Here is a 288,358-nt window from a genome sequence, read left to right as displayed (position 1 = left end):
ATCGATTCCCACGACAATAGAGTGTAAATAGCATGTTTGTTCGTATTTGTAGGATGTTTTTGTGCACTGAGGCATAGATCTGTGTAGATAGAAGGATGTTAGTGATAGATGTGACTTGCCCATGGTGCAGATTCATGTTTAAGTATTCATTGATTTACGTAAATGTTGTGATGGTGGTTGCAGCGCTGGAAGTTGTTTGGACGATGATGTCCCCTCGACATCAAATATATGTCATAACAAAACGACGTCAACAAGATACCTATTATGAATTATGATTGTCATATCCATCATAAATGCCTTGGACATTTGTTCATTATAAAATCCGTATATATTGAACTCTGATAGTTAAAATTGAATGCAGCTAAATTTTTAGTTATTTTTGGTTAGTGTTTGTTCACACCTTGCATTCTTATCATTTTTTTTATTATCCTCTTCATTTAAATTAATTTTGTACCCTTATCTATGACCCGACACCCCTGTTTGATGCTGTTAGGCCGGAGCTAATGGAGAGCATACTATTTGCAAGGTAAGCTATGTGCCATGTTTATTCACTTCTGGTGGATGTATTGTTCACTATGATGCACTTAGTTCAATCTCGGCATTAGCCTGACGGGAACTAAGTCATTATAGGGCACAATATCATCATTTTCTTTTTGTGAGACATGTTGGAAGGAGTTTCCCGATTTTTTTTTTGAGAGAAGTATAGCACAAGGTATTGTTTCATTATTCTCATCTAAAGTTTCTCTGATACATATAGGTACTTGGAGATGTTCTGTCTCAAGAAAGAGCTGACTGGATCACACGTCCCAAGCTCAGTCCCACTGGTATCCTCTGATCGCGCCATGGCGAATTCAGTATTTACACCGGCGCGCAGCTTCGTGCCGGGACGAACGCTCTGGCCTGTTAAAGTCATTGTTCGGTGGTCATCGGTGCGGATATTACGAGCATGCTGTCTCCTTGTGTGTGTCTCACCAGTCCTGCCGTCACCGGGTATCACTTCTTCGCCGGAAAGCTTTAGCCTTGCTACTCGGTTTTGCGTTCCTTGGGCGTCGAAGCATTATCTCTTCCATACCAAGCCACAGCACATGTCGTCTCACGTCGGTAGTTTCCTCTTACGCCCGTAGAGCATTTAGACTGAAGATAACCTCGTCTGTGACGGTTGCGATGAAGGCCCAGACTCGCAGGCTTTGTTGTCCCAACGTCAGCGTCCCGAAACTGTTCGCAGCACGTATGGGCGGGTTGGTTAATGCCATCCCCGTATCTACCGTGCCCCAAGCTACCCGTCGACGATAAAGCTATCGTCGCTCCGCTTCACGATTAAACTGAGGGGATGTTAGTGACGGCACCGACAAGGCTCTATCTTTGACTGCCTTGTATTCCTGATCAGGAGCCGTCCCCAAACGGCATTTCTTCCGCAGGTGGCAGCGTTCCCCGCAGTTCCAGCAGGTGAACTAGCGGCGGTCTCGTCGTCGCGGCGGTGGCGTGCGTCGTCTGTTCCCTTTACTGCCACCGCGCTCAGAGTTATGGTCAGGGCTCCCCTGAGATTGTGCTCTCCGCTAAGCATCAGCCTCTGACGGATCTCGATGTCGCGGAGCCCGTTGATGCATGTTTATGCTGCCTCGCGCTCGATGTGATCCTGAAGTAGCCTCTCTAGAGCCGTTGGGTTAGCTGCTCGGCCTCGGCGGCGAATTGCTGCAGCGTTCATTTACGCACACAAAATACCGACACTGTCACAATATTTTCATCCGAGAACTGACTTTTTATAGAACACTGTTGATAGCAACTGCGAGCTCCCTGCATTAGCTTTGTTGTACTGTACTTCAATTTCATGTAGTATACTCTCATCATATGGAAATACACATCCAAAATATTTGGAGTGATTCACCTATTCCAGCTTTGTATTCGTGACCTGACATTCAGTCCTCTTTGGTTTCTATCCAACTGACATCATTTCGCTGTTGGGATTATATTTTTTTCATATCATACACCGTACATCTATTTTCAATCTCAAACATATTAGATTTGTGTCGTGTAGGACTTCTCATTTTACGTGCCCATTAATCTACTGACACGAGGCTGGAATATTAGAGCAAATTCAAATACCACCAGACGTAACTAGTATCAAACCAACATACATTGGCTTAGAAGGCCAGCGCTTTTCTGTCTGAGATTATCACCCGGCTAATGTATACCTTCTTGCTACCTTGGCCAATGTTAATCATTTTTAACTAGTAACTACTCAGGTAGTCATACTTTGTTTTAACGTCTCTCAACACACCTTAACCTCTACCCCTAAGTAGGGACATTCCGATATACTAGAAAAATAAATATTTCATTCAATATGGATAAATAATCAAATTGTCGATATGCCGCCATTATCAAAACAAAATATCGATATTTCCCGATATCAGATGATATTTTTTCCAAAATACAAGGATTAGAAATTATAATGAATTATGTAAAACTTGGGATCACATTTACAAGAGGAACGAGGTAATTAAGAAAATTTTGTAAAATTATGATCAGAATTTTGTTACATTTCCACAGAACTTGGCATATTTAGAACGTCGTTTACACACTTTGCTATTGTTGTCAATTGCATCCACTCTGCCTACTACTCGGTGGAGCCATTTTCGCAACTGAAAGCAAACACTAACGCAGACTGCTTTATGCGATGAATTTCTTGGATTTACCCATAAGCGAAGAAGTCTACAACATGCTACAGGCTAAAATCAACTAAACTTACGCAAAACACACGCAGGGCACAGATAACCGAATGGATAGCGAACAATATAGGGACAAAAGTCCTTATTATCGGTCACTACGCTTTTTCTATGTTAAAACACACTTTGTGTCTTACTTTTAAGGCAATAGGCTACTCATTAAGATTACTCTTAATTATAATTTTGTACGCATTGTTCGATTAATACCACTATTCCTTATTTTTTCCTAACGACCATTACGATATCGATTACTATGTTTTAAAGTATTTATACCACGAAAATATCGACACAAAATATCAATTCTGAAATATAGGTTAACGATAGACAAGTACCGATATATACTCATATCTAAATATCGCAACAACCCTACCCCTACACTCACCTATACTTCTCTCGGAACGAAATTGAACTATTTATGTTCATTTCAAGTTTAAAATAATTATAAAACCTATTGCCACAGCTATCTTGTGTAAGTATTATAATTCGACAGCATCTAGGCTGCCTGCACGTCAGTTTCAACCGAGCTCGATAGCTGCAGTCGCTTAAGTGCGGCCAGTATCCAGTAATCGGGAGATAGTGGGTTCGAGCCCCACTGTCGGCAGCCCTGAAGATAGTTTTCCGTGGTTTCCCATTTTCACACCAGGCAAATGCCGGGGCTGTACCTTAATTAAGGCCACGGCCGCTCCCTTCCAATTCCTAGGCCTTTCCTATCCCATCGTTGCCGTAAGACATATCTGTGTCGGTGCGACGTAAAGAAAATAGCAAAAAAAAAAATAGCGTCAATTTCAACTACCATTGTACTCTACCACAAGGCAGAGGAAACTGGATCTTTCCTGAGTGTCTATGGCGGAGTATTAATTATTTTAGTCGGATAAATACCAAATGTGCCACCAGAGGTCTCTTTTTACATGGTGACATCATGTGACGTCCGCCTCTGTGGTGTAGTGGTTAGTGTGATTAGCTGCCACCCCTGGAGGCCAGAGTTCGATTCCCGGCTCTGTCACAAAATTTGAAAAGTGGTACGAGGGCTGGAACAGGGTCCACTCAGCCTCGGGAAGTCAAATGAGTAGAGGTGGGTTCGATTCCCACCTCAGCCATCCTGGAAGTGGTTTTCCGTGGATTGCCACTTCTCCTCTAGGCAAATTCCGGGATGGTACCTCCCTTTAGGCCACGGCCACTTCCTTTCCTCTTCCTTGTCTATCCCTTCCAATCTTGCCATCCCCACGCAAGACCCGTGTTCAGCATAGCAGATGAGGCCGCTTGGGCGAGGTACTGGTCATCCAGTTGTATCCCCGACCCAGAGTCTGAAGCTCCAGGACACTGCCCTTGAGGTGGTAGAGGTGGGATCCTTCGCTGAGTCCAAGGGAAAAAACGACCCCAGATAAAGAAGAAGAAGATATCCTGTGATGTGGAGAGTTGACTGGACTTCTTTCCGCTCTTCAAAAATACGACTACCACTGCCGAGTTTGAACTGCGGGAACTATGGGTGCTAATAACTCATCGTTGTCTACTTATGTAACCGTACTGTGTGAGGTTTGAAAATAGACCTAGTTCACGTGATAGACAAGAGTTGGGTTACGTTTTCTTCTAATTTACTGTAGACACCTTTCTACTTATACATAAATGGAACATATTCATTTACATACAAAGAACGCTATAAAATATATACAAATCTACATTCATATTGTTATTTTTTATTCTATACAAATTTCTATACACCGACACAGGTAAGTCTTACGGTGACGAGATGATAGGAAAGTTTTGATTCTGGAAGGAAGTAATCGTGGCCTTAATTAAAGTACAATCCCAGCTATTTATATACAAACGTTGTCCTTAGAGAGAATGGTATATCGAAGTGGCTTGAATGAATCTGTTGTAAGGAAATGACTGGATGATAAGCAAAAGTAATATTTTTTACGAAAGTGGTGGCAGTAAGAAGAATAGTTCACCCAGTGTTAACTTTGTTGATAGTAGACCATTAAAGGGATACCACAATCTAGACAGATAACAACAGGGGGCTGTGGTTTATTTTAAGATAATGTGTTTTTAGTGCCAATAGAATAGAGCATGGAAAGGAACGAAGGAATATCAGTTTTTGATTAGTAATGGTAACCGTCTCTGTGGTGTAGTGGTTAGTGTGATTAGCTGCCACCCCCGGAGGTCCGGGTTCGATTCTCGGCTCTGTCACGAAATTTGAAAAGTGGTACGAGGGCTGGAACGGGGTCCACTCAGCCTCGGGAGTCAACTGAGTAGAGGTGGGTTCGATTCCTACCTCAGCCATCCTGGAAGTGGTTTTCCGTGGTTTCCCCACTTCTCCTCCAGGCGAATGCTGGGATGGTACCTAACTTAAGGCCACGGCCGCTTCCTTACCTCTACCTTCCCTATCCCTTCCAATCTTTCCATCCCTCCTCAAGGCCCCTGTTCAGCATAGCAGGTGAGGTCGCCTGAGCGAGGTACTGGTCATTCTCCCCAGCTGTATCCCCGACCAAGAGTCTTAAGCTCCAGGACACTGCCCTTGAGGCGGTAGAGGTAGGATCCCTCGCTGAGTCCGAGGGAAAAACCGAACCTGGAGGGTAAACAGATGATGATGATGATGATGATGATGATGATGATGATGATGATGATGATGATGATTAGTAATTGTTTTGATGACGATGATGATATTGGTGATGTTGATAGTGATGGTGGTGGCGATTACCGTTTCACAAATAGATAACCACCTTGAAAGTAATCAGAGGGGCAAAGAGCAGCTTAACGCTTTCAAAACTGAATATATCAGAAGCTGAAGCAGAAGCGTTTCGAACGGTGTGAAAATGAACGATTATTTAGACTTCCTAAACTTAATGCAATCGGAATCTTATAACTGCGTATGGTCTCCCAAGAGGCCTAGTGGAGATACTTCGAACTGACACCTATAGGCGACTTGGGCGTATGTGATGATGCAGCCTTACGTATGATGCATTTTAATGTTGAAGACGGTACCCACGTCAAGTTGTCGAGCTAAATTAATTAACCATTTAAGGTTAATATCCCCGGTCTGGACGAGAATCGAGTCCGGGACCCCTTGGATCAACCAGCTTGCTAACAATTTAGCCATGGAGCCGGACATAAGATTTTTGAACAAGAGAAGTAAAACTGATCAGGTGAATGTGAGGAGGCTTGCTCAAAAAGTGGAAACAATTCTGGCAATACTACGGATCAAGCGGTCTCTACGTCACATTCCCAAGTTAACAGCTACTTTCATAGCCTCCAAAGTCACCTGATCTAAACCCATTGGATTTCATTTTGAAGGGTTACGCGAAGTCTTTGGTGTACGCAAACCAACATTTCATGGCAGAACTGTAAGGTCCTTTCAAACCATACGTAAAAAAAACGGGCATGTTCGAGCTTGTTCGCAATTCCATGCGACGACGAGAACAAGATTGCAGCGTGGCAGGAGGGGGCATTTTGAACATCTGTTATAAGGTAAAGACCGAAGCACATCAATGCATGAACCCTATGTTTTATCCCACGACAGAGAGTGATATACCGGAAAGTACCCCTTTCCGGTCCCATGTTTATATGCACGATTTTCCTTCTCTAAATGCGTGAGGAATCGCACCTTGAATTTCTGCCGTATATTTTTTAATTCCCTATAATTATGTAAGTTTTGGCCAAATAATCGTCATGGAACGCTAACTTCATAACTAAAGACAAAGACACCTCCGTACAGGCCATAAAGGCCCTTGGAGGAGTGCAAGGTAAAGGCTTCCACCATTGTTAACGCGGCACGTGATGGGGTAGAGTGGTTAGGTCTACGCCCGGCAGCCTTTGCCCCGAGGAATTAACTTGGTACTCATTTTTGGTGTAGGCTGAGTGAACCGCAGGGCCATATGCAGCTCCGGAAGTGGAAATCTCGTGTCTTAAAGTTTACGACTTCCTGGCGGGGATTCGAACCCACGTATTTCCGGGCGAACCGAGCACGCCTTTATCGCCTCGGCCAGGCAGCCTCTAACTTCATACCTACAAAAAACAAATCTAGAGATTGATGAAATTATACAGTTGCTTAAGATCAAATGTGCGGTCATTATTCCTTCAAGTAAAACTTTTAAAATAAATATGTAATAGAATTCGGGGTCATCCGAAACTGTATGAAACGAAATAGTGTATGTAACAAAATATGGGATGGATGTGATGTAAAGTACAGATTATGGGTCAGACGATGTAACTTAGCAACCGTGCATGCTATGGCTGACGGTAATCTGAAATTAATAACCTTTGATGGATGGCCTTGACCGAGGTACAAGATCATTTGGTTTTCCCCATTTGGAGAATTGACATTTTGGGAAAGTGTTGTTCTTTGACTTAAGTTCATAGATAATAAAGTCACCGAACGAATCTTTCATGTATATTAAGTATGCATAGAAGGTATAACTGATGAACACAATAGTTTCACAAACTCCGCGAGGTGGGCGCTCTTCATGTTATGGCCGCTAACGTGGTAACAGCCTTTGTTAAGGTTCCCAGCAGCTGAGGCTTCTTTCCTTCTTCGTTACTTCCTCCTTCGTGCCATTTATCATCGCCAAGTCCAACAAACAGAATGTAATTATTCTCCGGGCTAAAAACTGCCCGCTCGGATAAATAATGCGTCCATTATGTAATTAAACCGCTCTCCCACGCACGCCATTTGCACGGAATTTATACAAATGACTGGGACTGCTGCATCTGCAAAGAGCACAAATATGCACTGAAATATGAACCAGCCACACAAGAGACTGAATAAAATACAGTCACAGACATTTTAAGGGTATTTCCACGCAAAGTTCGCAACTCAAATATAGTCTGTAAACCAGAGTCTAAGTTGTCTACATAAATTATACTTCAACATATGCATGGAATAATGTGACAATTTATCATAATTAAATAACACCCTTGATGATAGATTTAGTAAATACTGTTACTGCTTTGCCCCAATAAATAACATAGCCTACACTACATGTAAGATTTTTATGCATGTAATACGAGGCACGGGATAATTAGTCTGAATCAATCATTCTATATAGAATTTCGGTCTCTCTTCTTCTCACTCTCCTTTTCTCTCTTTTTATGAAAAATTACCTCGTCAAGAGTGATTTAAATCTTCATTCTAGAACTTGGCTTCAATGTTTCAAACCTGCGGTTTTCGATGGAACATTTCACTGATTTATTACTCAAAAGGAAATAAGGCTTATTTATTTATTTATTTATTTATTTATTTATTTATTTATTTATTTATTTATTTATTTATTTATTTATCTTCTTTCAAGCGGCTAAGTTAGGGCCCATGGCCCTCTCTTACACCTAACCACACTTAAAATACCTTTCTGCAGATATATTAAGTTATAATTTAGTAGAATATTGCATTATGCTAAAACACACGCTATCACTCTCACTCACATTTATAAACCAATTAAACTATTGATGATGTGCATTTACCAATATGAAATAATATTGCTCTAACATACACATACACACAAAAAATAAACGCACATATTACACAACTATCAACTAGGTCTACATATACAAGAGAAACCCAGTTTATCGCCATTCACACACTCAGCTGTAAAGTACACACGTCATTTGCTAGCTTTCAACAGGTGATCTCGGCAAGATCTCTTGAATTTACTTAACCCTGCGTTACTCGCACACAATCTCACGATTCGGGCCTAGGTTGTTTTTCTTATGACATCGCTATAAGTTGTCAACACGTGCGATCAGCCGGTAGAGCTTCTGTTTCCAACCCCACCACACCTCTACTTTTTCGTTCAGTCTGCGGCGTGACCTTTAGCTGAAACAGTGCTGCTTTCTCCCAGCCTGGTTTGTCATTCCATGCGAGGGTATTCGTGTAACAAAATACCGGGCTCTTGATTCCTTGCGTGAGTAAATGTGTTTTTTGCTTTTTCAACTTTTTAGTCAAAATCCTTTAAAAAAATCCTAATGAGGAGGGTAGGGTTTTTCGTCTAATAAATGAAGTGTCAAGTGAGCCTGATATACACAGTTCAAAAAAATTAGGGAAAAATGTTTTTGAACGTATGCCATGCTCCACAAAATACCTCACACCTTTAGTCTTTACCGTTGTAGTATACAAAAAACATCTATGGATTCGCGTTCATTTTCAGAACACAAATGGAAATGTCCAAATAGGGGCGAAAACAAAGTGATAACAGTCCTCCAGGGTAGATTTTTATCACAGTTGGAGAGCTTCAGTATGGTGTATGTCGTCCACGAGCATTAATCACAGCTTGACACTTACGTGGCATGCTCCGTATAAGTTGATGGAAGTCACGTTGCGGTAACAGGTCCCATTCTTCAATGAGAGGCTATCGACGTCTTGGAGAGTCTGTGGTGGAACAGGACGCCCACGAACACTTCTGTCAAGCCTATCCCACAAATTCGTGATGGGATTAAGGTCAGGACTCACTGCTGAACTTTCCATCTCGTGATTGTCCAGTTCACGCAAGGCAGCTCTATTGATGCGCGCTACATGAGCCCTGGTATTGGCGTGCATGGGTACGAATTCAGGGACAACACTGAATGCAGCAAACAACATATGCTGTAGTAGTGTCTGCTCGATGTACCCCGCAGCGGTAAGATTACTACGGACGACGACAAGATCCGTTGGGCCATCAATACTGATGCCATCCCACACCATCACAGAACCTTGTCCGAATCGGTCGCCTTCCTGGACAACATTTGGCATGTACTGCTCACCACGGCGTCTCCATACACATTGACGTCCATCACGTTACGTCAGGGGAAATCTGGACAAAATTTAGTAACGCTGAACACGTTGTAATGCATGTAGTAGATGAAGTGGTGCGAATAAATTCACGCCCACGACGTGGAAAGGGCGTCTTTCAAAGCTGACCAATGAAAACGAATGTTCGTCCATTTCTAGGATCGTAGTATGTAAGTGCAAATTGTTTGTAGAGGACCCGCTGCAATCACTGTGGGCGATTAAGATGCCAGTTACCATAGCACCTGGACTACATTTACGAAATAAAAAGCATACGCATCAACCCGGGATAGACCCCTCGACCTCCTGCACGCTAACCCAAAACTCCATCCACTGCTCCAACTGTACAGCACGACTAATTTTTGCTGACAAAGGTAGTTACCCTACATGTGGTTGCAGTGTTGCCAGATTGCCACTCTTCAACGACCTTTTTCTCCCGGATATACTCGCAGGACGAACTTTTGTGAGAGACATTTTTTTATTGCTGGCATGTGAGGAGTCGGGCTGCGACGCCCGAGTGCGCGAATTTCGCTTCACCCTGTATACACCAGAATACCAATCGTCATGTTAAAACACAGCGACAGAACATAGTCACCCACTTACCAGGTGTAAATAGGGTGGCTCGCAATGCGAAAACTCCAGTTGAAGCATGGGTGTCCGCCTCTGTGGTGTAGTGGTTAGCGTGATTAGCTGCCACCCCCGGAGGTCCGGGTTCCATTCCCGGCTCTGCCACGAAATTTGAAAAGTGGTACGAGGGCTGGAACGGGGTCCACTCAGCCTCGGGAGGTCAACTGAGTAGAGGTGGGTTCGATTCCCACCTCAGCCATCCTGGAAGTGGTTTTCCGTGGTTTCCCACTTCTCCTCCAGGCGAATGCCGGGATGGTACCTAACATAAGCCCACGGCCGCTTCCTTCCCTCTTCCTTGCCTGTCCCTTCCAATCTTCCCATCCCTCTACAAGGCCCCTGTTCAGCATAGCAGGTGAGACCGCCTGGGAGAGGTACTGGTCATTCTCCCCAGTTGTATCCCCGACCAAGAGTCTGAAGCTCCAGGACACTGCCCTTGAGGCGGTAGAGGTGGGATCGCTCGCTGTCTTCGAGGGAAAAGCCGTCCCTGGAGGGTAAACAGATGATGATGATGATGATGATGATGATGATGAAGCATGGGTGCTGTTTTCCCTGACGACATGCTTTAATCTATTGTAAACAACACTAATGCTTGGACTGAAGCACACAAAGCCAATTACAGTCGTGAAGAGATGGTTTTTTGACAAGCTTGGCAGAAATTATAAAGCCCTTCTTGGCCTATTGTACTTGCGTGGAGTCCTGCGTTCGTCACATCGAAATTTAAACGGCCTCTATGCAATGGATGGTACTGGCATAGAATTTTTAGAACGGTCAAAAATAGGTTTAAATTTCTACTTCAAGTACTAAGATTTGATGATCGAAACACAAGACAAGAGTGAAAGGTTTATGGCAAACTGGCACTCATCATAAATATTTTTAAGCAGTTCAATGACCTCTGAAAGCTCCATTACATTGTAGAAAAAAATACTAAAGTCGACGAAATGCTAGGGGCCTTAAGGGGAAGATGTTCCTTCAAACAATATATTAAATCTAAGCCAGCGAATTACGGTATTAAGATTTTCGCTCGAACAGTTGCTCGAGTTTGTTATACATTAAATATAGAAATATATGCAAGCACCCAGCTACCAGGTCCGTATCAAGTGGACAACAAGCCTCACCAAGTCGTACTCCGAATGACTGAACCAATCTCTGGAACTGATTGTATAATTCTTATATAAATTAAAGTTTGCCAAAAATGTCAACATTTGTTCATTATAACCCGATTTTAGGAATGAAAAGAAAACACGGTTTCTGAGTCCATGCGCGGGCAATGGTGCAACATCTTTAACGCGGGTAACGCAGGGTTAGTGATTCACTGTCCTTGACATTTACTGGTAAGGAATTTCGAAGTCTGGAACCGGTTACAGTAAAAGAATTGTTATACGCAGACGAATGGTGAAGAGGAATTACAAGGGTAGATCCAGCGCGAATATTACAGTTAATGAAATGAGAAGAGAAAGTGAAATTTAAAGGAAATGTACTGAGGCGAGTTGCTATGCAGGAGTTTATGTACTAATACAGGTAGGTGATATTTACGTCTTTCATCAGGTTTTAACGGGTGAAGTTCTTGATACTAAGGAGTTACATGTACATCATGGCTCAAATAAAAAATAAATCTGAGGCAACCGTTGAATGCTTGTTCCTTAGTTGCGTCAGCAAGGATTACGCCGCAGTAGTCGAGGATAGGAAGAATTAAAGTCTGTACTAGTTTTTATAGCATGTTTGGTGGTAAGACGTGTTTGATTCTTTTCAATGGATGAAGCGAAGCAAAAACTTTCTGACATATATTTTTGGTATGTTCCGTCCAATTTAGATTTTCATTCATTTTCATGCCAAGTTTTCTCACTGTTGTACTGTAAAGAATGATTTTACCACTTATTAGCAGAGGTGGAGTATGAGCACTGTTGATCACACGTAGTAACTTTCGAGAATGAATGTTGTATTTGTTGATATTGAACATGTCCCCGCCAATGTAGCCATTTTTGCTTCTTTCATTGTTATTTGTTCGTCATTTGAAAGATACATTGATGCTGATCTCAGCCCCACCATATTCTCTGACACACGTTTCATCTTCACCCAATGGTATATCCCCAATATTTACCCATTGGGTTCGAATAGGAGTCGTGCAGTCGGTAATGCCTCTTCTTGTAACTTGTCCTCTGCACCTTACAGATCGATACTGGGTTGTAGTTGACAGCCAAGCTGATCCAATGCATGTTCTATTAGTGACTGATAGAGGGTACTTGATAGGCACAGTAATGCATCAACATGATACAGCCAGTCAACTGACACATTTATTCTTGAAGAGATATTGTAGGAAGCTGTCTCATGACGGGAAATACGTGAGGAAACGGGACACCGCCGGCATATCACTGTACTGCCAGGTCTAATGCATTACTAGCAAAGGTCACATGAAGTCATAATGAATGGCTCCCCATGTTGCAATAGTAGGAATAATAGTCTTCACATGATTAGCATGGTGTATGGTGATACCGAACTCACATACACCGGTCATCTGCGGCAGTGGCAGGCCGAAATTCATAGCTGGACATGACTTGACGCTGCTCGTTATAAGTCCATGCTTTCTCGTTAGGGTACTACTCTGAAAGCAGCCATCTCTGTTCTGGTGTAAAGGCACCGTGAGCCCGTGGTCCGGCTGAAGGCTGCCGTCGAGACAGAGTGATATCTTGTAGAGTAACTGCTACGGACGACAGGTACACGTGTCATGGGGTTACGTAATACTTGGCCCGGAATACGGCAATCTTCCCTTAGTGTGGTCTGTCTGAACCTTCGCGACGTGTGTACTCATAGGTTCCAACTTCTGATAATTACGGCATCTGAATGTTAAACATAAGAGAAAATTGCATGATAAACTTACGACCGTCTGGCTTCATGCACCCGCACAGCGAGGTCCCTACCAAACCCCTTCTAGTGATGGGATGCTGTCTAACTCATCTAACGCAACTAAAGCATAAAATGTGTTAGTTGTACAGTAGTGTATGTTTCTTTGGGTGGGGGGGGGGTTGTGGGGGGAAACAATGAATTAACCTACCAATTCTAATAACAATGAAGTTATTTAATTATGATAAATTGTCATACTATTCCAAGCATGTTGAAGTTTTTGTTCATATTAACTCCCCTCTCCCAGTTAGTAAATATTTGCAGAGTGAGATGTGTTTTTCTAGTAGATTCTCCTCAGTTCCTTGTGTTTAATGGCCTTCCTTCATAGTGATGTGTCTGATTATCGGTATAACCATGACAACACCATCGCTTTAATTATGGCGGCACCACTGATAAACACAGGTATCGTTACAGATCATTATACTGTAGTTTTAATCATTTAGGTATCCGTAGATGGTATAAGCTTATAAAAAGTTACGTCCAGCTTATACCGTTCCTTCAGAGCATTTAATGCTTTTTTAGTGAGTGTGCTTCGTGTCCGCCTCCGTGGTGTAGTGGTTAATGTGATTAGCTGCCACTCCCGAAGGCCCGGGTTCGATTCCCACCTCTGCCACGAAATTTGAAAAGTGGAACGAGGGCTGGAACGGGGTCCACTCAGCCTCAGAAGGTCAACTGAGTAGAGGTGGGTTCTATTCCCACCTCAGCCATCCTGGAAGTGGTTTTCCGTAGTTCCCACTTTTCCTCCAGGCAAATGCTGGGATGGTATCTAACTTAAAACCACGGCCGCTTCGTTCCCACTTCCTTGTCTATCCCTTCCAATCTTCCCATCCCCCCACAAGGCCTCTTTTCAGCATAGCAGGTGAGGCCGCCTGAGCGAGGTACTGGTCATCCTCCCCAGTTGTATAATCCGGCCCAGAGTCTGAAGCTCCAGGACACTACCCTTGAGGCGGTAGAGGTGTGATCCCTCGCTGAGTCCGAAGGAAAAACCGACCCTGGAGGGTAAACTGATTAAGAAGAAGAAGAGTGTGCATCGTCGTCTGGCTGGCTGTACGTAGGGTAAGTTTATACAAATAAAATGAAGTACACAGTCTGCTGCAAATTTGTTTAAGATATCATTTCTGCTGGGGATCCTCTTCATTTTCGTAAGATTGTTTTAATTGCACTTCAAATTTTTTTCCATGAAAGTGTTTGTTCATATTAACATCCCTCTCCCAGTTAGTAAATATTTGTAGAGTGTGATGTGTATTTTCTGGCATATCCTTCGAAGTTCCTTGTGTTTTCTTTCATTCTCTCTTTTCCATTAGTGCAATTAAATTTATTTCATTAATCTCCGCTCCCTAGTATCATGGCCTCTTGAAGTGTTGACTGACTCAAGAGCACAACGTGTTCAAACTTTAAGCTAGGAAACACTCAGAATATAATATGATAGTCGTGACGTTACAGTGTATCTATTGAACATATTGTTGTTATTGTCTTTGTAATCCTTGTTCTGTAAAAGACTAATTTGATGTATCTTTTCATTCCAACCAGTGCTGTACTAGCCTACATGTCATGGTGACATCTGTTGTCCACTGCTAGATGGTCTTATGCTAAAGAGAAGCAAGTAACATTAACATTATTCATGGAAATCTTCGGCACATTTCTGCAACTTATTTACTGTATGAAAGCATTGCACGGCTATAGTTGTAGAAGAAGAATTTACTTACCAAGCGAGTTGGGCATGTGGTTTGGGTCACGTCGCTGTGAGCTTGCATTCGAGAGAGGGCGGGGTCGAATCCCACCATTGGTAGCCCTTAAGATGGATTTCCGTAGTTCACTTAAGACCTTAATTACCGCCAAGTCTTTCTGCATCTTTTCGTCGCCGAAAACCTTCGATGTGTGTGACCTTAAACCATTAACGAAAACGAAACTTACAATTTACGGATAGCACGATTTTAAAGCGATTTTCTAATATTACAAAACAAGAATGACCGAGCTCGATAGCTGCAGTCGCTTAAGTGCGGCCGGTATCCAGTAATCGGGAGATAGTGGGTTCGTGGGTTCGAATCCCATTGTCGGTAGCCCTGAAGATGGTTTTCCATGGTTTCCCATTTTCACACCAGGCAAATTCTGGGGCTGTACCTTAACTAAACCACGGCCGCTTCCTTACCATTCCTAGGCCTTTCTTATCTCGTCGTCGCCATAAGACCTATCTGTGTCTGTGTGACGTAAAGCAAAAAAAAACAAGAATGTTAATGTAGGTATCTATAATACTTTAACACTCAAATCTTATTATGTAATCCGGTAGCAGTAATTATACATCACTTGCAAGAAGATACCGTGCATTAATATGTCCATATTTATCGTCATTGTAACTATGCTAACACATGGAATAATAGAAATGATTAATGATCAAAGAAAATTGGAATATTTCTTAGCATTCATTAATTGTATTTTGCAATATCATTGAACCCTTTGAAATAACATTTATTCTGTCACTGAATCTTAGGTTAATATGTATCAGAGTGGTCATCACCTCCCGTTTGTAATTTACCTTCTTCCGTTGAAGAAGAAATAACACATGGTTGTTTACGGTGTTTTAAGCTTCCGTTTGCTGCCATTGGCTTCTTTAAAGAAATATCACTTGTTCAGCTTAGTATAAGACCATCCAATTAGTCCATACAATGCTGTGCATAAGTAATGAATGTAATGGTGGGAGGAAAACGTTCCACTTAATGGCAGCAATATCGGGAGGGTTCAATTAAGATTTACAACACAGAAGTAAGATAAAGGATCCTCGCACCGTAATTCTCCAAGTGTATCGAGTGAGTGCGTACGTGCAGACAGCAGGTTTGGATCTGCGACAACATTAAATCCACCTTGATTTAGACTCCCTCCTGATGAAGAAATAGCTTACTGTCGCTAGATTCAGGACTGAGTAAGATACGCTACGGAAATAATGCCTTGGGCTTTAAAGTCTACTCCGTCAGAGTCCGCAGTGTTATATCGATAATGCAATTTAATGAATTTTAGAACATATAATGAGTGTTGTCTTAAGGTGTCAAACTTCAAGGTCATTGCCCCTCGCTTGAACAAGTTTCGTCATTATGTCATCATAGCTGCTACCGAAATCATTTCTATTGTCAAAGCAACAATGTAGCCTAATCCGAATCAGTCTCCGGTGAGATAGCATGTTTATATTGCATTGTGTATTTTCGTATGGAGAAGAGTAGGCTTGAATTTACGGTTTTTATATATCTGCCTCAAGCTCATTGTTGGCTTTAACTACGCATATATGAAAGTGACCGAGGGTGAACGACGCCAGTAGCGTCACTTCTTATTCAGCCCGTTCCTGCGATGAAATATGTAATGGCATCACTCGTAAGGTCGGTTGGTGTGTGAGTTTTAGTGAGCTTGGTAGACTAATGGGCAATACCACCTTCTGGCTAAGTGAAGAAAGCACTCCTTATTTCCCAGGTACACCTCTTCAATGACGCCTAGGAATCTATAGAGCTGTTGAGGATCCAAACAGCCTTTGGGCTGATGACCTTTCTTATATTATTATTATTATTATTATTATTATTATTATTATTATTATTATTATTATTATTATTATTGTCCGCCACTGTGGTGTAGTGGTTAGTGTGATTAGCTGCCACCCCTGGAGGCCCGGGCTCGATTCTCTGCTCTGCCACGAAATTTGAAAATTGTTACGAGGGCTGGAACGGGTTCCACTCAGCCTCGGGTGGTCACTTAAGTAGAGGGGGTTTCGACTCCCTCCTCAGCCATCCTTGAAGTGGTTTACCATGGTTTCCCACTTCTCCTCCAGGCAAATGCCAGGATGGTACCTAACGTAAGGACACGGCCGCTTCCTTCTCTCTTCTTTGTCTATACCTTCCAACCTTCCCCTACAAAGCCCTGTTTATCATAGCAGGTAAGGCTAACTGGGCGAGGTACTGGTCCTCCTTCCCAAAGGAATCCCCGGACCCAACGTCTCGCGCTCCAGGACACTGCCCTCGAGGCGGTAGAGGTAGGATCCCTTGCTGAGTCCGAGCGAAAAACCAACCCTGGAGGGTAAACAGATTAAGAAAGAAATATTATTACCAATATTATAATTGTGGCGTTGAAATCCGCTGCTTCAGCCATCCCAATGTATTTCTACGGAAGGGGAGAAAGCAAGAATTCGTAAATCTGACTCGCCACTGTACTCTAATTAAATAATATATAGACTAGTCAACTCATTGGATATCCCTGAACTTACATATTAAGTTTCAAGAAATTATGTCAAATCATTTCCCCGTTTATATTAGCTTTTTGGCATAACTTTCAACGGTGACTTCTTACTAACGTTTTATGACGGAATAGTCGAGGGAAAGACAGGAAATATGAGACTAAGAAAGATCATAGAGTAGGTAGTGAAAATCATGGGACAACAAAGCTACAAAACAACTTGCGGGAAATAATATTAAGAAAAGGTATCAAAAATAACCCCAACCTTCGACAGATATCTTCGAGTCAGATTTCCGAATTATTTTTTGGATACAGTCTTAGTGAAAATTCTAAGTTTCCAAGGAGGGAATTAGATATTTTTCCACCGGGCGAGTTGGCCGTGCACATAAAGGCGCGCGGCTGTGAGCTTGCATCCGGGAGATAGTAGGTTCGAATCCCACTATCGGCAGCCCTGAAGATGGTTTTCCGTGGTTTCCCATTTTCACACCAGGCAAATGCTGGAGCTGTACCTTAATTAAGGCCACGGCCGCTTCTTTCCAACTCCTAGGCCTTTCCTATCCCATCGTCGCCATAAGACCTATCTGTGTCGGTGCGACGTAAAGCCTCTAGCAAAAAAAAGAAAAAAGATATTTTTCCACCAATAGAGCACAGTCTGAGTACCAATGACTACTAAGTTAACGATGGGAAGATAATATGTAGACCTGTACGCGAAGGCTCAAAAACGAATACACCATTTAACTGAACGAATGAATGAGGAATAAAAATCTAACAGCACACTTTCAGATCATGGTAATGTACATGTGACTTCAACGTTCTTGCCGAAATAGTTAATGGTGATACAATTACGTGTGGTTATTTTCGCTTGTACATAAAAAATTTTGCAAGAATTTTACCTAGGTTTAACCGTGGAGAAACCGTCTCTCTCTGATTATTTTTTCAATTACACGGTAATTACAGCTCAAGAGCCGATATGTTTCCTCTTTGGGGAAATCTTATAACTCGTGCTTTCAGAGTACGGAACAGCCATCGTTCAATTACCTATGAATTGTTAGAGTTATTGATTAATTGGTGTGCTCAGAGAAATACGCACTAACGGAATAAGTCACTCAGTTATATTATTGGGTTCTTACTACTAATTTTAGTGAAAAATGTCCTGTGAAACAGACGCAACAACCCCGAAGGGCCATGACCTAACGAGCGACCGCTGATCAGCCCGAAGACTGCAGATTATCAGATATCGTTTAGCCGGTGAAAACATTTCTCTCGGCCGTTATTCTTGGCTTTCTAGTCCGGGGCCACTACCTCAAGGTCAGGTAGCTCCTCAGCTGTGATCACATCCATCATATCCAGGTAAAAATATCACAACAGGCCGGAAATCTAATCCGAAACCTCAGGATAAGAAGCAGGAAATGTCGTTTTCAAGAAAAACATTTTCTCACTTCAAAAATAATAATGGATATCAGAAGTATTTTTTTAGGATCTTTTGTCGAGCATGACCCAGTGGAACTTATACAAATAACTAGTGCAGAAAGAAAGAAAGAAAGAAAGAACGAAAGAAAGAAAGAAAGAAAGAAAGAAAGAAAGAAAGAAAGAACGAAAGAAAGAAAGAAATAAACAAAGGTATTAGGAATTTTAAATCTCAGATAAATGTTGCATGCGATATGAATACTTCGGATCACAAAAATAGAAATACTGGAACGCGTTGATGATAATGGTATGGAAAAGAAATGACCAGCAGAAGGATATATGGATAGCAGACATCTTAATACACTCAGAACTTCGATCAGTTCATTTTTGAGGTGATGGTACAGGTGGTTGTCGTTGTTTAAAAGACGAAGTACAACTCTTAAAAGTATTCAGAGGAAGAAATAGAGCCTTTAACTTTCTGAAGAATGAAATAATTGGTGAAAGGAAGGAAAGGGCCATGGAGGAAATCAGTATGATAGAATAACTGGGTGGCGTAGACCTTAAACAGTCTGGTTCGGAAGAGAATGGAAGTTGACTAAAAACGCCTGAATAGAAAATTTCAAAGTGAGAATTCTAACGCACTTACTGGATACAATTTCAGACTCAGAAAGGGGCCCCATGATCGCCAATCCTCGCTTCCAAGTTGAGTGCCCGTGGAGGGGTTTATACCTTATACCTTATTAGGCAATGCAAAGGGTATATTCTAAACCACTGTAGGTTTAGTTTTGTGGGAAGTGATTGGGAAAAAGCAAGCAAAGTAGGCGAATGCATGAACAGCAAGGGTAGTGCATTATGGGAAACATTTAGCTAGCACTGCTGTCAGCATCAATGAGTACTGTAGTCCTAACAACGACTTCATTGCCTTGCTGCCCTATGCAAGGTACGCTACATAGTATCGTGTCATTATTAGAATAGAGTCCTTCAGCAAACATCTCTGAACTTCTCGGTCTAAAGAGTTCATCACCAACAATGACGATTTCATCAGTACGATTATTAAAATTTCACTTCATACAGTGAATTCAAAATCAGACAGCTTAGTGTGTCTGTTACTTTGCTTATCCAACGGATTATATTAAAGCAGTCGTCCGGAGAGTGTGAGTTTGAGGTTCGACTCCCGAGTTTAGTTCCATTTCGCCTTAGATTAAAATATAAACATCTATATAAATAAAATTGCAATGTGCGTGTGTCTGTGAACTGACTATTTTGGCGAAATTTCCGTACAGTTGTCCGTTTGAGCTGTAATAATGAACATCTGCAAATTTTTTATAGCTTTGGTGCCTGTTTGTCTATTTGTTTGCCTGTTTGCCTATAACTGGAAAACTGCTGGATATATTTATACCAAATTTCATATTCAGAATCCACCTTCCTTTTGGTGGGTTGTAGGGCCAATATTGTTTCTAAATCCCTGAACTGACTGGGAGTTTATAGGAAACCGAAACCGTGATTTTGCACTTCCAAAAAAATACACAACCAAACTTAATGGCAATCTACCTGCCTTAATGAAAATAAATTTCTAAACTTTTTTTCTCATGTGCATTACTTCGATACGAGGTATAATAAGGGAGATATTAATAACGGACCGTTTTTCGGAACAAATCCCACCGGACGTAACTCAAGAGCTGGTGCGTGTAAAGCATACTTCTTATAACTTGAAAACTACTGAAGATATTTCAACCAAACTTGATATTTAGCATTCACCTGTCCAAAGGTAGGTTTCTAGGTCTACACCTTTTCAAATTCCCGGAACGAACTGGGGTTTTAAAGGGAACGGAACAGTGATTTTACTCTTCACAATATACACAAGACGAACCTGACTGGAAATCGACCAAACTTGATGGAAATCCATTCCTAAAACTGTTTTCTCATGTGCACTTTTTCGACAGGAGGATTAATAAGTAAGATATCAAGAACGGTCAGTTTTTCAGGCTATCCAGAGGACATAGTCTAAAAGATGTTGTACATGGAGCAGATTCCTTATCTATCTGTATTTTTAAAAAATCGTATCGACTGTGTGTCAGTGTATTGACTATTTTCGAAAACTTTTCGTACAGCTATCAGTTATGGGGTAATAATGAACATCTGCATATTTTTACCTATAGTTTCCTGAAAGTCCTTAATTTAACCCCCACGACCAAAATCAAGATTGCGGTAAAATCTGTCAAACGAGCTACAAAATTGAAATTAGTAAAAATTATACGTTTTAGCCTGTAACCGACGGAAAAGTTCCACGTTCTTTAAAATTTTCACTTTTTATCCCCGAAGAATATCAAAATATGGAGGCTATTTTATTAATGGTGCAGCTTTAGTTTCGAGGTATATCACGGCTAAACGGTAAGTCGTATCACAAAGCGGATAGCACAATCTCAGTTCAATTTGGAGTGATACAGAACTTTGATCTTATCACTTTCTGTCGTCTCTCTTCCCCTTATACGTTAGATTGGGCTGTATTTCTCGACTGATCGTAAATTTTGTGCTTTTTACACGTGTATTACATAGTTTGACACATTTATAGGAAAGATGTCCGGCTCCATGGCTAAATGGTTAGCGTGCTGGCCTTTGGCCGCAGGGGTCCCGTGTTCAATTCCCGGCAGGGTCGGGAAATTTAACCTTAAAAGGTTAATTTCGCTGGCGCGGGGATGTGTGTATGTGTCGTCTTCATCATCATTTCATCCTCATCATGACGCGCAGGTCGCCTACGGATGTCAAAACGCAAGACCTGCATCTGGCGAGCCAAACTTGTCCTCCAACACTCCCGGCACTAAAAGCCATACGCCATTTTCATATGAAAGATAGAGTCATCGAATTAGACACGCACATTGACACGGTGAATGGCTATATGCGAACCAAATTTCATGATTTTAGCTTCAACATAAGTATGTGAAAAATAATGTAAAATATTAAAAATGTACCCAAATTTCACTCCGTTCAAATATCGTAACTCAATCGAACCCATAAATATAGGAGATACGAGAAAATATTCTAAGACCAGACATGTAGATCGATAAAAGGCGCGTCTGATGGTGCAAACCGTTTGTAGATATGATGTACCGTTTAGGAGCAGTAAATCTCGAAATGGAGGTCTGTACTTACAAACGTGCACGTGTTTATCTGCCATCTTCTATATAAATAAAATCGTAACCACCATGCGCCTGTACATTGACTATTTTGGCGAAATTTCTGTACAGTTATCCGTTTCAGGTATGATATTGGCGATCTGCATATTATTTTTAGCTTTGATGTCTGTTTGTCTGTTTGTTTGCCTGTTTGTTTGCCTGTTTGTCTATAATTTGAAAACTATTGGTTATATTTCTACAAAGCTTCATATTTAGAATCCACCTGTCCTTGGGTAGGTTCTACGGCCAATATTGTTTCTAAATCACCAAAATGACTGGGGGTTTATTTGAAACCGAAACCGAGATTTTTCACTTCCACAAATATACATAACCAAAATTAATGAAAATCTACAATCCTTAATGGAAATCAATTTCTAAACCATTATTTCTCATATGAATCACTCCGATACGAGGATTATTAGGGGAGATAACATTAACGGACCGCTTTTCTGTACAGTCCCACCGCACTTATTTCAAAAGCGGGTGCGTGTAAAGCGTATTTCTTATAACTCGAAACCTACTGGTGATATGTCGACCAAACTTCAAATTTAGCATCTACTTGTCCAAAGTTAATTTTAAGGTCCATACCATGTCAAATTCCCGGAATGGACTGGGGATTTATAGGGAACCGAAACAGTGATTTTAATCTCCCATGGTATATACAAGACCAGTCTGACTAGAAATTGACCAACCTTGACGGAAATCCATTTCTAAAACTTTTTTCTCGTGTGCATTTTTTCATAGGAGGATTAATATGGGAGATATCATTAACGGACTGTGTTTCAGTACAAGTACCACCGGCCTTAACTCAAGAGCGCGTATACGTGTATAGCGTACTTCTTATAACATGAAAACTACTGGAAATATGTCCGCCAGACTTCATATTTAGCATCCTCCTGTCCAAGGGTAGGTTTTTAGGTCAATACCATTTCAAATTCACGGAGTGGTTTGGGGGTTTATAGGGAAACCAAATAGTGATTTTACTCCCCCACAATGGATACAACACGAACCTGACTGGAAATCTACCAACCTTGATAGAAATACATTTCTTTTTTTTTTTTCTCATGTGCATTTAATCAATAGGAGGATTAATAAGTGAGATATCATGAACGGTTGGTTTTGCAGGCTAAGTCCAGCAGCCCTAGCCCGAGAGGTGTTGTACGTGGAGCAGATTCCTTATCTATATAAATAAAATCGTTACGACCGTGTGTCTGTACATTACTATTTTGGGAAATTTTCGTACAGTTATCCGTTTCAAATGTAATAATGTCCATCTGCATATGTGTTAGCTTTAGTTTCCTGAAAGTCCTTATTTTTAACCTCCACCTCCCCAAAGCAATACTGAGCCACAATCTGCCAGACGAGGTAGAAAATTAAAATTTGGCTAAAATTATATGTCTTAGCCTCTAACGGACGGGAAGCTTCTAAGACCATAAAATATTTCATTTTTTACCCCCGAAAAATATCGGTGCAGACCTTCGTTTCGAGGTATTTCGCGGCTAAACGGCAAGTCGTATCACAAAACGGATGGCACAATCTTAGTTCTTTTGGAGTGATCTACAACTTTGGTCCTATGACGTTTCGTCATCTCTCTATTCATTATATTGAACCCTTTAGGTCCATATTGAGGGATACCTACCTTCCTTACCTATCAGCAAAGTTCATGAGATCTGTCTCTTGGGTCGTTTCGGGTTCTTCGTCACTTGCTGAGGTAAAGGTAGGGTTCATTAATTCTAATCTATCTACTGGAATGAAAGGTCTGTTTAAAAGATTCCTATTTATTCAGGAAAATTCTGAAGCATGTCAATGGTATCATAGAAGTCAATTGTGTCCACTGGACACCACAATAATTTTTACATAAACGTCAGAACACTGATGTGAGACTTTAACGTAACTGCCTGATGGGCATTCTTACTAGAAACCATTATCTCAATTATTAATCATTTAAGAAAGGAAAGTCTGGAAATCCTTAATTTCGGCTTCCATGTGAGACCACATGCACCATTATAGTGATTCGTTATGGTCCAGCCCTCGTAACACGAACTCTGGACTCTGGGAATAATTAAGGCCGTCCAATCGGTGTGTGCCACACAGTGGTTCTACGGCATGGACCCTTAATTGAATCGATGTGACCTGCGTCTATGTCATGGACTGACATCTACTCTTCTAAGTTACTTTAAAGTCATTGTGGATGATGACCGCAAGGAAATGATGCTACAATGGCATATGGCCCTAACCTAAGTCACTGAGGTTGATGACCCCCTGACCATCCAAGTTTCTATGCTGAAGGCTAAACACAATTAAGTTACATCGGTTTATGACCAAAGTTCCACTTTACTATCCCCAGCACATTCACTGCTCAATCAATCAAAGTTCAATAATTACAACAATAGCAATGCTCACAAACTTTGTGGCAGTAAAATCCATTTCCTTCGGATATGTCCCCTTAATCGTTACTTTACATGTTAACATTCCCCAGAAAACAAACTAAAATTTCCAGAATGCATCTCCAAGTTATTCGCTTGATTAAAGTTATTTCAAATGCGGTTTCACTGAATTTAATAATTAAATAAATTTAAATGATTTAACGAAATATTAACGAACAACAAATTTTATCTCCGCGGACTCTGGTTTCTTCACAAATTTCTACGCAGCTGTGATGTGAGTTCAATATTGCGATGTTTATCTGGCTGGAAAAGAATGTTACATAATTCATGTCCAGCTATATTTATCCTGTCTCGTGATATCATGCTTAAAAATCTAATCTAGTCCTAACCGTTATTAACACTTGGATATCCTAATAATCTACGTACAAACCAAACAACTCGCCATATAATTACGATGTCATATCTCGTCATTACCATTATGAATTTTGCACACCCCTCACAGACAAACCGATCATCACGACCATCGCTCTATACTTTGGACAACCCTGAATTAGGTTACTCTGTTCCTTATACTCAAAGTTCGTGATTTCAAATGTTCATTACGTCCCCAATTACAGTATTTCACAATACTTAGATCATTACCGGCTATGAATTTCAACTAAATCCAGCATTTTAACGTTTCCCCTGGCCGAGAATTACAATCTCAATTCCACACGGGTCCCGTTATATCCCCGCTGTCAGCTGAGGCCTCTCATCCCCCCAAGCTCGCTTGGCAGTTACAGGAAACACCTGGTTTATTCACAGTTGACTGACTTCTCAAAATGCTCCCTTTAAACTCTGCCGACATAATTAAACAAATACGATATTCTAACCAACAAAATGCACAGATTATGCTTCAAGATGCCCACACTAATTATACGCGTCGCCAATTATTACCGCTATGGATTTCTATGAATTTCTTTCCATTCTCAACATTATAAAATATTCCTCGGGCTATCATGTCCCGGCTTCAAATGACAGGACTCTAACCTGATTCGCACATCTCAACTCATATAAAACATTCCTCGGGCTTCCGTGTCCCGGCTTCAATGACAGGTCCAACCTGATTCACAAACTAACCTCTGTTTCCCAGCTCCACAATTATCATCGACAAAGAATTGGAATAAAATCCTCACTAGAAATCCCGACGTCTAATATCGCACAATGCATTAATCATGAATAACTTCGCATAAATGATATCGTATTTAATAACTTGATTTTTACGAGAAATGACTGAAACATTCTACTAGATCTTTTTCTTGTCAGTCAGACACAGTTTAAAATGGGCATTAAATAAAAACGTTTCTCTCCGTGACCAAATACATCACCCTAGGTTCTCACCCGACAGCGCGCTTCCGCTCAATTGAAAATGAGTGACCATGGATTATTATTATTAACGTCAAATTGCAGACAGAAGAATTTTACGTCGAATGAACATCTTAATTTGACATCACAAAATATAGGCAGTACACTCACACGGATGACGATCTACATTGGACGTGATATCACTTCGGAACCCTATTCAATAACTTTTTACAACATTATACGGCACTCGCAAGACTTCAAACTTTTATCCAAGTGGAAAATAAAACAAATGACTCTTTTAGTCGTACTCTCACATTTACAAAACTTAGTAGGGGTGACCACTGCGTCGTATATCCCCATTCAAATACAAGAAATCACGAGACAAGATATAAGAGGTAGTAAGATGGAAAGTCACCTACCTCATGTCGTCACGCCAGTATTCGTCATAGGGCTCACCTGTGACCCTGGCATTTTATTTAGCCATTTTTACATTCATGGCTTCACAATTTATTATTATTTCTTCAGGTTTCCTGGAATAAAGCATAAAAAAAAAGAAAATACCCTTCACTTGTTTGCTTGAACGCACACGATGGACTATAATTATTTCCGCACACGAATTACTTAATCACATTAGAATTTATTCAGTACTTTGACCGTCCTATCTGGTACAATTATTTCACTCAAGAAAACTATCTCCTCATGGAGTCAAGACTTAGCCGCAATGGCTAAAATCTGCAGTTGAACTCAGTCTACTTTCGTTGGTTTGATTTCGCAGAGCAGCTCAACAATTTTTCGTCCGCTTTGTATCACAAATGCCGGAGAAGGAGGCTTCGTCATGGCGTCCCTTCATATTTATAGCAGTTACCCCCTCTCTTCGGATCTCTCCCTTTGCCGCCAAGAAAATTTCTATAAATTTTCTGACTTACCTAAACTGCAATTTCAAGAGTTTTGAAAGTGACTACATGCTTGCTACATTTCTGGCGGTAGTGTTCACGGACATTTAAAATTTTTACGGGTTCGATTTGTGAGATGATTGACCTCCTTTGATAGGCACTATATTTTTTTGACTTGGCGTGGTCACGCCATGTACACGCGCTTTGAAATAGTTCATAAAAATGACTTGAGATTCTTCCGCCGTCGACACGTGTGGTTGACGTCACGTACCCCAGAGCGTGGGACCGACGGTAATCACCCCCTCGTCACGTGTCAAATCCATGCTATCAAGAATCCAACTTTTAGTTTAATTGTTACATTATGCATAATGTTCTTAGGGCACAAAGGTCATGGGTTCAATATGTTAGATTTGTCTCTATTTTTCAATTGTACCTATATTTTTCTCTTTGTACACGTGTAATTCGTAGTTCGAATGACTTATACGATAGATAGAACGATATAATTCTACACGAACTTTGACCCACCCAGTATCCACGAGTGCCGTGCAAAACTCGCTCTATGCTCGGTTCACTTTTGCCGAGAATGGCTATGACCGAACTTCGCTTCTCACAGGCGAGGCGATCTATGTTCGTTCGACCTTGCCCCTTCATACTCGCTCCTTCTCAGTCAGAGGTAGAAGTGCTCGCCTCCCCTCGTTCTTGTTTAGCCGTACTCTGCTGTTGGTCTCGCGTACCTATATCTACCCAAACATTCGCTTTTGCCTCAATGGTGGACTTACGGCTGGGCATGTAACTGTCAGTTGGTTAAACTCGTATTTTTAGACTGTTATTTTACAATATTCTGAGCTTGGGCTGCCTTGTATATAAGGAAAACTGAAAATAATATAGTAAATATCACACCTGTCGGAGAAATGGTTAATGAACATTATGTGCTGCCACGTGTACTTCTCCTGGCTAGCATGCATTACTGCTTTTATACGGAAACTATATATACATTATTAATGCATAATCCGTATATTTCACTACTAACCATATCAAAGACGTTTTATATCAACTGTTCAAGTTGACTCTTTATTTAAGGTTTTCTATGGCTAGTTCACAAACTCGAGTTCTGAAGTGGGAATTAATTGCAAACTAATTACTTATTGTTCTAATTGTTATGAATTAATAACACGCCATTGACTTAGTCTGGATCGAGCTGACTCCTATGACTCGTTAAAAGCATTCCAGCTTTACTAAAGTTTCTTTCGCTACTTGCACTGGTTGCTGGGATGCACAATGTACGTCTGTCAGTTACTGACAGAGTAGACAGACTGATTTCGTGCTCCTTCGACCATCGCAGTCATCGTCATCATCTTCACCAGCATTCATATTGCAGTACATCCCTACTACGTCACCTTGTTTCTTCGGAGGCTCTTGGCGGCTGATCGATGCATGCACAGTGCGGCGTGAAGGATCTACAGAGACAAAAACGTAAAATTAGAAATAATGTAATTTAACAAGATGTTCGATAGACGTTGCAATACCACCACTTCAGTAACTACACACAGCAAATTATATTACGAACCTGATATATCAGATGTTATACTGATAAGTCTGACTTCGTCCATTCGCCCTTCTTTTTATCTTCTTCTAACATTTTCAGGTGGCGAAACGGAGGTCATAGCAATGTGGCTATTGTGTGTACAGTTGAGACCTGTACCTTTTCACTTATTAGCTTCCGAGTTCTGATTTTTATTTTAAGGATTTCCTGAAAGTAAAATCAAGGTTCAACGTAATATTAATGTTATGACTACATGCATATTAGTTAAGTGACATAAAGTGAAGAAGTCAATCATTAACAAATACCTCGCAGTCTGATTCACTGACTGAGCACTGTTGCCGCAGTTTACGGAACCACAAGAGTGCTAACAAGTAAGTAAATTTTTCGTGCTGTGCCATGTTCCAGATCATCTGTTGCTTCTTTGAATTATTTAAGGAAAGCTACCATCTCCTCTGCAGCCTCATAACTGAAGCCATCTGACTTTTGAAAGACATTATGTTTTCGCAACAATGCAACAATTTGATCATACTGCTTAACAACAGTCTATAGCATCGTATAGAGACTATTCCACCTCGTCATAACTTCTTGCTGTACCGTTGTTTGAAGCTGGGCAGCAAGACACCATTTTATCAGATACTTTACTACTGCCTTTGTGGCGTTTATTGTGTTTGCAGATACTGGAGCATCTTCCACAAGAAATATCGCCTCGTCGAATACGTGCACAAGTGCTATATTTTTGCAGTGAGCAGCACCAGGCAGACATCTATGACCTCCGAAAGCTTTCTTTATGTTTGAACCTTGATCTGTTACAAAAAAACGTGTCTTTATAATCATACTGGGGAATGTTTAACTCGGACATTCCTTCGCCAACTTCATCAGTTATATTTGCACTTCTTTCCTTTGTATTTTGACATTTTGTAGTAAAAATCACATTACGGATCATCTTCCACTCTCTGCCTGTACACTGCGTAGTCAGCGCCAGACAATGGGTCGTGTTGTACTGGTCAGTCCACATATCAACAGTAGACGAGCAACATTTCTCGTGCATGGCAGAAAATCAGCGGCATTATTTCGCTTTCGTATTTCATCTTCCTTTGCTTGGACGTTTCTACTGACGGTGGGAAGATGCGGTAACACATCAACAATATCTACTTGTCCAAAATTAGCACCGACATTAAACAGTTCTTGTTCCAATTCTTTAAAGCCTTCTCCGGCAAAAGAGTTAAACGATCGGAAATCTTTGGCACAAACACACGCGCTGGTTGTGGTTTGCTTTGTAATGCAGGGCTATGCTTGGCGAGAAGAGCCAGCATTAAATTTGCAAGCGTGTCTTTTTAATGAGTTGTAGCGGATGTATACGTAAACAGTGCATTGAACGCTGCATAGGCAACATACTCGTACACTGTCTGCTGACTATCTGTAGTGACAACAAGCAGGAAATTCTTCAAAACATCAGAACTGAACCCACCTCTCTTCATTAGTTTATACTGATTGCTTTGACTTTTAGCCAAAACACTGCCCGTCGATTCACGTGGCATGGTGAACTTCAGCTCAAAACTAACGGTTAACTCAACCATTCCATCGCCCTTTTATACCTCCGAATTCCCGGGCTTTGCTCTTTGTACACCAATTCTTCCTTATATCCGAATGAACCACATTGTTTGCAACGTCAGTAAAGCAAGCAAGGTCATCCTGCCTATAGTAAGCAAGCTTCGCTTCGAACATGTCCTGTCGAACGAATTGTAGCAAACTCGGACATTTTAGCTTACACGCTCCACTCATGCGTGATAGTGGTTGCATATGCAGAAAGCACATTGTGGTCCATCTTGGTTAGCCATCTCAATTCCGAACAATGCACGCCATTAATATCTGTACGTGAGCCAAATTCTATGTTTGTAGCTGTCATGTTAGTACCCCAAAGTAATGCACTGTGAGAAAACCTTACCCAAATTTCACATTATTCAACGATTCTAAGTCAATTTTACCAATAAATAGATTAGACAGGAGAACATATCTTAAGACCAGCCATTTAAACCTCTAAATGGAGCGTGTTATGGTACAATCCGTTTGTCGATATGATGTATCGTTCAGCAGCAGTTAATCTGTAAACGAAGTTTTACAATATTGTAAACATGCATATACTTCGTATGTCGATCTGTATATATTCCTTGAAGTCGATTTGCATCTATGTAGATAGCGTGTGTTTGCCATTATAATCAATATTTTACATCGATAGAGACTCTGAGCAGGAGGGCGTCTGCTTTTGTAATCATTACTCTCCATATCGACTTTGACTTGCGGTAGGAATGGGAACCTTCTCCAATTACTTTTTAACTAGCATCAGTAAGGAGGGGCTACCATTGTAATTAATAATCCCCTTCTCGATTCGACTGGCAGAAGTCAAGGGAGCATGTACTTTCGTGCAAAAACCCTCTAACCGATTGTGTTTGTGAGTAAGCAAGTGTGCCCGCCATTACAAACAAATTTACCCATCTAAAATGTGACTGGCATTAGGCATAGTGGCCTTGCTATTATAATGGAAACTGACCAACTCGGTGTGACTGTCATTAAGAAAAGGGTCTGCCATTAAAATGATACCAGAATAACTGAATTTTGTATGGCAGTAGGGAAGGTGTCTGCTATTATAATAAGAACTCCTCAACTGCGATCTGTCTGGAAGTAGGAAAGGGCGCTTGCGATTGTTAAGAAAACTCCCCAAATCGATTGTGACCGCGCAGTAGGTAATTTGGCCTCCCATTATAATGAAAACTTACCTACTCGATTGTCAATGACAGTAGATAAGTGAGCCTGCCGTTATCGTCACAACTCCGCAACTCGCACTTTACATTGGAAACAGTGTAAAGGAACCTCCTCCTGCTGTTTCTGGATAACGCTAAGAGACATGCAATTCATAGAGATCTCATTCACTGCATGTACAGAACGAACGAACGAACGAACGAACGAAAACAAGTTATTTCATTCCCCCTCCTCATGCGAGGAGAGGCGGGCCATCAGCTCAACTAACGATCTCTTGGACCATAGAAAGGAGAGAATCAATGGAGAATAGAGAATGTAGGAGGTATGTGTCGTACATACAATATAAAGGAGAGTGTTAGTGAACTGGCGTAAGGAGACCGTGACAACAATTCGGGACCCAGGGGAGACCCACAAGGCACCCCGCACAACACCAGAGGAAAATGAGAGGAGCACTTTATTTGCAGCAACGTATCTCGGGCGCGTATTCCGAAAAAGACAATGTTACATAGAGTTACATAGAGTTACAGATTTATATTACATATATTGAGTTGGAGAAATGAGCGGGTGCGGTAGGAAGTTGGAGGAAGGAGGAGGGTAGTGTTGTGATAGAAGGTAGTACAGGGTTGTGGTCATGTTGGTGACGGAAGTAGCGAGTAAACGAAGAGGGTCCAATATCTGGAGGGGTGGTAGAAAAAGAATGGGTTGTGGAGCGGGTACGTTAAGAGGGGGCGGCGGTGGGGTGGGTGGCGGGACCGGTCCTGTGCGAGAAGAAAGGGGGGGGGGAGAAGAAGAACGGACAGGGCGGGGTGGGGAGCGAGAATGTTCCACTCTATAAGTTCTTCCTCGGAGACGGACTCCAGTGGTGATCAGCTGGTCAACGTCGGCGGTAGACGAAAGTTGAATACGGACCATGAACTTTGGGCCTTGATCGTTGAAGATCCGGAACGCTCGACGGGCCGGGACACCAGCCTGTTGAAGGTCGGTCAGTATATCCTGTTCTGGGATGTCGGGGTTGACGCTACGGATGATGAAACTCAGCGATGATTGGAGGTGTCGTGGCGCTTCGTCGGGAGTGTGTCCTTGGCGAGCGGGCTGAGCCGCAGAGGTGGCAGTCGAGGGGTTGGCAGGGGGTTGCAATGGACTCGGGAGAGAGACAGGCAGGGAGAGGGTGAAAGTTGACATGATAGGAGAAGAGTGGCTAGTCGTAGTAAGGACGGGCGAAGTGGTTAAGGGAGTGGAGGCAGAAGTGGTGAAGGTGGCAGTGGTGCTGGTAAACGTAATGGAGGTGGGGGTGGTGGGGACGTCGTGTGGCGAGATGAACGGGGTTGAACAGTGATAGGGGGGTCAGGAAGGTAGCGCAGGTCATGTAAGATAATCTCGGGAGTAGGAACCACCTCGTGCCGTCGACCAGAGATTATGGCGCCATGGGCTATGAAGTTCTCCACCTGAGCTTGTTCCCGAAAGAAGGCCAGGACGTCCGGTGAAGTTTGACCAGAAGATCTGTCCTGAAGCCGGGCAACTTCCCAAATCGAGTGGCCGTGTCCATCAACTTCATTGCAAATGAACCAGTCCGAGAAGGATGTGTCCACGCCTTTGATTATTAGTGTCGTGCAAAACACGCTCTATGCTCGGTTCATATTTGGCGAGTATGGCTATGTCCGAACCTCGCTTCTCACAGGCGAGGCGAGCTATGTTCTTTCGAACTTGCCCCTTCATACTCGCTCCTTCACGCGCTGTCTCAGGCACAGGTGGAAGTGCTCGCTCCCCCTCGTTCTTGTTTAGCCGTATTCTGCTGTTTGTCTCGCGCACCTTTATCTATCGAAACATTCGCTTTTCCCTCAATGGTGGACATGGGCATGTAACTGTCAATAGTTAAACTCGTATTTTTAGACTGTGATACTATAATTATACTGAACTCGGACGGCTTCGTATATATAGGTAAGCAATACTGGAGAATATTGTATTAAATATCGCTCCTGTCGCGGAAATGGTTAATGAATTTCACGTGCTGCCACGTGTATTCCTTCTGCTAGCATACTTTCCTGCTTTTATACGAAAAATAAATACAAATTATTAATGCATAAGGTATATATTTCTCTACTAACCATACCAAAGACACTTTATATCAACTGTTCACGTTAATACATTAAGTTAAATATAAACTTCAAAAGTAATTTAAAAAGTCCTCTTTGTTCAAGGTTTCCTATGGCTAGTGCACAAACTCTAGCTCCTAACTGGGAATTAATTGCAAACTGATTACTTATTCTTCTGATTGTTATGAATTAATAACAAGTCATTGACTTGGTCTGGGTCTAATTGACTCCTACGACTCGTTATAAGCATTCCAGCTTTACTAAAGTTTCTTTCGCTACTTGCACTGGTTGCTGGGATGCACAATGTCCGTCTGGCAATTATTGACAGAGTGGACAGACTGGTTTCGTGTTCCTTCCACCATCGCAGTAGGTCGTGATCGTCTTCACCAGCATTCATATTGCAGTACATCCCTACTTCGTCGCCAGCAGCTGAGCTGTCGCTTATCCATTCAATGAATTTGTTCTTTTTTCTTCGGAGGCTCTTGTATGCTGGTCGATGCACGCACAGTGCGAGGTGAAGGATCTATAGAGAGAAATATAAAATTAGAAATAACGAAACTTAACGAGATGTTTGATGGACGTTATAATACAATCACTTAAGTAATTAAACACAGCAAATTATATTACGAACCTGATATATCAGATGTTATACAGATACGCCTTACTTCGTCCATTACGTCCTTCCTTTCATCTTCTTCTAACATTTTCAGGTGGCGAAACGCAGGCCATAGAAATGTGGCTATTTTGTGTACAGTTGAGACCTGTACCTTATCACTTAATAGCTTGTGAGCTCTGATTTTTATTTTACGGATTTCCTGAAAGCAAAATCAAGGTTCAACATAATATTAATGTAATGGCTATGTGCAAATTACTTAAGTGACAGAAAATGAAGAAGTAAATCATTAACAAATACCTCACTCTCTGATTCACTGACTGAGCAGTGCTGCCGCAGTTTATGGAACCACAAGAGTACTAAATGAATTGTTGGTGCTGTGTCATGTTCCAGATCATCGGTTGCTTCTTTGAATGGTTTAAGGAAAGCTACCATATCTTCTGCAACCTCATAACTGAAGCCATCTAACTTTTGGAAGGCATTATGATTTCGCAACAGCGCAACAATTTGATCATACTGTTTAAAAACTGACTGCAACATTGTATAGAGACTATTCCACCTCGTCATTACTTCTTGCTGTACCGTCGATTGAAGCTGGGCAGCATGACCGCTTTTTTTCAGGTACCTCACTACTGCCTTTGCGGCGTTTATTGTGTTTGCAGATACTGGGGCATCTTCCACAAGAAATCTCGTTTCATCGAATACGTGCGCAAGTGCTGTATTTATGCAGTGAGCAGCACAAGGCACACGTCTATGTTCTTCGAAAGCTTTCTTTATGTTTGAACCCTGATCTGTTAAAAAAAACATGTCTTCAGAATCACACTGAGGAATGTTTAACTCCGACATTCTTGCATGAACTTCCTCAATTATACTTGCACTTGTTTTCTTTGTATTTGGAAATTTTGTAGTAAAAAACACATTAGTGATCATCTTCCACTCTTTGTCTATATGCTGCGTAGTCAGCGTCAGATAATGGGTCTGTTTGTATTGGTCAGTCCACATATCAACAGTAGCCGAGCAACATTTGTCGTGCATAGCAGAAATAATCAGCGGCATTATTTCGCTTCGTATTTCATCTGCCTTTGTTTGGACGTTTCTACTAATGGTGGAAGGATGCGGTAACACATCAACAATACCTACTTTTCCAAAATTAGCACCGATATTAATCAGTTCTTGCCCTAATTCTTTAAAGCCTTCTCTGGCAACAATGTTAAACGGTCGTAAATCTTTGGCACACATGAAAACACACGCGCTAGTTATTGTTTGCTTTGTAGTGCCGGGCAATACTTGGCGAGAAAAGCCAGCATTAAATTTGCAAACGTGTTTTTTTAAATGAGTTTTACCAGATTTATATGTTAACAGTGCATTGCACATTTCACTGGAAACATACCCTGTCTGCTGACTATCTGCAGTGACCACAAGCAGGAACTTCTTCCAAACATCAGAACTGAACCCATCTCTCTTGATTAGTTTATATTCACTGCTTTGAATTTTAGCCATGACGCTGTCCGTCGATTCACGTGACATGGTGAACTTCAGCTCAAAACTAACGGTTAACTCAACCATTCCTTCGCCCTTTTATACCTCCGAATTCCCGGGCTTTGCTCTATGTAAACAAGGGATTCCCTATATCTGAAAATACCACATTGCTTGCAACGTCAGTAAAGCAAGCAAGGCCATCCTTCCTAGTCAGCAAGCTTCGCTTCGAACATGCCCTGTCGAACGAATTGGAGCAGACTCGGGCATTTTAGCTTACACGCTCCACTCATGCGTTGATATTGGTTGCATATGCCGTAAGGCACACGATGTTCTCTCTTGGTTACCCGTCTCAAGTTCGAACAATGCACGACACTATTGATTATACAGGTGTACATGGGGGAGGGGGAAGGCGACAGCCAACTAGGCGTCTGCCAATTTGATTGTCCTTGGGCCGGCTGAGTCAGCGATGAGCAGAGGGCCACCCAGCCGCAAAAATGTAGAGGCGTGACGTAGTAGTCGAGAGTGTGTACAGAAATGTACTTCGATATCCATATACAATGTAGAATGCCGAAGCGAAGCAAGGTTAAATTTGCTACTTGATATATATGTAATTTGAACATGTAACACAATATTGTGAGGAAACGACAATATTAACGCCAATGTGGTATACATCAAACGAAACGTCTCCGTCTCAGGATTGCTAGAAACATATTATTTATTTCAGTAAGACCTTTATTTGCGTAAAATAATCATTTATTCGATTACACGATGCTTAGTTCGTTGCAGTTAACTGTATTCTCCGGGAGATGGCTCTATGAGAGTTGTCTCCCCTGATCTTTCTATGCCAATCCGTTAGAGGGCTCTGTGACAGTTTCCATGGCAAGACAATTAATAAAACTTTTGGTTTGCCTGTTCCAGTAACAGAAAATTCGTTTTCATGTATTAAATGGAAGTGCTCAGAAGCAGACGATTTGCAAAAATCAGTCGTTATAATTATTGATGAAGCTTCAATGATTCCTGCATTAGCAATACGCCTAAATTTCATTGATCGCCAACTAAAATACATTATGAAGTGTGAAAAAGAAATGGATGGTACGATGCTCATATTTGGGGAAGGTTTACGCCAAGTTCTTAGTGTTGTTTCCAAGGGTGGAAAAGCTCAGATAATTGAGGCATGCATCCTGAATGCTCATATAAGGCAAAAATTAAAGTATTGCACTTGAAAACAAGTATGCGTGCAAAGCCTTCTGAAAAGGATTTCGCACCATGGGTACCGCAATGAGGAAATAATGAAATTAAATATGAAAAAGGACGTGATGAAATAAGAGTTCCCATTGAGCTCATACGTAACGATCCATTGGTAAGTCGCGTTCTTGGAAATTGTATACACTTTAATTCTTGAGTTTACTATAACAGAGAAATTGTAAGTCCCTTCAATGATGACTGTAACGGCATAAGTTTAGATGTTCTTCACCTAATCCTCGGATGTTTTAAGGAATAAAACACTGTCGATACTCTGTTGTCAGATGATGATGCTGAAACAGATTTCGTAAGTATCATACCCATAGAATACCTATACTCCATTATGCCATCTGTAAGCCCTCCACATGTAAATTATTAAAATTGAAAGTTGGTGCAATGTTAATGTTTTTAAGAAATATGCACACGGTCTTTGATTTAATAAACGGAGTGCGTGTGATAGACAAAATTATAAAATAAGGCGTCATTTCAGGTGCTTCCAATGAGGTAATTTACCTATCTAGGACTGATTTGATGTCTACTGATAGAAACCTGCCTTTCAAACTTAAAAAAGGAGGCAGCTCCCGTTACGTCATGCTTTCGCAGTTACAATTAACAAAGCACAGGTTCAGAGTTTTGACAAAATAGGTATTTACTTATGTTGGTGCGTTTTGCGTTTTCAACCATAGTCAATTATATGTGACATTTAGTAGAGTAAAAGCCGCAAGGGATGACAAAAATTTAAATTTTAACTATACTCAGGTTCAGATCGATGAAATTGAAGGGTATTAAAAACATAGTTTACAATGAAATACTAAAATCAGTCAATGAATAGGACACTCAAATTGAGTCATGTACAATGAACTGTATTAAAGTGATTAAAGCATGACTGTTACAAGCATGCAGAAGGAGATTATTATAGGACAATTGCAAAGGTTCAAAGTTCCATATATATATATATATAACAACGGAATTATAAGTTTAAAGGAAAATACATGGTCTTCCATAGTTCAGTACATTTTGCGGTACTATTTTCACGCTTCCTTTATCACCAGCTATGGCTGCGACTGGCTACTAGTATTTTAGATTCTGGAAATATGTACGTGACGATAAAGCAGGGACGCTATCCCAATGAGCGTATATTTGGGTAAAGAATTGATTAGTAACTAATATCATGTTGTGCTTTGGTCTAAAATATAATCTATGACTCACTGTAAATAGATTTTTTGCACAATTCCGTTATTTGAATTTCATGTAAGCATGCATACCATTGCCTGCGAGACTTTAATTAATGCATAATTAATTTGAAAATAGCTAGTAACTTGCAGCCCGGGTACACTGTTGCGTAATTTAAAGTAATTGCTCATTCTGTTTGCTTTCACTCTAGGCAACGGACAGCATGTTAATTGCACTGCTAATGTTATATTACTGATGAACTGTTAGCAAAGATGTGGGCCTTGAAAGCTTTACTGTTTAGATTTCTGTACTCCGAATTAAATGTTGCCTGATTTATAGCACTGTAGTTTAGGATTTCTCACAACTGGCTGGAAATTAAGGCAGAAAACTTACAAATACATTGTAATGTTAGAAAAGTGATGACGTGGTCTCACGAAAACTCTTGGGTCTTGGATGACCGCTGCTTGTGCGGCTACTAGATTGTAATATTTGTAGAATGTACCAAACAAGCAAGAGAATGGGGGAAGATGGAATGGTTAAAGTGGATTAGAAATTCGCCCAATAATACATGATGGACGAGCTCTGTTTGTTAAGCTGGGTCTCCACTGATTATTGTTTAACAAATATACTGTATGTTAAAAATGACGTGTTGCAATTGGCATGTATATGAACATTTGGTTCATAGTTTACTTAACATGTTAACTCGATATGTTGAAGTTAACATATTTGACATGTTGGCGTTAACCGGTGGGATTAGAAAACATTTTAAATCAATTCATTGTACGTGTGGTATTGGCATAGCTTCGGCAAATTTCGTAAATGTGAACTACATTAAAATCTTGCTCAGATATTCTCAGAAAGATTTTACTGTAAATCCAAACCTGTCTTCTACTTTAAGCTCATTCATAATGTCATCCACATTGTCCCTTCTATTCAGATACTATCGTATTCACATTCTTCTTTCCTTCCTTCTCAAGAAGGCCCGATGACCCATTTGTTAGGCCTCTTGAAACAACAATCATCATCATAATCATGGTTCTAAAAATCCAGTAAGAAGCAACAATGGCAATAAGAACGGGCCAAATCTTCATCTGAGTCAATTGTCCTTGCTTGCAAATGCAAGACACGACCTGAATGTATTAACACAAACTGATATTATGAACTTGCTGTGTATAAATAAAGGAAGTCAAATTTAACATGACACAATTATAAATGAAACAGTATTTAACATTTAACAATTAACATGTTGGTGGTATCGACAGTTAACAGTTAACAGTTATAACATTCAACATGTTATTGGTAAATGTTAGTCAGTGGAGACCAGCCTTTACAGAAACATAATTACGTTCGTAACCAGTATTCTTCTTAACGTTTGAAACGGAGATTATCGTTTGACGCTTTACGCCGTTATTTATTACCAATTTGCAGAGTATACGTTCAGCAGCATGGTGTAAGATGCCTTGTAATGAGGATTGCACATCCGGACTGCATTACAAAACTAGAAATCAGTTCAGGTGTTTAAGATGACCTAGGATGGTAGCATGGTAAGTGAAATTGAATGCATGAGCAGTAAAGCTAATGCAGAGAACGCGCAGTTACAATCAACGGTATTCTGCAAGAAAGACGTCCGTTTCCAGGCGCAACTATCTTTACACCGGCCTGTATACAGACCAACTTACCTATACAAGAGTAAAATCTAGGCGAAATATGGATAACTTATTCACAAGTTAGAAATAACAGACACGAATGTAGTAAGAATTCTTGTTGGTAGAACAGATGGGAAGAATTGTAGGATTGTAATCGGAAAGACGAGATAAAGGCCAAGTTAGGAATGAACTCGATGGATGAATCTGTACACATAAACCGGCTTTGGTGTTGAGGTCATGTGAGATGAATGAAGGAGGATAGTCATTCTATGAGAAAATAATGGGCTCCGTTGTAGAGTGTAAAGCAAGTAGAGGCAGACCAAGGCGATGGTGGTTCGACACAGGGGGTATAGAACTAAACGAGGCCACTGAACTAGTTTAAAATAGAGGATTATCGAGACGTTTAGTTACTTCACAGAGGCTTACGGACTCAATGTTGAAAGACATAACATCCTATAATGACGTTGAATGTATGTCAAGAGTAGATAACTGAAGGAATAAACAGGTCTTTCTGAAAACCATTTGAGTATTTTTTTAAAGGTGGACACTTTGATGACTGCATATTTCATGCTTGGTAGCTTCCGGCGTTTATTAGATTACACTTTACACGAAATCACTTGGCGTACAATACAGCCTGCTCCCTTTAGTACACATTTTTTAAACAGCAAATTCTTTCTCTATTACACTCTTATATTGGCACGAGCACCCACACAAATATCGTACGTTGTCGAATATTCAGTCGACCGGATCATGAACACATCACTTGTTCAGCTGTAATGTGCAGTGATTTTGAACAAATAAGTATCTCGAGTTATGCATGCACATAGTGTCCCATCCCTTGAATATCCACCTAACATCATATAGGCCTACTTATTCACCTTCAATATACTGAATGCTGAGACGATCTGATAAGCGACCAGAAAACACAAAAAGAGATCTCTATGATCACCAGGCATATGCTGCTGGTGGTTACTTTCAAGTGTAAGTACAACTAGCTAAACATCTGTTTTTAATTCCAATGAGAGGTGAAAAAAGTAGAGGTTCTCCACTTCGCAAAATATATAAATCAACGAAAGAAAGTGAAGAGCCGCAGAGGACGATTGAACGAAGGCTTCCTACCTCTTACCAACCTAATACAGTAGGCGTCGTAAGAGAACAAGTATTTATGAAAAGAGGTCTGTTGGAAAGATGACTGTGAGAGGTCAGGCAGAAATAGGAGAATATATACTCGACTCAGCTAGAAACTAGGTGTTTGCCAACCAACGCTCCCAAACTGCGGATGTCCCATGAGCACTCGATATGCTACCGGCTAATTGGCCATGATCATGCATTTGGTTTTGTTGACATTCAGCCTCATCCCGAACACTTTCATCAGGATGTGCATTTATGACACGTCACCCAGATGGTAGATTCCCTATGACCTGTTTACCTAGTCTTTCCTGATGTAATTAAAGACAATGCATTAAATGTCATCCTTGGTAAATGATAACAACCCCTACTTCCTGTACCTACAAACGAATATTTGCCCCTATTTATCCTCTTGAATCCTCACACACAGTCGCAGCGGGATCCACTAACCTTTGTAGTATTTTCTGGCTGACAGTCTCATTTAATCCATGAATTCCTTTCTGAATTAGGATTCGTACTGAATAACACGGTTTATTTAGCGCTTCAATGTAAAATAAAGAGAGTTCATTTCTATAAATCAGATGATGTGTGATAAATGCCCAACGACCATGGAGTCTGCTCCGTAAGGCCACCAGTATAAACATTGAGGGATCTATAGTTTTACAGTTATAAATTATAGCATCAATTTTAGAAATATGTGGAATAAATAGGGGTAATGATTCATAGGATAGAGCCGTGGGCGTCTTACGCGTAAATACGTCTGTGTGTTCTGGCCAAATCAAATACTGCGATTAATTTTGAACTTCCTCATATACTGGCTTAACACTAATTACAAAGCTTGTGAAGACGAAACAGAATGAGAAATATGACACATATGGCAAAATTTCCACAGTCATTTTTCGCACAAATGTAGGCTAATATCGAGACGGGTTAATATGAGAATGGTTGGTCACTCGACTACTGAATATATGTAAAGTGAACCAATTATACGCACACATCAGCAACTCTTTCGTTTTCCAGGGATATACATTGAAATCCATACACAGAATGATAGGCATGTTGGAGTCGAGCCGATTGTCGTAGTCGATAAAATCAACTGCCACAGCAGAGATACCTGTGTGAAAGAAATTTTGACATTCCTGAAATACATCCACTCAATCCGTCGTTACAACAGATGAAATACAAAACGGCGCTGCAATTGTTGCTATTTTGTTTTCCCTCGCTTATTATTTATTTATTTATTTATTTATTTATTTATTTATTTATTTATTTATTTATTTATTTATTTATTTATTTATTTATTCTGTGCTCCTAAGGAGACCATCAAATGACATAGTCAAGGACCTGCACGATGAGCTGCTGAGCAGTTTTCAGTATACAGTTATTCAACTGACAGCGTTTGTCAATGCGTCGCTTCTCGAATCGCAATGTCTGCAATCCAATTCTTGGTTAGTCACATGTGTTGGTAGCAATATTCTAAGCGTGTGCACGGGACTCTGAAAATTACAATTTAAAATCGCATTCGTCAGCCAGTGTCGTCGAAGAACTCACTCGCTCTCGTGGTTATTATTATCAAGTTATTATGCTTAAACGTACAAACTCCTACCTGTTGCGAACCATAACCTCCGTGACTACGCGATTCCCTTACCAAGTACAATCCTTCGAACGAAATCATCCGAATCAGTGCGACGTATACGAGTTGATGCTCAGAATATTCTGGAGGCATAGGACATTTATTTTGTAGTGCATTACCTTTTGTTTCGTTAAACTCTTCATCCGCGCGAACCACAAACAGGAGTGGCAAAATTCATTTCTCAGAAACATCTCAATGAAATGTGAGTTCCTTGAGCTCCATATCTCAGATAATAGTAAATTTTGCTTCTGTTGTTTGGTAACAGTCACTCCATGAAGTCTTCTGAAAGTTCTATATTAGTACTGTGATCATTGTTTTCTATATCCATCAGTGCCGTTAAATGGTTAGCGTAGTGGCCTTTGGCCACAGGGGCCCCGGGTTCGATTCCCGGCAGGGTCGGGTATTTTAACCGTAATTGGTTAATTTCGCTGGAACGGGAGCTGGGTGTATTTGTCGTCTTCATCATCTTTTCATCCATGAATGTTTTAATTATTAGGTCAGTATAAGGTGTTAATGGGCCATGCACTACTTAAGGAACCGACAAAAACAATCAAAGTTAAAATGTGATCAGTGTTTGACAACATTTGTTTAGCATTAAGGAACTAGGACAATGAACTTCAGAAAGTTTATGTCATCAGTTTTTGTGTATACATTATACATGTTTATTGTAAAAGGTTAATAGAGTAATTAAAAAAAAAGTTTTTGTCAAAAAAAATTCCTCATCACGACGCGCAGGTCGTCTACGGGAGTTAAATCACAAGACCTACATCTGGCAAGCCGAACATGTCCTCGGACACTCCCAGCACTAAAAGTCATACGCCATTTCATTTAATTTCACTTCATCAGTACCGTAGACATAGAAACGCCCTCGTAGACTACAAGCGTGGTACCGCGCTCGCTACGACTGAGATTTTAAACGTGTGGTGTGCATTTTATAACGCAGTGAATTACTTTTAGGCACATGGATCGTAACCGGTCTAGAAAGCCAAGAATGATGGTCGAGAGGATTCGTCGTACTGACCACACGACACCTCGTAATCTGCAGGCCTTTGAGCTGAGCAGCGGTCGCTTGGTAGGCTAAGGCCCATCAAGGAGTGTAGTGCCATGGGGTTTGGTTAGGAACATGGATTGTAATATCAGGTTTCTCTTGTACTCCACAATGCTTTTCAATGTCGACATTAGGCACAACAGACGCGAAGACACTGCACTAGCTCGCGTCTTGTGCGACTTGTCCGTTCTGGGGTTCGATTTAGAATGTACCCAGTAATTTCTCTTATGTTAAGTACTGCTTTGAGGCATGCCAATAGATTCGTCTTAACATAGTCTATCATCTACCGGGCGAGTTGGCGGTGCGGTTAGGGGCGTGTAGGTGTGAGCTTGCGTCCGGAAGATCTTGGGTTCGAGCCCCACTGTCGGTAGCCGTGAAGATGGTTTTCCGTCCTTTCGCATTTTCACACCAGACAAATGCTGGGGCTCTACCTCAATTAAGGCCACAGTCGCTTCTTTAGCACTCCTATTCCATTACTAACCCATCGTCGCCATAAAACGTATCTGTGTCGGTGCGACGTAAAGCAAATTGTAAAAAATATATATATCGTCGTGATGCCCTTAGAATACTTCCTCTTGGCCTTTTGAGCAAGAATCTGTCCTATTGCTACCAAATTTGAGTTAGCACGCGTAAGATTCGCTCGTTTCAAATGCCACTGTAGAGTAGTTTATTATGCCCTAGAAAAGTCTTCATTTACTTTGAAATTATACCTCGATCATCGAAATACATCCACTCAGCCCGACGTTACAGCCGATAAAGTACAAAACGGCACTACAATTATTGCTATTTTGTTTTCCCTCATTCATTTATTTATTTGTTTATTTATCGCGTGGCTTTTAGTGCCGGGAGTGTCCGAGGACATTTTCGGTTTGCCTGGTGAAGCCCTTGTAAGGCAGAACCTGCAACGAGGGTGATTGGCATCTGCCGTCCATGGAAACTGCTCGCATTTGTAGTGGTGGATAGCGTTATGTGGTGTGTGATTTGTAGGATTGTTGGGGATAGTACAAATACCCAGTCCCCGAGACAGGGGAAATAACCATTTAATGTTAAATCTCTTAATATACCCGACCCGGTCGGGGATCGAACCCGGGACATACTCAACCGAAGGCGACTACACTAACCATTCAGGCAAGCAGCCGGAATCCCCTCTTTGCACTCTGATGACGTCGTCAACGGATGTTATTGCTTCCTTACCTGGTGCTTAATTGTGTTTCCTAAATGATGGTGTAAGACAGTTTACTGTAGGTTTCATAGTTTTCATCGTTTCTGGGATATAAGCGTTGTCCTCTGCATGGGGAAAAGTGCCAGGTCTCTTTATTTACTTTCTTTCTTACTTTTCTTACCCATTCCTCGAAGAAAAGAATAGACGTATCCATGTCAAAATTATCTATAGTCTACCGTATCCGCCTGAGAATGGGGGTGATGGAATAACGTCTACTGTATCCCCTGCTTATCCTAAGAGGCGACTAAAAGGGATCCCAGGAGCTCTCAACGAGGTCTCATGAGTTGGCGACCACAGGGCTCTTAGGCGAGTCTTGGCATTGCTCCTATTTATTTGTGCCAGGCTCATCGATTTCATCTTATCCGACCTCCCTTGGTAATCTCTTGTTCGTTTCCGGCCCCGACGGTATTAGGTATCTAAGCATAGGGAGTATTTCATTTTCATGTCCTTCGTGGCCCTTGTCTTTCTTTGGTCGATACCTTCATTCTTCGAAGTGTCAATTTTATCCCTCCGATTAATGTTAATACAGGATGGTTGCCTAGTTGTACTTCTTCTTAAAACAATAAATACCACCACCTCTACCGCTCTATATACCGTACTGACATAACCTATCGTGAAGAGTTAATTCAGGGTTAACCCTTGACACTGATAAGCCAAAGTTAATTTATATTCTTCCCAGAACTAAACCAGTCAGGCTTGGCAAGCTGATCCATTCAAAATGAACGGTTGATGGTAATTGCCTCCAGTGGTCATTTTTCCTATTTCATCCATGAATCCTCACGTATGATTCTTTTATATTGGTTTATAACACAGTTATTTGGTAAGAACAATATGTATCGTAGCCCGTTTTCCCTCCAGGGTTGGTTTCTCCCTCGGACTCGGCGAGGGATCCCACCTCTACCGCCTCAAGGGCAGTGTCCTGGAGCTTGAGACTTTCGGTCGGGGGATACAACTGGGGAGGTAGACCAGTACCTCGCCCAGGCGGCCTCACCTGCTATGCTGAACAGGGGCCTTGTGAGGGGATGGGAATACTGGAAGGGATAGACAAGGAAGAGGGAAGGAAGCGGCCGTGGCCTTGAGTCAGGTACCATCCCGGCATTTGCCTGGAGAAGAAGCGGGAAACCACGGAAAACCACTTCCAGGATGGCTGAGGAGGGAATCGAATTCCCCTCTACTCAGTTGACCTCCCGAGGCTGAGTGAACCCCGTTCCAGCCCTCGTACCACTTTTCAAATTTCGTGGCAGAGCCGGGAATCGAACCCGGACCTCCGAGGGTGGCAGCTAATCACACTAACCACTACACCACAGAGGCGGACACAGCAATATGTACAGTCTAATATTACATAGGTTGCTAAATAAAAATGTCACATACAGACGAATGTATACAGGGCTAATTAACAATATTCCTATTCCTTTCCTCACATTCAACACTTTATACTTCCGCCATTTCCATAATACACGCAGGTTCCTCATGTATGGTGCAAGTAGGGGCAAAAGATCTTCACAGGTCGACGCCCCGAGCAAATAACATTTAAAGAAAGGAATATTACTACGTAAAGGAATTATCAGGAATTATCGAAACAAAACAAAATTCACCAGTGGAATACTTAGACTAAAAAAATAGCATTACCGTTATTTCATACACTCAAAAGGGATAATGTATTGAAATGTATGTTTAAAACTCCCCATTATCTTCTGATCAGTGAATCGGACCACCTAAAATAAATAGAGACGCATTTGCGAATAGCAAGTAACTACGGTGTCAATTATCTAGAGCACAATGCATCCAATCTGTCACTACTCAATAAGCGGGCCGCAAGCCAGGTCAAATGAGCAGGCTTTAAGAGGACGGGGTTCAATGCAAAACATTGTGCACTGAGTAATACTGAAATAAAATACATCATTACAATGAGCTTTCTTGGTAACTACAGATTATTTGAACTCCCGTACTGTTGAAAATCATTTTTTGGTTTACCAGGTGCCCCGTAGTTTATGCGATCCGCAATGTTTGATTCCAGAAACACTATGGATACCATAAGGGACGGACAAAATCCCACATTTATGGAACACTGAAGGAAATATTTTATCATCTTCCTTACTTCATTAATTTAAATTGTAAGAATGTGCACCAGTTGTAAAGTATCACTTCTAAGACCGAAAGACAAAAAAGGAGATTATTCCAAAAATCAAACCAAACCCCACGACGCCTACCAAGCCACGGTTTCTCAGCCTGAAGGCCTACAGATCACGAGATGTCGTGCGGTCAGTACGACGAATCATCTTGGCGGTTCTTCTTGGCTTTCTAGACCGGGGCCGGTATCTCACCGTCACATAGCTCCTCAATTGTAATCACGTAGATTGAGTAGACCACGAACAAGCCTTAAGATCAAGGTAAAAATTCATGACAAGACCGTGAATTGAACCCGGGGCCTCCGAGTAATAATCAGGCACGTTACCCTTAACACCGAGAGGCCGGCGCGAGATTATTCTACATGTGTAACTGTTCGTCAAACATCTCAGCAGTTGCTCATGTACAGAGGGACAAGAGAAGTTTCCACCACCAAATTGTGCTTCAAAAATAAGTTTGTTGGCTTACCTGGAGAGCGAAGGTGTATACTGTTTGTAGAATAAATGGAGGATTATTCAGGGTATGTAGAGGTTCCCAGTGAGACTGGATGATCGTACTAGAGAGTAGTCGGAGATGGTGGATAAAAAGCGAAAAAATGTGCATTTCCACGCTATTGACCATAGGTAGGTGTAAGTGTGGATAGGTCTGGTTCCAAACAGCAGACCTAGGTCGTTCCTATGAACATGCAGGATGTTGGCAGAATTCTCATGAATAGCTTTCATTTTATTTAAAACGTATACAATTTATAATTATATATGTGGGTGCATATCACTCGCACTACACATGGACAGGTTGCAAATAAATGAATGTGTGGGAAGAAGAAAAAAATCGCATCGGCAATGTTTTAACGCTTTTTAAGAAAACCCATTGGCGGTACATAGCCTACTCTTGTCGAATAACACCAGGGGCTGCTAAAAGGGAATTTCCCCATCCGACGATTCATCATCAACAACGCCATGTACCCTCACTCCACATGAACACTGCAGATACCGGGCGAGTTGGCCGTGCGTGTAGAGGCGCGCGGCTTTGAGCTTGCATCCGGGAGATAGTAGGTTCGAATCCCACTATCGGCAGCCCTGAAGATGGTTTTCCGTGGTTTCCCATTTTCACACCAGGCAAATGCTGGGGTTGTACCTTAATTAAGGCCACGGCCGCTTCCTTCCAACTCCTAGGCCTTTCCTATCCCATCGTAGCCATAAGACCTATCTGTGTCGGTGCGACGTAAAGCCCCTAGCAAAAAAAAAAACACTGCAGAGAGGTTTGGAATGGATTTCAAGCACTCTGCATGCAATCTAGTGATAAGGAGTTGTATTTTTCATTTTTTATTTTTTATTACAATTACCTTTACGTAGCATCGACACAAGAAGGGATTATGGTGACTACAGGACGGAAAGGCCTATGAATGGTAAGAAAGCGGCCTTGGCCTTAATTAAGGTACAGCCCCAGCAGTTGCCTAGTGTGAAAACAGAAACCAAGGTAAACCATTTTCAGGGCTGCCGATAATGGGGTTCGAACCCACTATCTCTCGAACGCAAGCTCAAAGCTGCGCGCCCGTAACCGCACGGCCAACTCTCTCTTAATCAGCAATTGTATGCCAGTGCCTCTCTTACCTTTCCGGTCCTGGATTCCTTTCCTGACAGCAGTCCCTTGTGGAGAGAGGTATTCCACCGTACCGTGTGTGTTATGTTTGGTACTGTGGTGCGCTGTGTGTTTATAAAGATATCTGTATTCATAAGAATGCTAACACCTATGCCTAGTTGCTGAGACAGAGGAATTAGACATGGCTGAAATTACCGGCCCAGCCGAGAGATTAACCCAGGGCCCTCTAAACCGAAGACCGTGACGCTTGACTTTCTTCTAAGGAGTTGAACTATTCCTCCTTAAATGTGTTTAGCGAAACTTCTTCGAGAATATCCTATAATAAATTCAGTTATTTGTAATCAGTGATTACACTCATCATTTTATATAATTTCGAAAATTTTCCGACGTGGAACCCACAATGTAACATAAGAATTCACTTTCACTAAGTATCATCATATATTTTTGTCCATTCCCCGTTTTCCAACAGTAATGCAATAAAGGGCTTGTGAACTTGTTAGTATTGAACTAAGTAATTAATTTCAATACAATGAACTTAAACGAACACGATACGTAGCTAATTAAGGAGTCTCTCTAACACAATCAAATAACAAAGAAGCTTTATGAAAGCCGACCGGACGGCGTATGAAATTCAGATAGCTACATGTTCACTTCAAGTTTTAATTTTCTGCTGGACACAGTTCGCTTTTAAATGGTAGAAGTCAAATAACGAACTTCCTAAATGTAATACACACGATCCGACTCGCTAATTGCATTATCATGTTATGCATACCGGTAATGTAAGCTACAATATTTGGCTTGGATTTCAGAATACCTCTTGAGTGTTTCAAAGAGCTTGAATTGAACTCAATTCTGACACCGCAGCACTAAAATAGTGTGATACATATCAGTACCATCAATTCCATCCCGCGAATGAATATAAACAGCTCATGATGTTGTTACTCGTGTTCTTTCTTCTATATATTCAACGTTCACACCTTTCATGAGAATGGTACACACGTAGTTGTATGGTTTACAAGTCACATTACATCGCTCTATCCGAGTCTGTCTAATCTATATAGGATCATTTATCTTGCAACCTGTCTCAATCACCCGCTCTCCCCCAAGGTTATAACATTCCATAAATCAATTCTAGTTTTCTGTTTCGTGCTGAAAGAGTGTATCCGTTCGGAATTCTTTCCTTTCAGTTTCTCTAATAGGGTTAATTTAAGGAGTACGAATCACTAGTCTACAGTACCCGAGTGCAGTGAAGGGCTTCGACACATGCCGCAATGCACTTAGCAATACAACGAGTATTAATAACATCTTGTCAATAACGACTAAAACCCAAACCTGACACTGGTACATATAATAATATATCATAATATCTTCTTCTAAGAATTCTGAATCAGAAAAATAACACTGAAAATAATTCACAATATTCAATATATTTTCTCATTTTTTATCCAGAGTTAATCAAAAGTCCGCCTCTGTGGTGTAGTGGTTAGCGTGATTAGCTGCCACCCCCGGAGGTCCGGGTTCGATTCCCGGCTCTGCCACGAAATTTGAAAAGTGGTACGAGGGCTGGAACGGGGTCCACTCAACCTCGGGAGGTCAACTGAGTAGAGGTGGGTTCGATTTCCACCTCAGCCATCCTGGAAGTGGTTTTCCGTGGTTTCCCACTTCTCCTCCAGGCGAATGCCGGGATGGTACCTAACTTAAGGCCACGGCCGCTTCCTTCCCTCTTCCTTGCCTATCCCTTCCAATCTTCCCATCCCTCCACAAGACCCCTGTTCAGCATAGCAGGTGAGGCCGCCTGGGCGAGGTACTGGTCATACTCCCCAGTTGTATCCCCCGACCAAGAGTCTGAAGCTCCAGGACACTGCCCCTGAGGCGGTAGAGGTAGGATCCCTCGCTAAGTCCGAGGGAAAAACCGAACCTGGAGGGTAAACAGATGATGATGATGATGATGATGATGAGTTAATCTAAAAATCCTACGTTACTAATAACGGGCGCCAGAAAATGTTCTCCGTAGTGCCTGCGTGCTGCTGGTTAAGGATTGATATTTTACTTTAAAGATTATTTTAACTTAATAAAGGATCGTGGTCAAACTTACTAACTAGCTTGTGATATTTTAGGATAAGTAAATAGTTATAGACAACCGTATGTTAAGTATTATGGAATTTGATGACGCGGAAATGATTGATTTGCGAGATGGGGACGTCCATCAGAATTTAAGCGAATCCAACCATCGAGCACATCCAACGTCTTTTACTTCCGGAACCCACGGCCTCAGGAATATTCGAAGTTAGGAATTTGCATGTTGAAATGAGCTAGTCAGGATTTTTTTTTGCAGCCCAGCCTGGACGCAGGAACGGCGCACATGCAATTTAATAAAATCTTGAAAATCACCATGTGTAAAGTAATTTACGTAAAATTCGTATACAGTGTAGAATATCATAGAGAAGAGATGGCGTGGGAGGACATCAGTAGACGAATAAATTTGAGTGGTGTCTTTAAAAGTAGGAAAGATCACAATATGAAGATAAAGTTGGAATTCATTTTTTTTTTTTTTTTTGCTAGGGGCTTTACGTCGCACCGACACAGATAGGTCTTATGGCGACGATGGGATGGGAAAGGCCTAGGAGTTGGAAGGAAGTGGCCGTGGCCTTAATTAAGGTACAGCCCCAGCATTTGCCTGGTGTGAAAATGGGAAACCACGGAAAACCATCTTCAGGGCTGCCGATAGTGGGATTCGAACCTACTATCTCCCGGATGCAAGCTCACAGCCGCGCGCCTCTACGCGCACGGCCAACTCGCCCGGTAAGTTGGAATTCAAGAGGACAAATTGGGGAAAATATTCGTTTATAGGAAGGGGAGTTAGGGATTGGAATAACTTACCAAGGGGGATGTTCAATAATTTTCCAATTTCTTTGCGATCATTTAAGAAAAGGCTAGGAAAACAACAGATAGGGAATCTGTCACCTGGGCGACTGCCCTAAATGCAGATTAGTAGTTATTGATTGATTGATTGATTGATTGATTGATTGATTGATTGATTGATTGATTGATTGATTGATTGATTGATTGATTGATTGATTGATTGATTGATTGATTGATTGATTGATTGATTGATTGATAAGGTATCATTAGCAGTTTAGTTGGCAGCACGGTGTCACATCTGTCGCCCTCGTTCGCCAAGGTCAACAGGGTAGCAGTACAGGAAAAGTCACACGTGTTAGCTGTGGGCTGTCGAAATCGTCAGTGTGTATGCAGTGAGCAAACGTTCAGAGAGAATATTATTGAAGTAGTGCAACAGAATACAGGCGGTAATGTTTACTACTGAAGAAAGAGATTTTTGATGGAATACGATTTTCACGAACGCGATCGGTTTACAGAAAAGGTTAAACTAAATTTTCAGGCACGGCTTCCCAATTTAAAGTGTCCAAATCGAGATACCTTTCGGGATTTGATAAGTAAATTTCGTATGATCAGCTCAGTCTACGATGTACCGGGAACAGGCAGGCCTACGCTTTTTACAGACGAAAAACTTGATGAAATTTCCGATATAATGCTGCGAAGTCCAAGTAAATCAGTCCAGTACGCAAGAAACTTTAGTGAAAGTCTTCGACAATACGTATAGACGTGTTTAAGCCTGTCTTCGAACACAAGGACAATACTTCCAGTATATGTTATGAATTCCTGTGGTGAAGTTTACTGTTTATTGTTTGTTTGTTTTGATACAAGCGGCAGAAGGCATGCTGCAAACATAACTGCTGATCCAGCCTCGCACAGTGGCACGTAGGCGCCATGGAGCACATTTCCTGGCGCCCTGTACCATAGCAACGATGTGAAAAAAATATTTTCACATATACTTTTAAGTTAATGTCCTGGCAAACTTAATTAGCACGATAAAAAACGTAAGCTAACAAGCATTCAGAAGTAAACACACGGCACAAACCGTATAGAAGGAAATTCAAGACAATAATGAAAATGAAAATCTACAACCTGTTTTCCAGTCTTTGACCGGGTCAGGGATGTAATGAATGAAACATATATACAGGCTGTTGTTACAATGGGGTCGCCACTCCCAAGGTGATTTATTAATGACTGATAAATGCTATGAAATGATAAGGAGAGTGTTGTTGGACTGAAAGATGACAGGGAAAACCGGAGTACCCGGAGAAAAACTTGTCCCGCCTCCGTTTTGTCCAGCACAAATCTCACATGGAGTGACCGGGATTTGAACCACGGTATCCAGCGGTGAGAGGCCGACGCGCTGCCGTCAAGACAATAATATTATATGATAATAGAAATACATGAGGAACTCACCATGCTGTGACTTCCATGTCTATTACATAAAGATTAGACAACATTTTGCAAAATAAATTGTATAGAAAACACCTCGTGGAAGGTGAAACTGGATACTAGGTAAAAAGGTGTTGAGACATCTTGAATCAGTAGAAATCTGGAAATACTACAAAAAACAGAAACGGTACGAACTGAAAGACATACAAACAAGAAATATTAACGGAAGTCAAGAAGGACAGAGAATAAATAGAAAATAGGGAAAATAAATTTATTGGACATACAAATAGACAAAATATCTTCATCGGAAATGTTTTCGAAAGTAAAGTGCTAGGAAAGGAAGGGAAATGTTGATCTGGGATGAGATACTTGAAGGGAATTAGAAGGAGAATGATATGTAAAAGATATACGGAGATGAAACGAGCAACAGAAGTCTTTTTTTGCTAGTTGTTTTACGTCGCACCGACACAGATAGGTCTCACGGCGACGATGGGACAGGAAAGGGCTAGGAGTGGGAAGGAAGCGGCCATGGCCTTAATTAAGGTACAGCCCCAGCATTTGCCTGGTGTGAAATTGGGAAACCACGGAAAACTATTTTCAGGGCTGCCGACAGTGGGGTTTGAACCTACTATCTCCCGAATACTGGATACTGGCCGCACTTAAGCGACTGCAGCTATCGAGCAAACAACAGAAGCTAGAGGTGAGTGTCTGTACTCATAAACTTCAAAACATGAATTAGTGAAGTTATTCGTCAATTCAATAAAGCACACTCAAGCAAAATCGTAGTTTGAAGTTTCTTGCAGAAGTGAAATTTAAATGCTTTCACTTTCTGATTGGGCCGCCAAAGCCTTCGGGAGGTAAATGTTACTCATCACTGTTATAGGCTAAACGAACCCAATAAACCATGTGTCACTCCGGATGTGGTTGTTGTTTCTAAATTTTTCAACTTAAAGACAGAAAACCCTACTCGAACCCTTCCAGGTTAACTTAGCGCTTCGTCAACCACTCAGCTGCGCAGCTCTGTTTACATACATTTCTATAATTTGCAATGGTTATTGCACTTAAGACGAATCAGCGATATTACGTTAACAAGAAATATTAACGTAAATCAAGAAGGACAGAGAATACATAGAAAATAGGAAAAATAAATTTATTGGACATACAATTAGACAAAATATCTTCATCACAAATATTTTCGAAAGTCAAGTGTTAATTTTTCAGTGTTGTGTGTTATCACGGCATACAAAAGAGCCCCTATACCAAAAGTAAAACATGAATTATATAAATTCACAATCAGTGAATGGTCAAAGCTGTGGAACTCAAGTAATAAGGGTGAAGTTACAAGAACAATCCTTTTTCCCACGGTACAGGACCGTTTGGACTGCAGTTTATTGAAATCAAACTTCACCAGCACTCAGTCCTTTTCGTGTCACGGAAAATTTAAATTCTATTTACATAAATTCAAAATTAATAGTAATAACAGGTGTGTTTGTGGAGATGAAGAAACTGCAACTCATCTTATTTTTGATTGTCCATTCTTCAGTAAAGCTAGATATATTTTGGAACAACACTTAAATTGTTGTATAGTAATGATGGTCAAACCTATTTTTAGGATATTTCACAAGATCTGTTGTTTGAAAGAATTTTTTTATGCAGTTTATTTTAGAAAAAAGTTAGGATAGTTTTACTTTTCTCCCAGTTTAATTAATTGTGTGTGTAATCACTCACTTCAAAAATTTTGTATTATATGTTTGTAGTATTTAACGTAACTAGTTATAACCTACGGCCCTAATATGCTAGACAATGTAGGGCTTTTTTCATGGATAATAAATAAATAAATTAATAAATAAACAAATAAATATATATATAAATAAATAAATAAATATCACGGCATACTTAAAGTATTAGAACGTTCCGATTAATTTCCAGGCTACACTCCTTATTCTCCTAAATGTTTCAATTATTTAATTTTAATTATATTTTCCGGGAAACAGATTTGTATTTATTTCTTTGACCGTTAATCTAAGCAGCAGCAGGCATGAGTGAATATAAAATAGGTGAAATATTTTAATACTTCAGTTTCCTCCCAACAGTTACCTCCAAATTACTGCAGTCTGTAGCTCTCGATAGAGGATGGAAGATATAAATACGGCACAAATTATCTCTGAAATTTACCTACTTACCTAAAATGCATGTATTATCTGAAAATACTGCGGAATTGAGTATATTTGTATATATTGATAGCATATATAAACCAACGTTCAAATATGTTTGTCAATAAATAATACTGTAACCGTTGCATTTTTCCTGGTCTTAACGATGGACTGTGCTAACCCCCTGTTATCTACGATAATGTCTTAGTACTTGAAAGGAGTTATATCGAGAATCATATGAAAATGAGTATTTCGAATATTAAAGAAATCTCAATTTGGAAGAAACGAAAGTAGACTGAATGCCTGGTAGAAAATAGAAAATGTAACTGGTAGGCCATTTCTGGTACTTTGAGTTTTCCTCCGAGATGGTAGTGTAATAATTGAAAATGAATCAAGATGCAGCAAAGCTAATGCAGTGAGCTTACAGTTGTGATCGCTGGTATTTTTAAAGAAAGAGCATGCCGAGTACGCGAACAAATGTAGTTGTTTCAGACGAAAGCTCTTAATTAACTATATGCGGCATGAAAGGAGGGTTAAAAACCTGGAATTGAACCTGAAACTTGATCTGAGTAAGATATCACACGTCTGCTTCTCGAAGCTGCTGATTATTTTATTGTAGGTGCCAAGGTAGTTGCAGCCGTCCATTTTAGGATCTGAGAGCTGAGTCGAATTCCAGTCAGCCTACATGAGAACAATTGAAGAGAGTATAGTGTTCCCGGTTTAGAAAACTAAGATTAAATTCCGAGATGGCTTATCACGCTGACCACACGTCACCTCGTTATCCTCAGGCGGTCGGTCAGAACAGTGGTCATTTCGTAGTCCTAAGTCCATTAGGATTGTAGTGCCATAGAGTTTGTTTATGGCAGTTTATATTAATGATAAGCAAAAGTATAAAATATGTTTTCTTTTTCGAACCCTCCAAACTTTTCTTTGTTTTCACACCCCTTGTAATATATTTGCCACCCTTCTTCCTTATTTGTCACGTGGCATAAAAGTGTTGCAGTTAACTTTATTGAAGCTGTGAGCTGCACACTCTCAAGGAGGGGACACAAGCATGCATCGTAATTCATGGCACAAGGGCTGGAATTAAAAGAGGAAAAATACCCTTCTCCTCCCTCGTTATGAGGATAAGTCGGTGTGACAAAAAGTAGGAGTAATTGCTCTTTATTTCAGTATTTATTGTAGAAATAATCTCTCTCGCCTACACATTTTTACAAGAGCTAGGTCGGTGAGTTTTATAACATTACTTAAGTTTAAGCTTCGCATTACCGAATCTAAATCGTATTTGCTGCTTATGACCATCATATATTGTGGAGGTAATGATAGTATATTAATGAAAAGAACAGCAAAACTATGAGATTGTAGTTAAACAGACCTTGGAAGTGCTATATGCTACTCCTTAAAAAAAACATCCACCGAGCTCGATAGCTGCAGTCGCTTAAGTGCGACCAGTATCCAGTATTCGGGAGATAGTAGGTTCGAACCCCACTGTCGGCAGCCCTGAAGATGGTTTTCCGTGGTTTCCTATTTTCACACCAGGCAAATGCTGGGGCTGTACCTTAATTATGGCCACGGCCGCTTCCTTCCCACTCCCAGCCCTTCCCTGTCCCATCGTCGCCGTAAGACCTATCTGTGTCGGTGCGACGTAAAGCAGCTAGCAAAAAAAAAATCCTTCATAGCTGAGCGGGTTAAAGGCCGCACTATGATGTGCCTTGGAAGTCAGCCCATTGGTTCGATCAGGGCTGCAATATATTTCGAAACAATTCCGAGAATGTTTTCTCTTGCCATTTTCATATATACAGTGGGTTATGCAGCGGGTTATTTGTCACAGGTCGCCTATCGCAGGCTTTTTGTGTTGCATTTTCTTCAGCGAAGGTTGGCGCGTTGTGTTTCCCATCATAGAGTTGTTCCGTCGTAGATTTTGAACTAATATAGGTTCCTTGCCCCCGCTCTCGTCCAAGACTCCCTTCTTTCTTGCCATATCTGATCAGTTGTATCACGCTGTATTTATAATTCTGGAATATTTGACGGAAATAGCGTTCTTTCGTTTTGTGCATGACCATCCGGAACAATGAAGTACTATACTGTACTCCCTCGCTGGTTACGTTGTGTACTCGTCGAAACTTGCACAATCTGCGATACATCCACATTTTGAAGGTCTGCAGTCGATTCATTGACGAAAGCCTTACTGCATTCTTCGATAACGTAACGCGGCACCGATAATAAATAAATAAATAAATAAATAAATAAATAAATAAATAAATAATCCCAGCGGAAACTGGGTCGGTGAACCGATCAGTGCTGGGGGCTTCAGGGCTTACAACCCTGATAGTTAACAACTCGTTACCTTCGGATGAACTAACCTAATCACTTGTGTGATGACTGTATCAAACATGAAGTAAAAAATTTAATGAACATAATACCTCAGGTGGTAGACAATCCACAAGTAGGTCATCGGATTCTGGGGGACCTACACCTTCATGTGACCCAGTCGAATCTAAACGAAACTTGAAACGCAATATTACGTATCTAGACACAATCAATATAAACTCCTTGATCAAGACCGGAAAGCTTAAGCATACACTTGATGTACTGAAGGACAAGAACATCAGTATAGCAGCTCTCCAAGAGACTAGATTTCCGGACGAAGAAGCCATAGAGTCTCAAGGATATACAATACATAAAGGGAAACCTGGTAAAAGAGTAATGAAAAATGTACCATTCCTTGGGACTGGGTTTGCAGTACACCATCGACTGGTCAAAAGCATACTTGACTTTTCATCACCAAACGATAGAACATCGGTGCTTTCCTTCAGATGCACGAATAGGGGATACTCTATGATTAATAATAATAATAATAATAATAATAATAATAATAATAATAATAATAATAATAATAATAATAATAATAATCGTATGGCCTCAGCTACCGTGTGCAGACATTTCAATTTGACGCCATCTGGCTGTCTGCTCGTCAATTTCGACGTTCCGTTTTACTCTAGGCCCCCACTAGATGGCAGATCGAGTAAACCGAAACTCTCTTGGGCGTCTATGGCTGAGATTTAATGAATTTTGTCGGGTAAACACCAAATGTGTCACCAGAGATCTTTTACATGCCGACATCGTACGACATGGAGTGTCGAATGGACTTTTTTTCCACCCTTCAAGAATCCGATTACCTCTGCCGGGTTTGAACCCGCTATCTTGGGATCCGGAGGCTGACACTCTACCGCTGATCCACAGAGGCAGCTACTCTATGATTAATTTCTTGAATTTAAACTATTTATTATCTACTATACAAAATATTTTACTAAAAGATCTATTTCCAGTTCGTCGGGCCATTCTACAGGGCCGATTTTATTCACTTTTAGTTTTATACTCTCCAGAATTACCTTTTGTTGAATCACTGTAAGAAAGTGATAAAAATCTACTTTATAATTTTTTAGTATTCTTTTTGTATCAAAGCAGTGAAACCTCCGACTTGATTGCGTAAGCAGTAATACACTCGCGTGGAACTCAAAAACTAAAAACAACACAATGCGTTTGAAACTGAAACGTCGCCTTGGTCCGGTTTGGTAAGCGTGAGGCAAGGGGACAGAATATATGTGCGCATGCGAAATTCCAGGAAGTGAAGTTGCCGAGCCATTGGAAATAGAACCAACGACTTGATGGCGTGGTAGACCGGCAGAAGGTTCCAGCCGGCGCTGAGAGTAATTATAACGTATTGAGCAGAACAACAAGGAATAATGAAGGAAAACCACACTATAATGTAACATTACATTTAAAGCAATGAAATTAAATAATTTATTGTTTCCCTTTCCATTTTATTTGGGCGTTGGAACACAACTTACACACCTTGAGGAAACGGTACTGAAGAGAACCGACCGTCGAAACTACCTGGTCTTCCTTGGAGCGATGAAAAGTCGTACTCGTGTGATTAGAACTTTCTAGTCTTTTGAATGACTAGTCAAGTTCACACACTTGACACAGTTTGAGTAGAGGGTGCCCCATTAGTGAGTCCCTTGGTGGCGGTTAAATTTCCGCACTTAAGTTCCGTTTCTATTAATTTCGACTTGACAGTTAACCGGAAGTCAGACATTGGTGCCGAATCGTTACAAGCCCAAACAGCGGATTCACGACATATAACACGAACAGAAATTATATACTCGAATTTAAGTCCGGAATCAATTATTCCTTGTAGGAGCATGCATAACTCACATAAGATTAACAATAAAACATCACATATTTAGGAAAAGGCTATATGATCAAAACAGATCAATGCTAGAACAGATAAAATGCGAAGAAATAAAATGAAATTCCTAATCATCATTTAGAAGTGCTCTCGTTTCTAATCGATTCAATTTCTATGAAAGGAATCATCCTATACAGGGAATACAGTAATTTCTGAGTCATTATCGGCATTGTCATCGTCTGTTGAGATTTCACTTTCGCTTGACCATAACGAGATAATAACGTCTTCAGCATAATGGTCTGTGTTACTTTTCCTCTCCCAAGCTTTACTTATCATGGAGTGAGACTCACCACCTTGCTACAATCTTCCCCACTTACACGGCCTACGCAGCTACATATCCCTACACTTGGGTCCAAATCAGTTGTATGGCAATGGTATGGTGGAAGGCGAGAAAATTTATGCCCATTCTCTTGGCTATTTCATCCACCACGTAAACCGGGTAATAGGGCTTGTTTCGTTTCACAAGGTGCAAGAGATCCCCTCCCCCCCCCCACTCTCCCTTCATCATGCCATCGCGAACCGAAATATTATGCTCCTTCAACCACTCTATCAATAGAATATTTCTAGCCTTCATCGTCGGTGCTTTGTCAAGAATGACGGAGTGAACTGACAAAGACTGAGAAAAGAACTGAGCACAATACAACACACAGCTGATATTTATTTATTTATTTATTTGTTTATTTATTTATTTATTATTTATTTATTTATTTATTTATTTATTTATTTATTTATTTATTTATTTATTTATTTATTTATTTATTTATTTATTTGACACCAGGCATTTCTGCCCACTTACAGAACACTTCCATTTCTAGTAAACAACAGGTCGACAACACTGGTAACCGGAACTAGAGTCTAACGCGCTCTATCGGAGCGATCGGCTGCTTAATATTGACTGTTTATTAATTCACTTAGCCTCCATCAAAAGGAAGCGCTCAAGTCGAAACTCATAAAAATGAACTATAGAATGAAGATAGCGTTGGCATTTAGATACAGAAGTTAGAGCCGATACCTCGATAGAGCTGAGATACTCCATCGAGTACTGTAGCTTAACGCCACTCCCATCACTTATGATCTTATCAACTGAGAGATAGTCGTGAAGTTCGCCGGGCAAGTGTAAAGAGACTGCTAATTGATTTCAGCGCAGTCTTTATTTTTTGGGTGCGATGATAGCGCGGGAGTGTCGATGAGGGTCTCAAGAATCTTTCCGTAAGCAAAATTCCACGATATCACCCTCAGCAAACAAATACAACAGTATATCCTGTGTGGTCAAGCAGACTGTCTATAACCTTCGGAGAAAAGAAAGCAAAATCTTCCCTCCAGCACCAACTAGTACACTTTTATTTTGAGTCAATTTCCACACAGAATGCCAAAGTAAACTTCCCTGAGCGTGTGGCACAACCCGGAGTGTCTTGCGAAAGTATCCACCCATAAGAAGAACTTGGTCAGCGAAGGGTATGGCAACATTAGACTCACAATCGAAATCTTGGAAGATTCTATACATTATTGAGAGAGCGGCATTTGGAATTTTCAAGCATTCATCCATTTTCATTCTCACACATCGATTGGGGGTAATGAATGTGTGAATCCTCCGGGAATTATGAAAAAGAATCAACGATCCCCGTTAATTCTAAAAGCTGCGAGGCAAGTTGCGGCCCAGACGGACCCCATCCTTACATCGGATACGAAACAATTGTTCGCACATTAACTGAAAATAATGAATTACTGAGTGAAATTTGGTGATTTTTGAAAGGAAAAATGATCCCCATAAATCGATTAATATTAGACAACTTTATCTTACGTTACGAACACGTGAATGACTAATATGATTTTATGACCCTCTTCTGCTACGTTCAACCTGTTAATTAATGTGCACTGAGTTACGATAGGCAGAGAGGGGAAGGTAGAGTATATCCTAGAATACTATTTCACAGACCTGGCACAGACACACTTTGAAAGGAAAACCGCTTCAACAACACAGATGAACTTCTGTGCTTCTTCCCTTTCATTTTTTATCTAGGACTGACCTTGTAGTTCATAAGTTAGTATTTGTGTGCTGGAAATTACTTCAGACTAGTAATGGACTGGCCAAAATTGACCTGGAGTTTCTGTCAACATAACAGGAAAATTTATTGAAAACTAGATGCATTGGCACAACTCCGTGCTCTCTACTGAACATCGTTCAAAGGTTTGCTTTGGTGGCATCTGTATTTAATCAGCTATAAACATGGCCACACTCACTAAAATATTGAGTTAAAGAAATCAGTACCTCAACAAGTTATCTTGATATAAATGATGTACCTTTTAAAGATCAATTTTACACCATTCATATGGTTTACATCCAAGCGATCTGAGCAAGGTATTCACGAAACTTTAAGTTTCGGAGAGTTTGTATGTGCGTTTGCTTCTTTCTTTGCTTGTTTGTTACTTTGTTCCACATGGCAAAAATTCAAAAGATGTACATGCCTGACATTTGGATGACTTGCACCTTCAATAAGGTAATTATTAGTGAGGGTATATATTGCCACGAAATTCTGCCTATGGATAAATTAATGTGCAGATGATCGTCGTATTAAGCAACAAAAAAAGACGATTATCAGTTTTCGATCTGATAAAAACACTGATCCCAAATATCTAAATCTGCTGAATGAAGACATTAATATCATCAAAACGAACAATATAATGTAAAGGCTTTTCCCAATTTTGGATTACTTTCTTCCTTAAGGGGAAGATACACATTTCCATAGCTAATATTTGTAAAATGTAAGCTGTTATATCTCGACACCTACAACTGCTACAAAAACAAACATTTTCATTCTTCACATGTATGCATTCATTACCACCGATGACATAATGTTTAGGTTGTCTTGAAGGATAGTACTGTGAAAGTATTACCTCTTTGCATATTATTTTTTCTGTAAGAAGGAAGTCAGCTCCCAGACGAAACTATCTTTACATCGGTCTATTTTCAGACCAACTTTGCTTTACGGGAGCGAAAGCTGGGTGGACTCAGGATATCTTATTCATAAGTTGGAAGTAACACACATGAAAGTAGCAAGAATGATTGCTGGTACAAACAGGTGGGAACAATGGCAGGAGGGTACTCGGAATGAGGAGATAAAGGCTAACTTAGGAATGAACTCGATGGATGAAGCTGTACGCATAAACAGGCTTCGGTGGTGGGGTCATTGAGGCGAATGGAGGAGGATAGGTTACCTAGGAGAATAATGGACTCTGTTATGGAGGGTAAGAGAAGTAGAGGGAGACCAAGACGACGATGGTTAGACTCGGTTTATAACGATTTAAAGATAAGAGGTACATAACTAAATGAGGCCACAACACTAGTTGCAAATCGAGGATTGTGGCGACGTTTAGTAAATTCACAGGGGCTTGCAGACTGAACGCTGAAAGGCATAACAGTCTATAATGATAATGTATGTAATGTATGTATGTAAGTGGGATTCGCTCTAAGAATGTTAAAATTCATTTTTATTTACAATTTTTAATGAAATGATTTACTGAATTATGACAAAGATATACTGAAGAAACTCCAATAAATTACTTCCGAAAATTTTTCTGTTCTTAATGGATTCCTTAAATATCTCCTTTTTATTCTTTGCGCTACTATTTGGGTTTCCTAACGTTAAATGACACAATAAAAGTAAATACGTAAAGAATGTTGTTCATACATAAAAAATAAACCTCCATGCAGCATTTCATGCAAATAATTTTAAGAGAATTTAACTTTTGAAGAAAATAATGTATATAAGGGAGTTTAAGAAAAATAAGCAACACACAAATAACTTATAGTGGCGTACCAAGTGGCATACATATACATTAAAAACATAAATTTTTTAAGCAGTTTAAAGAAGAAAGTATGTTCTACATTGAAAAATAAAAGTGGACATTTGGAATTTTTCACCCATGGGGATGTACCTCTCCCCTTAGGGTGCTCCTAATTCAGTTGATATTTTGCTCTTCTGATTCTTAGCTGCCAACGGCGCTACATCGACCTGGCACTGTGAAATTATTGGGCTATATACATAGTGCTTACCTGGGTCTGTCAGTAATTGGGATGATATAGCTAATTATCGATGAACTAATGGCACCATCTAATTACCGACGGAGGAGTCAGCACCATACCACCATCAGCTCCCCCTTCTGTCACCAGTCCCAGATGGATATCCATATGCATGATACAACAATGTAACAGACTGTTCCAATTATACGATCTTTGCTTTGCATGACATCTAGAAGGGCTTCTTGAAATTCACAACATTCTGAAATCTAAGTTCAATATGGAACTTAACCTACAAACACGTACCATTAAATATACCATGAATTAATATGCATGGAGAAGTACATTAATAATTGAATTACAGTATAGTTTCTACTTTTAAGTTGCTGCTCGTTATACTAATAGTGTATGCAAAAGTGCAGTAAAGCTAAATATTCATCCTAATCAAGCACAACTACTACAGCATTCTATGTATAGTGAAATAGATTTATCCTCAGAGGAAGTTCTTTTATATTTGTCAAACATCATACATTCAGAAAACATCCGGGAGAGTTAGGATAAGGACACCCAACCCCGCAAAATGAAAAGCGGATGAGGAAATTGAATCATTCAGCCGACTGTAAATTGTACTTAGTGAAATACTGATCTTTTTATTTTGATCAGTGCTTGGTTAGTTGTAAAGTTGATTTTGTGAGCAAGCGGAAAGGTGTCGTTTCGACTTGGCACAATATATTTTGGTCCTGTAGGCTAGATATCACTTCAAGAAAACAATCCCTATCTAGAGCTGAAAATCGTTCTCAACCTTCGACAGCCTACCACATATTATAAACATAAATTTCCAACACAAAATATTACTTTTTTCATACCATGCTTGGAGTATCTTTTCCAATGAAAACAACATATTTTAATGTATCTGCCAGTTGACTTGAAATAATGTCCACCTCAAGGCGCTTGTCCTTTTATACCTTCACCCAAACTGAAAATCCTAAAGACTTCAAGCCACACCTATTCCTAGTTGTTCCCTAAAAATCCAAGAATTTTTTTGGAATCAATAACAACGTAAATATACTGAACACTTGAACTTACCGTTTCATCGTTGGTCGTCGGCCTTGGCTGTTTCAGTAGAGCGATATCTAATTCTTAGATCTCGGGGTCGTAGCGGGTTTTTCTTTCACTTCATTGACCAAACGATGGGGTTCAGAAGAGAGCCTAACTACTTCAAGTGAGGAGCAAAAATGTGCTTACTAAAATATTTATTCAAATTAGATCATGACAAAAATATTTATTTAATTATCCATAATATCACTTAATAATTTTTCAACGTTTGAACGCAGTCACATTACATAACGTGAATGTTATCTTTTATTATTGTTTAACATTTTATTTTAGAGACTGAAGAAGTATTATAATATTCGCGGACAGCAAAAACTAGAACAAGAGAATAAAACCTAAAAATCGGACACCATTGTTCCAAACGATAACTGAGAGTTAATCCACTCGATCCGTATAAATCTGACCTTCAACAAGTAGAATTCCAGATTTACATTTAATTAATGTTATCCACCAGTCTACTATCCTATCTGATATTGGAACATCCCCTTAATCGAACCAAATCGACTATCAGTTGCTTTGGATAGGTTGCTAAATATGACTAGAGAGCATGGTGTTCATTACAAGTTAACAGCAATTGTCATAAGCAAAAATAACATCCTTCACTTTCGTATTCACTACTGCAAACACTAACATCGTTCAAGTCGATTCGCAAAAATGACTAACCTCAGATTTGTCTATATACAGACGACGCCCTAATCTTGTCATTGAGCCTACGTCACAATGTCTACTCATCCTTAAATTATATAATACACGCAGCATCCTAAATCTATTATTGAGCCAACGTTATGGTATCTACACATCATTTACACTCTCAATCGAAATCGAAACTGCAATCATAATCCCGGATATTTAAATCTAATCCTCGTTGAAACTCTGAAGTAAAATTCGCCACAGAATGAACTCGAACCTGGAAATATAACCATGTCCATTTCCTACAATAAATTGTGAAATCGAAATTAAGCAACATGTCCGAATAGTTTAATCTATTCCTCATTAAAATCTCTACACATGCAGTGAAATTCGATAGATAAAAACAAACTCAACTATCGTTTGATTATGCGTAACGTCACTGAAAACAGTAATCACTACCATCACGATATCCAAGGCATAACTCAAGTGTGGGGCTCCAAAAGGCCTTTCATCTCAACGTTCCAAACATGTATCACCGTGAACTATCCAGTGAATTAAATTAATCTACCCAAGCTCAACTATCATTCTAATAAAATCCATTTTTTCACACCCGCAATGTTTCTAGTCAGCAATCATTTCATCTCGTAAAAATATAGAATAGAATTCAGTTTACAATAATCAAATATTACTTTGACCGTGCGTCAAAATGTATTTTGTTCGTGAGGTGGGCTATTGCAAAAATGCACTTTGCTGGTACCAAATAAAATCGTAACTTGGACTTAATTGCCAAGACCTACGGTTTCATATAAAATAGTAATCATGTGAGAACATCATCTTGCACTTAAAATAGGCGTTACAAAGCGCTCACTTGGTTTTGACCACCTTTAAATTTGCCAAATATCTTGGAATGCTTACAGGACACCGTCATCTTACACAACCAGTCTCAGAAATATTTCATTTTAACATACACCCTGTAACAAAAATTCCTCTCCGCCTCTTATTCTCAGCCTCCTGTTCATTACACATCGCTCATTAAATACAGGCTTACTCTGCCTTTAACATCTTCCTAACTATTCTCATAAAATTTCATTTCCATTACAATCCATTTCTTTCTGTTTGAAACTTTTTCAGACACAAGTAATCCCATTACCAACAAGTTTATAAGGATCTCACAATTAACATCTCCAAATTTTCCTGACCTCAAGAGCAAAATAGCATACCATGATATATCACAATACACGGTGTCACAAAATTTAAGTTTCCCAAAAATTAATGCCAACTTTTTCATACTTCACTGCAGATCGGCATAAATGGCAAATCTCGCTTGACAATACTGCTGAACACATAATTTAGCATCTCGAATTCATCCTGACGTGAATATTATTATTATTATTATTATTATTATTATTATTATTATTATTATTATTATTATTATTATTATTATTATTATTATTGGATAATTGGACATTTGACTTCATCACGCTCACAACGACTATTTATCGTTATTATTGTACCTTTTATCGGCCTGAATATTATTTCATTGATTTTCATTACAATACTTAAAACTTCACCTTTTCATTTCTCTAAAGATATTTAAACGCATTTTAATGTTTCGCGCACTGACATGAATAATATACAGTTCGCCTCAACATTTCAATGCACTTAATTTTTACACACGCTGCATAGTAATTTAACGGAACAAGCAGTTACATTCTAACTACAAAACATGATATTTAAATAAGACAGACCTGTGACTGCGTCGTAGACATGGAGTTTATCTTGGCTTCATTTTGGGTCAGCTCGCCCCAAACTTAACCCTTCATAACTGGAGAGCACATTCTTATATTATTATGTAACATATGCGCCACGTTGGGCGAACAAATTTTTCTGCACCGTACGGGTCAGGGTAACCACAGTAATTCCCAACTAGTCAGTTATATATATCTCAGGGTATCCATGCCTCCAGAAAAATGGTTAATTTTTCTATGTCTAGTTTAACGTGTGTTCGAAGAGAAATAACGGTATCATACGCGGTTCAGAATTACATAACTCAACGCCCAGTAGTAGTTTTCGTGAACGTAAACTTCAGTCAACCTTAAACAAATATATATCCGCACAACAAGAACCTTACTTACTAAGTACAACTATTGATTACCAATATAAATGAAAACTCACTTCATTATATAAAAAACTAATCAAGAAACACATTTATTGAACTGTCAAGTTTCGCAAAATAAATGGTTAATATCAAGTATGGCTCGTAAGCTTTCAATTATCAATCTAATAAATAAATATTTTAATTACTGAGTCAAATATTTAAGGTCAGCGCTGCCTAATTCCTAAACTAAGTTTACAACTTAACATACTAGGTCACGTATTCCTGAAATGAATTATCTTCCCTTTAAAAATTACATTTGGTCACTTAAGTATATTACATCACAGTCTTCAGTCCACGGTCAAAGTTCGGTATATCAATAAATTACTCTATCACTCACAGTGTTAATTATATACCTTCATCGAAAAATACAACCATAACGTTGTTCAAGTTACCGCAGAAATGACCTGAATTTGAATAATGTATCTTGAATATAAATATCAGTGACCTAAGTTACATTGAAAATTATCTGAATTCGTTGGTGCAGACGACAGTGAAGAAAGTGAAATGTTGAATGACGCACTAAGTTTCTCGATCCGATTGCCATTTAAATTACGGCTCCTAACTAAGTATTTGCTCTAATAATATTTCATATTAACAAAACATCGATGATATCCTACGTAAATCTTAAATAATTTCCCTACTCTTGCTAAATAATTTCTTATGTATCGTATTCCAGCTCGATATACATACAGCCAATAAGCATTTATCATATATAGGTGTGCTAATGCCTACACAAGGACATTTCAACACTACATTATCATACTACTTGCATACAAGCTTGTTCTTCCATGCAATATCCATTCATTCAGAATATGATATAATCATGTATTCATTTACCCATCACCGGTTGTTATTAATGTCAAACCACACTCACACTTCATTAAAATATACGTATTATTATTGTCCATACCTTGCTATGGTTCCTCCCTGGGGCATACTTATATTCTGTAATCGCATTACATGTGCTCCAACATCGCACATAAAATATATCATATTCGCTTTACTTCCTGTTAATCTGCGCAATATATCAATTAAAATACTATACACTCTTCCATTATCTCACTATTATCCTTCAATTCAACCCATATTTAATTCTTTTAACATTCACAATTACCGCGTTTAACCTCCAATATTAATTAAACACAACGATATGTATCTCGTCAATAGCGCAGAATTCATTCCTTAAAACGCATTTTATCATACAATTCCGTATATAACCCCCAAATTCAGTGTCTTTTCTTTCAATAAAGTCACACAGCAAAGAGTATGGTAACTTATCTTAACCAATTCAACATGCGTCCCTCTGTGACGTAACTGGGTTTGACTAGTACTACATCACTCATGGATCTATCTAACTAACCGGGATTCTTTGAAAACAGCTGTTACACTACCTCGCATTTTTAAATCGTATTCCTTCATCCTTGGATAAAATAATGTAGTAAACAGGTTACCTTTCCGTGATAAAATATCGTCTTAAATATTTCACACTGCACTTTCTCATATTCACAGCACACTTAATTATCTCACGCTTAGGCTATTCAGATCTATTGTATATACTGGTAATACTCTACATAAGAAATTATACTACTTAATACTATTACTTAGCTCGTCATTCAATATCTCGGGCCTTAGTTGCTCCTCGGTGTGGTCGTAGTCCTTGGATCGGGAACTGGTCAGGATCTCCACCACTGGTATCTCAGGTAGAGTGACCTCCTCCACACGGGTCGGGTGGTTTTAACGGCCAGGATGACATCTCCCTCCAGGTTGGTCTATGTCGATTTAGCAAGCCATCATCTGTTCAGCAACACAGTAGACAATATACGTTGATTCTGAAAAATATAAATTCGTCATGGTTCTGCGTAGAATATATTTTTTTATGGTGATTGCTTCTTATTTTAGGTTGTCCTTGTGACTATTTTTACTAAATGTGGCTCAATCTCGAGCTCTCACGTCTCAATCAAGTTCTAGTTTTCAAACGACTTTGCGTCTAAGTATCTGGACGTATTATTCCAAGGTTTCAGGATTTTATTCCTTTTTCATAGTATTTCGACGTTTATCTGTTCGATTCGCTCAATATTTCCTTCTTCTCAACTTAATACTCCACGCTAAATATTGCCAATCTCGCTTATTTCTGAGAGTAATGTTCGGAACGTCTTGTCTTCACCACGTCAATTTTTTAAGTCAGTTTTTATAATAATCTGTTTGATCCTTCTTATTTTTTAAAAAACAATTCTATCGATTCTACACCATTGTACACCGCCTTCATAGTGGTAGGTTTAAGTTAGTCATGGCCTCCTAGCATACATCAATATCGATATCCTATTATATTTCTTTGCCTTGGCTGGCCTCTACCTTCCGTAGGCGCCATTTTTAATACGTCCAGTAAAATGCATCGGGTACACATATTATTACATGTATTATACACTTTAATTGATCTAACACACGTAAGTAATAACTTATTCTAGACTCAGACAATATTTAAAACTGCTCCGTTTCCTGCCGGGGACTCAACTCTTGTCTGTGAGAACCTTCAACTCCCCTTACGCCAGATGTACAGATTGGAAAAATACACCGTCTCATAGTAATTCACGAAAGCTATCTATGAATTCGCTATTTCTATTTGAGAAGTTCAGGAATTCTATACCAATTCAAATAATAATTTTCTTTTGCCATTCACCACTTGGTAGAAATATTTCATCTCGAGCCAACTAAGTATATAAATCTCACAAGTTTATTGCAGAAACAGTTCAAGACCTCTACTCGATGTTAAAGCGACGCAGGCCCATCCTCGCGAATCATAACAAAGTGAGTGCGTGCTGTCCTGAGGTGGGGGTATTTAAAGACTTCCAAGGGACGCTTTCCTGGTCGTGATGTATTGTGGTGTAATCATTCAATTTGAGAACCACTGGACCGATTTCTTCGAGACTCACCCCAAATATTCCATCTAAATTTCTAGTCAGGATGGTGTTGTTTGTGGCTTTAACCCGTTCCTTTAACGGGCGTAATAAAGTAATTTCCTGCAGGTAATTTCGCGCGTATTTTGATGGCGTGACCTTAACACGCGCTTTCTCCACGGCCAACATAGATGCCAATTTATCTCCAGGCCTAACTAAATGCATTTCCACCTTGTAGACTTTAGCTTCATCAAATATTCCTTATATTCTTAATTACTTATTTCTTTGTTAATGATAGTGCCGAAATCTCTCGCAATGAAGGTTATTATCTGGAAGCTCATTTTTAATTACCGGAGTTCAGCCGAAGTGTTCCGAACTCGTTCGAATGAGTGGACCGCTTGCTCCCCACGGTGAGTTGTGATGCCACAGAATGTGAGATGAGCTTGCAATAAAGAATTACGGTTGCACTCGTAGTTGAATCTTGTAGTTGACATTTCCTAGTTGCAATATTTAGCAAGGTAGAATTGTGGGTTCTGTACACCGTAATTTTTAGTTTCTTGTTTTTACATGTACCGAGAGGTACACCTATACTCCGCACATTAAGAAACTCCTCTATCGAACAAAAGTGTAAATTGATAGTACATAAACTTAGAACTTTAATCGGAAGATGTCACTACTTAAATTTTGAGGAATTGTGTCATTGTGAAGTTTCCCAAACTGAATGAATTTCTCCTTGTTTCGTTTGCTCTACATCAAGAAGTTCGGACATTTTTCTACAGACGACACTACTGAAAACTATGATCATGCACTCTGGATCAAGGTGGAAGAACTTTTAACTTAAAGAAGTTTCGTATTTCTAGGTTTTCCACAACTGAACTGTGTTCATTTAATTTTGAGTTGGCAATACTCCCTTTTCTTTCCGCCAGTTTTGAATCTAGCCAATCATGTAATTTTGTAATCAATTTTCAACCAATCCCGCATTTCATGTTCACTTTGTGTTAGCCAATAAAAATTACGTGGGTGTGTCCTGATTAGTCTTGAATAATTTCGAACCTTCCCTGACGGTTTATAAATTGCAGGTTTTCATGTATCCTTGCCAATTGATCGTCGTCTTAATAAGTGTCAGGGCCGCCTCTTTCTTCGGTCAGCAGAACATCTATAAGGTAATGGCCACATAAAATAATTCTTTCTTGCTACCTCCGCAGTTTAATTCGAGGGGAAGGTATGACTCTTTAATTATGTAACCGTACTTTTCTAAAATGTAACTTTTCTTTTGGCTAATGTAAAAACTTCATAAAATCTTTAACTATAAATCGGGGATAGAGAGTGAGTTACACTCTCGAGCTCTGCTTCACCTTGGTTTGAGGTGGCTACGTTTTCGCAACCTTTCGTTTCTGTAATGTATTAAAGTTATATCCACCCGAGGCACCTCAGTAGTGTGGGAATAGCCCCAGTTTCATCGGCCAAGAGCCCTGTAGGATTTTATATTTCATGATTTGGAGTGCAGGGTACGCCTCCGTTCAGCTTGCGTTCGGGCCGGTTATTTAACCTGTTCTTTTCTTGCTAAGGCCCTGTAGATTGGGTTCAAGATACCCCTGTGTAGAAACCAGTTCAATTTGTAAATTGTGACTTGGGAGGCCGGAGATTGTATATCTTGATGTAATGTTGCCTTGTGTAGGCTTGGAAAACTGAGAGCCTCTTAGCTCTTTTTCAAAGTTTTGTAACAGTAAAGTGTGCCTTTGGGAGGCTAGATATTGTGATTTAGGGAACAATTAGTGCTCTTTGAATTAGGGGATTTCCGCCTCGACTAAATTATTTCCCATTTTGAATTGTAAATTTGAGCTGGAAACTCAGGAATTGTAAAACGAGGGGTTGAAGTCCAGAATTTGTAAAATTCTCTAATCTTGGATTTTCTCAGTCTTATCTCAAGATTGCTATTTTGTTGTTATGTTCACTAAGTGAAAAATTTTTAAGTTTGAAGTTACAAAATTAATATAACCTTCAGTTCAAGTTTTAAATTAATTTTGATATTGCAGATAGACCCATTCACCCCGGCACCTTCTTTAACCTCTTTCTGCTCCACGGGTATCCCTGTAACACTTCAAATCACCTTTTATTACGAAAATGTTATTGTTATTTTTAGCTCCATTAAATTAATTATGAGTTGAAAACCTACGTATACAAGTCGGAAAGTACCAATAACATTTTCTAGGAGAGACTTCTGTTTTACTCCTGTTAATCTACCCTTTCATTGTTTGAATCATGAAAATACGTATATGGTTTATGTTATAGATACCTTTTTAGTGAAACGATCCGGGGCGCGTTCCAACAAGCATTTAGGAGTTCAATTTTCTAACTGTATGATACAACCGTAGGAAAATCGCGATCTGCCTGTAGAAGAGACGTAAATTACAGAATGGATAAAAGTGTGTCCCTAGAATGTGGGCCATGCGGTACTGAAGGGAACATTACCTTCTGTAAGACTGAAGTGGAGAGTTTCTATAGGAAGCTAAAAATTCCGGTATGACCGGTCGTTGGTGGTTTTCGTGAATTTCTGACGCAGACAAAAATGCCTGTTCATTATCAGTATTTATACTGCTGAATATTGGGGTGGTCTTTTTATAGTAACCCTAAGCATCTTTTCCAAGGAAGGCTCTGAATATACAGATGTTCATCCAACCGATTAGGCCTTCTCTGCGTGATTTTCTTCCTTTACCATACGTCAGTTGCTGAACCTGGAAGGATGGCATCTAGCAACACACGTATATAGTAAGGAACGAACGCCTAACAACAACACTAGTTTGATGAAAGCCCATTTTAGAAGCTATTGTGCAAAATGTGGCAATTAAAAAACGGTTTTTCACTTTTCAGCAATGTTTAATGCTACATATGCAAATTATATAAAGTCCATTTATCAAAAGAACGAAAACTGTGAAATCCTTGTTTGTTTAGATTTTCTTGTGTTGCGAAATAATGTGATAGAATTTCTGTAAATTTAAAGGTAATTAGAAAAATCCAAGATATTCATAACCAACCTCCATTTTACCAAGATTACAGCCTTCTCGACGAATACTGATGATATTGTCCTCGAGAACAGGTTTGTTAGGAACTTAAAAAGCTGATGCATACATTCTTCATGTATGTAAAAGAGTCCTTGCGACATAGAGCTTAAAACTGCGAGTAAGGCAGTGAGTGGTAAAATATCAGAAACGAAAATTTCCATTGTTTTACGAGGCCATACTAACGATACATATAAGCTGTTCCCAGATAATTTAAATTCAACTCGAACGAAAATAGGCTCTTCAAATGCAAGTCAAAAGAAGTACAGCGTATTCTATGATTACTATTAAACTTTTCACAAACTCAGCCATATTCATTTAAATATACACACGGCACCGTAGTATTATGATTTGTAAAGAAGGAAGCTATACTTTTCAGAATCAACTTAGTTAAACTGCCTTAAAACTTAAAAACACACACTACTAATCAATCAATCAATCAATCAATCAATCAATCAATCAATCAATCAATCAATCAATCAATCAATCAATCAATCAATCAATCAATAAATCAATCAATCAATCAATCAATCAATGATCTACATTCAGGGTGGTTTCCCAGGTGGCAAATTCCGTATAAACTGGATATCCCATATGTACATTTATTTACAATTGTTTATCTAGCTTTTTCTTAAATAATTTCAACGAACTTGGAAATTTATCGAACTTATCCCTTGATAATATATTCCAATCCCTTACTCCTTACTCCTCGTCCTCTTCATCTTATGATCTTTCCTACTTTGAAAAGCTCCACTCAAGATTATTCTACTTAGGTCATTTAACGCCAACTCACCACTGACAGCTCGAAACATAGCACATAGTCGAGCATCTCGTCTCGTTACTTCCAAGTCTTCCCAGCCGAAAGTTTGCAACATTTTAGTATACTACTCCTTTGTCGGAGATCACCCAGAATAAATCGTGCTGCTTTCCTTTGAATCTTTTCCAGTTATCATATCAAGTAGCCCTGGTGATGGTCCCATACACTGGAGCCATACTCTAATTGCGGTCTGACCAGGGATTTATACGCCTCTCCTTTACATCCTTACTACAACCCCTAAATACTATCATAACAATGTGAAGAGATCTGCAACATTTCTTAGCTAATTTGTTAATATGATTACCGCAATGAAGGTAATTTCTTATGATAAGACCTAGGCACTTACATTGTTCGCCATGAGTTACTATTACCCTCAACACAATAATTAAACCTGTTTCCTCTTGGTGGAACTTACAGCTTGACTTTTCATCCCTTTTAGGTTCATACCATTGTCTGCTGTCTATCTCACTACATTGTTTAAGCCTCCCTGCAGTCGCTCACAATCCCACAACTCATTTACTACTACATTCAGCATAATTTGATCCGCAGAAATCAATATCTGTGATTCCAGATCTTTACTCATATCATTTATATATACAAGAAAATATAAAGGTCTAATAGTACTGTCCTGTGGGACCCCGTCTTAATCATTACAGGTTCAGATAACGCTTCACCTACTCTAATTCTCTGAGTTCTCTTTCCTAGAAATGTAGCTACACATTCAGCCACTGTTTTGTCTAGTCCAATTGCTCTCGTTTTTGTCAGTAATATCGCATGGTCTGCCCTATTAAAAGCCTTGGAGAGATCAATAGCGATACAGTCCATTTGACGTCGTGAATCTAAAATGTCTGCTATCTTGCTGGAATCCCACAAGTTGAGCTTCACTGGAATAACCTTTCCTAAACCCGAACTGCCTTCTATCAAACCAGTTAGTAATCTCGCAAATGTGTGTCATATAATAGGAAAGAACGCTTTCTCAGTGCTTACAAACCACGCATATCAAGCTGACTGGCCTTTGGTTTTCACCGTTTCCCTTGTACACAGGGGTTACTATTGCAACTCTCCATTAATTTGGTATTGCTCCTTCATGCAAGCAGTAAACAAATAAGTATTCCAGATTTGGCACTATATCCCAACCAATAGCCTGGAATATATCCCCACATATCTTATCAACCCCAGCTGCCTTTCTAGCTTTCAACGTTTGTATCTTCTTATAATAATGTCTTCAATTTTCAGTATTTGGCCTATATCAGTCGCCTCCTCCATCATAACATTATCCTTATATACAACTACATTTTCATATCGCTGACTGAAAACTTCTCAAGTGTAATATGATTCGTTCTTGAATGAACATCATCAAATTCTAACAAAACACATTTCTATGAAGAAAATTGTTAGACAGACATATTTTCTTTAAATTCTGTATATATCTCGTAATACTTGAAAGTTATCCTAATTAATTGCACCAGTAGTACGTCATCTCTCTTTGCTAGTCCATTAAAGAGTGCAAAGTGGTGCAATGCTATGTCATTGTCGGTACCTTTTCGTTACGATATCCTCCGTTATTGTCAAGGGCTAAATGAATTGTACTTTCAGGTTTGTTTCTTCATTGTTGTTTTGTTATAGTAATTTAATTGTTTTGTAAATTATATAGGGGATAGCTTTTAATGGGCTGGCTATTTTACTGGTGATTTTCTGTTACGTTATTTTCCGGTGCCGTCTGTTTTACAGGTATGTGCAAAAAAATTCAAACTTTCAGCTTTATAACGAATCACGGCAATTTAGTTTTCATTCTTTCTTGAAAGAACATTATCAAATTTTATCAAAACGCATCTTTTTAATAATAAAAATTATTTAGAAATGTAAGAACATATTAACATAATTATGGCGAGTTTGCTTTCACCAGCCTTACGATATGCTATCATTAAATAATCGTCTTCTTGTTTCACTCCAACGTGAACCAAAATCCATTCATGGGAACTGTAGCATACATAACGTTTAAAGCTAAGATAATTCTCACAAGAGAATAGAACAAATTCGGAGAGAGAGAAACAAGAAATACAGTAAGATGTTTCGAAACATTCCGTAGCATAAGTGGAAGGAAACGTGTCTGTTTCCCTATTTTAAAGACAGCAGCAGAAGTGCTGTGAAGTATCTGGCACACATTGTTGGTTAGCCACTCACGTTGCTCTCTCGAAACACTTTTACCTGTCACTGTGCTCAACTAGAATCATATGTTCGTTGCGACACAGGGAGGGAGAGGGGGATCCATTAAGCTAGAGACACACCCGCAGGGAGCGACTTGCGAGCCATTCGCACTTTTTAGGCTGAGTAATAAAAGCCAAGCTGAGTCCTTAAAGGGGATAGAGTCTGACTTCCCCTCCTCCTGATATATTACATTAAGATTACTTCTTGTCTGCTCAAACTACTCCGTCCATCATTCTATCTCAGTCTCCAAACATGCAGTTGTGTGAGCAAACTGGAAGACTTCCAAGAATCTGTATTACGCGAGACGTACTCCAATTTTCTGAAGCTTAACATTATACACCCTTTGAATTAATATCAAAGCGAGGGCTTTTCAATCGGTTAGTTAGTGTTAAATTTTAAATTATAGAAGTTTTCGTACAAGGAATGTAAACATTTACGACTTTAAGATGTATAGTCTATACCATATTTTCTTTATTTAATATTATAGAATTGAAAGGTATAAACATAAACCTGTTATTGTTTAGGTTATATGAAAGGTGTAAGTGCGAATTTACGCCAGTCACTTGAGTCTAACAACAATATTTATAGGCAAATAAGTCATATATTTCAAATATTGGAAGAGGCACATCTGTTAAAAGTCTGTAGGTAGAGAGAGTCAGTTATACCAAATATATTGATAGTTAATCTAAGTTTAAGAAAGAGAGAGAGGGGGATAAATAATTCCAAGCAATTTTCAAAATACTAAACACAGAATGGATTTCACCGGGGAATATAATAAAATTATTTTTAAAGGAAAATAAAAGATCATATGGAAAGCATGAATATAAATAATAAAGAGGAGGTTACAAGTTTGTCCTGGAATATATGACAACGTTAAACGGACAGGACTTAAGAACCTAATCATTTGTAAAATAGGTAAAAAATACGGTTAGACCTAATTATTAATATTCAGTGTATTTGTAGGCAAACTAACTGTAATAAGAATTACATAATATGCATGTGTGAAACAATTTTGATTTTAATAAACGAATTCTCTCCCCTCAGTTTCTGATAAACCAGACAGGAAGAGACGTAGAGGGAGACAGACTTTTATTCTATTCATACGCAAATAATCACAGCGTAATTGAGGACAACTGTACCAACTACTGCTCTTTTTAATTAATGAATCAATTACCACTCTTGATACATCTCCTTTCGTAACTGGAAAATACGGAAAAATTGTCACTTAAATTCTAAGCAAACATGCATTTCCACGAAATAATATTACTGCATTCTCTCAGGTAGGATACTCAATCATTCAAACTAAGTTTCAAGCGTTATTTCCAGCACTAGCAAACTATAAAAAACAGGGTTTCTCTTATTCAACACTTTCTGACCTTGTCCTTTACAGCATGCCAGCCTTCTGTGGCATAATTTCATCATCATCATCACAGGAGTTCTTTCTTGAGCAAGTCGTTTCACGTCTCGATACCTCGAGCAGCAACATCGTTTCGAATTTGTTGGATATAAGATGGTCATACTTAGTCTTCCTCTAATGCTTCTTCCATCGTGATTACCCTGTAGTGGGGTCAGTAAGAACTCTCCATCCTTCCGTATATGTCCTACTAGGCTGCATTCGTCGGAAGATGTTCTTCTACAGGCTTTATTCTTCGTTTACACTCATGTCATATTTTCTATCCAGCTAATTTTGAGCATTAACCTGCAACACAAGGGTTCGAAAGGTTCAAGCCTTCACATTTCACATTTCCTCACCGTCCAAGTCTGACATTCTCACGAATCTGTGCTCCAGATGTATACTTCAAGGAACTTCTTCCGGATGTTAGCAGACTTTTATTTTGGAAGAATGACTTCATGGGATGAAAGATTCGACTAGTGATATCGTCCTTTCTTCTGCCTTAAGAAGTGCATTTACTGGTCGGATAACAAAAGTCGCTCACCCATCAAAGATCATCTTCTAAATTTATCGCTGGTATCTCATTTCTGCCGAGTCTTGCCTTAATTTTACTGACATTAGTTTTAATGCAATTATTCGAGAATATGATATTCATATTGGACAAAACCAACTGCAACTTCTTCATCTCTTCCGTACAATCTGAAATGACAATATTTAGGTCTTAACTATAAATTGTAACTAATTATACAAACCACGTGTTATATTCATGCTGACGATTGATAACATTTCTGTCATTGCTTGAGAGCTTGCTCAGTAGATCAGCTCTCTGCCTTCTAGTAGATTATAAGGATGATGTCACTAATGTTACGTTGCAGTGTCAACTTGTACGGATTTCGGAGACGAGACACCGAAATATTGTCGCGCATGAGCTGATTTAAATGCCGATAAATCTACCAACACGAGGCTGGCTTATTTGATCACTTGCAAATACCATCGGAATAAATCGGACTTGAGCCCAGTAGTATGGGCGTGTTGGCGGGAAACGTCTTATTATTCGACCTACTGGTATGTGTTTGTGCTAGAAAAGTTGGCGTAGCGAAATGCAGTAGACGTTTCAAGATTCCGTATAATAGGACATTACAGATGAAATTCGTTTATTGAAATATCATCCTGTGGGGTATATTCACCACTGCGCAAGGTATGACGGCTGGGAGAGTTGTTGTGCAAGTGGGTGAGGATGGAGTGAGTCAAGTATAGCTGGAGTACAATTTTGAGTGCACAACCAATTTTGAAGAGGTTCTGTGAGTACAAGAGTAATCTAAACTTCATGCGATAAAATGGCAATCATTTGCTGAATAAACATGTTTCTTCAAAGAATAGTGATATTCATTTGAAGTCGTTTATGATTGTGTGAAATAATTTTAGTTCAAATTTAGTGCAACATCGTGGTACAATGGCCGCTTTTCCTCAGTCAAAGCTGAGAAAACTTTCACAAGCGATAAAGGGGATCAAGAAAATCAGCAAAGTTCGGAATGATTGGGACTGAATGGACTGGGAAGTGCAAGGAATGTCAAAAGGCCAAGTTTATGGAAGGTGCTCATCTGGGTCTGGGTCTGACGGTTGTCGGTCCACCAACTGTGGTACATGCCGAATGATTTATAGTACATGTCCATATGGCACGATCAACAAAGAAGATCTCACGGTGAAACACAAGAGTGAAATTTATAAATGGAGGTACACGAAACATCAGAAAGATGTGCGTAGAGAAGCGAACGTGTCCTTTGACATATAGGCTATGGAACAGAATGCTTAGGTCAGCCATCTTGAACAAATCGCCCCACTTTGCCGGAAGTGCATTGTAATTTGTTGTTAATCTATCTATATATAACTTATAATATGAGTTTTGTCTGTACATTGCTCAGAATTTTAAACGGTTGGTATTTCTGTATCAGTCGTGTCCACAGTAACAAGGAAATGCAATTTTTAACTTTCCGTACCTTTTGTCTGTCTGTCTATCTGTTTGTCCGTCTGTCTATCTTTCTATCTGTCTGTATGTATGTACACGTATCACGAGAAACCGACTGAAGACAATTTCATGAAAATCGGTATGCAAAGTCGGGGAATAAGTCGCTTCAATTTAGGCCATAAATAATTTTATTCTCTCTGAGTAAAATGGTAGTTTAAATCTCAAATATTTATGTTATTAGTGTTCGTATCGATAAATACTACATAACTAAAGTTATATAGTATTAATTTTCCGATCATTTATGTTTTATAGATTGTTACCATACCGGCTATGATCACAGAGAAATTTGTGAATTTGGATTTTTGTTACTAAGTCCATATCAGCGCTGAGTCCAGATAAAATAGGTAAACATAATTTAATGAAAATCGGTACGTAAAGTCGGAGAATAAGGAAATACAGTCTACGCTATAAATACTTTTATAAGACGCCATAATACAGCTGAGTCGAAAGAAAACTAAATGTGAATTGATATAATATACAAAGCTCATAAAACTGATCAACAATATCATTACATTGACCATTGTTTGTTGTGATGTGCTTTGTGTCTTCTGTTGCCACTCATTTCCGATAGATAGGATTACTGCTGCGTACCGAGTATTTTTTAATTTGCTTTACGTCGCACCGAAGCAAATAGGTCTTATGGCGACAATGAGATAGGAAAGGGCTAGGAGTGTGAAGTAAGCGGCCTTGGTCTTAATTAAGTTACAGCCCGAGCATTTGCCTGGTGTGAAAATGGGAAACCACGTAATACCTTCTTCAGGGCTGCCGACAGTGGGGTTCGAATTCAGTATCTTCCGGATGCAAGCTCACAGCTGCGCGCCCCTAACCTCACGGCCAACTCGTCCGGTCGTACCGAGTGTAGCAGCCTGTCTGAATATTGGCGGTAAGTGGCTGGAGAGTTAGAAAACTTTCTTCTTTAGCATGACATTCCTCTGTTTCATAAATTTTCTGATACTACTGGTACGTAACACACTGATTCATCATAGCATTCGGGCTGTTCAATCCCTATTCTGAGGCACTGATTGGAATGAGCAGTGTGGTTATTTAACGGAGCAATGGCACGGCTGTCTGCGGCCTGGTCATTCCCGCTCTGGAATGTTTGGACTGTTAGATCGGCACCGTAGTATTATTCGTTAAAAGTGAGGTTATGTGCAGTGTTTCATTTGATCGAGTACTTTATATGATGGCATAGCTTTTAATCGCTACATTCCTACTGACGTTTTTGTAATTACCCATGTTGACTTCAGTTAGGAAAACCACAAAAACAGTCTTTCTGAGAATCCCGTAACGAAGCACGAGTACATCAGCTAGTTTGTAATAATTATGTTTAATGTGAGCTGTAATTTGCCTTGAACCCCAATAACCATATAATATAAGTTTATTCTTAAAAGCTATTGTTTGACTTTACCATGCCAAATGGGCCAATATGCTTTCTTTTATCATCTTATTCATTAGCTCGGCTGTCTGTTGCAGTAAAGTGGAATGTCGAAACGAAATTCACATGCAGGTATTCAAAATGACGTCATAAAAATGCTTGCCCAAGTTGCCTGAGACCATACGACTCTTCTTATCCATATTCTTATTCTTGATAGCTGTAGAGAATTTATTGGAGCTTAAACTAGAGTGGCAATTAGGTGATACTGAAGAATAGATACATGGTATAGCACTGGATGGTTTCCCGAAGATTTAAAATTTATATTATTCTTGTCCATGTTGCCAGGATTGTTATTGTCTTTATATCTGTGTTACTGAATTGGGCTGAAATGTACTACTGACAACAATTATTTATTGAGAACAGTACGAACATCCTTTCACACAAAGAAGTTCACCTCTAGTCCTCTCCAGCTGAAGTAAACTTTTAGGCGCAAGTGATCCTAATTTCACCAATCTAAGATGTATACGCCAGAGAGTTAATTTATACATATGTTGTAGATATGAATTATTTTCATTTTCAAAATCTTTCTCCACTCCAAAACTGCCAAAGACAAAGAATACACAAACAATTTCAATAAAAAAATTTAAAAAATAAGTAAATTATGTCTCAGTCTGGCGAATATAAGTGGTGTCTGAGTATCAAAAGAGAACCCCTGAGCGCTTTCAGCCCCCAGTCGATGAACTCCTTGGTACTGATGTTAAACGTCTTCATCAGTCTATTGTCTTCTTGGGCACTGTCCCTCTCGCACCAGTCATGAGACCCCTCATTTCTATATCGTCCTGTTCGTACTTATTCTTATAATACTGCACTGTAGGCAGGTAGATAGACTTCTTTTCTCGGTCCACTTCGTCTGGTTGGTCGGAGTGTGTTTCAAAACTTACTGTGGGCTCTAATATATATTTCTTCCCTTTAATTGCGATCATATCAGTCCTTCTCGTACTTCCATTTACTCCAGTGCCATGGACTTCCTCATGCACTTGAAATCCTTTCTCACGGAGCTTCTGTGCTATGGATGACCTGATATGATGTCTAGTGTTTCGAAGAGCTTCACCGAAGGCACAGGAAACCAAGACGTGAGGTAATGTTTCAGTCTCACAACATCTTCTGCAGTAGTTACCATCAAGGAGCCTTCCTGGTACAGCTCTTACAGGTGGAACGTTACATGCCATTTTCAGCGCAGCGCTACATTCCGTGCTAGAAAGGCCATCGTGGTTTCTAACCCAGCGGTTTGCAGGAGGGAACTCCTTGTACAGACATACTCCATGACCTTTAATTCTCAACTGGCACCATTTCTCAAATTCAGATTCTCGTAATTTATTTCTTAGTTTCTTGGTGTCATACTCACCGTGCCTGTTCTTGATATCCTCAGTTTTACCATTTACGTTTAACTCAGTTAGGCATCTGTTAATTTCTTCATCTAGGTCTCCAGTGGCTTCAATATATTGGTTCCTCTCCCGTTTTAGAATACTGCAGCTGTTTATATTCTGAATCAAGGCTTCCCACCTTGCCCTAAAAACACCTAACCCTTTGTACCATTTATCTGAGTAAATTATAGAATCCGGAGTTTCAGTAGGAAGGGATAAGATCTCCTTTAGTGTACTCTTAACAAGTTTATCAGCATCTTCCAAAAATCGCCGTGGTATTTTACCTGCAGGAACGCATAGGAACTGGTAAGTCAACGTAGGGCAAATTGAACAATTTAGGACTGAAAATTTCTGATCCAGATGAAGCCAGGAATAGGATGATAACAAGGTGAGTTTCTGCTGAAGGAGTGTCATTGATTTCTTGGAATCAAATAACATAGTATCTGCATAATTTACCCCTAAGTATTTCGTTTCACGAAATACATTATTTTAATCTCCATACCTTCCTCGACTGTAATGAGCCCTTCGTTTATTTCACCTCTACTGATATCAATAACTTTAGATTTTTTAGGGTTTATTGTTAGACCAAGTTCACAAAACCTTTGTAAAGCTAGTTTCGTCAGTTCTACTGCAGAGTCTCGGTTTTTTAACCTATCATCTGCGAAGCTTAATATTATTAAAAGTTGCAGTCCGTTGGTAAGGGAATAACCATGCATGTTACATAGTTCTTTTTCACCAATTTCTCGAAAAATGTGATCGGTTGTGAGATTGTATAAAACTGGTGACAATGGGGATCCTTGCATTACGCCACGGTGTAATTTAATTGGATTCGGTTTCTTGAAATTGGCCTGGATCTGAGTTGTATTATTCTCCTGAAGTTTGCAAATTATATTCCTCAGCTTGCTTGGCGCAGTTGACGTAGCTAACGTTTTCCTATGTAAATGGCCCACGTTCTCGAAAGCCTTGCTTATGTCTAGGAAGACCAGAATAACATCTTGTTTGTTGTGTTTTGCTGAGTTTAACACAGATCTGAGTAAAGCGGTGTTTATGATGGTGCCAGGTGACTTGATGAATCCTCTTTGATGTTCGCTAAATTGGATGTAACTCCTTAATCTTGCGTCAAAGACCTTCTCGTTGACACGACGAACGATTGAACATATAGTCATTGGCCTCCAGTCTGACAGTTCTGTTGGATCTCCATTTTTTTGTAAAAAATGGTGCGCGCCTTTGTGAAGAGTAATGGATCATACCCAGTCTGTAACATAACCGTAGCAATTTTAGCTATGACAGTTCATGCCATGTCATCCTTGATAGCTCTGACTAGAACTCTGTCGGGTCCGGCTGTGGACTTATCCACAGAAAGTCCATAATCATTCGTTTCATAGCCACAATTACCTCGTCCTTGTGCACCGTTACATCGAAGGTTTCGTCTTGTACAGCACGTTCCCTTTCAGTCAGCAGGTCGTAATAATGTTCGCGTTCACAGTTGTTAGGTGTTGCAAAAATAGATGAAAAATGATTCTCAATATCCTCGATATCAGCCGTACAGTGAGTCGTTTGGTCGTTCAGAGCGTTTCTGATGGCTTTTCTTCGCTGGTTGTAATAGAAATCCTGCATTTCTTGATATCGGTACTTATTCCGTCTCTTTTCTTTATCCCTATTTGTTGCCCTCTGCGGATTTGAGTGTTGCTTGTAATTTCTCTATAGCTTTGCGTATCTCTTCATTTTTCTTGCTTCAAAGTATTTTTAGGGGTGTTTAGGACCTGGTAGGAGACCTATGGCTTCGGCTAAGAAAACAGCGAATTCGTCCACAGACAGAAAACTTACAATTCCACTGGTTCAAGCTCTTTTTATATTCATCTATTGGTCCCACCGGTATTCTACTCTCATTTTGAGAGCGGAATTGTTAATGTCTGTTTCATCACTTTATGAAGCGGCAGAGTGGTATATGGCAGGCTGTCTCTGTACTATTGTTTTGCGATGGATATCAGGATGAGATCGACTTATGTGCGTATTGAGTTTTAGGTAGTGTTTACCGCAGTAGGAACAGGGTAATCGTGATTTTCCATTCGAACTTAAATTATTTTGGGAGCTTGAAATATGATCTACAACACTCGAAAAATCTGCTGCTTCCTTACTAGATTTCACGAATCCGTCTCCAAGTCATAAAATGTAATACGATGTTGTTAACAAGCTTTGCGATTTGTTAATTTGTTTTTCCTTATCAGCTTATACTCTTATAATTTATTAACTACCAAGTCTGTACTAATAAACCGAGATTAATATAACACTATACGTAGACAGTGTAATATAACCGCCAGGCGTGCAGACAATGCGCGTTCCCTAACCTTAAGATTTGTTACTATAAAATGATATCAGCACTTCTATGTAAAATCACGGATTAGAAAAAGACCTAAATAACAACGAATGAACGCCAAAAACTGATCAAAAGTACTCTTAGGTAAAACTTCACATACATAAGAGTCTAAACCTATCTCGTTACTCACTCCGTAGCATTCACATAAACAAATATCATAAGCATCAAGTGAAATAGAGTACCACACATTAACTATCTTAGACATCGTAAAGCAGCAGAAAGAACCTTCAAAAAATATAAGCTACAAACCAACCGTGCAATTAAATCCGTAACACAGAATAGCGTTGACTATATATCAATAACATAACCTTTTGGCACATAGTCACACGTAGTAACGCAGTATATGGTTGCCATGCTTGTAAGCAAAATACCAAAAACGTAAATAACACTTAAAATATCGCTCTACAGTCCTCTGCAACGGATATCATTAACAAACACTATTAAAATATCCAATAGTAATCATAAAAATAATCAAGGAATAATGAAATATAAACCATATAAAACATCAAAATAAGAGGATCAAGTTTGTCTCCAGGCTTAGTCAAGTCACCGCCTTCTTTGAGTGTGGCTTGAAAACAGACTGTTATATATTTCAGCCCTCAGTCTGCAATCCTCTTTGAATTAACAATGCTCCTCTACAATAGGTAGTATATTTTCAAATAACGTGCCTTGGCTGCGCGGTAGGCACGTGTAGCTTTTAGCTTTATTCGCTTCGAACCCTAACTTCCACAGCCGTAACGGAGTTCTTTTTTCAATAGATTTCCATTTTTATACCAGATGAAAGTCAATGCTATTCGTAACTTGCGCTGAACAGTCCAGAGTTTCCGTTATAATAACTCCAAGGTTAGTAACTGGTTCACAATAACGTATAACAATATTATTTAAAGTAACGGGAGGAATGAAACTCCGTTTTAAAATTTGAAGATTCTTCGATGTACCGATGATAATGGCTTGAGTTTTATGGGGGTTTAAGGTTATTTTTTATTGCATGGCAATTAATTAGCTCAACGACAGCATTTACATTACATATTGCTTGTTGTATCTTGTTAGTTCTAGTGTGGTAATAAATTTGCAAATCATCAGCATAAATATGATACTTGTTCATAGTAGGGAGAAACTCGTGTGTCATACCGTAAATTCATAGCATATTAAATCAAGTATTTTGACTGCGTTGTTGTTTCAAGCTTAATTCATAACCGTAAAAATTAAGTCAGAGTAGTTGAAAATGGGAAATAATTTATTACTGAACAAGTTGCATGATGATATCAGTTATATCTAAAGTGGACAGGGCTGACCCTTGTGGGACATGAAAAATTTTTGTTCGTCTCATTGACCTATTATTATTTACAACCACACACTGCCGGCGATTTTTGAGGTAAGAATAGAAAAATTCTAACACTTTCTGGCTAAACTTTAAGTACTTCAATTTGGAAAGAAGCAACCTTGGATCGACAGTAACAATTGCGCTACTGAGATCTAAAAGAGTAATTATTGTCACTCGTTTTTTGTCCATTGTATATCTAATATCACCTGTCACTTTCAGCAGAGCTGACATGGTACTATGTATCTCTTTAAATCCCGACTGGTAAGAGTCGAGTAAAGCATATTTATGTAAGTACGTAAGTATTTGATCGTGTACCAGGCGTTCCAGCACTTTAAACAGGGGTGGTAGGATAGAAACTGGTCGGTAATCTAAAGGAATACTTGGTGCATCCGTCTTCGGGATTAAGATGACGAAGGCATCCTTCTAAGCCATACGGAAAATTCCTTGGGTCAACCAGTAGTTAATAATGTGTGTTATGATCGCCAGAATGGCGCCAATGATATGTTTGTAGAAAGACAGAGGTATTTCATCGTGTCCAACAGCATTTGATCTCAGTGAATACACAACTCGTTTTACGTCATTTATATCAACCTCTCTAAACATAAATTTATCTTGAACTTAGTTAGAAAAATATTTATCATTATTCGAATAACCCTTTTTAGCGTACGATAAATCAACTTTGGTTACTTTTCTTTGCGTTTAAGTTTCTTCGATTCCAAACTTCCTTCATTTTATGAGAATGTTTTTCGTCTTCCCCTTGAGTCCATTTTCTTCCAGCTGTTAATTTCTTTCTCTGCTGAAATCCTGCCTTTCGTGTTACATCTCTGAATCGTGTTCTGTTTTCTATTGTAACTATTTTAATTCCAGCGTTTTAATATCCTTTTTAGTTTCAATGAACCGCGTTGGCTTGGATTTGTAACTGTCCAATAAGTTGAAGATTTGTTTAGTTAGTTTATTTTTATTCATTCTATAAATGTGTTCAAAAACTGGAGTCTTCTTTTCCTGATTACAGTTGTAAGTTCTTCAATTTTTAAATACAGCTCTCTGTTTGATCGTAGTCTAAATTCAGCATTGTTATTTTTCTTAAAATTCTTCCTTCAACTTTGTCTATTTTTTCAAGATCCCCAATTCTGGTAAGTTTAAGAGTTTCTGCTTTGTCTTAATTTCAAGTTCCAGGATAGAGATTTCTTATTGTATATATTTTTTGTCATATGAAACATAATTTCCATTTTGTTGACACTTATGTCAATAGCTACCTTTTCATTTGTGTTGTTTGTTATCCATTATCCCAGGTATTTAAAGCAATCTGTCCGAGATATTTTGTTATTGTTAACCCTGATATTTTGAGGGGCATTAATGATGTTTGTCATGAACTTTGTTTTTAAATGATATTTGCAATCCTATTTTGGCCACTTGTTTCTGTAATTCTCTTGTTTCTCTTGAGCATGATCTAATGTGTCTGTAATTAGCGCCATATCATCTGTGAAAGCTACAAAATCTATGACGTTTTTATTTGGATATCTTCCTAGTTGAACACCTTTAGTATTGATGGCTTTCCTCCATCCTCGAACTACCTCCTTTAATGCGCAATTGAAGAGTAGAAGTGACAAACCATCTCCCTGTCGCATACCTGATTTTATTTCAAATGGTTTTGAGAGTTCTCCAAACAATTTTACTTTGAAAGTTGTAATTGTTAATGTTGCTTTATTTCAATTGTTTTATTATCAAGTCCAAGCCCCTTTAAAATATGATAGAGTATTTCTATAAATTGAATCATAGGGCTTTTTAAAATCTACGAAAGTGATTACAAATTTAGAGTTTCTGATCTTCATCATAGCTATTATGTTCTTCAGATTTAAAATTGGTTCTGAACATGACCTTTCCTTTCTATATTATTGTTATTATTATTATTATTATTATTATTATTATTATTATTATTATTATTATTATTATTATTATTATTGTGTTATTATGGTTCATGTTTGTGGGTTACTGTAGTTACGTCCTAGTTCGTGAACCATGGGCAACGGCTGAGTGGCCTAGTAAGTGGTCCTGAGATTCGGGATACCAGTTGCTATGGAATGGGAGTGGGCATCTCGGACATATTCTGAGTCATGGCCCTCCTTGTGCTCAGGCGGCTAGGACTATACAATTCACCGGTGGTCCATAACCCGTTAGAGGACAGATCCTCACTTGGACTATGTGCAAGTAGGGTAGCATCCTGCTTCATGAATTTACCGAGCTCAGAACATTTTAAGCAAGCCTCGGACCTGTGGGAGTAATGGAGTCCCACTCCCATTTGACAGGCGAGGGACTCCTTGGGAACAACTTGGCGAACGAAATTGAATTCGATGGGGAGCTATCAATATTAATGGGGCTTATGGAAGAAAGAAAGTAGAACTGGCTGAGTCAGCAAAGAGGATGCATCTGGTTGTGCTAGGAGTAAGTGATATTCGGGTAAGGGGAGATAATGAGGAAGAGATAGGGGATTATAAAGTGTACTTGACGGGTGTTAGAAAGGGAAGGGCAGAGTATGGGGTAGGGCTCTTCATCAGGAACACCATTGCACGCAACATAGTTTCTGTTAGGCACGTAAATGAGCGAATGATATGGGTAGATTTGTCACTTGGAGGAATTAGGACAAAAATTGTGTCCGTGTATTTACCATGTGAGAGTGCAGATGAGGATGAAGTTGACAAGTTTTATGAAGCATTGAGTGACATCGTGGTGAGGGATAGAATAGTGCTAATGGGCGGTTTCAATGCGAGAGTTGGGAATAGAACTGAAGGATATATAGGGTGATTGGTAAATGTGGGGATGATATGGGAGCTAATGGGAATGGGAAGCGTTTGCTGGACGTCTGTGCTAGTATGGGTTTAGCTGTTACGAGTACATTCTTCAAGCATAAGGGTATTCACCGCTACCCATGGGAGGCTAGGGGCACCAGATCCATAATAGACTATATCTTAACCGACTTCGAATTCAGGAAATCTGTTCGGAATGTACGAGTTTTTCGCGGATTTTATGATGATACAGACCACTATCTGATCAAGTATCTCTAGGCCTAGGGTAGATAAAGTGAAATCTGTCTGCAAATGAATAAGGGTAGAAAATCTCCAGGACGAGGAAATTAGACAGAAGTACATGGATATAATTAGTGAGAAGTTTCGAACGGTAGACAGTAAGCAGGTTCAGGATATAGACAGTGAATGGGTGGCATACAGGGATGCTGTAGTAGAAATAGCAACGGAATGCCTAGGAACAACTGTGTGTAAAGATGGGAAAAGTCGAGCATCTTGGTGGAATGATGAAGTGAGAGCAGCTTGTAAACGTAAAAAGAAGGCTTATCAGAAATGGCTCCAAACAAGGGCCGAGGCAGACAGGGATTTGTACGTAGATGAAAGAAACAGAGCGAAACAAATAGTTGTTGAATCCAAAAAGAAGTCATGGGAAAATTTTGGTAATAACCTGGAAAGGTTAGGTCAAGCAGCAGGGAAACCTTTCTGAACAGTAATAAAGAATCTTAGGAAGGGAGGGAAAAAGGAAATGAACAGTGTTTTGAGTAATTCAGGTGAACTCATAATAGATCCCAGGGAATCACTGGAGAGGTGGAGGGAATATTTTGAACATCTTCTCAATGTAAAAGGAAATCATCCTGGTCGTGTTGCAAACAGCCAAGCTCATGGGGAAGAGGAAAACGATGTTGGTGAAATTATGCTTGAGGAAGTGGAAAGGATGGTAAGAAAACTCCATTGTCATAAAGCAGCAGGAATAGATGAAATTAGACCTGAAATGGTGAAGTATAGTGGGAAGGCAGAGATGAAATGGCTTCATATAGTAGTAAAATTAGCGTGGACAAAAGCAGTAATTGCACCTATCTATAAGCATGGTAACAGGAAGGATTGCAACAACTGTCGAGGTATCTCATTGATTAGTGTACCAGGCGAAGTATTTACTGGCATCTTGGAAGGGAGGGTGCGGTCAGTCGTTGAGAGGAAGTTGGATAAAAACCTGTGTGATTTCAGACCACAGAGAGGCTGTCAGGATCAGATTTTCAGTATGCGCCAGGTAATTAAAAAATGCTACGCGAGGAATAGGCAGTTGTGTTTATGTTTCGTAGATCTAGAGAAAGCATATGACAGGGTACCGAGGGAAAAGATGTTCACTATACTGGGGGACTATGTAATTAAATGTAGATTATTAAAATCAATCAAAGGCATTTATGTTGGCAATTGGGCTTCAGTGAGAATTGATCGTAGAATAAGTTCTTGGTTCAGGGTGTCTACAGGGGTTCGACAAGGCTGTAATCTTTCACCTTTACTGTTCGTAGTTTACATGGATCATTACTGAAAGGTATAAAATGGCAGGGAGGGATTCAGTTAGGTGGAAATGTAGTAAGCAGTTAGGCCTATACTGACGACTTGGTCTTAATGCCAGACTGTGCCGAAAGCCTGCAGTCTAATATCTTGGAACTTGAAAATAGGTGCAATGAGTATGGTATGAAAATTAGCCTCTCGAAGACTAAATTGATGTCAGTAGGTAAGAAATTCAACAGAATCGAATGTCAGATAGGTGATAAAAAGCTGTAACAGGTCGATAATTTCAAGTATTGAGGTTGTGTGTTCTTCCAGGATGGTAATATAGCAAGTGAGATTGAATCAAGGTGTAGTAAAGCTAATGCAGTGAGCTCGCAGTTGCGATCAGCAGTATTCTGTAAGAAGGAAGTCAGCTCCCAGCCGAAACTATCTTTACATCGGTCTGTTTTCAGACCAACTTTGTTTTACGGGAGCGAAAGCTGGGTGGACTCAAGATATCTTATTCATAAGTTAGAAGTAACAGACATGAAAGTAGTAAGAATGATTGCTGGTACAAGCAGGTGGGAACAATGGCGGGAGGGTACTCGGAATGAGGAGATAAAGGCTAATTTAGGAATGAACTCGATGGATGAAGCTGTACGCATAAACCGGCTTCGATGGTGAGGTCATGTGAGGCGAATGGAGGAGGAAAGGTTACCTAGGAGAATAATGGACTCTCTTATGGAGGGTAAGAGAAGAAGGGGGAGACCAAGACGACGATTGTTAGACTCAATTTCTAACGATTTAAAGATAAGAGGTACAGAACTAAATGAGGCCACAACACTAGTTGCAAATCGAGGATTGTGGCGACGTTTAGTAAATTCTCAGAGGCTTGCATAATCAACGCTGAAAGACATAACAGTCTATAATGATAATGTATGTATGTTATTATTATTATTATTATTATTATTATTATTAGTAGTAGTAGTAGTAGTAGTAGTAGTAGTAGTAGTAGTATTGTTATTACATTAAGTAACCCACTACCGTGAACTAACCTTGTGTGATCCCACCTCTGAAACCAATTTCCACGTACAGCTTTATCCATCGAGATAGTAGTTAAAAGTAAATTCTGCCGGGCTGAGTGGCTCAGACGGTTAAGGCGCTGGCCTTCTAACCCCAACTTCGCATGTTCGATCCTGGCTCAGTCCGGTGGTATTTGAAGGTGCTCAAATACGACAGCCCCGTGTCGGTAGATTTACTGGCACGTAAATGATCTCCTACGAGAATAAATTCCGACACCCCGGCGTCTCCGAAGACCGTAAAAGTAGTTAGTGGGACGTTAAACAAATAACATTATTATTATTATTAAAAGTAAATTCGTTTAATATTCCCGAGGTACTGCAGATCGTTTCAGGCACAGCCCCATTGGAGGTGATCTATATGTACTGCAACTTTTTAACCGCATAACATCTTTCCTGTCGGACTGAAGACGTCGTACCGCCTTAGAGCATTGTGTGTGTGTGCGTGTGTGTGTGTGTGTGTGTGTGTGTGTGTGTGTAGTTCTGTGGATTAAGGACCGCCTTGTGTCAGCGATTGAAGTTGTTATTGTGAGTCTGAGAGTAATTGGATCTCTGTTAATATTCGCTGTTGTAATTTTCGCAGTGGGGGGTGCCGGAAATCGAATCTGGGCCTCCGAGGATCGCAGCTAGCTGCGCTAATCATTCCACTAATATGAATTCTATTAATATTGATAATATTAATCATATGGGTCATACGTTTATATATGTAGATGGATATATAGATATAGGTACATATATAGAATACGACTCTTTGGCTGAATGGTCAGCGTTAAGTACTTCGGTTCAGGGGGTCCTGCGTTCGACTCCCGTCTGGGTCGGAGATTTTAATCATCTGTGATTAAATCCTATGGCTCGGGATCTGGATGTATGTGTTTTCCCCGATACTTCCCAAACTACTAATCACCACAGAAACCGTTTTCGAAGATGGAGTCCTGCAACATTAAGCGATTGTCCTATGTCAAAATTTCAGATCTCTGTGTGCCGTAGATTTGACTGGGCTTCGCACACATACACACAAAACATTTCCGAATATTACGGGCTGATGGTTCTTCGTGTCGCGGACCGAAAATGGCTTCCTACTCAATGCACTTACAGTCCGACGAATACTACTTCTCCCGCTCAGTCATGATGGTGGCTTCAATAATATTCGTCATCAGTTTCAGAGCCGTGTTCATTGCAGAGCATCAACAGCGTCATATGCCCTCACACCATATAAGACCAAAAACGGTTTCTTACGCCCAGAGGTAAAATGGATCCTTGAATATTGTGTTCTCTACCTATCTTATGTACGTTGCCTAGCGACAGCGACTCTATGCATTCTATCTTGGTGACAGCAGGTTGGATTGTCATATCCGAATGAGCGTTTTCCGATGGTTTTTCGTTCATAGCTCACCAACGAAAGCGAAAATGAAAATTCCGGCTTCGAGGTGCATTCGGACCCCTTTCCATCTACCTATGTCCAAAATTTCAGATCCCTGCGTACTGTAGATATTGCTGGGCATCGCGCACAGACAGACAGACAGACAGACAGACAGACACTTCTATAATTATAGATAGGAATCTCTTTCCAGAATATTCACGCCGGTATGAAAGCGATGATTCTCTTCGCACGATGGGTCTTGCAGGCGTAACGTAACGAAAATTTACACATAAGTTTACAAACAGTTGGTGAAGCTGGAGGAAGGTTTCTGCTGCATTCTTGTAGGATAATCGCAACGCATCGAACGGTGGAAGGATGGCCGCTTCACTTCTCGAGAGCTAGGAGAAAATCTGCCCACATCAGCACAAGGGGACGGCGAGAGCATCCACGCACAGCAGTAACAGCGGTACAGCGAGAGTGTACGAACTGTGCACTGTTAAGCAACGTTCGGCTTGGTTACTTTTTGGATGAGTACCCGCTTACTCACACACATGCACAAGAGAACACGTTGAGAACGTTTCTCTCACGACCAATAATGCACATACTTACTTACTTACTTAATCTGTTTACCCTACAAGTTTGGTTTCTTCCTCGGACTCAACGAAGGATCCCGCCTCTACCGCCTCAAGGGCAGTGTCCTGGATCTTCAGACTATGGGTCGGGGATGAAACTGGGGAGGATGACCAGTAACTCGCCCAGGCGGCCTCACCTGCTATGCTGAACAGGGGCCTTGCGGCGGATGGGAAGATTGGAAGGGATTGATAAGGAAGAGGGAAGGAAGCGGCCGTGGCCTTAAGTTAGGTACCATCCCGGCATTCGCCTGGAGGAGAAGTGGGAAACCACGGAAAACCACTTCCAGGATGGCTGAGGTGGGAATCGAACCCACCTCTACTCAGTTGACCTCCCGAGGCTGAGTGGACCCCGTTCCAGCCCTCGTACCACTTTTCAAATTTCGTGGCAGAGCCGGGAATCGAACCCGGGCCTCTGGGAGTGGCAGCTAATCACACTAACCACTACACCACAGAAGCGGACAATGCACATACACTTAAGTTAAAAGTCCCATGTTTAAAAGGTTTGACCTGAAAATTCATTAATGATAAAAACCTGCTCTTTGTATGCGCGCTTATGTTACCACTGTCTGGAGCAAAAATGACTATTCTCTCGAATGCAGAAGTTTCTAAATCAACTAGGATCCTATAGCACAGGTGATCAGCTGTAGGAACCACACATTCTTACACTCAAACATCGGAAGAGGAGCACACTAGTACACTAAGCCCACAAACTTGGCGTCTTAAATTTTGGAACCTATACTTCATGAAAATAGGGAATTAATGAGAGTACGGTAACAATCTTAGAGAATGGTGGTATTTATTTTTTATTTCCTGTGATTTTATTTCTACATTCCTATTTTACTTTGGTAAGACGAAAGTGTTGTGTGGTTATTTAGTGACTTTTTCAGTGGAAGGAAACTCTCTTCTGCTTCTATTCAGTGTCCCTACGATACTTGTCTTCTTATTTGCCAATATTCTACCTATATTTCTCGGGGTAAATGAGTTGACAGAGTTAATATGCCTTCCCTGATTGCAGAATGGCTCTGCAATGAGAGTAAGTGTCTAATTGGAGGGTCACGTTCCATCATTTATAAAATAGGAAAAAATATTTATAACGTATTTAGTTTTCACGTCAAGAACTAGCCAGTATTTTTTTGCCAAATACCACTGGCTTTTTGTTCATGTAATGCGTGATGTAATATTGCCCAACAATATACGGGATACTTTCGCTGTGTAGTTTTGTTAGCGAACTCTGATTGTTATGCGTGATTACACACTCATGCTGGCTCATTCTAGAGCAACAAGGAGTGTGATATTAAATAACATTTCACGCGCCCTTCGTTACTAGTCAACTAAATAAAGTCCCACTTGAAAGCTTTTCTATAATACTTTATAAAGCAAAACCATTGCAACAGCACCATAATGTCCGCATCGGTACAATTAAGTGAATATAGAATCGTGGAAGAAAAACCAAAAGAGTTACGGCCGCTCCAAAATATCTGCCAATATATACTCGTTTGCCTGCTGTCATTTCTTGATGGATACAGTATTTTTGTATCCATCCTTTGACACAGGCCAGAGCAAAGTGTAGCTTTCACCGAAGTCCTTGTCTCATCCATGGCTGTGACAATATGGAAGCTGCTGGGGTATGGGTGGTGCTGAGTATTGACATTCAGAGCACGACTAGTGCATCTGAGTGTTATAAAAGGTGTTGCTCATAGGGTCAGTCGTGCTGAAATAACACTTTCTGACCCAGTGAGGAAAGCAATGGCAAACTACCTCACTCCTCGTCTTGCCTAGTATGCCTCATTTTGGTGATGCCATTGGTTTTTGCGGTTTCCTTCTAACCGCATAACCTTTGGCGGTGCTATTTGAGGATCCAACCAGACAGACATATACTCGTATGATTAAAAGTCACGAAAGACATTAGATATTGGAATCATGTCACGAGTATAACAGAAAAATGGAAATGGTTGGACCACCGCATTAAATTTACTGTTAACAATCTGCTACTTGAATGCACGCTGAGTCAACACTGTCTAGAGAAGAAGTGTCTTTTCTCCAAAAAACCTAAATTTGACGAACACACCACAACAACTAAAGAGGCAGAATTCGTAACTGAATAGAATTTATAATCATCCATGAAATTTCTGTAACATGCAACCAACATTACCGTTACGTCATGCACAGCTACGAGAAATATCTTCCAGATGTGGACGGCGATTTGTGGAGATCTTTTATAATATATATTAGGTCTTCTCTGTTCAGAGGCTGGTTGGATCCTATAAAAGTTCCATCAAATGTTACGTGGTTGTGAGGAAACTATAAAAACCGATGACGGAGCAACAATGCGGGTCACCAGGTGTGTTGGGGGGGGGGGGAGTGAAATAGTTTCCCCTTGATTTTCCCACTTGGCCAGAAAGTGCTATTGCAGCACGAACAGATAGTTTCCCCTTGCTTTTCCCACTTGGCCAGAAAGTGCTATTGCAGCACGAACAGCCCCATGGGTAGCACATTTAGCAAAAATCGGATGCACTAGTCATACTCTAGATGTCGTTGTTACTCATACCTCAGCAATTTCTGGAGCGTCAGAGCCATAAATGGCTTGGGGGGAAGCTACATTTCGTTCTTGCCTGTGCCAAGGTAAAAATGCAAAAGTACTCCATCTATCAAGAATTTTCAACAGACTAACATACTGCAATATTGTAAGTCGATTCGTATGATGTTAATGTTCATTATACTGGTGTGGTACAGCCGACACAAATCAGAAATCCTAACTATGATTCATCATTATTGCTAGGTAGAACTAGCAACTGCTTGAGAGCGAAAAGATGAATGACGGTGAATATCCTGATTTCTGACAATTTTCATTAAGTAAATGTTTCAGAGGAGTGTTTCAAGATGGAATCTTCCCTACTGTGCCGTTAGTCACCTTCGAAATAAAATTAGTAGGGCGTTACTTATTAATGCTTGCTGTATTGAACCCATAATTCTACAAGTTGAAGGGTTCAGTATAAAGAGCTCCCTTTTATTTTTTTGCTTTATGTCATGGAAATTCCGTCATCTTTCTTTGGTTAAAAAGGCAATATCATTAATTATGATTTGACTTCATTTCAGTTCAACAACCTGATATCTAGAAGACACTCATAAAGTAAATCCCTAGTTAAAAAATCTCTGAACCGACTGAATTCAGTATACGGTAAAATTTGTGTGTAGTTGTGGACTTGCAATAGGGAGATAGTTGGTTCTAAATCCATTTTGAGTAATTCTGAAAATGTGTTTCAGAAAGTTTTCATTTACACACCAGATGTATTACGTTTATTATTAATAATCGATTGGGTGTAACATAACTTAAACCATGCAAATATAGGGAAAGATGCGACGTTGTTTTATTTTGAAATAAGGTAGTATATGGTCCAGATTCAAACACATTTATGGATACACACCTACTTACTATTTCCTATATTGTTGCATGGTAAGGTAAGGGTTATTCTGCCCGAAGGCAGGTCGGAACCTCCGCAGAGGTGTTCCTGAGCCGGAGTTTACGTGCGGTAGGGTGGCCAGTTCCTTTCCGCTCCTCCATTCCCTTACCCCCCCCCCCACCAACAGCGCGTGGCAACCCATCCAACTCCTGACCACGCCCAATGTTGCTTAACTTCGGAGATCTCACGGGATCCGGTGTTTCAACACGGCTACGGCCGTTGGCTTGTTGCAAGGAAACAAATAAAATTAACTTACTCCAGCTCTGATCTGATGGGCTTTAACCCTTGATCTTGGGATGCAGATGTCAACACTACACCGTTCATCTATGAATTTGCTGTGTGACTCTTATGAAACTCATTTAAAATATTGCGACCATTCTGTAGAGTCCGACGTAGTAGTTATGGGTCAACATAAGAGAAGATCTTGAACCTACTAATGGTCAATGCATACTAAAATAATTATGCCAACTAGTGGGTATGATTAGCACAGTGGTTTGGCTAGTGGCTTTCTATTTATACTGGTGAGGTTTGAATCCCAGGCGATCTTGAGTTGGAATTTGCACCTAAAAAATCACGAAGCGGCATACCCAAAATGTTCCTGGAAAACTCCAGCGACACCAGGAATACCTGGAACAAGCTAAAGAAAATTGATTTGTTTGTTAGTACTTACATTTTGTCGAGATCAATGTTTCTATTTTTTTTTTTTCTATTTGCTTTACGTCGCACCGACACAGATATGTCTTATGGCTACGATGGGACGGGAAAGGCCTAGGAAGTGGAAGGAAGCGGCCGTGGCCTTAATTAAGGTACAGCCCCAGCATTTTCCTGGTGTGAAAATAGGAAACCACGGAAAACCATTTTCAGGGCTGCCGACAGTGGGGTTCGAACCCACTGTCTCCCGAATACTGGATACTGGCCGTACTTAAGCGACTGCAGCTATGGAGCTCGGTCTAGCTTAATGGAGGATAAGCACAATTATCAGAAACATTTGAAAGTACGCTCTTAAATATAACGTACAACCGTTTAGTTGGTTCTCCCTGATTAAATAATTTAAATCCTCTGGAATAACGGCATTTATATTGTTATCAGGATCATTGGTATTTGTATGGTTTCAATTTACCGCTCAGCAGGAAAGTAGTGAGGAACAGTGGTCCGTGCGATATATCAATGTTCGAAAGTTAACTTTCCTAACCCAGTAGTCGGTTAGGGAGGATAACATGAAGTTTGCTCACCACTCCATTCGATCGGTACCTGCGGTTAATGCTTGGAGGTCCAGGGGGGTGAAGAGAGAGGAGCAGAGGGGCGTGCAATAAAAGCTGTGGCAGCAGATTTGTGATTTGTGCAGCTCCGACTGTGTGGGTCTAGGTTGCAGATAAATCACTGCGTCCGAGCAAGAGCAAACCCGAAGTAGAAACTGGTCCACTCGGAGACAAGTGGCTCACACGCTGATGTAAGACATGTCAGGTACAATTCGAGAGCGCCTAACAGTTCCTTACTTCAAGGGAATAGATTTAGAACCTGTATTTCAACCAGAACGCGATCAATGAACAAACAAATTAATCTAGTATCCAGGGTACGATTTAATTCACATCTTCGTTTTTCAGTTAGATTCTCCTTGTTCTGCTTTGTTATTGTAACTGCTTCTTTTTTAATCTTTGCACGATGAACTTCACGTCAAGCTGACACAGGTCTTGTGGCTGCTATGGGATTTATTGTAACTGTTGTTTCGCTAGATATGTATCTAGCTCAGACATTGGAACGTTGACTTTTTTGATAGTGGCTCAGTCCGATGGAATTCAAAGGAACCCGTATACGCCAGCCTCGATTCTTTAGATTTATTTTGCTATTATTATTATTATTATTATTATTATTATTATTATTATTATTATTCCGATGATGTAATTGAGATCAAATACACGATCTATCTAGTATCGAAATTTCCAAGCTATGTTATTTCCTGTTTCTCTTTTTTACTCCGGTGAAGTCCGGCCGCGCGGTGTAGGGGGCAACGCGTCCGCCTGTCACCCGGCGGCCCCGGGTTCGATTCCCTGCCAGGCCAGGGTTTTTAATTGTAATGATTAATATCCCTGGCCTCGGGACTGGGTGTTTGTGTTGTCCTTAAAGTTCCATTCCTAACATTCAACACTCCACACTTCCGCCATTCCACTGTACACGCAGATTCATATCATATGGTGCCAGTAGGGGCAAAAGGTCCACAAAGGTCGACGCCCCGAACATATAGCATTTTAAAAAAGCTCCGGTGAAAATGGCATGATGAATCTAGTTGACGGTTCACAAGATCAACATGCCACTATCGTGGTCATTTCTGAACTTAGATATCCTTCCCCATGAGATTTCCAGGAACCTTAAACTCTACGAGACTTCTCAGGCTATGTCCGTACAGGATACACGAAACTTGAATCGTGCACTTCTCCACTCACGAATAGTGAAGTACTCTGCCGTCACTCGAGAGCTACTGACACGAAATGAAAGACTTGCATGTTGATCGACATCAAACGTGCCTCTCTTTCATGTGTAGGAACTTTGGAGAGGTTCGTCAAGTTTAGAGTTTTTTGGGACTTTTTTTTTTTTTTTTTGCTTTACGTCTCACCGAAACAGATACGTCTTATGGCGACGATGGGACAGGAAAGACCTAGGAATGGGAAGGAAACGGCCGTGGCCTTAATTAAAATGGGAAACCACGGGAAACTATCTTCAGGCCTGCCGACAATGGGGTTCGAACCTACTATCTCCCGGATGCTAGTTCACAGCTGCGCATTCCTAATCGCACGGCCGCGAATGTTTTTGATGGATTACTTCAGGACCTTCCGATTATCAGTTATTTGTACTTGCTGGCTGTAGGCGAGGCTCAGGTAAATCCGTAGTAACTGAAATATAACTTTACTGTTGCATTCCTCAGCGTGAGGGAAAGGCCCGGTCAGCTTATTACGTCCTCTAAATGTCTGTTCTCTGATGGTAAAGTTTCTAAAGTTTGCAATGGATCCCCTTGGTGACCCTGTTACAAAACGTCGTGTAAGAACATCGCACATCAAAAATCAACTACCAGTTTTAAATGAAAGGTTCCGAAATGGGGGCTGGAAATATCACGGAACACCATGACTTCCTTTCTCTATTCGTTTACCGTTCCGGGTTGTTTTTTCCCCTGGACTCAGCGATGGATCCCACCTCTACCGCCTCAAGGGCAGTGTCCTGGGAGTTGGCACGTTGGGTGTGGGATAAAACTGGGGAGGAGGACTAGTACCTCGCCCAGGCGGCGTCACGTGCTATGCTGTACAGGGACCTTGTTGGGGGATTGGAAGATTGGAAGGGATGGACAAGGAAGAGGGGAGGAAACAGCCTTGGCCGTAAGTTAGGTACCATCCCGGCATTTGCCTGGAGGAAAAGTGGGATACCACGGGAAACCACTTCCAGGATGGCTGAGGTGGGAATCAAACCTCCCCCTAATCAATTGGCCTCCGAGTCTCAATGGGCCCCGTTCCAGCCCCCGTACCACTTTTCGAATTTCGTGGCAGAGCCGCGAATCGAACGCGGGCCTCCGGGGGTGGCGGCTAATCACACCAACCACTGCACCACAGAGGCACACCGTGACTTGCCAGTTAAAATAGACATCCCTATAAGCTTTTGACTGGAGATGGTGCGGTGGAGAAGAGGGTTAGCCGTCGGCTGAGGTCTGCTGTTCACTCTCCGTTGTTTCGTCAGTGGTGAGAGCGGAAAGGATAAAGAGCTGACCAATACAGCTATTCGCACTGGTTTTCTGTCATGTGCGCAACCATTGTCCAACTATTACATACTGGAAAGAGAACAATAATTTCTACTAATAAATTTATTAAGTAGAAGGTAACGTATATGCGTTAACATATGACTATAGTTTATTAATGAAATGTTCCCAATTAAATTTAGACAAGTAACTTCTTTCGAATTAATTAAAAGTTTCCATCAGCGTTGATTTTACTGATAAAATCCAAAATATGTATCTTATTTGAGCACAAATCCAGTAATTAAGAGCATGGTAGCTTTGAAATGAGTCAATTCACCAAAATGAGAAAGCAGTCATTAATACGTTATTTCAAATTCAGAAAACATGCATAGAATTGCAATCCTTTCAAGTGATCTTAAAATATCTAGTGACTTATAAAATCAAAATTACGCGTCAATAAAATATGTAAATAATCTTCTGATAAAATGATCAACACTAAGAAACACTTAAATTAGTTTCAGAATATTACCTCACCACAATGCATTAGATTGCTTCACGGGACCTAATACCATCTTCATATTTGACGTCTTGATATTTAGTGTCATATGATTAATTAGAAATAACAAAATACCGACATGTTCCAAGGAATGTTTCTAGGACAACACTTCAACAAATGCCTAATCAATAAAACACATGAACATACAGCTGTAACAAAGCAGCTGAGTTTCATTTTCCTCAATTATTCTCACCCCATAGATTTAATATTATGATTTTATGACGTTGTCAAAATTAGTGAGCTACGCTGTTAATGTAATTAAACTTATAACTACACATAATTACTATGGACATAAACAAGTATTGTACCCTATAGGGCAAAAACAACACTGCATAGTCGATCTTACCTTCTTACCTGTTATTTGATGAATGCGCCAGCCCAATTGCAGTCGGCAGGAAAAGGTCGTTTACAGGGTTCTTGTGAACGAGAGTAGGGAGATTTAAAAAAATGTTCTATACGTATGCTTACGAAATGAGGAACACAAACGCATTTACTAACATTTTGAGCCAAAGTTGTGTATTCTTAAACAATACGATAAGTGATCCAAAGAAACAAATGTGTCCTTACACGGAACAGCATCGCTGTACCTACAAATAGAGTATATGATGCCAGGGTGAGAAATTGTCCTGCAGAAATAAAGCCACAAAAAGGTCCCCATACATAATTTTGGGAAATGCACACAACAAAATAGTAAGTTTGAACCTACAACTACAGGCATATCTATTCAGTCTCGCATGAAATAATATTTTATGGATGTGAACCAAGGTCCATTAAACAAACGTTATATTTACAAAATGTACTGATTAAGCTAGTTTCCTTAGTGCCCAGTCCCTACCTAAGACATCTCCATTAACAAAAAAAAGAAAGAAAGAAAGAAAGAAAGAAAGAAAGAAAGAAAGAAAGAAATAAAGAAAGAAAGAAAAGGAAAGAAAGAATGAATGAATGAATGAATGAATGAATGAATGAAACTGCTGTGGTAGCCTGTCTCGCCTGCAAGAGAAATCCTCGCACCAGCGGTCCATTTAAAAATGGCGTCGAGGCTCCCTGCCGTGCAGGCTGGGGGGAAATGACCTCCAAGACTCGACCGTGAAACCCCTCACAACAAAAAGAAGATTAAAAAAACATAGCCTAGTTTCCAAGCATGCAAAGACCTGCGCCCGTGCTCCTACCCTCTTCTACACATGACGAAAATAGCCATATAAATGAGTGAGGAATCATCTACATTTTTCTAACTGTCCAACACCCGTGGCAGACCGCCCTGGGTCTCAATTATAACATATGAAGTATAACATTCCGTTATTCACATCAACCTCGCCGTCAACCCATGCGACGAGTTCCAGCTACCCTCAAGTCTAGGGTTCAATCCCTTACTTGGCAGAGTATGAGGGGTCGCAAATATTCGTGACATAGCCTACGGTGTAGTTTCATTACGCTCACAGTTAAATCAAACACAATACAAACACGAAGTAAACAATTAAATCCAGGCCGCATGCGTGCTCTACATTATGCAGACAGATTCCCTTCCCAACATAATGGTACTCTATCATTAATAACCCATAATTACAAGCAGATATCGTCTGATGCCGGGCACTAAGAAACATTGATCTAAGCTCGTAATTAAGCTTCCCTACGACTATGTGTACAGCAACACTATCATTTAAGCTACCTTAATCCTTGCTTTCTATAAAAATAAAATAAAAATGTATATGCCTTACCCTAAAATATATAAAGAAAATACCTCAATAAATGGCCTAATGGTCCGTAATCATATTACCTACTATATTTACAAATTAATCACCGTATTTCTGCATAACAACCCCACGACCCTACACATATATATTAATTATAGTTCACTTATCTATCATCTTGGAGACCTCTTCCTCACCGTCCGGGTTGACTGCAAATGCTTAAGCAGTCATGGCGGCAGCATTGTCCCAGATCGATCCCTTAGGTCCAGTCTTCCAGTGTACCATGTTCATGATGTCTTCTTCCGCCTGGGTGGCCCGTTGGTCGTCTTCTTGGGGTCGTGGACGGCAGTTCGTAACACCAGTCTCCTGCACACCTCACCGCTCTTCACTAAAATGAAATACTCAGTTTATTCACAGCACACCACCTCCCGATCTATTTATTCCCTTTGACATGGGAATCAGTCCTGGATATCTGGAATCTCGAAACTGACTTTACTATTCCTGCTCCACTAATCTAGTCTTCTACATCTGACCGGAATAATACCAACTATCCTAGCTTATTGTTATTGGCGTTCCTTCGCCCGTCGCCAGTCCTCTCTCATCGCCTCATAATGAAAGTCTACACAGGTAGCACTCTTTGCGTCAAATACTAAAACACTCGCGGTCTCACTGCACACGTCTACATATTGTCATTTACTTAAATTGCTACCGGGAACTTTACAAATCTCGAAGCTACTGAATCAAATTATCGCCACAACACTTATTAGTCACAATCTTTGTCTTAGACAAAGGTTTCTGGCGTGAATATCCGCAGAGACGCGACGCGCACGGACAGCGATCTTATCATGGACTGATCACCTCCTTCCACCTTTCTCTGCTCTTATAGACTCCAGGAACCCACGCGACGCGCTGGGAAGTCCCGGGAAACAACTTGAGATTGGCATGTGGCCTCGAAATATTTTCTCACGGTAGTCGGCCTCCCACGTAGCTATTTATTCGATTATATATTAATAGACTTTGATGTACCTATGGCTTCGTAAAATTCTGGCACTGATTTCCATCCTTTTACTTTCCTGTAAAACCTTCAAATATAGGACTTACGACTCAATTTCCGTAATGTGGTGAGCCTGTCTGTTCCCGCTGAAAATCTCTGTTAAGATGGAAGGTCTCTCCCCCAGACAAAATCCCATCTCTCTTTCTTTCTTCCTCACATATTCTTTCTTCGTCACACATGACCACGCCTTGCCTCAGGAATCCCCTTCAGTTCCCGCGCTTGGTATAGCATCACGCCTTTGCAGTTAGCGTCCTGCTGCGCATTATTTTATCAGCGTTAAATATCCATTATTATAATTAACAGAATGGTACAGTATGTTACCTAACACAAGGTGACTAAAGCCGAAATATTTTGACAGAGGTATGTGTTAGAGCTCGGGGTCATCCAAAATTGTGTGTTAGGAAAGAGTGTCTCGTTATAAAACATGTGTGACGCGATGTTACCTAGCAACAGAACCTTGAGAGCTGGTCAGGTCATGGAAGTGCATAAAGAGAGCTGCACAGTCCGTGGATAATGAATATTATTAGAATAAAATACTGTTACATATTGCACACCGTCTAGGCCTTCCAGAGGCTAACAAACGATGTACCGTACTTCTTATCCTGTGGTTTTCTAAATAATGTGATGTCGAGTTCAGAAATTGATAGATAAAATTCCCAAGTAATTTTTAGTAGATGATTATTTCGTGGTAAATGGATTATATCGGAGAAATTTCAGGTAAGTTGCGATGTGATTTTACTGAAGTTTTCCGTTTAAGATCATTTGGTGAAAAGAATAGTAATGTACTGGCATTATGATAAAAATTACGGTGAGATATATTGTAACCATCTAAAGCCCTAATTATTTCTATAAACATTCAGTTTTCGGGAAAATATGTCTGTATAGTGATGTGGAAATAATCAATTTTGGAAAGCCCGGTTTGGTTATTTATTTTCGTTCAGTAAATTTCGCATTTTTTAAGTGAATTAGATGAAGCGTTTAAGAGAACAAATACAATATTCACACTTACTGGTAACTACCACTGTTATTCACAGAAATTCACAAAATTCTTAAAGACACAAAACAAATTTCCCAGTAACCAAAAAGTTACCGTGTAATGAATGGAAGTTGTTTCGATGAGTGGTCCACGGGTTACTGCTGCTAAATACAACAGTTACATACCCCCTACAGGTGGGGGACGCACATGTAGAATACACCCGCGGTATCTCCTGCCTGTCGTAAGAGGCGACTGAAAGGGACAACCAAGGGATGATCAAATTAGAACCATGAGACTACTTGTAATTAGTACCATCACGCAGGGAACACCATGGGTCGCATTTACTTGAGCGTAGTACCACTATGTTAGGTACGCAATAGCCTAGGTTTATAATTAGTAACGACCGTGTGTGAGTCAGGATGAGGGTTTTACAGTACCTGTGATTCGTACCCCTATATGAGCAACACCATGGGATGAGCGGCACCATGATTCGGCCTTGCCTATATTTAGTTCCCACTATGTGTGGAATACCACGGGATAGTTCGGCTCCCTGTGGTTAGTCCACTTACGTGAGGAGCGTCACAGGTTTTCGTTGTCTTTATAGGTTTGCGTTGTCTGTAAATAGCGCCGCAATAGCGAAACACCATAGGTCTGTGTTACATGTGCGCATTACACTACCTGTGAATAGTACCATAATGTGTGGAATACGGCGAGTCTACGCTACTTTTGATCAGTACCGCCAAATGACAAATAGCATGGTTCTACTTTCCTAGTGATAAGTACCATTATGAGGGGCCGATGACCTGGATTTTGGGCCCGTTTCGACTACAAGTATAATCGATTCAGCATCGTGCTATAGAAGCAGTCCGTTGGTCAGTAATACTATTGTTTTGTGCCATCTTATGTGCATGTGAGGCACTGTGGGTCGGTTCCACTGATCGTTTTAAATTCATATCCGTCCATCCATTCATTCTTTGTCCTCACGCTTTCAATTCTGGTCAGTGGAAGATTTTGGACCTTTAATTTGTCATCACATTTCGTCTCATTTCGTACAATTAGGGGCCGATGACCTCGATGTTAGACCCCTTTAAAAACAAGCATCATCATCATCACCATCAACAACAACAGTTATACGGCTTGTTTTATAGTTCCCGTATTGTATGCAGAAGAAAGCAGAAACCGAGCAACAGAGAGAGAATTTGCTATTTTTGAAGCAATATTTAGTATTATCGAAATCAAAAGGAGTTGTTAAAAGTCGAAAAAATGTTTTCGCAATAGTAAAGGGTTAAGTTATTGGAATATGCTTGTTTTACCAACCAGACCGGCGCTGCCACCGAAGACGCAATAATGGAGAAATCCGATCCGGAGACCTGCGATAATAACAATAAAATCTAAGGTAAGACCTCGGCAGCAGGCACAATTCCCATCCTCGCCGCTGCAATGGGGCTTCATTCATTACATTTCTGACCCGGTAAAATGACTGGAAATGGGCTGTGGATTTTCAAGTCTCTTTAAATTACAACTTTTATTCTGAACTAAAACTTGCTGTCAAATTTTTTAAGGTTAATATGTGGTATTTCCGAACATTGTGAGAGTGCTGATAATGCTGATGATGTTGTACCTATGTAAATATTCGATAGAAGAAACATTAGTGTAATACATACATAAATACATACATATCTGTATTACCCACTCTAGTATGCACCATCGGCTTACAGGTAATAAAGACAGAACCAAAACAAATTGCCACTACATCTCTCTTAAAACTACTTAACTAAATTAATTACATCTACATCTACACAGTAACACCCCACAAGTACGCGGTTAGCCAACACACATGCAGTATGTCACCGCACTACGAACTACCCTAATCACCTACTCCTACCCGCCACCTAAAATTTTTAGTAGACTGGTCGCTGTGTCAACCCCAGTATGGAACACAAGACCACGAACCCTTTGACGCAGCCACCAGCCTCGCCACATGAGAACCGATACCATATCTCACCTAAACTTGCTGACGTTGTGTTCCTTCCCTATCTTGCGTGACAAGCCGCCTGTGTCTGAAACAAGACCCAGCACGCAGCATGCCAAGCTCTTCCTCTGTGTACGACACACCTGCTCTGATCCATTGTCAGTGCATTTCCTTCCCTCTCCTTTTTCTTCACATGCAGACATGGTTAAGCCTAACTTCCCTGGGGTGGGTCAGGTCCCTACCCCTCCCTCTTCCCTTGATAAATCACTCTCCTTCACATACTTTCACAATTTTCATTTTACCAAGCCTTTCTACTGTACTACATTACCCACTTCGACTCACATAATTTTCTATTCCATACACATTCACACACATCACCTCCTCAACAAGAAACCCGCTGTACCACACCGCATTTACACACTAACAAATAGATTGCCATTCCAAGTCAATACATTCACTCAGTCTTCTCACAGTTATTCCCATCTTGTTTATCTTATGGCTCCCACCTACACAAACCAGTAATCTACAGCATCACACTACACACATCAAACCGATTTCCTACCCAACCAGTTTGTTCACTCATACTTTCCCATTCCTTTCCATCTTATTAAGCTTAAGACTTAAACATTAACTCCATATTAACACAACTAAAGCAATTTAACTGTGTTCTTTTGACAGTTACCTACTGTCAAAGTTTCCAAACTGCCAACATTTTCTCCTTAACTACAGCCCCACTTAATATATCTTAATTACTGTTACTTACACCTTCTTTATCCTCCCTCCTCTTACATATGCCCTTGGACAATCCATTTTTTCGCACCTCACTTACACACAAACAAACAGTTTTCCAATCAAAGTCCATTTGTTTACTCAGTCTAGCTTCTAAGCAACTTTCCAGCCATCAACGACAATCTTCAAACTATATACCAACTTAAAATTACACTACCCCCAGAGCCTACTCAACCTCCCCTTCACTCCTGCCTAATTTACTCAGCCTTTTCTTTGTTACAACCTCTTGTCATAAACACAGCCTCTTATTCCTCATGCTTTAAATATACTACACCCTCCCACTCGTTGATCAGCTTCCCAACAGCTTTCCCCTGGTGGATCACCATTCCACAGGACAAGGTGCTCTCCCGCCTTACCCTAACTCTACAGCCCTCCCCTTCTGATATCATGATCGCCATGATACCCTTTCCGCAACTGCTCACGGCGGATATCCATTCCTCTGAGTAGAATGCCTTCGCCATTCCCCTCGGCATGAACAACTTCATCTGAACAACACCTGTTATTCCCTCACTTTTTAGAAATCTCGCTCTAGCCACATTTAAGAAGTTCGCTATATTCGTCCCTTTCTCCCACTCTCTGCATACCCAAGATGTCATCTTATAGCTTTTCCCTATTCTATCGACCTCCTTCTTAGTACTTTAATCTTTATCTCCTCCAAGGTTCGACACTCATTGAAAATATGCAGGTCCTCCATCGCTCTCTGGATAAAACACATCTATACTTATTCTCACTTTCTACCCATCCCCTGTTTCTCGGAACTCCCAATACCCACCAACACAAACTTCTCTTATCCCTTGTACGCTCGAACTCAGTTTTCGGGTTTATTACTTCCACCAATTTATTTCATACTGATAAAAAGACTCTCTCTCTACGTTCCCTTATCAAACGCTGTGTTTCTATATCAAGTAGTCTTCACTCTATCCTCTCCCATATCCATTTATTCCTACCTCGCTCCCCCCCAACAATCTGCATGTACCCCCAGTCCAATCCGTTGTAACAATTCTTTGCACTTTTTCACTCAATAACCTTAATTCGTCATAACTTTCTGAAAATTAAACGTTTCTTGTAATAACAACCCACCCTTCCCTTCCTCTAATCTAATCCAATACTTAAACACCCACTTAGCTACTTCAACCTCCATCGATTCTTTACAGACTAATCTGACACCGGCATTGGCTGTACAGTTTCGCCACTACCCGGTTTAGTTCACCCCTACCTTCCTCCATCCCCTATACTTCCACTCCAAACAGCATTTTGCCCATTACCAGTGATTTAAACACCGTTTTCTGAATTTTATATTTAACATCTGGAAATTTCTTTTCTAGTACCACTATTACCGCAAGCGCTCCTCTTCCCTTTAATTTAGCCCTTCTACACTGTTCTTTCCAGGAACCATTCGTACACCTAGATACTCAATTATTCCCTCTGGTCTAATTTCTTCCTAATCTAGCCTCCAGACTTCCTTATTCTTTCTCCCACCCCTTTTCCTACAAACCATTATCTGACTCTTTCTTACAATTACTCTGACGCCCTAGTATACTCAACTACCTTGTCCAACCCTTTTTGCAATCCACTTGCAATCAATGCCAAAATCAATAGGTCATCCACGAATAACAACCCCGGCACCTCCATTTTCCCTATCCAAGGATATTGCCAATTTTCTCCTCCATGGCCCTCTAAAACATTATTTATAAATAATAAAAAATATCGGGGATAGCTTACACCCTTGTCTCACCCCGCTCTTCGATTCAAAACACTCATTCCTTCCCACCCTGCAATTTAATCACCACAACCACTTCCTCATATATTGATTCCTTTGCCCTCCTCATTTTCTTTGACATTCCAACCTCCCCTAACCTCATAAATAGCGCTTCCCTACTAACCGTGTCTAAGGCTTTATCTAAATCAATCGCTGTTATATAAATTTACGCCCTGCTATCCTCACATACTTTGTCATCAAGATGTCCAGAATCCAAACATTATCAGTTGTATTCCTTCCTTTCCTAAATCCAGTTTGAAATCAGATATCTTCCTATACTGTTCCGCCCAATGTTTTATCCTGTTCGCCAAAACCCCTGTGTACACCTTCGACAACGCGTCTAGGAGTGTAATTCCTCTATAGTTGTTGGGATCCCTACTAGCCCATTTATTTTTATAAATTGGGCAAAATACACGCTTCCTCCATTCCCTCGTAAATTTCACCGTTTCTTGCAAACTATTAAAAAGATTACAATCCCCCTCAGCATCGGTCCATTTGCCACAACCTCCTTCTGAACATTATTGGAAATACTCTTCACACCTCCTGCTGCCTTGAGTCTTGCATTTTTTAATACTCTCATTACCTCTTGCATTGATATCTCATCATCCAATATTTGAATTCCTACTTCCAATCTAATTCTTACATATAACTTGTCTATTTCTCTACCCGATTACCCCTCTCCTTCTAAAATCTTTTTAAAATGCCTAACCCACTCATTTTCTACTATTTTATACCCCTTGCCCCCGGATTCTTACTTCTAATCTTATTTAAATACTCCTATACCCTCACAAACTTCTTTCCTCTACAATATATATTTATTTGTTCAGATTCCGTCTCCTTCCATCCTCTTTTCTTGTCATTCAATACCTCCTTGTATTCCCTTCTCAATTTACAATATCCGTTCCTTTTTTCTTGCTCCGCCGGGCTGAGTGGCTCAGACGGTTGAGGCCCTGGCCTTCTGACCCCAACTTGGCAGGTTCGATCGTGGCTCAGTCCGGTGGTATTTGAAGGTGCTCAAACACGTCAGCCTCGTGTCGGTAGATTTACTGGCACGTAAGAACTCCTGCGGGGATAAATTCCGGCACCTCGGCATCTCCGAAGACCGAAAAAGTAATTAGTGGGACGTAAAACAAATAGCATTATTTATTATTTTCCTGCTCCCCCTTCTTCCTAAACTCCACTAGGGCTCTCATTACAACCTCTCGTTTTCTCCTGCAGTCTTCGTCAAACCATCCATTCATTTTATTATTTATTCCCTCTACCCTTCTCCTCACTTTCTTCTCCACCCTCCATACAGGGAGTTCTATTAATTCTAGCACCTATCCGTGTCATTTCCTTCTGCCGCCCTTTCAATTCCAATCCTTAATATTTCTCCCTCCTCTTTAAAACCCCGTCTCAATTTCTCTTTCGCATTTTCATCACAAACATACTTCCATCCTCCATTACTATAGCTCTCCCTACTTTTCTCCATTTTGCCCTTCTCCTCTTCAAATACAGTTCTCAGTTTTATTTTAATAGGCATGTGTTCCGTTAACCCACATTTTAGCACCTCAAAACCTATGATTCTCCTTAACGCTATCTCTGAGCTTATTCCTGTATCCATTACACTTCCTCCATTTGCAGTAATATACGTCAAATCTTCCATACTATCCCCCTTCATCCACCCATTTAAAATAAATAAATGTTCTATAGCACATAACTCTAATAACCTTTCTCCATAACTATTTACACAATTATCCTTACTCTTTCTTTGCAGCACCCCGTCTGATTTTACTTCCTTCCCATAGATCTTTTAAACTTAACGATCTCCCCTTATTTAACGCCTGATTTCTCTCCGAGCTTCTTTCTACATTTCTCTTATACCACCCTGACTCCTTTTTCGTCCAAACACCTCTTCACAACCAAAATTCACTTCACTTCGGTCTCTTGTCATATTTGTCGATTCACTCCTTCCTGCGTTGTTCCGACTCACCAAGGTCTCTGCTATCCCCTCCACCTGACCACTGACACCATAGTCCCGTGTTCTCTCTTCCTTCTCCCCACTGATGACATCCTGCTCTCGAATTCTGCAACTCATTTCCTCCTCACATTTTTCCCTTCTCAGCAGTTCTTCCTGTGTTCACGATCGGGACCAATTTCTGCCTGAAGTCACCAAACACCTCCCCACTATCTTAGCTCGCAATCCCTGCTCTCTAGCCCGCCACATTTGCCGTTTTAACATCTCCAACCGCAGCCTGTCTTCTTTCTCTGTCTCAGCCTTCATATAAATGTTCGATCCCTTCAAATTTCCGGCATTTCTCAGGATTATATCGGCCATCAGGATTGAAATTACTCTAATCTTCACTAGCCTATGACCGTTGTTCCCTCCGACTCTATATACACTGACTGACAGTGAAAATGCAACACCAAGGAGGAGTGGTTCGAAAGGGATGAAAGTTGGGGGAAAAACAGAGACGGCACGGAAGAATAATTGATGTTTATTTCAAACCGATATGCAGGTTACACAACGCGCACGGCATCGACTCAGTAGGATGTAGGACCACCGTGAGCGGCGATGCACGCAGAAACACGTCTAGGTACAGAGTCAATAAGAGTGCGGATGGTGTCCTGAGGGATGGTTCTCCATTCTCTGTCAACCATTTGCCACAGTTGGTCGTCCGTACGAGGCTGGGGCAGAGTTTGCAAACGGCGTCCAATGAGATCCCACACGTGTTCGATTGGTGAGAGATCCGGAGAGTACGCTGGCCACGGAAGCATCTGTACACCTCGTAGAGCCTGTTGGGAGATGCGAGCAGTGTGTGGGCGGGCATTATCCTGCTGAAACAGAGCATTGGGCAGCCCCAGAAGGTACGGGAGTGCCACCGGCCGCAGCATATGCTGCACGTAGGGGTGGGCATTTAACGTGCCTTGAATACGCACTAGAGGTGACGTGGAATCATACGCAATAGCGCCCCAAACCATGATGCCGCGTTGTCTAGCGGTAGGGCGCTCCACAGTTACTGCCGGATTTGACCTTTCTCCACGCCGACGCCACACTCGTCTGCGGTGACTATCACTGACAGAACAGAAGCGTGACTCATCGGAGAACACGACGTTCCGCCATTCTCTCATCCAAGTCGCTCTAGCCCGGCACCATGCCAGGCGTGCACGTCTATGCTGTGGAGTCAATGGTAGCCTTCTGAGCGGACGCCGGGAGTGCAGGCCTCCTTCAACCAATCGACGGGAAATTGTTCTGGTCGATATTGGAACAGCCAGGGTGTCTTGCACATGCTGAAGAATGGCGGTTGACGTGGCGTGCGGGGCTGTAACCGCTTGGCGGCGGATGCGCCGATCCTCGCGTGCTGACGTCACTCGGGCTGCGCCTGGACCCCTCGCACGTGCCACATGTCCCTGCGCCAACCATCTTCGCCACAGGCGCTGCACCGTGGACACATCCCTATGGGTATCGGCTGCGATTTGACGAAGCGACCAACCTGCCCTTCTCAGCCCGATCACCATACCCCTCGTAAAGTCGTCTGTCTGCTGGAAATGCCTCCGTTGACGGCGGCCTGGCATTCTTAGCTATACACGTGTCCTGTGGCACACGACAACACGTTCTACAATGACTGTCGGCTGAGAAATCACGGTACGAAGTGGGCCATTCGCCAACGCCGTGTCCCATTTATCGTTCGCTACGTGCACAGCACAGCGGCGCATTTCACATCATGAGCATACCTCAGTGACGTCAGTCTACCCTGCAATTGGCATAAAGTTCTGACCACTCCTTCTTGGTGTTGCATTTGCTCTGTCAGTCAGTGTATATCATCTATATGTACTTACGGCCGGCCCCGTGGTGTAGGGGTAGCGTGCCTGCTTCTTACCCGGACTCCCCGGGTTCGATTCCCGGCCAAGTCAGGGATTTTTACCTGGACCTGAGGGCTGGTTCGAGGTCCACTCAGCCTACGTGATTAGAATTGAGGAGCTATCTAACGGTGAGATAGCGGCCCCGGTCTCGAAAGCCAAAAATAACGGCCGAGAGGATTCGTCGTGCTGACCACACGACAGCTCGTAATCTGCAGGCCTTCGGGCTGAGCAGCGGTCGCTTGGTAGGCCAAGGTCCTTCAAGGGCTGTAGTACCATGGGGTTTGGTTTGGTTATATCTACTTAAGAGAAGTTCATCTTAATTTTATTCGAAACTATGTCCACCATTTTCTATACTAACTCCACTTTTGATTCTAATCCTTCCTCTGGTACACCGTACACAAACACATTTTTTCTTGCTGATTCGTTCCACTTCAGCTTACTTCTCTCTTCATTGCTGTCAATTCTTCTTCCAGTAACAACACCTTCTTTTTCAAACTCCCTATCTCATCTTCTATCTCCACTAACTTGTCATTCACCTCTCCTATTTCTTCTTTTACAAAAATTTTCAAGTCCTTCATCTCCTTCATTTGGGTTTCCCGGTGTTCCTGAACCATTTGCTTTTTTTCTTCTCCTTTGCTCGCATCGTTCACCACTCTCTTTATCCCTTCAAGCTCCTCCCAACCGAATGGTCGCTGATTTGGACCCGGGTTCTTTTCTATACCTCCTACCACCAGCAACGTCGCAATAACCGTCACACGCAGCAGAATTTCCAACAGTCCTTTAGAACCACTAATTTCCTTCCCTCTCGTTTGCCCGCCTTTGTTCCAACACCACCTTTAGAACCACTAATTTCCTTCCCTCTCGTTTGCCCACCTTTGTTCCAACACCACCTTGAACCATGCCGTCTTCCGATTCTTATCCTGTATTGCTGTAGCGTTACTTCCATCTTGTACTCCACAGCTGACTCACACGACCGCACTTCCCGTTGTCTCGCTCGTGACTCCGAACATTACTGTAATACATAGTCCACTATTTCTTTCTCATGACGGGCTGAGTGGCTCAGCTGCTTGAGGTGCTGGCAGGTTCGATCCTCGCTCATTTCGGTGGTGTTTGAACGTGCTCAAATATGTCAGCCTCGTGTCGGTAGATTTACTGGCACATAAAAGAACTCATATGGGACAGAATTCCGGCAACTCGACTTCTCCGAAAACCGTCAAAAAGTAGTTAATGGGAAGTAAAAACAATAACATTATCATTTTTATATTTTTCTTGCGTAATTCACCCACCCTTGAGTTCTTTAAAAGAAAAATATGCAAGTAAAAACGGTATTCATTTTTAATTAAAAGCCATAGTGTTTATAAAACTATGAAAAATCTATGAAGTATATGTTAGAACAAGCACAGAATTAGTGCCACTGAAAGTACGGAAGGTGTAACAGAATATTCTTGATAAATTAACGAATAAATTACAGAATACCATGCTTATTGATAAACGAATGCATTTTGAGCTATGTAGCAAAGAAACGCCTTTTTTGCTAGTGGCTTCACGTCGCACCGACACGGTTAGGTCATATGGCGACGAAGGGATAGGAAAGGCCTAGAATTTGGAAGGAAGCGACCGTGGCTTTTATTAAGGTACAGCCCCAGCATTTGCCTGGTGTGAAAATGGGCAAACACAGAAAATCATCTTAATGACTGCCGACAGTGGGATTCGAACCCACTATCACCCGGATGCAAGCTCACAGCCGCGCGCCCCTAACCGCACGGCCAACTCGCCCGGTAAAAGACATTCTACTTTATAAGTTCATTTATGTGTTTTCAAATAGAGACCTTCACATATTTAACATACGGGTATGGTGCTGTAGTGGTGGGTCCATACTTTAGAAACATACGTCTACCATCTTGCTTATATGTTTGCTTTACGTCGTATCGATGCAGATAGGTCTTATGGCAACGATGGGATATGAATGGGCTAGGATGGTGAGGAAACGCCGGAGCCTTAATTAAGGTACAGCTCCAGCATTTGCCTGATGTAAAAATGGGAAACCAAGGAGAAACATTTCCATGGCTGCTGACAGTGGGGGTGGTACCCACTACCTTCCGAATGCAAGCTCATAGCTGCGCGCCCCCAACCACACGGCTAACTCGCTGTCTTAAATGATAAGAAGAGTACATCAACATGCTTATCGACTTCAATTGATTCAGTCGACAAGTCTGTTAATGGGAATATTTCCAACAACATGAAATGTAGTATTATATACTGATGTCATATTTGTTTACCAGGCCATGTCATACACCTCATGTGTAAACCAGCCATTATAACGTCACAACATACGACGCTCTGTTTGTCTAAACAGTCTACTTGCTGCTGAGTAGTGCAAATCATGAAGTACTGTATATTAAAATTAAAATCTCTCTATTAATTTCGCCGTAGCGGTCGACTTTCGTATAAACATAATGACTATGAATCGTTTTTATAGTCCGTGAGAGCTATGACAAAAGTACAGTAGATATTGCAAATTTGCCTCTATGAACAAGAATTTTCATGTTATATATTTCAGTTTTTTCTATAAAATTAGTTTTTTTCATATTGCTTTTCGTCGTACCGACGCAAATATATCTTATGGCGACGATGGGATAGGAAAGGCATAGGAGTGGGAAGGATTCGGACGTGGCCTTCATTAAGGTACAGCCCTACGATTTTCCTGGTGTGAAAATGGGAATCCACGGAAAATCATCTTCAGGTCTGCCAACATTTGGGCTCGGATGCAAGCTCACAGCTGTGCACCCCTAACCGCACGGCCAACTCGCCCGGTAAATTAGATTTTAATTCAACGCATTTTAAACACAGACAATTAAAGCAAGCAAGGGTAATACTTAGAAGAATGTCTCCCTTTATGAGTTGAAACATTTAACGTGTATATTTTTCAGTTCAGGAGAGTTCCAGGATACATACTAAGTGAATGACAATCTGTCTAAAAGATCAAACATTCTCTAGGCCTAATTTCTATCTATTGTTTGCAATTTAATTCAAGTTTGACCCAAAAGCAACCAGTTTGCAAACATTAATATTCTCGGTGCACTCTTACATAAAGTTATCGGAAGGAAGAAGCCATAGCCTTACTGGCCATCGAGGCCCTTGGAGGAGTGGAAGGTAAAGAATCCCTCTAATCCTTAAACACGGAACCTAGTTAGCTCTAGCACGGCCAACTTAGTCCCCAAGAATTAATCTGGAACCCACTTCTGACATAGGATGACTAAACCTCAGGAATAAGAATCACACCAGAAGTTTAAGTCTTCCCGACTTGACATTATTTTCACGGTTTCTATCACCACCCGCCAACAAAGACAGGTCTTACGGCGAAGATGGAAGAGGAAAGAGCAAGAACTGGTGAGACCCCAACTAGAGTATTGTTCCAGTGTGTGGAACCCTTACCAGGATTACTTGATTCAGGAACTGGAAAAAATCCAAAGAAAAGCAGCTCGATTTGTTCTGGGCGATTTCCGACAAAAGAGCAGCGTTAAAAAAATGTTGCAAAGTTTGGGCTGGGAAGACTTGGGACAAAGGAGACGAGCTGCTCGACTAAGTGGTATGTTCCCAGCTGTCAGTGGAGAGACGGCGTGGGAGGACATCAGTAGATGAATAAGTTTGGATGGTGTCTTTAAAAGTAGGAAATATCACAATATGAAGATAAAGTGGGAATTCAAGGGGAAAAATTGGGGCAAATATTCGTTTATAGGAAGGGGAGTTAGGGATTGGAATAACTTACCAAGGGAGATGTTCAATTAATTTCCAATTTCTTTGCAATCATTTAAGAAAAGGCTGGGAAAACAACAGATAGGGAATCTGCCACCTGGGCGACTGCCCTAAATGCAGATCAGTATTGATTGATTGATTGATTGATTGATTGATTGATTGATTGATTGATTGATTGATTGATTGATTGATTGATTGATTGATTGATTGATTGATTGATTGATTGATTGATTGATTGATTGATTGATTGAAGTGACCGTGCCCTTTTTTTTAAGTATCTTCCAGGTGTGAAAAGTTGGAAACCAAGGAATGGTTACAGTGGCGTTAAAACCTACTATCTTCCGAATACAAGCTGACAATTACGTAATCCAAATCGTGTAGCCACTTGCTAGATTTAAAATCTGGTGTAATTATGACCAGTGTCTAGTAACTACGGCACTAGTACACTAAAGCAGTGCCCACTAAATTAACCTTATCAGAAAATGTATGCCGGTGCTAAGGCTATCCAGAAAATAACACAGAAATGTCTCACTGAACTCACCATTTCGGAGTCAAGACAGATTGTTCTCTCTCGAGCTCCTGATGTTATCTGCATCGTTGCTGAAATGTAAATTATACTGAAATTTTCGAGAGATACTGTTGATATAAACAGTGTAATTATTTTCTATTTAAACTACTTAAAATAATTTTAAAAATTTAAAAAGGAAATTTATATCCAGAAACTTATATACTGATATGTTTGGTCAATCAGTCACCATTGATCTGCATTTAGCGCTGTCGCCGTGGTGGCAGATTCCCTGTCAGTTGTTTAACTAGTTTTTTCATAAATGATTTCAAAGTACATTAGTTGGAAATTTATCAAACATCCCCCTTGATAAATTAGTCGAATCCCTAAATCTTCTTCCTACAAACGAGTATTTGCTCCAATTTTCCCTCTGGATTCCCAACTTTACCTTCATTTTATGATCTTTCCTGCTATAAAATACTCCACTGAAGCTTCTTCTTCTTCTATTCATGTCATTCCGAGCTCTCTCTCCAATGACAGCCCGAAACATTCCACTAGTCAAAAGCTAGTTGCTTTACGTCGCACCGACACAGATAGGTCTTATGGCGACGATGGGACAGGAAAGGGCTAGGAGTGGGAAGGAAGCGGCCGTGGCCTTAATTAAGATACAGCCCCAGCATTTGCATGGTGTGAAAATGGGGAAACCACGGAAAACCGTCTTCAGGGCTGCCAACAGTGGGTTTCGAACTCACTATTTCCCGAATACTTAAGCGACTGCAGCCATCGAGCTCGGTGGAGTGATAATTACAGCCTACCTTGATTGTATAGGATAAAATTGACGAACGTAAAGGTCACGGTCGAAGGAAACACACTTCGTTGAGGAACTTACGGGAATGGGCATGGGTAGATTCAAGTAGACTAATGAGGACAGCCGAACATCGCGCAGACTTTGCAGTGTGATTGTGGCCAACTTCCAGTAATCGAGAAGGCACTACAAGACAAAGATCTTCAGTCTGTTTGATTTTATGTTTCATCCTGAATGGGTTGCGGTGGGTGTGGGGAAGAGCAAGTATTACGCTCTACGTCCTTATATTTACATATCAAAATACCATTCTGAAAATGTCCTGGTTTGAAGCAAGGCAGTAATATCACCGAAATGCACAATTTGGAAGTCAACAGGAATAAAGAAAGTCATTCAGACACAGGTCGAAAATATTCAGATATTCCTTTGTAAAACACAAACCAAACCTATTTACTACTACAACCACACCTGCTTAAATGAAGGCAGGAAGATCGAAATGGGTAGGTTAAAAGAGCTTGTGACTTCGAATGTGGACTATAAGATGTTAAAGAAACCGTACTGCTCCTATGAACCCACAAATAGTGAACATAACCCCCTTAGACCCATAAATCATCGTGATTAAGGAATATTATAACGCAACGTATATTGTATTGCGATAGAGAAAAAGGGTGAGGATTTTCTTTTGTCCGAGTGTTATTAATATAACTGCTTATCATTCTCTGCATTATAAATAAATTCGCAAGGCAGAAGCACGATGGCGAGAACATCCTTAATTTTCCTTCTGGGTTGCTCTGGTACATGTAACGCGTAATCTATTACTCTGTGAATCGCCGGCAGCTTATCACTGTGGAAGAGAAGTCTTCTATTTATTTGTGTGTGTTCTAATATTCACCCACTGTACAGCAGTTGTTACTGAAGATTTTGATGTCGCGGTGAGTAGCGATATATCATGGCATGGCTCTTGTGCTGATACAAAAGTCCGCTATGATTTTTATCTGTGCTTGGTTTTGTTATTTAGCTGTTGGTTCATAAACGCATTTTATTTTTACCACATTCTACCTCTTTTTCCATAACCGCATTTAATTTTCACCATTCTTTTCGTGGGGCGATAAGACGGCACAGTTGTACACGGCGTTGCATGGGCAAATTGTATTAAATGCACTTAACTGCATTCCCCACCTCCCGAGTCTATGAAAATCATCTGTTTTATATTCTCTCTCCAAATTTGCCTTGAACTTCAATACTGAAGTTTTGTATGTGCTGTACTTTACCCTTATTGCCGTAGAAACCTACATAAGCGCCCTCTAAAATCCCTTTACCGTAAATTTCATAAAAATAATTTACAGCTTAATTCTTTCCTCCTTCCATTTGTCTTGAAGTCAAGTATTGAGTTTCACACATTTTTTGTCGTCGTTTTCCCGTATTTTTGTGAAAACCAAAATTAGACCCCCACTAACTCCTCCTAGTTCCCTTGACTTGAAAAGTTAATTTGCAGCTTATTTCCCCCCCCTTTTATCTTCAAATTGAATACTGAGTTTAACAAATTTTCGTGCTATCGTTTTTCGTATTGTTTTGAGAACCAAAATTTACGCCCACTTAACTCCTCGGCCACTTGAGTTAATAAAATAATCATCTTAGCCTCTTCCCCCTTAGATTTTGAATTTAAATAGTTTCACAAATGTATATGCCGCCATTTCCCGTACTGCTGTGAAAACCTAAGTGAGCTCCCTCTAAAACCCCCGCCCCCTTGGGTCCATAAAAATAATTTTCAGCTTGGTTTCTCCCCATTCATCCTGAAATAAATGCTGAGATTTACCAATACATGTGCCGCAGTTTTTCTATGATTCTGTTGAGTATTGCCTTTCGATATATCAACCTTGTTGTCATAAGAGCGATGGAATGAACTACAGTTAGTGGTAATGATATCACAATTTAATCTGCAAAAGCATTTAAATCTGTCTCAGTTTGCCAAATTTGAACACGGTGAGGTGATTTTGAATTGCAGAAGCGAAGGCACAACCGTAACTAAATCGTGGTCGAATAGGTTACGCTTAATGACAAGACGGAGGCCGTTGAACATTGAATAAGGAGTTTTATGAAAATCACTACACATCGAGCTAAACAACGACAACTCCAAAATTGCTACTCAGTCAGTCACCACTCTGATCTGCATTTAGTTCTGTCATCCGAGGGGCACATTCCTTATCAACTGTTCATTTAAACCTTTCTTAAACTATGCCAAAGAAGCTGGAAATTTATCGAAGATCTCCCATGGTAAAGTATTCCAATAAGTAATTCCTGCTCCTACAAAATAATATTTGCCCCAATATCTTCACTTGAATTCCAGCTGTATATTCATATTTTGATCTTTCATGTTTTTAAAAGCTCATGGTTCATCCAGCATTATATCAACTGTACTTCCAGGGTTAAAAGGAAGGAAACTCCATTTCTGAGTTGATGCCAACGAACAAATCATTACGCCCCTGAATAATGAGCTGGCCAATGTGGTGAAAGAAGTGATACAACTGGACAGTAGATAAGTGGATTCTTTTCTTTGAAAAGGGAAGCACGACGAAATAATCAACCCTCCACACGAAGGTACTCGCTGTCCGAAATCTTGCCAAATCATTTGGGGATTTTGACATGTGGTTTGGAAGTCTTATGCTTGTGATGAAAATATCAACAGTCATAGATGTCTACCGGCGTGATTGCTTACATCACCATAGGACAGGATTTCGGACATCGTCATACTTAGAATACACAGTTCAGTAGGAATACTGAGATCCTTCATCTACAACATATGAACGTCATCTATAATCCACATTCTTGATTTTTAGCCTGACTTCAATCTGCCTACTGATTACCGCATATTATTTCTCAGCTTTGAAGCGTTTATAGGCTATTTTTAATCGCCTGTTGTCCAGCTCCATGGCTAAATGGTTAGCGTGCTTGCCTTCGTTCACAGGGGTCCCGGGTTCGATTCCTGGCTGGGTAGAAGATTTTAACCTTAAATGGTCAATTTTCTTGGCTCGGAGACTGGGTGTTTATGCGTCCCCAACATCGCTGCAACTCACACTCCACACATAACACTCTCCTCCACCAGAATAACACGCATTTACCTACACATGGCAGATGCCGCTCACCCTCATCGGAGGGTCTGCTTTACAAGGGATCACCCGGTTAGATATAGTCACATGAAATTATTATTATTATTATTATTATTATTATTATTATTATTATTATTATTATTATTATTATTATTATTATTATTATTATTATTATTATTATTAACTATTGTAAAATGTGTCCATTGTACATAAGGAAAATTGATGGTTTGATAACGTATATATCTCCCCCACGATGTACTGACAATATTTTGCGGAAATGAATGGTTCTATGAAGGCAAGCGACTGCACCTATCATATATTATGGTAGCTGTAAAATGCGAATTCATAGTAGTAAACATCCGCCTCATTGTTTAATTCCCAAATCTGAGCGATATCGGACATTTCCAACACACTGTATTTACAATTGGCCAGTAGACCATGTATGGTTGAATTGGTGTCACAGAAACACCTCGATTCGGGTGCGATGTATTGTGAAGTTCCTTTGTTCTCCTACCCGTTGTAGGTATGGCAAACCTTGCTTGAATGAAGCTCCGACCTAGATAGGTAGGTTTGTCTTTATGTGAGAATATTACTCTCTCTTACACCATACGTGCTCATGTGCGAGCAGTAAATGATGGTGAGTTTGGCCGGCTTCAGGTAGTAACATCGGTCCAGCGTGTTGCATTGATTCAGCAGCCTTTTGTTAAACAGCTCTCCCACACAATGCAAAACGTATATAAAGAGGAATGCGCTGTTGTTTTCAACTTGATCAATTGTTTCATTGAAACTCCGCAAAGCACAATAGCAGCGCGTGAGTGAAGCGATGGAGAAACAGGAACTACGTCACGTGGCACACTTTCGAAAATCCTTGTCGTGGAGAACACGATAAATTCTCTCCTCCTCCACATCCTGCGTGCTTCTTGCCTTTGTTATTGAAGTTCCTTTGGTTCCTCTAGTTTTCAGCATCCTGCTAGAAACTCCTTCGACCGAGCTCGATAGCTGCAGTCACTTAAGTGCGGCCAGTATCCAGTATTCGGGAGAGAGTAGGTTCGAACCCCACTGTCGGCAGCCCTGAAAATGGTTTTCCGTGGTTTCCCATTTTCACACCAGGCAAATGCTGGGGCTGTACCTTAATTAAGGCCACGGCCGCTTCCTTCCCACTCCTAGCCCTTTCCTGTCCCATCGTCGCCATAAGACCTATCTGTGTAGGTGCGACGTAAAGCAACTCCTTCGTATAAATTGTACATAAATAAATGCTTAATTAAATACAAAGCGAGTTAAGAAAACGACTTAGCTTAAAGCGTTCATTTCTATACAAGAATTAGCTGAAATGTCTAGAAGAATGTCGGAAGATACAAACTGATTTTCGAGAATTGAGGGGCTTCCATAAAAACTGTGATTTGTAACCAAAAATATAATTTGTTCTGTAAACATGAATCATTTTATACTAACCTCTAGATTAAAGTTGTAATGAATTATATTTATAAACATACATTGCTCTTTTGAAATATTGGGAGTTAGTTGAATTCACCCTATCCAGATCCTGTAATCATTAAAAGATAAAATAAAAGGATCATGTAAATAAATTAATAATGAGTCAATAAGAATACCAGTGGCATTATACTCAACAAGCAAAATGAAGTCTAGGTCAAATCTAAACTGAGAAATGAAGCAAAGATACATTGGGCTTCTTGAATGAAAAGTAGGTATATGGCCAAGAGTTCAAGAGCAGAAATTATCACGAGAGAAGCATATTTACCCAAAAGTCGACCCACCATCGCAATTTAAATATACATTTTAAGGAGCGAATGGTTAGGAGATACGTGTTTCATGCACTGTTACTTGAAATGAAAGTGTGAAATTTAACGTAGGCTCTGTGGATAAAACTGAAAGCCATTGAAATGCGGCTTTACCGGTGTATTCAAAAGGAGTAATAACGACGCGATGGATGTTAAGAAGAAGAAGTTCTTCCATGTATAAAATAATACGGTAGTTTGAATATTTCTACATAATGTAAAGTATATACAGGAGTCGACAAGTAATGGCGTAAAGAAAAGAAGAATAACATCAGGTATCTGTCCGAAAAATAATGTTATTTTGTTAAAAAGGAAGCCATTCATTTTCATTGTTGACTCAGTTAAAATGTCTAAATCTTTCTAGTCTGTAGAAACACAAAAAATAACACTTAAATCACTATAACATACATGTAATTTACTATTAGTAAATGAATGGTGTCTTTCTTTCTTCAAGACCGTCCTCAGATTATATCAAATCACTCATAAATAATCGTTTTTATGTAAAATATTGTTTATATTAAGTAAACTTGAGAATTTCTTTCAAAGGGTCATGTGCGAATAAATTGAATAACATCGGAGATATTACAGAAGTCTGAAGGATCTTGGGGTGCAATGGTCGAATTATCAGATCTACAGTTCAAGCTCTTTTTTATTCCACTGCTAAATACTGCTGTTCAACTTGTTTTCCTTCGTGTATACAGTAGGAAGAGAAGTTAGGGACTGGAATAATTTACCAAGGGGGATGTTCAATAAATTTATAAATCTTTTGCAATTATTTAAGAAAAGGCTAGGTAAACAGCAGAGAGGGTATCTTTTACCTGGGCGACTGCCATAAATGCATATCAGTGGTGATTGATTAACAGCTCTCCTTTATCTTCTATATTCTGCACCTTTGGTCTTCCTAAAATATCTGTAAATGTTTCACTTTTAGCATTATGTAGAAGAATATGACATGTTTTTGACAAATAATGATGCTAATGAATTTGAAGAGGAGCTTGTGTCAGTATCGCAGGCAGCTGTGAGGCCCTAGAATACACCATGTTCTTATCAAAGCCACTTTAAAGATGAGCGATTAATGTAAGAACCTGGCCACCACATCCTGCTCGAGATCTGAATCCAGACAGTTCACGTAAGATATGCTTGTTGAGTATTGTGGAGATTCCATTGTGTATCAGCCTTTCCAGTACTTTCACAAAGATGTTGAGGAGAGTATTGGCATGGTAACTTCCTACATCTGACAGATACTTGTACGATATTAGTACTGCTGTAATTTTTTGTTTTCTTGAAGTGGAGGCAGATTGACAGTTGTAGGGCCTAACACATTTCAGAAGAATCTCGTCAGCAGTTTAATAGCAGCCAATCCGATATGTGATAGAATGGACATATACCATCAACTACCGTCACCATTCCATGTTTTATACTTTGTATCTTCTGTCCAGTTTCTTCTATTTAGAATGAATTGGAGAACTCATAGGATTGTGGAGATTTATTTGCTTTCAGGAGAGACATTACTGATTACTTGCCTCTTGTGATGTTTTACTGCTGTAACCTTTCAGGTAGAAATCATATTCTTGCTCATATCCCCTACACTGATGATTTATTATTTTTAATTTCATGGTGCTATTTGCTGTGTTTAATTTTCTGATTAGGCTACAGGTCTTCCTGCTGGAATGAATACAACACAGAGACTCTACAGTTACTTGCATATTTCCCTTCTCTTTTGATTTAGTGATTGTGGAAGGTCAGTAGCTGCAATAGATTCACCTTTGACTTGAAATTCGTAGAGGAGCCTTTCACTATCTTCATCCTATGCAGGGATGTACTGTTGGCGACTGCCTCTTTTAATTCATTTCGTTTTGGATTTAATCACACCAACATATTTGGTGTTGTTACTATTAATGTGATATATTCGTCGTATGTTTGAGACGATTTGTTCTGAGAATTCCTCACAGATGGCACTTTTTAAGTTACACCTTCATTTTGGATGGGGATGAATGATAGGCACGAACATACCTCTCCGAAGAATTATTGGTCGATGTTGACTGTAGAGGAAATCATCGTGTCTTACGATATTGTGAGGATCTTTTGACTGCATTACGAAACAGAAATCGGGAGTGTATTCTTTGTTCCAATGTCCAGAGGAAAATGTGTCCTTCCCTTTGGCAACATGAATGATAATGAGATGTTCTGTTTCCATCCAGTCGAAGATCTAGCCACTTTCATCTTTCTCCTTACATGTCTCCAAAGTCTGTGGTGATTACCTATACCTCCGAAAATATGCCTGATTTTGTAGGAGAGGTATCTATGAAGATGATCGAGAAGTTGCCGGTGGTACGTATAATATTGAACATTGTCGTTGAGTATGATGGTAGTGGTAAATTGTTGTCGTCTGATAATAATGGAGGACTTTATGAGAAGGAAAACATTTCCTCAGGTAGATGACTACCCAATACTTGGGATGATTGAATACAGCTACTTTTTTTTTGCTAGTGGCTTTACGTCACACCGACACAGATAGGTCTTTTGGCGACGATGGGATAGGAAAGTCCTAGGAGTGGAAAGGAAGCGGCCGTGGCCTTAATTAAGGTACAGCCCCAGCATTTGCCTGGTGTAAAAATTAGGAGCCACGGAAAATAATTTCAGGGCTGCCGAGAGTGGGATTCGAACCCAATATCTCCCGGGTGCAATTTCACAGCCGCTCGCCCCTAACCGCACGGCCAACTCGCCCGGTGTTCACTGCAGCTAATTTGAACCCTGGTATTTTGCTTCTGGTCTGTAACTTTAGGTCATTTTCAGTGTGTGTGTATTTCTTATAGCATGACAATATGAATTTGATACCCAGTCAAGGTTTCAAACGAATACTCACATTTAGTCTTACATATAACCTCGATGTTTAATCTGATATATCTTAATAATTGTCCGATATTGCGAGCTTGATGTTCCTGATAAGGACATCTATAGGTGTTTCTTCGTCAAAATCTTTGACCGAGAGGACACTTGAGACAATTCGGTCTCTTCTTACATTGCATACTTAGTACCTGGGGATTACGTGTAGGGTAGGCAAATAATAATATTAACAAGAGAGGAATATATTTTATTTTAAATGTGATTCAATCTGCATGACATGAGTTGTGTGTTTCGACGTTCCGTTTTCGCTAACATTCGCATCACTGTAGTTAACCAGGGTAATTTTTCTGGTAACGAACCAGAAACCTCCAACTATGTGTGTTAATATACCAAAGAATCTCTCAAAATGGCACGCTCAAATTGGAAGAGGCAGAGTACACAGCTGATTGAATCGATAGTTGCTGTGATTATAGCTTTAAGGGGATATACTTCAGGGAAACTATATCCTTTAAACACTAATACAAAGAAAATATAGGGGGCTAAAAATTTGAGGAATAAAGGCATCGACAAAATAAAGGAATTGGCCACGAAAAGCATGAAAATGAAAGACGCACTTGGCCTGCTAAACCTAATGCCGTCGGTATTGAAAGACAACAAGAGTGCACTAAGACAGCTCGGAGAAGAAATACGAATGATTTCACGGCCCATATTTATAGACATGATATAGGATTTGGGGCTTATGCCGTGTCAAGAAAAGAATTTCATCTTTTTCACATCATTATTGTTTCATTCACGAATCGTTTTTACGGAAATCTCTTCTAGTGACTTGAAATATCCCCAACTTGTACGAAGAGGAGCGTCTATAAGAAAGGTAAAACTGTGCACCCCATTACAAGTAACTGAAACCAATGTCAGCCACAGCTATAGGCCTGGTGGTAGCCAATCTACTGTTCTATAATATTAGTCCTGGGAAATCGCCAAATTAAGACGGACCGACGGAGGGGCGAACGGGTGGGCGGACGGACGGACGCAACACTTGTCCCGGAATTATTTTTTAAAAGGGGTATATTTTAATGAATCTTGATATCTAGAACGAGGAATTTCTTCGTTTCATAAGGTCCCAGGTGAACTTCTCGAACGGGCCGGGGATTTTTGGTGCGTATATCTAATCTGTAGTAGGGAATCGATGTTTATGTCTTCCTTAACAGATACTTTTCATTTAATTACACCACAAACATTCCCATCAATACAGGAATGTACATAGTCAGATACATCCCTATACATGAGCTTTGCAGCCTAAATCTTGCTTCATGTGCGTTACCCGCTACCTCGCCAGATTATTGTAAAAATGGTAGACAAAAAGGACTAGTTGTAACTTTTAAATTATAATATATAGGATGTCTGTCTGTTTGTGTTTTTCCTCTCATGTTGTTTTTCAGTTCCTGCATTTATGTGTGGACTTCGTCTTCTACGTCACTATCGATTATTTCTCAAGTACTACAGAACACCCCAGTAGGTATATACCCCCGGTGGTACGTGCATGACAGATTGAGAAAACTGATCTATAGCTTTAACTTTCAGCAAACAATTCTGTCAAACTACGTTTTGTTGATATGGTGATTAGGATTATGATGATTAAAATGCAAAATCGCAACGCAAAGCAAAGTCATCTCCGTAACCTCGCCACTTGGTGGGGTAGAGTGATTAGCTCCACGCCCGGCCACCTTTGCCCTCGGGAATTAACCTGGTACTCATTTTTGATCTAGGCTGAGTGAACCTCAGCGCCATGCGCACCTCCGGATTTGGAAATCTCGATTCTTAAATTTTACGACTTCTGACGAGGAATCGAAGTCAAGTCCTTCCAGGTGAACCGAACACGCCTTTACCGCCTCGGCCAGGCAGTTCCCGTGATCAATAAGCACGTTTATGTAATTATCTCGAAGATATGGTAGGTATTTTTACCCATTATTTACCCAGCAATAGAGGACATCTTTGCCTCTCCGTGCTATACTGTCTGCAAAACATCGTTAAGAAAATATTCCTTTTTGTTTCCTCTATTGCCGGCACTTCAGTTTCCATTATTACTCGGATATAGCTTTTGTTCGCTCTGCAGACCGAGCTAACTGCAGTCAGAATACAAAGATTTGTTTCTCTATGATCCATGACTTGAGGCGTTACGACTGCATTGCCAAGATCTATGGGACCTTTCTTGTTGTAGAGTATGTTATTACCTCATAAAAACTAGAGTGATATAAGAACCGTTCAATCTAAAGTGGATTTCGTGCACAGTGTGCAGTGTTCTTCACGTTTCTCGATATTCTAGTATAATGTGCGTCTTGGGATCAAGAGGTGACTATGGCCATTTTGTCACCTTAAAAAGAAACAACGTGGGTGGACACAATCCACCATAACGAGTTTTCGAAGTGTAACTCTATCTACAATAGAGACAAAAGGATAAGATATGTAGCTAACTTTCAGAGTCCCATTCCATGAAGCATTTGCTTTTGCTAGTGGCTTTAACGTCGCAACAACTCTGACAGGTCTTTTGAGACGATAGGATAGCAAAAGACTAGGAAGGACGCCACCATGGGACAGTTCCAGAGTGCACCTGGTGTAAAAATCGATAAACCTTGGAAAATATACTTCAAAGCATCCGATATTGGACTTCGAAACCACCATCTCCCGAACACACGCCAACAAATAACTCGTTCAGTTATATTCTATTTGATTCGTTTATTTTCACAGTGAAAGTTGGTTACCACTGAATATCACTGTTCCTAATGTAGAAGTGTACAATAAATCGATTAAATTTATGCTCTACTAGTATCAGTGGACGAGTGACCGTTAAGGTAAATTCTTGTATCCAGGTTATCTCGCTCAAATATTGTACAAAAAAGGCTGTGGGAGTTTTGAACATCCAAAATACGCAGACGAACATGTTACTCGTTTCGTCACGTCGAATAATGCTCATGATCGGTTTCCACCTACTAAATTCTACTGTACTGATCTCGGTGGCTGCAGTTGCTTACAAGCGGCAGTATTCAGTATTCGGGAGATAATAGGTTCGAACCCCAATGTCGGCAACCCTGAAGTTGGTTTTCCGTGACTTCCCATTTTCACACCAGGCAACCGCTGGGGCTGTACCTTAATCAAGTCCTCGGGAGCTTCCTCCCCACTTCTAGCCCTTTCCTGTCCCATCGTCACCATAAAACCTATTTGTGTAGGTGTGATGTAAAACAACTTGTAAAAACTCTGCCGTAACTATTGATCTGTCCGCCTCTGTGGTGTAGTGTGATTAGCTGCCACCCTCAGAGGCTCGGGTTCGATTCCCGGTTCTGCCACAAAATTTGAAAAGTGGTACGAGGGCTGGAACGGGGTCCACTCAGCCTCGGGAGGTCAACTGAGTAGAGGGGGTTTCGATTCCCTCCTCAGCCATCCTGGAAGTGGTTTTCCGTGGTTTCCCACTTCTCCTCCAGGCAAATGCCGGGATGGTACCTAACTTAAAGCCACGGCAGCTTCCTTCCCTCTTCCTTGACTATCCCTTCCAATCTTCCCATCCCCCCACAAGGGCCCTGTTCAGCATAGCAGGTAAGGCCGCCTGGTCATCCTCCCAGTTGTATCCCCCGACCCTGAGTATGAAGCTCCAGGACACTGCCCTTGAGGCAGTAGAGGTGGGATCCCTCGCAGAGTCCGATGGGAAAACCGACCCTGGAGAGTAAACAGATTACGAACGAACTATTGATGTTCAAATCTGCTCACATGAAGTGCACGTTTTAGCTACTTTGAGGAAATGCAAGCTGATGAAATGAACGGAAATTGACATGTTTGACATGAAGGTGGCGTCAACTCACTGGAACTGTATTTGACTGTGGAGATCATACGATTATTTTTATTATTATTATTATTGTTATTATTATTATTCCCAGTATCAACCGAGATCCCTTTCTGTTGAAATATAGGGCTGAAAGGCCACTATATCACCTGGTGTGATCTAGAATAAATTACATACATTCATGGTTTCATCAATCTGTCTCAGTCTGAATACAAAAGTGATAGATGTATTAACAGAAAAATTATTTTCATCTGTGAATGTATGTCTTTTAAGGACAATTAGTTTATGTACCTCAGTGAGTATGGCAGATGGATATGTGACAGCGAGTTCGATCGACCGAGATTCATATTCATCACGGAAACCAACGAGGCTTTTTCTTAGGTCCTTTTCACTTTACACAAGTAAATGGGCTACCTTTTGAAGAAGTGTCCAAAGCCGCTATCGTTTTACATATCGATGATAGAGAATATTTAAACGAGGTCGGTATAATAGAAGAAAATAATGTACTAATTAGGAATGTACTGGAACTGGCAGTGGAGCTCTTGGTGAAAAAAAAAAAAATCTTACAATGTTATTAATTTTAACAAAACTCAGTTAAACGATAATGAAATATTGAATTTATTAGGAGTATGTCTAGATCTTAAGCTGAACTGGGATGTTTGTATTGATTTTATAAGAGATCATATTCCCATAAAATATGTTTAAGTGCCTGATTTTCATCCGTTTACATATTCTACAATACGAATTGTGCTCTGTGAAAGCTGTAACCTTAACCTCTCTTTCTCAAGAAATAACATTACATGTCATAACAACATGCTATTCAACTCCGACTGCAGACCAATTGTTGCTAACATGCCTGTCATGAGCGTTGTGGGCACGTATTAATATGTATAGAGAAATCGATATTAAGCTCAAAATTTAAGTTATCAAATATAATACCTTATTACTCAACCGAAGCCTCCGTGGCTCAGGCGGCAGCGCGCCGGCCTCTCACCGCTGGGTTCCATGGTTAAAATTCCGGTCACTCCATGTGAGATTTGTGCTGGACAAAGAGGAGGCAGGACATGTTTTTCTCCGGGCACTCCAGTTTTACCTGCCATCCTTCATTCCAGCATCACTCGCCAATTTCATTTCATTAATCATTCATTAATCATTGCCTCACAGGAGTGCGACAGGCCTCGGCACAATTCCCATCCTCGCCACTGTGGATTTTCATTTTCATTCATCACTCAACCGATGTACCTCATTATGGGCTAAGAAGACTTAATGTAGATATCAGATCTAAGAGAACTACCATTCAATATATTCACATGTAAGAGCTTTAAACGTGTGTAAACACGCATCCTTCCTAATTACTGCAGAAATACTTTCGAAATGAATGGGATTTTATGTATGGAAATTCCAAATCACTCTTAAAATTTGCGTGAATATTTATGAGTTTAATTTGCCTCGTTTACGTATATTTTATGTCACGTGGTTAGCAACTGAATAGTTCTATTATTATTATTATTATTATTATTATTATTATTATTATTATTATTATTATTATTATTATTATTATTATTATTATTATTATTATTATACCAGAGTACACCTTCTCCGGCTATTTAAAATGCGCGCCTTGTCTACGGCCGTCTATGCCAACGGACTTGAACTTGTAAACTCCTAAAGACTTTCTTCTTCTACGGTTAGATGTCCCAACCATCGATTTGTTAGCTAATGAACGCTCATATACCCGGTTCAAGATGTTTCCGACCAACGTATATGATATATGGCCGTCTGTATGGTAGTTTACAGATAGTAAAAAATTACATTATGTCCACTTGCCTCGAATACACGAAGTTACTTTCTTCATGGGTATATTAAACATCAGAGTCAGAATTGTATGTTAATGTGTGTTAACAGAAAGAAGGGATCAGGAATAGTGATTATATAAATGACTAGCAAGATACCCGTGCTTCGCTACGGTTTTAAACTGAAAGTTATTATTCAAAGTTTTACATTTTGGAGAGTCCACTTTCAGCTGACCCTGTAAAATACGCCGTCAGTTCGTATGTCAAACGGTTTTAGGGAAATGATTATTTATTTTCTGATCTAACACTCATTTGAAACCCATAATGAAGAACATTAACGTTTTAAACCCTATCTTATTGAACTTCTAGTATTAAAAAGCGACCAACCAAAAAAATTGATTTAGTACGACGAAAAGTAATGAAGGCATGAATACTTTATTAAGGGGTGAATGTTTTTAAATATTTATTAAAATCTAGAAGACCAGATAAGTTCGTGCCTGTAACCATTTCAGAAGAATGAATATTGTGTTTCTGAGTGTCAACCGCCACCTAAACCCATTAAGGAAGGAATATTTTTAAGTATACGATAGTTTGCACCTAGGACATAAAACAAAACCCTTCTCGTAAAATTATAACTTGTACGTCAAAAGGCTTTGGAGGGATGAATAATTTTGTCTACGGAGCTAACCTCATTTAACATTTCAGGGGTGGAATGTTAAAAAATATTTCCTATTTAACACCTAGGATTTAAAACATATACCGATATTTGGAATTTTGTCTTCATACGTTAAACCGTTCCGGAGGAAGGAATGAATACATTTTGTTTTCGGATCTTAGCTACCAATTAGCTTTCCGAACGGTTAAATTTGTTTCGAACCTTCTGTTATTTAACACCTAGGATATCATTTGAAATTTTAACTTCAAAATTCAGACGGCTTCATATAAATGCACATTTTAATCGTTATTCATCACTCCCCAGTCAAAACCCATTTAGGGGTATATTGTTTTAATTCCACCTCTCATTTGTATACTCATAAAATAAATCAACTCCTTTTACACCCCCTTGCGTTGATTCCACCCTCACACCATCCCTTGCCACAAAATACATGTGTCTTTCTTTTTAAAGGAGATTCCAAATACCAATTTTCTCGTCCATAACTTCATTCGTTTTCGAGATATAAGTATCCTCAAACAAACAATTCAACTCATTTTTCAATTCATTCATCCACCATCCCTTAATTGAATTTTCCGAAAACAGATGAATACTTGCTTACTTTTAAAGGACCGGGCGAGTTGGCCGTGCGCGTAGAGGCGCGCGGCTGTGAGCTTGCATCCGGGAGATAGTAGGTTCGAATCCCACTATCGGCAGCCCTGAAAATGGTTTTCCGTGGTTTCCCATTTTCACACCAGGCAAATGCTGGGGCTGAACCTTAATTAAGGCCACGGCCGCTTCCTTCCAACTCCTAGGCCTTTCATATCCCATTGTCGCCATAAGACCTATCTGTGTCGGCGCGACGTAAAAGCCCCTCGCACTTTTAAAGGAGATTCCAAACACACATTTTTATGACTGTAACATCTTCAGATTTTGAGATTTAAGTATCCTCATAAAAGGTATTCAACCCTTTTTTCACCTTTTTTTGCCCCCCGTAAGAGGATTTCCTGAAAACAAAAATGTACGTGTTCCCTTATTCCAAATACCAATTTTCATGTTTTTATACTGGTAAGTTTTTGAGATATAGATACACCCATTTTATAAATTCAGCCCCCCCCCATTTCACCCCCTTAGCGACAGTATATCCAAATATCCTCCCTTAGTGAGCACCTACATTATAATATAAGAGTATCCTCAAAATTTCATTTCTTTATGTCCAGTAGTTTTGGCTCGGCGATGATGAATCAGTCAGTCAGTCAGTCAGGACATGTTATTTTATATATATAATATCAAATTTTTAAAGAACCCTTCAAGATATTAATGCAAATACGTCATACTGTCTGACTACACATTCATTGGCTGAACGGTGTTGCGGTCTTCATTTCAGAGGGTACCAGGTTCGATTTTCTGGGTTTCATTATCTTAACTGTGTGTCATTAAATCGTCTGGTTCGAGGACTGAGTGGTTGTATTTTTCTCAATACGCACTACAGTTGGTTAGTTTTGGATTAAAGACCCAATATAATTGCCGTGTTCATATTCAGTTTTTACCTGGTTAGAGTTCTCAGTTATTGTTTCTTGACTATCCTTCCCGCCCCCACTTCTCTGCGTGTGACGTAAGTACAGCCTACGGCCGGTCTGCATCTGATCCGCCCCGCAGCAATCACCTGAAGAGTAATCAAACCTGTGATTGAGTCCATTAGTCGTGCTCGGGGATACCAATACTTCACAGCATGCCGCTCACCTGGCTATTTCTAACAGGTAGGAATGTCTTGCTTTCGATCTGAAGACTCTGAAGCCAGGAATGGAACGCAGGAAGTGACTCGCTTCATGTTTTCGCTACTCAGTAGCACCGCAGTATCATGTTATTTTTCTTTCCTATCTAACAATCAAGTCACTCAGTTACTCAAAAAAGGATGAGTGTATGGCATTGTATGTTCCTCGCATTTAATGTATTAAGAGAAATAATTTTAATTACCAAAATATAATTCACCTCCAATGTGGACATAAACTATATGAATACCCTCAACGAATATTATATCTGTAGGTTCAATTGCTTCAGAGAAAAGTGTACTTGTGAGGGAATTTAAAAATGTCATGTGTTCATTCATTCTTGAAAGACTGTATTATTTTATGATTTTGTCAGCGCCAGCGTGGGTGGATTTATAATATGTTTAAAGGTCAAAATTCAAACTTATCACTAACTATAATAACATATACATAGCATTAGCATATTCACGATAGTTTAAGATATGTCATTTTGTTTGATATGTTTGATGATTGTGATAATTATGGCAATGCTTGTTGTTTAAAAGGGCTTACCATATAGATCAACGGCCCTACATTGATATACTTGATCCCTGACATGATGTCTGGTAGTTTTGCAACGTGATAATTCACGGCGCTAGGGCTAGGAGACTGTCTAACAGAAGTAAGTATCGAGTTAACTTCCAGTAGCAATGACAGCTCAGGATTGAATAGCCACTCCACACTTACTCAGTGATTAAATTAAGACCAGAGAAATCTTTCCAAATTCACTCCACATTAATTTTCTGTGTGGAGAAAGCTTTGCTCATACTTCCTTCTTTCAGATCTTGATTAAAGCTCGGAATGGTTGCAACATTTCAGCTGGTGTGGCTGATCTTAGGAAGTACTATATTCACCTTACCCAATAATAATAGCATATCAGATTACTCGCCTGTGCATCATCTCATGGTGAATGTTCAACAGTGGTGAAATATGATGAGATTCACTCGCTGGTGGGTAATTGCTGGCTGTGTGTAAAACTTTTTAAGACTTAAATTAGTTGAAGAAGGATCATTTAATGATCGATTGGAACTGTAATATTTCACAATCCTGCCTTAATATGATCGAGGCATAGGCTTTTTTTTAAAAACAAATTCGTGTGGCTATTTCTAGTCGAGTGCAGCCTTTGTAAGGCAGACCCTCCGATGAGGGTGGGTGGCATCTGCCGTGTGTACGTAACTGCGCGTTATTGTGGTGGAGGATAGTGTAACGTGTGGTGTGTGAGTTGCAGGGATGTTGGGGACAGCACAAACACCTAGACCCCGAGCCACTGGAATTAACTAATGAAGGTTAAAATCCCTGACTCGGCCGGGAATCGAACCCGGGACCCTCTGAACCGAGGGCCAGGACGCTGACCATTAAGCGGGTAACATTGACTGTACCTTTCTTATAAGTCTGTGAAATTTAGATATCTAAACGTGAGCCCACAGAGTGGGATCATAAATAACGTAAATAACCATTTTAATATGAAACAAATTTGAATGGAGCTATCCCCTGTTACATTACTGATCGATTTTACAAATCAGACATCTTAGCGGCTTTCTGTTTCTAATGTTCTACCTGTTCTGCGCAAAAATAGCAAACTGTTTTTGAGAAATTCTCAGACATCTTTAGTTCAACTCATTAATTAATACAAATGTTCTACTAAAGGTAATATGAGATTTGCTGTATGGCTGAACATCATTTCCCTAAACATTACCATACTTTAAGAGAAGAGGCAATTAATGCTAATATCTTCAATCCATTGTTACAGACCTCAAAATCAAACTTTTCCGATTTGTTCCTTTGTTTCTTTCTCTTCTGCGGAGGTACGTGTCATGTAATTTCTAATACTAATTCTACATTTTGTAAGTTGATATTTATTCTTCAGGTATGGAACGAGGAATCATATCGCATTTAGCAAATATTGAGAACTGACAAGTTACAGTATGTCTACTTTTAAGAAGGAATCAGTGAAGAAATGTTGATGCTTTACTTTCTTATCAAACACCTACCTATTTTCTTAACATTATTCAATTTTTACTTACAATCTGTTATTCCTACTTTCATACTACATCATGTTACGAAGTCCCAAGTACTGCGTCGTCATTTGGTACGAAGTCAGTGCAATGCGAGATATCTCCAAGTCATGACGTAACCAGGTGACTAGGTGTTGTGTTATGCAACATTTGTAAGTCAAATAGTCTTCTAGATATGGAACATGATTGCTGTGCGAGATTATCATGACTTCTTGTCATGGCGGATACGGTTCAAATCCCGATCAATTTATATGTGGTTTTAAAAATTTAGCAAATATTGAGAACTGACAAGTTACAGTATGTCTACTTTTAAGAAGGAATCAGTGAAGAAATGTTGATGCTTTACTTTCTTATCAAACACCTACCTATTTTCTTAACATTATTCAATTTTTACTTTTGCCGGGCTGAGTGGCTCAGACGGTTAAGGCACTGGCCTTCTGACCCCAACTTGGCAGGTTCGATCCTGGCTCAGTCCGGTGGTATTTGAAGGTGCTCAAATACGTCAGCCTCGTGTCGGTAGATTTACTGGCACGTAAAAGAACTCCTGCGGGACTAAATTCCGGCACCTCGGCGTCTCCGAAAACCGTGAAAGAGTAGTTAGTGGGACGTAAAACAAATAACATTATTATTATTAAAAAAGAAAATATACGTCCCTATGCCTTGTTAAACTTGAGGTTATTTGCTCATGATTACGATGGGAATATTAACGCGAACGCTTAAGCTTATTTGTTATCAGTATTTAATTTGTCCACCAATGTCCTTCTTTTTTAGCAATCACTATTTTTAAAAATATATGTATGATGAAAAACTGTTAAGTACTTCATAAAATATTAATATAAAGTTAAAATTAAAGTCAAATCGAATTACTTATACTTCTCAATTATTTTTGCACATTCTAAGTGATGGAATGGAATGGCATACAGTATGGCTTTTAGTGCCGGGAGTGTCCGAGTATATTTTCGGCTCGCCAGGTGCAGGCCTATTGATTTGACACCTGTAGGCACGTCCTAATGAGTATTAAAAGGTGGTGAAGACGACACATACACCCAGCCCCCCCCCCCGCACCACGCTAGCGAAATTAACAATGATGGTTAAAATTCCCGACCCTGCCGGGAATCGAACACGGGACCCCTGTGACTAAAGGCCAGCACGCTAACCATTTAGCTATAGAGCCGGACATTCTAAGTAACAGTATGTTTATATTGCTTACATATAAAATCCGTTAGTTGATTTCGTCCTTTAAAAACCACTGCACGGATGTTGGGACTATATTTTTCCTATCCTGTGAGTATACGGAATTAAGACATATTTTATGATGCAAAAAGTGTTCGGATAATACAGTTCAGACAAGTAAAGGGTTAAAACACTGCAGTCAGTCGAGTTTGTTTTCCCGATTCCAAAGTCATGTCCGGTCGAACGTTGACATAGGAAGCGCGTCAGGTTCCTTCAAAATCTAGTCCCAATAAGCGGAAAATATACACAACATTTAAGACACTACATAAATACACATGATTTCTTCACATGCACTACAGTACATGGAGCTGGTAGTCAAGATGCTACAATCTCAATATATGAAGTACGATAACAAGAGCTTTCATACCTCAGCGTCCTTAGTGCAATCAAAGCTGTATCATGATATCATAGCTTCAGTGCTGTTAAGAATTACTATTAATATATCGTCACTCCTACGCCAAAACCGCGAATGAGATATCGCTCTTCCTATCCGTTATTTCCCTTAAGACTGGCCACGCCTCCCAGCCAAATATTGATATACAGTCAATAAGACCAATTTTCGTTGAGTTCATTTTCCTATGCGCGTGTGTAAAGGAAAATGAAACCTTAAATACGTACATCATACTCTTCTTCTTCCTCTTCCTTCTCTGGTCCCACATCTGTAGGGTCGGGGGTACGAACTGTGTCGCACATGTGGATTTGGCCGTGTTTTACGGCCGGATGCCCTTCCTGACGTCAATCCTATATGGAGGGATGTAATTACTATTACGTGTATCTGTGGTGGTTGGTAGTGTAGTGTGTTGTCTAGGAAAGTTGAATAGAAAAGTGTTGGGACAAACACAAACACCCACTCCCTAGGCCAGAAGAATTATTCAGACCGAAGGCCTCAACTCTGACCATTCAGCCAATGAGTCGTACAAGTACATCATATTCTAGGAGGGGGTAAATATGTCATACAAACATACATTCCTGCAGTACGATACAGTAAGGTTCATTTTCCTTAACAAGTCAGCATAGGAAAATGAACTCACCGAAATTGTTCCGATGGACTACATATCAATGTGTGGCCGGTAGCGTGGCTACAAGGAAATGAAGGATAGGAAGAGCATTGTCACGTTCGTGGTTTTGGCATAGGAGCGACGATATGAGACACCATAAAACTCTTTATAAATTTATTTCAGAATGAACTCCTCCTGATACTCATCGCCTTTCATCGTCATATTGCAAGAATAAAGAAATCGCTGTATACGACAATGTGCCGCTTTATCTACCGTAAAAAAGTCGAAACCCAGATATCAACTTACTAGCACTAATTAAATTAAAAGTTTAGTCTGATATTCCTTGAATATATCCAATATATACATCAATGAATCAAATAAATCAATCAATCAATACTGATCTGCATTTAGGGCAGTCGCCCAGGTGGCAGATTCCCTTTCTGTTGTTTTCATAGCCTTTTCCTAAATGATTTCAAAGAAATAGGAAATTTATTGAACGTCTCCCTTGGTAAGTTATTCCAATCAGTAATTCCCCTTCCTATAAATGAATATTTGCCCCAGTTTGTCCTCTTGAATTCCAACTATATCTTCATATTGTGATCTTTCCTACTTTTATAAACGCCACTCACAAACTTATTCGTCTACTAATGTCATTCCACGCCATCTCTCCGCTGACAGCTCGGAACATACCACTTAGTCGAACAGCTCTTCTTCTTTCTCTCAATTCTTCCCAAACCAAACTCTGCAACATTTTTGTAACGCTACTCTTTTGTCGGAAATCACCCAGAACAAATCCAGTTACTTTCCTTTGGATTTTTTCCAGTTCTTGAATCAGGTAACCCTGGTGAGGGTCCCATACACTGGAACCACTGGGGTCTTACCAGAGACTTATATGCCCTCTCCTTTACATCCTTACTACAACCCCTAAACACTCTCATAACCATGTGCAGAGATCTGTACCCTTTATTTACAATCCCATTTATGTGATTACCCCAATGAAGGTCTTTCCTTATATTAACACCTAGATACTTACAATGATCCCCAAAAGGAACTTTCACCCCATCAACGCAGTAATTAAAACTGAGAGCACTTTTCCTATTTGTGAAACTCACAACCTGACTTTTAACTCCGTTTATCAACATACCATTGCCTGCTGTCCATCTCACAACATTTTCGACGTCACGTTGCAGTTGCTCACAATCTTGTAACTTATTTATCACTCTAAAGAGAATAACATCATCCGCAAAAAGCCTTACCTCCGATTCCGCTCCTTTACTCATATCATTTATATATATATAAGAAAACATAAAGGTCCGATAATACTGCCTTGAGGAATTCCCCTCTTAATTATTACAGGGTCAGATAAAGCTTCACCTACTCTAATTCTCTGAGATCTATTTTCTAGAAATATAGCAACCCATGGTGTGGCCAGAGTTAGAAGTTCTCAATTTGCCTTAAAAGTTATATTTAACTATAACTTTCTGACAATGTCACACTCCGCTTAGGTGTCTTACTTATTGACACCACGTGAAATATCGTAAGAGAGTAGCAGCTAGTTAGGACGAAAAGGCTACTTCATATGGATTATAATTCTCATGATGTCCTGTAACATTCCCGGCTATCGTATCCTAATAACGTCTTCCTTATTATCTTCTTCTTCTTCAAAATGGCCCTAGATGATAATTCAACATACGGTACATGGAAGTTGCTGAATAAGTTGAAGACGGAAGTTTCACGGTGTCAGGCCGACCTGAAGAAGTGAAACTTCCTCGACAGCAACGATGAGCTATGTGACCGCGGTGCTTACAGCTATCCAGATCATTACCTGGTCTAATACTTGCTGAAGAACCCCTGTTCAATAGAAGTCTTTGGCTGTATGCATAAATATTACGCTAAACCCGAAAGAATGGTGTAAGTTATGTTATATGTTACTTGTATATTTCGCTATGGTTTATATCACCATTATTGCCCACATTCATCTAGTTGCATACAAAATTACAGCATGTGCCCTGTTATCTCACTGCACATGGAATGTGAAACCTATTCTCCCTCAGCGCAGTCATCATCAGCATTATAATCACCATCTTATGAATTTGTAGGAATAAGATGATTTAACCCGTAGTCAAGAACGTAGTTAAGAGGAATGGAGGACTAAGAGCTTTAACCTCGTCACCTATGGATAAATGAATAGAGCCACAACTGTCGCTAAGCACTGACAAAACATTATTTGATCCGGGCTCGGAAATTAATGAATAATTACTATCTCTCTTCTTTACTCAAATGAAATGATCATCGTTATCATCATCCAAAACTGTTAGCAATCTCAATGCTACTAATTCCTATATAAATAATCAAATATCAGCGATTGAAATCGCCCATTTGCCTTGAACGCCTGCCGCTTAGCAAGGAACAAGATGGACATCTCGAGAACTTTCTTCCCAAGCTCATCCGAAAAGTAGGCCTACTTTAGAAGTTGGTGCACATTACCATCCAAGAATACGGTAGTGATATTATTTTCCCACTGAAAGAAAAGAAACGCTTGGATCAGTAATAAGAGGGGTATGTCATGCAGGCAATGGACAGAAGCAATTAAAATGAACTGTAATGTCATCAAATTTCGATCTCGCCCTGGAAGAAGCCTTAATTCATTCCGTTGCAGAAGATGTGACGAGTTCGAAACCGTACCTCGTACATTAGGGTTCTGTCGTAAGGGAGAGCTGATGAGGATCCATCAGCACAATACAATTCGCCCATTGATTGCTGGAACCCTCCTTAAACAGCAACATTTCGAGATACATGAAGAAGTAGGATGTCTTTCTACAAATGGATCCACAAGACGAGCTAATATTGTTGTCATCGACCGGGCGAAAAGTACGGGTATGGTGACTGATCCCACTGTAAGATTCGATGAATCTGAACAGCAACCTCGATTAGTACGTAAGGAGTAAAAAGCCATATATGGACCATGCCTTGAGAATCTCGGAAAAAGTATAAAATTACAAAATGGAAAGTCATTGGCCTTATGATTGGCGCTAGATGGACAATTCCTAAAGAGACGCTGAACTTATTAAGAAAAAACAAAATCCCGGACAGCATTATCCAGACCATGGCGGACTCTGCGTTGAAAAATTCATTGGCAGTTGTAAGACACCACTTGTACTCCCTAACTTGAAGAACCATGTATTGGAATTTATTTCTCAAATAAAGTCTGAAGGAGACAATCTTTCTGATGGTGGCAATAGTAATCTTGAGTTATAACTCAAGCCCTGCTTAATCTAAACATCATATAAAATAAATATTATTCGTATGAACTGATAAGGAGGCGATGGTTTCATTCCCTCATTGGGGCGGCTATCAAGTGGATTGTCTGTCAAACTTCATATCACAAACAATCCTTTTCATAAATTTACCAAAACCTTCTTATTAATACGTGTTAAGCCTATTAGTATGTTTTCCTGTCGTTGGTCATTTACATTTTTACATTCTCAGTGAAACTTTCTTCGCGTTGTTAGCAGCACCTTCTAATCTAAACCTTTGCTTACTACTTTGCTACAGTTACCATGCAGGAAACTTCACCGGCATGTATTAACATGCAACGGTAAGGATAGTGGTATGAGTGGAGGTATTACATAAAGCGCTCTCGTGAAATATTTCAAAAGATATACAATACTGTTGCATGATAATCACTGGTAAAATACATTATTTAGCATAGATTTCATTTTCTGATTCATGTATATCCTGTGCTGTATGGTTTAGTCTTGTTCTATAGCTGTTACGAACAATAAATACGTTACGGGAATAGTTCATCCATCAATCACACTGTCTATTCATGTCGACGTGTTGGGTACATTTAACATCAATCAGTCATGCAGCGGCGATGTGTGACAAGGAGTCTTGTTTGAGGAATTGTGGGAATACGATGTCTATAAGGCATTTTCAGTTTCCACACTTGGTAGTAGGTTTGGTGAGAGTGTTAGTGATGGTTGGATCGACTATCAGCTGTCATACGTAGACCGGGTGTCACAAAGGAGGTGTTCATTACAAATGAGGGGTGAGGTCGTTTCCCGTTGCTTGTTTCATCGACATTTCTGTCAACCCCATTGAAATGCTTACATCAACCGACCCTATCTGCAACACTTTCTGAACATTTGTCGCGAAGACGGTCTGTATAAGTAGTAACTTTCACTATCATCGCTCATACCTCAGTCACTTTCATGTTGGCATAGCGAAGAATGAGACTGGGACCGAATATTGAATGAAACAAACTTGGTCTAGCCCATGCAGGAGACACAGTGCACTCTGTAGAATATCTCACTGGAAATTTATTTGAGCATGGGGGGGGGGGGGTGAAAAGCGAAACCATCTCCATATAGGTCATTAAGCCCCTTGGAGGAGCGGAAAATAAAGGATTCCGCTGACCATAACCTCGCAACTAAATGGTACTATATATTTCTTAGTATTGTCGCTGGCCACCTTGGCCACTAGGAATTAACGCGATACTCATTTTTGTGCAGGCTTCGTGAGCCCCGGTGCCATGTTTCTTGAAATGGATATCTCGTTTATAAATTCCAGACGGGGAATAAAAAACCCGTCCTTTCGAAGACACTGCACACGCCTTTATTCTAAAGCTTGATCTAGCCCATGCAAAACAGGTTCAACAGCCTCAACAATTATATAAAAATCCTTGCTAAATCTTAATCATATGAGAAAGAGGAATATGCCGAGTACTTCCAAGCTTGAAGGTGACGGAAATGGAATGGAATAGAAACCATGTAAATGAAAGTTTTACTTGACTTTGGAATTGAGAAAGAACAATAGTTGACAAAACTATGTCTTACTATTTCCTAAAGAATATTTTTGTTGAATAAAATATACGTCTTTTTATCCTCAAAACCATCCGTGTGTTTTCGGGTACTTTACCATTGAAGCCCATCAAAATTTGTTTAGCGTTTACTTTTTCAAAATAATGCGATTGTTGATGTACACTTAAACCTTCAGCCTATCAAAGCACATTTTCACTTGATACTGGACGCTCGATATTTCAGTCTGCTAAATAAGATACAGCCAGTCTGTTATATTATTTTTTTCATGCAATAGGGCTTATTTAATTTTAGCTTGCCACTAATGAGGTCATCGCTTTGCAAACGTACCAAACTAAACCAAACCTTACGACACAGCAGTCCCGAAGGACCTTGGCCTACCAAGTGACCGCTGCTCAGCCCGAAGACCTGCAGATTACAAGGTGTCGTGTGATCGGCACAACGAATCCTGTCGGCTTTATAGACCGGGGCAGCTATCTCACCGTCAGATAGCTCCTCAGTTGTAATCACTTAGGCGAGTGGACTTCGAACCAGCTCTCACATTCAGGTAAACATCGCTGACCTGGCCGGTAACTGAAACCGGAGCCTCAGGGTAAGAGGCAGGAACGCTCTTCCTACACACCAGACGCCTGCTTGCAAGAATATATTGCAACAAATAATTTTATTCCTGATCATCTTAATATTCATTTCTTCTTAACATTTCCTTTCTGTGTCATTCTGACAAAAATGTCTACAAATGTGGAAATTTCACTGGAGGAGCCTGCATAAGTAAGAGGACGCAATGCCAGGATAAGTTAGTGATCCTGTGGCCATCATTTCTTGCTCCCAATTTGAGTTCCTCTCGAGGGAGATTGAATTAATTCTGTACAATAATGAAATGCTTCCGTTTGATAATAGGCTGACTCGTTAATTGAAGGACTTTGAGGAGTTTAAGTAATTATCATTCGATGGATTTAGTTAAGCGTTGGACACTGGTTTTATCACCTCTGCTATCTCTCTAACCCTACTGGCCTTGACATGATCATCACAGGCATTCTTTCGCTGGTGAATGTAACGATTATCTTCAAGTGCATCAAAGATGCCTATTACAATTTCAAGATTTCTGTAAGAACATATATATACTTGATAAATTATCACTTAATTGAAAACACTTATAAGGTTTACCATTTCTAAAACTCAACAGATCTTTACTGAGGAGCTAATTACTGTGTTAACTAATCCACCATTGCTATAAACAAAGCAAACCCCATGGCACCTTAACCTTTCAGGAGACCATTTCTCAGTCCAGAGGCCTTCAGATTAGGTGACATGTGGTTAGCGCAACAAATTATCTCGGCTTTCTAGAACAGGATATACCAGGCGAGTTGGCCGTGCGCGTAGAGGCGTAGAGCTTGCATCCGGGAGATAGTAGGTTCGAATCCCACTATCGACAACCCTGAATATGGTTTTCCGTGGTTTCCCATTTTCACACCAGGCAAATGCTGGGGCTGTACCTTAATTAAGGCCACGACCGCTTCCTTCCAACTCCTAGGCCTTTACTATCCCGTCGTCGCCATAAGACCTATCTGTGTCGGTGCGACGTAAAGCCCCTAGCAAAAAAAACAAAACAGGATAGCTATCTCACTGTCAGGGAGCTCCTCAAAATACTTTTGCCTAGGCTGATTGGACTTCAAACCAGCCCTTAGAGCCAGATAATAATCCCTGATCTAGCCTGAAATAAAACCCATTACCTCTGGGTAAGAGGTAGGTTCTGTACTCTAAGACCGCAGGTCTGTCTGTAAAAGCAGTACTTACTACTGTTGAATAAACTGATGGGGAGAACTGGCAGAAAATTCAAACAGAATGTCATTATGAAGACAAATAAAAAAGTAATTCCCCTTCTGGAGTTAAGGCATGGATTTCACTATTTCTATAGGCCCTACCATCTGACAAAGTCTTGTATCTGTAGCTTGTTCTGTATAGCTAAGACATGCATTCAACCATGAAAATATACAAATAGATTTTACATAGGCATTCACCTGTTTTAGCTCTCCTTATAAACTAACAATTTGCATTTTCGTTAGTTTAACGGAGTGGGGTTGGATTATAACAAACCTATGTTTGATTAACCTGAAAATTCGAGGTCAATTTCCCCTTGTGGAATTCGAGAAACGAGCCTTCCAATTCTGCAGACCCACACGGTATCAGTCAGGCTGCGATAAAGATGGGGTAACGATTGAACTCCTGGTGGACAAGAGTGCAAACCATCGATCAACTCTTCCAGGAGCCTTCATGAATCATATGGAGATGGCTTTGTCCCTTTTAGGATTATCAATAGGAACTATAATCCAGAAACAATGTATCTTTCCGAAACTAATGTTAAAATAAAATAATGTGGATTTGATAAATCGTGAAACTTATGAATTAACTTTATGTACCACCCGTTGCGGACAGTTAGGTAGGCCTAAGAATCCCTTCATTCTGCCACCTCTTTGTAATTATTCATTTCTCATTCATTCTTCTTGTAAATCTTTCTCCAAGTTTTCCTACTCATTTTCCTGATAATTGGGGGTTGATGGTTGCCAACTTTTGCAACTTCACGATAACAACTATCATCACAATTTACCATGGCGACTGAACGACGTTATTGTGCCTATAAGTGATTATCGCTGTCAGGTGGTGGTAGTGGTGATTATTGTCTAAAGAGGAAGTAAAATTAGGCAACCATCCTCTAATTAACACTAAACAGAGAGAAAAAAATGGAAGAGACTCGACACTACGTAAAATGATATCGGCCAAAGGAAGAAAAGGGCCACAAAGGGCATGAAAATGAAAGACTCCCCAGCCCTCGCAAACCTAATAGCGTCGGGGTCGGAAAAGAAGAGTTGACCAAGAGAGGTCGGATAGGATAGATGAAAGTGAGGAGCCTGGCACAAGTAAGTGGAAGCAATGCCAGGGTTCAGTTAAGGGCCCCGTGGTCGCCAACCCCCGCTCCAAAGTTCAGAGCCCCTGAGGCCCCTTTTAGTCGCCTCTTACGACAGGCAGAGGATACCGTGGGTGTTATTCTATCGCCCCCATCCACAGGGGGATTATCGGTGTCAGTGGATTTAAATCAGTGAATTTTACCACAATTATATCTCGTACGGTAAAAATGTATGGTGCATGAAGATTTGAACTCGCATTTTCTACAAATTATGTTACGCACAGTGTTTACAGGGAACTGATATGTGGGGACATATTGTACTAATATCTCCGCTCTTATTCATCATACAATATAAAACAAAAGATTTGAAAGTACATTCCACACAACATCTCTTATGTACAATATTTCAATGAAAGTCAATACATGTGAAGGTATTTGGCAATTTCTGCTTTGAATAGTCCTCCAAAGATCGGTGTAGTAATCAAATAACAAACTGTATAGTCTTGAATAAAACTCAGTTATTCCTTTAGAAATTATGTCAAGTAGTTTTTTTTTCGTAATTTCTTAGCAAACACGCATACAAAAGAATGTAAATAGATAGGAAAGAAATTAACTGAATCTATTTTCATTTTTTCCTTACCTAATACGAGACAAGAAACGAAGCATGTGGCAAACGTTTAGAGTATGCTGGCAAACTGTACGAAAATGGTTGTGTACTAGAGTGTAGAAGTTATATTCGTGAGGTATGTAATAAAGAAACAAATCGTTATAATGAAAATGGCGCCTTCCCTCCGGAGAGGCCTAGTGCAGCTCTTTCGAGTTGACGACCTACAGGAGCGTTATTGTGTATTGTCGCAGTCCGTTACCTTCATAGAAAAAGTCGTATTTGTCTCACTTACAGCAATTCGATTAGACGTGCTCCTGCGTGTATATGTGTCATTTCCATACGATCAGACGTGTTTCTGTGTTCTACCACAGCTTTATACTGCACATTTAAATAACTTTCATTTGTCACACGTGTTAATGTATGAAGACGAACATTATTCTGTGTTGTTACAATTCATTACCTAAGCCTGTTTTGATCTCCTTTTCTTGGTCAGAGCATTTCCACTTTAATTATATTCCCATATGGCCCAGTGACATATTATTTTTAAGCCTGCAGTGACAAAATCGGGAGTAAGGAGACGAGATACTCGATTAAGTGGTATGTTTCGACCTGTCAGTGGTGAGTTGGCGTGAACTGACATAAATAGAAGAATAAGCTTGAGTGGAGGTTTTAAAAGTAGGAAACATCATAATATGAAGATAAAGTTGGAATTCAAGAGGAAAGATGGGGACGAAATATTTAAGAAAAAGCTAGGTAAACAATGGATAGGGAATCTGACACTTGGACAACCGTACTAAATGCAGATAAGTGATGATGTTTGATTACGATTGATGAAATGAGTGCTATTTGTTGAGGTGAGGGACTTCAGGAAATTTGGAGAATTTGCAATCGTTAGACAAATTTTATCGATATGTCTTGGAAACATATTGCTCCTTAGAGGACCGTTTTACACGATATCTATATGCAGGCCAATTATCCTTCATATGTTCCAATAGTAATTGATTAATATTAATAATTTACCTTTGAATTTGTACCTACGCAGACACATGTTAAAAACCACTTTATTGCGTTAATATTGCTGTCTTGTTGGTTTTCTTTCCATTACAAGATCCTTTAATACTTTAGAAAAACAACAGAGGCAGTCTTTTTCGAGGTTGTAAAAACGGTAGATTATTAGTGAGTGTCTGCCATTATAAAGAAAACTACCAAACTCGATTGTGACTGGAAGCAGGCAAGGGGGGCTGTCAGCGTATTAAAAATCTGCCAACTCCGATGTGACTGGTATTAGCAAAGGGAGCCTGCTATTACAATGAATACTCCCTAACCCGGTTTTCAAATGAGAAACGACGCATGGCGACTTCCTGTCGTGTTTCTGGAGTAACGCTAAGAACTATGCAGTTTTGAAGTCTTACTGACAACGTGTACATTACAACATAAAATTCTGATTACAGTGTAGTATTCTGTGGCGCAGAACGGGTACATCAGCTAGTACTTATATATACATCTGTGAATTTGTGTACACGTAACGAATAATCTCAGGCTACTGGACCGATTTTGAAATTGTTTTCACCATTTGAAAGATAATAGCATTTAGGTAACATAAGCTATGTATCATCCCGGAATATCAAAGGACTCCCGTGAGAACCGTGATTTAACGACAAAACGGTAGCAATTATAAATTTCAAAATTACTACTTTTCCAAGCTATGTTTCTTCACGTAAAATCTACTGGACTGACACAGCTAAAATTTGGCAATCTTAGGCCGTATTCCTGATACCTTTTTAACACACAGGCTACATGTCTTCTAAATCGAACAATGGGACGTGGTGTGCTTGAAATTCGATTTGCCACAAAAAAGTTTATATGCATTTTCTTCTTATTTATTGTAGTTTCCGTGAAAATAATACATTGCTGTGTTTTGGATCATACTTTATCTTTGGTCTTCTTCTAATGGCTTCTTTCATATAAAAACTACTTGACGGACCGAGCTCGAATTTAGCACGCATGCAACTGAATCCCTCGGTTAACATATAGGCTGCTCACTATTATGGTGTAACGGGGGTCTGTAGGGAAATGAATCGTGAAGCACATTATAGGAAAATGTAAGCGGTGGGGCATTAAAAAAGAATACCCTGCCTAAACGATTAGTCCTATTAAAAATAGAGTCATCGAGTTTACTTAAAATTCGATTTGCCAGAGAAACGTTTTTATGAATATTCTTCGTTAACTCTAATATTCTGTACGGTATCTATATCAATCTATACTACTACATAAAGAAATACTGTGAGTTTGTATGTACCGGGTATTCTCAGAAACTATTCGACCGATTTTGAAATTTCTTTCACCACTTGAAATATAATATCAAACCGGGTAATTAGGCTGTGTATCATCGCAAAATATTAAGGGTTTTCCGCGAGAACTGTGATATAAGGAAAAAATGGCAGCAATAATGAATATCAAAGATTGTATGTTTGCCTGTATTCTCTCACGTAAAAGATCCTTGCCTGAAGGTGCTCAAAGCTGCAAACTAATCTCTGATGCCTTTTTTTAATACACACAGGCTACTTACTATCAAGCTATCCTTTAAGTGGCCTATGTAGTGAAAGAAAATGTGAGGCAAGTCGGAGGAAATCGTGCACTTGGGACCCTTAAAATTTAATATGCTGCCTAAACGGTTAGTCCTAATGAAAAATGTAGCGCACCATGTGTACGTGAAATTCGATTTCCGAGAAATAATTTTATAAGAATTTCCTGCGTACCTCTAACACTTTTCAATTATAAAAAGTTTTAACTGTGTATTGGCGAATGATATATCCTTGGTCTCTGCCTTTTAAAAACTACTTGACAGACCGAGCTCCAGTTTACCGCAAGAAATAAATTTCATAGTAAATCCGCATTGTCGGCCTCAATAAGAAATAAGACAACAGTCGCACACGGAGCCATACACAAGCCGGCCGGACAAGGGAGAGAAACGAACAGGGCGGAGAATTTTTCCAAATAATGTATGGCTTGCAAGAATTGTCCAGCCATATCATTCAATTCAACTGATTTATTCCACTACAAACAAGCCCTGTTTGATCAGATATTCACGTACTAAAAGGCTTCCATCATGAGATTACATCGACGTTTTTCAAGTTTGAACTCTGATTTTTGCACGCTATGGCCATACTTTCAATTCGTTTTGTACAATTAAACCCAATGGGGCATTTACTATCCAACTAATTGGTTTCAAGACTCACACGAACTGTGTTTTTAAAAATCCGTCTTTAAATGTGACAGATTGAGTCATCTTGACTTAAATATTTGTATATATGTTATTGTTTTTATTATTAACATTATCATGTGTTTTTACCATAATAGCATAGGCTGAAGATGTCTCACAACAGAAGAGACGAAACATGTCCCGTTTCTTGAAAGAGATTATTGTATTGTAAAGGTGGAGTCACTCAATCAGTTAGACTTTATTTCTTATTGAGCACCAAATTGGCAAGTATACTTTGTTAAAATGTAGGCTGCCTACTACTGTTGAGTATATAAAGGAGGCCGCAGGAATATAAAATGTTAACAAATCATAGGAAAATGTACGCCTGTGATCCCTAAATGGTTAGTCCTATTAATAATAAATTGAGTCATCGAGTGAAGTTAAAATAAAATTTCAAAAAAAAAAGAAGTTCGCAAGAATTTGGTTCGTAATTCTAACAGCATTACAGAAAGAGATGCCTTTGTATGTTTTTCTCTCGCGCCGTCTCTTAAGCGGGCCATGTAGCAAAAGGAAATGTGAAACAAGTCAGGGGACACATACGTCTGGGGCCCTTAAAAGTGAATAAGCTGCCTGAAGAGTTAGCCGCATTAAACTTTGGTGCATAGCAGGTACACTCAAAATTCGATTAGCCAGAAATGAATTTATATGAATTTTCTTCGCAGCTCTAATACTTTACAAGAAAAATATATGTCTGTGTTTTGACACATGCCTTTGAATGTTAGAGTGTTATTTCCTTACTTTGAACGAATAAAATAAGCCGCTTAATGGCGGAAGTTGTACCTTTTAATTAAAGATCTGTTACACACATATGCATGTTATTCACGGCGCCCACTCACCCTCTTGCCTTTCCTTTACTTTTCGCAGTAACCAGATACAAACCATATGCATGTGACTCCGCTTCAATGGGTTTGTATTTCTCACTACTTCTAAGAAATGTTTTCATTCCTTCCCTGAAGGGGAGGCCGTGTCTCAGACAAGGAGATTTGTATCGGAGAAGGAGAAGTTCAAAGAAGGTGAGTGGGTTGGCGGCCGTGGCCTTTACTAGGAACTGCACCAGCATTCATCTTAGTGCAGGAGAATGAAAAACCACGGAAAACCATTCTCTGGACAGCGGACGATGGGGACCAGCCCCTCTCCGTATCCCGAATACAGAGGTGTAGAGCCACGGTAGAGCCGTGGCCAACGCCCCACCCACCCACCTCTACTCAGTTCGCCGATCGGAGTGCAGAGCTGTCTATCACGGACCAGCCGTGGCCATTTGTGGGCCGACACCCGCCCTGCATCCGACCACGTAATATTTTTTCGCCACTAGATTAAAAATCATTTACAGAGTGAGTTAGCCGTACGGGTAGGGGCGCGCAGCTGTGAGCTTGAATTCGGGAGGTACGGGGCTTGATCCACACTGTCAGCAGCCCTGAAGATGGTTTACCGTGGTTTACCATTTTTACACCAGTCAAATGCTGGCTTCTTTAGCACTCCTAGCCCTTTCCTATCTTATCGACGCCATAAGACCTACCTGTGTAGGTGCGATGTAAAGCAACTTTTTAAAAGAAGAAAGATATGAAATAATGTAACTGAATGATAGGTAAAGGCCTTATTTTATTTCCAGATCAGTAAAAACCTATTTATAGCTGCATGTAAACTTGTGCAGCCAATCATACACTTCCATTCTGCCGTACAATATACAAATAAGAAAATTAAATCCTCCTAACTTCATTTATTTCTAATCTATTAAAGGCTTGGGAATAGACGATGAATAGAACGAAATGTTCAATCATTGCTGTTCTAGCAAACCGAACGATTGTCACCGTATTACTTGTAACTGTTTTTTATTATTATTATTTTGGGGTACTAAAGCACATAATTCAACTCCCCATTCTTCAAACACGAATTGAAAAACTTCATATTCTTAGATCATTAACTTCAATAATTAAATGTTAATTTTTTTTTTATGGCCTTTAAAGATTCGTCTACTAGAGTGCATACCTTAATTTCACTCTATCTAATGACCTATCTCGTAAAAGTCGCTTATTAGTCATAAAGTCACATACTGTCATATTCTTGACTATTTAATATGAGCTGGCATTATTATTATTATTATTACTATTATTATTATTATTATTATTATTATTATTATTATTATTATTATTATTATTATTATTATTATTATTATTATTATTATTATTATTATTATGGTTTGGGTTACTGTAGTCGCGTCTTATTTCGTGGAAAATGGTCAACGGCTGAGTGGCCTAGTAAATGGTCCTGAGAGTCGGGATACAAGTTGCTATGGAATGGGAGTGGGCATCTCGGACATACCATGAGTCATGACCCTCCTTGTGCTCGGCAGCTAGGACTATACAATTCACCGATGGTCCCTAACCCGTTAGAGGAGAGGTCCTCACTTGGACTATATGTAAGTAGGGTAGCATCCTGCTTCATTAATTTACCAAGCTCAAAACATTTCAAGCAAGCCTCGGACCTATGGGAGCAACGGAGTCGCACTCCCATTTGACAAGCGAGGGACCCCTTGGAAACAACTTGGCGAACGAAATGGAAATCGATGAGTGGCTATCTATATTGATGGGACTTATGGAAGAAAAAAATTGATGTGGCTGAGTTAGCAAAGAGGATGCATCTGGATGTGCTAGGAGTAAATGCTATTCGGGTAAGGGAAGATACTGAGAAAGAGATAGGAGACAATAAAGTGTATTTGACGGGTGTTGAAAAGGGAGGGGTAGAGTCGGGCTGTTCATTAGGAATACCATCGCACGAAACATAGTTTCTGTTAGGCACATAAATGAGCGAATGATGTGGGTAGATTTGGTGATTGGAGGAATAAGGACGAGAATTGTCTCAGTATATTCACCATATGAGGGCGCAGATGAGGAAGAACTTGACAAGTTTTATGAAGCATTGAGTGACATCGTAGTCAGGGTCAACAGCAAGGACAGAATAGTGCTAATGGGCGATTTCAATGCGAGAGATGGACATAGATCTGAAGGATACGAAAGGGTGATTGTTAAAGGCGGGGAAGATATGGAAGCTAATAGTAAGCGTTTGCTGGAATTCTCTGCTAGTATGGGTTTAGCAGTTACAAATACAGTTACATAGGGGGGGGGGGGTATGGGTACCAGATCCATAATAGAATACAGTATATCTTCACCGACTTCGAATTCAGGAAATCTGTTAGGAATGTACGGGTTTTCCGGGGAATTTTCGATGATAGAGACCACTATGTGATCTGTAGTGAACTAATTATCTCTAGATCTATGATAGAGAAAGTAAAATCAGTCCGAAATCCAATAAGGGTAGGAAATCTCCAGGACGAGGAAATTAGACAGAAGTACATGGATATGATTAGTGTGAAGTTCCGAACAGTAGACAGTAAGCAGGTTCAGGTTATAGAAAGAGAATGGTTGGCATACAGGGATGCTGTAGTAGAAAAATCAAGGGAATGCCTAGGAACAACTGTGTGTAAAGATGGGAAAACGGAAACATCTTAGAAGAATGATGAAGTGGAGCAGCTTGTAAACGTAAAAAGAAGGCTTATCAAAAATGGCTCCAAACGCGGATGCAGTCAGGCAATTTCACGTAGATGAAAGAAACAGAGCGAAGAAAATAGTTGTTGAATCCAAAAAGAAGTCGTGGGAAGATTTTGGTAAAAACTTGGAAAGACTAGGTCAAGCAACAGGGAAAACTTCCTGGACAGTAATAAAAAATCTTAGGAAGGACGCGAAAAAGAAATGAACAGTGTTTTGGGTAATTCCGGTGAACTCATAATAGATCCCAGGGAATCACTGGAGAGGTGGAGGGAATATTTTGAACATCTCAACGTAAAAGGAAATCTTCCTGGTGGTGTCGCGAACAACCAAGCTCATGGGGAGGAGGAAAATGATGTTGGTGAAATTACGGCTGAGGAAGTGGAAAGGATGGCAATTAAACTCCATTTTCATAAAGCAGCAGTAATAGATAAAATGAGACCTAAGATGATGATGTATAGTAGGAAGGGAATGAAATGGCTTCATAGAGTAGTAGTAGTATGGAGTGTTGCTAAGGTACCTTCATACTGGACAAAGGCAGTAACTGAACCTCTACACCTATCTATAATCAAGGGAACAGGAAGGATTGCAACAACTATCGAGGTATCTCATTGATTAGTATACCAGGCAATGTATTCACTGGCATCTTGCAAGGGAAGGTACGATCAGTGGTTGACAGGAAGTTGGGTGAAAACCAGAGTGGTTTCAGACCACAGAGGGACTGTCAGGATCAGATTTTCAGTATGCGCCAGGTAATTGAAAAATGTTACGAAGGGAGTAGATAGTTGTGTTCATGTTTTGTAGATCTAGAGAAAGCATATGACAGGGTACTGAGTGAAAAGACGTTCGCCTTACTGGGGGACTATGGAATTAAGAGTAGATAGTTAAAATCAATAAAAGGCATTTATGTAGGCAATTGAGCTACAGTGAGAATTAATGATAAAATGATTTCTTGGTTCAGGGTAGGTACAGGGTTTAGAAAAGGCTGTAATCTTTCACCTTTGCTGTTCGTAGTTTACATGGATCATCTGCTGAAAGGTATAAAGTGGCAGGGAGGGATTCAGGCAGGGTGAAATGTAGTAAAAAGTCTGGCCTATGGTAATGACTTGGTCTTAATGGCAGATTGTGCCGAAAACCTGCAGTCTAATATCTTGGAACTTGAAAATAGGTGCAATGAGTATGGTATGAAAATGAGCCTTCGAAGACTAAATTGATGTTAGTACGTACGAAATCTGAGAGAATATGTCAGATTGGTGAAACAAAGCTGGAACACGCAGATAATTTTAAGTATTTAGGTAGTGTTCTCCCAGGATGGTAATGTAGTAAGTGAGACTGAATCAAGGTGTTGTAAAGCTAATGCTGTGAGCTCGCGGTTACGATCAACAGTGTTCTGTAAGAAGGAAGTCAGCTTCTGGACGGTCTGTTTTCAGACCTATTTTCCTTTGCGGGAGCGAAAGCTGGGTGGACTCAGGATATCTTATTCATAAGTTAGAAGTAACAGACATGAAAGTAGCGAGAATGATTGCTGGTACAAACAGGTGGGAATAATGGCAGGTGATTATTCGGAATGAGAAGATATAGGCTAAGTTAGGAATGAACTCGATGGATGAAGCTCTACGCATAAACCGGCTTCGGTGATGGTCTCCTGTGAGGCGAATGGAGGAGGATAGGTTATCTAGGAGAATAATGGACTCTATTATGGAGGGTAAGAGAAGTGGAGAGAGACCAAGACGACGATGGTTAGACTCAGTTTCTAACGATTTAAAGATAAGAGGTATAGAACTAAATGAGGCCAGAGCACTAGTTGCAAATAGAGGATTGTGGCGACGTTTATTAAATTCACAGAGGCTTGAAGACTGAACGCTGACACGCATTACGATCTTAGTTACAAACATTAGTCGTGACAGACAATGCGAAATCCTTAATATTATTTTTTAAACTGTTAATTACGCAGCACTTATTAATTATTTTCAGGGCCGATTTCATAGTCAGCACTTATGCATAAGTGGAACCCGTAAGTAATAAGGGGTCACTTTGTATATAATAAGTATTCACTTGTATGAGTTTATATTTCATAGACAGCACTTAAAGAGCACACTCATTGATACATTAAGTATCACTGGAGATGTGGCAGTGTTGTATATTATGCCCATGCTTCCTGCATCGTGTAGTTTTGCCTACCGAATAGTGGGATGATCTATTGTGTTTTGTTTATCGAAGGACATCGTGCGACTGCGCGCGAAATGTTTCAGGTTAAAAGATCGTCTATATGGTATTTGGTTATCAGAATAGATAACAAAACAGCGAGCTGAGACGGCTCCTGCAAGAACTTGTGTCGAAGTACATGCACTTAATAAAGAACAAGTAGACCGACGCAGTTTCTCATCAGAATATGAATGACGTGGGAAAAACTTTTTGTGGACAATGCAAACTACGAAAATAACCAGAGTCTAATTTTCTTCTTAATATGTTCATAGTTATCCAGGTACTCGAACCAATACAAATATTCACCCAAAAGTAGAATATCTAGCCTTACAACGCTTTTAATGATTTGACAAATATATCCGTAGCCGTTACATTGTAATAGGTCTAATTACTTCCCCAATAAAATGTAATTAGTATGTTTTGATATGCGATGCCGTAATTTCAGAAACTTCTTATATAATCCGGCAACCGATTGGTTGACTAACCTGATATATTTAGCACAAATCAACTTTAAAATAAATGGTAGTGGTGTAACACGTTCATTTTTCTTATAACTCAGTATAGTTGTTTACTATTCCATAGGCCTACAGTCTTGATAACTTATCTACTTGTAACACGTTTCCAATAATGAAGAGAAATACCGGTAATGATGATAATAATAATAACAATATTAATAACCTGAAATTAAGAGTAGGCATATATTCTCAAAACAATATTTTCATTGTTGAGATTAATGAGGTAGTGAGTCCTCTAGAGATGTTCACTCTCTCAATCAAATGAACAAGAATATTCATAACTCTCACTTTACTACAACGAAACCTTCTTTAAATTGTTGGTCACATTGCACTTCGACAGGATTTTCCATCTGCACTGTGTGCACGGAAAGTATTCTGTGAATGAAATGCAACATATTCAGCAAAAACATCCTCCATCTTGCTGCAACATAAGCGAGTCACTTACGTGTGTGTGGGAGGTCCACTTATAGCAATAAGTGGGACACTTAAGTAGGTAATATGAAATAAAACCTAACTTATAAGGGGCACTTATGTATAAGTGCTGTCTATGAATTCTGCCCTAAATGTATAACTGAAGTATAATTGCACTACCACCACGACACCATCTCAGTTCGCAAGAGTCAGAGCGGACGGAACCGAGGTTAATTGTCAGTCGTTGAGACGTGAGATAGGCGCATGCGCTGCAGCAATGCTTTCCTCTCGCACTTTTTACCCCCCATCCACGCGCCTTCTCGTTAGTCGACCATAGTAGATGTAATCAGTTTATTACATCGGGGCTGTAATTGAGACGAAATAATGAGTGCTTCAGAAATACTGTACATAAAACACACTATACCCCGCTGCATTAGTATAAAGCCGGTACCGCGGTATAGGGGTAGCGTGCCTGCCTCTTACCCGGAGGCTCCCGGTTCGATTCTCGGTCAGGTCAGGGATTTTTAACCAGGATCTGTGGGCTGGTTCGAGGTTCATTCAGCCTACGTGATTAGAATTGATGAGCGGCCACGGTATAGAAAGGCATGAATAACGGTCGAGAGATACCGTAGTGCTGACCACATGACACCTCACAGTTTGCAGGTCTTCTGGCTGAGCAGCGGTCGCTTGGTAGGCCATGACCCTTCGGGGCTCTTTAATATCATTCATAATAGCTGCGTATGTCTATAGAATTGTATTGTATAATATATGTCAGATTCAAATTGCATATTCAGAGTAACAAAAGAAATTTTTTTGCGATCTCTTATCCTAGAATATTCTTGGAGCTGATAAAAGTATATCTGAACATTCTTTCCTCTGAAATTGAATTTGCGGAGCCATTTGTAACAGCCATTTGAAGGTTCGATAAGAATGTCGAGTATAAAAGCTGTGTAAACGTGAGTATTGTTCCATTGTCACCCGGAGAAGGAACGGGATGTCGTAAGGAGAGAATTACGTTCATAAACAGTACTAGCCGATGAAGTGCGTGACTGTAATAATTTTAACAGTGTCAACGTATTATTACCATATATTAACGTTTTGATATCGTCCCTGTTCTGCCAAAACGGCGAATGTTACAATTGTCTTCCTATCCATTATTTCCCTTAAGACCGCTCACGCCTTCCAGCCACATATTGATATTCGGTCCATCAGAACAATTGCCGTTGAGTTCATTTTCCTATGTGCATGTGTAAAGGGAAATGAACCTTACTGTACCATACTGAAGGAATGTATGTTTGCACGACATTTACCCACTCCTAGAGTGTGATGTATTTAAGGTTCATTTTCCTTTACACACGCGCATTGGAAAATGAACTCAACGAAAATTGTTCTGATGGACCGCATATCAATATCTGGCTGGAAGGCGTGACCAGTCGTAAGGGAAATAATGGATAGGAAGAGCATTGTAACATTCGCCGTTTTGGTAGAACAGGGACGATATATAATAACTTTTCCAGTTGGTGTGTGGTGTGCTGCAGTTTGTGCTCAAGAGCCGGTATCAACTGAACCGAGTATAAAAAGTACTCCAGGAGAAGATGAGTTCCAAATTGCTGCTGTAGCTACAGTGAATAATTTTGGCAAACGTGTCTACCAGGTAAATTCAATTGCTCAATAGTATGTAAAAATTTCATATTAAAATGTTTGCAGTACGCATTGCCCCCTATTTATCCGGTCTAACTCAGCAAGCATATGAGAGCTGTTCCAATTTTAGAGGCGTTTAAAAGATAAGGGTTGACGACTATAAAAAGGAGAACAATTTTAAAAGAGATTTATTTTAAGATGTGTACATAAATTTAAAATTTAACAAAATCATCACTTGCTGAACGTTGCCATATTAACTCATGAATTTACAATTTGTAAAGTAAATATACATTTTTATAAATTCACATTGCTGGATTGTTGCTGACGCTGTATTATCTGAAATATTCTGCCAAAGAATAAATAATAAATATTAGCCTTATCTTCTGGCTGCGCAAAAATGAAATAAACGGAAGAAGTCCTTCCTATCTTTGGATAAATGATCCATACTAATAATATATTTATAAAATGACCATTATAACATCTTTAAGCATAATACCAGCTGCATTATTTTAAACAAAAAGTATTAAATATCCAACTTTGTGCACGTTGTTGATGACCATGTTATCCCTAAGCCTAATCTATATACTATATTACAGAAAAACACGCGACTCTATCGTTAACATAACTATTTTTATAAATGAAGGTAGTCTCTCGACTAACACATTTTTTTATTATTAATTAGGATTAATATTTGAGTTATACATTCTTGAAAAATTATTATATGAATATTTAGAGTCGACTATGGCTTTAAATAAGATTGACTAAACGTTATTTACATTTTACATTGCAATCCTTTACTTGGCTTGTACTTGCTTATTTTTAGACAATTGATCGATCTTATTCAGTTCAAAATAAATCATTTTATAACAGAATGAATTCTGCCACTAATCTCTGCCTTAAGAATTGAACAAAAATCCACAAAAACGAACGAAAGCACTGACAACGCTGAATAATTTGGTCCACCGTGACGAATACGAGTCAGATGAGGAACCACATTTCAAATGAATGACATTGAAAAATATTTCTAGCTACAATCACATTCATTCCATGCAGTCAGGATACTCGAAATTTATTTACAAGTTATATTCGAATCCTAGGCTTTTATGGGGGAAAGAAGGTTGGATTGCATCGACTAATAACCTTCTATTAAATTCTGTATTTTCAACACCTGGCGTGACTTGTGATTGAACAAGAATGATCACTTAATCGGACCTTACTCTAACATTACAACGACGATATATTCCAAAATCATTTTATTATTCAGCAGAATGGGTAAAAACAGTAAAGATGCACATCACCTGGGTTAAATTGAGTACACCCTACCACGTGGTCATTGAGCGTCTATAAATTATCATTATTATTTAAATGTTGAAATACCTTTCAACACGTGCTCCACTTTCATCGGAACGAATTGTATCCCATTACTAATGCTTCCAAAATTTATATGATTGCCCACGGGCATACCATTTTCCAGGTAAATACATCTACAGCTGAGCACAACTTTACTTATTCCACATGAGCAACTCTAACTTCATGTATTACTCACGACCTTTATATTTCCTTTCAACCCGATTTCCAATTAATTACCACTGATTTTTAAGTCTACCATAGACGTCTGAAATAAATATTTCTAGAGGATGACACAATGTGTAATATCGCGTGGCAATGCAGTGAATGAAACACAACCTAGAATTTATCCCACAATGTTCCATGAGATTCAGAAATAAATCTTTAAATTCTCATTTTTTCGGGAAGGTAATGGTTATTAAAGTCTTATTTTTAGAAATTACATTGAGGTAGTAACATTTCAGAAGGCAACCTACCGTATTTCTAGTCTAATAGTACCCAACCTACAAACATTCACTCTCAAATCTACCTGTACCTGGGTAAGAATGAAGTAAGAAAATATCTCAAAACTACTCATAACTAACAAAACTACAATTCTACTGAAGAACATCGTTAAATGTTCTAAATAGATGGACAGATAATATTACAAAATTGTAGTTAAAGTTTATGATGAAACTCGATTCCCGTCTGCGGTCTGCTAGGTTCCTTTGCCCCTCATGTCCTTTCTTCGATGCTGGCGAGGCTTACATGTTTCGGGCCACATGTTCGTAGTTGATTATGAATCCCGCGTTGACTGAAATGGTCCTCTTGGAATTGTAGATGACATTGTAAAGCTGATACTGTCGTTCGATCGTGGGTTGGAGTCCTCTTCTGAACGAAGTGAGTGAAACTAACAAATGAAAAATACGAAAAGTCCTAGCCAGACCAGAATAAATGTTTCACGCTTTACACTAAACTTAACTTGGCTCTCCGACGAATATTTCAAGACGTCTGGAATGATAAGGGAAGGTTTAGGCAGTATCACTGGGATTAAATATCTTTGAGGTTGGAGGTGTGGCTGTTAGAAACATTACGATTGGCGTATTCACTGCAAAATTGATTCCCATAATTGGTTCACTTGCTTCAGAGAATGTTCCACCTCGCGCACACTCGATAGACACAAGTTCAGTCTCGATCCGGGCCAGCATATCACATGATCTCTCACACACACTTTGCTGCAGAGAGTGAAAAGGCAAATAAAACAAAAGAAATTCAGCTCGCCCCAACACCTGACTGAATGTCTCGGAATCTTTCACCATTATTATCCCCTGAAAATAACACATATCGTAGGAATGACACTGGCTATTAGAAGAAGCATAATTATTTACGTGGAAAGCATCATTTTGACGGGAACAGCATAATTTTCTTCAAATGTTTACAATGCATTGTGTGTTCTTGGATGGGTTAGTGAGAACATTTTTTTTTTTTTTATAGACCTGTCACATTCACATCCTTCGCTTTGACGAGAATATGACTGACGTAAGAGCGATGCTATTAATGCTGTTCCTAACGCAACCAGCCTCTCTTTATGAATGGCGTGAATGTATTACTTAGAGAGTCAGTTAATTTTCAAATTTAAGTGGGTTTGTCAGACTGCTGTGTAATACCATCTTCGGCTCCATGAGGAAAGCGACTCCTCACTTCCCATACTGCATCTCTTCTAAGATAGTTGATGGTTGAAATCTTGAAAATTGAACCAGCCTTCGGTCTGAGGACTTAATATACTTGCCCAGCAATTCATAATATGGTCATCATCTTATATTACTATTGTTTGAGGACTACATCTTTCACGTCTTCCCAGATAAGGCATTGGGATTGTAAAACCATCAATCGGGTGTCACGGAAATGATATACCGCAGGAGAGGTCACCTGATCGCAATGGGTGGAGCTAAATAGCAGTAACAGAGTTTATAACGGGCTAAGCGGGAAGTAGGGTCATGCAAATGACTCGTTAGCGTTTTCAAATTTTTATCTTCCTACTCGTACTAATCAATTTCTCACCGGTTCCTGTACAGTGCATACATACATAGTGAATCTTAACCTAACCTAACTAAATGGTCATCAGCATCGTTTGATAAATTAACAACAGCGCTGGGGTTAAATTACCTCCAACTCCTCACTTTACCTAATGTTTACCTATTAATATGTACCCAAATTGCCTCTTGTTTGCAACAGATGTTGTACGTTGATTGCCTTCTATTTAAATAGAAGAAAGAATCTTCAGATCCGCCGCTGAGTCCATCTTATACGGTACCACTTGTTCATCAACCGAAATTACGTCATGACGGACGACATTTCGGTATTCGTACGAAGATATACACGGTCATTAGTATGTCTTAGTATTCTTAGCATGTACATTATCGTTGTACCTATACAAGTTTAGCTTTCACAAAAGAATGGAGTACGAAAGATGTCATGTAATAAAAGATTATGGAAGTTTTCCTTTAAAATTAACAATAATAGTAAATAAAAATAAAATTATCAGCATCGTAGAGAATTTTAGTAATGTTTCTCTTGATCTCGCAGTTTAATAGTGTCGCTATCACCAGCAGATTTTTATTAAAACTGAATCTGGCGTTCGAAAGACAGAAGAAGCGTCAGATACCGATCGGCTGGGTGACACATGCATTGACATGCATATGAAAAGCTTATTTCGGAAAGGAACCTGAGTAATATTTTTGTGGGTTTTGACTTAACCAAGCCCTTTTTTCCTCTTAAGGAATCACATATTAATGAAGAAAAGACCCTAAGTTATGGCTCCTACAGAACAACATTGAAGGTATCTTAGAAGTGAAGCTTCCACGGTGTGAAGAATTATTTAATTTATTTTCCGGGTTGAACCGTGTTGTACTTGTACGCATATCACGTACAGTTTGCCGACGTTTCGAATACATTGCAGTATAGGGGTATTTCAGTCGCCTTGACAATGAATACTGCAATGTATTCGAAACGTCGGCAAACTGTACGTGATATGCGTACAAGTACAACACGGTTCAACCCGGAAAATAAATTAAATAACATTGAAGGTGTTGAATTTTTGTGTAGTTCGGAAAATTCCTCAGTCAGTGACTCGGATAACTTTTTGCAATAAAGATTGATTACACTATTATAACTGATGATCCAGTTGCAGGTGGAAACATGTAACCAAATCCTTATGCCCGGCTAAGTGGCTCAGACGGTTGAGGCGCTGGCCTTCTGACCCCAATTTGGCAGGTTCAATCGTGGCTCAGTCCGGTGGTATTTGAAGGTGCTCAAATACGTCAGCCTCATGTCGGTACATTTACTGGCCCATAAAAGAACTCTTACGGTCCTATATTCCGGCACTTCGACGTCTCCGAAAACCGTAAAAGTAGTTAGTGGGACGTAAAGCAATATAACATTCAAATGCCTATACCCATATAATGTTCAGTTTGGTTCAGTTACATTGTAGAAAAGTTTAAGCTACAAATTCTATTTATTGTTTAATTTGGATATGGTTGAAGAAGCATGACCAAAATAAAAATGGAAGAAAGGCATCATTCATCCTGAAGATTACATTAGGAATATAATGGTCCATAACCCATAAAAAGGAGATATTCTGACCGGGACTATGTGTAGACTAAGTAGGGCAGGCCCTACAGGAAATTACTTAGTTCAGAATATTCTAAGAAAGCCTCAAATCTATGGGACGAACGAAGTCCCACTTCCATTTGATAGGCCAGGGACTTCTTGGAATCAACTTGGTAAACTGAGTGGAATTCGATTAGGAGCTATCAATACTAAGGGAGCCTGTGGAAAGAAGAGAGTAGAGCTGGCTAAGTCAGCAAAGTTGATGCGTCTGGATGTGTTAGGAGTTAATCATATTCGGACAGAAGGCGATGCCGAGGAAGAGACAGGAGATTATAGAGTAGTTTTGTTAATATGTGCATAACCCATATTAAAGGCAATTTTAAAAAATATTAAGCAATTTTATTTCCAGAAATCTTCGAAAACTTCCAAGAGTGTTTTACTGAAATAAAGTAAAAAATGTAAAATATATATCTTATTTGAATTCTTATGTCAATAATTTATACCAAAAATAAATAAAAAAACACTTTCATCTGAAGTATATATCCGAATTATCGAAAAACTCAACAAAATTCTTAAAATTTTGAATATTGTTTCTATATTGATTTCAAGTTCTTATACTCAAAATAAAATGGGATACAGCATATTTTCTTTAAAAAGGCTTCAAAATAAAGAACGTTGAACAAAAATGCATAATAAGAGACCAAACCAAACCAAACCCCATGGCACTACAGCCCTTAAAGAGCCTTGGCCTACGAAGTGACCGCTGCTCAGCCCGAAGGCCTGCAGATTACGAGGTGTCGTCTGCTCAGCACGACGAATCATCTCGGTCATTATTCTTGGCCTCCTAGACCGGGGCCGCTATCTCACCGTCAGATAGCTGCTCAATTCTAGTCACGCAGGCTGAGTGGACCGGGAACCAGCCCTCAGGTCCAGGTAAAATTCCCTGACCTGGCCGGGAATCGAACCCTGGGCCTCAGGGTAAGAGACAGGCACGCTACCCCTACACCACGGGGCAGGCATAATAAGAGACCAGGATGTCTAAAAATCAACATAATGTTACATCAATTAAAGAAATTTGAAGCACTTGTTAGATACTGATTTACTCGCATAAAGGCAGTAGCACCAAGTCATCACAAACATTTCTGAACTCATATGACACGTATTCCATTGTCTTCTTTATGTCCTCATTTTTATTCTACATCATTATGGCTGGGCTGAGTGACTCAGATGGTTGAGGTGCTGGCCTTCTGACCCCAACTTGGCAGGTTCGATCCTGGCTCAGTTCAATGGTACTTGAAGGTTTCAAAGTACGTTAGCCTCGTGTCAGTAGATTTTCTGGCAAGTAAAAGAACTCATGTGGGACTAAATTTCGTCACCTCGGCGTCTTCAGAAACCGTAAAAGTAATTAGGGTAACTTAAACATATTATTATAATTCTTATTATTATGGACTGTTATGCATTCCCTCAAACGTCAAACGTCTGTGAATTAACTAAACGCCTCCACAATCCTCTATTTGTAACCATCTGTGTGGCCTCCTTTCGTCCCATAACTCTTACCTTTAAATCGGTAAAATTTGAGTCATTTTTCACCCTCTACTTCTCTTAATCTCCATGACCGAGTCCATTACTTTCCTAGGAGAACTATCCTCCTCTGTTTGTCTCACATGACCTCACAACCGAAACAGGTTTCTGCGTACAGCTTCATCCATCGAGTTCATTCCAAACTTAACCTTTCTCCTTATTCCACGTATCCTCCTGATATTGTTTGCACTTGTTGGTGCATGCAATCATTCCCGATCCTTTCATATCTTTCACTTTTAAATATTTATTACGATACCCTCAGTATATCCGAACGTCTCTGTCCCATACAGCAAAGTCGATCTGAAAACAGACCGTGTGGTTTCGCCCGAGAGCTGATTTCTTTCTTACAATATACCGTTGATCGTAACTGCGAGCTCCACGCATTGGTCTTGTAGCACCTTGATACAATCTCATTTACATTCCTACCATCTTGCGGGATTACACACTAAATACTGGAAATAATCTACCTACTACAGTTTTGTATTCCCGACCTGACATTCAATCACACTGCTCTTCTGTCTTGGAAATACTTATTTTCATATCAGACTCACAACCCATATATTTTCACGCTCCAAGTTATCATATATAGCAGGCTTTTAGCAAAATCTGCCATTAAGAACAAATCACCGGCATAGACCAAAATGCTTATTGCATTTCCGTCTAATTGAATCCATCTCTGCAATTTGATACCTTCCGGCAAATGATCCATGTAAGCTTTGAACAGCAAAGGTGAAAGATTATTTGTATAACCCCTGTAAGTACCTTGAACAATGAATTCAATGTACACTGTAATCCAATTGTCAACATAAACGCATTTGTTTGCTTTTAATAATCAATCCTTCATTTCAAAATCCTTGAGTACGACTAAGGTCTATAGCCTCGGTACTCTACGAAGCATAAACATAGATGTAACTGCATTATGGAAGAACAATCCACTATTGTCCTTCGAACTGAAATCATTCCATCAAAGTGGTGAAATTTGTATGAATCATTTTGAGCTCAAAAGAAAATTAATGCTGCTAATGAGAACGATATATTTTGTGTTATGAATTCATAGTGCAATAATACAGCTATGGAGGTCAGTCAATCTCATGCAAGTAATTTCCCCATTAACATGTACGAATTAAATTGTTACCTAAGTTTAATATTGTATTACTTTTATTGGTTACACTTAGTAAAACAATCTAGTCAAATGTTCCAGGCACTGAGTTCTACGCAAGGTAACTTCGTGATCTCACCACTAAGTGCTGTGTTAATGTCGCTTTTGTGGGGAGGATCAGGAGGCAGAACAGCTCACGAACTGGGAGGACTTCTTCAGCTGCCAGACGACTTCGCAGCCGTCCAGATAGGCTTCTATTCCCTTTTACGCGAACTGCAGGTAATACTATTTTTAAGTTTATTGAATTAGAAAAATATTAATAAACCAACAAGAATAATGTTCTCAATATGTGAGTGATTGTTGTAGACATATATTGAATTATGTTCTCATGTTCCTCAGTGACATAACATAAGATTTTATTCAGTGATAATCCATAGAACTCTGAATGTATGCATCATAGCATATCCATAGAAGTGATTTCTAGTTGTTGGTCATACAAATATAGATATGATGATGCTGGTGTCGACTTCTGAGAAGGGGAGGATGGCAGCTGCTGTGTACGGGAATTAATAGCTTATAATTCAAATTCCTTTATCCAGCCGGGAGTCGAATTAGATCCCTTAAAACCGTAAGCAAAGATGCTGATCACTCAGCCAAGGAGCAAGACGAGTAATATGTAGAGGTATGATTTTCCGCAAATGCGAGCACGAAATATTCAGGAAGAATTTCCTACTTGTACTTTAATTTTTCACGATCTGTAAACCATTTTGAATGTGTTTCGTAAATGCAAAAAATGCAAAATCGATTTAAAATGCGGAAATTATGCTGAAATATTTTATAAATGTGAAATTTACGATATTTTTTTAAAAAAAGCATTTTCCATTCCTTTCTTCTGTAAATTTCAACTGATGAGATTACACACCCTTGGCTTGTTTTTGACTGCTTGACCACCGTTTGGAATGCGGAAAGTAATCCCTCCTGAAACTCGTTGATCGACCGCCCCTTTCATTCCCTTCGCGTAGATCAAGTAAAGAAGCGCTAAGATGGTATAGAGAGTAGCCTACTTACTAAAAGTATTCATCTTAAGGTCGTATACAGCGTATTTAATTTTATCCGATTCTCAAAATCTAAGAGAAATCCATGAATTTAACGAGGACATTTGCGCGTTTACTCTTTACTTCAGATATTAAATAACTGAATGTATTTTAGGGGTATATAAAACACCCATGGTCGAGATCTTGTGCTCAAGTCGTTTTACCGCTTCCTGATACATGTCCGGATCGGGAGGTCTTCCAAAGGCTACTACATTGTGACGTGATTATATTCCTCGCTGCGAAGAAGCAATGAAAGCTGAGATTAAGGAATGCCTAGAAGGAGAGCCAATTGTTATATTTGCAGACGAAACTTCAAAGAGGTGAAGAAGTTTCATCGGTTCATTCTGAACAATATGTGACAATATGGCAAGATGGCAGCAACTGGCAACAGTCGTGCTTTTGCACCTCCGACGTGTTACTTTCTTGTGTACAGAAGTGTGTCGTACTGTGCTTTCTACAACCATCCCTGAAGCAAGTGAACTGTCGTGTGATTCAATACTACTATTGTGCTTCGCTGAACGGCATTATATTGTCTCCGCTTTGTCCGTCTTTGATCTTCCTGTGCTTTGCCATACTCATCTCTCTTCCAGTGATAGGTTGAAAGGTTGCCATGCTTCCTCAAGTACTGTGAACGTTTTCTTACTTCTTCTTTCTAGCGACGTTCATTTAAATCCAGGACCACTTAATGTTTATTATCAAAATACCCAGAGTCTGAAAAACAAATTAACTGACTGTGTACTCAGTGAACCTGAATTTAGCGAGTTTGACATCTTATGTTTCATTGAAACTTGGTTACCCGATTTTGTTTCGGACGGTGAACTCCCATTTTCCTCCAACTCTTCAGTGTTCCATAAAAACAGAGGTACCGGTAAGCGTGGGTGTGGTGTAATGATTGCAGTCAGTAAAGAACTTAAAGCCCGTCAGAGTCCCGACCTAGAAACCGAATGTGAGATAACCAGATCGAAATTACGACCTCCAGAAGTAAAAACTTGTTAGCTGGCTGCTTCTATCGCTCACCCTCCGGTGATATCACAGCGTTAGAAGATTGCTTTAATTTAACGGTTTTGGCTCTGAATAAATCCAACGATATTGTGCTAAATCGGTGATAACATACAACAGAAGGAAATTTGATTGATCCACCTTTTTTGAATACATAACATATTGTTACAATGATCACAACATTTTTTATTCAGTACCGGTTTCGGTGTCTATGGACACCATCATCAGTTGAAACAGGTTGTATGAACAAAGATATAGAAGTATGTAGTACATGTAATAGACCCTTAGTAAATGACATTAATAGGATAAAGTTAAATGCTTAAAACAATATAAACAAGTTATGAGCTTGCTGGTCAAAGTATAAAATGAAAGTGAAGATATTAACAAATGTTTAAAGATCTGATCACTTTGAAATGGTTAAAAAGTCTCAAGCGTAGCACTGTTATTGTATGTTATCTCCTTTCAGTACGCACCACATGTGTTTTTAATGTTGACTAATCGGCGATTTCAATTAACACACATCCTGGCAATCTACAACCACTGGAATAGTAACCGACCCTGTGGATTCATTTATTTTGTCAAACTCATAAACGCCCTTCATCTACATCAGTTCTTCTTAGAAACCACCAGAAATCTGGCAACATTGGAACTCCTCTTCTCTACAGAAACTAGTGTCAGTGTATCTGTTGGCAGAAACATTCTTAACACTGACCATGACTCAATCGAAGCTACCCTCAGCCTACCTGCTTATCGACATAAAGACTTCCCACCCGCTGCGAGGCAAGCATTTCCTCTGTGGAGTAAAGTAGACTTGCTAGTTGACAATCAGGATTTGTCATCCTTCCCTTGGTGCTGGTTTTCAGCTAAGCGTGACGTCAACAGTGCGGTTTCCCTGTCTGATGATTTAATACTTACCACTATTAAATAGCATGTACCTTTCTCCAAACCCAGAACACACAAATATCCCCCTGGTTGAGTGCCGAAACTAAACTTCTACTAAAGAACACAACTCGTGCTTGGTCACTCTGGAAGTCTACCCCCAATTCACACGCGTATCATACTTTTAAACACCTCAGGAAAATGTCAAAATCGCATCTTACGAATTACTACAACCGGCACATCACTTCTATAACTGGAAACCTTAAAAACAACCCTAAACATTTTTGGACCCTCATCTCATCAGGTAGAAAGTCACTCCGGGTACCACTGAATCTTAAAATACATAGCGATGATGTTCCAACTGAATTAAGGTCTCAAAATTAAATGAATACTTTCACTCCACCTTTAACCCTCCCGCACCTATCACAGAACTACCACAGACCAATAGCGTTTGCAGTTGCTCACTGTCACAAATATCCACGATCCCTAACGAAGTTCAAAATATTCTCAATAGTCTCCCAATAAACCGCTCCACCGGGCCCAATGGTATTAGCCTTATATTCCTCAAAAATACTTCTGCATCTCTCTGTGCACCGTTATCTACAATTTTAAAACAGCGTATGGCCACTGGTACATTCTCCGACGGTTGGAAACAAGCTGATATCACACATATTTTCAAATCTGGCAACAAAAGTGATATCTCACCATACCGCCCAATATCTATCATCCCCATACTATCCTCTATCTTTGAAAGAATAATCCACCGCCGACGCCTCTTTTTCACACTGCCGTACCTATCTCAAGGACAACATGGATTCCCTTCCTGAAAATCATGCCTCACTAACCTGACAGTTCTCAATCACCACATCATTTCAGCAATAGAAAATAAATCTCAGTTAGATGTAATCTACATAGATCTAGCCAAGGCATTCGACTCAGTGGATCACGCACTTCTTCTTCATAAGCGCCTACCAGATTTAATATCCATGGCCCCGTCTTGCCATTGATGATAAGTTTCCTCTCCGGCAGAAAACAAAGAGTGGTACTCCCTGAATCTGCCTCATCATGGTTATCTGTGCTATCCGGTATATCTCAGAACAGTATTCTGTTCTCTATATCGATGGCGTAATTCTCTGCATCAAAAATAGTCAGTGTTCCTTCCTCTTGTACGCCGACGACCTGAAAATCCTAAGGGAAGTGTCTACGCCTGATGACTGTGATGAATTATAGACTGTTCTCAGTTCGTGTGGTGACTGGTTTAAGAAATGGAATCTTTCTCCCAATCTTAAGAAATGCAATGCAATCTGTTTTTCATTACTGAAGCAAGGAATGAACACTGCCTATACCATCCTGGGAAATACATTGCAATCGGCTTCTCAGTTAAGAGACCTAGGAGTTATAATAGACTGTAAACTAACCTATGCGTACCCCCGGTATTAACGCCTTAAAATTTTGCTTTGTATCGTATGTTCTCCCCATTATTGACATTTTCCCCCTCTTTGGTAATCATCTATCACAAATATATCTCAACTAAATAGTATTTTTAACTTTTGCACTTTCATTGTTAACACTCGTAATCCTGTTTTAAAGAACAAAACTACGCTATATCTGACATTTTGAACTATCTGGGTATACTTGAACTGAGAAGCCGTTTACTGTTCTCTGATCTATGCTACCTCTACAAATTAATCAATGGCTACACCAAATGTAATACTCTTCCGGCGTACTTCACTATACACGTTCCTATCCGCCCAAAACACAACCGGAGCAATCATCAGGTGTCCTGTCCGCGCCTAACCTTACAACAACGCTCTATCTTCCACCGTCTCAATACTCTTGGCAACTCACTAACCGATATCGACATACTCACACCTTTCGCATCCTTCCAACAAAAAGTTAAAAGATTCCTTTGAAGTCCACTCCAAGTTTCCATTTCCTTCCGTCGAACCCTCGATCTTTCTTCTTCCTAATTCTGTAACCGAAGCTTGCCAGTTATCGTTGCCATTGTTGCAACATTGTTATTGTTAATAATTGTTTATTTATTGTTGATACTTAATATTGTTGTTTATACCTTTGTTATCTTTTACACTTATTTAAACATTATTATTATTATTATTATTATTATTATTATTATTATTATTATTATTATTATTATTATTATTATTATTATTATTATTATTATTATTATTATTATTATTATTATTATTATTATTATTATTATTATTATTATTATTATTATTATTATTGTAAAATGGCCCCCCCATAGGCTGTATCTAATGGTTAAATAAATACATAATGACAAATTAAACCAGGACATACTGTATTTGTAGGTACTTGTAGATTTCTTGACAAAGTAAATGGTATTACTTTTAGCAGGAAGAAATATGACATTTCTTTTGGTATCAGATTTAGCTCAATACATGGGGACATGCTTTAAAGCATAGCTCACGAGGCAAACTTAGTTGGAGACGTTAATTAAAGACAAATATCAAAACTAAACCATTTTGTACACAAATTGTACTCACACATTGGAATTCACGGTTTCAGTCTGTGGACTATATTAAAATATAGGTACATTAAGAGACATTTTCATTCCTTGAATAAATATGTCTAAAGAGAATTTCTTAATATCACCTAAATAATTTTAATGATGGATGTCACTGTTTTGAAGTACAGTATCAGGCTAAATTTGTGACTGAGGGCTCACTTAATATTAGTAAATTAATTACACAATTGGAGTACTCTTCCCACCCTTGTGAACATAAGGGATGAGTTGTTAACATTATGCACTGTGCTGAAATGTTGTGCTAGTGGATGGTTACAGCAGATAAGTTACAATTCACGGACTCGTTTTCAAATTAAAATATTAAAAATCAAAATGCAAAGCAAGTTTATGGAGAATGTACTTTCCATAATAGCAACAAAATGTTTAGCAGTTACCGAGTTAGATAGTTGCAGTAGCTTAAGTGCGGCCAGTATCCAGTACTCGGGAGATAGTGTGTTCGAACCCCACTGTCGGCAGCCCTGAAGATGGTTTTCCGTGGCTTCTCATTTTCACAGCAGGCAAGTGCTGGGGCTGTACCTTAATTAAGGCCACGGCCGCTTCCCTCCAACTCCTAGCCCTTTCCTACCTCATCTTCGCCATAAGACCTACCTGTGTCGGTGCGACGTAAAGCCAATGGCTTCCTTTTTTTTTTAGGAGTCACATGACAGAAAATGTGTCAAATTGTATTTTTTTGAAGAGCAGTGACACTGCTGGCCGAGTATCGTCAAAATATTTTATTTTTGCCACTGGCTTTACGTCGCGGCCGGCACAGATAGGTCTTATGGCGACGATGGGATAGGAAAGGACTACCAGTGGGAAGGATGCAGCCGTGGCCTTAATTAAGGTACAGCCCCAGCATTTGCCTGGTATGAAAATGGGAGACCACGGAAAACCATTTTCGACGCTGCCGACAGTGGGGTTCGAACCCACTATCTCCCGGACGCAAGCTCATAGCTGCGCGACTCGAACGGCACGGCCAATTCGCCCGGTCAAGGTATTTTAAAGATGTAAGTGAAAGTAAAGTAGACGTCCTACTTTCTTTGTATGATATGGATAATCTTTTTGCGGATATGAATATGTCCTTTCCCAACTGGTACAAATTAAGCATAAATATTAAGATGTAGACTGCCTGCAAAGTAATTTCAAATACCCAGACCTTGCTCAGGCAGCTCTGTAATGCACTTGTGCACCTCCCAATAGCGTAGATGCTAAAAGACTTTCCAAGAAATACAGTTTAATTGTAAGTGACTGGAGAACACGAATGACAGAATAAAATATTCAGCCATGATCAGTGACTTCGTTCAACAGTGTTACTGATTCATGAACTTGCATGACTTAACTTGATGTTGTGTTTCACTTTATTATTCTGGTTTTCGGAGTAAATTTATCTTTTTTTGTGTGTCCGTTATGCTTTAGCCCGGGTAATTTTTTCTCTATGTTAATCTATATACACTGCCTGACAAAAATATTGAAGCACCCAGAAGAGGAGGAGGAAACGAAGTGGAACTCCACGTGTCGAGAAAGTACGTGATATTATTTCAGTGATTACAATATCGAGTCAAATTTGAAAAGAACTTGGCAGTACGAACCCATCGTTGCACCTCCTTTGGTCTGCATACATGCACTTATTAGGTCGGAAATGTTGCCATAAAGTCGTTGTATCCTCTCCTCAGGCAAGCTGGTCCACAACTGTTGTAAATTGTCCTTAATATCGTGGATACTGACACTGGGACGGAGTTGACATCCGAGCTGCTCCCACACAGGCATGTTCTATCGGGGACAGATTTGGGGACCTTGCCGGCCACGGGAGTACTTCAGAATCACGCAGAGAGTTCATAGACATATTTTTCGTGTGTGGAGCATTGTCCTGTTGAAAACTGGCACCACGATGCTGTAACATTAGACGCAGGATGTCCGGGACATAGCGTTGTGCCGTTGAAGTTCTCTCATCACAACCAGCCATGACCAGAAATCATACCCGATGGCTCCCCACACCACGATGCCATGTTAAACATCGCTGTGCCTCTCCAAAACATTGGAAGAATGACACCTCTCCGAATATTGCCACCTTACCCGCAGACGATGGTCGTCGGGGTAGCGCATAACCGCTGGAATTTTCTCGAATGACCGATGTTCAACTAGACCATCGTAGAAACTCATGTCAGTGCCATCAACACAGGCTCGTAGCAACTATTGAAGTATAGCAAAGCGGGCGTCTCGTGTGCTCACACACGCAGAGGTGTTAGTGGCCATTATCGTTAAGTGCTTAAAAGAAGACAGTGTTGCACTGTGCAAGGATGATCTGCACATACAGGCATTTCTGCATTGACAGTGTTCCGGAATTTATAACAACACTTGTAGATGCTTTATATTTTTATGCATATTAAAGCAATAATTTCTTTCAAAAATGAAATTCTCTGCAGGACATTATAATGTCTCCGACTGTAAATATTGCGCCGACAAAACACTACTGCAAGCCTCCCTTGTAGCACACCGATACCGGCCAGCGTATTGGAAAAGAGTTGGAATCCAACTGACGAGCCCGCACCCACAGTATGGTAAAACGCTGGCGACTTCTAGATTAAAAAGACCTGAGGAGCTTGAGTACTTCAATGATTTCAATGATGAGCACATTCCAGTGGCCTTCAAAAGAATATAGCAGATCTTGTATTACTGCTGCTTATTGCAAAACATAAAACAATTCCTATCACCCTATGAAACGACCCTCGTATGTATTAGGGGATACACTAGAGTTATTGTTCAAACACGCATTCAACGATCGGAAATGTCTTTTAGACGTAATAAGAAATAATAGCACAATACCTGAATGGATAAACATGACTGGGTACAACACATAGATGTTATAGGTGGAGTGAATAGACCACAATGCCATATGATATCAAGTTACGACCCTGGTCGTGACACGCTACGTGTTTACAACTTGTAGCACCATTGCCCTCTGTACAAAGACGAGGGCCAAGTGTTTACCTTTACAAGCTACAGTGTTATGCTCGTTAATATTCATAGAATATGTTAATTGCTACAGCCGCATTGTAATCAAGGGCCACTCCAAGTTGAAACGCAATTTAGTTGCAAACACATGCTTGTTACTGAGTATAATTCAGTACGCAGCCTGGCGATCGAACGATGGCTAACACATGTCTACTAAAATAAGCAACATTTTTAATTCACTGTTGTAAAGGGTTTGTACTGATCCTGGATTCAATGATAGCTCAAAGAAGCTCGTAGTCTATAATCCGAGGGGAATGATAAAATACGTCAAAAAAGTATTTTCTTTCGGATAATTCACTAAACCAGAATTTCCCACTCTAATACGCGGCATTAAATTTAACAGGCTTAATCTTACTGACTGACAAATTTAGTTCTCTCATATGCAGTGAAAGAGACAGTCTTCCAGATGCCTGTGGTTGTGGAAGTGCCACCTGCATTAAGTGGCACCAGGTACCAGTGATTTAGTGGGATCGGCGTATGACTCTACGCTTCAAACAGAAACAAGTTACAAAAGGGGGTGAGGCCATCATCCTACGCCAGTACAGTGCACCTTTTCTTGGGGTGAAGGGCTAGATGTCACCCTAAGAATTGTTTAATTGTTAACCATTGTTTAAGAATCCATTCTCGTGAGTCGAGATTTTCTGCTGATGACGCAGAACACAGTTCTCTGCGAAACGTAAAGAATTTCACCTTATTTTCTCGACACGGCATAAGCCCAAAAGCCTATTCAGTATCATGTCTACCGAGCTCGATAGCTGCAGTCGCTTAAGTGCGGCCAGTATCCAGTACTCGGGAGATAGTGGGTTCGAACCCCACTGTCGGCAGCCCTGAAGATGGTTTTCCGTGGTTTCCCATTTTCACACCAGGCAAATGCTGGGGCTGTACCTAAATTAAGGCCACGGCCGCTTCCTTCCCACTGCTAGCCCTTCCATGTCCCATCGTCGCCATAAGACATATCTGTGTCGATGCGACGTAAAGCAACTAGCAAAAAAGTATCATGTCTATGATTATTATTATTTGTTTCCTTGATACCTTGTGGAATAATGATGTTCCAAATAACGGAAAGTTGCCCTTGATTCCGATTGTTTGCTTCAAACAAGTAGACTCGTCACAACTTCTGCATGTTTGAAACTGTTTGGAACAAACGAAACGTTTTGAGTGATTGGTATGAAGAATATCGCAGTTTCATGCATTTCAGGGTCTTCTACTGTTTGAAGAAAATGGTATGAGGATGTTTCGGACAACATGAAACGGTTTTGTTTCATTCAGTGGGGTTTACACCATAGTCGTAGTCCGGCTCCATGGCTAAATGGTTAGCGTGCTGGCCTTTGGCCACAGGAGTCCCGGGTTCGATTCCCGGCGGGGTCGGGAATTTTAACCATAATTGGTTCATTTCGCTGACACGGGGGCTGGGTGTATGTGTTGTCTTCATCATCATTTCATCCTCATCATGACGCGCAGGTCACCTACGGGTGTCAATTCAAAAGACCTGCATCTGGCGAGCCGAACTTGTCCTCGGACACTCCCGGCACTAAAAGCCATACGCCATTTCATTTCACCATAGTCGTAGAATTGAAATTCTCAAACGCCCAACACATCTAGGAACACAACACGTTGACCTGTATGAAAGTGATTCGCCCTGTACATCGTGTCTAAGTGTCCTTGTGCTGAAGAAGATGTTCGTCGTATAACCCTTAATGTAAAATTATGAATTTTAAATGTATATATTTTATAACAGTTTGTTAACTGAGGGTATTTTTAAGAGAAATATTTGGACCTTTCTCCACAGAACTAGTATTTCGTATATGGAATTCCGGACAGAAAAATATTATATATCTCACTTCAACTCTTTAATATAGCATTGAAAAATAATAGTATATTGTGTTAAAACGACTGCCAACAACACTAATTAACTCTTTAATTTAAATCATGGTACAGTAGAAACATGTCGTTGATGAAGTGTCTTCAGTAAATAAGACTTTTCATTAAAACAAGTCTTATAAACTCTTCGAAATATCATAGAAATCGGTCAAATTTTTCAGATTCACCAAAGAATATGTGTTAATCCCTGAGGTTACTAATAAAAATATAATAATGGAATGTGGGTTTCGGAGAGACCTTTTTCAAGTCTTTCCATCTGACGCCCTTGAGCGACCCGCTTGTCTGTGAGGAAAGTGCAAAGACCCATATCCCTACCCTAAGACAGAAGATATAACCAGTGAAGGATAAAATCGTCAATCCGGCCGGCAATCGAACCCAGAACCTCTTGGACCAAAGGCCAGTATGTTAACCACGAAGACGGTTTCCGAGTTTATTTCTAAGATTCAGTTAACTCGTAACTCTTCATAATGAACATAAATTGGCAGTCTATGGTCATTCAGCGGGGAAAATCATCGTATCAAAGTCATCAAAGGCTTCATATTTCACGGATGTGTATTGAAGAGGTTGATGTAACAGCTCAACCGATCCTACGTGACTACATCAAAGGTAATAAAGCTGTCTTCATCAGACAGCACATTCGCGAAACTGTCAAGCTGAAATTAGTAGAAGACATCTACGTTTATTTTATCTGTCAACAAAAAACGAACAGGACTAAGAAACATGCTTTACGGTTTTCATGTTGAGACTGCTATGAATAGTGCCCTTCTTCCTAAGTGTGACCATTTTGAGGAAGAAAAATTGAAATGCAATGGTGTTGGGGTTTATTCCTAAAATGATCTTTAAAAACCATGATCCGTTAAGTGTCTTCTACGGCTTTGAAGTCTGGCGTACTTGAGCGTAACACGACTAAGCCTTCCGTGGAATGGAGAATGGATATGAAATGGCTCTCTTTGTCTCTGAACCTTATGAACTGGACCTCATATGAAATTACAGTGCAAGTAAACAAAGCGGAGCTGTACTGTCGTAAAAATGAAGCCATGATGTGAGCACTGATGGGAATTCGATTAAAAAGATACAGTCTACAAGATAATAAGCACCATCGTCTTCCCAATAGTGGCTTCATTGTATTAAAAGGGACATTACTGTTGTAGGCATAGTTACAAAGGGCACTAGGAAAGTTTCGCAATGTGAGTGAACGCTTTATACTTTTTCAAAATAATTTCCACTACACTCAATACACTTCTCCATACGTCGAAACCAGTCACTGAAGCAACTGGGCCACTTTTCTTCGGTTACATTTTCACTCTTGATCCCATACTGCCAGAAGATCCTCGTCGGATGCAAAACTACGCCCTTTCAGCTTCATCTTCACTTCTGGGAAGAGTGCGAAGTCACATGGGGCAGGATAAGGACTGTATGGAGGGTGATCAAGCACAGTCAACCCTGATCTGGCAAGAAAATCCACTGTTGCATTGGCACGATGTGCTGGAGCATTGTCTTGATGCAAGAACCAAATGTTGAGCCGTGACCTTTGACGGAGCTGCTCGAGAACCTGAATGACCTGAGGCAGACAAGTCTCACTATACCACTTCGCAGTAACTGTCCTTTGTGTTTCTAGCACAACCCGAGTCAGGATGCCCCGTTTAGTGAAGAATACAGCAATCATCTTTTTCTTCACTGATCTTGACTTTCGCACAGTCACAGGAGTACCCTTATCTTCAAAGAGTTACACCTTGTTCTGGGATTTTGTTGGGACATCGCAATAATAAAGCCAAGTTTCGTCACTTGTAACGATGCTATTGACGTTACGCGAAGTCCCAGTTTCAAACTGTTTTAGTATTTTTCAGCACCATTTCACTCGATGTGCCCTTTGTTCGTCTGAAAGTTCCAGTTATTCTTCATCTTCTAAAGTAGCTAGAAGGAGCTCGGTAAGTCGTCCTTAAAAGGGTCTCATAGGACATCAGGGATGTGCTGTGGTGTTTATTGAGTTACTCCACGATCACATGATGGTGAATTGGCCAATCACCACTTGTAGTGGATACCACTTTCTTTAGTTGTCCTGAAACTATTTAGAAGGGGTCCATTCATCTTGACTTAAAAAGTAGCCAGGTTGTAGGGTATAAAAGTGCCCTCGATGGGAAAAGCTGGAAGAAGACTTGCACGAAAGCAGACAATGATACATTGAGGAAAAAACGCTGGGAAAGACAGAGAAAAACCCATTGTTTATTAATGCTTCACGAACTTTAATTTTCCTCGTATCTGCAGCATAGTAGTTCTGTACCGTCCCCTTTTAAATTACACTTCACACCTGAATGTTGAAAAGTGACATATGCAAACACATCAATTTGTCTCCGAGAATGAATGTTTGTAATTATAGGTTTTGCTATTCCTTTTTTTTTTTTTTTTTTTGTGAAATACAATAACGGAAATAATTGCTAACAAAATAGATTGGTCTATTTGTGAATATATATAGGTTCATTATTAAATTCTCGAGCGTTCGTTTATCTGAAAGTCTGCAGATAATTGAACATAAAAGTCGTGGATTTGATTAGTGTCAGAGTCAATGCCACATTTATTTGAAAATTGTACAGTTCACAGTGAGTTCAACAAATTTCCATTTTGGTGTCTGTCACAGTGTCGATGTGTTGAAATAACGGACAGTAGTACTAAAACACCTGTGTAAAGACTTCTTTGTTTTCCCGTGAATGAAACTTTCTCCTTAAGTGAAACACGAAAGGTGTTTACAGTCTTATTCAGGTGCGCCTAGTAATAATTTCTTAAGCCAGGCCTGCTTTAGAGACGTGTGCAAACTATTAGAAAATTATGATGATTTAATAGATACTCATTACAACATTCTTTTTACAACTTGCTTTACGTCGCGCCGACACAGATAGGTCTTATGGTGACGATGGGATAGGAAAAGCCTAGGAGTGAGGAAGGAATCGGCCGTGGCCTTAATTAAGCATTTGCCTGGTGTGAATATGGCAAACCACGGAAAACCATCTTCAGGGCTGCCGTCAGTGGGGCTCAAACCTACTGTCTCCCTGATGCAAGCTCCTAGCTTCGCTCCCCTAACCGTCCGGCCAACTCGCCCGGTGCAATTTCATTATAGATAAATTATTTTTACTGCTTGGTGTGCATTTTTGTTTTCCTTATAAACATGATAGTTTATTATAAGGTTCTTGCTCATTTTATGCTTTTTTCATGTCATACGTCTACCATGGTTTCTATGAGGCCAATTTTGTTTGAAATTATCGTTTATTCAATCTTGTCTTTATAATTCTCAGCAGTTTTTCAATGAAGTTACTGTATGGGTTGTTACATTGTTTTCTCCCCAAAACGTCTTGACAGACTTGCCCTCGCAGTACAGTTCTCCATAAGATATAAATCCACACAGACTTCATTCAGGCACTCATTTGAGGTAACATACGAGTTTGGAAGTCCTTATTTCGTTTTAGAGCTGTTGATTTCTCAACGGTGAGCAGCATATCCCAGCGTATTCTTAAGCATCCAGGAGTTGAAGTTATTTTAGACTTTGGCTTTCGTTCGTGGCCTTCTTCGTGGAGATCTTAAAGCACGAAGTTGTTTCATAATCAGTGATTGAGATAGTTTAGCTCCTTAGTCTCTTAGGATTGATCAATTTCTTCTCCACTACTACATGCTGATCAGAATGGTGAAGTAATTAACGCAGGGATATGGACCATCTCTCATATACCCATTCCAAACTATCAAACCAGAGAAAGTTCCGAAAAAAGTTCCTTGCTGTTACAGACATACTAATACAAAGTGCTCTGGAGGAAATTCTTCAAATACCTGCAGATATTCCTAATGGTATGGTCTACAATGAGAAAATACTATAAGGGTTTGGGACTCTCCTGCGTCACTTGGGAAGCGCATCCTCAGCACATTAACATCTGTAAGGTACTATGAAGCTCAGGTGACGAATACATCCATGCTACAAGGAATCTGAAAGAAAAAAATAACTCTCTCACTACAATCCTCCAAAGTCCCCCCCCCCCGCCCCCAATATCAAAATGAAAATGTGTTACATCGACTCTTAGAAATAACTGATGCCAGAAAAAAGAGAAGAGTACTGTGTGAAAGGGCATTCAGTGAGTGGTGTAACTTACAGTTGGAAGGAAGAGGTGTATGTTCATAAAATGAATATACTTCCGCCAACTGCTGGATTCGAGGCCATCAAGGATTGTCATGTAGTGAATGGAGTGAGGTAGTTAAGATGAGAGCAAACACTTCAGCAGTTGAATCGGTACCAGTAAGATCTCAGAACGAATCCCTTTGCAGGTGCTGCCTCAAGACGATTAAAACCCTTGCGCATGTTCTGGGATCTTGCCCTCATGGTGAACTTTTAAGGAATACACGTCATCATAAAATCCGACCGTTAATTGCGACAACGCAGAAATACCATGCTTTCTAGGTATTTGAAGATGTTTAGAGACAACGGAAGCCACTGAACAATCGATATCATTGCCTTCAAAGATAATAAGAGAGGTCACATCATAGACCCCACTGTCTTTGTAATCCATTTGTCACAGCCCTCAGATGTCAACCTCGAGAAGAGGAATATTTATCTACCAACAATTCGTTACTACAGGGAGAAATGCCAGCTACAGTAAATCTACATGGTGGGTCTGATGATTGGAACGAGGGGAACAGTTCCCATTTTTTGCTACCAGTTTTTGGAAACAGATATCTCAGCCAGTTACAATGTTACCGGATATTGCCATCATAGCCTTAAGGGGTTCATTAATAATTCTAAGAAACCACTTTTACAATTAGGTTACACTCTATATTTCTCAACTATACCTATTTCTCTTCTAAAAATGAATGTAAAAGTATACTTGTCGCAAGGCAGCCGCTGCATGAGAGGAAGTATTTCATAAAAATAATGTACAATCCGAAACGCTTCAAGTCGTGAATATTGGCAGAAAATCTCACAGTATTATGACATGAGCGATGGCTTTTTTTTAAACAAGCACTATCATTCCCAAATGAATTGATACAAAGTAACCAACCTTAACAGAAAGATAAATAATATTCCTTAAAATATCCTAAGGGGTATTTAACTTACTACGCGAAAAACAGTTCTCAAATAAATTTAAAATTCATATTTCCTCAATTTGTGTAGATATATCTGTAATAAATGCAGAATTGGTGAATTATTCTAATAATTTGAACTCATGTATAATATTAGTTATCTCCAGTTCTATTCTAGCACCAAATTGTGCCCGTTGTGAATGAATTTTAATTCAAAATACTAACCTCAATAAAATAACGGTAATGTATATTTTTCTTACTGTGAGTCTTGAGTTCATCGCTGAATATTAATCCTAATATCCACATATCGTGAAGTCAGCGGAAGAGCTGTATAACACGGAAGACAACGAACTCAGTCATGGGCACCAAGCAATATGGCTGAGTCGCCAGGATGACCACGTTACGCTGCTGTGTTTTCAATACTTCTGGCTAGGCAGCAATCGTACAGGAGGGCCATAGGTCCTTAATGAGCTGTATCAGATTGATTTTGATTACAGCAGGGTTTATTAAAAAATGAAGGGATAGCCTATTCTAACCTAGAATTCTATCATAGATTCTCTATTGACGCAGGTTATCAGAGGTGTTCTATAGGGAGATGTACGTTGGAAATTTTATCTTAAATCGTTTGTATTTACCAACCACAGCAACAATAATAATATAATGGATTTACGTCCCAGTAACAACTGTTACAGCTTTAAAAGAAGTCGAAGTGCCGGAAATGTCATCCCCCAAAAACTAATTTACTTGCTAGTATATCTATCAATACGGTAAAATACGTACAGATACTTATGGACTGGACTGACCCGGTATCGAACCCACTAACATCAGCTCATGAAGCAAGCGCTTTACCTTTCTAATCATTCAGACGAACTAATTAGCAATAATGTCCACTCATCGCATTACTTTTAACGTATTAAACACGATTAGCATTCAGAGTAGTCCGCCTGAAGGTGTTCTCTTAATTTTCATTCTTATCGGCACCGTATATACCGGAAACGAACTGGGAATAGCGAATACATTTTGCCTCCGTTATCATTATTTTCTTGTTAGACAGGAATTTTTAAATCGAATTAACTTACGCGCGTGTCTTATAATGTTAATTTCATGAGGAAGTACAGTATACACTTATTTCATTAACGCGGTTCTGGATTATTCATAGTAATAACATTTCATTGTATTGATTTTCGTAAATTATTAAAATGTTCTGCATTACAACTCCCCAGTACTCCGCATGCCGAAATCGTCGGCTCAAATCTGATATATGTGTTCGGAGTTTTGTAGGGTGGAGAAATGGGCCATTTGGCATTCTATGTTCTATGATGGAGTCAACTGGAATGTCAAAATTGATAACGGGCAATCTAAAAGACGTCAAATATAAATGCGAGCACGCGGTAGTTGAGGCTATAGGATTAAGGTAGAGAGGACACAAATGAAAGAGAGGAAATTATTAAGAAATATACTCGGCCCAAGTCAAAATTCTGAGGGCGAATATCGCCTGAGGTCAAATGCAGTTCTGTACTAAATAATTTCGAAACCTTGCACTTGTTATGACGACTTGTACTTTCGACGGCCATCTGTGTCCAAAGACTAAAATGGCTTTAAGAATTCTTGATCTTCTCATGACGTAAATATACCACTCCACGGGCTACTGTGTTCAAGGAGGATCTGGCTGGTGTCTTTGGGACACTGGTTCAAGAAAGAAGTAAGTTCAAGACCTGGGTACACCGAGTTACGGAATCTTCCCGAAAGAGTGAAGGGATGACTTGGAACAAAGTGGTCTGAAAAGAGAGGAACTTCATTCACATCACCACCACCACTGTGTTGTTTATTAGTCCCCTTAACACGTTCTGTTTTCCTTCTACAATCAACCTGGATTCCTGGGTTTGTTTTTTCCACTTCTCAGTTACAGTTACGCAATGTTTATGAGTACTATTCTTAACTCTAGACCCTCCTCTCCTTTCCTTTGAATGATACTTGTCTGCTGTTCTTCCTTTCACCGTTTATGATCAATGTGATTAATTACCACAACTTACCGTAAAGATGAACTTATTTAGACTTATTTGTTGTGTTTCGACGCTCTTGTGAATCCTCTCATTTTACCATACCTGCTATAAAGTGAGCTATCTTTGGAGGATTCACATCAAAAGCCAAAACTTGGAATTACTGAGGGCTTTCGAGACTCCTTCTGATCGTGAGGCCGGGATCAGCTTACAGAAATCGTACTTCTCCACACCCAGGGCGTCTGAGACTCCTTTCGAATGCAAGACCAGACTCATTGCAGTCAGACTCAGGGAGAACGCTGCCCGTGATTCGGAAAGTAACGGTGCCCGCCAGGTCAGGCTCAGCTTACACACAGCACATCGATCCATATATACGCCGTCTGAGACTGCTTCTGAACGTACAATGAGGTTCATCTCGCAGAGAGCACGCTAATCTATATCTAGGACGTCTGAGACTCCTTCTGAGTGCGAGGCCAGACTTAATGAAGACAGGCTGTCCGCGATTGGGAAGGTGATATTGCGCGCTAGGGTAGGCTCAGCTCACAGTCGATTAGACAGGTGCGTTTAAGGGAAATCTCAGAAGATGGCTCGAATGGAAAATGACTGAAAACACCTTTTACTGAGACGAGAAAACCTGACTGCAGCGGAATAGTTTCAGTCGTTAACAAAACGACGAAGTAGCTACTGTATGAGCCGTTAAATGAAATGCAGAATGCTCATCAAAAGAGACAAGACTCCGAGAAGCGAAAAAATGCAGATCAGGGACCATTAATAAATATCACAGACGCTTATAGGTACAGATAAAGCGAAGACATGCAGCTTTTAGAGAATGAAACTCAACGTCAATCTAGAGATCCTACTATTATTCATGAAATTAAAATCAGCTTATAGCCCGCTTATCAATTCCCCTTCGACAACGCATTTAGGATCTCGGAGTAAGGTGTGTCTTTATTGTAAGGCTCTAAAAAGGAAGCAGGAGTAGGAAGGAATTTGCTGATCTAGCGACAAAATTAAATTATGTCCTACAGCTCCTCCACCGGAACCACTTATTTCTTTGATAAGCGGGACGTATCTCTACACCGGCTATCTTATTCAGTTTGTGGGATCTTACAACAGCGCGCTCCAAATGACTAGCTTTGGAGCCACTAAAATGGTGGAAGGAAATCTCAAAATTCGAGGACTAGTATACCATTTAATAGGTTCACGACTACCTGCAAACAATGAGCATTCTAAATGCCTCCAAATGTATGTAATTTCAGACCAAACACAGGTAGATCAAAACAGAGCAATTATTTCAAATTTTAAACGTCATTTACATAATGATATGCAGAGCAGGATTTGATCTCGTATGTGAAGGAACTTATGGTGACTTTCAAAATAATGCCGGACTCTGACACGCACAAGATTGTCACCCACCCGACCGAGGTTTTGATGGTGAGCACAGAGGCTGCTAATATACCAGCTGACAACAAACGAGGTAGCTGTGTTGCAGGTTCGGCAAGAATGAAATAACCGGGACATCGTGCTGCGGAATATGGACCAGGGCCTAAGGCGAATATCGGAAACTCGCCGATCCTCAACAAAGTAGATGATCTCAAGTTTTATCCTTGTAGGATTATGATCAGACAAGACTCTTACCGTCAAACGCCAAATCAATTCTGGGTTGACATATATGCTAAGATAGAAAATGACCAAAAGTAATTAAGGTCTGAGAACTACAGAACTGTAACGGAGGATATATGGAACGGTTAGTCATTTTACCGTCAAATTTTACTGGATATATGCACGAGCGACGTGCAGTACGCATTCTGTTACGTGTGAAAATATTCATGTCTAGATCTTTTCGTAACAATTACAACTAACCCAAAATGGAGAGAATTCGCAATGCCGTTTGAAACGGTCAGTCAACCAATGGACGTTACGACATTGTAATATGTGTATTTCACCTGAAACTGAAAGCTCCCATAAACTTATTAATCAAAGAACAAATACATATGCGAACTCCTTATTTGATTTACTCATTAGAGTGGCGGAAACTTGGCTTGTCTCACACCCACATATTGCTATCGCTCGAGGGAAAGGTACGAGCTGTCGACATTGAAGTCATTAGTTCTGAATTGTCAGATCCGGGGAAGGACACAGAACTTTTCACCTTAGTTAAAAGTCATAGGTTCCATGGACCATGAGGACGTTTCAAGTTAGGCTTAACATGCATGAAAGGTATGAAAGGTGGACGATGCTCGAAGCGACGCCCACTGACATTCGTCAACGAAACAGTCGGAGCGAGCGCTGGGCACCCTTCTTAAAAGGAACTCTGAAAAGCGGTGGCAAAAGGGGCTCTGTTTAAGACGCAGCAGGTCGTAATTCTACTTAGGTTCCAAAATGGATAAAGTAAATAAATAATTAAATAAAGAAAGAAAGAAATAAAGAAATAAAGAAATAAAAGACTAAATAAATAAATTAAATGCAATGTAAATTTTAATCTTACGCCAGTTGTATAGTATTATTTGAAGTAATTCCACATGCTGTATATGAGCTGACTATGTTTGTAAGTACAGGAGATATTATAAGCAGAATTTTGTAAACAATATAAATTTATTAAGGATGAGCTGTGTGCTTTATAGAAAAAAATGTTAGTGTAAATTATATAATATTGTATTTTAGGAAAATGCCTCCTGCTCTTGTTAATTTAAAATTTAGTGCTTGACAATAATGTATTTTAGTGTGCCATTTGCAACCAAGATAGACACCTCATTTGCAAATAAAGTGATTTTGATTTTATTTGAAGAGCAAACTGGAAGACATCATTTCATTTTGTACACATCAATCGTTGACGGGACGTTAGAGACGGGATGTTAGAGACTTCTGCTTGCACCATTTGGTGACGTGTAATTCTTAAGCAGCAACCTTCGCACACTCTATGAATTGGAAAGACCTACCAAGAACCGGCCAAATACACAGACGAACAGTGGTCAGAACGCGTGCTTTAACACATTAAATCTGAATCAAGGAGAACCTTTAGAGTTACAAATAAAATTGTCCGTCCGTCTGTCTGTCTGTCTGTCTGTCTGTCTGTCTGTCTGTCTGTCTGTCTGTCTGTCTGTCTGTCTGTCTGTCTGTCTGTCTGTCTGTCTGTCTGTCTGTCTGTCTGTCTGTCTGTCTGTCTGTCTGTTAGGTCATTAGCCCAGAGGCTGGTTGGATCCTCAAATAGCACCACCAAAGGTTATGCGGTTATAAGGAAACCGCAAAAACCAATGGCAGCACCAAAATGAGGCGTACTAGGCAAGACTAGGAGTGAGGTAGTTTGCCATTACTTTCCTCACTGGGTCAGAAAGTGCTATTTCAGCACGAGCGACCCTATGAGCAACACCTTTCATAAAACTCAGATGCACTAGTCGTGCTCTGAATGTCATTACTCAGCACTACCCATACCCCAGCAGCTTCCATATTGTCACAGCCATGGATGAGACTGGGACTTCGGTGGAAGCTACACTTTACTCTGGCCTGTGTCTACAGATGGATACAAAAGTACTATATCCATCATGAAATGGCAGCAGGCAAACAAATAAAATTATCATGGCCATTTTAGTAGAAAATCAAATGCATGCCCTCCAATTTATTTAGTGGTAGGAATAACCATTTGCCCAGTATTTCGGTATTCAGCTGATAAACTACTACATTTATAAAATGTAAATTATTGAAAAATTAGAGTGGTATTGTATTTCAACAGAATATCTGGGGTAAATACATTACAAATTTTATCCCACTTGGTCAAGCAGTACAGATGTTACTGAGCGAGAAATAAAGAGACATCATTTCATTTTAAATTCTAAAATAGTAGTTTTACTAAATATGATTTCAGGTCAATATCTTGAAACAAAATATAGTAGAGCGTACGTTAATGATGTTTAGTTTCATACCGTTTATAATTCAGTCATTAAAAAGCTGAGTTTAACCATAATCACCTTTCCTCCCTCCACTTCTCTTAGCCTATAAGGCCCAGTCCAATATTCCCTTACGTCAACTAACCTCCTCCATTCGTATGTCATGACCCCAGTGTCCAAGCCGGTTGATACGTTACCACTTCATCCATAAGTCTATCTCCTTTATTCGAATACCTCCCTATCATGCTTCTCACCTGTTTTACTAGCAATCATTGTCACTGCTTTCATGTCTGTTAGCTCTAAAGTATAAGATATCCTGAGACCACCCAGCTTTCACTCCATACAACAAAGTTGGTTTGAAAACGAACCGATGTAAAGATAATTTCGTCCGATAGCCTGGTAGCTGCTTGTTTGCTGTATGAGTTTATAAAAACAATCCGAAATCTGTCACTTTGTTGTGTAATGTTTCTTTCTTAAAGATTGAAGTCCGATTTACTAGAATTACTACAGGTATGTGCTTGGTATCATTATGTTCCAAAGTTACCTCACGTTAATATACTACAATTCAAATTTCAAAATTCCCACTTTGTTGTAAAATTATAAACTGCAAATATCATGGAAGTTAGTATTTGGATTTCATTTTTCCAAGATTTTTCAGTAGCTTAGTAACTTTTTGCGCTCATCAGGGTGCTCTGTAAAAAATCTGAGATCAATTATGGAAGGTAATTTACTAATAAATATTTTTGGTGTAGGAAATCACTACCCCAGATTATCAATATTTCGGATGTCGCCTTCAAGTCGTTACTATATCATTACTATACTCACGTAACCATGGTACTTGGTCTGGAGGCAACAGTACATTTTCAGATCTATAATTTTGAAACAAAACATAGTCATGTGACAAATTTCTGTGAGGATGTTTGTGAAAAATTTCCTGAACATTTTGCAGTGGTTTAAACGTAATGGTTCAGAAGTCAAACAGACAGGCACATATATGTCATTTCATTTTTATGTAGAGAGAAAAAGGTTCGTGACTAAACGTGGTATCGGGCTTCGTATCCACGGCTGATTGGTTACCATACTGAGTTTCGGTTCAGATGGCCCTGATTTTGATTCCCGGCCACGATGAGAAGTTTAACTGCTTATTGTTAATATATCTGGATCGGCCATTGGGTTTTTGTGCTTGTTTCAGTGCAGTTCTCTTCATATATCGGTAAAAGCACACGTAAGTGCTAACAAACATAGGTAGATGCAATAGCGACTATATCCCTACATGTGTACTATTGGTGTCAGGAGGACTAGACCTTATACGTATCAAGTGCAGACTTCAGTAAACTGGGTATTAAATTTAGAAAGAAGAAGAATATTATCGACCGTATCTGAGATAAATATATTAGTTAAAAGAGCATGTTATACAATCCCCAATAGTTCTCCTCCAGGTACAGTGAAGATACCGCCTATCATCAGAATACGATTGCCAAAACGATTGAATATCGTGCCGGCAGCTTAAATTTAAAATGCTCAATTTTTTTTCCAAATATGCCATTGCTCATTCATTCCTATGCTTATGCATTCCTTTACGTCCAACAACGAAATCTCTCGTTTGAGAATGTATGCTTGTTTATGTAAGTGCTAGCAGATTAATAACAGTTTAATGTACTTGAATCCACTCAAAAATTCCTTAAATAAACTAAATGATTACGGTTAACTGTAAATGCTGTACAACTTGAAATATGTTTGGAAGGGTAATAGGGAGATACATTCAGGGAAACGGGGTTGCCTAGGGAGCGGTGATAAGGGTACAGAGATCTGGAACTCAAGTAGGGATGACATAAAAATGTTAGTGTTGAACTGTAGAAGTACTGTGAAGAAAGGAATAGAATTAAGTAATTTAAGATATATATTTACCAGATATTGTAACAGGAGTTGAATCATGGCTGAGAAATGATATAATGGATGCAGAAAGTTTCTCACGGAACTGGAGAGTGTATTGTAGAGATTGGATAGGAATGGTGGGAGGGGGTGTATTCATTCTGGTGAAAGAAGAATTTGTGGAGCTACGAAAAAGTTAAAGATGATAAACATAAAATTCTAGGTGTAAGGCTCATTTCTAAAGATAATAGGCAACTCGATGTCTTTGGAGTGTACGTACCGGAAAAGGGTAGCGCTGACACGGATTCAGAATTATTTAATAACATAATCAGCTATGTGAGAAACGACATAGTAAGGAATGTGATTGTAGCGGAGGATAAGAATTTACCAAATGTCAATTGGGAAGGAAATGCGAACGACCGGAAGCATGACCAACAAATGCAAAATAAGCTAATATGGGAAGGACAGATGATTCAGAAAGTGATGGAACCAATTAGAGAGAAAATTATCCTGGATGTGGTGCTGGTATAACCAGATGAGCTCTATAGAGAAACTGAAGTAATAGATGGCATTAATGATCATGAAGCTTTGTTTGTCGTAGTTAAAAATATATATGTGTTGGAAAGGAAGATCTTAAAAGTAGGACTATTAGGCAATACCATATGGCTGATAAAGCAGGTATGAGGCAGTTTTTAAAAGTAATTATGATCGGTGGAAAACGGTAAATAAAAATGTAAACAGACTCTGGCATGGGTTTAAAGCAATTGTTGAGGAATGTGAAAACAGGTTTGTACCTTTAAAGGTGGTAAGAAATGGTAAAGCCCCACTTTACTATAATATAGAAATAAAGAGCCTAAGAAGGAGGTACAGAGTGGAAAGAAATAGGGTTAGAAAATGGCTGTGGAAGTAAGGAGAAATTGAAGGAATTTACTAGAAAATTGAATCTTGCAAAGAAGTCAGCTAAGGATAACATGATGGCAAGCATAATTGGCAGTCATACAAATTTTAGTGATAAATGGAATGGTATGTATAGGTATTTTAAGGCAGAAACAGGTTCCAAGAAGGACATTCCAGGAATAATTAATGAACAAGGGGAGTGTGTATGTGAGGATCTTCAAAAGGCAGAAGTATTCAGTCAGCAGTATGTAAAGATTGTTGGTTACAAGGGTAATGTCCAGAAAGAAGAGACTAATACTAAAGAAGTATTAAAATTTACGTATGATAACAATGAGTTTTACAATAAGGTACAAAAGTTGAAAACTAGAAGAGCAGCTGGAATTGATAAGATTTCTGGGGATATACTAAAGACAATGGGTTGGGATATAGTACCATATCTGAAGGACTTATTTGATTATTGTTTGCTTGAAGGAGCTATACCAAACGAATGGCGAGTTGCTATAGTAGCCCCTGTGTATAAAGGAAAGGGTGATAGACATAAAGCTGAAAATTACAGGCCATTAAGTTTGACATGCGTTGCATGTAAGCTTTGGGAAGGCATTCTTTCTGATTATATTAGATATGTTTGTGAAATTAATAACTGGTTCGATAGAAGGCAGTTCGGTTTTAGGAAAGGTTATTCCACTGAAGGTCAACTTGTAGGATTTCAACAAAATATAGCAGATACCTTGGATTTAGGAGATGAAATGGACTGTATTGCTATTGACCTCTCTAAAGCATTTCATAGGTTGGATAATGGGAGACTACTGGCAAAAATTAGTGCAACTGGACTAGACAAAAGAGTAACTGAATGGGTTGCTATATTTCTATAAAATAGATCTCAGAGAATTAGAGTAGGCTAAGCTTTATCTGACCCTGTAATAATTAAGAGGGGAATTCCTCAGGGCAGTATTTATGTTTTCTTATATATATATATCAATGATATGAGTAAAGAAGTGGAATCAGAGGTAAGGCTTTTGGCAGATGACGTTATTCTGTATAGAGTAATATATAGGTTACAAGATTGTGAGCAACTGCAAAATGACCTCGATAATATTGTGAGATGGACAGGAGGCAATGGTATGTTGATAAACGGGGTTAAAAGTCAGGTTGTGAGTTTCACAAATAGGAAAAGTCCTTTCAGTTTCAATTACTGCGTTGATGGGGTGAAAGTTCCTTTTGGGGATCATTGTAAATATCTAGGTGTTAATATAAGAAAATATATTCATTGGGGTAATCACATAAATGGGATTGTAAATAAATGGTACAGATCTCTGGACATGGTTATGAGGGTGTTTAGGGGTTGTAGTACGGATGTAAAGGAGTGGGCATATAAGTCTCTGGTAAGACCCCAGCTAGAGTATGGTTCCAGTGTATGGGACCCTCACCAGGATTACCTGATTCAAGAACTGGAAAAATCCAAAGAAAATTAGCTGGATTTGTTCTGGGTGATTTCCGACAAAAGAGTAGCGTTACAAAAATGATGCAAAGTTTGGGCTGGGAAGAATTGAGAGAAAGGAGACGAGCTGCTCGACTAAGTGGTATTTTCCGAGCTGTCCGCGGATCGATGGCGTGGAATGACATTAGTAGACGAATAAGTTTGAGTGTCGTCTGTAAAAGTAGGAAAGATCACAATATGAAGATAAATTTGGAATTCAAGAGGAAAAATTGGGGCAAATATTCATTTATAGGAAGGGGAGTTAGGGATTGGAATAACTTACCAAGGGAGACATTTAAAACCCTAATTGGGCTTCTTACCCAAAGATACAGAGGCGAAGCCTATTATACACTGGGGTGACTAAATAATATCAAAAGATTGTTAAGAACATCATATGATCAGAAACTTTAGTCAACTTATACCAGGTTGAATGGAAATCAACAGAGGGTAATCACGTTTTATTCTATTGAACGACATATTTCCTAGTAGGGAATAGAACAGAGTCCTCAGGCTGACATAAAATTCTACATTTAATCCACCAGATTTAGAAATTTACATGAAAGAAAGGGGGTTGAAACCTTCCCTTCATGCTTGCTGCAGGAGCTATCACATGTTCATGAAAACTCTGCCATTATCTTGCTTAGCTCGGACTTCCGCAGACTGAGATAAAATGCTACATTTGAACCACCAGATTTAGACATTTACATGAAATAAAAGAGTTGAAACCTTCCGCTCAATCTAGCTGCAGGAGCTATCACTATTAATGAAAATTCTGCCATTACCTTGCACCCCGCCGGCGGCCCCCGCGACCTTTAGGACACTCCGCTCTCAATTAATTGGAGCAATGAAGAAGAAAACAATACGGCCCTAAAGTGCCCAGCTTTAATAGTATTTTTTAGAGGAAGGTACCAGAACTCTTCACTGATAGGCTGGATTCCTGTACACACCCCTGATTTTATTTGGCTAGAGAAAATATTTACAAAATTCTGATAGATTGATCTATATCGGAGAAGGAACCAGCAGAAGTGTTGACAACTTTGATATGTCTACATGAACAAAACAGTCTTCAAAAACGAAAGTTAGGCAATAGTGAAAATCAATTTTCCTTAAGAATTAGTGTTGATCCCGCCAGAGGGGGCACTTAGACCTATGGTAGAGAATCTAACATTTGAAAAAGAAGCTATCCAGTACTAGATCAGCTCAAGGTAGATTACCTAGATGGCCTTACAGAAGGCGCGCAGTTTAACTGGCTGGAGAAAGTGTACCCCCCGGTCCAATTGAGAATTCATCCTGTGTTCGCCATGGATGCAGAAACTGCTCGAAGGTCTATCAACAGCTGGATAGAGGAAAGGACTCGGAACAGAATTAAGGAGCCCATACGACCAGGTACATTGTATTGCATTACGATCACCTGCAACCATGCTAAACGGTCACTGGAGATATGAAACTTCTGTGGAGTTATTATTAATAATGCATCTACATCATTAGCATTTAAGTCTTTTATTTTTAAATTATTATTAATGATGGATTCCCCCGTGCTACATTAAGCGAAATTAGCTTTAATTGTCATAACACAACAAAACATCTAGCATAAAGACACAAATTAAAGTCAAAAATGGATCCTATTACAATATGTATTCCTACCCAATTTACGAACTCACTTCACAAATAATGTCGATGTTGGTATGAGAGTCTATTTTCATTTGTTTCCTCTAATTTCATTTTAAAATACGACCTTCTAATGCATGAGGGCAACAATACGTATTTTACTGACGAATCTCACAAACTACGTATCTGCTTTCTATATATTTGTTACCTAAAATTGCTATTTTATCTACACCGCATTCAGCTTTCGTTCTCCTCCTATTATTGGAAGGATACGAAAGTCTCGTGGCAAATCTTTTAGCCTGTCTGATTGTTTTCAGGGCCTGGAAAACACCGGAGCCTTCCAGCTAGCACAACGAATCTACTTGCAGGAAGGCTCACATGTAATGCCAGAATTCAAATTAGCAGCCAAGAACTTCTTCCTCCTGAGTGTCAATGAAATTAACTTCGCCATGGATGCAGAAACTGCTCGAAGGTCTATCAACAGCTGGATAGAGGAAAGGACTCGGAACAGAATTAAGGAGCCCATACGACCAGGTACATTGTATTGCATTCTAAATTGTAGTGCACTGTTAATTAAATGAATGAAAAACATAACGTACTAGAAACATTTCATATGTAGGGCCTATATATATTTCAATTCGGATGTAAGTTCATGGTATTAACGAAGTAAAGATTGAGAAAATACAATGCTAAGAACTTGAGAGACGAAATTGTGAAATGAACTTAGAGAGTAAGATGTCATCATTAAATAATGTGTAGTTTACTTGTATCTCCATAGCATTAAAATATTGCTGCCTTATATCGATTTGTAACTGCGCCTTTAAAAATGTTGTCTTTAAATGTATCACTCACTTCTTCACCACTTACACTTATATCAGGGTAGTAATATTTTTTACCAGGTGCTACAGACACGATCAATTATTATTCGACATTTTTCTGAACGGACGACCCATGTTGGAGACCTCTATCACGATCTCTATGCAACTACTCGAGATATAAGTGGCTGGAGCTCTGGTAGGCTCTGAATCGATAATTGAATCTTATAAAGTTCTGATGTATTGGAGCAAGGAATTGTATCAAGAACATGAAGTCATCAATTTTTGCCGACAGCAGAAAGGTTCTGTTATGTTATTAAGACGTTCCTATTATCTAAGAGACACTCCCAGGTTTTTATCGCTCGCAGATATTTGAAAATTAAGAAACGCATACCTTTCTCACGGTTTAGCCTGATAAAATGGAAATATTATTTACCTTGTTCAGGATTGAAATGCCGTCCTCGGCTCTATTTTCCACTGATTTGTTTTCTGCACTTGTTTCCGAACCGCAATGATTAGGCTTGAAAGAACTATCATCAATATTTGTAACCTAATTCTTAATCAAATACAAGTCCAACACCCGCTAAGAGGTTGCCTCCGTCATCTTGTAACTTGTAGATTATCGATGAATGACGCTGCACCACGTATCACTTGTGCCAAATACACACTGAATACATTTCTTTACATTGATGTCACTTACACCAATATGGTATAATTCGTGTCTAAAGCACACTTACCACATTTTCCTTATTTTGCAAAGATGTCACTTACATCAATATGGGCTTCACCTACTCAATTGTAAGTAGGTCTGGGAACATGGGTATATTGAGGATGAGACGAGTGTATTGACCAAGGTCTCCTCACCAATAGATTGTTAAAAACTGGAACATGATTCACATATTCGTTCATCGAGATACGTAAGTATTTTCAACAAATACTGGATAATAACTTCACGGAAGTTTCATATCTCCAGTGACCGTTTAGCATGGTTGCAGGTGATCGTAATGTCAATGTAATACATCCAATTCGCACAGGATGAATTCTCAATTGAAACCACTAAAATGATATGATTCCTATAAATAAAAGTAGGCAATTTTTAAAATAAAAATAGCATTAAGGAAAGAACTATGTTTTACCAAACACATTACAATAGTTAATCACATTACTGATGTGCCAAACAAAAATCGTGATGTTTACTTTATCCCGGTGTTCTGGTTGGTATTGAACCATATCATAATATGCTTCAATTTATTTATTATAACACTGTAGAATAATTTTACTTTAGTTCTCAATATAGTCGCGGGAAGTGCAGGATGGCCGTGTAATAGGCAGTGTGAACCCAGTAGCGATCCTGTAAGAACAAATTCCTCGAGTTTGACTTGGGCCACAAGCCATGATTTCAATCATGTGGACTTCAATATCAGTGTACCCTATTGCCCACCAAACCTGGAGAGGGTGAGGGTTAAACGAGGATATGTACAGAACAATTTTTACAGGTTGACAAACTTCTCTTCTCCAGGGCTGGAATCGCCTGAATTTCAACCAATTAAACCACCGCTAAGCTAAATTCCACAGATCTGACACCGCACATTTTTAGTTTAGAATTATAGAGTAGCAGGAGCCAATAAAATTATTTACTTGTGTCGAACTGAGAGACATTCGTATTAACGGGGGCGATCGTTGACATCTGGTGAGCTCTTACAAAGAAAGAGGGTTTGCTTACTGGGGAGTTCCCTCGGAGCTGGCGTCCGTGAGAGACTATGAAAGATCCGATGACAAGGGAAGGGCCCTCCTTCTGCTTTGAAACGCCGAGTGTGACGTGTCGTAACTCACGAGCCAACAAGACCCTTTCTTTATGCAGATTTTTATTAAATTGAAATACAATCGCCTTGATTTCGCTCAGAAGACCTAGTGACGATCTATAATTATAAGTGTTATCTAACGCGTACGCAAACCGTGTGTTGTGTATTGTTGTGTTCAGTGTCTTTTTGTGTTGTGATGTTGTCTATTGTGTGTTAACGTGGAGACTTAGTCCAATTGCTATTTATTTTAAAATATAACTGCTGTCAAGGACTGTTTGCAACCGGGCCAGTTCCCTTAATTTAGTGCCGCATAGATCAGACTCATATCCGTGCGGTAGGCTATAGTCAAATAGTAGCCATGACTAACGTTGTAATCGTGTATTCGATCAAGCTAAGGGGTAAATTAGATGATTCTAACGTAACTTAACAGTTCCAGATACGACCGACATCAAGGAGAAAGCAACCATGAAGTATCCAGGAGTCGAAAGGAGGACCTTCATCCCCGTGACGTGTACCGTAGTCATGCATTAAGCACCCATGACATAGCGGTTATGTGAGACGCAACTGGTGGAGAGATTCCTGCCAAATTAAGTCTTTTGTTCTGTAAGCATACGAAGTGAAATCTGTATGCACTAGTTTAGGGCCGATTTAAACAAGTAAATTAATCTTTAAATATAAACCAGAGTGACAGTTGTGTTGCTTATTTTAGTAAAGTAAAATATTTCAGGGCTGTTTGCATGGTAATTTCCCGAGCTATGTGTTGTATCTATATATATAGAGAAGGGAATAAGGGAAAAAGTATGTTAGATATAGGTATGTGTTATAGTTATTTGCATTTTTTTAGTGTGTATGTTGATTTTAGATAGAGTCGCTTGGGCAGATTCTTCACAAGTACCTAATGGGCTGTGCGCCATCAACATCGTAGTATTAAAGAGGATTAAACTAGAGACAGCCTATGTTAGGATGTTTTATTGCATGATGCATGAATTTCAGTTGGGAGAAGACGCACCGGGAGATCTAACAACGTCGAAAGTAGAATAGGGTATTTAAATGTGGTGGCAGGCACATTCATGACTGTAGCGGTCATCGAACCAAGGAACATGTATTACGATGGTAGAGAATTGCCGATATATATTTACGGGGCTCAGATGACAAGAGATGGGCGATGTAAGCCATGGTGCTATACTATATTTGGAGCTATGATAAATATGAGTTGGTAAGCCAGCGTGTTATATACAAGAACATATAAGACTGTGCCAGTTATGTTTTGCTGGCGAGAGTTGCGTGCCATTCTGAAGCACTGAGAGTGTTGGCAGGCCGACGGGATATTGTTCCTACCCAGGTAGAAAAGGCCCCTTGACTCAGCTGTAGGCTGAACACAAAGAGAGAAGTGAAATGTATTTACAAATTATCCCGTTACGTGCGTGAAATGCCTGATCACAAATTCCAGTTATTTTGATGTCACATTACCAACCAGCTGATTTCCCTGGCATGTCCTATACTACTGCTGTGGTGTGAGATCTGCGATATCCGCTGCCCGGATATGTTGGGTTCTCGACCCGACAGCCGTGTCAACTTCAGTGTATATATTCTGTATGTTTTATTTTTACAGGTGTGATTAATCTATTTTATGTTGTGTATTGTTGTGTTCAGTGTATTTTTGTGTTATTTTGCAGTCTATTTCTTGTTAACGGGGAGATCTAGCCCGACGGCTATTTATGGGAAGAAAGGTTCTTACCTTAACCATTGCTCATGGGTTCGGACCCATATTATTAGAGTCTGGGATAATTCAGACTCAGTCCTGAACAAGTGTTTTATATATTTGTGTCCGAATGATCGGAATGTATATATGTGATTTAGGCCAATTACTACAGTAGTGTATCGGATATTACTGTCTTATCTCATGAACGGTTAGATATCGAGCCAAGGGGCAAAGAACTAGGGACTTAATGCGATAAGAAATACAAAATAAATATTTCAGACATATTCCATTTCACAAAAGATGTGAGTTTAATATCTCGGGTTCGATACCCGCTTTGTTTGTAACTTTTTGTTTTATAATGTTGATTTTGTAATACACATGCAACTTTCATTTGATTTTCACAACCATTGGTCGGTTGTTCATTTGATTTAATTCTTATTTAGTACGATTTCATCACATGCTTTTAGTTTAATAAATCCATTTGCCCGATTACTTGAGTTCTCGTTCACTAGATTTATATGGACGTATTATCTGTCCATATACTTTGGTGTAGGTATTTTATTAGTTAGAATTTGTATTGCCCACATCTGGACGCACCACGTGCTTCTACCACTGAGCTAGGCCGAATTATGACAGTATACGGTACAGTATGAGCACATTGTTAAAACGGAAAGAAATTTAATAGCATAAATATACGTCAGTCGTTGTATGGTCGCTGCGAAAATGAACGTGAATGACCTTTGTAAGCTGTGTTTACTGGTAATTCACATCTTAACATCAACATGTTTTCTTTACTCACAGCGAGCATAACAAAAGTATACGTAAGTATATAATATTAGGGACGAGACCGTAATTTCGAATTTACTTCTCTGGAAGAGAATTCTTGTCTATTTCTCTCTCCGAACAAACGCTTGTTTCAACTCATGGTGAAAAAACCGTCAGTAAGAAGAGAGCGAGAATCTTAGAGACATGTGTAATTTCCATCTATGGATCCATAGATTTTTCCTGAACCATAATCGTCCAAAGCGTCTTTCGTCGCATGTACTCCCCTTAAACCACAGTCTAACCTAGTCAGCGGTCGGGAACAGAAGTGCTGAGTTGAGGTGCCGGTAGAGCCGGTGTGGAGTGTGACCGGTGAGTGGAAAAGTAAGACGAGTGGGAAGAAGAAGATGATTAGTGTGGATCAGTATCGGGTAGTTATTGGAAGATGGCAGGGGAGATGGAAGAAGGAAACAGGCAGGAATGAAGGAGGTAAAGTGGAAACAAGAATGATGGGCGAGATGATACTGGTGGCAGTGGTGATTATGATACTGCCAGCTAAAGGGGGTGTGGAGGTAAACCCCGGCCCGACTTCCAGTGGCAACATGAACTGCGAAGACGTGAAGGTCATAAGAAGAGTGGTTAAAGAAGTTGTGGAAGAAGTATGTCCATTTTAGCAGATTAAAAATATGAAGAAGGAACAAGTGAAATAATTGGAACATATGAGGCGTTGGATACAGGGAAAAACAGACGAAACAATGAACAAAGTGGAAATCAGCGAGAGAGAAATTACATCACTCAAGGTAAAAATAAGGGAGATGGAGGAAGAGGTGATGAAGCTGAAGGCAGAAATAGAACACATTAGCCAAGAACGCAGGAAGAAATGCTTATTTATATATGGAGTGCCTAAATAAAAAGGTGAGGACAAAGTGCTGACAACCTACAAAGTTGTGGAAGTCATCCAGAAAATGATGAAAATTAAGTTCAGCGAAGTAGATATTGATGACGTGGAAAGGATAGGGGTAATAGGCCGATAAAAGTGAAACTGTTTTCCACCCTGATGGCGGAAGTATTGACGAGAGGCGCAGACAATATACGGAACACTAAAATTTGGGTTAAAAGAGATATGGTAAGAAAAGGGGTAAAGAATATGAACACTCAGAAGAAACATTTGGTCAGGGCTAAAATGCAAGGGTTAAGAACCTACATTAAGGGACAACAATTAGTGGTAACCAATGGACAATGGACCAGATTTTGGACAGCGATAAAATTACGAAAATTGGAAGAGAATATGAAAAACAAAGTGGTTATGGGGAAGAGAGTGGAAGAAAGGCAAGTCCGAGACAGTAAAGTTGTAGAAGATGGGCATGGGGACAAAGAAAAACCAAAGAAAATAGGGCATTGGAACAGAACTTGCGGCAAGAAGAAATTAGCAGGACAGAGGAAGGCGCGAATGCTATCTTCAAATCGATCATAGAAGGAGTCAGGAAAGGAGCAACTGAGATGAGGAGGGAGTTAAGGAAGGAGACCAGGAAGACCAGGGCATTAATTAAGGAACTGAGGACGGAGGCCAGTGTGAGAGAAGAAAAGAAGATACAGGGAGTGATTGTGGGGGCGGAGGCACAAGATGTGACAAGTGCTCAAAAACGAAGCGAAAATACGGTTGGGAGGCAGGAAGATGAAGCAAGAGGTGCCTTGGCGAAAGGGAGAAGCTGGAGCCGAGGAGAGATAGGGGGTAAGAAGAACAAATTGGACGAAGGCATAGTGACAAGAAGCAAAAAAAGCAATCAGCAGTAGTAAGTAATTTGTTTAACACATGAGTATATTGGAGTTTGTGTGTATTCGTAACTGTGACAAGAGTGATTAAGTAGTTAAAATAGTAGGCGGTAAAGTGTGTATATTAAGTTCAGTCTTTGGATGGTATTGGAAGGCTGTAATCAAGATGACGCGGGTTTTTGGTTAGTGAGTAAGGAATAGAGTGATTGTAAATTGGATATGGATAAAAGTAAAGCTAATGGTAAGAATGCAAGTGGTTGCAGGATGATTGTAATTCAAGCTGCGTGGGTATGTGTGGTAACTTTGTAATAATCGTGAAGTTGCATGATAAAGTTAATATGTGGAGATCGGTTGTATATGAGCTGATGGTGTAAGTTAACTGTATGTGAATATGGTTTAATTTAATATGGAGAGTTATCTGGAATTATAAAAGTTAATAAGTGAAGCGAAATAATGGAGTTTAATAGTGGTCAATAGCAATGAAACGTAAGGAGAAAAATTGCACACCAGCACTACAGTGGATGTAACACGAAGGCAGGTTTGCAACTTAAGTAGAGAAACAGAGAGGTCACTGTTCAGGAAAGATTGCGCTGAGTTGCGAATCCGGACGGAAGTATTATATATATTTTGTTTAAAGTGCAGATGCCGTCTTCCAAGACACACTGTACTCTACACAGTAATTTGTCATTATTTTAGTTTCTATTATCATACTGCCATAATGCCTTATGCCATGGCCAACAGTCCACAAACAAGGGTTGAACTTGGGCCAAGCGACAGTGTTTATCCATGCCTCATTGCCATTTTATTATTATTATTTATATTATTTTGCCTTTTCCCTTGTTTTCATTTATTTCTGTAGTATCATGGCTATCGGCTCTCCGTGAGGGAGATGTCCGTGCGTCAATTGGCAGCAGATACTGATCATGTTAGTTCTATTATTTTACGAGAATTATTATATGTGTATATCAGCTTAAGCTGCCTAGGTTGGGCCTTATTATTTTTCTCCTTTAATAGATCAATAATGTATCAATACTGTAGATCTGGAGGGAAATAAAGATATATATGATATGATACTCCCCTTAAACAAGTTTTAAGACGGCTATTCGAACTTATTTTTGTAATTTGTCCAAGAAGTGATGCTCTTGGTGAAATTTCGCGACATTACGCAGTAATTATTAAATTTTAGTTACCTGTGCTATAGCGAAGAAAGTGAATTATTTATTTATACCACCGTGTATTCATAGCAGTTCCATTTAAATATGTATCACACGCACATTATCACATATGAAGCGTTGTGATACGTCAACGCCACATAGCAGGCACTCAATGTGTTTTCGCACATGAGCTCCTTGCGATGAATTCGCTATCCTCTTCCACACCCTGGTCATTCACGGTGTTGTTTTGAATCACACTCTTTAACATGAAAATGATTTATATGTATCTGGTCAGTTCCATCTCTTTTATATTCAACGGTTCAGATCACTGTAGTTTGAATTTTGAAAAGGTTACATAAACTATCCCTCGGTATTCGATCACGATTATCTGTGTGTACAATTCCTCGTTTACCAGTGTGTCTGTCTGTATGTCTGTCTATCTGTTGCCTAGAGAGTATTCTAAGAAAAGTTTTGATGTGTTTAATATTTAAATGTGATCAAAGAAGGGTTAATAGTTACGATGTTTAATAAAATACTCGAGCAAAACAATGCAACACGAACAGATTCCTTCTTTCTTCTCCTAGAAATGCCATTTCTAATCCAAATTATTCTTTGATTTCATTTACCATGTATTCTACTAAATATTAAAAATGTGGGAAAATGTAATTGCATACTTACCTCACTCTTTTCTGGCCAGTTCCTTCCCTTTTATATTCAACGGTTCTGATCATTGCAGTTTGAATTTGAAAAGGTAGTACATAAACTATCCCTCTGTATTCTATCACGATAATGTTAACAAAGAAGTGTTTGCATAAATCAATGTCACTGAATGGCTACATATACCAAATACGTACATTTTCTCTCCTTCATTCGCAATTCGCTTTGCGTTGCACAGACTCAGACAGCTCTTACGGTGACGATGAGGTAAGACAGGGCTAGGACAGGGAAGAGAGCGACAGTTGCCTTAAATAAGGTCAGGAACAGCATTTACCTAGTGTAAAAGTTGGACACTATAAAAAAAAATCTCCTCGAGGAAGTGAAAAAGGTGCAAATGAATTATATTGTCGTACAGCAGCAGCAGTAGATGGAATTCGACCTGAAAAAATTAAGTATGGTAGGAAGGAAGGATCTTAATGGCTTCATAGAATAGTAGAATTAGCGGTTAGGTAGAACAAGATGATCAGTGGAATTTTATGTATATTTCTATATTAAATAGAAGATCCTAATGGGTTTAGGGTGAATCAGGAGTCTAATTTGGTACCCAATAGTAAATATTATTAAAACATCAAAATGTGCGTGCATATTCACATGACTATTTCGCTGCACATATGACTTTCTTCAGTGGAATTGCGCTTGCACATGTCTATCTTCTGTCACTATTTCAGGTTCAAAGCTCACAGCCGAAGACTGTCGAGTACTAATGTGTGTCTTTGAAGTTCGATTATTTTCGTCCAGGTTTTAGCTTCAAATGGTTAGATCCTTTTTTCAAAGTGGAAAGACTTCAACGCCATCAGAGAGATGAAGAGCCTCAAGATCGACATTCTTAACATTAGCGAAATGCGTTGGCCTCATTCAGGAAAGAGTGTAGTCAGTGGTTACCAGCACTATTCCGGTAATGACGATCCTCGCCATCTTAATGGCGTAGATTTCATTGTACATCGCGACATCAGTAAGTCTGTGAAACCATTCGTACCAGTATCAGAGAGAGTATGTTTATTACAGTGTAATGCACGACCAATTTTAGTGAATATCATCCAAGTTTATGGTCCAACATGTGATGCCTCAGACGTTCAAGTCGAAGATTTTTACACAAAAATCTAAGCAGCCCTGTCATTCACCAAAACGTCTGAGAGGAAAATTGTGATAGGCTATTTGAATGCTAAAGTAGTCGCGTTGATGTAGTCGGTGACTACGGCTTAAGAGCAAGCAATCTTCGAGGTGATCGACTTATCCAGATGTGTCAGGAGGAGGGCCTTATTATAACAAGCACATATTTCCATCTACCTCCACATCGCCTATATACGTGGACCTCAAATGCTGACAGCAGTATTAGAAACTAGATTGATTAAATCACAATTAATAAGCGGTTCAGAAATTCTATCAAATGTGTAGAAACATATCCTGGTGCTGATATCAACAAAGGCCTTAACCTACTGTTTGTTTCCATGAATCTCAGGCTGAAGAAATGCCATTTATAGGGGAGTTTTAGTCGGATTGAGATTCAGAAGCTTCAAGATCAAGCATTGAAGGATGAAGTTCAGTCAGCCCTACGTGTAAAACTTGCGGGAGTTCAAAATAGCATCAATGTAAATGATATTGAAGGCACTTGGAATAACATCAAATGTGACATGTCAAGTAAAATTAAGGGGTGTTGGAAGAAGGAAAACCATACCGTGGACGACAGAAGCAATTCTGGAGCTGATGGACAAGAGAAGGTCCTCTGAGAACAAAGATCCTGTAAAGTACAAAAGTTTGCAGAAGTTAATATGACAAAAAATAAGGAATGCAAAAGAACAACAACTCTCAGAGGAATGCAACGAAATACAGTAGACTTACTGAATTCAAAATATGATTTTTTCAACATGTACAAGAAAGTGAAACAAGTAACCGGTGCATACAACAAGAAGGGTAGTGGAATCCTACTTAATAAGAATGGTTATATCTTAGCGAGCACGGAATAGAAACTTAAGGAATGGATGGAATATGTACAAAATCTCTTCTTGGATCGCAAGAGTGAGGTTCATCGTGCTTGGGCAGGCGATGGTGTGGGTATCACACGTGCAGAATTAGAGTATGCCATAAGAACAGCGAAGAATAGGAAGGCTCCAGGCCCTGATTAGATGTATGCTGAGGTACTGAAACTGCTTGAGAAAGAAAAATCCCTTTCATTATCAGTTGTCCCATTCAACAGTATTCACCGCAGTGGAACCATTCCTCGAGACTGGCTCAAAATCAACTTTCGTAACATTGCCTAAGAAAGCTAATGCCAAACTCTGCAATGAATATAGAACAATTGGATGGATAAGCCGCGTTATGAAAGTATTCCTAAAGGTCTTGCATGCGAGAATTTATAATAAATGGGAGGAGAACATCGGAACTTCACAGTTTGGTTTCAGACATGATTTTGGTACCATAGAGGCATTATTCAGTCTGCAGGTATTAGTCCAACGGTACCGAGAAGTCTATGTCGATGTTTTTGATTCTTTCATCGATTACTAAAAAATCTTCGATACAGACCGCCATGATGAACTTATGAACATTCTTCGAGAATTAGGATTTAATGGCCGGACGTCCGTATTATTGGTAATCTATACTGGAACCAGAGTGCTGGCATAAGAGTCGATGGTAGTGTATCGGAAGAAATCTCAATTATGAAAGGAGTTAGCCAAGGCTGTATCATTTCACCCATGCTTTTCAACATCTATTCAGAAAATAATTTTCGAGATGCTCTTTACGGAAAGACTGAAGGAGTTATGGTTAATGGTTTCACCATAAATAATATCAGGTATGCCGATGACACTGTGCTTGCTACTTGCAAACAATCTCCAGGATCTACAGGAACTATTTAATGCTGTCACTGAAGCCAGCCGCGCCATGGGCTTGAGGGTTAACGTAAAGAAGACCAAGTGGAAAGAAGATGGCATTTGAGGTAATCTCACAGCAGCAGAGTGGCAATATTTAAATACATGGGATGTCACATCAATGATGTCTGGGACCTTGCTCATGAGATCCGATGCAGAGTTGAGCAGGGCAGGATTTCTTTTCAAAGACTTAGAAAACTCTTGACACGCCGTGACCTTTCCATTACACTACGGACACGACTACTCCGGTCCATTCTGTTATACGGCGTTGAGGCATGGACACTAACTGAGACCATGTGCAAGAAGTTGCAAGCATTTGAAATGTGGACGTACCTAAGGATGCTGAAGATACCTTGGACAGCTAAAATGATCAGTATAGACTTTTGCACCGTATGAACAAAGAACCAGTAATTCCCACTACCATCAAGAAAAGGAAGCTGGAATACATTGGTCATATGATGAGGAACGGTAAATACCACCTTCTGCAAGTAATACTCCAAGGGAAAATTAATGAAAAACGTGGTCGAGGGAGAAATAGGACATCGTGGCTCGGCAACTTGAGCCAGTGGTTTGGGGTGACAAAGCTTACTCTGTTCAGAAGAGCTATAAACAAACAACAGATCATGCTACTTTTCACCAACGTTCTGCGAGGACATGGCACATGAAGAAGATTATGATCCTCTAGTGCTACATAAACCCTACCCGACTATTGGCTTGCCCTGGCCCATTAATAGGAGTAATTAACAGATTATTGATATGTAATATTGAGTTTTACATGTCATCATTTTGAGAATCGATCAAGAAAACTAAAGCAAAGAAGTGCATAAGAGATAGTCACTCTACATCTCTCCAAAATTGTAACAAAGTCATGATGCACAGTGCCATAGTAGAAAGTCGTCTGCGATGTGTATATAAATGAGAATCTATTTATCTCCCTCACCACAATGTCCGAATGAGTTCTTACCTACCCTTTCCTTCTCCTCATTTCTAAAAATGAATGGCTAATACTCATTCAACTAGATTTCATTCCTCCTAGAGTTCGTTTATTTATCCTCTCTACAGCATTCACACCTCCTACAATTTAAAATCTTGCCACTACACTTAAGCCATTCCTCCTTAGTTAGCCTGCACTTCCTATTTAATTCATCCGTTGGTCATTTTTACTTTGTTCAGCAAACTTCATTCCTCACATTTTCGGTACCATTGTACCTCACTGTAAAACGTAGAATAAGTAACAACTCATTCAATTTATAATTCTATTTAATTATGTGTCCAATTACAAGTATGTTAAATTTATGAAACCGCTATTAATTCCGGACACATTCGTAACCAATTAAGTAACAAACTGTTAGCAGGTTAGTATTATTACAGGTAATTACATATGTTATATATATGATGTAAATCAGAGTCTATGGAAGTAGGTCATTAAGAAACGCGGGAAAATTATTTAGTTATTTTTGTACGCAGCCATTTAGGTGGAAATCGCCAGGTACTTTTCTGAGGCCACACGTTACAAAGAGAAAACATTACAGTTACTTAAAGAGGGTGGGACTGGACGATTTAAGCAGCGACGTTCGGGAAAATTTCAAATTGAAGCAGCATTTAGTCCTTAGTACAAGAATAGTGTGGTAGACGGAAACAAATTTGAAATTTAAGAGGATATATAAAGGTGCGTAAAAAAGGAAGCATGTTCTTTATATCGTCGGTGGTCGTGCATATCCAATGTGATGGGCGCAGTTCTTATTATGCTGTCTTTAACTTATTCGAGCATGCTAGTTGCCTTGGACAATGGTTCTTAATAATTCGTCGATCGCAATGATTGCCAGTAGTGAGGGGCACATGTCTTTAAAAATGACTTTGACGATCTTACTGTGTGCCAATTACGTTTGGGCACTCTTCATTATTAGGTCAGTCATCATGCTGTGTTTTTTGATCATCACCGACTGGTTATCACTAATGAGTAAAAATTCCTTATCACAAGAAGAAAGTAGTATATCAGGATTTTGTGCTGAAAAAGACCCAATGGAGGTCATCCATGAGAGCCATTCATTATGCCTTGCTGGTTAACAACAACTAAGAGAAATGGAAGTAAGTTGTAAATACCACAGAGACATTAGTTTCAAGTTTAATATAAAGCTGCCATTTTATTATTATTATTATTATTATTATTATTATTATTATTATTATTATTATTATTATTATTATTATTATTATTATTATTATTATTATTATTATTATTATTATTATTATTATTATTTACAGTTGTATATTCACTATCATTATAGACCGTTATGCCTTTCAGCGTTCAGTCTGCATGCTCTGTGAAATTACTAAATGTCACTATAATCCTCTATTTGCAACTAGCATTTTGGCCTCATTTAGTTCTATACCGCTTATCTCGAAATCCTTACAAACTGAGTCTAACCATTATTGTCTTGGTCTCCCGCTACTGCTCTTACCCTCTGTAGGAGAGTCCATTATTATCCTAGGTAACTAATCTTCCTCCATTCGCCTCACATGAGACCACCACCGAAGCCGGTTTATGCGTACAGCTTCATCCATCGAGTTCATTCCTAACTTAGCCTTTATCTCCTCATTCCGAATAATCACCTGCCATTATTCCCACCTGTTTGTATCAGCAACAGTTCTTGCTATTTTCATGTCCATTATTTCTAACGTATGAATTAAATATCCTGAGTCCACCCAGCTTTCACTCCCGTAAAGCAGAGTTAGTCTGAAAACAGAACGATGTAAACAAACTTTCGTCCGGGAGCTGGCTTCCTTCTTACAGAATCACAACTGCGAGCTCACTGCATTTGCTTTGCTGCACCTTGATTCAAACTTATTCACAATATTACCATCCTGGGAGAACACACAGCCTAAATACTTGAAATTATCTACCTGTTCCAACTTCCTATCAACAATCTGTCTTTCAATTCTGTTACCTCCTGACATCAATTTAGTCTTCGAAAAGCTAAGGTTCATACCATACTCATTGCACCTATTTTCAAGTTTCAAGATATTAGACTCCATGCTTCGATACAATCTGTCATTAAGACAAAGTCGTCAGCATAGGCCAGACTGCTTACTAGATTTCCAGGTGAAATATTACTGCATTGCCTAACCCCTGCATGTACCCTGAACCAAGAACTCATTCTACCATCAATTCTCACTGCAGACCAATTGTCAACATAAATGCCTTTGACTGATTTTTATAATCCACCATTTATCCTACAGTCCCCCAGTAATGTGAACACCTCTTCCCTTGCAACCCTGTCATATGCTTTATCTAGATCTACGAAACATAAATACAACTGTCAATTCCTCCCGTAGCATTTTTCACTTACCTGGCGTATACTGAAAATCTCATCCTGACAGCCCCTCTGTGGTCTAAGTCCGCACTGGTTTTCATCCAGCTTTCTCTCAACCACTGATCGCACACTCCATTTCAGGATGCGAGTGAATACTTTGCCTGGTATATTAATCAATGAGATACCTCGATATTTGTTGCAATCCTTCCTGTTCCCTTGCTTATAGATAGGTGCAATTACTGCTTTTGTCCAATCTGAAGATACCTTACCAATACCCCATGCTAAACGTATTATTCTCTGAGGCTATTTCATCCCTGCCTCCCTACTATACTTCACCATTTCAGGTCTAATTTCAACTATTCCTTATGCTTTATGGCAATGGAGTTCATTTACCATCCTTTCCACTTCCTCAAGCGTAATTACAGGAAGAACATTTTTCCTCCGTGGGATGGCAGGAGGGTATTCGAAATGAGGAGATAAAGGCTAAGTTAGGAATGAAGTCGATGGATGAAGCTGTACGCATAAACCGGTTTCAGTTGGCCGTGCGGTTAGAGGCGCGCGGCTGTGAGCTCGCATCCGGGAGATAATGGATTCGAATCCCACTGTCGGCAGCCCTGAAAATGGTTTTCCGTGGTTTCATATTTTCACACCAGGCAAATGCTGAGGCTGTACCTTAATTAAAGCCACGGCCGCTTCCTTCCAACTCCTAGACCTTTCCTTTCCTATCGTCGCCATAATAGGCCTACCTATCTGTGTCGGTGTGACGCAAAGCCACTAGCAAAAAAATAACCGGCTTCGGTGGTGCAGGCATGTGAGGCGAATTGAGGAGTATTGGTTACCTAGGAGAATAATGGATTCTGTTATGGAGAGTAAGAGAAGTAGAGGGAGACCTAGACGACGATGTTTAGACTCAGTTTGTAACGATTTAAAGATAAGAGGTATAGAACTAATTGAGGCCACAGCACTAGTTGCAATAGAGGATAGAGGCGACGTTTATTATATTCACAGAGGCTTGCAGACTGAACATTGAAAAGCATAACGGTCAATAATGATGATGTAAGTATGTGTTTCTTCCCTAAATATATTTCGATTTTTTCATTATGTAATAATCTTGTCCTATCGTGCTGAGTATTAGCTCGCTCTCTATATTAGCATTAACAATACGTTTACTACGCTGGTCACAATAACACCAATTGCTCTCTATTCTTATGCAGTACTAAAACTACTTTTTCATTTCCCCAGCTCAATTTCGCGTTAATAGTTCTGTAGTCGCCCGAATAGTTATCCTGTTCTTGCTAATGCGTCGCACTTATCCCAGCAATAACTGTACTTAGTCTATCCATTGCCCTTTCTCATTTTATGCCTTATCACATTGATCCAAACTACTCATATTCTACGAACTGGAGCACAGAATATCCGTATTCATGTTTGCTCCCTCACGCGGTTAATTACGCATTCAATATTCCGCGCCTTGAAATCAAAGAGCAGACAGAAAACTCTGTATAAAACCAGAGCAATGAAATGACAAACTTGGACTACCTTTTTCATTGCAAACTCATATTGATTGGAACTCTCAACTATATACATTATTTGCGGCGTATTGTGAATCATCTCAACATGTTACAGTCCTGGAATATAATACATCCTATAAACTTGAAACACTCGAACACGTGTTATGATGAAAGCAATATATTTACAATGCCATCTCCTTACATACCATGAAAACTACTGGGGGAGTGAAAGGTAAAGGTTTCCACTATTCTTAACCTTGACTAATTGGAAACTGATTAGCCCTATGCCCGGCTTTCCTTACTTCCACGAAAACCTGGTTCTAATTTACGGCGTAGGCTGAGTGAACCTTATGACCACGTGCCGTTCCTGAAGTGGAAATCCCGTTTCTTTTTCTTTTTTTTCTTTTTTAATTCCTGACGCGGAATAATTATGCTATTTGCAGAACTTTCAGATTGGATATCACGGTAAATAATAAACCTAAGCGTGATCTCCATATTGGTTCTTATGGCAATGAAAACCCTAAGAGGCTTTATTTAACAAAACTCTGTACCGTACTAATCGACAATAAAAACATTTGAAGTTTTGTCAATGTATGAATCTAAGAAAATCACAAATCATACAACAGAATAATATAGCAAAATTTAATACGCAGTAGTTTTCTTCAGTGCAGGTAATCATCAAAATATGGAGGTTTCCTGTTTATCCTCTTAGATCTCCTTGAGTAGAAATGCCGATAATCATTTCTGTATTGCGAGCTGGACAGCAATATCTGGTGGGCGCCTCTACTGGTTGCTCTCGGTTCTGCTGTCTGAGTCTCTGCCTTTGGTACGCAAGCAATTACTTCAAGGGCCCTGAAGTTGCCTGCCGACTACTTATGGAATCAGTAGGGATTTTCTAGAGTTTGCAATAGCAATTTTTTTTCCTTGGTGAGAAAGGTGTTTCAGAATTATCAACGTCTCTCGTCTAAAACAAACTAAAGCATTTTTCGGTTAGTTTCAATACTCATGAATTGCGGGTCTTACTGGCAAAATCGAACGTACTCTTTCATCAAAATCGATCCAGATCGAGCCTGCAAAGTGAAGCCTAATTTTTACTTGTAAGATTTTTCATAACAAGTAACGTGACAAAATGCTAGCCAGTAGCAATGGACAATGAAACCAATTTAATTTTTTCAAGGAGTAAAGTGAATACAAATAATGGAGTGAAGAAGGTACGGAGTAGGCGTAATCATATACTACTCAAACTCCTATCTATCTATCTACCTATATATATATATATATATATATATGATATTATTCGGTAAAAGTTCCTAAATGTAGTTCCAAAATTGTGATGTAGGTATGGTGGATCAAAATACGAAGATGCTTCTAGTTAGTGCACTTTACCTCAAAGCTCGCTGGGCCATTCCATTCGGCAGCGAGATGACTACAACAGAGAAGTTCCACATTAACCTGGCGTCAACACAAGACGTACAAATGATGCACTCCCAGCAGGTGCTGCGACAAGCCTTGGTAGAGGAGCTAGACGCTACTATGCTGGAGATCCCCTTTGAGGTAAGTACTCGCAACTCGTAACAACAGCTCCATGATGAGAATGGCTACGTCTAATAATCAGTGTCTGAATTTTGATGTCGCCCTTGATGTGTATTTACTCACTATATTCATTTCATGAACATTCTCAAATAGTGTATTAACTCAAATCCTGAGAGTCTTACCTTAATCACGTAGTATTGTCAGCTATACACAACCACCGCAGACCACACTCTACACCCAAACGTCGATAATGACTGTACTTACACCGTCATGTATATGGTACATCACTATAAACAAAAGGTACATCTTTTCCTTCTCCATCTTAATTCATAGTAGGCAGAATAGATCCTAAATGGGACGGTTCATCACCCAGGTCGCTCCAGAGAGGGGTCCGATGTTCGATCCAGTGCCATAGATACTCCGAATCTGTTGCATCCTTCCAGGCAGCGAGGATATTAAAGGTGCTTAGGTTGGTAGCGCCTTTACTGGCATCCCCAGAGCACAACCTTTAATTTGCCTGTTCGTTTTACTTTTGACTTATTGTGAGTACAGGACAAAAGCAAATAATAAACAGCACTCTAGTAAAACGATAAAATGAAAACCCACTGCCTGTTTCCAGTCATTTGACCGAGTCAGGGATGAAATGAATGAAGGCCCACCTAGCGGCGAGGATAGGAATTGTGCCGGCTGTCGCACTCCTCTGGGGCAAAGATTCATGAATAACAGATGAAATTAAATGATATTGGAAAGGGTTTCTGGAATGAATTGTGACAGGGAAAACCGGAGTACCCGGAGAAAAACCTGTCCCTCCTCCGCTTTGTCCAGCACAAATCTCACGTGGAGTGACCGGGATTTGAGCCACGGAACCCAGCGTTGAGAAGCTGGTGTGTTGCTGCCTGAGCCACTGTAGAAATATAACTGACGTATTTGTGAGAACTGTGGAATATAATCTAATATAGAATGACCTCGATAGCATGTAGAATATACTATTAAACTCAGAAATCTTTAAATTGTTCAAGGCATTAATCGAGCCAAGACAAACACTGCTTCTCAAACTGACAGGGAATAAAAGAGTGCCATGTTTTCATCGTGAGTCCTCAGTAGTACTGCTTCACTTACCTCACTGGATTCCCTCATGTCAGAATTGACTTCACAAGACTGAGTGATTCCTAGTCCATTTCTCAAACTAGGATTAAATATCCTGACAAGTCTGGAATTAAACCCTAGTCCTACGGGTGAGAGATAGGTACCTCAGCCCTACATTTACATGTCGTGTGGCTATTTCTAGCCGAGTGCAGCCCTTGTAAGGCAGACCCTCCGATGAGAGTGGGCGGCATCTGCCGTGTGTAGGTAACTGCGTGTTATTGTGGTGGAGGTTAGTGTTATGTGTGGTGTGGGTGAGTTGCAGGGATGTTGGGTACAAAGCAAACACCCAGCCCCCGGGCCAATGGAATTAACCAATGAAGATTAAATTCCCCGACCCGGCCGGGAATCGAACCCGGGACCCTCTGAACCGAAGGCCAGTACGCTGACCATTCAGCCAACGAGTCGCACACCTTAGCCCTACACTTGCATGTTGTGCCATTGAACTACGTTTAAGGGATCTATTCTGCACAACAAATATTGTTAGTCCACTATGAATTAGAGTACACAATTAACTTCTGTGTTAAAATTGATCAAAACTGGGCTAATGTTGACCCACGATTACAATTCCGATGCGGTTACTCTCTGATACTGAGTTATTGTCCTGGTGGAGCGCTCCACCTCTCCCCTTACCATTTTCATCTACACCGAACACCTATCAAGATCAAGGAAATCAGTATTGGTGTTCACATGAGTTACAGACAGACCAGCTCCCAGATCATCCCAAATAAATTCCCCTTCATTTGTCGACACTTTCATTTTGAAATTCCTTGTAGTTTGCATACTACAAGTAGGAAGGGGCAGGGCTGCAGATTCGAGTCCACCAAACAGTAGATGGCTGTTGCAAATATACAAGGGCAGAAAGCCGGGGTTTTACGTATGACTTGAGATGTTTACTGCCAAATAATCATGTGAAGGCTGAATGTCGAAACGAATACGTAAAGCATTTTCGCCCTTGCTACGAAACATTTCATTACATACTATGTTGAATTGCTAAATTTTTATTTAGAAAACATTAAGGTGAACACATTTTCTTAGTCACTTCAGGGCCGGCCATTAAAAAAACCGACTTGACTCGCCCACGTGACGCAGTATAGCCCTCTGGTAAGTATCTAAGTAACTATTTTACATGTATTGAAAAACATATTTCTAGGGGTATGTTGTGTTGGTAGACATTAAGTGCAGTAACCACAATATCGCAAAATTGTATATGAATTTGAAGAACGAAAGTATACAAAATTCGCAAAGTATAGTTAAAGTATATTGCTAATGAACCGTAATAACAATTGGTAATAGTTATGTGTAAAATATTATTTTTCAAGATGGAATGGGGTTCTATAAGTTTTTCTCATTATTAATGTTTTATATCCTGCAATACAAGTTTGTTTGGTAGTTCCGAACAACGTAAATACAATCAGCTCAACAATTTAATATCTTTCATTAAAGACTCGTCTTACAGGAATCCTCAACTACAGTACATCTCTGTCCTCAGTGTTGTGACATGTGAAATGTGATTATCATGTATTAAGTGATGGACATGCCCTCCTCGTTCACGAATGCCACATGACAGTGTCGATAAGCTCTCGCATAATACCACACGGGATTGTATGTCGTGAAAATTACACTTTTTTAAGTCCTACGCACGCTCGATATTCCTCATAACTGGGAATTGAGCAGACTAGTCCAAAGATTGCTGAGGTCTTGTTTTGCCATCTCCCCTAAGAGAGTGGCGCACAATATTAAATCTGCAGTCAAAGCAAAGACGTCTAGAATATTTTGAAAGTATCTAGGATGAGACAGAGATCTATAGTCCAAATACTTAGTAAACGTCCTTCTGTGTGACTGGCGGAGTGTGGTCACGTGGGTAGTGTGGGAGGTCTGCTTAGGGCGCTCTTTTTTCTCACAAATCGCTTGTTGTCACGTTGTGTTCAGCCACTATACACAGTGCTGCGAGGTGAGGCAGCCCCTCTCCACATTCGAGGTCTTTTAAAAAGTATTTGGACTGTGTAAGTAGGAATGGAACGAGACCACTGTCCAATCAGTATTCCGTCCCAGAATGATACTTTGCTAGCAGATGGAACGTGCCGCGAAACCATTATGTTGGTAGAATTTTGCTGAAGCACAAATTATGAAATTTTGACTTCGGCGGAACAGACTTATTTGCTTTAAATCCACTACCCAGAGTTTACTTCTTATTATTATTCTTCTGACGCTGTGCCTTTACAGAAGGTCGGTGATGATCTTGGAATAAGTTTGATAATATTGTGTTTTCGATATCAGAATTGCCATATCGTGAATGGAGAACCACAGTCGGAGGTCCACGTTGAAGACAATCTTCTCCAATCACGTCCTCGCTTCCTTTCTATCCTGCCTTCTGTAATCAGTGGGTATAAAGTTGCATTTTTCGTCTCAAAAATGACTGAAATAGGTTTTCTTCCTGCGATTTACGATGGTTAGGGCTTCATGTGATTTCCTGTCTCGACAGAGTACTCCGTCGTTACTACACCCTACCAGTACGATATACTACATAGGGCTGCAAATAACAAAGCGAAATACTCAATTACTATTTTATAGCAAAGAAAGGCTTCACAGTTGGTAATGGTTTAATATTAAAACACTTGATATTGATGTCCTAGTCCTCTTTTCATGCGATAAAGGTTGAAGGTAGAATAAACAGTAATAGACATATTAAATGTCATATGCACTGTAAGACGCCAACTTATCTCCTTCTGTCTTTAGAATCAGGGACTCTGCATGCTGATTATTCTACCCATCGGCTTCTCTGGAGTGCGCAGGCTAGAGTCCAGACTAGCCATCTTCAACCTCGCTGACGCTGTAAATAGATTGACTCCTTACAAAGTGAATGTGTCTTTGCCGAAATTCTACATGGAGAAGACTGTCATGCTGAATTCGATTCTCGAAGAGGTATGTATTATTTTCTGAACGCATATAGCAATGTGTTACTTAGATTAATGAAGATTATAATTCTTTTAACAGTTCTCTTATTAAACCCGATGAAGAGAAATGACGGATACTTTCCGAACTTGGCCCGTTGGTTTTCCAGTTGTGTTCAGTCCTGCTACATATGTGTGTCACATGTTCAACTAATGACGTTGATACCGATGATTACGACGATAAACGTAAATAGATTAATGTATCAGTTATATCACTGCAGACAGGATACCACAAGAACAATATCCTTACTTCTTTAAAACTAACGTGCTCATTTTCTGACAGATACAACTGATTGCATGTATTACTACATTGCATTTACGCTAGACATCATATGTTTCGTTCATCAGTCATTATACAGTAAATCATGCTTACCAAATTTGATATTCTGTGTGGATATAAACAACTGCTAAAGGATTAGTGATGACTTGCACAAGAAGCCTACTCCTTGATGTTTTCATTGTAGTAAATGTGTTCAATAAATGATGCAGCATCCAATATATTAAGCTATTCGATACAGTCACCTTTGTGATCGCAGAATTTATTAAGGATTTGAGGGGTGAGGGGATTGGAACTTACCTTCTCTCCTCCTTCCTGTTTCTTCCTCTCAGTTTCCTGGTAATGGAAGTTTGTGTGTTTGGTCTGGTTTGAAGACAATATGCCCTTCCGGATGTCAAACCTATGTCGATGGGTATTGTGCCATTTCACTTTTATAAGAAGTTCCGTCCGTAAGAAGGACAAAGATGGAGTCCAGGTCTCCGAGAATAATTAACGTCAAAATGTCTGATGATACCGCGAGCGAAAGCAAAAGTATTCACCTCAGGCGCTAGAGAAAAGAATTTAGATCCAGAAGGCAGTGAAAAAGAACGAATGTGAAGATTGTTACTAACAATTATTTTTAAAAAATAAGAAAACGAGATTGAATTGCTACTTTAAAATCAGAGTCGAAGACGGAAAACAACTACGTCAGAATTAAAGAAGGTATCGACAAGAGATAATTTCAGCAGAAACAAGGAGCAGATTTATTGGAAGCTGCGTCGCAGATCAAGCAAAAGATTATTAATTTCGTTCCGCGAACTTTGAAATAGGTGGAAATTCAAGCATAAACTACGACAAGCCTATGTCACGGCAGTCTCTGCTGACGTATTACTCGATATCACCCAAGTTAAAGAACTACAGAAGTGGGAATCCTATAATAACTCCTGGAAAGATAAAGGAGAATGTTTATTTTAAGTCATAGAATTATACTACCCCAAGATTATTATTTGTCAAATAGATCAACTCTTTCAAAGGAAGCAATCTTTTGCGTTAAGCAGATTATCACAGCTGTTCATGATGGCAATGCTAATTGATTCTGTTTATTATTCTATTCCAACTAGTCCAGAAATGAGCAAGATGTTCTAAGAAGATGATAGGCCAGACTGCCCAAATGGGTGCCGTCGGATGACGTTGCCTGCCGAGAGATGACTAAGCCCAGAGGAGAATTATGCCAGTATTTCCCATTCACCTAGGGAAGTAAAAGGAGGCGTGTCCCTATGTCCTGTCAGCTGGACATATGCCGACGACTGGAGCTGCTGAATTCAGATAAGTCTTGTTTTTAAATTAGTGTAGTAATGTTTTATATTCATATGTGGGTATAATACAATTTGTTAAGTTATTCCGTGCGAAATAATGAAGCGACGAAAGTAGTGTATTGAATTAGATCAAAGGTGGTTAGGTAATCTTCGTATATGAATGACAAATCCATAGATAGGTAGTCAATCAGTGATGAAAGCCTACGTTCGAGATGTGATCCATGTAGTGTGAAATACTGAGTTCGTTAAGGTGACAGTGATTTGTATACTATGTCAAAGAAAGACTTATGTACGTGTGTACGTTGGTTATGAGCAAAGAATGTCAAGTTAGGAACCAGCAGTAGGATATGCTTGCCAAATAGATAGATGTGTTTACAATAATTTAAGGTTATGACGGAATTAAGGTCATAATGTCGTGAAATATGTCCATGAACCGTGATTAAAATAATAAATGCCACAATTAAATGGAGTGGATACGTATTTAGTAAAGGAGACGGGATTTCCCATATTTTCAGTTTGGACACCCCTTAGGGGGGTGCCGGTTGCGGTGCCAGTACCGGTGCGCTATGTAGCGCTCCTCACCTGGCCTGTTATAGGAAATAAAGTATAAAAATAATAAGTATATAAGAATTTGTGATGATAATAATAATAATAATAATAATAATAGTAATAATAATAATAATAATAATAATAATAATAATAATAATAATAATAATAAAGAGAAATGGTGAAGTTTGTACTGTAGTTGATTACGGTTATGTGGGACATGGTAAAATTCAACTTTATCCGCAGAGTGCCATGGCTTTGTGGGAATATATCTAAATTAGTAAGGTCCAGCGGCAGGGGCCGAGTCCGGATGGTAACCCATCCAAGCTCTGACCACGCCCGATATTTCTTAAGTGCATCAGACCATGTCGCTGGGTTGTAAGCGAGAATAGGATGTTATTCTCGTGTGTCGGTTGTTTATGACACTTGTAATTTAGATAACAGCAGTTGTTTTGCAATTTGTTTATCGGTATTGCGCATATTGTGCTACCCGTCTCAGCGGTTCTTGGTTTGTGGCAAAGGTTACAAAAACGGTCCTTATCTTGTTGTGTATGTATAACTGTTTAGGTGTGTGGGCGTTGTGCGTTAGTGTGTTTTAGTCTGGATTTTGTAGTATGTCTTTTATTAAGAATATGTATTTGGGTAGACGGTGAATTTTGTCGTGACGGTCTGGTTCGTATTGGCCTAGAGATCTGATTAATGGGTTGTTGTGTTGTTGTGTTTTATTGTAGAAGTTCGTTGCTTGGTCGAGGGCAAAGTCTAGTATGTATGGTGTTTTTGTAATGGTGTGTAGATCTGCAATGCTTGTGTTGAAGTTTTTAACTGCTAGTTTTAGCGCCCAGTTTTGTATGTACTGCAATTTTTGTATAGTTATTCTGGAGAGAAAGCCTATTGCTGGTAGTGCGTATGTAATGATTGGTCTGATGAATGAGGTGTAAATTAGTAGTACGTTCTTTCTGGATAGTGAGCTGCGGCTGTGTATGAGTGGATAGAGTGTTAGTATTTGTTGTTTGGCTCTCTGAAGTGTTTGGTTTACGTGTTCTTGTAGGTTCAGTCTTGTGTCTAGTGTGATTCCTAGGTATTTGTGTTTGGGGACCCATTCTATGTTTTGATTTAGTAGTGTTAATTGTTGTTGGGGGCGTCGAAGTCTGCGTGTAAAATGTACTGCCTTTGTTTTCTGTATGTTGACTTGTATTTTCCATTTAGTGAGCCAGGGTTCAAGTTGCTGTAGGTGTTGTTGTAGGTGTTCTGTAGCTAGGTCTGGGTTTCTGCTTTTGGCAAGAATTGCTGTGTCGTCGGCGTAGATGGCTGTGAGGGTGCGTGCGTTACGTGGGATGTCGTTTATGTATTGTAAAAACAGGGTCGGGCCGATAATACTGCCTTGTGGCACGCCTGCGTGTATGTTTTTAAGCTGTGAATTAGTTCCATCTAAGTGTACAAAGAATTTTCTGTTTGTGAGGTATTGATTTATGATTTTGATGTATGTAGGATGCAATTGCAGTTTTATCAGTTTGTATATTAGGTATGGGTGGTGTACTTTGTCAAAGGCTTGTGTATAGTCTAGGAAAATTGCGGCTGTGCCTTGGTGATGTTGGAAACCTTGTGTTATGTATTCCGTGACTCCTTAGTAGCTGTTGTGTGGTTGAGTGCTGGGGTTTGAATCCGAATTGTTCATTAATTAAGTTATTATAAATTGTGTGCTTTATCCTGTTATGTATTAGTTTTTCGAAGACTTTAGATATTATGCTTAATAGGCTTATGGGGCGGTAGTTAGCTGGGTTTTTGTGATCTTTACCTGGTTTGGGGAAACAGATTATTTTAGCTATTTTTCACTGATGTGGAAAATATTCTAGGTTTAGTATTGCGTTAAATATGTTTGTTAGGATGTTTATCATTTTATTATTGAGGTTTTTTAGTAGTAATGATGGTATTCCATCTTCCCCTGGGGCTTTATTATTAGGCAACTTTTTAATAATATTTTTAATTTCAATAGGTTTAAATTGGGGGACGGGTGAGGGGTTCGGCGTGTTTAGGTAGTTTATTACTTTACTTTTTACTTTTTCATCGTGGGCATTGTTTATTAGCTGAGTATTAGGAGTGAAGTTGGTTTTTAAAGTGTTAGCTAGTAGCTCTGCTTTTTCTACATGCGAGGTTATTTGTGTTCCGGCTGAGTTTACTAGGGGAGGGACTGGGCGTTCTGTGTGTGTGAAAATTTTTGCAGTTCTCCAAAGGTTATTATTATTATTATTATTATTAGGTTTAATGTTTTGCAGTTTAGCAGTACACTGTTCATTATGGAATTTTTTTTTCTCTTTTAGATTTAGAGTGTAGTCTGTTAAAATGTATTTTGTGTTGTAGTGTTCCTGTTTTTTGAAAGAGTGTACGGGCTTTGTTTTTGTCGTGTATTAGTTGTATTATGCGTTCCGGTAGTTCTTGTAGTTGTCCTTGTTTAGCTGTAGGTTTTGGTCGTGTGCTGGCTTTCGCTGCTGTGGTAAGAATGTTTGTGAATACGGTTATGGCTGTGTCTATTTCTGCTGTTGTAGTTGGGGTGGGTATGGGGTTCGATTCCTGTAGATAGTGCAGTTGTTCTTTGAATTTATCCCAGTCTATTCTGTGTGCTTGTATTTTCTTGTGCGTGTTTCTGTAATAGGGATCTACTCCCAGTTGCATGAGTACGGGTCTGTGGTCTGATCGTAGGGCTTGCATGGTGTCAATTGTGATGTTACTTGGTACGTTGCGCAGTAGGGCTATGTCGTTAGTGTCGGAATGTAGTGTATTGTTGTGCCAGTAATAGAATGTTGGTTCTGCGGGGGCGATAATGTAGTCGTTGTTTAAGTTATGGTTACGTAGTTTATTGCCAGATGTGTTATTGGTTTTACTGTGTCAGTCAGGGTGTTTGCAGTTAAGATCTCCGGCTAGTATAACTTGATCGTAGTCTAGTAAGATATCGATGTCACTGGTGATGAGTCTTTTTCTGGGTGGAAGGTATGCTGATATGAGAGTTAGTGTGTCTGGTCCGTTTTGAATTTGTATGGCTGTTGCTTCTATGTGTTGTGTTTCTGGTAGTAAGAGGTGGTTGTGGGAAATGCGTCTTTTTATAGCGACCATAGTCCCGCCTCCACCTCTGTCCCTGTCTGTCCTGTAAATGTTGTAGTTCCAGAGTGTGAAGCGTTTTGTGGGCTTTAACTTGGTTTCCTGTATTAGTATAATGTCAATGTCGTGTTGTGTGATGTACTGTGTGAGTTCCGCCTTCTTGGCCGGGTCGTTGAGACCATTTGCGTTCCAGTAGGAAACTTTCAATGGTCTCTTACCCATGTTTCGGTGTTTGAGAGTTGGAAGGTTAACTGCAGTAGGGAGTGATTAAGCTGTTGTATTGTTGTGAGTATGTTGTCCATGAATGTTTTCATCTGTATTTGTAGTGTCTCCAGAATGTATTTTACATAGGAGACGGGATATACGTTTGGAAGTATAATAAAGATGATTTTAAGAGAAGTTGATATGAGATTGATAATTTCGAATGGTGGTAGTTATTGATTCTTCGCGAGTATGAACACGGTGATGTAGTAGTGGACTTAATGGTTTCAAGTTGAATTTGTACTAAGTGGAAATGAATATGTAGAATTTATATGTACTATTTCTATTACGAGCAAGCACGAGAAAGTTCAAGTATGATCGAAGTGACACCTGTTGGTTAGCGTGCATACTTGGTAGTACCAATGAAGTCTCAGTTAGGAGGATGAGCCAAACACATGCACTATGTCACAGATGTTTCCTAATTATAATCTATTCTCAAGCGAAAGGACGTGTAGTAACTTCTTAGGCAACATCCTATCACTGATGACTGGCTGAAGATGTATAAATTGTATCTTATGGTCGAGTCTTCGCACAATGCAGACCACACTAGCTAGTATACTTCAGATGAAACTAGTAGAGTAGTCGTTAGAATATATAAAGTCGCACGTATGTTCAATTAAAAACGATGAGAAGATCCGGATTTCAGAATAGTATATGGAACCTACTGGTACTTGTTGAACCATTTATTAAAATACATTAATTTAGAAGAAGACTTATCAATATTCACGCAGAAGAGAAAAAAGCATGAATATTCATAATTGTAAATCAGTTGTTTATAGAAATGTTAGGGAACTATCCTCCCAGGTTGATATTTATAGGTATCTATTGATGTGTTGTGAGAGATAGGAATAACTATATGTCAGCAGATTAATATGAGCTCCGAGTGAGAGCCAGCAATTAACTCAAAAACTTCATAGGCGACAGAGGAGAATTCCAATTCATGAGATATGGTTTTAGGCCTAAAATGCGTCCTGAATATCTTGAAACCACCCTCAATCTACACTTTAGCTTGTAAGGTATCATATTGTAAATATTTTTCTTTGCTAGGGTGCACCTAAATATGTTTTAACTACCCACACAAGTTTTAATTATCCAAACATGTTTTAATTACCCAAACATATTTTAATTTAGTTGTTTCAGTCTATTAATCTTTTAACTTTATTTCGATTTAATCATTTCTTTACAAACCTAAGATGGTGAGTTTCACATCTTTGAACTTATAATTTTTAATTTGTTAATTACGAGCTGAGTTATAGTAATGTTCACTTAAATAATTGGTTATACGGACTTCAATAATTTGCCGTATATTACATTCTGTCCTTGATTTTTGGGTCAATCAAGATTTAAGCACTTAGTGCAATAGATTTCAATAGATTCATTTTTAAAATGACTAACTCAAATAGCATTTCTTATATAATGCATAGTGGGTGCCGGACGTGTCAATTACCGGCAGATTCAAGATGAACGTCGCTTGCATGTATTTTTACCCGATACTGACATTTCTTCGATTTCTCCTTACGCCAGAAATGTGGATGCTTTAACTGAAATATTGGTATGGAGAGCGGCTAAGAGAGGAAGTAAATGATTGATTATGCATTCGGATAGAAGAAGTAGACAGATTTAGCAAGTTAAGCCCATGGTCGCCAGAGATGGATAGGATAATCGGATGATCATACAGTTTCCTCTATTAAAAAATTCTTTAGGGAGGATAGCATAATGTTCAACTTTTGGATTGAAACAAGTATGTAATAAATAAGATATGTAAAACTCAAATCATTCTTTCAATGTGTATCGTAGCGTAGAGACTTAGATTTAAGTGGATGAATGCTGCAACATCTTGGTAGCGTAAGAAATTCAATAAGTAACGTATGAGAGTTGTGTCTATGTGTAATTTAAGATTTCTTTGGCTCCGTATGGTATGTCTTTCTCATATTCAGAACCCATAGCCCAAATGATAGATTATGTTAGTCAAAAGGATCGTAATTAAGCTAGCCTGGATCTTATGCGTCCTCTCAGGGAGCCGGGACGGCGCAGTATGTTCACTAATGTATGATTCTGTGATGTAGAGGAATTAACCGTGTGAACTTAAAATCCCTGACATAACCGGGAATTGAACCCAGAGCCGTCTGTCCCGAAAATCACTATGTCGACAGGGAGCTGGTCTGAAAGAAACTATGAAATTAAATTTTATTTCTCTACCAATTTCCCAATATTCCAGTAGGATTGCAGGTGCGAACTGTGTTGCACATGTGGGCTTGGCCTTGTTTTGTGGTCGGATGTCCTTCTTGACCACAGCCATATGTAGAGGCATCTACTTATTGCGTGTATCTGCGGTAGTCGGTAGTTTGGTGTATTACATGTGTATGAACAAGAACGTTTTGGGACATACACAGATGTTCAGTTCCTGAGTCGAAATAATTAAGGAAGGTCGTAAACGAAATACACGTGTAAATATAATCATTTACCAAATCTACAATTTTTGAAGTACACGATTGTAATTTTGTACAAAGTTTAATAATGGTTACCTGCACGTTATTACAGTTTTCCATAACTATAAAAAATAAATTTGAGGTGTTCTGCAATTTATAAATTTGATCGCTACATTGTTAACAACGGTACCTTTTTCTCATAAACACTTCAACACATTGTCAAGCAAATTTTAGAGTATAACCTCAACATATATAGAAGCAAATCTACAGAAGCATTTTAAATATATTGATATTTAATTAATTTTACATTAATAATTTTTTAACTGAAAACAATATCCATAAAAAATAATATTTCTTGTATATGTCGGCGTTCAGGAATTATATTAAAATTTGCCCCTGTGTGTATCTTTGGTATACACACAGCAGTGGGTATGCAAAAAATAATGGCTCTACCTTCCACAGTTTCTGAAGAAGTGTACCTAAATGGTGTCCGGAAAAGTGCGAACACGGAAATTTGCGAACACATCATTGAAGCGGAAATTTGCGCACCCTAGGGATTATTACTACGTGACCAGTATTTCACAAGTCTTGGTAAATATTTCGTTGCAGAAAATTTCCGAAAATTATCTTCTAAAAAGTAAACAAGATATGTAATATAAGCAATCCCTGTAAATAAAACAATCTTTACCGGGCGAGTTGGCCGTGCGGTTAGGGGAGCTGTGAGCTCGCATCCGGGAGATAGTGGGTTCGAACCCCACTGTCAGCAGCCGTGAAGATGGTTTTCCGTGGTTTACCATGTTCACACCAGGCAAATGCTGGGGTTGTACCTTAATTAAGGCCACGGCCGCTTCCTTTCCATTCCCAGAGCGTTCCTGTCCCATCGTCGCCATAAGACCTATCTGTGTCGGTGCGACGTAAAACAAATTGCAAAAAAAATCTTTGATACATACAACTTATTGAAACTGATTTCCACCACACTTTACACAGGCTTTGGACTGTCAAAATAACTAACTTATCATCTTACCATTTTGGCGTGTTTAAAATCAGCCTTCATAGGCTTCGTCATTTTTTCATACATTTGTCGTTTAAATCGGCTTTTATTGGCTACGTCATTTTTACATACGTATATATTTATACTACATATTTACATGTGGGTTACCGTAATTTATTCAATTTCTGAATATGAGACATGGCTTTTAAGCAGGACCTAATGTCTCTTGTCTCTTCATATACTTTTATGGTTTTCTCAATCCTGTCGTCCAGTTTCAAGTATTTCCTCTTTCTCTTCTTCCCTTCAATATGTATTTCTAACCTCATGTGCATGCAATTTATATGTTCCGCTTCCTACTTCAATCATTCCACCAGCATGTTGACTCTGCGATGGGGGTTTCCAACGATCGTATTTAATTTGTTGTGCCATCCTTCTAAAGCACTCGTGGTTCTATGTCTCTTACCGTGGCAACTCCACATTTCGATGGGGAACTCTTCATTTTGTAGCAATGTATCCACAAAGTATTCGAAAAACTCGAAGTGTTACTGGTTGTCGGGAGCTTCCGCATGAATCTGGAGCCATCCATCATCTATGTCCTCCGGTTTCAAAAATGCCAATGCCGCACACATTGTGACATGAAGCTTTAATTTTTCATTCTAACGGTATTCCTATTGTAGACCCAGACCCATTTCTTCATATGGAAGTGACACCCACTCACTTGAGTTGAGGGAAAACTTGATGTAGAGCCGATATTGCAGCTGCCTCAAAATCGACATTGACTTTACTGGGACACCACTATGGAACTACTTCTTTAATAAGAAGGAACAGGCGAATGTAGGTTTCTTCTTATTAGGTAGCAGGGCAAATACAACAGGGGACACATTTGTTTCGTCCGGCCGGCCTCCTAGGTCTGCGTGAACAGTGTAGACTTGTGCAAACTGTTTGCTGCAGCACCTAAATGTACCGCCCCTAAAAATATGTGTAGATGTTTTTAAACTTTCCATTCCTTTGTCTCCACTGAAAACTAGGATTCTTTCTTCTAGTCCGTCATCTACGAGCTGATCCAGAGTAGATGGGATTCTCAGGACAGTGTTCGAAGATTTCCGGCAACGAAATACTGTATTTACCAAGACCTGGGAAACCCTAGCCAGGTAGTAATAATCCCTGGTGTGCGCAAATTTTCGCTTTAATGATGTGTTGGCAAATTTCCGTGTTAGCACTTTTCTAGAATCCACCTAAATAATCAACATGTTGTTTCTGAGGAAATGCACTTGAAAGTTGAACTTCAATTCTCGTTGACATTCTATTTATCAAAAGGCTCCAGAATTGTATTGAGTCTCCCTCATATCCTTCAAGATTTATCTTCTGGCTTATTCATTTCTGTCTTGTGTTTCTTGCAAGATCTTCAATGGATTCTCAGATGCGGTTATACTTGTGTCAACATTCTCTTCAAGATGTTTCCAGTGAATGCTCGAACCTGGAAGTCTGCAAGACCTTTATATTTTCTTAGTTGCAACCGTTAAGTGCAAGAACTGTATCATAAACTGCAATTTTAACTACCATAGCTGTGCAAAATATTGTTTTGGGGTAACATTTCCATATGAGGGCATTTAGAGACATGTATGAAAAAGAACGTCCTAGAACAAACACAGACGTCCAGTTTCCGAGACGGAGGAATTATCTAGGTGTGATTAAAATACCCAGGAATCGATCCCGGGACCCTTCGTACCGAAGAACTTAGCAATGAACATTTATCCCAAGGGTCGGACTTACTATAGAATTAGATGACACATATCAATAAACAAGTATGGACAGTTGACGAGATAAAGTACTGATGAGATTAAAAGTGAAACAACACACACAAATATCAAGTTACAGTTCAGCCCAGAGGCGAACGAACGAACGAACAAACAAACAAACAAACAAACAAACAAACAAACAAACAAACAAACAAACAAACAAACAAACAAATAAACTTGCCGTTCAATGTTCTATAGAGGGAATGTAAAAGGGCCTAATGGACTGCCAAGATGGTTGTTGCCAAGTCAGTTGGCTTTCAGACGCTGCAATGTCACGTAGTCAACGTGGCAACATAAGCAGCCATATTAAATACTTGCTTCTTGTAGCAGCTACCTCCTCAGTTAGTCTCATGAGGCTGAATGACCCTCGTTCCAGTTCTCAGTCCACAATTAATATCCCTTGACTTCCAGGAACTGAACAGGGACTGAGGTGTTAAGAGGCAGGCATGTTATACTTCTCACCACGCGACTGGCACGGCCCAGAACACACAATAACGTAGAAATGCTTATGGAGTAATTTATCAAAAGCACGTCGAATATTATGCGTCCAGCAACATGGCCACCATCTTAGGGGATGCCTCCTGTTTTCATTGCGACCTCTACCATTAGAATTCTGTAACTTTGTTAATATACGTATTTGGGTTCCTAAAACAGCTCGGTAGCGTACGTCTGTCTGCCCGTCTGTTTGTTTGAACATCACAGGAAAATGGATAGAAAAATATAGGGTATATACTACTTGATAAGTATACAGTGGTGCAGCAATATTAAGGGGGCCATAACAGATGTCGTCAATTTTCACCGTTAATATTAGTTGTATCGAAAGACTGTGCAAGTTTGTGTTAAATATAACTTCCGACCTCTTACATATTATGCATTTTCACCTTACACATAATACCAAGGGAGATATTGGCGATTTTTCTTGTTTTCATATCATTTCAAATATCTCCATAAATATTTGTTCCATCTAAAACAAAAGTTATAGAAACTGCAATTTTTGATAATTTATGTCTCATGCATTACTACAACACCGGATTAGATAAGAGATATGTACACAAACTAGTATTTATACTCTTAATGTGATTAATGTGATTTTTTAAAGAAGGAAGCCATACATTTCAGTGTAGACTCAGTTAACGTAACATTAAATCTCCTCAGTCTGTCTAAAACAGTAATTAAAATACATATACCACTAATAAATACCCGTAACAAAATTATAATTATTGAAGTGTAATAGGCGAGCGAACCGCCGGTGCCGAGCTCAAGCGCGGGACTCCCGAGAGCGAGACACGGAGGAATTTGGTTTATGTCAAGTGAAGTCAGTAATAGATTAATAGATACACTCCTTGAAAACTTTCAGAATGAAAGCGCTTTTACAATGCTGCAATTGATTGTCTGGAAAATGATTATGACTTCAGTGATGTTAATATTTTTAAGGAACGAGAAGCTTTATATGTTACATTTTCTGGTTTTGAAGAAATGGTTCATAATTTTCAATTTACTTAAATTTGTCCAGATTTTAATTTGTATAGCATTTATGAAGAAATTTCTTCCCATAACATTGAATTAAGTGATGTTGTAACTAGGTGTACCTGTACTGATACAGACAGTGATCCGAGTTGTAATGTGTACCTTTTCCCTAAAATTAATTTAGATGCTGTTCCAAATACACATACTAATTTTGGTATCATATGTCCCAAGTATATCTGCCTCTATAATTTATTTGTTTATAGAGGGCTTTTCATTCTCGAAACTAATGGGATAATCAAAGGAATGGTTGTTCTGAAACTAAGCCAGAAATCAAAGTCTCGATTTTGATCATAGTTGTCTGATATTTCATGAATTGATTAATGGAGACTCAAAATTACCAAAAAGGCTAAATGTGAAGAAAAATACGGGGTTTAAATTTTTTATGCGTAAAATGAAACCTCAGAATACTGTAATAAGTTTGTGCCTACGGTGTAAATATAGTAGATAGATAGATAGATAGATAGATGGAGAGATAGATAGATAGATAGATAGATAGATAGATAGATAATTAGATAGATAGATAGATAGGTAAAAGTCTTTATTTTCTGTGGCATTTCTTACACTTAACCACACACACATATTATTATTTGTTAATACAATGAAACTGCTTAACTTAAAATACTAAGAACTACAAATAACACTAATTTTTTAGACAGAAATATGAATATATACACGCAAAGATGAAAGAAAGAGAAAGGAACTGCTTACATAATACAGATTTAAAAAATACTCATTTCAAAACACAACGAAAGAAATACGAACGCAAAAATACTAGTAAGCTTAATTAAAAAATAAAAGAATTTCAACTAATTGTATCCTTGCAATACTACATCTAAGTTAAATACAGTTACTACTAGCTATGTTTAGGTTACTTCTACGTCGTAAATACAGTACGGATGTTTTTAATTTAATTATCATATTAACCCAATATTTTATTTTATTGTACACTAATCTCATATCATTTTCACACACAATCACTCGGTCCACTCATACAGGTACCTTGCTGGAAGCACTTAACGAGGAACTGCTCGTAAGAGGTTTTAAATATACTTTTTGATGCAGCACCCTTGATGTCCTTGGGAAGAGCGTTCCACCATCCCGAAGCGGTGATAGTAAATGATCGATGGTACGTGGTTGTTCGATGGACAGGTATTTCTAGGGGGGACACTGAGCGAGTATCATAGAGATGTAAAGAACCAAGGTGACGAAAATTGCTGAGAGATAAGTAGGGATGTCTTCCTAAAGTACCTGGTACATAAGAGTATTTGTATGTAGTTTACGCCTACCGTCTAGTCGTAACCAAGATAATTGTTTATATTCGGGAGAAACTCGAGTGTCATACCGTAAATCCATAGCATATCTAAGACAAGCATTTTGAGTGCGTTGTAGTTTCAAGTTTAATTCATTTGTTATATCCGTAAATATTACATCACAGCAGTCAAAAATGGGAAATAATGATGACTGAACAAGTTGAATTTTTAGTGATCGAGGGAATACATTTCTGAACCGTTTTAAGGGGTGCAAGCCACAATAAAGCTTATTAAAGATATTCTTAACTTGCGCTGACCAGTTTAGAGTTTCCGTTATAATAACTCCAAAGTTAGAAACTGATTCACAATAAGGTATAACAGTATTATTTAAAGGTATGAAAGGAATGCATTTTTGTTTTAAAATGTTAAGACTGTTTGATGTACCGATGATAACGGCTTGCGTTTTATGGGGGTTTAATTTAAGGTTGTTTTTAATTGCATAGCCATTAATTCGCTCAAGGTCAGCATTTACATTACATATTGCTTGTTGTTTATTATTAGTTGTAGTGTGGTAATACATTTGCAGATCACCAGCATAAAGATGGTGTTTGCAGTGCTTAATTGATCTGGTGATATCATTTATATATAAAGTGAACAGGAGAGGGCCAAGGACTGACCCATGTGGGACACCAATATTTTTTGTTCGCCACATTGATTTCTTATTATTTGCAACCACAAACTGCCGGCGGTTTGTGAGGTAAGAATAGAAAAATTCCAGCACTTTATGGCTGAAGTTTAAGGACTGTAATTTGGGAAGAAGCAACCTAGGATTGACAGTATCAAATGCGCTACTGAAATCTAAAAGAGTAAGTATTGTCACTCGTTTGTTGTCCATTGCATATCTAATGTCATCACTTTCAGCAGAGCTGTCGAGCATATCTCAGTATTTCTTGAGTAAATGTCCTTATGTCGTGTTGACATCACCTGTCCCTAATTGACATCTCAAAAGCCTGTCAACTCCAGTTGGGACAAACTCAATCCCAGTCCTGGAGTCACAGGAATTAACTAGTTGAAATCCGCGAACCAGCCGAGTCGGAAGGGCTCTCCGAAGCGAAAGCCTCAGCCATGGAGCTGGACTTCATATCGACATAACTAAATAACTGTTTAAAGTGTAAGTTTTCTTCCTAAGGATGATAAACAGGGATTTTATTTTACTTCGTAGTCATTACTATTGACTGAATTTACAGTATTGTGACCTTTGATCTCAGGTTAGATTCACGGCCGGGCTGGAGATTTTAGCTCCGGTTGGTCAATTCCTCTAGATCGGGGGCGGGGTGCTTGTGATCGTTTTGATACACTTCTACATACAATACATTGCACTCCATATCAGTACAGAAACACACAGTAGTGAATACAGGTAAGTGTTGGCGTCAGGAAGGGTGTTCGGCCATAAAAAAAGGACTTAATGCCCATTAGTAAGTAATGGGAAAAAGTCCTGGAAAGGTTTATATTTGGAAGTGCCAGTTTGTTAGTGATTTGCGTCCTGTTAAGACAGTTTGAAACCGTTCTGAAACAAATTCTCCAGTTACATCATATTTGACTACTGCGTAATTTTCGAGATATTATGGTTTAAATACATATGCGCCTGGTTTCAGGCAGGATATTTATAAATGTAGAGACCTGGACTTTTGGAAAATAAGCACAATCAAGACTAGAAGCTGCGGAAATGTGGTTCTGGATAATACTGACAGGGACGAGTTGGACAGGAAAAACGACTAATATCCAAATCTTGAATGACGTTAATGAGAAACGGAACTTAATTCATTCAATAGAGCAGAGGAAAGCTAAATTTCTTGGACACGTCCTAAGACATGACACCTTTCTCCAGAATGTCTTCGAAGGAAAGTCCTAGGGAAGAAGTCGAGAGGAAGACCACGTCTCTCATACCTTAAAAACATAATCACATAGCTGGGTTTTTCTTCCTATTTCACAATAAAAGAACTGCTGGACCGTGGGATGTGGCTGCAGTGACAAGGCGTAGCCTTTTGATAATGGATGGATGGAGAGAATGCCCTGTCAATTTCACAGGATGTTATCGGCATATACTCCCGGCTAACCAATGAGATATATCACGGGAAAAATAAAATAAAATTTAAGAAAGTAATGTTTTAGGCACTTAATATATCTCAAAATAGGCGCTAGTTATTAAAATAAGCATGCAAATGAATAAATTCCTTTTTCTTTATCATAATTTGACCTCAAACGGATTTCTCACTTTACTCCACATGTTTAGCAGTTACAGGTACAAACACGATCTGTTATCCTCTGTTTATATATCAGAAAAACTCAAGGCAGATTGTATAATACAGTATCGTATCATATAACGTCAGCGTTCGTCAGAGCGTCACACAGTAAAGCTTTTTTCCCCTCAGGCAGGTTTTATTATATAAAATTATTAAAATGTTACTACGACCCTCTGGGAGAGAAGTATTCTCCCTCGGATGTTGAACGTAATAAAGTTCTGGACAAAAATAACGAACTGAAAGTATGACAGGCTTCACAGGACAGGAAAAATAGAACAGTACGGTACCGTATAAAAGCATTTGTCACTCAGCATTTGAACGAGGTGCTTATCATTCAGATTTCACATCAACAGTAGCAGTGAGAAAAATGAGTATATATTTAAGTGATCTACAACACAATTACCGGTAACTCCAACAAAATGATATAATAAAGGGGGAAAAACCGCCAGCGAATGTCTAGCACTGAACTGCAAGCTTGATAAGTCCGAAATATCAGAAAGAAGAATTGTAAGGAAAATATTAGGTCCTCTAAGAATTGCAGAGTTTTGGAAATTAAGAAGTAACAATGAAATTTACCAGAACATAGAAAACATATCAGAAGCAATAAGAATGCTATTTCTTGGACACATTTATAGAATGGATGACAATAGACTAACAAAACGAATCTTCAAGTACCTTTGGGAAAAGAAATCAACCACCACCTGTATCCAAGAAGTCAAGAAAGACCTGGAAAGGAACAACATACGAGAAGAATAATTATTGGAAAGAAAGATTTTTAGGAAGAAAGTCTTCAAACTGAACGATTCCAAAGGAGAAAGAAAAGAAAACAGGCACAAAGTGGACTGAAACAGGAAAAAGAAGAACAGTGGAACTATCAAAAATACTGGAAGAAAAGGAAAGAACAACTAAGGAGGAAGATTTGAAATTGTAACGTCGTCCTTAGAAAGCCGGAACGCAAGAATAATAGAAGGGGAAAAACAATCGAGTGATTTAGTTGCACATTTCGGTTCATGTAGCTGTGAGCTTGCATTTGGGAATTAGTGGGTTTGAACTGCACTGCCGGCAGCCCTGAAGATGGATTTCTGTTGCTTACTATTTTACACCAGGCGCTGTATCTGAATTAAGGTCATGAAGGCTTTCATCCCAGTCCTAGCCCCGTCCTACCTTGTAAGACCTGCCTAAGTCAGTGCGACGTAAAGAGACAAATAGAAACAGGGAAAAAACAAGCAAAATTTAATTGATAAAGGGGAAGTGATTATAATTGCTCGTTAAATATCGGAGCTACGTTTCGGTTTTTTTCAATTTTTCAGATGTAGGCGGAATTAAACCAAGTATTTATCTGGTTAAGACAAGGATTATTTATTTATTTATTTATTTATTTATTTATTTATTTATTTATTTATTTATTTATTTATTTATTTATTTATTTATTTATTTATTTAAAAATACTCGATTGTAATGACTAACCATTTTACGCTGTGTACGTTAACGTATAAGACTAAAATATTCAATAGTTAGAATCAGAAAATAGGAATAACAATAGCACTAATTGATTACTGGATTTGTCTTAATAATCTGACGTCAGCTCTAATTCAGTTAAGCCCTTACGCCCTTCCTTTGTTTCTACAATTTATTTGTTTTACGACACAGATAGGTCTAAATGGGGACGTTCGGATAGGAAAGGGCTAGGTGTGGGAAAGAAATGTACGTAGCCTTAATTAAGAAACAGCACCAGCATTTGCTTGATGTGAAAATAGGGAAACCACGGAATGTCCTCTTTATGTTTGCCGACAGTGTGTTTCGAAGATGCCCTTCTTGACACACATCCTATGAGGAGAAATGTCTTCACTATTGCGTTTGTTTGTATTGGATAGTAGTGTGATGCGTTATATGTAGATGAAGATGTATAATGATGATGATGATGATGATGATGACGATGATGGGCTATCGCTTACTAAAGAGTATGATTGTCTTCCTCAAAACTCAGTTTTTGTGGGTTCTTAAATGGCTGTTGAGACTAAACTTGGAGCCGCAGATTCTGTCGCATTGCTGACATTTTATGTTTGTTCTGGTGGGAGCTGGCTGTGTAACCTTACTTTAATTCAGAAATTTACATTGTTTCCTAGCACTGCGCTAGTCAGTTTCTATTTTATGACATTGTTGCTCAAAGTGCTGAGTTGCTTTCGAGGCATTACGCTGTAATACTGGACCATCAAGTAGAGTAGTATCCCAGTTGACACTTTTAATTTGACATTTTTTCATGTAGGTCTTTAGTGTATATTTGTACAGCTTCTGTGGTCCTCTGCGCCGTCTTTGACCATCCTTAGCTGGGAATACGTTATTCGTTTTGGCGGACGGAATTCAGACATACAAACAATGTGGCCTCTCCAACGGAGTTGATGCATGATGACAATTGCTTTAATACTGGTTGAGTTTCTTCTTCAAGGACACTAACGTTAGTGCGCGAAACTTGCAATTTCACTCTCAGGATCCTTCCCAACCAGCGCTGGGATACTTTCCCAGGCAACGTATGTACCTTCCTTTGGTAGTCCATGTTTTACACCCATAAGATATGGAAGAAATGGTAGAACAATAGCTTGGTACTTATAAATTTTCGTCTGTATACTGAACCCTTTGGTCTACACTGAAGGATACCTACCTTCCTTACCTATCAGCGAAATTTCATGAGATCTGTCTCTTGGGTCGTATCGGGTTCTTCGTCACTTGCTGAGGTAAAGGTAGGGTTCAATATCCTAATCTATCTACTCAAATGAAAGGTCTGTTTAAAATATTCCTATCTATTCATATAATTTCTGAATGATTAATAATTGATCATCGGTATCATTGGGATCCAATCGTGTCCACGGGACACCACAATCATTTTACACATAGGGTCAGAACACTGGTGTGAGCTTTTGACAGAATTGCCTAATGTGCATCTTTACTAGAAAACCATTGTCTCAATTATTAATTAAAGAAAGGAAAGTCTGGAAATCCTTAAATTCGGCTTCCATGTGAGACTACATGTACCTTCATAGTGATTCTTTTTGGTCCAGTCCTCGTAACACGAACTCTTGGCTCTGGGTATAATTAAGGCAGTTCAATCGGTGTGTGCCACACAGTGGTTATACGGCATGGACCCTTAATTGAATCGATGTGACCTGCGACTACGTCATGGACCGACGTCTAAATTTCTAAATTACTGTAAAGTCATTGTGGATGATGACCGCACGGAAAATGATTCTACGGTGGCATATGGCCCTACTCTAAGTCACTGAGGTTGATGACCTCATGACCATCCAAGTTTCTAAGCTGAAGGCTAAACACAATTAAGTTACATCGGTTGATGATCAAAGTTTCCACTTTACTAACCCCAGCACATTTACTGCTCAATCAATCAAAGTCAAATAATGCAACAACAGCAATGCTCACAATACTTTGTGGCAGTAAAATCCATTACCTTCGGATATATCCCCTTAATCGTTACGTTAACATTTACATATTTCCCAGAAAAATGAACTAAGATTTCCAGAATACATCTTCAAGTCATTCGCTTGATTTAAAGTTATTTCAAAATACGGTTTCCACTGAATTTAATAATTAAATTAATTTAAATGATGTAATGAAATCTTAATGAACAACAAATTATATCTCCGCGGACGAATGGTTTCTTTCACAAGGCCCTACACAAGTCTTGACGTAATTTATTTTTAATCATGTTGGGTGTATATCGTCGGTTGTTTATTCCTGTAGCTGGAAAAAATTTACATCATTTATTTTCAGTATTTATCTTGTTTCGTGACATCACACTTTAATTTTATCTAATGCTAACCATTATTACTACTTGGACAACCCTGATAATTAAGTACAAACCATAAGTAACTCGCCGTACCATGTAAACCGATTACGATGTCATATCTTGTCATAACATTTCCGTAAAACTTTGTGCGCCCCTTACAAACAAAACAATCATCATTACCATCGCTCTATATATTTGGACAACCCTGAAATTGGCTAACCTTACTCATTATACTCTAAGTTCGTGGTTTCAAATGTACATTACAATCTGAATTAAACAAATTCACAACATCCAACAACTTGCACGTTATTCCCGGATGATATTTTCAACAAGTTCTCGCAAATAACGATTTCCGTTGCCAATAAATGCGATCTCAATTCTAGCACACTACCCAAATCCCGTTACTTTCGAGCTGCGAACTCCTATCAGCTGTTGGCATTGAAACACAAACGACCCTCGCTCCGCTGTCAGTTTCGAAATGAAACATCTGTCTAACGTCTTGCCTGACTGGCCTCTCAGAATGAAACCCTTAACTTCGCAAGTATAATTACAGAATACTATATTTCTGACCAACAAAATGCACATAGATTATACTTCAAAATGCCCTACAAAAATTGAACACGTCGCAAATTAATACCGGCGTGGATTCTCTAGCTCTACTTTCCATCCCAAACATTACACAAAATCTTCCTCGGGCTTATACATATCCCGGCACATTTACAGGCTTCCAATCACCTGATTCACAAATCCTATCTCAACTCATACGACCAATCTGAACTCTTGTCTCAACTCGACGGCTCTCACTGACAAAAAAAACTGGAATAAAAATACTTAGAATCCACGACTCATAATACGAACAAATACAATAATAATGAACACTTCGCCTAATGATCTTGTATTTTCCAAAACTGGATTTCACAAAATGACTGTCAAATTCTACTATTATTTATTGTCAGGTCAGACACAGTTTAAATGGACATTGTTGCGAACGACGAAACAACATATCGGCCGCACATAACAAAGTTCAGTTCCATAGGCGCACAAATACAATTTTGAAACAAATCAAATGGAGGACCAGACTGCCCCAAACGAGCAGACACAAACACATCACTCACAAGGTGATTCAAACATTTATTACATATGAATAAAACACTGCATAATTACACATTATGTACAACAAATTCGGAGGTACACCAAAACACGTGTACTGCTGCCGGTCGCCATGTTCAGTGTCTCTGTATAAAACAAAAACGCAGCAGCACATTGCCAACTGTTACAAAATGAAATGCGGCAGACGAGTACCAACACAAAAGCCGCAACATACTCCCCCCTTTGAGGGATCTCAACACTCAAAATCAAAGTCAAGTGTTCATGTTCATCACAGACAAATTAATAAAAAAGTAAACTCAGATACAACATATACAAATATACAACTATACAACATCCTTGGGCAATGGACACAATTTCACTATGGCACGGCGCAAAAGACCAGTTTTAGTCTTTACACTGACCACACGAGTAATATTGTCACAACCAGGATGGAGCTCCTGGATTATACCAGTTTTCCAAACCAGAGGAGGAAGGTTATCCTCCCTTAGAAGCACTAAATCTCCCACAGTTGGAGTCCACTTTCCTACAGAAGACCATTTGCGTCTTTGTTGAAGTGATTGTATGTATTCTTTTGACCACCTCTGCCAAAAATCGTGATACAGCTGTTGCACCAAATTCCATTTAGTTAGACAGGAGCGGGAGCTGTTGGATATGGCTGGAGAGGGGATAGAGGTCAATCGTCTCCCTACTAGAAAATGTCCAGGTGTCAAATAGCATTGATCATTGGGGTCGTCAGTCATTGAACAGAGAGGTCTCGAGTTCAACACAGACTCAATTTGATACAAAAGAGTACTCAGCTCTTCAAAATTAAGAATGCATTTTCCTAGGGTCCGCTTTAAAAGTGATTTTGTGGACTTTATTCCAGCTTCCCAAAGCCCACCGAAATGAGGACTGGAGGGTGGAATAAATTTCCAATTCACATTCAAATTAGATGAATATTCCTCTATTTCAGTAGAGCTATCCTTAATAAATCTTAATAACTCATTGTTGGCTCCAACAAAATTTGTGCCATTATCACTCAAGATGAGATTTGGAAATCCTCTACGCGCCGTGAATCTTCTAAATGCGGCGAGGAAGTCCTGAGTCGTTAGACTCTTCACAGTTTCAAGATGTATTGCCTTAGTGACAAGACAAACAAAGAGAGCAATGTACGCTTTAAACTTTATCTTACTCCTCGGGTTATCACCTTTAATGATGATTGGGCCACCATAATCAAGAGAAAACAATTGTGAGGGTAAAACACCTCGAGACAAGTGGTCAGCTGGATTGCTGTGGGTCGGTACGTGTCTCCAGTCTGAGACTGAAGTGAGGGATTGAATTTCAGCAACTCTACTAGCGACAAAGGTTTTCCAACAATTGGCGGGTTTCTGTAACCAACACAGAACTATCGTGCTGTCAGTCCAACAGTATGTTGAGAAAGGAATGTGCAATTTCAGCGATTCAGTTACCTTACTCATTAGGCGAGAAAGCAATAGAGCAGCACAAAGCTCTAAACGGGCAATAGATTGCTGTTTTAATGGAGCAACTCTCGATTTAGAAGTCAACAGGATCACTGATACCTCATCATTATCAGATACTGTCCTAATATACACACAAGCACCATAGGCAGCTTCTGAAGCGTCAGAAAAGCCATGGATTTCAATAACCTTATTCTTAGCAAAGGGCATTACATTTCTTTGCACTCTGAGGTCATTAAGCAAGGGGAGCTCACTGTAGATAGCATTCCAGATTTCAATAATTTCAGATGAAGGTTCTAACACATCATACCAATCAATTTTCAACTGCCAAAGAGACTGCAGGATAAGTTTACACTTAACTACGGCACATCCTAACAATCCAAGGGGATCAAATATGGAAGCAATGATAGTGAGAATGCTTCTCTTAGTGACTTCCTTAGGTGCTTTCTTCAAGTTTATTTGAAACTGAAACTCATCACATTTAGGATGCCACACGATACCTAATGTTTTAATAGCTTCATCCTTAGTGAGGTTACAAGGTGACAACATTTCTCTATCCTCTACAGGGACATTGGCAAGAGCTTCTGGACAATTTGACGTCCATTTTCTAAGATGAAAATGTGCACTATCGAGCACAGAAGAGATTTCTGATTGAATCTCCTTAGCTTCTTCAACTGAGCTAGTACCTGTCAGCAGGTCGTCAACATAAAAACAAGAGCGAATGATCTCTGATGCAGTGGGGTGAGATTCCTTGTGTTCATCAGCAAGTTGAACTAGACATCTCGTAGCAAGAAAAGGGGCGGAACTTGTACCGTATGTGACAGTAGTAAGACGGTAGTCCTTGATTTCTTCATCAGTAGATTCACGCCAGACAATTTTCTGAAGATTTCTGTGGTCAGGATGAATTAGCACACATCTATACATCTTAGCAATGTCAGCCGTAAGAGCAACAAAATAGGTTCTGAACCTTAAAACAATGGACAGCAAGTCAGGCTGAATAGTAGGACCAACCATTAACATAGAATTCAATGCTATCCCATTTGATGATTCACAACTTCCATCAAAAACAACTCTCAACTTGGTTGTAGTGCTAGAATCCTTGAGCACACAATGATGTGGCAAGTAAAAGCTTAAAGAGTTAGAGGTCTCTGGAGGTGCAATTTCCATGTGACCCATTTCACTGTATTCACGCATGAAATCTACATACTTCCTTTTCAAGTCTGGAAGCTTAGCAAATTTATTTTCCATCTGTTTGAGCCTTCTAACAGCATTATGCTTAGACTCAGCTACAAGTGGCACTTCAGCACGAATAGGAAGTTTGACAACAAACCTACCAGAATCATCTCTTTGAACACTATTCACAAAGTGTTCTTCACAAGCCCTTTCTTCAGGAGTAAGAACTGGTTGATGAAGTTCTTCAAGCTCCCAAAACCTTTGGAGTTTAGTGTCAATAGAATCAAGTTTTACAAGATTAGCACGACGAGCCTTGGCATTATTCTTAATGCACGACTCAGGGAAAGTGCCTGACAGCACCCAACCAAATTCGGTATCTAATAAGGCGGGATAACCCTTCTTATGCAAAATATTAGAAGACACAATTTCATAGTAGACATCAGCACCTAGCAAAATATCAATAGTAGAGGGCTGATTAAATGTCCTATCACTCAAAATAATATCATCAGGAATAACCCAATTGGAACAATCAATTTCCTGCGCAGGGAGTGGACCTGTGATTGTGTTCACGACTGCACAGTTCAACTTCAATGTATAATCTGATACATTTGAGAACAAAACAAGGTTACATGTGGAACTTACAGGAGACACATTCGAATTGCCTATACCAACAATAGGTAGACGACAAGACCTAGTACGGATACCAAGCTTCTTGACAAGATCAGAAGTCACAAAGGATAATTGACTCGCAGAGTCTAACAAAGCTTTAACTAGTATAATCTCTCCTGAGCTATTTTTTATTCCTACACACGCTGTGCTCAGCAGAACATTAGAACCTAGTCCTGAAACAACCTTCATGGCAGTGGGTGAAACAATTGCAGAACTTGTAGCATTCATATTATTGTTATTATTGGGACTTGCTTGTTCCTTGTGAACCAATAAGTTGTGGGGCCCATTACACTGGGAGCATTTGTTTTGCTTACAATGTTTAGAAACATGAGAAGCGGAAAAACAAAGATAACAAAGTTTATTTTCCCTCACAAACTTGCGACGGTGATCAATGTTTGCTTGTTTGAACTTTCTACAATTAGAAATGCTGTGATTATCAAGTTTGCAAAACCTACAATTCAAGGAAGTGCTATTGTTAGCAATGTGAAGGGCTTTTAGGTTGGATTTTAAGTCTCGTTTTTGCTCAATAACAGGTTTCTTGCATTCTGTTAGCTCTAATGTTTGACATTTTCTTTCCAAGAAATCAATCAAATTATTTAGTGTGGGAATATCAGTGGAGGCAAATTTGTTTTCCCATTCACTCCTATGGTTGGACTTGATCTTACTTAGAATCAATTCCTGTAGCAAAATTTCATGTAGTGGAACCTGACCTTCTAAATTGTCAACAGCACTAAGATTAGATTTTACTTGGTTTATCAATTTGCGATATTCAACGGAAGATCCACTAGTACAATTATGGAGATTGAGCAAATGTTTTACGTGCTGTGAAACAATCAAGCGTTTGTTATTGTACCTTTCATCAATTAAATTCCAAGCAACAGTGAAATTATCAGCACATATGGATAGGTTATCTAACAAATCCCTAGGTTCGCCTTGAAGAGACGACAATAGGTAGTGTAGTCTTTGCACATTGTCAATGCGGGTATTGTTAATAACCAAGCTTTGAAAGGTGTTCCTGAAACTCAAATATTTTGTCAAATCTCCTTTAAAAACAGGCAATTCAATGGGCGGGAGCTTCAAGCTACAGTTGGACCGAGTAGAGTTATCAGAAATAATGGATGTATTGCTTGGACTTGTGGGTCTCTCAAATGAGCAAAGCAATTCTTGAATCCTAGCAACTATTGCATGATATCTGTTTTCAAATTCATCATGCTCTCCAAAGTGAGTTTCGCTAGATTTTGAGTCTAATTCACATTCTAGATACTCCCTAACAATGCTGAATTCCTTCCAAATTTCTGGCAGCCTATTTTGCCTAGAAATTAGTTCGTGATGGTTGATGTTATCTTGCTTTAAGTAATTTTCAAGGTGAGTTAATGACCTTTTAAGTAGACCACGTTTTTGAACAGCCTTTGCTTCGGATTCAAACACCATGATGAATAGTTGAGGTAATCAATTATTGACAAGATAATAATAGAAATCAATCCTACAACTATGGTGACTATACAAACAATAAGCCCTATAATCAGTGCACTGCATTCATTTGCATTGTTAGAATGAGTGACAGTCTTTGAATGGAATCAACAATGTAGGTAGATGCACAAAAGCATGAAATAACGTATAATAAACCACGTACGTTCTAAATTATACAAAATACACAAAGCGGCACAACAAATTATTAGCACGAAATCTTATAATGCCCATGAGAAGTCAAGACAAATCTGTTAATCTATACACGGAAAGTGCTAGCAGTAGGGTTAGGACATCAGGCAGGATGTCTACCCTAGTCAAGATAGGAACAATAAAGACAAATGGAACAGACTTACAGTACATGGCGGTGCTGTATCATCAATCATCACTACCACTGGAAACACTCCTTGGCTGGAATCACATGCCCAAAGTGACTGGAAAGTCCAAAGGATGACGTCTGCGATGTAATGTTCACTGGAGTCCAAATTCCAAGTAGCATTTAACATCTCGAACATCAGGGTATCAGATAAAGGCTGGCGTAAACAGCTCACAAGAACAAATGCAATAAATAGCACGTGGTAACTTCCACAGATTGTTAACGTGCGATATCAAAGCAGTTCCAAAACAATGTAGACTTCGTTGAAATCTCAATATGACGAATTCAAACATTCGTAGTAATTAGCCTTAAGCACGACATCCTGGTGCTTTTATACAATAACTGTTCACGATGCTTTTCGCGCCAAGCTTGTTGCTATGTTCAAACGGCGATTGCAGGCAGCAATTCATGACGATAACAATTTTTAGGTTACCAGCACAATGTTCAAAGTTCACAATGATTCTCATCGCGGCCCGGAAGGACCAAAATTTTATGTTGCGAACGACGAAACAACATATCGGCCGCACATAACAAAGTTCAGTTCCATAGGCGCACAAATACAATTTTGAAACAAATCAAATGGAGGACCAGACTGCCCCAAACGAGCAGACACAAACACATCACTCACAAGGTGATTCAAACATTTATTACATATGAATAAAACACTGCATAATTACACATTATGTACAACAAATTCGGAGGTATACCAAAACACGTGTACTGCTGCCGGTCGCCATGTTCAGTGTCTCTGTATAAAACAAAAACGCAGCAGCACATTGCCAACTGTTACAAAATGAAATGCGGCAGACGAGTACCAACACAAAAGCCGCAACAGACATAGAATAACGTTTCACTTCGTGACAAAATTCACTACTCTACATTTCTCAACCCGACAGCGCGCTTTAACTCGATTGGAAATGGGTAACCATGGATTTCTTGTATTAATTCCATCAAATTCAAACATTAAATTTTTACGTCAGATAAAATATCATAATTTGACATCACAAAAGTATAGGCAATAAATTCACGGAAATGACGATATACTCTGGACGTGATATCACTTCGAAACCCTCACTAATAACTTTTTACATGTCACACGGCACTCGCAATATTTTAAAATTTATCCCAGAAAATAAAAAATTACCTTTCGTCATATTTCTGACATTCGCCAAAAACATATGGGTGACCAACTGCATCATAAAAAACCATTTCAAATGCACATAAGTTTGACATCACAAAACAAGATATAGTAGGTGGTAAGATGGCAAGTCACCTACCTTAGGTTTACGTCGGATTCCATCTTTCGGCTCACCCGCGACCTTCCGTCACTTATCTAGCCATTTTACATTTTTGGCTGTACATCATAATATTTATTTATTTTCCTGGAAATAAAACATAAAAAAAGAAATACCCTTCACACGTGTCTCCGTTGATCGCACTCGACTGATGGTATTTAATGCCTGCACACGAATTACATTTTACAACGCAAAACATATTTTACAACTTTCTAATACTTCTGCGGTATCTTGACCGTCTTTTTATCAAACAAAATCCACTTTGATTTAAGTCACCAGCCACATCGTCCAAAATCTGTTCGTCGGACTTAGTCTACCTTTTGTCGCTTGATTTGCAGAACAGTCTAAATCTCTCGCTCAAGATTCAATAACACAATGGAGGGGTTTCAACATGGCGTCCCTTCTATATTTATAGCCATTACCCCCCTCTCTCCAGGCGTTTTCCCTTTGCCGCCAAGAAAATTTCCGTAACTTTTTCGACTTAAATGAACCGTGTTTAAAAAAGGTTTGGATGTAACCATATATTTGTTAACTCACTAGCAGTAGTGATCCTGAACATTTAAAATTTATACTTATTAAATTAACTGGTTAAATGACCTCATTTGATGGGCGCTATTTTCTGTGAACTTCACGTGGAGACGCTAGACACGCGCGCCCTTCTGAAATAATCCACCGAAATGGCTTAGCAGTCTCAAATCTGTCGTGCTAAAGACAGATAAATAAATACAGGACCCTCATTAGACTGCGTTCACCACCAATTATTTCATTTAAATATATTTACTCACACTGAACTTTCTTCTGTATCCTTCCACGTACGACACGTGCGGATGACGTCACGTATCCCAGCGTGGGAATTAAGGTAGCCTTGCCACGTGCTGCTTCCGTGATATCAAGACTATGTTCAAGCTCCTCATCACCATTGACATGGGGTCTCATGAAGTAACTTTCATACTTAAAATTCTTAGGGCACAAAGGTCATGGGTTCAATAGTGATATTGTTATTATTTTCAAAGGACACTTATCCGATGGCAACCAAAAGCCATGCTGGCACACTTTCGGCGGTGGTAGATTTCTGTATCAAATTTCACATTTGCTGAGAGAGGTTATCAAGGTACGGGAAGTGTTCAACGTTCCTCAGAACTCCTCCTTGGACTGTGATTGTAGGGCACATAGTGATGGATTTGAGTGCAGGGTGGTGAATGGTTTGTGTCCTCTGGATATTAAGGCTGAGACCAATGCTTTTGTATGCTTCATCAAACGCGCTTAAGATTGCTTGTAAATTGGTTTCTGAGTTGGCAAGAACAACATTGTAATATGCATTTTGGAGTTCGATAATGGAAGTTAGGGATATTTTGGTTTTGGTTTGCAGTCTATTGACATTGAATAAACCTCCATTGGTCCTATATTATATTTTTACGCCCTTTGGTATTTCTCCATCACCAAGGTGAAATATAATCCCAACAAATATTACGACCAAGCCATTCATATCATCGTACAGTAGTCTAATAATTTTATTTTACCTCAGATGGCAGTCTGTCCTAGCTAGGGTCTTCCATAGGGTATATCTTTTTACTAAGTCAAGGCTTTGGAAAGATCTATGAATGTCATGTTCAGAAGACAGTGTTGTTCTTTGCACTTCTCTTGCATATGTCTAACACAGAAAATCATATCCTTGGCACTGCGATTGGGCAATAACCTACATTTCTTCGAATAAACAGTTGCTTTTTCAACTTCTTGTAAAGAGGAAACGTCGCCTAGATTATGTATTGTAGAATTATGCGAAACTCTTGAGAGTGCTGCCTCTTCGATCTCTGGATCCATGTTTAAGAGCTCGCGGAAAGTTCCTTCCACCAGAAGGTAGTGGAAATGATATTTTTAGAATAATAGAGCCATCTCAAGATTTAATAGGGTTTATGCCTTGAGTTGGTGGGCCATATATGGTTTCGTCATGCTGAAGAAATCAAGAGTATTATTAGTTCCTACTAGATCTTGCATTTCTTAAGACTTCATCGTCAACCATCTGTTTTTGATATCACATGTTTTTCTCTATACATTGGCTTTCACTTCGTGATATTCTTGCTTCTTGGAAAGTAAAACAGTATTGGTCTGCCAAACTTGGTATGCCATTCTCTTTCTCTTTAGCAGAGTCTGAATTTCTTGGTCGTTTCCATCAAACCAGTCTCGTTGTTTGATCTTACATTATTCAACCGATTCGTCACCAGCTGACAATATTGCACCTTTAAGTGTTGTTTACTGTTCTTGAGTGCTTTCAGGATATTTATCTGGTAGCCTTTCAGTCAAGAGTTTCTAAAATTTTGTTTTAGTGTCACAATCATTGAGACGGTCTGTGTTCCTTTTGGATCTTGTAAGGTTTCTTTGTTTCCTTCGTTGTAAATGAAAGAGAAGGTTCACCACAAATCGCATCAGTCTGTGGTTATTGCATCACGTTGATCTCGAGCACGAACAACTACATAATCAATTAGATGCCACTGTTTTGATCTTGGATGTAGTTATAGTGTTTAAATTTACCTTTCTGCCTGAAGAATGTGTTATTTATAACGAGATTGTACTCTGAGCATTTCGTGAGAATTAGAGTTTCATTAAATTTACACTTCCCTATATCGTCCTTTCCAACTACTTCTTGCACTGAAGTCTCTCAATGGAATAATTTTGTCACCTTGAGGTATTTTTTGTTAAAAGCATATCGAGTTCGGAATATAATGTTTCATTTTTCAGCATCATCACAAGTGAGGGTTGGGGCATATTAAATAATTACTGTAGCTTCTTGGTTATTTGTGAGCTTGAGGCGTAACCTCGTGAGTCCTTCGTTTATGCCAGAAGGTAGTTTATAAATGTGGGGAACAAGTTTGTTCGCATGGCAAAATTAACACCATGATTACGAGTCTCAATATTACCCTTTCCCTTCCAAAATTAAGTGTAACCGGCTCCTTGTTCTTTAATTACCCCTTCGCCTGTTATTCTACTTTCGCTCAGCGCTGCAGTATCGATGTTAAGTAGTTTTTAATTCACGAGACACAATAGATGTTCGTCTTTCTGGCCGATAAACTGTATCATTGACCATTAAAGTAGAGATATTCCAACTTTATCTTCATAGTATGATCTTTCCTAATTTTAAAAGCTTAGACCAAGCTTATTCGTCTACTAATATCATTCTCCGCCATTTATCCACTGACAGCTCGGAATATGCCGCATAGTCGATCGGCTCGTCACCTACTCCCAAATTTTTCCACCTTATTTTCGTACAACAACACTTTTTTGTTAGAAATTACCCAGAACAAAACGTGCTCCTTTTCTATAGATATTTTCTAAGTCTCGTATTAAGTAACGCTGGTGTTGGTCCCATATACTGGAACTATACTCTAACTGATGTGTTACCTGACACTATACGCCCTACCGTTTGCATTCTTATTACAACCCATAAATAATCTCATAACTCATAACCATATGAAAATGTGTGTAACCTTTATATACAAACCCGTTAATGTGATTTCCATAATGAATATATTTCCTTATATTAACATTCAAGTGCGTACAGTGATTCGTGTGAGAAACTTTCACCCCATCAACACAGTAGTTAAAACTGAGAGGAAATTTACAACCTGAACGTTCATTCCTTGGACCACCATACCATTGTCTGCTGTCCCTATTATTATAACATCGTAGATGTATTTTTGCAGTCGTTCACAAAAGGAATTAGCCACACAGTGGTAAGATCCTCGGCCCAGCCGGGAATCGAACCCGTACCTCTGAACGGGAGAGCAGTAAGCTGCCCATTCAGCCAAGAAGTTACATGAACTGTACACAACGTACAAAGAGAACACCATGGTCCAACCCAGAGAGAGAACTTAACGTAAAAGCTTGCCTAACGATTTATTTACTGGTATCGTGTCCTATCATCAGTCATAAAAGGATCTTCGAAATTAATGAAGATGGCCTTTAGTTGAGTGCACCCCGTCTCGATCGATTGCTAATGAGCCGAGTCCTCTCTTCTTATCCTCAATCATTACCTACCGTTCGACAGCTCCAGGAAACAAATCATTCTGCTCTCTCTCTACAAAGTTCCGGAACATGGGGAGAAGGATGAGACAGAGGCAGACGTCCATGGGACATTCAAACACGGCGTCTAATTTCCAGGACGACCTAATTCGCATGGCAGAAGAGGAAGGGCCTTGTACAATAAGACATGAGGAATTGGACAACGCGTGAAGTGGTTTATGATCTGTTATACAATTAAATCATTTAGAATATGCAATAGACAGAGTTAAACATCGGAGTTGATCAATAATTCAATATAATATGTCTTTATGATAATAAAAGTTTGCAATCTCAAAATTCAGAACGATAAATTCGAGACTTCCACTACTTGTAATTTCAACACCAAATAGAATAGTCTGAACAGCCTTATTAATTATCCGTCCACCTTTGTCTCCTCCCCGACCCCACGTCTATTTTAGCTTGAGCTCAATTTATAAATACTACGTCCTCTGTGTATTCAGAAATGATTATCTAATTTACGAATATGTAGACTTGTTGGGAAATCAACAAACCAGAGAGCTTCAATATATCCCCACGACCGAGTACAGTATTCTCATAGGTAATCCATCGTCCTATATTGCCTCTCATAACCCTATGACCAGAGTGGTTCGTACACAAGAATATAGTAGAAAGGTCCTGCAAATATTAAAAGGATTGGATATTTGCTTAGGAAGTAAACTGATCGTGTTATGAACGCATTGTGGACAGTCCAGAGAGAAGGGTAGTTTTATTTTTCTTCAAGACAACAAAATATAAAACTAAGTGGATTTATGCTGTACACCAAAGAATGGAAACACATTTCTAGTTCACCTCATAAGATGTTAGAACCTTACAGAATAGAAAATATTCCACTCTCCACACCCATTCTCGACCTAAGTCAAAAAGTAACGACCTATATAAATATATCACGTACGTTAAAAAATTAAAAACATTGGCTGTATACGGGTGTAATAACTATGATAAGGAATGTTTGCACCTGTAATTACAAATGTTTTTGAGAAACAGTATCGTATTGTTTTAAATTCATTATGTAGGTTTTCCTTGCAATGTAAGTTACAGGACAAAGTAGGTAAGATTCGATAGAATTTCAACTGATCTACCATAATGTGCTAGCAACCAACTAAAAATTGAGTTTAACGTGGCTCTTGATGTTGAGACCTTAAACCATAGGTCTACTACTTAACCTTGAGCTCGAACGGAATGTTTCTTTTCTTTTTATGAAAATCTCATTTACATTGACCGAGATTCAAACAGTGACCACCTTGGTGAGAGGGTAGTGACTTTTGCCACCGAACTATTACACCGTCTCCTAACTGTGTTAACATGCTGAACTATTGTTCCTCTAAAAATCTTCTCTGCTAATGCCGTTATATTTTTGTAGTACATACTGCAAAGATCCGAATTATACATACGATCACCCCTATGTACCAAGTTAAGATAAATTGTATAATTCAGTTTTAGAAATTACTGTTAAATTTGTTATTTTGAACTGTGTAAAATAACCTGGACTTTACGGTTTCAGCTTGGAATGTCGAGTATGTTCCAGTACAATGCAAATTTCACCGGGCTAGCCAAGCACACTGTGTATACCAGTCAGTCTGTTCAGAAGGTGGCAATTCAGGTTGTTGAGAGTGGAATAGAGGCTGCATCGTTTCGATGTAAGTATATAGATAAATAAATAAATAGAGACCAAGCTCGATAGCTGCAGTCGCTTAAGTGCGGCCAGTATCCAGTATTCGGGAGATAGTAGGTTCGAATCCCACTGTCGGCAGCCCTGAAAATGGTTTTCCGTAGTTTCCCCATTTTCACACCAGGCAAATGCTGGGGCTGTACCTTAATTAAGGCCACGGCCGCTTCCTTCCCACTCCTAGCCCTTTCCTGTCCCATCGTCACCGTAAGACCTATCTGTCGGTGTGACGTAAAACAACTAGCAAAAAAAATTAGAGAGATGGATAGATAGGTAGATAGAGAGCATTCTTCATTTTACTTATTTTCTCTTAACTTTCATGTATCCTCAGTTTATCCACCATTTGATATCTTCTCCGTCCTCGTCTTCTGCTTTCAATCAAAATTCCTTCCACGGCATTTACCAACAAGAATATTCTCATTCCATGTCCAAGTCTACTTTTCGTTATTCTGATGACTTACAGTTTTCTATATTTTTTCAACTCTTTTTCAGCACCTCATTTTGTATTCTTTCTACCCAGTTTTTAGTTTCCATTTCTCTATAATCACATATCTAAAGCTCCCGTCACCTTACGTCACCGTTCCTCAGTTTCCGTTTCTCATATCCGTATAGGATTACATTTCAGTGCGAGTTACCTACGGTCTGCACTTCGTAGATAATTGAAATCTGTCAGATCTGTTCGATTCATCCTGACCTATCACCCTTCTCCCTCTAGTGAGTGTCAAGTACTGGTAATTAAATGCCGGACTGCGTGGCTCAGACTGTTGACGAGCTGACCTTCTGACCCCAACTTGACAGGTTCGATCCTGGCTCAGTCTGGTGGTACGTGAAGGTGCTCAAATACGTCAGCCTCGTGTCCGTAGATTTACCGGCACGTAACAGAATATGTGGGACAAAATTCCTTTTCCTCCGCGTTTCTGAAAACCGCTTTGTTACTTTGTTAGTGAGACATAAAAAGCATTAAGAAAGTATTATGGTAAATAGAAGTACACTTAAGTTTATCAAACTATCATGTCTAGAGTGATGATATTGCGAATCGCATATTAAACATAATGTTCACGATAGTCCCTTAGGTGAACTCGTGTGAAGCCAAATGACTGATAGTAAAAGTGATATATCTCCAATATATTCCTCCTCTGTCTCAGAAGTAAACTGATAGTGTTCTGGAAATATCAACATAACTTTCTAATATATAATGTAGTCTGTATCCGTACATTAGTTTTGTTTACAATTTTGAAAAGTTCGCGGAGAGGATATCTATCATTTCCCAAATATTTATCTGTCTGTCTGTCATTCTAGTTTGGATTGAATAAACCTAAAACTACATTTCAGTATGCAGAAGATATACCGAATTCCTTTGAACTCCGTTTTATCTCAGTCTGTTACGCAGGGGCTACGATAATACCTGAATAATACCGCTTCTCAGACAGAAAGAAACGAACAGTGAGTGAGCGGTGTTCTTTCATGCCTTCTACTCCATGCGAGGAATGCAAAGTCATGCGAAGTATCTTATTCTAAAACCACAAATATTGTTTTAAGACATGATTTCTAATGGTACACGGGTAGGAGGCACAATATCTTGTCGAGCTTCTTCCTCTAAGGTTATCAATCCGCAGGTTAGTTGGCAGTAGCTCTCTAAGGCCCCCAAGCTTTTGCCACTCTACAGTATTACGCTCTACTTGCGATTGGCAGCGCATCTCCTCCATTATTTGCCGAATGCAGTTCAGCCTAAGTCTGCGTCCATAATTTCTTCCTTCCGCAGAACCCTCGAAGATCGTGGCCAATAGACTTCCATGCCTGATGATGTGCCCAATACAGATGCCCCTTCTTTTTCTCATGGAATGTGTCAAGCACAGAGTCTCTCCTATTCTTCTCAGTTTATCTTGGTTACTATATCTATGCAAGATATTTTGAGCATTCTTCTGTAACACAATAACTAGAATGATTCTACACTTTATTTGTCTGTCACTATTAGTGGGTAGGTTTCACTTCCATAGAGAATCTCTCTCAGCGAATGTATGTTTTCACAAGTTATTTTGTTAATGTCAAGTATATCTTGTTAGACATGAAAACTTTCTTATTGAGGGCTATATTTGCTTGGTAAATTCTGCTAGCAGTTCTATTTTACTACTAAAATCAGCTTGTTTTCTCGTCCTAGGTAAGTAAACACTTCATGGTTACTGATATTTTCCCATGCGGATTTATTTCAGCTTTGGTATGCTGTCTATTTACCAAAAGTACCCTTGTATTTTCCGCATTAAATTTCATGATGCACCCAGTTAGAAAGGAAATATGCATTACTCCCAAACTCTTTGAACTGGATCATGGCGTTTCATGTCCACTTAACCAAAACATTTTAAGCAAGCCTCGGACCTATGGGAGTAACGGAGTTTCACTCCCATTTGACAGACGAGGGACTCCTTGGAAACAACTTGGCGGACAAAATGGAATTCGAAAGGGAGCTATCAATATTAGTGGGGCTTATAGAAGAAAGAAAGTAGAACTGGCTGAGTCAACAAAGAGGATGCATCTGGATGTACTAGGAGTAAGTGATATTCGGGTAAGGGGAGATAATGAGGAAATGATAGGAGATTATAAAGTGTATTTGGCAAATGTTAGAAAGGGAAGGCAAAGTATTGGGTAGGACTTTTTATCAGGAATACTAATGCACGCAACATAGTTTCTGTTAGGCACGTAAATGAGCGAATGATTTGGTAACATTGGGCAGTTGGAGGAATTAGGACGAGAATTGCCTCAGTGTATTCACCATGTGAGCTATGGGCTGATGGTTGTACCTACATTCCTAGTCTCTCCTCATCTGTAAAAAATCAACATTAGTATGTTTCAACATTACTAAAAATATATTCAACACATCTTGATACCGTCTGTAGTATTTATCAGTTCTATGAAACGCTAAAAATTATCTTTACACACCATGCGAAGCCTTAGAAAAAATCTGGTTTTAAATAAGTTTCATTGCTGATATATTAATTAAAGGTACCCTCGTCCAGCACCAGATGCACTGCTATACACGAATAATGTATTGCCACATTTTCATGGAAGTTTCATGATTAGTTACGGTAAATAGATACAAATAGATTGTAATTAAACTCTCGTGTCTCTCGTTTCTGAGGATCGTAATCTAAAATTGTATCTGTTGGTTAGTTATTTCGGTTTAATGATTTACTGATCTCGGCCAGTTTCTGCCACAAAGCACGGATATAGTCGAACGTTTGCAATACTCATTTCGTTAATGAGGATGAAATTGTTCACAAACAGATGAGTTTACAACTAATTTGCAATTTTATTGTGATTCCTTAACGATACAAAATTATTTCTCTTTTCAACAGATAAGAAGAGTCCAAAAATAGATCAGGCATGATTTTTCATTGTTTACAGCTATTCTGACGATTATGAGCGAGTTCAGTTCAACCTTAGGAACATAATTATGTAGTACCACACTCACGAGTGATTTTCTGCCTTTTATTCGAAACCTTGCTCACAGAACACAGCATTCCTTCCCTATTCCTCCTCAGAATTAAATACGAATACACACACACACACTTCTTGGTCCTTTCTCAGACATGTTTTATCTTGGTTCAGTTTTGACCAATATTGTCAGCTATAGTACTGAATGCCAGACTGATTAACTCAAGAGGTTAATGCACTGGATTTCTGTAACCAATTTGGCAGCTTCGGTACTGGCTCTGTCTGGTGGAACCTGAAAGCGCTCAAATAAGTCAACGCCAGAATATTTACTGGTATGTAAGTGAAAACCTGTGCGAGAAAATTCCGGCATCTTGAAGACTTCAAAAATAGTAAAAGTAGACAGTGGGAATTAAAATCTATAATATTAATATAGATATGTCATTACACAGTAATTATGAAAGAATCAGCCCATCGTTCAACCAGAGATATCTTGAGCTTCCGTATGAGTTTGAGTCATGGACACTTCATGTAATTTACTCTTATCAAACATGGGGCTAGCCAACGACTTCATTTTGAGAAAACTGCCGTACATATCGGAATCAAGCTCTCAAGAATACATGAAAATAAAGGAATAAAGCTACATTATGAAGCAAGCCCAGAAATATCACACCGTCATTGATAAAGCTTCTGGAAAGAGGGTAAGTACCTACAAGCTTGACGGATACTGCTAAGCATACAAATGGAACATTCTTGTAATAAGGCAATGTTACTAGTATAAAATCACCAAAATGAAGAACGTCAGAACTGGAGAAATGGCATGAGGGAGAATGAGGGTATACTAGACCGAATGTAGCCTACGATATGAAAAGACAGCAGCAACAAATTATCCAATATAAAGTCCAGCTCCATGGTTAAATGATTAGCGTGCTGGCCTCTGGCCACAGAGGTCCCGGGTTCGATTCCCGGCAGGGTCGGGAATTTTAACCATAATTGGTTAATTTCGCTGGCAGGGGGACTAGGTCTATGTGTCATCTTCATCATCATTTCATCCTTATCTCGACATGCAGATCGCCTATGGGCGTCAAATCGAAAGTCGTAAATCTGGCGAACCGAACATGTCCCCGGACACTCCTGGCACTAAAAGCCATACGCCATTTAATTTCATTTTTATGACAACTGCGAAACTGATTTAGTTACACTCAGTCAACAAAGCGCATTGGACTAGACTAGTGACTGATGGATCGGCTGCTCGCTCAGCCAGCCAAGCTCCTTCCACCTCTACCGAAACTACCTTCCCCCAAAGCGCTCGGAGCACTGGCTTAGAGCACGGCCAGAGCGCTAGTGCTGTTTGGATGGCCCTGCGATATGACATAAACCGCTTAAATGATCAGATATGTTTACTAGACCAGGCCTGTCCTATAGCAGGTGATGACGAATTTTACCAATATTTGATATTTATATGCTTGGTCTCTTAACTTATACGAGGTATACGTATGTTTCTGTCTGTTTTGATACGTTTATAGTATCTTGCAAATTTCTTGATCAGAGCATTCCTTCACACTTTTAACAGAAACCACTCGTCTGCTGGCTTCTGATTCCAATTCAAAACCCTGATAGCTTTTGACCACCTACCTTAAGTTATCCCTGTTACATGCTTGGAACCATTTCGTCTTCCTTATCTTCGATTTTATGAAGTAGAATTTGTCTTGTAAGTTTGATGCGGTCATAGAACGTAACTCTCTAACGCAGTTCACAAAACATGTAAAAGGAAGAATGTAAATCTCTGTGTGTGCATGAACGGGAGTGAAAGGGACTGTAAGTGTTGTCGAGTGAAGGAATTACTTTATGTGTGTAAATATGTGAACAATGTAATTACTCTAAATATTAGCTTAGTAGGTCTGTGAAGCAACTAATGTACATCGGGCTTGCCCTTTATCAGTAGAACTTCCAAAAATTCTGTACGATTTGTGGTACGTAATAATAATAATAATAATAATAATAATAATAATAATAATAATAATAATAATAATAATAATAATATTAATAATTCCTTCCTAATGATGTTACTGGTTCTAACTTATTGTATAATTATTCATGTAAGGTAATTTCAATTCTTTTTTGCTCTTTAGCTGGCTTCGGCGACGTATATCCAGATGGACCGGTGATAGATTTCAAAGCAAACCATCCGTTCGTATACATGGTATACGAATCCCTTACGGGCACCATCCTATTCATTGGCCGTTACCTACGCCCGCAGTGAAATCTGTAAGTACGAATAGTTTCATGTATAATTTCTCTTATTCACATATTTGTGATACATGAAGTTTAGTAAACAATTGTATCAATTGCTTTTAACATTTTTAATACATATTTATGTTGCAGATTTCGTGAGATGATTGATTCCGTGAAGGATGAACCGAAAGTATAAATCATTTGATTGAATAACTGATGTTGCGATATAATCTCGTCAGCACTTATTATGTTGTTATGACGGTATCATCAATTAAAATGTCGTTTTAGCCTATACTTTATACTGTCTTACTAAACAGAAGCGTACCACTGTGTAACTAATACATCAAAATACACATAACATTTCATCGTAATATTTCCACTATTCAGTTCATGATGTGTAATTATGAACTATTCATACTGGTACAAGTATCTCTTAAACTATTAGCTGTAGAGTTTGACTAGGCCTCCATAAATTGAGTAATATTTGAGAGTTTTTCTCAGTACATTTGTTACTACAGTCTATTCACGCCAATCAATGCAGTATAAGTAAACTACTAAAATAAAACGAATCTATTGTATAAAATCCCTGTTTTGGTTCCTCCTTCCTGAGAAAGTTGATCCATACATAGTATATTAAGAGTACAGTCCAACCTTGAATTACGTGTTTTATAAGTAAGGAAACTGGGTAACTTAGAATTCTTGATTCCTCCTCAAAGGTCAGGATGGAAACTTTAGTTAAAACTGAGTTCCAGTATATACAAATAAAGATTATGTTCAGTGGTGTGCCAGCGTACAACGTCAGAGTTACATGTGACGTAAGAGCCTGACTTTTCCAGGTTGTAGAATGGACATTTCCGAGCGACTATGTCTAGTTAGAATTCTACTTTATGAGCAGGACTTTGAAATGTGTATAATCGCTGAATGCCATGATATGAGTGACTACCAAATAAATTAACTTTTCAATCAAGATTAAGATCAGATATTACCGAGCTCGATAGTTTCAGTCGCTTAAGTGCGGCCAGTATCCAGTATTCGGGAGATAGTGGGCTCGAACTCCACTGTCGGCATCCCTGAAGATGGTTTTCCGTGCTTTCCCATTTTCACACGAAGCAAATGCTGGGGTTGAACTTTAATTAACGCCACGGCCGCTTCCTTCCCAGTCCTAGTCCTTGTCCCATCGTCACCATAAGACCTTTATGCGTCGGTGCGACATAAAGCAACTTGCAAAAAAAAAAAAAAAAAAAAAAAAGATATTTGAGGTTTTGGGAATACATTTCTGATGAGAGACTTTTTCTCAAATACACCGTGGAAAATATGAATTCTGTGCGGTGAACTCTTAATAAAGGTAATTGCATGATAAATGTTCCAGTACTGAGAAAGAATTCGATGCCTGGTGTGCCTTACCAGAAAAAGATAAGTGTGTTATACTGTATAAGGAATACACTCCAGCCAATCAGTGGGTAAGCAAGCCCGAAGTTTTAACCAGCAGCGACTGGAGAAATGCCATGAAACTGACAGCAAATGTAGTTCCAGTTCGTGCATTACCTGGCAGGTCCCAAGACAATAACCACTGTCGGCGTTGCCACAGTGAGATTGAAACACTTGGTCACGTCTTGGGTTCCTGTCCTTTTAGTGACGCCCTGCGGAATTCACGACATCATCGAATAAGATCTATGATTGCTGAAGCCCTGAGGGAAAAGCGCTATACAGTCTCCACAACTTTTGTAAGAAATTTAATTTGCATAACCAATTCATTAAGGGCATTGTGTTGGCAGCCCTGGAAGGATCGTTAGCAATAGTAAAAAATCGTTCATACTCCTAGCTATATCTTTGTCCTATGAGGAATTTCTCATGGATTTCAGAACTATTGAATGATACATTCTTTTATTATTTGGGCTTTACTATAGTATACCTACTTATAGACACATTTTAAACAGTCATTGCAATTACTAATCAAAATTTTTATGTAAGGTTTGTCTTTTTGGCAGCCTCCAAATGGGGGAAGCAGAAATAAATTCATTTATCAACAATAAACAAAAATATACGAACGCGATATTGTAAAGTAACCAATACATCAAAATACACATAACATTTCATCGTAATATTTCCACTATTCAGTTCATGATGTAATATGCCGTGAAAGGGTCTCACATACTTTGCTTTATCAGAAATATATATAGTACTGATTTTATCTCCCTCTTAAGAGTTCCAAGGGGTTCCATAAAGCTATAAATGAATGTATGTAAATAATTCTAAATACAACCTACGGTACAGAAACCAGAAGCATATAATAACGAATAGCCAGTGTATTCAATGATCTCACATTTGAATAAACAAAAGATACGTTCACTGTTTGCTAATTAAGGTAATTAAGGCGATACAAAAGGACGTGAAGAATTAATATCACAAAAGAATTACAGTAGGATATCTCGTACCTTCCAACATTACAAAGCAATCAATCGCTGATTTTTATATGAAAATCAGGAAAAAGCAGGAGATATAAATATTCAAAACTGGTTATTGTACATGTCTCAGGCAGAACATACTTTATTCTATCGAGCTCCGTGGAACATGCCATGGAATCCACATTTAACGTAAGTCATGTTTAAGGGGAAACTGTTAGTGGAATACAAATCTACAAATATTTTACTCCAGGATGTATTCGTATTCAATTATACCTAAATATTCATTACAATTTGAAAATTTATAAAGACATTTATGGTAGGCCTACTTTTTATCTTACTCTTTAGCAGATTTTGCCTCTTTGAGATATCCTTTGTAAAAGACTTGTAGAAAGCAGTTTCCCCGTAGCTAACCTAACATATTTTAGGCTCCCATTATCACTTTTTAATTTTCCTACCAAAGACCACTGCACATCAATTCTTTCTCCCAATAAGGTCTCATCTGGTATATCATCTATCTGAACACACATCACTGGGACTGTATTTCACCCATGACTTGATGGTCATTCCCTGCAACTGCAATCAGTAACACTGGAAATACACAATATATCAGAGTAGAAGATGCAGCATCGGGTGCAGATGCTGCTGCATCATTCAGCATTTCATTCGTCAATGGAAAATTGTGGACAATGTAGTCACATACGGCAGTGAAGTAACTTCGAAGTGATGACAATCATTCTTCCTTCTCATCATAAGTCGGATACTCTACGAATTCGGAAGTCCAACTGCCAATGACCAAGTCACAATCATGTTTCTGGTTTACTCTGCTGTGGTAATCAATTAACAAAATAGAGGAGGATTTAACCCCAGAAGGTCTTGCACATTTAGATATCAATAATATGTCCAACATCAGATCTTGCAGTGAATAGATGTGAGGAACACTTGACTACACAATTAAAATTGGTTTGTAAAATGTAAGTATAACAATTTATGACGACAGGAACATTAAAATCGTTTCCACACGAGACAGGTTGTATTTAAGGAAGGAATCCTGTTTAGTAATTTCGGGAGTAGAATAACATGGAACTGGTAAGTCAATGGCTCATTTCCTTCAAGGTGTACTACTCTCTACTGAAGTTTGTTTAATCTTCGGAATATGGTAAGTTTGAAGACTTTTGAACTGGACAGTCTTACCAGGCTTATATTTCGTAATTGAGCAGGCTGGACAAAGGTTGCCGTTGTTCCAACAGCCTGGATAAACACCTGCCCACAGAAAGCCAACGGGTGTATAGATGCTTTAAAAGTTTCCATGTCTCGAAATTGTACAGTTCGTGAAATTTTTGATCTTTCCTCTTAGTACTTCTTTGCAGAAAATAATCATCAGTCCGGAATGATATGCATGATGCTCCCAAATCGGCAGCCAAATTAAACAGATGCCAGGGAACAAAGAAATCAGGCATATCACGTTTAAGGACACCAGCAACTCCATTCTTCATTCCAACCATTAAGATGCATTATCACAACATAAAGCAAAATAGTTATTGAGTGGAATATTGCACTCTGCCAAGGTGTTGAGAGGAAGGGCATCTGTGATCACACCGGTTAAGTACCCTTTTGTGTTAGGGAAAGTCAATAAGCATCTGTCAATTATTTTTCGTATTCTGATTAGATACGGTAAGAACTCTGGGATATAGGTCAGAATCTCTTTTGTTACTTCCATCCCTTGAGATATAAAATGGCCATTTCTTCCAAGTTTCTACTATTCCAGTTTTTTCTCTTCGTTCGCAATTCCTCCATTATTATCTCACCATTTTTTTGTCCTTGCGAAGTCGTATTTCTTTGCAGTATCGCTGTCCGCAAACATTCTTTTGAAACGGCGACTCGCACAATCAGCGCAATTAACTGGCAAATTATGCCCCCAAAAAACGAATTCTGTAAATAATCTTTTGGCATTCATCAGCTAATCACTTTCACTTTCAACACCCAAACCGAGTTCTTTTCCAGGCAGCTGTGAGCTTGCATTTGGGAGATAGTAGGATCGAACCCCACTGCTGGCAAACCTGAAGATGGTTTTCAATGGTTTCCCGTTTCTACACCAGTAAAATGCTGGGGATGTACCTTATTTAAGGCTACGGCCGCTTCCTTCACAGTCATTGCTATTTCCCATCCCATCAGCACCATACGACATATCTGTGTCGGTGCGGCGTAAAGCAACTTGTCTTCTTTTTCCGGGCTTAATTCAGTTTACTACATTCCATACGTCAGTTATTTTAAGCATATGAGTCTCTAAGTTTTTATTTGTTTATCTACTAACGTTCTGAAGTTAAAATTAGGTTTTCCTGAAAGGAAGTTGTCTTATTTGTTTTCCTCCTAACCCTCCAAATGTGATTTATGATCATGATAATCTATCTTTACAGTAAGTATAACATGAATTTGTTAGTATTAAACTGTTTAATTTTTGCAAGGAATTTAATAGAATTAAGTAATTTAACAGACAAATACATATATTACCAGTTTCTCTGGAATTGGATTATACTGTACATCCCGGAGACAGGAGAGATTCCAGACGAGGAGTTTTGATACTGGTGAAAGAATATTTTGCAAGCTATGAGAAATTTAAAGATGAGGGACATGCAATTATAGGTTTCCGACTCATCTTTAAAAATAATAGGCTTTTTGATTATTTGAGTTTTACAGACACAGAGGGTGTGACACTGCAACTGACGCGGAATTATTTGTTGTTGATATAATCAGCTGAGTTGGGAACAACACAGCAAGGAACGTGATTGTAGCACTTGATCTCAGTTTTTAAAAAAGTTATATAATGTTGCATAGGAGGGATTAATGCAAATTATGACCAACAAAATTAGAACGGACAGATGAATTAGAAAGTTATGGTACAAAACTAGCGGAAAAGAAATAAAAATCGTGCTGCTGCTGCTGCTGCTGATTATGATGATGATGATGATGATGAACCTGATGATCTCGAGAAAAAATTTATGAACGGTACAAAATACCACGTCCGCCTCTGTGGTGTAGTGGTTAGCGTGATTAGCTGCCACCCCCGGAGGCCCGGGTTCGATTCCCGGCTCTGCCACGAAATTTGAAAAGTGGTATGAGGGCTGAAACGGGGTCCACTCAGCCTTGGGAGGTCAACTGAGTAGAGGTGGGTTCGATTCCCACCTCAGCCATCCTGGAAGTTGTTTTCCGTGGTTTCTCACTTCTCCTCCAGGCGAATGCCGGGATGGTACCTAACATAAGGCCACGGCCGCTTCCTTCCCTCTTCCTTGCCTATCCCTTCCAATCTTCCCATCCCTCCACAAGGCCCCTGTTCAGCATAGCAGGTGAGGCCGCCTGGGCGAGGTACTGGTCATTCTCCCCAGTTGTACGCCCGACCAAGAGTCTGAAGCTCCAGGACACTGCCCTTGAGTCCGAGGGAAAAAGCCGACCCTGGAGGGTAAATAGATGATGATGATGATGATGACAAATTACCGCGAAGATTTCTCAGACACAGTAAAAAGAATAATGGAAAATAAGATGTTAAAAGTAGGACTTTTTAGCAGCCCCATATCGTTCATAAGAGAACTCGTGAATGATTTTTCAAAAGTAATTGTGATCGGTCGAGAATGATAAATAAAAATGTAATTAGCCAATGGGGTTGGTTTAAGGAAGTTTCCGAAGGGTGCAAAAAGAGATGGGCATCTTTAAAAGTATCAAAGTTATACTGTATAGAGTAATAAATTAGCGGATTGCGAGCTACTGCAAAGAAGAAGAATAATTAACAATGTTGTGAGATGGGCAACACACAATGGTATGATGATAAAGGAAGTGGAAAGTCAAGTTTTAAATTTCACCAACTGGAAAAGTCCTCTCAGTTTTAATTACTGTGTTGATGGGTTTTTTAATGATATTTGTTCGTGGCGTCGACCTCCGAGGATCTTCTGCCACTACTTTCACCATTTGTGAGGAACCTGCGTGTGAGTGTTGAATGTGAGGAAAGGAAGGTTAAGGACGACACAAACACCTAGTCTCCAGGCCAGGGATATTACAGTAATCATTTACAATTAAAAATTCCTGACCCGACCGGGAATCGAACCCGGGGCTGCTGGGTGACAGGCGGAGGCTTTGCCCCCTACACCGTGGAGCCGGAATTGTGTTTATGGGTTAAACGTACATCATGGGGATCACTCTAAGTAATTATTTTTTAATAATAGAAAAAATTTCATTCAGGTATTCACATTAATGAGGTTGTAAAAATAGTAGGTCTCTATAGGTCGACGCCCCGAACAAATAGCATTTTAAAATAAAAGGCTCCAGTTAGAGTACGGTTGCAGTGAATGGCACCGTGACCAGAATTTTAGATTCCAGGTCTGGAAAAGATTCAGAAGGAAATTAACACAATTTGTTATGGGTGATTTCCGACAAAGGAGTAGTATTGCGAAAATGGTGTAAATTTTGGGCTACGAAGGCTTGGAAATAAGGAAACGAACTGCTCGACTGAGCAGTATGTTCATAGCTCTCCGTAGATATCCTTTGCAATTAACCGTAATATTATTACAGTTCTAGTTCGAAAGCAAATTTCGTGGTGTAGCGGTAGTAAGTCTGCCTTTTACCTAGAGGCCGCGGGTTCATTCCCGTCTTGTCCAGAGAATTTAAGTCTGGACTGAATGCTGAAAAGTGGTTCGCTCAGCCTCGTAATACCAACTGAGAAGCTGCCTGAGGCAAGAGACATGGATGTAGTGATAATAGTTTAAAGAAAGAATACACCTTGGTAACCATCCTCAACTGATACGAGGGATAGTGGACCCGGTCACAAAACTCAAGTAATATGGCTGGTAATGCCATTATGCTTACCAAGGAAAACCGCAGTATCTGTAGGGCATACAACAGGGCACAGTCGTCTTGACAGGATAACGCTCTAATTGACTGTTGGCCCGCGGCTTCATTTTTATTTATTGTAGCATTTTGGAACTTCCAAGCACGAATAACGACCACCTTCATGAATGGAAGCTCGGAAACACTTTTGAATTCACAACTGAAATCCATGAGAAAGATCTCTCTCAACTACATTTGTCTACAGTAGCAGCTAAAGAACAGATACATCAAGATACCAATAAGACATCATGGAGGAACAGCGCTGCCGTTTGTTTTATGATCTCCGCTTTCATCAAAGGCGCCAGTTATCTTACGATTGGCCAGAAACCCTTATCTAACCTCATAAAACTTACAGCAGTGAAAGGCAGAGGCTACTTGGTTTCCCCCTGCCTCTCCCTCACACCCTTCTCTTTCACTTTGGTCTGATCGTCGAAGTGTGTTCGCAATAAAGGGATAAAGCAAGCAAGCAGCACAAGTTCACAAACCTCCAATGAAACTGGTTTACTGCCACAGCAGGGACTCGTGTGCATGCTTCATGCTATAGCTTAGTTTAACTTTCAATACTTCAATCTAACTTATATCCTAGACTAATTTCCGTTCCTTACAAAGACCAGGAAAGAGAAAAGGGAAGTCAGGTAATCTCCTTGTAAGCTTATACAAAAGGGTATTTTTGAAGAATGTATTTATTCTCATAAAGAGAGTACTGCTCTTGAATCAAGAAAGGGTTCATACATAATACAGAAAATAAATTCAGCAGAGAAAAACATACAAGATTACTGTATGTGACATATCATCAGCGTACACGATTAAACGTCGTATTCGTTATATTAAAGTAGTATAATTGGACAGTTCGGCGGCCACCTCCACCTCAGGCTCCCAGTGGCCACCTCCACCTCCACCTCAGCCAGAGGCCTCCCAGTGGCCACCTCCACCTCCACCTCAGCCAGAGGCCTCCCAGATGCCTCCTCCACCTCCCGCGGGAAATTTGAATTTGTAAACAAAGCCACGTGCTTTTTGACAGCTGTCATCGACAACAACGCATCGCTAACCTCAGTACTGCCATCTTGACGGGCCTAAACCTCAGTAGTGCCAACTTAACCTCACTAGCTCGAGATAAACAAAGCCACGTGTTTTTTGACAGCCACGTGCTTTTTGACAGATTTGTAAACAAAGCCACGTGCTTTTTGACAGACAACAACGCATCGCTAACCTCAGTACTGCCATCTTGACGGGAATAAACCTCAGTAGTGCCAACTTAACCTAACTAGCTCGAGATAAACAAAGCCACGTGCTTTTTGACAGCCACATGCTTTTTGACAGCTGCCATCCGCCATCTTTAAACTACAGAGCGCTGTGCTGCCCTCTTGCGTCACCTGTCATCGGCAGTGCTGCCATCTTGGCGGGCCTAAACCTTAGTGCTACCAACTTAACCTCACTAGCTCGAGATAAACAAATCCACGTGCTTTTTGACAGCCACGTGCTTTTTTGACAGCTGTCATCCGCCATCTTTAATCCATAGAGCACAGTGCTGCCCTCTTTAGCTACTTACCTTTGAAATGTGGTGGCGGATAATTTGAAAAATGCTTTTTGACAGCAGCCATCTTGCATCGCAAACCTCAGTGCTGCCCTCTTTAGCTAGATACCTGTGGTAGCAGACAATTCCACGTGACAGCAGCCATCTTTAATCAAGAGAGCACCGTGCTGCCCTCTATGTGGTGGCGGCAAATTGAAAAATTCCACGTGCTCTTGTTTGGAAACAAACTCACGTGCTTTTTTGACAGCTACCATCCACCATCTTTAATCAACAGAGCACAGTGCTGTACTCTTTAGCTAGATACCTTTGAAATGTGGTGGCGGCAATTTGAAAAATTCTATGTGCTCTTGTTGGGAAACAAAGCCACGTGCTTTTTTGACAGCTGTCATCCGCCATCTTTAATCAATAGAGCACCGTGCTGCTATCATGCGGGCAATTTCATCACCTATCACCCGCCATCTTTAATCTACAGAACACCGTGCTGCCCTCTTTATGGCTACTACCTTAAGCATGTAGTAGCGGGCAATTTGAAAAGTTCTGTTAGTTATCATCCGCCATCTTTAATCAAGAGAGCACCGTGCTGCCATCTTTAGCTAGATACCTTTGAAATGTGGTGGCGGCAAATTGAAAAATTCCACATGCTCTTGTTTGGAAACGAACTCACGTGCTTTTTGACAGCTACCATCCGCCATCTTTAATCAACAGAGCATAGTGCTGCCCTCTTTAGTTTGAAATGTGGTGGCGGCAAATTCCACATGCTCTTGTTTGGTAAACATAGCCACGTGCTTTTTTGACAGCTATCATCCGCCATCTTTAATCCAGAGAGCACCGTGCTGCCCTCTTTATCGCAGTAGATGTAAATTCGTCACCTGTCATACGCAGTGCTGCTATCTTTAGCTAGATACCTTTGAAATGTGGTGGTGGATAATTTAAAAAGAAAAATTCTACAGCAGTCCTCTCTCGACGCTAATTGCATAAGATGGCGGCTATACATGACTCCTTAAGGGTGCTTACGCAAGATGGCTGCTATACACAGGTTCTTATGAGACGCCCTTGGGATGCTTGCGCAAGATGGTGGTTATACAAGGCTCCTTATGAGACACCCTAGTGATGCTTGCGCAAGATGGCGGTTGCTCTTATGAGGCGGCTTAAGGGTCCTTGCACAAGATGGCTAGAGACGCCCTAAGGATGCTTGCGCAAGATGGCGGACACAAGATGGCGGCTATACACGTCTCCTTATGAGACGCCTTAAGGGCGTGGCGGTTGCTCTTATGAGGCGGCTTAAGGGTCCTTGCACAAGATAGCTAGAGACGCCCTAAGGATGCTTGCGCAAGATGGCGGACACAAGATGGCGGCTATACACGTCTCCTTATGAGACGCCTTAAGGGTGCTTGCGCAAGATGGCTGCTGCTCTTAGCTTAGAGGCTAACGTGTCGTGCTAGTTCGATTCATTAAATTTAGGGCTTAAATGCAAAATGTTAAATATTTCGAAAGCAGTGCACCGTAGAGCAAAACGGACAAAATTTTTCTGCCTAATACCTAGGTTCGCAGTATGAGGAACAAGAAAATCATAGTCTAATGATGGGATCAACGGTTCGGTTCCTACTTAGGCCCTTTGGCATTTGCTCTGTTTTAGCTTGTATTGAAGCGAGTCTTCGTAACATGATCGGGTTTAGCTATGGTAGAGAGTATAACGTGCCGTGCAGGTTCGATTCATTAAATTTGGAGGCTTAAATGCAAAATGTTAAATATCTCGAAAACGATGCATCGTAGAGCAAAACGGACAAAATTTTTCCGCCTAATAAGTAGGTTAGTAGTATCAGGAACAAGAAAAAACATAGCCTAATGATGAGATCAACGGTTCGATTCCTACTTAAGCCCTTTGCCATTCGCAGCTATCTATTTCTACAAGATGGTGGCTGCTCTTATGAGAAACAAGATGCCTTGAGACGTCCTAGGGATGCTTACGCAAGATGGCAGACACAAAATGGTGACTATACATAGCTCCTTATGAGACGGCCTAGGGGTGCTCGCACAAGATGGCGGCTACTCTTATGAAGAAAGCTAGCTTAGAGGCTACTGCGCAAGATAACAGCTGCTGTTATGCATGTGGTGGAGGGCAATTTGAAATTCTATGTGCTTAATCAACAGAGCACCCTGCTGCCCTCTTTAGCTGAAATGTGGTGGTGGATAATTTGAAAAATTCTTTTGACAGCTATCATCTTTAAACAAAGGCGACTATACATAGGCTGTTAAGGCCTTATCATTCTCCTCCTCCTCCTCCTCCTTCTCTACCTCCTCCTCCGCCTCTTATGTCAAGGCATAGCTTTATATCGAACAAGTTTAAACCTGCATCGCGAAGGCAAGCGTGTGCAGCGATAACATTATTGTGCATGTTTAGACTTTCGAAACATAAGAAGAGTAGAATCAAACGCTGTACTCGATACGACATGTGATCAGAACATTGATTGATGCGTTCAGAAAACAAAATAAGTGATCAAGACTAGAATCGAACAATGTACTCAATACATCATGTGTTTAGAATATGTCATCGCTTGTTCTAAGAAGATCAGATTGAAACATAACAAGACTAGAATAGAACACTGTAATCGATGTTGTTAACTTCAACATGTGATCAGAACATTGATTGATGTGTTCAGAACACAAAATAAGTGATCATGACTAGAATCGAACACTGTACTCGATACAACATGTGATCAGAACATTGATCGATGTGTTCAGAACACGAAATAAGTGATCAAGACTAGAATCGAACGCTGTACTCAATACAACATGTGTTTAGAACATGTTAGGGGGTACCCTCGTTCTAAGAAGATCAGAATGAAACATAACAAGACTAGAATCGAACACTGTAATCGATGTTGTTAACCTCAACATATGATCAGAACATTGTTTGATGTGTTCAGAGCAAAAGTACAATTTTGATGATTTGCGCAGCTAACTCGCTCGGTAAACGATATAGCCAAAGTATAACTTCAAATTATTTACCTTCCATCATTCGTCTTGTGTGTAAAAATCAGTCGAACAAGTTATCGCATAAACATGGCTGAAAAAAAAATCGTGATAGGGTATGGAACCCAGGGGTTACATCTTATCAGAAGGGCAAAAAGGATGAAAGGACTCTTCCTCCTCCTTACCGCACATTCCTTGGCTAAAGGGCTAATGGGCTAAAGGGCTAAAGGGCTAATGGGCTAAAGGGCTAAAGGGCTAAAGGTGCAACAACCTCATCGATCGCTATCAGCAAGAACGCTTGTACTTTGTTAAGTGTAGAAAATTAATCTTTATTGGTAAATGGTTTTATGTTCAGAACAAGGAATGGAACCTAGGGGTTACGTCTTACCTAATAAAATCCCCGAGGTGCGATGAGTTACGTTTTTCGAACTAGTGTTTGGAACACTGAACTTTTCAAGATGGCAAGAGTGAGGTTAGCAATGTTCTGTTGTTGGATTTTAAATTCCGCGCTACAACATGCATAAGGTGGCAGCCCTTGAGGTTTACTCCCGTAAAGATGGCAAGAGTGAGGTTAGCAATGTTCCGTTGTTGGATTTTTAAAATTCCCCGCTATAACATGCAAAAGGTGGCAGCCTTGAGGTTTACCGCCGTAAAGATGGCAGCAGTGAGGTTAGCGACGCTCCATTGTCCTTCAAAGTGAGGTTAGGGTTCGTCAAGAAGACAGCTGTCAAAAAAGCACGTGGCTATGTTTACCAAACAAGAGCACGTGGTCGTGACGTCACGGTCACGTAGTATGTTGCCTCAGCATGTAAAGTTCAATGTCTACACCTACGTAGTTAACACTCTGCTATGTTCACAAGATTTTTTACACATAACTATTCTTTATGCTTTAAGTTCATGCACATAGGCTATGCTAAGATAGCAGCACAAACACATGCGAACTTTGTACATTCTAATGGAATAAGTTTAGTACTGTGTGCGTCATGGATACATGATGTGTGCACGCATTTAATCTTAACTATACGTAATGCTGCTGCTTTGTTTACAAGATTTTTATACATTGCTATTCTTTATGCTTTAAGTTCGTGCACGCACAAGCGATACTCGTACGCTCTAGCAGGAGAAGTTTAGTACGATATTCGATACATACATTATCGATAGGTGATGTGTACACGCTTTAGAACATAGCTCATATTTATGCTTTAAGTTCGTGCACATGGGTTTGGGATACACAAAAGCGATTGCTACATGCTCTAGCGAAAGAAGTCTAGTACGATAGTCGATGCATGTAAAATCGATAGGTTATGCTAAGATAGCAGCACACTTACATGATTTTAGCACAATCTAGTGGGAAATGTTTAGTATGATAGTCGTTTCGTGCAAAATCATTAGGTAATGTGTAAACGCTTCGAAACAAGGCTATTCTTTGTACTTTAAGTTCATGCGTACAGGTTATGCTAAGATAGCGGCACAATCTAGCGCAAGAAGTTTAGTACGAGAGTCGATGTATGTAAAATCGATAAGTAATGAGTACACGCTTTAAAACATGGTTATTCTTCGTACTTTCAGTTCATGCATCTTAGTTATGCTAAGATAGCAGCACAATCTAGCGGAAGAAGTTTAGTACGATATTTGTTGCATGCAAATCGATAGGTGATGTGTACACACTTTGAAACATGGCTATTCTTTTTACTTTAAGGTCATGCGTATAGGTTATGCTAGGATAGCAGCACAATCTAGCGGGAGGAGATTAGTACGAGAGTCAATGCATGCAAAATCCATAGGTAATGTGTACATGCTTTGAAACATGGCTATTCTTTGTACTTTTAAGTTCATGTGTATAAGTTATGCTAAGATAGCAGCACAATCTAGCGGAAGAAGTTTAGTACGATATTTGTTGCATGCAAATCGATAGGTGATGTGTACACACTTTGAAACATGGCTATTCTTTTTACTTTAAGGTCATGCGTATAGGTTATGCTAGGATAGCAGCGCAATCTAGCGGGAGGAGATTAGTACGAGAGTCGATGCTTGTAAAATCGATAGGTAATGTGTACATGCTTTGAGACATAGCTATTCTTTGTACTTTAAGTTCATGCGTCTTAGTTATGCTAAGATAGCAGCACAATCTACCTGTAGAAGTTTAGTACGAGAGTCGATACATGCAAATTCGATAGTTGATGTGTACACGCTTTGAAACATGACTAATCATTGTACTTTAAGTTCATTGGTATAGGTTATGCTAAGATAGCAGCACAATCTAGCGGAATAAATTTAGTACGAGATTTGATGCATGCAAAATCAATAAGTAATGTGTACACGCTTTGAAACATGGCTATTCTTTGTACTTTAAGTACATGCGTACAGGTTATGCTAAGATAGCAGCACAACCTAGCGGAAGAAGTTTAGTACAATATTTGTTGCATGCAAAGTCGATAGGTAATGTGTACACACTTTGAAACATGGCTATTCTTTTTTACTTTAAGGTCATGCGTATTGGTTATGCTAAGATAGCAGCACGATCTAGCGGAAGGAGTTTAGTACGAGAGTCAATACATGCAAATCGATAGGTGATGTGTACACACTTTGAAACATGGCTATTCTTTTTACTTTAAGGTCATGCGTATAGGTTGTGTTAAGATAGCAGCACAATCTAGCGGAAGGAGTTTAGTACGATATTTGATGCATGCAAAATCAATAAGTAATGTGTACACGCTTTGAAACATGGCTATTCTTTCTACTTTTAAGTTCATGTGTATAAGTTATGCTAAGATAGCAGTACAATCTAGAGGAAGAAGTTTAGTACGAGAGTCAATGCATGCAAAATCAATAAGTAATGTGTACACGCTTTGAGACATAGCTATTCTCTGTACTTTAAGTTCATGCGTATAAGTTATGCTAAGATAGCAGCACAATCTACCTGCAGAAGTTTAGTACGAGAGTCGATACATGCAAAGTCGATAGGTAATGTGTACACGCTTTAAAACATGGTTATTCTTCGTACTTTCAGTTCATGCATCTTAGTCATGCTAAGATAGCAGCACAATCTAGCGGGAGAAGTTTAGTACGAGAGTCGATGCGTGCAAAATCGATAGGTAATGTGTACACGCTTTGAAACATGGCTATTCATTGTACTTTAAAGTCATGCTAAGATAGCAGCACGATCTAGCGGATGAAGTTTAGTTCGATGGTCGATGTATGTAAAATCGATAGGTGATGTGTACACGCTTTGAAACATAGCAATTCATACTGCTGCTCTGTTCCCAAGACTTTTAACAATAGCTAATCCTAATGCTGCTCTTAGCGACGTCGAGCTAAGGATTGATTACGTGACCGTGACGTCACGATCACGTGCTCTTGTTTGGTAAACATAGCCACGTGCTTTTTTGACAGCTGTCTTCTTGACGAACCCTAACCTCACTTTGAAGGACAATGGAGCGTCGCTAACCTCACTGCTGCCATCTTTACGGCGGTAAACCTCAAGGCTGCCACCTTTTGCATGTTATAGCGGGGAATTTTAAAAATCCAACAACGGAACATTGCTAACCTCACTCTTGCCATCTTTACGGGAGTAAACCTCAAGGGCTGCCACCTTATGCATGTTGTAGCGCGGAATTTAAAATCCAACAACAGAACATTGCTAACCTCACTCTTGCCATCTTGAAAAGTTCAGTGTTCCAAACACTAGTTCGAAAAACGTAACTCATCGCACCTCGGGGATTTTATTAGGTAAGACGTAACCCCTAGGTTCCATTCCTTGTTCTGAACATAAAACCATTTACCAATAAAGATTAATTTTCTACACTTAACAAAGTACAAGCGTTCTTGCTGATAGCGATCGATGAGGTTGTTGCACCTTTAGCCCTTTAGCCCTTTAGCCCATTAGCCCTTTAGCCCTTTAGCCCATTAGCCCTTTAGCCAAGGAATGTGCGGTAAGGAGGAGGAAGAGTCCTTTCATCCTTTTTGCCCTTCTGATAAGATGTAACCCCTGGGTTCCATACCCTATCACGATTTTTTTTTCAGCCATGTTTATGCGATAACTTGTTCGACTGATTTTTACACACAAGACGAATGATGGAAGGTAAATAATTTGAAGTTATACTTTGGCTATATCGTTTACCGAGCGAGTTAGCTGCGCAAATCATCAAAATTGTACTTTTGCTCTGAACACATCAAACAATGTTCTGATCATATGTTGAGGTTAACAACATCGATTACAGTGTTCGATTCTAGTCTTGTTATGTTTCATTCTGATCTTCTTAGAACGAGGGTACCCCCTAACATGTTCTAAACACATGTTGTATTGAGTACAGCGTTCGATTCTAGTCTTGATCACTTATTTCGTGTTCTGAACACATCGATCAATGTTCTGATCACATGTTGTATCGAGTACAGTGTTCGATTCTAGTCATGATCACTTATTTTGTGTTCTGAACACATCAATCAATGTTCTGATCACATGTTGAAGTTAACAACATCGATTACAGTGTTCTATTCTAGTCTTGTTATGTTTCAATCTGATCTTCTTAGAACAAGCGATGACATATTCTAAACACATGATGTATTGAGTACATTGTTCGATTCTAGTCTTGATCACTTATTTTGTTTTCTGAACGCATCAATCAATGTTCTGATCACATGTCGTATCGAGTACAGCGTTTGATTCTACTCTTCTTATGTTTCGAAAGTCTAAACATGCACAATAATGTTATCGCTGCACACGCTTGCCTTCGCGATGCAGGTTTAAACTTGTTCGATATAAAGCTATGCCTTGACATAAGAGGCGGAGGAGGAGGTAGAGAAGGAGGAGGAGGAGGAGGAGAATGATAAGGCCTTAACAGCCTATGTATAGTCGCCTTTGTTTAAAGATGATAGCTGTCAAAAGAATTTTTCAAACTATCCACCACCACATTTCAGCTAAAGAGGGCAGCAGGGTGCTCTGTTGATTAAGCACATAGAATTTCAAATTGCCCTCCACCACATGCATAACAGCAGCTGTTATCTTGCGCAGTAGCCTCTAAGCTAGCTTTCTTCATAAGAGTAGCCGCCATCTTGTGCGAGCACCCCTAGGCCGTCTCATAAGGAGCTATGTATAGTCACCATTTTGTGTCTGCCATCTTGCGTAAGCATCCCTAGGACGTCTCAAGGCATCTTGTTTCTCATAAGAGCAGCCACCATCTTGTAGAAATAGATAGCTGCGAATGGCAAAGGGCTTAAGTAGGAATCGAACCGTTGATCTCATCATTAGACTATGTTTTTTCTTGTTCCTGATACTACGAACCTACGTATTAGGCGGAAAAATTTTGTCCGTTTTGCTCTACGATGCATCGTTTTCGAGATATTTAACATTTTGCATTTAAGCCTCCAAATTTAATGAATCGAACCTGCACGGCACGTTATACTCTCTACCATAGCTAAACCTGATCATGTTACGAAGACTCGCTTCAATACAAGCTAAAACAGAGCAAATGCCAAAGGGCCTAAGTAGGAACCGAACCGTTGATCCCATCATTAGACTATGATTTTCTTGTTCCTCATACTGCGAACCTAGGTATTAGGCAGAAAAATTTTGTCCGTTTTGCTCTACGGTGCACTGCTTTCGAGATATTTAACATTTTGCATTTAAGCCCTAAATTTAATGAATCGAACTAGCACGACACGTTAGCCTCTAAGCTAAGAGCAGCAGCCATCTTGCGCAAGCACCCTTAAGGCGTCTCATAAGGAGACGTGTATAGCCGCCATCTTGTGTCCGCCATCTTGCGCAAGCATCCTTAGGGCGTCTCTAGCCATCTTGTGCAAGGACCCTTAAGCCGCCTCATAAGAGCAACCGCCACGCCCTTAAGGCGTCTCATAAGGAGACGTGTATAGCCGCCATCTTGTGTCCGCCATCTTGCGCAAGCATCCTTAGGGCGTCTCTAGCCATCTTGTGCAAGGACCCTTAAGCCGCCTCATAAGAGCAACCGCCATCTTGCGCAAGCATCACTAGGGTGTCTCATAAGGAGCCTTGTATAACCACCATCTTGCGCAAGCATCCCAGGGGCGTCTCATAAGAACCTGTGTATAGCAGCCATCTTGCGTAAGCACCCTTAAGGAGTCATGTATAGCCGCCATCTTATGCAATTAGCGTCGAGAGAGGACTGCTGTAGAATTTTTCTTTTTAAATTATCCACCACCACATTTCAAAGGTATCTAGCTAAAGATAGCAGCACTGCGTATGACAGGTGACGAATTTACATCTACTGCGATAAAGAGGGCAGCACGGTGCTCTCTGGATTAAAGATGGCGGATGATAGCTGTCAAAAAAGCACGTGGCTATGTTTACCAAACAAGAGCATGTGGAATTTGCCGCCACCACATTTCAAACTAAAGAGGGCAGCACTATGCTCTGTTGATTAAAGATGGCGGATGGTAGCTGTCAAAAAGCACGTGAGTTCGTTTCCAAACAAGAGCATGTGGAATTTTTCAATTTGCCGCCACCACATTTCAAAGGTATCTAGCTAAAGATGGCAGCACGGTGCTCTCTTGATTAAAGATGGCGGATGATAGCTAACAGAACTTTTCAAATTGCCCGCTACTACATGCTTAAGGTAGTAGCCATAAAGAGGGCAGCACGGTGTTCTGTAGATTAAAGATGGCGGGTGATAGGTGATGAAATTTCCCGCATGATAGCAGCACGGTGCTCTATTGATTAAAGATGGCGGATGACAGCTGTCAAAAAAGCACGTGGCTTTGTTTCCCAACAAGAGCACATAGAATTTTTCAAATTGCCGCCACCACATTTCAAAGGTATCTAGCTAAAGAGTACAGCACTGTGCTCTGTTGATTAAAGATGGTGGATGGTAGCTGTCAAAAAAGCACGTGAGTTTGTTTCCAAACAAGAGCACGTGGAATTTTTCAATTTGCCGCCACCACATAGAGGGCAGCACGGTGCTCTCTGGATTAAAGATGGCTGCTGTCACGTGGAATTGTCTGCTACCACAGGTATCTAGCTAAAGAGGGCAGCACTGAGGTTTGCGATGCAAGATGGCTGCTGTCAAAAAGCATTTTTCAAATTATCCGCCACCACATTTCAAAGATAAGTAGCTAAAGAGGGCAGCACTGTGCTCTATGGATTAAAGATGGCGGATGACAGCTGTCAAAAAAGCACGTGGCTGTCAAAAAGCACGTGGATTTGTTTATCTCGAGCTAGTGAGGTTAAGTTGGTAGCACTAAGGTTTAGGCCCGCCAAGATGGCAGCACTGCCGATGACAGGTGACGCAAGAGGGCAGCACAGCGCTCTGTAGTTTAAAGATGGCGGATGGCAGCTGTCAAAAAGCATGTGGCTGTCAAAAAGCACGTGGCTTTGTTTATCTCGAGCTAGTTAGGTTAAGTTGGCACTACTGAGGTTTATTCCCGTCAAGATGGCAGTACTGAGGTTAGCGATGCGTTGTTGTCTGTCAAAAAGCACGTGGCTTTGTTTACAAATCTGTCAAAAAGCACGTGGCTGTCAAAAAACACGTGGCTTTGTTTATCTCGAGCTAGTGAGGTTAAGTTGGCACTACTGAGGTTTAGGCCCGTCAAGATGGCAGTACTGAGGTTAGCGATGCGTTGTTGTCGATGACAGCTGTCAAAAAGCACGTGGCTTTGTTTACAAATTCAAATTTCCCGCGGGAGGTGGAGGAGGCATCTGGGAGGCCTCTGGCTGAGGTGGAGGTGGAGGTGGCCACTGGGAGGCCTCTGGCTGAGGTGGAGGTGGAGGTGGCCACTGGGAGCCTGAGGTGGAGGTGGCCGCCGAACTGTCCAATTATACTACTTATTAAAGTCATTATTCAACGGAACGGAAGTAAGAAATGTACTTCCAAGGGAAAGTGGGTTGAACCACATATATTTTTACGGCTATTTAATGGTAATAATTGTCTTTCGTAACGTTAAACGTAGCTGAGCGGTTCAAAGTATTTCACTGATTACAAGAGTAACTTATTGAATTCGCCGTACAAGTTTAGTTCTTAAGTTTACGTAAAAATCATTTCGACAACACTCAGTTCACATTATAGTATAATATTATCACGTATAGTAGGCCTACATGAATATATCAAAATATTAGTGTGTTAATACTCATGTATCCTCAATAATGGAAGTACATTATTTATAATGAAATCTTGGTCATCTAAGCGTGACTGTTATTCTAACATCCTATTTGCAAAAACGAAGAAACTGCCCGATTCCTGTTCAGAATCACTAATTTTAGTCATCTTATGAACAGCTTATGCAACAACAGCCGGCGTTCGGCGATGTTTTGATGTCTTATTTCATCATCCTACCAAATTTTATTGCATTCGAAGCCTTCGAAATAGCATATACCATTTATGGGATTGCCGCATAACTTCGCTTGCGTTTTCTGCCACCCGCGGCACAGGTACGATAGAGCAATTGCCGAAGACCCTTGGGTAAATGAAATAGCGTATGGCTCTTAGTGCCGGGACGGTCCGAGGATATGTTCGGGTCTCTAGGTACACGCCTTTTGATTTGACTCCCGTAGGTGACCTGCGCGTCGTGATGAGGATTAAATGACGATAAAGACGACACATACATCTAGCCCCGTGCCAGCGAATTTAAACAATGATGGTCAAAATTCACGACCCAGCCGGAAATCGAACTCGGGACCCCTGTGACCAAAGGCCAGCACGCTAACCATTTATCCATTGAGTTGTAGGACCCTTGGGTAGTGGGTATGGATGTGGCAAATGGACGAGGTGTATGGAAGGATTCCCAAACTTTTTGTCTCTGAGGCCCCCTGAGAATATCGCACGCACGTCCAAGGACACCTTAAACACAGAACATAATAGTGTACTCAGTAAACAAAACAAACAAAAAACAGAATTTTGTAATGATGCCATGTTTGGTTTTATTCGCATGTTATTGGGTATTCAACCCGAAGGCTGGTTTGATCCTCTACAGCTCCGCCAACAGCTGTCATAAATCGTCTAGGTGTCACTGAAGAGGCAGACTAGGGAAATAAGGAATGAGGTAGTTTCCCGTTGCTTAATTTAGGACTACTGTTTACTTAATTTGAAAGTTTAATTTAATGTCATTTACGTAAAGATACTTATACACGCACATAAATTATAAAACAGCGAGGCACTTGACTAATAATTACAAAGTCCAGATCTGGAAATTTAATTCAGAAATCACTTTTTTGCAGTTGTTGAATCAACCGGTTGGTGTTGTTTTCCAAAGGCCAAGTGTTTCACAAGCGTAGTCATTCGAACTGAAGATCTGACTCTACATTATCTCTGTTTCTGTATTTCTTTTACATTTGTGTGAAAGCAGAAAAGGAAAACTCAAACGGGTATCTTGTCATTAAAGACATTAAACACAATATTTCCTTTCTATAAAATGTCATATATAGGGCATTTTACGGACACAAAAGTCGTTCAAAGACGTGGATTTGTGATACATTAATGGAACTTCCTGGAGCTACACATGCCACTCCATTTGATTCTCCACGCATATTATACCTCAATTCATTTTTTACTTCCTCTATGCCGAATACTTCGGCTAAATGATCTTCCTCAATGGAAGGCAGTTCATGTTCAGTTTCGAAGAAGGGATTTCTGATCCACGTGATTTTCTCAATCAGAGGTGGAAAATGTGGTGTGGATACTGGAAATTTCAAATGTCTCACAATTACATCACTTACAGTGTCTTGTGGTATTTCTTCCCTTTTCCGCTGCCAACTTGTACTAACTTATACACCAGCCAAGTTAAGTGCTACATATATTGTATGTAAGATATACAATAGTGAGTATGAAAAATGAAAACCTACAACCTGTTTTCGAGTCATTGACAGGGTCAGGGATGGAATGAATGAAGCAGATATAGGCTATTAGTACGATGGGGTCGCCACTCCCAAAGTGATTTATTAATGACTGACAGATGCTACAAAATGAGAATGGAGAGTGTTGCTGGAATGAAAGATGACAGGGAAAACCGGAGCACCCGGAGAAAAACCTGTCCCGCCTCCGCTTTGTCCAGCACAAGTCTCACATGGAGTGACAGGGATTTGAACCACGGTATCCAGCGGTGAGAGGCCGACGCGCTGCCGTCTGAGCCACGGAAGTTCCACAATAGTGAGTATATAGTTACTAAATTTAGTATAATGGTCTATGAATTGTGTGTGCACAATACAATTTCGCTCATTAAATACTTATAACATACCGGTACATCATAATTGCGGACCCCTTAGATTATGGTCACGGCTGGTCCGGCCCCGCGGTGTAGGGAAAAACGTGTCCGCCTGTCACCCAGCGGCCCAGGGATCGATTCCCGGCCGGGTCAGGGGTTTTCAGTTGTAAATGATTAATATCCCTGGCCTGGGGACTGGGTGTTTGTGTCGTCCTTAACGTTTCTTTCCTCACATTGAATACTTACACTTCCGCCATTTACATAATACATGCAGGTTCTTCACATATGTTGCAAGTAGGTGCAAAAGATCTTCATAGGTTGACGCCCCGAGCAAATAAAATAATCGTCGCAGCTCCGCTGAGCACAGTTTGGGAATGGCTGGTCTATGGGGTGATGTTACACTTACGATAATAAAAGAACACACGATGGTGAGATTTTTCCTCTTTATCGTCCATTCTCATACACACGGAAGACAAGTTCACAGACCCGAACTGTGCTTACCAAGGATGTTTAGCTGTTGACGCTATGACGCTTGAACGTTTCAGCAACGTCCATAACGTAGCTGTACAGCGGATGTAAAGTACTTGGACGTTTCATTATTGAACTAGCGTTAGCATCGAGGATTCCTGGTATATTAATACTGAACATCCTACCAAAATGTCATTACAGTCGGCCTGGTCAAACCCAAAGCACTTCCCTTGTAAGAATTAGTGAAGTGGACATTCCAGTACGAGTTCTAAACAAGAGAACAAATGACAGTTTTGCCAATGTGAGTATAATAATCACCCGCTTGCATCCTATGGGCTAATAGGGAGCAAGATTTGTCATTACGGGCTTCCGGTATCACACAATCTCTTTATAGGTATGTGTGATTCACTATTTGTTAAAATAACTTACATCCTTCTTCTTCCTGTGCTTTTACCTATTACTTGGGATCAGCATTACATGTGGATTTTTAAAGACATCTTGATTTTCTTTTAACATCAAGTTGCCTATTGTCTTCTTTAACGTTTTTACTCCCCGATTACAGTTATATTTAATGTTTATTTTTCTTACTCTTTCCTTTTTTCTTTTGTATTGTATTTAAAGATGACACTCACACCTAATCCCGATCCAAGGATTCAGGCCATTTTTTTTTTGCTAGGGGCTTTACGTCGCACCGACACAGATAGGTCTTATGGCGACGATGGGATAGGAAAGGCTTAGGAGTTGGAAGGAAGCGGCCGTGGCCTTACTTAAGGTACAGCCCCAGCATTTGCCTGGTGTGAAAATGGGAAACCACGGAAAACCATTTTCAGGGCTGCCGATAGTGGGATTCGAACCTACTATCTCCCGGAAGCAAGCTCACAGCCGCGCGCCTCTACGCGCACGGCCAACTCGCCCGGTCAGTCCAATTTTACCACCGGATGTCCTTCCTGACTTAAACAACTGTGGATGTATGGATTAACTGTTGCGTGTTTTCGGCATTTAGGTAATGATAGAGGACTATATATGACTATAAGTTTTAGCAGAGAGTAAGCGAAAAGTAAATTGAAGTGTGATATGGGCGGAGAATCAGACGGTAGGGCATGTTTAGGTCCAAGAACTTCCTTGAAGGAGACAGGAGGTTGAGGAATGTTGTCAGGTTCATTGGGACAAAATGTTCTCCAGAGACATCATCATCATATTCGTTATCACTAGTTTCATCTACCACCATATTCAGAGTTGCTTTAGTGCTGTTAGACACAATTAAACGTCCCTTCTTTTGCTGCGGTGATTCCGCGGACGTGTCCGGTATAATATCTTCGCTACTCTCTGAACTAAATTCCCTATCGCTATCCGATAAATCATCCACGTTAAATTCTCACTGTTCTCAACACTTCATTAATTTATTGTCATCAATACCTGCTGAAAAATTATCACGTGAACAACATGCCATTTTACTGTCACAAATCCACTCACTGCAAGGAGCAATCTCTTACTGACCGGTTAGCGCTATTTGTAAACACAGGAAACGACTCTTGTGAAAGGTATAACACCCTCTTAGAACTGCCAAACCAAGATCAGGCACACAATAATGTGTAGCCCCTTTACTACAGGTTGTAACAAAAGTATGCACGTCACTATAGGTTGCCTCAAAATTATGTATATCACAGAATTTTAAGCCAGCCGATGTAATCGGCTCTGGCAACTTCCGACTGGATTGTTAACGGCCCACCAGATCGGCTCTGGCAATTTAAAGGGCGGATGCTCGCACTACCGCCTGGCACCAAGAGAGTTAAGTAGAATTTTCGGCTCTCGCGAGCCGCCTGGTTTATATTATGGCATGCGGTTATGGTCGCTCAGCTGTGAGCTTGCATTCGGAAGATAGTGGGTTCCAACCCCACTGTCGGCAGCCCTGATAATGGTTTTCAATGGCTCTCTATTTTAACATCAGGGAAATGCTGGGGCTGTACCTTAAATAAAGCCATGGCCTCTTCCTTCCCACTCCAAGTTGTTTACTATCCAATCGTTGCCATAAGACCTATTTGTGTTGATGCTACGTAAATTAAATAGTAACATATATATATAATAGTTACACAGAGAGAGTGGATTTCTCTGAAGAGAAATGCATTGAGACAAACGTAAATATTTAATAACTGAGCCAGAGATCTTACCAATACATCTGACCATGCCACGAAAAAAACCGGACGTATTCTGAACTGAAGGTCAGTACACTGACCATTCAGTCAAGAAGATTAACATACATACAAATTGGAATGATAGTTTGAATATCGCAATTAGATCTGAAAGAGTACAATCTAGTTAAAACAAATTAGTAAATTAAGGAAAATTAAACAACGAGTTTCATTACACATCAAATATCACTTTAATTGTAATTACGAAACTCAATGAAGATAAGATAAATTAAGAAAATAGGATGCAAGGAACTATAAAGTAAGAGATGACAAGGAGGGCGAGGATGCGGAGGATTTTTAACGTCACAACTAAGAGGTCTTATATTATCATCAGAGTCTTAAATAACGTGGGCTAATTGAGGAAGGCCAGATGGGAAAGATGAATGATACAGAACCTGGTCAAAATAAATGAAATCAGCGTCACCATCCGGGGCAACACACCAAGTTGTAAGCACCCGTTGGACTGGACATCGAATACCTCCACGATATCACTGCCGCAATTAAGAGGCAACTGAATAGGGAAAACCGCAGAAACTCTAGCTGAGTCAAGCTTTGATTCTACTTACTTGTTTGAGGCTCTTCACTATCATCATACCTAACAACTAAAATACAAGTTTTTCGAGGCACATTGTATATCAATTTTCATATTTTCAAAATGTTTGTTCAGAAGTTACTCTACAGTTTAAGTTCTGTTGGTAGGTTTGAGTTATAATATTTGCCTTTCGAACCGTTCCACAGGCCTCAGGCCTCAATCCTTCTAAGACAAGTATACCACAAGCTCTCACTGATTGCACACTGATATAGAGGTCAGGAATATTACGCATTTAAGTCTAAGCTGTATGATTTCACGCCATTCTGTAGGAACATACCACGTTTTCTCCTTCGTCAGTTAAACCTAGGAAAAGGCTACTCCAAAATGAATGCTCTGTACAGATTAACACTCATGGAATGATACAAGTTACATTGCATATTTCTTTGTATTTAAGGAGGATTTCTTAGAAACATAAAATATATTTTCACACAGACGATAATTCTTATGGTAAACATCGATTACTTCGGCTATTAATTGTAACCTAAAGATACTCGTTCACGGATATAAAACTCCATCAGGTATACCAGCGAATTAACGAAGTCAATGGAACATTCTGCTATGAGAGACCCTTGGGTGTAAGATTCGCTTTTCTGTAAACTTAAAGGGTGATATTTTAGGCGTGCTTTTTTTTCTTTTTTTTTGTGGTGGTAATATTTCACGCTCAAGTACAGCTGGTCATCGCTCGTTGATCTGTCTTTAAGTGAGACTTCTGTGGTGTATGCTTTTAATTAACATCGATGTCATTAAGCTCTCCGACAACTGATTTTTCCAATAAAGATATGTAAGGAACAACATTTCTTGTCTTTCTATATTTCTTGGCTAGAACACAACAACACACACAAGCATATAAATTAAACATGGTGTTTACATGCAGCAATACCGCAGTTATTAAATAACTACCGTGCAATTAACTTGATTAATACCTCCTGACACAGAAAGGCAGCTTGCGCGTTAAGAGACAACACAATCCTGTCAGAACTATGTGACGGACAACGAGACGAAAAGAAACCATGCCACCATATGTATGTTCTTGCTGTGTCCGATAAGTACACTCGTGCACATTCCTGTCAACGATAGCACGGTACTTTCAAAAATTCTGCAGAAATATTCAGTAAACAGAGATATAATCTAATCTAAACTGAATGTTACCTAATACTGAAAATATGTTTTACTAATATCAATTGTTTAGTATGCAGTGGCCATAATTAAGTATAAGTTTTGCTAGGCACATTTGTCTGGTGTGAAAATAGGAACCATGGAAAACTAGTCAGTTGTCAATGATCTCTAGGATTTCCAGTCTTTTGGTGCGCCCTTCATTTGTGAATAATTGTTCGCAACAATTTCGTTGGAAATTAGTTTAAAGAAGTTTTCCTTTGGACTTACAATAAATATTTCCCTTTAATGAAATTTCCTATGCCCTCCTGTACTTACTTTGAGTAGTCCATCACGCGTCTCTGCCAAGAAAAACATTATCTCAAGTTTATTTTCAACACCAGTTTCCTAACTCCTATTCTACACATATCTTACAACTTCGCCTGCCCCACGGTGTAGGAGTAGCATGCCCGCTCCTTATCAGGAGGCTCCACGTTTGATTCCCGGCCAGGTCAGAGATTTTTAACTTGATTCGAGGGCAGGTTCGAGGTCCACTCAGTCTATCATGATTACAATTGAGGAGATATCTGACGGTAAGACATTGGCCTCGGTCTAGGGAGACAAGAACAACGGCCAAGTTTGTTTTTGGCTTGCGCTATTTGTGACAGTTTTCCTGTTCCATTTTGGGTCCTTGGTTATGTTTTGTAAAAGTGTTTGAAATAATATCAGTAACATTTATTCACCGTAATTCTTTGAGATTTTGTATTTCTTGTCCCTGTTGCATTGCTTCGTTCAGTTCAGATGAGAGAGCAACGCCAGTCTGTAGGGTTCGATGTCTCGTGCTGTGTTTACACCAGGAAATTAGCCGTCCTTTGGTCTTGCTGAGGCGGATCCGAGACACTCTGGACGCCATCCAAGATGCTGACCACTGCAATCGTTACGGGACGTACATGGCGATCAGGTGAGGTGGAGAGGAGCCATGACCCGACAGAATCGGGACTACAGCCAAACCTTATCTCCCACTTTCTGCTACCATTAAGTCTACGAGCCGTACCTAACCAGTGCCCGGCGAATATGGACGGTGCATGTAAGTCAGTTCAGCACCTCTCACTAGTAGTGAAAAGGATGTCACACTCCAGAGTAAAAAGCAATGCTCTAAATGAAGTTAACATCTCAGGGTGAACAATGTTTTGCTATCGGATGTGTGAAGTATAAATATTTGGTATTATCCTATCAACTCAAATACGGTAAATAGAAGATTTGATAATGGGAGTTCCGAACGTGATGAAAAGGACGAACTTTAATAATAATAATAATAATAATAATAATAATAATAATAATAATAATAATAATAATGAAGAAGAAGGTCAAACTAAACTGGCTAGAAGAAACTATGGCGGACCTCCAAGAAAATAATATTATGAAGGACATCATAGAAGATTTTAGCCAAGAATACATTCATGGAGAAACCTAAAAATAAAACTAGTACGAAGTGCTCCACAGAACGCAAGACGCAAGAGATTTTGGGGGGATAAGAAGTCAAAAACCATCAGGCCAACGAACAAATTCAAACGCGCTCTGTGAATGGGTATAACGAATAAATAAATAAATAAATAAATAAATAAATAAATAAATAAATAAATAAATAAATAAATAAATAAATAAATAAATAAATAAATAAATACAGTGACTTTACACACTTTGTTATTATCATAGCTGTAGACCGATATTGTGTAGCTTTCAGGTAGTTACGCAACTAGACTCACCATGCAGGTGAAGAATGTTAGTGGTACGACTTATGATAGACTCTTTGGCTGAATGGACAGCGTTAAGGCCTTCGGTTCAGAGGGTTTCAGGTTGAATTAGCGACTTGGTCGGGGACTTTAATTGCGCGAGTTTAATCTTCTAGCTCCGGAACTGGCTCTTCATATTCAGCCAACACATCACACTACCAACCACCACAGGAACACGCAATAGTAATTACATCTCTCCATCTAGCATTGGCGTCAGGAAGAGCATCCGGCCTTAAAACAGGGATAAATCCACATGTGAGACATTCTTCGCACCAGCAACCCTACAGGTGTTAGATAAGCGGTAGAATAATAAGAAGAATACGATCTGTTATACAGTAACTTATTCTGTGTAAACATTGGTCCTTTTTATAGCATTCCTCCCTTACATCCTTTATTAGCCTGAGATTTGCTCAATCTGTGTCGCGAGATTCGCTAGGTGTACCAAAAAATATCCCATCCTTTGTAATATTACTTGTAAAATTACCATAATTTATTTAAAGGAAGGAACACAAATATTAAAGTTTCTAAATGTATTCATTTTACAGCATACTTCTATAATATAGGGACCGCCTTAAAATGAAAGATTTGAGTTATAAATGAGAAACTTTAGCTTACTTTTATATAAAATGCCAATTCATGCTAGATATCAAGCACGCACACATCGCTGTTCAAATAACATTAGACTCACATGTTGCTTACTCCTCACTTTTCCCCTTGGTTGTGCTTTCGTGGCACTTACATTTCAATCCATTCGTTCTGACTATTCTCATTGTCAAATTGTCAGTGACTACCTTCAACAATTCTGCTTTTTACTAGAAGCTTGAATATTAAAGAAAGCAAAATTAATCATGCATACAACAACTTTTAGAGAGCCCCGTGGCTCAGGTGCCAGCGCGCCGGCCTCTCACCACTGGGTTCCGTGGCTAAAATCCCGCACACTCCATGTTAGATTTGTGTTGGACAAAGCAGAGGCGGGACAGATTTTTATCCGGGTACTCCGGTTTTTTTGTCATATTTCATTCCAGCAAAACATCTCCAATAACATTTCATTTCATCTGTCGTTCATTAAACATTGCCCCAGAGTAGTATGTGACAGGCTTCGGCAGACGGCACAATTCCTACCCTCGCCGCTAGTTGGAGGCTTCATTCATTCCATTCCTGACCCGATCGATTGACAGGAAACAGGCTTTGGATTTTCATTTTCACAATACCTTTTAGATTAACAACCTAAATATCTGCCAGACTCGGACTAAATAGTGTTGCAACTGCAAGACTACGATCAACTAACTGTTCCATGCAAACCCTCCGCGGATAAGACCGAGATTCCTACATTGTTTCCAACTCGTAAGTTGGGGTTCCGTTGGAATTCATAATGCCGTGAATAGAAGAATGTTGAGAACCACTGATCTAGGGGTTATAATACCGCCGAGTTACTAACAAAACTTTCTTTCCTCAGAATAATGCATCAATGGTATAAATCACAGTGAATCTCATACTTTTTTCATGGATTACCTAAAAATTGAAAAATAAATTTCCTTATCCTCTAATGAAGCCTGCAATGAATAAGCCTTGGGTCTTTTTTATATTAATTAAAGTAATCGAAAAAATGACCCAGTATAAGTTTTGCAGACGATACCGCAATTGTTGCAGAAACAGAAATAATGGGAAACGCTTTAGCCAAACTAAACTCAAAACTAACATTGAAAATACTAAGAAAATGATGGTCAGAAAAGGCAATAATGGACAGGAAGCATCAATAAAACTTGAAGAATAAAACTAGACGAAATTTCAGAGTTATGTTAATTTGGAAGTACCATCACTAACGAAAACCGAAGCATGTGAGAAATTAGAAAGGAGATAGCTACGGCTGATAATATATTTCAAAATAAAACATATTTTGTTCATCAATAAAATTTTTAGTCTGGACACCAATAAAAAGAATTTAAATCTTGTGTGTGTGGAGTGTACTAACTTATTTATCGGAACATGAAAAGCAGCTGAGATGTGGCTTTGAAGACGTCCAAACCGAAAAATCTGGACTGAAATAAAAAGCCATAGTACTGAGAGAAGTAAATGAAAAGAAGTATCAACAGGGAAATACTGAAAATAAAGTTGAAATACTTTGAACACATAATCAAACACAATAATTTCATTTGCAACGCCAAGTAACGAAGTGTTCTTTGTAAGAGGGAAGAAGGCGACCCAGACATTCACACATCGAGGTTCCCTTGATCCAAATGAACTGCCGCTGCCGTGAGGAGATGAAGATGCTGGCTATGAACAGAAAAAATTGGTTGCAGGGACAAATCATAGGCTGTATTAAATGATGATGATGATTGTTATTTATATTAGGCAAACATTAGGTGTTTAATCGCGATCATTTATCTTGTTATCCAAGAGTCAAATATGATACATATTTTCGCTTTTTGATTGATTCATCCGTCTTTAAATTAGCAGGGTATAGTAATAGACTGGTTTCTGAATTTGCAGCATTGTCACCTTCATTGTCTTTTATTAGTCACTGTATATACTTCTAAGGTTCGAATAATTTTATTAACATTATTATGTTCGTAACTAGAGGCAAACTTTAATTAACACACATTTTAAAACGATCACCTTGCATAAGCGTGCAGGTACTAAACGAGTATTAGGAAGTAACTTCTGAATCAAAGGAGCAGAAATGAAATGCGTATGTGTGCAACAACCGAGGAATTTAAATTTTATTGATAAAGGTTGCAAACCTCATCATCATCATCATCATCTACTAAAGGCAATTCCTTGTCGCTGCAGCCACATCTGACGACCTTCTGCTAGCCTCTTCATGTTGCTATATGAACTGCATGCCAGTTCACCGACAGTGTTCCTGAATGTATGACATCCTTGGCCGCCGCCTGAGTATTTACCCGGTACTTCAGTGATGGTTTGAAGAAAAGAGTCATGTCTTAGTACTTGTCCAAGGAACTTCGTTTTCCTCTTCTTTATCGTATTTAATAAATATAGATTCTCTCTTACATTATTTAAAACACGGCCATTTTTTCCATCCAACATTTTTTGTAATTCTTCACCAAAACGACATTTCTGCAGCCTCAAGTTTTCTTCTTCCTGTTTCCTTTATGTCCAGGTTTCGCATCCATACAGTAGCACACTCCAAACAAAGGTCTTGAGAAATGGTTTTCTGGTCACCAAACTGAGATGATTGTTTAGCAATAAGTTTTTATTATTTCAGAAGACTTGTTTTGCTACCACTATTATTTTCTTGATTTCCGAAAGTGACCTGTTATCAGAGCTAAGTTGCAAACCTAAGATTAGGTATTTGCTGTTGACAAGAAATCACTGTCAACCAAAACTCAGTCTCCGATCCTCGTCTTCCAGCAGACAAGTATTTTCAATAGAGTTGACAATTTCAACAGAAGAAAAGAAGAACGTCATGCCTTTTAAAACAACATGAAAGCCAGCTCATGCGAGGGTGAGATCTCATTATCTACCCTTGCCGATATACTAACTTTCTCCAGTATAGTCGCGTACGGCAACGTACAGCTGCGTCGAGGTAAACTGCAGTATTAATGTGCCATTTATATGACCAATCCATTGATCCACTGATAACGTTGGTGGACCCCTGGAGATATGCGCAGTATAATATGCGAACCACTGATTTGACTCATATCATTTTCACTCATAAAAGACCTTGACATTTTCCATAGATTATAATGTTGATATCGGTTCACCGTAAAGACGACAGGCGATGAAACTCTTTCCGTCTTCCCTCCCCACAGTTTATACTACAGAGCAAGCAAAACTTGAACTTCAATTGCATGCAGGCATTGCCCGACAGAACATATACAAGTGACAGTAATGTTATGGTGAAACCTGATCTCCCAATGAGATCATTATGTTTCACTTTTGTGAGCATTGTGAATAATGACTGTATCCGTAACATCTTAAAATTTTCACCAAATGCAGTTCATCGTCATTGATAGGCAATCACTTAGCGTGTCTGTCATCAAAATTTCGTCGACTATTTCTTGAGCATTCTACACAGAACTGAAATTTTGAATAAAAATATAAGGTTTCATTTCTATTGGTGGGTTCAGTAAATATTACTGGTGAATACAATAACCTATTAACTGAAATGTGAAACATTCAGAAGGTGTACACAGCTAAGCAGCGATGATAGAATGAACGATAATCCGTGAGCACCTAGATCGAAATAACTCAGTCTGGAAATTGGATCGACTCGACAGGAAGGTGCGCCTGTCTGCTACCACTCCTCTATCCTCTTCTGGCTCGCTATCATGTCGGTAAGGCAGATAAATGAGGGAAATAACGTTTCCTGCAGCATTTGTAATACACATATTCAGATGATAAGATTACTTTTACATTATTTAAAATAGAGATATTAGCACTGCACCCTTGCAGAACTTCTTCGGTGTTTACCTGATATCCAACGTTGCCACGGCTGCCCCTACAAAAAAATATACTCACCGAAGATTTGAGATCTCCGTCCCAGGCACGATCAGTCCCCGTCGTCGAATAAGGATGCATAGGGATACCTTATTAAGGATAGTCTACACACTATATAAATCATGACACAGACTGATTTTTCATTTTGTGTATAAAAAGAAAATTTATTGACCAAAATCAAGGAAAATGAAGATAAACTCCCTAAATATCCATTAATGTGAAGTAAATTTTAAATTAAAACCATGCCGTCACATTTATTATTATTATACAATCTTCCTGCAACAGCTGCAGGTTGCCCAAAGACAAAGAGTACCTTCACAACAATAATGGATGTGGATACAATAGATAATGTGTTCGTATGATGTTAAATGTAGGCAGTCGAGTGAGGCATGTCAAACATTTATTTGAGGTCCGCAAGCATGGTTCTTGAAGATCATGATGGACTTCTTGAGTGTGGTAATGGCGATGTTATAGATAAAATCTCTATTTAGCCCAAAGGTATTGCAGAAGTTGACAAAAAATGCAGGTATTGTTCCTCGAGCACCTAACATCAAGCCGATTACAGAAATGGATGAGAGCTTATATTTTTGCTTGTAGAAGTCCGCCGTTTCTTCATAAATTCTTCTTTTTTCTGCATCGACTTCTTCCGGCTGGTTTTCGTTGGTCTCAAATCTAATTGTTGGATCAATGATGAAACCTTCAGAACAGGATGGCTTAAAAGCAATAATGTCAATGCGTCGGTTGCTTCCTCTGTTGGAGAGACCGTGTACTTCTTCATAGACATTATAACCTTGTCCTCTAAGAGCGTTAGCTATCATTGATCTGACTACATTATGGCGTGAGGTGCGCAGTAATTCACCATGTGGACAGGCTCCCAGGACGTGTGAAAGAGTTTCGAACTCTCTGTGGCAACGCCGACAGAGGCTGTTGTCCTGGGATCTGCCAGGTACAGTACGCACAGCAGAGACATTGGCGTTCATTTTTATTGCATCACGCCATTCACTGCAAGACAATCCTTTATGATCACGAATCCATGTATTCGCTGGAGTATACTGTTTAAATAGGACTACACCTTTGCCTTTATGCTCTTTTTTGCTCCAGTTGTCAAAGGCTCTTCTTCTCAGTTCGAGTCGGACTTTCTTTGTATCTACAAAGCCATGTCTTTTGTCTCGAATAGATTCTGTTTCTGCTACATTTAATACGGCAAGGCTTGTGCTGATTTCTTGACATAAGTTTCTCGTTGAATGTAGAAAATTACTATTGGAAGATTTCAAAATTTTGCATGCATTAATATGTTGCAGATATATTTCCCATGATACACAAAATAAACCCAGACCTTTAAATTTAATTTCAGCGTATATCATATCATTCGGGACATCCATGGGAAGTTGCAAAATTTCCTTTAATGCCCCCCTAACCATAATATCGGCGTCATTTGTAAATTTGACTGGAATCTTTTGTGGTGGTACTGTCTGAAATTTATATACCAAACTGGGACAGATTGAAGTGTTTATGATTACAAATTTTTGATCGGAATGCAAAAGGGGTGAAGAAATGAGGAGCTCTAGGGTGTTTTTGAGCTTATTTAGGACCTCGACGGACTGGAAGGTAATTTCATTGGAAAAATTTACACCCAAATATTTGATAGATTCTCCTTTCTTCAGACATGGTATCTGTTTTTCATCTGCCGTGAATAGTTTTTCTTCTGACAGGTGACCATGTTTGATGCATATTCCTTTACATTTTCCAGTATTGATGCTAAGTCCAATTTCTTGTAGTTGATGTATGGCCGCATGAGCAAGTACTAAAGCTGACTCAGAATCTTTTCCAACAATAACTACATCATCAGCAAAACTTAACACTGTTAGAGCTTCATGATCTGGACTCAACTGAAAGCCATATTGGGTAGATATCGACGTTTCGCTAAGGTCATCCAGAATATGATTGATGGCGAGATTGAACAGGATTGGCGACAGAGGAGAACCTTGCATAACTCCCCTGCTTATCAAGAGAGGTCTTGTTTTGCTTCCCTGCGTCTGAATTTGTGTGACATTTCCTGATTGCAGATTCATGATTAAATTCGTAAGTTTGGATGGAATTGGTAACGACTTTAGTGTCTCATTTAAATGGGCATGACCAACGTTGTCAAAGGCTTTCTGGATATCTAAGAATATAGCAGTCAGATTAGCTTGTTTATTTTTGGCTTCACGGAGAAGAGAGTCGAGTATCGCAGTGTTGACATGCGTTCCAGAGGAGTTGGTAAATCCTCGTTGATTGGGGTTTAAGACAACATGTTCACGAAGACGCCTGTCAAGGACCCGCTCAATTATTCTCCTTATTACTGAACAGATTGTGATAGGTCTCCAGTTCTTAATATTGAGTGAATCTCCACCTTTATGAATTAGAACAGTCCTGGCCTTTTTGAAGATAGAAGGTACAACCCCAGTTTTCAACATACGTGTGGCAATGTGAGATATTATGTCGATTGCAATACTTTCTTTGATAACTCTGACGAGGACGTGGTCTGGGCCGGGTGATGTGTCTACGGCTATATGATTAATAGCAAATCTGATTTCATCTGGGCTTATAGTGTCATTAAATAAAATGTCAATTTGTTCCCTATCAATATCACTTGTATGAGATGGGTATTCGGGTCGAATCATGTCATTAGGTTGCCCGAGAATTTCAGAGAAATAATGAAATATTTCATCCGAAGGAATTTTACAGTTTTCAGCATTGGAATTTAAAACAGATCTAATAGCCTTTCTGCGCTGATTGTAAAAGTGGTACTGGGTAAGCTGATATTTGTATTTTTCGCGGCGTTTTATTCGGTCCCGTTTTGTTGCCCGTTCAGGGTTGGTTGTCTGTTTATATTTCCTTTGGTTGTCTGTGATTTGTTTATTTTTCCTATACTGGTAGTATTTCCGTGACGGATGTTTGGGGCCAGGAAGTAGATCAATCGCAGAGGCCAAGAACTC

General features: G+C 39.6%; 1 protein-coding gene across 1 annotated transcript; it reads left to right on the top strand.

Moving 5' to 3' along the window:
• The first annotated feature begins 133,205 nt into the window (after nt 1-133,205).
• On the top strand, nt 133,206-253,316 carry LOC136858666 (leukocyte elastase inhibitor). Its single transcript, XM_068228828.1, has 9 exons — nt 133,206-133,258; nt 157,334-157,470; nt 165,175-165,351; nt 192,593-192,809; nt 210,026-210,240; nt 214,102-214,287; nt 247,012-247,147; nt 252,735-252,870; nt 252,988-253,316. Exons 1-8 carry the CDS (start codon nt 133,231-133,233, stop codon nt 252,863-252,865), a joined length of 1,227 nt encoding a protein of 408 aa, XP_068084929.1. The 5' UTR covers nt 133,206-133,230; the 3' UTR covers nt 252,866-252,870; nt 252,988-253,316.
• Nucleotides 253,317-288,358: the final 35,042 nt, after the last annotated feature.

This window comes from Anabrus simplex, chromosome 1, assembly GCF_040414725.1.
Source record: "Anabrus simplex isolate iqAnaSimp1 chromosome 1, ASM4041472v1, whole genome shotgun sequence".
Taxonomy (NCBI): Eukaryota; Metazoa; Arthropoda; class Insecta; order Orthoptera; family Tettigoniidae; genus Anabrus; species Anabrus simplex.
Note: the sequence above shows the minus strand (reverse complement) of the source record. Positions and strands in the feature narration are given on the sequence as shown.

Coding starts and splice junctions, on each gene's coding strand:
- LOC136858666 (XM_068228828.1), top strand. CDS start 133,231: ATGCCGCTCACCTGGCTATTTCTAACAG. Junction 192,810..210,025: donor TAAGGAGCCCATACGACCAG/GTACATTGTATT, acceptor ATTGTGATGTAG/GTATGGTGGATCAAAATACG. Junction 210,241..214,101: donor TGCTGGAGATCCCCTTTGAG/GTAAGTACTCGC, acceptor TTCTGTCTTTAG/AATCAGGGACTCTGCATGCT.